This window comes from Gambusia affinis, linkage group LG07 (genome assembly GCF_019740435.1).
Source record: "Gambusia affinis linkage group LG07, SWU_Gaff_1.0, whole genome shotgun sequence".
NCBI lineage: Eukaryota > Metazoa > Chordata > Actinopteri > Cyprinodontiformes > Poeciliidae > Gambusia > Gambusia affinis.
Genome location: NC_057874.1, coordinates 6,620,716 through 6,905,936, shown reverse-complemented (window position 1 = coordinate 6,905,936; position 285,221 = coordinate 6,620,716). Strand labels below are relative to the sequence as shown.

The 285,221-nt window shown below is 41.3% G+C and overlaps 10 protein-coding genes and 2 long non-coding RNA genes across 25 annotated transcripts in view; 8 read left to right on the top strand and 4 right to left on the bottom strand.

Annotated features, from left to right (window-relative positions):
- The window catches only part of LOC122834348 (A disintegrin and metalloproteinase with thrombospondin motifs 9-like), a 50,063-nt gene extending 821 nt beyond the window's left edge, over positions 1–49,242 (top strand). Inside the window, exons 2-40 of one of the 2 annotated variants that reach the window (XM_044122710.1) lie at positions 1–378; positions 3,874–4,036; positions 7,078–7,406; positions 8,730–8,813; positions 8,897–9,021; positions 9,195–9,235; positions 9,317–9,422; positions 11,205–11,351; positions 12,159–12,300; positions 12,512–12,616; positions 13,161–13,306; positions 13,620–13,801; positions 13,900–14,036; positions 14,748–14,865; positions 15,042–15,137; positions 16,216–16,382; positions 17,178–17,307; positions 18,687–18,813; positions 18,931–19,144; positions 19,230–19,391; positions 20,460–20,621; positions 21,838–21,957; positions 24,578–24,685; positions 24,772–24,939; positions 26,399–26,647; positions 27,932–28,093; positions 28,184–28,360; positions 34,532–34,702; positions 37,106–37,282; positions 39,348–39,518; positions 39,633–39,827; positions 41,671–41,800; positions 42,259–42,353; positions 42,628–42,722; positions 42,850–42,983; positions 43,770–43,864; positions 45,288–45,392; positions 45,923–46,031; positions 46,202–49,242. The exon at positions 1–378 is cut by the window's left edge and continues 50 nt beyond it. In XM_044122710.1, the coding sequence (XP_043978645.1) occupies positions 1–378; positions 3,874–4,036; positions 7,078–7,406; positions 8,730–8,813; positions 8,897–9,021; positions 9,195–9,235; positions 9,317–9,422; positions 11,205–11,351; positions 12,159–12,300; positions 12,512–12,616; positions 13,161–13,306; positions 13,620–13,801; positions 13,900–14,036; positions 14,748–14,865; positions 15,042–15,137; positions 16,216–16,382; positions 17,178–17,307; positions 18,687–18,813; positions 18,931–19,144; positions 19,230–19,391; positions 20,460–20,621; positions 21,838–21,957; positions 24,578–24,685; positions 24,772–24,939; positions 26,399–26,647; positions 27,932–28,093; positions 28,184–28,360; positions 34,532–34,702; positions 37,106–37,282; positions 39,348–39,518; positions 39,633–39,827; positions 41,671–41,800; positions 42,259–42,353; positions 42,628–42,722; positions 42,850–42,983; positions 43,770–43,864; positions 45,288–45,392; positions 45,923–46,012 (5,703 nt within the window). In that variant the 3' untranslated portion in view covers positions 46,013–46,031; positions 46,202–49,242. Of the gene's footprint in view, positions 379–3,873; positions 4,037–7,071; positions 7,407–8,729; positions 8,814–8,896; positions 9,022–9,194; positions 9,236–9,316; positions 9,423–11,204; positions 11,352–12,158; positions 12,301–12,511; positions 12,617–13,160; positions 13,307–13,619; positions 13,802–13,899; positions 14,037–14,747; positions 14,866–15,041; positions 15,138–16,215; positions 16,383–17,177; positions 17,308–18,686; positions 18,814–18,930; positions 19,145–19,229; positions 19,392–20,459; positions 20,622–21,837; positions 21,958–24,577; positions 24,686–24,771; positions 24,940–26,398; positions 26,648–27,931; positions 28,094–28,183; positions 28,361–34,531; positions 34,703–37,105; positions 37,283–39,347; positions 39,519–39,632; positions 39,828–41,670; positions 41,801–42,258; positions 42,354–42,627; positions 42,723–42,849; positions 42,984–43,769; positions 43,865–45,287; positions 45,393–45,922; positions 46,032–46,201 lie in introns of both variants that reach the window. The other variant, XM_044122709.1, reaches the window with a different exon arrangement.
- LOC122834349 lies at positions 35,617–37,809 on the bottom strand. Of its 2 annotated transcripts, none has more exons than XR_006371180.1 (3): positions 37,363–37,809; positions 37,091–37,300; positions 35,617–36,541 (listed from the first exon to the last, which is right to left on the bottom strand). It is a non-coding gene; the product is annotated as an uncharacterized LOC122834349 (long non-coding RNA). The 2 variants fall into 2 exon arrangements; XR_006371181.1 differs by having other exon boundaries at positions 37,091–37,257; positions 37,363–37,807.
- A 3,554-nt stretch (positions 49,243–52,796) lies between the features above and the next one.
- Positions 52,797–153,709, top strand: prickle2b (prickle homolog 2b). 5 transcript variants are annotated; one of them, XM_044122708.1, is made up of 9 exons: positions 52,797–52,886; positions 54,660–54,745; positions 136,446–136,629; positions 143,282–143,395; positions 144,830–144,967; positions 147,452–147,655; positions 148,871–149,057; positions 150,084–150,944; positions 152,215–153,709. In XM_044122708.1, the coding sequence occupies exons 3-9, from the start codon at positions 136,498–136,500 to the stop codon at positions 153,144–153,146; spliced, it is 2,568 nt and encodes an 855-aa protein (XP_043978643.1). In that variant the 5' UTR covers positions 52,797–52,886; positions 54,660–54,745; positions 136,446–136,497; the 3' UTR covers positions 153,147–153,709. The 5 variants fall into 5 exon arrangements, with proteins under 5 accessions (XP_043978643.1, XP_043978640.1, XP_043978639.1 ...); XM_044122704.1 differs by lacking the exon at positions 52,797–52,886 and adding an exon at positions 53,909–54,200; XM_044122707.1 differs by lacking the exons at positions 52,797–52,886; positions 54,660–54,745 and adding exons at positions 129,764–129,975; positions 130,079–130,256.
- Positions 153,710–161,784: 8,075 nt separating this feature from the next.
- Positions 161,785–167,508, top strand: LOC122834345 (protein transport protein Sec61 subunit alpha-like 1). The gene is made up of 12 exons (XM_044122703.1): positions 161,785–162,109; positions 162,858–162,925; positions 163,031–163,096; positions 163,186–163,264; positions 163,580–163,711; positions 163,815–163,924; positions 164,048–164,201; positions 164,311–164,471; positions 164,553–164,750; positions 165,630–165,821; positions 165,903–165,979; positions 166,430–167,508. The coding sequence occupies exons 1-12, from the start codon at positions 162,103–162,105 to the stop codon at positions 166,614–166,616; spliced, it is 1,431 nt and encodes a 476-aa protein (XP_043978638.1). The 5' UTR covers positions 161,785–162,102; the 3' UTR covers positions 166,617–167,508.
- Positions 167,509–168,421: 913 nt separating this feature from the next.
- chchd4a (coiled-coil-helix-coiled-coil-helix domain containing 4a) lies at positions 168,422–170,930 on the top strand. Its single transcript, XM_044122702.1, has 3 exons — positions 168,422–168,618; positions 169,050–169,148; positions 170,065–170,930. Exons 1-3 carry the CDS (start codon positions 168,597–168,599, stop codon positions 170,394–170,396), a joined length of 453 nt encoding a protein of 150 aa, XP_043978637.1. The 5' UTR covers positions 168,422–168,596; the 3' UTR covers positions 170,397–170,930.
- Positions 170,931–171,318: 388 nt separating this feature from the next.
- On the bottom strand, positions 171,319–178,100 carry si:dkey-202e22.2 (netrin-4). Its single transcript, XM_044122701.1, has 10 exons — positions 177,506–178,100; positions 175,668–176,143; positions 175,285–175,584; positions 174,221–174,347; positions 173,873–174,061; positions 172,816–173,032; positions 172,236–172,357; positions 172,093–172,161; positions 171,846–172,016; positions 171,319–171,730 (listed from the first exon to the last, which is right to left on the bottom strand). The coding sequence occupies exons 1-10, from the start codon at positions 177,594–177,596 to the stop codon at positions 171,555–171,557; spliced, it is 1,938 nt and encodes a 645-aa protein (XP_043978636.1). The 5' UTR covers positions 177,597–178,100; the 3' UTR covers positions 171,319–171,554.
- A 5,604-nt stretch (positions 178,101–183,704) lies between these two features.
- On the top strand, positions 183,705–222,021 carry dnah1 (dynein, axonemal, heavy chain 1). 2 transcript variants are annotated; one of them, XM_044122699.1, is made up of 76 exons: positions 183,705–184,123; positions 185,004–185,148; positions 185,248–185,398; positions 185,540–185,654; positions 185,772–186,023; positions 187,617–187,872; positions 187,993–188,150; positions 188,259–188,470; positions 188,898–189,151; positions 189,300–189,450; positions 189,568–189,758; positions 190,613–190,835; positions 190,994–191,113; positions 191,209–191,291; positions 192,078–192,219; positions 192,866–193,021; positions 193,158–193,356; positions 193,489–193,742; positions 193,937–194,149; positions 194,240–194,401; positions 194,509–194,630; positions 195,422–195,527; positions 195,613–195,792; positions 195,890–196,027; positions 196,173–196,336; positions 196,421–196,534; positions 196,620–196,808; positions 196,928–197,033; positions 197,557–197,670; positions 197,759–197,908; positions 198,005–198,091; positions 198,170–198,356; positions 198,439–198,530; positions 198,816–198,970; positions 199,059–199,236; positions 199,356–199,550; positions 199,647–199,766; positions 201,450–201,614; positions 201,849–201,920; positions 202,009–202,149; positions 202,290–202,450; positions 202,693–202,850; positions 203,010–203,180; positions 203,780–203,958; positions 204,166–204,396; positions 204,527–204,723; positions 205,352–205,487; positions 205,617–205,825; positions 205,932–206,103; positions 207,236–207,427; positions 207,532–207,642; positions 207,812–207,997; positions 208,108–208,302; positions 208,706–208,873; positions 208,993–209,184; positions 209,308–209,439; positions 209,641–209,766; positions 209,964–210,083; positions 210,190–210,339; positions 210,431–210,591; positions 211,353–211,575; positions 212,346–212,541; positions 212,673–212,818; positions 212,899–213,095; positions 213,199–213,343; positions 214,893–215,051; positions 215,493–215,624; positions 215,739–215,909; positions 216,049–216,228; positions 217,234–217,404; positions 217,954–218,133; positions 218,264–218,394; positions 218,786–218,930; positions 219,163–219,369; positions 219,788–220,022; positions 221,739–222,021. In XM_044122699.1, the coding sequence occupies exons 1-76, from the start codon at positions 184,009–184,011 to the stop codon at positions 221,858–221,860; spliced, it is 12,414 nt and encodes a 4,137-aa protein (XP_043978634.1). In that variant the 5' UTR covers positions 183,705–184,008; the 3' UTR covers positions 221,861–222,021. The 2 variants fall into 2 exon arrangements, with proteins under 2 accessions (XP_043978634.1, XP_043978633.1); XM_044122698.1 differs by having other exon boundaries at positions 212,667–212,818; positions 221,739–222,020.
- Positions 222,022–222,192: 171 nt separating this feature from the next.
- On the top strand, positions 222,193–245,865 carry mapkapk3 (MAPK activated protein kinase 3). The gene is made up of 10 exons (XM_044122700.1): positions 222,193–222,996; positions 233,009–233,148; positions 238,431–238,495; positions 238,879–238,958; positions 239,048–239,174; positions 239,345–239,420; positions 240,471–240,595; positions 242,634–242,719; positions 242,830–242,910; positions 245,115–245,865. The coding sequence occupies exons 1-10, from the start codon at positions 222,688–222,690 to the stop codon at positions 245,268–245,270; spliced, it is 1,245 nt and encodes a 414-aa protein (XP_043978635.1). The 5' UTR covers positions 222,193–222,687; the 3' UTR covers positions 245,271–245,865.
- A 6,052-nt stretch (positions 245,866–251,917) lies between these two features.
- LOC122834337 (6-phosphofructo-2-kinase/fructose-2,6-bisphosphatase 4-like) lies at positions 251,918–270,041 on the top strand. 6 transcript variants are annotated; one of them, XM_044122695.1, is made up of 14 exons: positions 251,918–252,220; positions 259,298–259,414; positions 260,796–260,892; positions 260,972–261,038; positions 261,118–261,192; positions 261,599–261,655; positions 261,935–262,056; positions 262,157–262,364; positions 262,441–262,587; positions 263,319–263,423; positions 265,127–265,256; positions 265,840–265,902; positions 265,995–266,059; positions 268,290–270,041. In XM_044122695.1, exons 1-14 carry the CDS (start codon positions 252,169–252,171, stop codon positions 268,347–268,349), a joined length of 1,365 nt encoding a protein of 454 aa, XP_043978630.1. In that variant the 5' UTR covers positions 251,918–252,168; the 3' UTR covers positions 268,350–270,041. The 6 variants fall into 6 exon arrangements, with proteins under 6 accessions (XP_043978630.1, XP_043978629.1, XP_043978628.1 ...); XM_044122694.1 differs by lacking the exon at positions 268,290–270,041 and adding an exon at positions 266,460–267,128; XM_044122693.1 differs by lacking the exon at positions 268,290–270,041 and adding an exon at positions 266,129–266,453 and having other exon boundaries at positions 251,919–252,220.
- On the bottom strand, positions 269,794–272,309 carry arpc4l (actin related protein 2/3 complex, subunit 4, like). The gene is made up of 6 exons (XM_044122697.1): positions 272,151–272,309; positions 271,437–271,555; positions 271,027–271,138; positions 270,838–270,933; positions 270,426–270,596; positions 269,794–270,346 (listed from the first exon to the last, which is right to left on the bottom strand). The coding sequence occupies exons 1-6, from the start codon at positions 272,151–272,153 to the stop codon at positions 270,341–270,343; spliced, it is 507 nt and encodes a 168-aa protein (XP_043978632.1). The 5' UTR covers positions 272,154–272,309; the 3' UTR covers positions 269,794–270,340.
- Positions 272,310–272,379: 70 nt separating this feature from the next.
- tada3l (transcriptional adaptor 3 (NGG1 homolog, yeast)-like) lies at positions 272,380–277,452 on the top strand. Its single transcript, XM_044122696.1, has 9 exons — positions 272,380–272,792; positions 273,070–273,317; positions 274,042–274,289; positions 274,382–274,487; positions 275,467–275,602; positions 275,712–275,815; positions 275,974–276,080; positions 276,592–276,783; positions 276,870–277,452. Exons 1-9 carry the CDS (start codon positions 272,708–272,710, stop codon positions 277,060–277,062), a joined length of 1,419 nt encoding a protein of 472 aa, XP_043978631.1. The 5' UTR covers positions 272,380–272,707; the 3' UTR covers positions 277,063–277,452.
- LOC122834340 lies at positions 273,163–276,938 on the bottom strand. Of its 2 annotated transcripts, none has more exons than XR_006371179.1 (6): positions 276,797–276,938; positions 276,552–276,712; positions 275,692–275,885; positions 275,446–275,596; positions 274,008–274,206; positions 273,163–273,299 (listed from the first exon to the last, which is right to left on the bottom strand). It is a non-coding gene; the product is annotated as an uncharacterized LOC122834340 (long non-coding RNA). The 2 variants fall into 2 exon arrangements; XR_006371178.1 differs by having other exon boundaries at positions 274,011–274,206.
- Positions 277,453–285,221: the final 7,769 nt, after the last annotated feature.

Here is a 285,221-nt window from a genome sequence, read left to right as displayed (position 1 = left end):
GAAGCCGGTGGCAGGCTTCCAGCCGGCGTGCACTTCAAGAGGAAGAGACGGAGTTTGGACGAGGGCACCGGGAGCGCCCCGGATCACTGGGCCGCGGCAAACATCCACTACAGGATATCTGCTTTCGGGAAGAACTATCACCTCAACCTTACGCTGGATTCGGGGTTTATTGCGCCCGTTTACACTGTGACGATCCTCGGAGCGCCCCAAGGAGATAACGGGACCGCTTTTGCAACAGATGCAGAAAGGGAGGAGGAGGAGGAGGAAGAAGAGGAGGAGGAAGAGGAGGAGGACACGGAGTTAAGGCACTGCTTCTATAGAGGACATGTGAATGCACATGCACAACACGCCGCAGTCATCAGTCTGTGCGCCGGCCTGGTGAGTTTATTTTTTACGCTCGGCTGCGAGGCACTGTACACATAACAATAAAAAGTTACTTCAAGTATTCTATGCGTAAAAAAAAGAAACACGCATAAATTTAACAGAATTTCCAAACTACGATAAGTTTCGGAGCTCTGTTTTCAGGGCGCGTTCAGCTTTCCCCGAACTATTACTCGAGGTTCTGACCGCACGTTCCCATTTCCACGCTTCTTCTCCCGGCAGTCGGTGACGTCTTCACGCACGTTTGAGCAGCGCCAGGGCATGATTGTAGCTGACGTCATCACGACACCGCCCCCCCCCCCCCCGCCCCTCTCACCCAAAAAAAAAAAAACAAAAAAAAACAGGGCTGCTGAAGCAGGAGTTTTGTTAGGGATCAAAAGTGCACTCAGAGTTTATTCATAGAAGCCGCTCGTGAAGTGATTTATTTATTTACTTATTTTTTAAAAGAGAGACCGCTTTATCAAAACTATTCATACACACTGGTGGCGTTATTTTTTTTCCAGGTTGCAACGACAAAGGTAGTTTGTATATGAAAATCTGAAAAAAATGTGCGTTTGGCTTTAGCTTCTTTGAGTCATATCTTTGAAGAACCTCCATTCGGTGGAATCACTGAAGTGTTTTGAGGATCATCTTTACCAGCCAGCCAGACTCTGGCAGGTTTTGTGTCAGGATTGTTCTGTGTTTGACTCCATCCAGCTTCCTGGTTGCCTGTGAGCAGAAAAGCATACCCACTGCATGAGGCTACCACCACCATGTTTCACAGCGGCTCAGTGCTCGTTTTAGATTCAGTGTTGGTCTCATCTGACCACAACGTTGTCGCTGTGGACGACTCAGACTGTAAGCTGGATTTCTTCAGGTGTTTCCCACCTCAACAGTGGTTTCCTTAAAAGTAAATCTTGAGAGATTCAGCCATTAGCCGGATGGTTTCATAGGCTTTCAATTTTGCCAAATGTCCCCCACCCCACATTTTTGTGGCTGATTTAAATGTCCCCACAGCTTTTATCCCTAACCTTTCTGGTGCGCTCCTTGGTCTTTGTGACGTTGTTTGATCACTGTTGTTCTCCAGTAAACCTCTGGCGACTTTGCAGAACAGCTGGATTTATACTGAGTTTCCATTGCTACTATTTACTCTGTTTACTCGTTATAGTGACTTCTGAAGGCGGTTGGTTTGATTTGTGTATTTTTTATTTATTTTTTTTTGCAGCAGGCGGTAACGATGCGCATCATCTATTTATGCTACCATGCACTACTTTGTGTCGGTCTAATTTATGAAATTCCATTTCAATGCTGACGTTTGTGGTTGCGACATGGCAAAATGTCAGAGAGTTTACTGAATACTTTTGCAGCACTCTGTAGTTTTGCCCAAACTATACATTTGTTTGTACATATTGTGCAGATGTAGGATCACTGAGTGGTTTAATGTTTTTCTACTTGTGTCAGATACATCCACACCATACCAGTGTTCCGCCTGCCTTATTTCCCATGACTTCCTATGAAGGCTGTCCGTAACGAATGAGCAGCAAGTCAAATGTGCTAGTGGTTTAGCTTGTAGAGATCTAAGTTGCCCAGTCACGCTGAAGGTTTCCTGTGATCTACAGTCAGAGGGCTTCTTAAGGGCATTTGCAACCATTCAGAGTGCTTTCCCTGATACACATAGCAGATCTGCTTTGATTCCTTTTGCCGTGTTTGATAACAATTCGTACATGCATGCAAATTGTCTCCTTTCATCTAGTTACCAAAAGGCATTTCCTCATTTCATCCGATATTTTACAAATAAGCAAAAGCCTATTCTACATTTGGAATGAAATGGAAAACTCTAAGCGTTCCCTAGAAATATCTTCAGAGGAAGATTTCAAAGAACCGAGCTCAGCACGTGTGAAATATTCTGCAAAGATTCAGGGAATCTAGGGAAATCCCCGTGCACACAGACTGGAACTGCCGAGCTTTGCTGGAAGTGTGTCAGCTGCAAGAATTCAGGTGGCAGCGCATGAGAAACGGCAGAGTCACTGGGATCAGGACCTCTGCATGTGTTTGGACGAATCGAAACATCTCACGATGTGCGGGCAATATCGGCGGATGTCGTATGGTTGGCTTCTGCGCACCACTGACACGGATGTGCATATTTGAATTTTGGCACTTTCAGCAGGGCATTATCCATAGCTTATACTGTACATCTGGCACGTCTGAGAGGCACAGAGTGTGCGCTTGATGGGTCTCCTGCAGCTGAGATCCAACCCCTTTTTTAAAATGTGTGGAGCAGCGATGAAAGGAAGATGGAGGCAAGTTCACCTGCTGTATCATTACTTCCTACACCATAAGTTAGTTAAGGAGTACCACAGAGCACAGTGCTGGAGCCATTTTTTTTTTATGTGTTCATGTATGTGTGTGAAGTATGTATGCTAGATGACACACCCTTTATTACTTTTTTATGTCTCTGGATAAAACAGGACTTGTCTATCAAAAAGCATTGCAATTTATGATTACAGTGTCCATGGTTGAAGTCCAGTTCTCTGCTCCGGCTTGCCACTTTTCAGCATTACGCATATATGTGATAATGTAGCAACTGACAGGCGTAGGATGCCAACATGCATCTCTGTTGTCCTGATGTGTGTTCCTCATTAGACACGACAGTAGAAATTATTGTGCTGATGATACTCAAATATATTTATCCAAAATCCCGTCAAAAGAGATAACAAGTGTGCCATTATGCAGTGTTATTATTTCAAAACTTTGCATTGTCTATAATGTCAAGTTCGTTTCAATCCAGCATTAAACAGGGTTTTAGAACAATCTTTTTTTTTTCAATACTGTCAAAATTAAAAATAATGTAACAAGTAAAATTACTATGTATTTTGACATTCAGATTTGAATCTCTAAATGCATGAATTAGTTTTGGGACTAATTTGACAAACTTTGGTTCGTCTTGTTTTAAATTCCTTGGACTTTTTTTTAGGATTCTGTAGAATCAGAGTCCATTCCTGATTTGTGCCAATGTCATTTTCCCAGGCTGATAGTAGCATAGACTAGATTTTTTTTCTTTTTTTTTTCTCCAAAGAGTTTTTGCAGCGCTAGTGGCTCGAATGTTTGCGACAGTAGGCAGACAGGAAAGAGGGTGAAGAGAGGGGGGAAGACATGTGGCAAAGGTCGTCGGGACCGGGAGTCGAACCAGCGGCATCCGCGAAGGCCTCCAAACGTGGGGCGTGCTAACCCCCCTGCGCCACCAAGGCACGCCCCGCATAAACTGGTTTTAAACAGTCTATGCGGGGTAGGGTTAGAGATTCAATTAATTAGAGATTCAAATTTGAAATCTATTTTGATCAAAATGGATTCAATGCAAACTACAATATTACCTATATAATCTGTTTTAATTGAACTGAGCTGATGTGGCATGATGATGAACAAATTCCTTCTGCTTATTTAGGTGTTATTTGTGTTTACAGTTTTTTTTTTTTTTTGACAGATTCTTACAGGTTCTCTTCCTCTCCTTTACAGTTTGGCACTTTCAGGTCTCCTGAGGGGGAGTATTTTGTGGAGCCCCTGCACAGCTATCAAGGGGAGCACTATGAAGAGGAACACACAAAACCTCATATCGTGTACAGGAAACTGTCATCCGGGAATCACACATCCGAAGAGACCTCAGCTTGTGACACTTCAGGTGAGCCGTGTTCCATGATGAGCGCGCATGCATCGCACTTTTTGACAGACGAGCCTTATTACTAAGTTACAGATGCAGCTGTAACTTAGGTTTTAACCCTAACTAAACCCTAACTCTCTTCCCCCCCCCCCCTTGATAGTCCAGTGGACTCTCTCTGTTTGGGGACATTTGGGGTCAGTTGTTGCAGTTTGCTTTCACACTGGACTGTGTTAAACAAACCAAACACTTTAACCAATTTGTTTCCATCCCTCCGACGGACCGATGAAAGAAACGACACAAAAAATCTGAGAGCAACTTCCTTCTTCAGGAAGTGTAACCAAAAATATAGTGGTGTCAGATTTTAGCGGCTGTAGGATTTCTCTTTTCTCATTGGTTAAACACCACAACCATTTCTCCTGCTAGTGTTAGATCTGCGTGTTTGCTTTGGTTGTTTTTACCCAGAATGCCTTGCCAACTCTGGTCTGCTTGACATTCATATTTACATTCGAGTCGCACCAGAGTTCACTTCAGCTGAACGCCTCCAAAAGCTGGAAGCAGATTCCGGCGCAGGGCATTCTGGGTAAATACAACCAAAACAAATGTACAAGTCTTGAGGAAGAAATGAGTCTTTTGCCAGAGACAAGAGAAATCCTACAACCTGTAAAATCTCATGCTACTCCATTTTTGTTTACATTTTGTGTTGAAAGAAGTTGAGGTTCTTCTTCAGTGGTTTGGTGTTGTTTTCTTCAGTGTTTCTTGGTGCAGCGCCACCACAGGTGGGTGTGGGGCAGGACAAGTTTTTCTAGGGTTTGGTTCATTTAAGCCGGTGCAGTGCAAAAGTGAGCAACACCAGTTGAAAGTTTTGCAAAAATTCTAATTTTGGTCCTCAATCGAATTGAGTCTACCAGACTACGAGATGGGAAAACACTTTAAATTCCAGCAGCTTGGAGCTTAGCACTGAAGTTATATCGAATTTCATCCACGAAGCGCTCGCATCACCCGTCAGCTGACCTAAATATCAGCTCCCGTTGCCCCTCCCCCACTTAGTGGCGAAGCCCAGCAGAGCTGGTTGCCTCTGGGCTGGGACCTCCCAGTGGCTGTGTTTAAAAACAGCGTGTATGCGGTCGTTTTTTTATGTGCATGGAAGTGTTTTCATGGGATGTGTGTGGTTTGCAAGTGGAGGATTTTTCTCATGTGCGTGCAACCTTTTAAACTGGTTCCCACAGACATAATCAGGTGTAATCGTTGAGCCACACATGCAGCCTCTCTCCTATCAGCCGCAGCAGAAGCCGATTATGCAACTGTAGCTGGTCTTATCGAGTTATTAAAATAATTGTTCTGTGCCTATTAAGCTAAACTAGGTTTATCTTAAAAAGGGGGGGAAGATTATGATTATGTAGCACCAATAAAAGGATGAGTTTCTTATCGATATTGACTCAGCATGAACAGGAGGTCTGGCTGTTTCACAGGACGCATGGTGCAGTTCCTGCAGCTGCTGCACAGCAGTGAGGAAGCTTTCCAACTCTCACACTACAGGCACACACACACACGGAAAAAAAGGGAAAAAAAGAAAGAAAAGAAATCACTTGGAAGTTCACCCTTGTATCTCCCCATCTCAGTTTACTGGCTGAACTTCCTGTTGACTCTTGTACTTCCTCTGTTTCTTTGATAAGCAGCTCGGGCAGACCCACTGCGATGACCACGGTGTGTAAACTGTGTAATGGCAAAATAACGCCAACTTAAGATGGTCAAATAATCAAAACCAAGAAAATAAATGGCGGAATATTTTCGCCGTTGATTGTTGTGCAGCCGTTTGGTGTCACTGCATATGTATATGTTTATGTGTGTGCGTGTGTGTGTGTGTGTTTATCTTTTGATTCCTTTGCACAGCGTGAGTGAGGCTGTATGAAAACATAGCCAGAGGGAGCGCCGGCCTGACTTAAAAAGCCACATGGAGCTAGAAGTGATTTAGGGCTCATATGAAGTTTATGTTGTACCTTGCGAAAAGTATTCCTTTGCCCTTTGGACTTTTGTACATTTTGTCCAGTTGCAACCACAAACTACAGTGCGTTTTGTTTTATGTGACAGACGAGGCTCACACCCTCTCTAGCTGAGATTATAAACAAAAGGTCTCGTCACCTTGCCGACTTAAACAAGTTATCACTAAGGAAGGTTCACATTTTTGTGAGAATTAACTGGCAATGCAAAATCTTACAAGTAATTTTTTAGCACAAAATAGGAGCTTGTCCAAGGCAATAATTTCTGAATACTGATGAAAAAGTACTAAATATATGTAGATAAAATAATCTGCCAGTGGAACAAGACATTATGACTTATAACATAGAAAAAATGTCTTGTTCCACTGGCAGATTATTTCACTTTATTTCAAAATTATTTACTTAAAAGGAGCTCTTAAAGTGTGAAAAGTTACTTGCAAGTTTGCTTTGTTTGATTTCAAGCTTACTAAGATATTGGCACTAGAAACTACATCAGAAATGCTTTGTAAATGCTTCTGTTTTTGCAGTGACATAAAACAACGTAATCCACAGCTATCTTGTTGGATTTCAAAGGATGTATTTATTTTATCATTCAAAGTACAACAAAAAACAGACAGTCAGAGAAAGGTATCGCACTGGGTGGTTTTGTTGTCTTATCTTTGTTTCCTGGGCTGCCTGTTCAGCGCTCCTATATGGTTTGACTTCAACTTTTACCTAGTCTGAACTCACTGCCCTTCTCTCTCTTTCTTTCTTTTCAAAGTGGGGGGAAAAGAAGAAAAACGGGCCTTCACTCTGTGTTTGCAACTCAACACAATATTTGAGCAGAAACATAGTACACCCAGAGCACAGACATGTGAAACCAAGGCCTCCTCTCTACAGTCCACACTTTGCATGCAGTTTCAACTTTAAAGCCTTAGCCACAAATCTATCCACATCCTCCTCACACACAATCATTTATATCTTGTCTTTTAATTTATTTGCATTTCTTTTGAACGATTGAATCAATGTGCATGACTTCAGATTGTGCGTCTGTGTTTATTCACGCTCTGGATTCTTAAGTCTTAGGACACAAACACAGCCACAAGAGGCAGAGGGCGAGGAGAAGGCCGGCCCCCGTTGCCGGCAGCGCTTCCCCTCTGGTCGGCGCTGGCATGCTCGACGACCTGGGGTCGCTGAGCGCCAGCCTGACCGGTAGCGCTTGGCTCACATCAGAGCGCGGCGTTGCTGGCAGCAGACCGTCAAATGATAGCGGTGGTGACTCAGGACCTCACAGGAGATCAAAGCGCTTCCTCTCCTACCCGCGTTTTGTTGAAGTCATGCTGGTCGCCGACAGCAAAATGGTGGAGCATCACGGCAGCAACCTGCAGCACTACATACTCACACTGATGTCTATAGTAAGTGTGACCGTGGAGGTCTGGTTGGGGAACATTGCTGTACCTTGCAAAAAAAAACAACTGTTTATTGTCTTGTCCCATCACAAATACGAACCTCAATGCGATTTATCAGGATTTCAGGTAATGCCACCACTAAACAGTGCTTCATACTGAAACAAAAAGAAAATAACAGACAGTTTTGAAAATTTGTATCTATTAAAAGTCTAAAAAGTGCATTTGTAATCAACTCCCCTAAGTCAATACATTGTCTAACCGCCTTGTGCCGTGATTACAGCTGAGCGTTCAAAAGAGTACATCTCTGCTTTAAAGATTTAGAGACTGACATTTTTTGCCTGTTTTTATTTCTAGAACTTAAATGAATCGGATTAAATTCTGGCCTTTGACTAGGCCACTTTAACACACGCATATGCTTTGATCTATCATGGTATTGTAGCCCTGGCCCTATATTCAGATTTATTATGCTGCTGTATTTCACCTTGGATATCATTCTTAATGGCACGTGGAGAGTTAGTTTATTAAATCTGGACCTTTGCATGTATTCCACCTCCTCTCACCTGTTTACTGTGTCTCCTACAAGTGTGTGGCAAAAAATTCAAAAAGCATTGACCCCTCTGGTTCTAAAAAATAAAAACTCTCCTTACCTGGTCCATCGGTTTAAGTGAACTCCCATTACTTCTTTGCTTAGCGGTTAACTGTGGCACAATTGCAGTTGTTTGCTCTTGATTTCTTTTTGAGGTATTCGACTCTATGAGTGGCTGAATACAAATGCAAACAACACTTTTCAGATTTATATTTGTAAATTAATAGAGAACTATGAATCGGATTTAAGTCCAACTCATGCAATAACAAACCCCAGTCTTAGGAAGTTTGGGGTTGCAATGTGACAAAGCATTGAAAAGTTCAAGGTCTTTCATAGAGGCGCTGTGCACGGATGTGTTGTAAGATGGTACACACACACACACATGTTAGTGTTCCGATGTGCAGCATCTCAGTCTGCAGTCTTTTGGGGAAAGGGTTGTGGTCGGGACATGGTCAGCCCAGGGCGGGAGCAAACAACTTTTCCAAGAGGCCAGGGGTAAAAGAGGACATAATGAGTTAGATTTGATGAAGGTTAAAAAATAATCTCAGGTATGTCACAAAGAGCGTTTACTTTCAGCCCACTTCAAATAGCAGCTTCTGCAGCCTGAAGGGACCAGTGGTCGTCAAGGGGGAGGCTGAGGTGACCTATATTTTGAAGAAAAGGCTTGTTTATTCTCAGGACCAGTGAGCTTAGAACGGAGTTGCCAGTATATGTGCTTCTAATCCAGATTTCTCCCCATTCAGGTCTCCTCCATCTATAAGGACCCAAGCATCGGCAACCTGATCAATATTGTGATCGTCAAGTTAGTGATAATCAACAACGAGTTGGTAAGTTTGTGCTCTGTTCCCTCATGTCTTCCTGAAACCGCGACCATTTCCTCATCTCTTTCTCTCCCTTGCACGTTTATCAGGACGGCCCGGCTATTTCGTTTAACGCACAGACCACTTTAAAGAACTTCTGCATCTGGCAGCAGAACCAGAACGTCCCGGACGATAACCACCCCTCCCATCACGACACCGCCATCCTTATCACCAGGTGCAGGGAAATTATTTGCCTTCTCGCTTTTAAGTCTCTGAAATATCCAAATACCCAGTGAACTCGGGGTTGAGTATGTTTAAAGAGGGGCCTGATCAAAGACCGGGTGAAGTGTTCTTCGTTTTAATGCAGCGCCGCTGACCATGACCTGTTGTCTTCATTTTTCACCACAGGCAGGACATCTGCAGAGCGAGGGATAAGTGTGACACATTAGGTAAGCAGAGCGTTTCCACCAGCAGTCTGCGTAGCGACGGCGTCATGTGGGAAAACTGACCCTGGTTCTCGTGCTACGCAGGGCTCGCCGAGCTGGGGACGGTGTGTGATCCGTACCGGAGCTGCAGCATCAGTGAGGACAACGGGCTCAGCACTGCCTTCACCATCGCCCATGAACTGGGCCATGTGTAAGCATAGCAGACCTTTTGGAATGAGTTTTGTTTTTTGTTTTTCTAAAGGAGAGATGGATTTGGTTAAAGTTGGGCAATATTAGAGCTTCAAAAGTTTTAGTTTGTTCTGCAAAAGTATTCAGACCTCTTGAGCTTTTCCGTATTTTTGCTGTTTGGAAGCAAAACTTCAATGTAAACTTCAATAGCACTTAAATGTGAATTAGAGGAAAAAGCATATGTACCTTGAGCATCTTTTAGAAATTAACATCTGAAAAGTGAATTAAAAAAATTTTTTTTTTTCCCTTTTAGTTTGATCAATGAAGCGAACTGAAAAATATAAAATGGCACATTGCGCCATTTTACAGCGCAATCAAGTAACCATGTTGCATTCAGTTGTTATAAAAATGCTGTATGTGTCAAACAGGACTTAAAAGAAAATCGACACCTTGAAATCGGGCCTGTTGTCTCTTTGGCGGGGTTCTCGTGTGACTTGGACAAAACAAAAAGGGTTGGCCGAAGCACAACAAATATAACTTCAGTGATATTTGTTGTGCTTCTTCAGGCTTCAGGTGAACAAAGATGGAGATGTGCAGCATATTTACATAGATAGGATGTCCAAGGCAGGTTAGAATCAGAGAAAACAGCAGTGCCTTCATTGGAAGAGATCATCACTTCCAGTGTGAGCTGGTTGGAGCCTAAACTCAGACTGACTCCCTGTGGTGCAGAGCCGTGTTTTAAAGCCACAGGCTCCGCCCACAGGAAGACCAAACAAGCAAAAAACCTCCCCCAAAAAACAATTACTTCTAACTCAGATAAACTCTTATCAAAGTATACATAATAATAATAATAATAATAATAATAATAATAATAATAATGAAGAAGAAAAGGGGAATAATATATACTTGTGACCAGAAATACAATTCCTCAGACCTTCAGTTCCCGAAACTACACACACATAAAAAAAATAAAAAAATGTAAAAGCACACGCAAGTGTGTGATAATTACTGCTGCCACTAGTCTGGAGGGGAGTGACTGGGGGTCTCGTGAGGCGGAACCTCGGACACTCCAAGATTGTTTTTTGATGAGGGAAAAACCTTAACATGACATGAAGCTCAAAAAAGTCAATTTTACATAAGACCGCCCCTTTAAGCCTTCTGCAGTAAGCCTTTGTCGTCTCTCACAAAATGCTCATTCTTGCCACTAAACAAAGTGCTGGATTATTGAATTCCATCTTTGTCTGCACCAACCAGTGCAAACATGGTCGACGGTTGCTTGGTGGCAAAGCTCGCTTGTGATTTTGCCCTGTATAAGGTGGGCAGGTTAGCGGCGAGCAGTGCGATGTCGTACCGGTTTACACCAATCACATTTCTATACCCTGCAGTGGTTTGAATGTGGGGCCTCAGATTTTCCCGTCTAAAATGTTTCCCTGGTTTTTTAACAAAGTTTAATATCAGACTGGTTTCTCTCCAAAGTCCCCACAGGCAGAGAATACAAATGCTCTGTTATTTTCAGTGGCAACCGCAAATTAGCTTCCCAAAACCAACACCGCAGTGATAGTGGGAACGTAGCTACAGATAGAAAACATGGAGAGAAATTAATAGTCTGTGGTTCTGTGCAGTGACATCGTCATCATTTACTGCATGTCCGTCAGTCAGAATGCTTTTGCTTTGTCCACGAAACGTTCAAAATTACTTCAACCCTCCTCACTTAGATGTGATCTATTTTTTTTTTTTTTTTTTTTTTTTTTGGCACTATTTTCTCTGCCTGTTTTTAGTTAGTTCACTTTTCTCTCCTTTCTAGGTTTAACATGCCTCATGATGACAGCAACAAGTGCAGGGAGGATGGAGTGAAGTCACAGCAGCATGTCATGGCTCCCACGCTCAACTACAACACAAACCCTTGGATGTGGTCCAAGTGTAGCAGGAAATACATCACAGAGTTCCTTGAGTATGTCGTGCTGTTTTTTATCGTCACGGTAACGCGTCTCTGACTATTAGGACGTAGCCAGATAGAATAAAAATCGCTTGCTCAGACGTGGACAGTACAAACCTAGTGGAAGTTTTCATTCATGTGCATCCAGAAACATGCAAGTCGTGTACTGTGTAAGGATATATAAGACGTATTATCTTTTTTTTATTTTTTTAAAGAGGGTTTTCTTGCCCCCCCCCACTGAAAAATCTGAAAGTGCAGCATAAAAATGTATTCAGTCTGCTACTCTGAAATGAAATCCAAAAGTTACATAAGTAGTAAATAGGTGTGTGTAAACCTACTTCAGTGCTACTAAATGTTGGCCACAGCAAACATGAACAATAAGGTGAAATGAGATAAAAACTAATCTTTGCAGCCTACTTGGAAAACAAGATACATTAAAGTTTTTGTGGCAAAATGTAACAAAATTGCGGTACTATAACTGCCTTGTTTGTACACTTGCTTCTTAAAACTGGAACTGCTAAATTCAGAAGTAATATAAGGAAGATCTGCTTTTATAAGTCCTTCAGCCTCATAGTCTCCCTTTTCCAAATAAACTCGTTGAACTCCTGGGAAAAAAGAAACAATTACTCCCGACTGTAGGAAATAGTAAATGGGATGATATTATGCGCGGTTGAGCATAAGAAGACGTCTTTGTGGATGTATCTGTGCAGATAACTGACCACTCCTGCTGTACTGAGTGCGTTTTCTGTCTGTTTGTGTCTCTTGTTTTTTTATTTCCTCTTTTTTTTTTCTTCAAGTCATTTTATTTTTATTTCCTAATAGCACAGGATATGGTGAGTGCTTGCTCGACGAGCCCGTTTCTGGGCCGTACAGTCTGTCGCAGCAGCTGCCCGGGCGGATATACAGTGTCAATAGACAGTGCGAATTGATATTCGGGGCGGGAACGCAGGTGTGCCCTTACATGGTGAGTGGAATCGCGTTGTCGGCTTCTTTAAAGTCACCCCTATAACATGACAACCTGTCAATGATTCCCTCTTAAATACGAGGAAAATCAAATTGAACATTTTATTAAAATGCATGCTTCTTTTTTTTTTCTTAAGGTGTTGTGCATTAATTGTTGAGTTTTGAAATGTCAAAATTAACATGTAGCTCACATGCCTGCGTGTAATTAACAGACTCAGTGTCGGAGGTTGTGGTGCACGAGTCCAGAGGGCGCCCAGCGCGGCTGCAGGACCCAGCACATGCCCTGGGCTGACGGCACCGACTGTGCACCTGGAAGGGTAAGGGTCACGCAGAATCTGCAAATGAGAAATGTGCATGCAAGGATGTGGGTTCCAGTAGGAGAATGTTCTGAGGAAACTAATGGGACTGGATTAAAGCTGAATTCCAGTTAGTTTAAAAGTTAAGAGTGGCCTCAGCTTGACTGTAAATTCCACCAGGATTAGGCATTGAATGTATCTCGACATGTAGATTTTTAAAAGTATTTAAAATTAAAATTTTTTGAGCTGTATATCATGTTATAATGTTATTCGCTCATCAAAAGCATACCTGAGGTGTTGCTTTTATTTTTTTTTATGCATGTTTAAGAAATTCTTGAATCTCCTTTGGCAACCATTCGGATTTCCTAAGACTCTTGCTAACGTAGTTGTTTCATTGTGCTATGAAACAGAGGAGGTCTGTTTGTTTTCAGACCCGCTCATTGAGTTTTCGATGTTTTCGATTAAACTTAGCCTTCCTTTCTGGTTCCACTTTTTTTTTTTGTTTCATCTCTGTACGCTCCTGTCATTAAATTTGTTTCCGTCCTTCCTCTCATTTATCTCGCAGCATTGCAAACACGGCCTGTGCATTCCCAACGAGGACGACGCCTCGCCTGTGGACGGAGCGTGGGGGGTTTGGAGTCCGTTCGGTACGTGCAGCCGGACATGCGGCGGCGGCATAAAGATTGCAATGCGCGAATGCAACCGACCAGTGTGAGTAGCCGCGTGTCTTTGTAGTCGCGCATGTTTTCATCTGCTGAAGTCAGTGTTCCATAGATCAAACCTCCTTAAGGGGGATTCTTTCCATAACAAGAGTTCAGTGAATCATTGATTGCAGACCTTACAGGGATGTTTTTTTCTGCTAAATGCACACATCAGCCAGTCTCAGTGAGTGTAGCCTTTCATCCCGGATTAATAGAGTATAAGAGACGAATAAAAACGAATGAGAACTCGTGTTGTTGTTGTGTAACATGCTAAAGAGAAGAACTGACATATTTTAAGTTGCCATACTTTCTTGCGCTCTCAGGCCCCGGAGCGGAGGAATGTATTGCGTTGGTCGGCGGATGAAGTTCCGTTCTTGCAACTCTGAGCCTTGCTCCAAGCAAAAGAAGGACTTCAGGGAGGAACAGTGTGCTGTTTTCGATGGAAAGCACTTCAACATCAACGGTCTACCTCCTAACGTCCGCTGGGTTCCCAAATACAGCGGAAGTGAGTCCCTATTTTCATTTTCTGCTGCTTGCTGCCTGATTTTTTTGCTGGTGAAAAGCATTAATCAGCGCAAGCCTTTGTTTTGTCTCCTCTGTCAGTTCTGATGAAGGACAGATGTAAGCTGTTCTGCAGGGTGGCGGGCAGCACTGCCTACTATCAGCTCAGGGACAGGGTCATCGATGGCACGCCATGCGGACCCGATACCAACGACATCTGCGTCCAGGGCCTGTGCAGGGTGAGCCTGTTCATACCGAGTGCTTAAAGACAATCTGCTGCATCCCCTGGCGGGGTCCGTTCGTGCGGTGCAGCCGTGCCTTTTCATGATTTCCACATCCCTCCCAACGTCTCAAATCCTTTGCCTAACCAAACCGTTTCCTCAAATCTGACGTTTAGATTTTCAGTTTGAAAGCTTGATTGCAAACATGCCCTGCACATCAAACGAGTCAGTGGGTTTCCCTGTGTACATTCGGAACCACACACGGAGTTTTGGGTTTGACTGTAGCTCAGGAAGTCCGTCTGCCCCAGACAAGTGCATTTCACATCCAGAGATTGTCGCAACATCAGAAATCTGTTTGGCTTAAGGCGGCGCGCTTTGTTCCATGCTCCTGTTCTGAGAAATACTTGCAATATTTTGTCTGAGTATTACACACAGAATGCCCAAAAAGAAATCACACCCTTTTACGATTTTCAACGCAACAGAGTCAAAGTTCAAACCTTCTTATTTATCGCACAGACGCTTTCCAGTCAACTCACAAATGTGCAGTGCTTTGCATTGGCCTGCCATACCAAGTCTTTTATAAGCAGTGTCTTTAAGAGTCATTTGTTCTTTCATGATCTGTACAGTTTTACGTTAAAATAGCCAAATACTTTGCATGATAACGCCAAAGTTGCGCTGCGTCATTCACATTAACAAAACACTTGTCTCGCCTCTTCCCTGACGGAGCAGCAAGCGGGTTGTGATCACGTCCTGAACTCCAAAGCCAGGAGAGATAAGTGTGGCGTCTGCGGAGGTGACAACTCCTCCTGCAAAACTGTAGCAGGATCGTTCAACACTGTACGCTACGGTGAGCTGCGACCTTCTTGTCCCATCGCTCTCCATTTTGGATCTTGCCGCTCTTGTTCTGTGTTTCAGCTGCCATTAAGTGTGATCATCCTTTAGAAAAGACAGACGTAATTTGTTTAAAATGATTTATGTATGAGATCCAAAGCAGGTCTTGTAACAATCTAATCACATTTACAGGCTATAATGAAGTGGTGCGAATACCCAGTGGTGCTACAAACATAGATGTGCGACAACACAGCTACTCAGGGAAGCCGGAGGACGACAACTACCTCGGTGAGAATACGCCACTGTTTCAGTCATAGTGTGCTTGTAGTTGATCAGATATTCTATCTTGTCTCAAATATCTGCATGCCTGTTAGCATACAATGCTTTGCTTAGTTTTATTGTGAAGTTGTGTACTGTAAACCTAAGCATTGAATTTGTACTTCTCTTTTAATGAGTGAGAATTAGGCCTGTTGGTGCCAATCAGGCGTGGGCAGCCAGGCTACAGGCTTGTTTACCTAGATGCTGAGGTTTGAGTTTTTGATTTAGAGCCAATCGAAATCTCGGGACACGTCGGATGCGCTCCACGCATCAAACGTTCACTGTGACGACCCTCGACGCTCCTCCCCGTAGACTTTGAAAGTAAACCAAACGTGCCTGATGCTCAAAGCACATTTCGTGTGAACGCACCACAAGTGTCAAAGTACCTTGTATGTACACAAGGCCTGTGTTCAACATGTGGGGTGAGATGAAGGGAAGCTTACATAAGAGACGTTTGTTTATCGCTGGATTATACTGCTTCTGCAGTAAAGCAAAAGCCAAACTTATTTTTAGGTTTTCTACACTTCCCCGCCAATAAATGTATTTTCACTCCACAGCTGTGTGTATTTTACAATGTCAACTTCAGAGCATAGTTTAACATTAATCACCCTTTTCTACACTAAAGGCTTGTAAAGTCGTCTTTTTTTTAAATATATGTAAGAACAGGCCGTAGATTCTTAGAAGGATTTGTACTCTCGACAGTCATAATAATGTAATGTGTGAAATGGTGAGGAAAGAAAAGGCAGGAAATTAGCTCCATAATCGCATTAGAGTGAATGAGTGCAGACGACCCTGAATGGGACTTCTTCTGGGAAAAAAGGATCATTTTATGCCTCAGTCTACCTTTAAGTGCTAACATAAACCTTTGTGTTTCTAATGCATCCTCCTGCATGCAGTGCCATGTGATCGCTTAAAGAAAGCGGTGCTACCCCCAAACATAGCCTTTAAACCCACAGCGCTCTGGAGATGATTCCACCTGGAGTTGAGCGGACACGGCTTGATCCGAAATACAATTGCGACAGTCAAAACGGTTCGTGTCTCCCTGCAGCAATATCAAACAGCCGCGGAGAGTTCGTGCTCAACGGAGACTTTGTGGTGAGCATGTTCAAAAGGGAAATCAAAGTGGGAGACGCCGTCATCGAGTACAGTGGCTCCGACCACGTCATCGAGAGGATCAACTGCACTGACCGCATCGACGAGGAGATCATTGTCCAGGTAAAAACTGTTGGCAACTTTGGACAAAATCTCCTCATACTAAACCCCTCATTTTAGCACGCTGTGGCCACAAACTGTAAATTGTTTTATTGGGATTTTGTGCATCAGTCCAGCATAGAGCAGGTGGGCGACGCCCTAAAGGAGCTCCTGCACTCTGAGGTGCCTCCATAGTGACGGACTTCAGTTTAAAGTTTATTTTTTATTAAGTAATACTGGATTAATTAAATCCTGTAATTAATGCAGGATTAAATTTGTTCAAAGAATAGCACTCCTGAAAGAATGGCTCTCATTTGCGTTCACCTCTCTCTGCTCTGATGCCCAAAAATGCAATCTTAACAAAATCCAGTCCAGAAGGCAATGCTTAGTCATGCACTAAATCAGCTGTCTTTGGAAGAAAGCCATGGTTGAAAGATAGCTGACATTGGAAGAAGGTGCTTTGGTTTGTTGAAATCCGAACAAAATCTTTATGGCCCTCTATGACGCATGCTGTGAGTACAGCTGCGCGCGCCGTCCTGTCCACATGGTGAAACACAGAGTCGGTGTCATCATAATGTGAGTGTTTAGTTTTGGTTTTTTTTAAACAACGTGACAACAATGAATTTATTATCACAATAAATGGTAAACAATATGATGAAATGCCCATCCCCGTGTCTAAATGTCTAAAGCTGTTACGTTTATGGCTACAACATGACAGAATGTGGACAAAGGTTCTACTGGCGTTCCTGCAGTGAATAATCAGTCGCTTCATTTTCTCTTCTCACCGTGTTGAACTGTACTTCTCTGTGCTCCCTCCAGGTTCTCTCTGTTGGAAACCTTTACAACCCAGATGTCAGTTACTCCTTTAATATCCCCATAGAGGATAAGCCTCAGCAGTTCTTCTGGGACGCTTACGGGCCCTTGCAGGAGTGCAGCCGCCTGTGCCAAGGTGAGGCGGCGGGAGGGCTCGGGGGGTGGAGGCACATGTGGCTGGCAGGCCTTCGTGTTAGAAAAGTTTGAAGATAAATGCGACGCTCCTAGCAGAGATAACGCGGAAGACAGCAGACCTGGGAGCCTCACAGTCGCAGACGTACGAGAAGAGAAAATATCGCTTGCGACAGAGTTAATTTTTACAGCAACTGGGCTGTGATATATTGCCCTCCTTGACGTGACCGTGGGTTTTTCAGAGTGGTTAGGGTCTGTGGGGGCGGATCGCGGGTAAACTCGAAAAAACTTGCTCTCTGCCGCGACGCACTTTGTTCTGCGTAAGAATCTCTTTCTCTGCTTCTTGACACTAGTCTGTCGGGAGGACCGCTCTGCCAAAGCGGGAGGGAAAACCGAGAGCTTCGCTGTTGACAGCAGGTCGCACAGCCAACATGTAATGTCCTCAGCAGGAACACACTAAGCTCTCATTGCACTGAAACGCAAAACCTGGTGGTTTCCATCTACTGTTTGCAAGCACTTTAGCTTTAAATAGATGGTCCGTGGCATCGACGTATTAAAAATGCTAAATTTAACAGATGCATACATTACAAGGAGTCATAGTGGAAGTAAATGCTGACAAGTTGTTTTTATATTTACGAAGAATAAATCCTAGTTTACCCAGAAGCCTTTTGTGGCCTTAAAATTAAATGTGATTTCACCAAAAATATGTAGTTGCATTTTCAAATAGGTCAATTAAACAGAGTGAGCATATTTTGATGTTGTCCAAAGAGACAAAATGTAAAAAATGTCTTCGTTTAGATACAATAAATAGTTTTTTTAGTGCTTTTGTGGATATTTTGTTGACTCCACTCATATACAGAAGATGTCAATTACAGATATTTCTATATTGAATACCTGCCTGCCGTTTATTAAATAACACTTAAATGTATTGTAAAATCATGTACTGCATACTTCGGCATTCAACATTGTGCGTGTGTCAGAATTAGGCCTGTTGGCGCCAATCAACTGGTCTGAGGTCAGTTGAGGAGTAATTGCATGTTTTATAAAACTCTAAACATGCTGTGACCTTAAAGGTGCAGTACGTAGCATTTACGAAAACATGTTTGCCTACTTCACAGAGGAGGTCAGTGCCACCTTTCCTAGACCTCTTCTATGTAAAATGTTCTAGATCTGCCGTTGGAGGGACCACTTGTTCACCACAGGGTTAGGTCAAAGATGGCCACCAAAAAGAGATCCATGATACATTTTTTTGGACTGGATCCAACCCAGAAAGCTCCAGTTGAACTTTACTGCATAGAGAAAGGTTTCATTAATCAAAGCACTGCACACAAAACCTCTTCAATGAGATTTACTGTACAGTTCTGCTGTGTTGTATCTCAACAGGAGAGCGCAAGCGTAAGATTCTCTGCAGCCGAGAGTCGGACAGGGTGGTGGTGTCGGACCAGCGGTGCCACAGTTCAGCTCGGCCCGCTGCCGTCACTGAGCCCTGCAACACTGAATGTGAAGTGAGGTCCGTTTGACCGATTAAACCGACATTTCAGTGCCTAAACAGGGCCCGGTCAGCTCGTCTGCTGCACTTTGTAAGACACCTGTGAGGGACCCGTCCTCTCTCTGTCTCTCGTACCAGATGGCACGTGGCTCGTAAGAGCGAGTGCACAGCCCAGTGCGGCGTTGGATATCGCACTCTGGAACTATACTGCGCCAAAATCAGCCAGTCGGATGGCAAGACCCAGAAAGTCGACGACAGGTACTGCAGCGGGCAACGCAAACCTGACGACAGGGAAGGCTGCCATGGAGATTGTAACCCTGGTGGTGGCTGGGATTACTCACCCTGGTCAGAGGTACGATTCTAGCAGGACGGGAAGGATTTTGTTGGAGTTTGCTTGGCTGTTCCCTCCTGTTGATGGCTGGCTATTTCGATCGCAGTGCTCAAAGAGCTGCGGCGGGGGCACGAGGCGTCGGGGCGCAGTGTGTCGAAAGTCATCCAGCGACGACGACGAGAGCAATTGCAGTCAGAGGGACAAACTGACCGTCCAACCCTGCAATGAGTTCCTCTGTCCACAGTGGAAGACTGGTGACTGGTCTGAGGTCAGTTGAAGAATTATCGCATGTTTTTTTTCTTTTTTTAAAATAATTCTAAACACATTGTGACATTAAAACTTGCGTTAGGTAACTTTTTCAAAAATATGGATTTCTCCATATTTGTTAAAACTGTCACCATGTTGTGTCAGTTTAATACGAGACAGTTTAAGACTGAACTCCTATTGCGGCACGCAAAAAATGGGCCGCTCCCGACCCAAAACAACTGATCAGAGCCAGGAGGAAAGTCTTAGTGCTGTCAAACATCCTGGTGTACGCGCTGCTGGACACCAGAGAAACTTAGCATTACAGAAAAATGTTTTATCCAGTGTCATTGTTACCATGCTAACTAGCCCTAGCATTCGTGGCAGGCTCTATTGCGGCACACCAGCTGTTGCGTAACAGAGAGCAAGGCGTGGGATGTGAGCGGTGCGTACACCAGAGTGACTGACAGCGCTAGGACCATCCTCCTTTCTTTGACTGGTTGTTTCTGACTGAGTCGTGTATTTCTGCATTTAGTACTGACAGCGCTGGGTGAAGGCAGAGGAGCTCAATGTTTTCACAGATTATCTTTCTTATATGACTTTGTCATGACATGATGGCAATTTCTACAAATATGTTAAAAACATATTTTTCATAAACGTTACGTACTTAACTGAAATCTATGCAGACCCATTTGCTTTTCTGTAATTTAAACTAATTCGGACCAAAATCTTAGGACTAATTTGGTTTGTCTCAGTTGCTTTAAATGATCCACTTCCTCCACTCTAAGTGAGTGTTAGGAAAGTGGTGATTGCAGGGTTGAAGCCTGCTTAACCTCCGCTCAGTTTACACATAGTGACGCTTGCAAAACTGTGGGCTGCATTCCAGGATTCATTTTTTTTATTTTTTACACGTTGCTGCCAAAGCACTTACACTCTTCCATATACACATGCATAAACACACTTCCTCTGGCTTCTCGCTCCCATGCAAGGGCAATTTTCTCTGAAAACATTTTCATTCAGATCACTGTGAACACAGCAGTTGCAACAACCACAATTATTGCTTCTATGTCGCTTTCAACATGTTCCCTTTCAGTGCCTTGTCACATGTGGGAAAGGCTACAGGCACCGACAGACATGGTGCCAGTTTGGTGAGGACCGCCTGGATGACCGCTTCTGTGGCACAGCCAAACCCGAGTCGGTGCAGGCGTGCCAGCAGCAGGAGTGCGCCTCTTGGCAAGTTGGACCGTGGGGACAGGTGAGTTGTCCCTGCATACTTACTGTGTTTGGTACACTAAACATGTTATGTCTCTCTCGAAAGATTTGAACAAACGTAAAGTCAGGGTTCCCGTGACTAGAGAGATATTAGCAGCTCGAAGTCCCGACCGCGACCCAACAGAGAAACGGTGACAAAACTTGAAAACTGATCTCTGCAGGCTCTCTGCACCCAATCCAACATACATGCAGCTGTAATTTGCAGTGATTTCTACTATTTATTAACTGAAGATACAAGCCGCACTTCTCAGAGTTTAGTACTTAATAAAAATAATTTCCTTTCACAATTACCCACTACCTTGTTGTTAGTTTGTAACATAAAATGTCAATAAAATTGATTGAAAGGGATATAAAAACATTTGAAAGAGGCTGTGGTTAGGTTCCTGACATCTACAGCAGACATTAAAGGAAATATTTTACTTTCCACACATAAATGGAACTTGATTGTCTAATTAGGCTCAAAGCAGCGGCTTGTCGACTCACACCAGTGATTTGACGCTACAGATTAGCTCTTAAACCTCCAAATCAAACAGTGCTGGAATTTTCCAGCTGTTGATTTATCAAAGAATGGGAAAACGGCGACGTGTAAGAGGTGCAACGTAAAAATTCCCCGTAGAATGTGCACTGAAACAGGAAATGTGCTTGTTTTGATATATAGACAATGTAAGCGGGACAGATCCCCATGAATAGCTGTGTGATAAAAGCCTCTTCCTGAAACGATGCATGCGGCGCGGTGTCTGTGTGCATTCTCAGTTTGTAAACTGTGCACACAAAACTTAACACCCAAAAAATGCGAAATATTCCTGCGCCTCCCATCAGAGGATGTGCGCATGTTAACGTGCATTTGAAGCGGTTTAATGAAGCGCGGCCAAATGGTAGCTAAAGCCGCCGCCACACAAGTTTGACCCTGTTTCACCGAAGGCAATGAGCCAGAAGCGAGCGCGGGATTGTACCCTTTGACTTGGCAACAGTGGAAAGAACAGTCAGAGCAACGTATATGAACTTCTTCTGCTGCTCGTCGGCGGGAAAGCCCTCCGTTTGTTGATGTGCAGAGTTATTTATTTTCAGGGCAGATTTCATTGCCTCCTCGGGTAAACCAACTGTTTTGTGTTTGCCTCTCTCTCTCCTTTTCACAGTTGTTAACATTTCCCCTCCACTCCTTTTTTCCCCCCTCTCTCTCTCTCTCTTTCTGAACTCAGTGCACTACCTCTTGCGGGCCAGGCTACCAGATGCGAGCGGTGAAGTGTGTGGTGGGCTCCTACGGGGCTGTCATGAACGACGCTGAATGTAATGCTGCCGCGCGACCCACTAATACGCAGGTGAGAGGGAACGGCATCTCCGCGGCGTCCCTTCGTTTCCTCGCTGGGAGAGCCACGCTTTATCTGCAGATGAAAGAGGCGACGGAAGGAAGTGCGCACGTCCGTTCACACTGACGCAGATGAAAGCGAGCGGTTCTCGTCCTCGACTCTCAGTGAAGCATGACAACATGCCAGATAGCGTCTGGCAGGAAACAGTGCCTTGCAAATATGCCCACTAATATATTCACATTATGCTATCTTAGGTGTGTAAAATCTTAAAAGTGTGGCGTGCACTTGTATTCGGCATTCGGAAGGTGAACCTGAACCCCGGTCTCAAATTTTGTCCAGCATTTTACGGAAATAAAATCATTTCCGTAAGATGCCCACCTTCTGTGGAGAGGTGGTGATAAAATGTAGTCGTATCGCGATATTTTGTGGTAGTATTGTGATAACGATACAAGTGATGATAAGAACTATTATGACCTTACTAGGTAACTACATGTCATGCCACAAATAGTGCTCTCGAAAAAAACTAACATTTGTAACGAGCTTCTTGAGGACAAACTACGACTTGTATCACTAAAGTGCACACAGTATGTCCATTTAATCATATTTTCAAATTTATTGATATTTATTCACAGATCTTTATTGAAAATAGTACAAATAATAATCCTGGCAATATGGACACTTTTTTTTCTACACATCCTTCATTGAAATTTATCATGACAACGATAAATCAAAATCTTATGCTAAGAAATTTAGAACTTTTTCCATGTTTTACACTGAGGATAGTGTATTCAGGGAGATGATTAGTGTTATTTTTTTTGTCACTTATAAACCAATAGTCAACTTTTTGGATGCTGGCCAAAAACCCCTTTCTTCCTTATATTTACTCTGTCCACTACATGGCTTGCAGCATTCTGCAGGAAATGGTCTTCCTGCCACTACTTAATGAAGGTTATCATTGAGATGACTGCAGTTGAGTTAATCAACAAATTGGGTGAAGCGAGGAAACGTCTAAAACAAAGGAACAAAAAGATCCGCTTTTGTTTTATTTTGTTGAGCCTTCTTGCTGATTCGTTTATAAAGCTTCTAGCATCTCACATACAATAAAAATATTCAACTTTGAGTCTTCTTATGTCAGTAAATGTCTACATTGAAAAAGAGCTGTTGTCAGATGCAGGTAGTTTAGGTACGGTGCATCCGAAGACCAAGTTTCACTTTTAGCTTTCGGGGATTGTTAAGCTCCTAATCGGCCAGAAACCAGGCAGGACCTTTCAAGCTTAAACTTGGCCGGCATTGATAGTTGGTCCAATTTGTTAGAAACATTAAAGCGACTCATTTCATTTATTTAAAAAACACATTTTAGATTAAACTTTTTTTCCCAGAAACCGTATATGAAAGTACTGACGTTAAAATTCTTACTGATCTGAAAAGCAAGTTGTTTACAGTATGAATTGTGTTGGAAATGTTCAATTTTGATGGACATGTGAACAATAACTGCCCAGTGCCTGTGAAGGTTTTCCCTACAAGTCACATAGTGAAAAAGATTATTTTTTTTTTGGTTTGATGTTTTAGATACCTTTGATCCCTATTCCAATGTGCCCATTTTGAAGGGGAGAACACTACCTTGTATTTATCACTACAAAGAAACATACAGTATTTTAAGCTGAATGAGAGGTTTGTTTGGTCAGCATGGGGCGTAAACCCGTTTCAGAGGGCTGATCCTGCAGAGTCAGGATGAGGCCCCCTCTAGTCGCAGCAGTTCTTAATTCCGGTGCCTGGGTCGGCAGAGACCGGTGACCAGTGACCCTGAAGCAGTCGCCTTACCTCGTTGTAATTCTGACTAGCCAGCCATGAAGTGGGCCACCAGGCCGCCATTCCCACAACCGCTCTCTCCGCCCGGCGGGGCTCAAAAAAAAGAAAAAAGGAAACGAAAGAAGCATTTATAGAAAGAGGGGACTTTTAATACAAGGAACGAGAGGTGGTGCAAAAGAGTGCGACACCACGTAAGGTTTTGATCTCCTGCGGGGATTTGTCAAAGTGAGACTCGGATAAGTGTGGCAGGAAGTGTGTGTGGAGCAACCTTTCGCGCTGCTGTTGGGCCTATTTGTTTCTTTTAGGAAGCAGAGTGTGGAATGTGTAGTCTACTCAGAGTCTGTGAGACCTGATTAAGGTCGTCATTCCTAGAGACAGGGGGTCAGAGGGCACCAGAGGGCAGGGGCGGCGGGGGAGAAGGCGGAAGGTGAGGGACAAGGGGGTGGATTAGGGGTGGAGCTTCGGACCACGCCAGCATGGGCATTGGAGCCCTAAATACCACTCCACTATGACCTGTTATGACAGGGATCAGGGCTTTATGCTGAGTGGCTTACGGCCACAATCCATAGTTTGAACTGACAGGGCAGACCCTGATAATGTTGTTGTAATAAGGTGGAGGTGGGGGGAAAGGTTGATGGGAACCATACCCACTTTCAAACATGGCGCTGAAGGAACAGAGCCGAACTCGTTAACAGTGGTCCCTTGTCATAAAAGCCTCTGTCTGATATTCCTGCCGTTTTGTTTTCAGGGACGAATTTTGTTACAATGCGGCGGTTTTATTAACCGCCCGCATGAATGGGCTTATGTGTCTCGTATTTCACAGGACTGTGAAGTGGCCCAGTGTTCCAGCAGCCACCCTGTCTCCCCGGTAACCAAAGTCCCGTCTCACCAAGGACACAGGACCCAGTGGAGGTTTGGTTCCTGGACTCAGGTTGGTTCCCTTCTCCAACTTCCCATCGCTTCTGTCGGTTCGACGTTTCTGCGTCGTCTTGACATTCGTCCTCTTCTTCCTGACAGTGTAGCGCCAGCTGTGGCAAAGGCACGCGCATGCGCTACGTGAGTTGCCGCGACAACCAGGGTGGCGTGGCAGAAGAGTCGGCGTGCGCGCACCTGACAAAACCGCCTGCCAGGGAAGTGTGCTCGGTTGTAGCCTGTGGACAGTGGAAAGTGCTGGAATGGACAGCGGTGAGGAAGCCGCCATTATCTGCAAAAACACAAAGTCTTACCAAGAACTTTTGTTTGACCTCAAGTGCAAATATGTCATTACTCGTAAAATTGAGACGAAACTAACATTTCAAGCAAGATATACAACCTTTTTTTTTTTAGTCTATGATGCTTGAATATTGATATAAAAAAGTACTAGTACCACTGGCAGTTTTCTTCCCTCATAACATAGAAAAAATGTCTCGCTATGAGTGAAAACATCTGCCAGTCGAACTAGTACTTTTTGTCAACATTACTTTAATAAGTCACTGCATATGCAGCACAATGAGTGTGTGACATGGACTGGAGAAGAGGCGCCAGCCGGGACAGAGAAGGTGTGAGTGTGCGTTTACGTAGGAGGCCGAAGGAGTGAGACTCAAGTTTCTGGAGCCGATGCGAGAGGCTGCAGCGAGGGGGCTTCGTTCTTGTTTACAGATGTTTCTCATCAGAGGCGTGGCGATACCATACAGTCAGACTCCAAGTCCGGTCACTGTGCACCGCGCACACAAATGCACCCCCTCGTCCACCCACTCTATCACCGAGCCAAAAATACCCGGGGACCATTTGAAAGGAAACAGTTCATCCTGAGGCCAAAGCAGATCTGCCGTTCTATAGATAGTCACGCTCTCACATACACACACATTGTGCACAGAGGCACATTATACTATAAAATCCTCCTTTCGTCTCGCCAGAGTACTTCGCACTATATTCTGCAATAGTTTATATGCGACAAACACCAGGTGCGTTCATGGAAAGCTATCCCACAGTATGCTATGTCAGGGGGAATATTGTGACATAAATGTATAAACTTTAGTAGATGGCTTTATGTAAGGACTACAAGGTTTCCCCCAGGAAACTTGCCCTGTGGTTGGGCGCTAGGGCAGTCATTCATCCAGTGGTTTGTCATGTTTTAGAGTTAAAATTTCTTTTTAAAAGTTGACAGGAAATTTGGAAATATTGCTTGATAATTATGTTGTTCAAAGATTGGAAGATTAATACCTGAACACCAACTATAAAGCTATTAAAAAAATGCAAACATTTTAAAAATAAGCAATGCTTAGCCTGGTGGGGTCACAAGAAAAGCCTGGTGGTCCGCCAGGCTTATAATACACTGAGGGAAACCCTGGACTATCTTAGAGTGAAGCAGTATTCCTGGTGAAAGATCGGACCTCTCATTTTTGTTTAACCTGAAACATTCCTTCGTCAGGTTTTTCTTTCGAAAACAGACATTAATCGAGTTTTTATGCAAATGTTTTGGCTTTTTCATTTTACAAGCTGGGTAAAGAATTCACTCTATTCAAGTAAATTCCAAATAATTGAATTCAGATGTTCCATTCACATCCAGAGTCAAAGGCACATATATATATATATATATATATATATATATATATATGTGTATATAAATACGTCGACTAACACCGCACGTTTGTGTTTCACTCAGTGCTCTGTGACGTGCGGCCAAGGGAAGACGACACGAGAGGTGTTGTGCGTCAGCTTCAGTGACCAAGAGGTGAATGCGAACGAGTGCGATCCAGACGATCGTCCAGCCACAGAGCAGGACTGCGCCATGTCTCAGTGCCCGTCCCGTCCCAGCGAGTCCCTACCTTTGCCGTCCTCACCGAACACCATTACCAGGAGCAACGTGGCCCGCAGCCACTCCCACCAGTGGCGGACTGGACCGTGGGGAGCGGTGAGGCATTCTACATACTGATTTAAAAATGATTAAGTGACTCTGCAAATGTAGCGCCGTCCACAATATTTGTTTTAAGACTTGAAAATGCTTAAAAATGTGGATTTCTTTCATTCTTTCACAAAGTTAAGAAAAATCTCATCTTTACCATAGTACCATTATGACTGAAAAACTGTTTTTACTGCACCAACGTTGTCAATTTTTTTATGTTTGTGTTTAAAATTTCATATCCTTTAAAAATATTTTACAGGTAATCAAAGACTTTCAACGGAAATGATTCTTCACATGAAATCATTTCTATGCCCTTTTGATTCCCAAAACCTCATCTCTGTATAAAAACTCTGGCGACCAAGAAAGTACCATACATCCATTTTTTATTTATTTACAATTTTAAAACGTTATTAATAGACAGTGCTGTCCTCCTGGCAAACGTGGATCATACAAACTCCTACCAGCATGGCTACCAACATGTGTGGCACCAGAATTTTAAAATAATTCATTATTAAAGTGGGATTTTTAGCCCATTTTGCGTATTATTTTGTATACCGTAGATGCATTATTTGCAGTATTTTTCATAAAAAAATTTCTGGATATATATATATATATACATACATACGGACACAAATACTTACTATAAAATCTAAATGGCCACTAAAAAACAATCAACATTCAGAAAACTTTTCTGAAAGTTTGCGGATCTCCTGCCTTTATATAACATTTTTTTAAGTGTAGTTTTGGCAGAATCTCTCTTCAAAGATAACTTTTAGCCTTGAAATAATTGGGGATAAGTGAAGCTATTTTGGGTGAGTGTCCCTTCCTCTGTTTTGCCGAAAAATAATTTCGACTTAGCACCAGAACTGCTGTGACGGCAGATCTGAGTTGGTTTTCTCTCTGGTTGTTTTGTGTGCTCATGTTATTTGTGTACACATAGATTTACTATAACAGGTGATTCTTGTGATTTCCATGTATATAATGTTGGGGATTCAACTATATTGCACAATTGCCTTTATTTTCTTTAAATGAAAAGTATCATTGGGAAATAAAGAAAATGATATCATTTCTGTTTAAACTTCAAACTTTACCTTTCAAACTCTGAAGCAGTTAGACTCATTGTAGGAGCTCCAAGAAGTTGAAACTCTGAATTTCAGGGTGAGAGGTTCTCCTGAACTCAAATTCCAATATGGCCGCCTAGCATTATGAGCAGATGATGTAAATCATTTCATTGAACATTATTCCTGGGAATACCTTTGACTGAGCACGGTACCTATTCTCTGTTGACCACAGTGCTCCAGCACTTGTGCCGGAGGCTTCCAACGGCGAGTCGTTGTGTGCCAGGATGAGAACGGTTACCCTGCCAACAGCTGCGAGGACCGCAACCGACCCACCGAGCAACGATCCTGTGAGTCAGGCCCGTGTCCCCAATGGGTCTACGGGAACTGGGGCGAGGTGAGGCGACATTTCATATTACTAAAGCTTAGATAAGCTAGAAACTTTGTCGCCCTTGGATTATAAAACCCGCGTTTGTGTTGTCTTCAGTGCACTAAACCTTGTGGCGGTGGGATAAAAACGAGGCTGGTGGTGTGCCAGCGTCCCAACGGAGAACGCTTCAATGATCTGAGCTGTGAGATCCATGACAAGCCACCAGATCGGGAGCAGTGCAATACTCAGCCGTGTCCTTCTAGTCCTCACTGGAGCACAGACCCATGGAGCTCGGTACGCTCATAAAAAAAAAATAAAAAATACTCACATTTTTTAAAATATCCTTGTTTTTTTTTTTTTCTGAAACAATAGACCTAAAGAGGCAGAATGACTATGGTGCTGGTGCACAGAGATATTGTTTTTTGTTGTTTTTATGACTACATTTCTGGATTCCTCTCTGTCGATTGCTTACCATTTCTTCAAAAACATTTAGAATGTTACTTCAATGGCACTTAAACGACGAGACATCCTCACATGCAACGTGCCAAAAAAACTGAAACGACACGCTTTGGAGACCGCTGCAACCATATGAACAAGAAAGCATTTCCTACATTACTAAAATCTCAGAGCTTTTAGTTAAAAACATCAGGATCAGTTTGTTTCACAAATATGGTGCGGTAAAATATTGGTCTAAAGATAATTTATTTTTGTTTCTTTTTAATTTATGGAAATACTATTAGCTTCAATAATTGAAGGACTCTTTGTATTGATACATTCAGCCAATCACTGTTCCTATGCAAATACTGATGAACAATTTTGTATATCAGGAAAACACCATAGATGCCTATTCTTTATTATCCAAAGAATGGTTCATAATCCTCAAACATGGGGCGTTACACTACACAGCTGTAAGAGTTATGTAGTGTTATCAGCAGAAGCAAACATAGGATATCAAGTGGGTTAAACTATTATTTTAACTATTTGTACTATTTGTTTTATAAAACTTTTTGTTAAAATGGCTGTTGTTTTTAAAAAAATCAGTATGTCTTAAGGCACATGAGGGTTTTTAGCAAAGTTACTAATCATAACAAGGCACTTTATTTTACAGTTTATGTACGTATCTTCTGCTGAGTTGGTTATTATAAATGGATCTGTATGTAATGATTCTCAACACCTGCATCTGCAGCAGAGGACAGTCAGAGCCAGCATAGTTTAGAAGAACATGGAGAAGTTCTCATGGGACAATAAGCTTAAATACTGAAGAAAACCAAATATCCAAGAGCAAAATTTCATCATCTAAGGCAAGTTAAACATAAAGTGCTCTTATTTTCTATTCGTCGGCTAATAACAAATATAGAAAATTGAATCTAGCTTTATTCCGTAATACGCATCTTTCAAAACGACTTTATCTGGACGTTGATTTGATATTTTAGATCAGATTAGTGGCTAGCCATTAATGTAAACAAGTGATTGATGGCTTAGATAAAACATAAAAAAAACTTAAGTTGTTTTTTTTTTTCAGCAAAAGTAATAAAGTATAAAAACATCTAATTTAGTATTTGCTTTATCTGCAGATGAGGTTTTTAGCAGTAGCTCATTTATATGGTGGCCGTATAGCAATGAAATGCCCCCTATGGAATCAATGGAATTAAGCTAGCAGCTAGCTTAATTTGAATTTCTTAAAATCTGAGAGATGGGCTACACATACCTTCAGCTCTGCAGAAAGACCAATTCACTTTTTGTAATCTCTAATTTGTACTGTGTGCATTGTTATCTTTGGATTAGGTACAGGAAGCTGCTTGTCACAAAAGATTTGGAACTATATATTGTTTATTTCAACATGCAGTTAGCAGAATAACATTACGGTTGTTAGTTTGGGGAAAAAAACACACAATGTACACAGAATTTTGTTGCAAGACTAAGTGTAAATACAGGTAATCTAGTGTTTATTTTAAGTACAAGTAAAGCTTTCAGTAATTTAAGGGGAATACTCATTGAGAGCATCACAGCTAACAATTGAACGTGTGTTAACTTTCACCTTTAATAAGCCTTAGATCCGTCGTGTTGACATATGCCGAGACTTAACAGATGACTAGACTCCAGCTGTCATTTTTTTGTAGCATCGATACGCCTGAATAGGATGGGCTAGAAAGGAAATAGTGGGTTCCACGCCTTGAAGCACGCCCTGCTAGCTAGTTTTAGCTAATGTGGGTTGTTTCCATCAAACTGACGCTACCGATGTGTTCTCAAAACTGGGTGTAGCTTAGCTTGATTCTCCCATGAGAATTTCACTTTTATCTTCTATACTGGGATCCTTGAGACTACTGTCTACTTCAGTAACACACTGACTGTTCATAAATGCTTCACACAACTAAGCTTGAAAAAATATGTCCCTTTAAGTTCTCGTCAACTCTGAAGTGCCTAAATATTCCATATCAGTGCTTTACAACAAACAACTGCTGTGCAAGGACTGTAAAATAATGTGTCTCACTGAGTTTCTGGAAATTAATAGAACCTTTGTATTCCAGGTTTTCTTAGTGTGGCCAATTTTTTTACTTTTTGAAAGATATTTCCCCTAATATCGCCTGATGCCAAGTGTTTTATATATTTTAGTTGATGTTTGCGTTGTACAGTAAGTACCAGGAAATTCAAAATGTGTTATCCTGTGTTACACCTCATAATACCTCACTTAAAACGCGACACGACTCAATTAGTCATCAGACAATGATAGCGTATTCTTCCTTGGTGCTTTTTGCCAAATAAGGGATAAGTTATGGAAACCATCACTTTTTTTCTTTTTTGCTTTGTTTGGTTCTTCTTGTGGTGCAATGATGTTTGATGCTGCCTGTTCTGTATTTTTGTTTCTTTCCAGGTGCAGTCTATGCACCGACAGCTAAATGCAAAGAGTAGTCAGTATGAATTGTTTCACAGTTTCGATTGAACATTGCCGTGTTGCCATTGATTGTCAGTCAAATACGGTATGCGGCTAAACCGTTTGGAACGGATTGCTAAATGTTGTGCTTCAAAACATGTGATTCCTGTGACCACAGGGGTGGCTATTGGTGTTTTGTATCCAGAGCTCCTACTGTGAGCCGATCTAATGTGTCTACCTCAGTATTGAGGTAGACAGAGATTGCTCTCTGTGCACCATCTTTGTCATCCCTCGCACCGGAGCGAACGTGGCTCGCTAAGATTAAGGATTCATTGTTGGGGCTATCCAATGCAGGTGATGGCCCTAAACACAGGTCTAAAAGGTTTTCTTCATATTTCACTTCGATTTTTGCTAACTTTCTGTTTTGGAGGGGAATGGCAACGGTCCAGAATCTGTGGTTGGGGACAAACTTTGCTTACAGCCCACCTGGTTGGCTCCTGGCCATAAATGTCTGTACTGACATCCCACTTTATTTTAAGGGCCTGTTAACACAGCTGTGAGTAGTTTTTTTAACAATCATTTGCTAATGAGAACTATTTGTTACAATGACTCCCATGTGTGATTGCTAAGAGGCAAAAAGTCAACATCTAGACAGAATTACTAACAAATTGCAGTGGATTTTTAATGTTCCCCATTAAATTTTTCCATCTGTGCAGTTTGGTTTGTAGTCCGGTACTTGGTGCAAATAGCACTACTAAAACCCAAAATTAACAGGCTCTTAAAATAAGTATATTTAATGTCTCTTATTCGCAAATGGCAGTATTAGTCTGTTGCAAATTTATTTTCTGTATATTTATGTAATTACTTGTATTTATTGTTCCTTTATTATCATGCTGTCAGTATTTAATTTTTTATGGTTTTTGTTGGATTTCTGTGCATTTCCAGAAAAGGTCATGATTAAAGTGAAGTAGAGGTACTACTATTCAAGGCGTTTTATTTCATTCTTATTTGAATAAACAATAAATCTCTTGTCATGTACAGAGCAACGGTAAATGAAAGACAATTGAATTGGAAACGTGGACTAAAGGGATGATACGGGATCGTTAGTGAGGTTTTGGTTAAAGGTAATAAGCAGTTAATGTCCTACCTGTGGTAAATAACATTCTTGGTGTCGTCATGTCGTGAAAATCGAGAGTAGATGGTCCAGAAAATTGAAGCTAGTGGATTCTCTGAGAGGAGCTAAGAACAAAGTGCACTTCTTTCTTAAAATAAATCCAATCTCCAAAGCGTCAACAGTTTATGCCGTAACAGTTTGACAATATTTGGTATTTAACTTGTCACGTTTGCATTGGGCAAATAATTAAACAAAAGCAAATTATTATTAAACAGCTTATCACCAATGGTCTTCCTGTCTGAAGCAACAGAGTTACCAGTCACGGTAATTCAATAGAAAACTGGTAGTATTGGAATCAATAAACCAACATTAATTTGAACTGCTACAGTGCTTTTTCTTTTAGCACCTGTAAAGACCATAAATGAACAATTCCCAGTATCTCTCAACCCGCTTTCATCTACTTTTCCTGTAAAAATAATAACTGACTATTGTGTAACTAAAGTGCCCAATGCAAACTTTTTGAAGACTTAAGAGTCAAATAGTATTTAAATAAACCATTTTTATGTTTAAAGTTCTCTTAGACCCCTTTTGGATTAGCCATTTGCTTCACCCTCCAGGTTCAGTTAATCTGGTTCTACTGCTCAGTTGACTAGAGCGAATAATTTAACTGCCTACAACTTTTTACCAGAACCTCGCCTCAAAAGTCCTGAATTAATTCTTTTAAGCTGCAAGTCTAGAATTAAATTGCTGTCGTACCTCAAACGTTCCTTTGTTGCCGTGAAACAAAACGTCCCCAGATCCAAACTAAACTAAAAAATAGGAGAAGCCAAAGTTCTGCAAAGCACTGAAAGTGAAAATTCACGAATGGCTGAACTCAACTTGACGCTCTCATTTTTTTTTTTTTTCTTCTTCACATTAACATCTACATCAGGTGTTGAAAACCACTTCCGTCCAGATGAATCTCTGTCCTGCTTTGTCACATTTCATAACTCATTTACTGCGCTCAGTCACTCAAAAGCGCCCCGACGCTTTTTCTATGATGCATTGTGGCGCAAGTGCGGCTTTGAACTCGCTAGGCCTCATTATTCTGGTCTGCTGTGTACTGGTAACTCGGACCTCACTGTGAGCCTGTGAAAGTAACTGGAATAAGGGCAGTGTCAAAGGTCACCGTTAACTGACTTCGGTCCCCTTCTTAGATCATTGTTCTTCCATCATATGCAGAAGTCTGCTAATTTAACAAGAAATGTAGGATTCTTTTTACCGGATCATATTTGATCAAGTTTTCTGAATAGAAATATGAAAGACAAGAAATGTAGCAGGTTGTTACCCAGCTGGACAACAGAAGCCTAATGAACTGGTTCAATTTGCACAATTGCAAAAAAAAGAAAAGTGAAAGGCGTGTCACATCTGAACAGAGTCCCAGCCTCGGTGGTATGAAGTGGGCTGTAAATAACTTGATGAGCTAAATCCTCTCTAAACCCCTACTCCCTATTTTTTCTATTAAGTTCTGACTGAAAGGATAAATTTCAAGTCTTGACATTGATTGCAAAGAAACGTCTGCTGCTAAGTCTAAAACTGGAACCTTTGGGTTTTATTAATGTGGACCATTTCATATTTTAACTTTAGGAAACAGCAAAAACAAAACAGTCCTGCTTTTACTCTGCACTGACATTTACTAAAAGTTGTCACACACGCACACACACAAAAAGACGTAAGCCACACAGTCAAAAACATTTTTATTAAAGTTGAAGTGCACCTTTAAAACAATGTACTTATTGCACATGTTGTAAGTCTTTATTCAATAAAAAATAACTGATCATTTTATCAGTCGAATGATTCAACAGTCTACTAATAAAGTTGCACTAAATTTAAACAAAAGTAGCACAATACAATTATTTTTTTTATCTTCAGAGGACAAAAAAGCTGAGTTTCAATGTTTGTTTGTTTTTTTATTTTACCCCTCAAAATCGTCCTACCTTTCCTCCTCCTTCTTGAACGAGGTGAGAGGTTGTGGCGAGTTCCCGTCCAGTACGGTCCAGTTTGGACAGAGCTGCACTCTTGAGCTGTGCACCCGTTCAACCCTGAGCCTGTCGCTTTTTATCCATCTGCAATGTGAAACGCCCCCTTTCAGGTTTTCCGAGCACAGTCGATTCCAGCTCCAATCCCTCCTGTAACCCTACTGTGTGTGTGTGTGTGTGTGTGTGTGCGTGTGTGTGTGCCTCTGCCTGTCACACCGAGTTAGACCTTTGATAACTCGGTGAACCCGGACGTGAACAAACTGCTACCGGGTGAACCGGGCGCGTGTCGGCACTGGACTTTTCTTTTTATTTGTTTTTTCCCCTTAATTAATAATAGTAATAAAAAAAGTCTACCCTATTTATTCTGTTGATCCTGAGATCTCCATTAGTTTTGTGTTTATTATTGGGTTAAACACAAAGAATAACTTCTGATTTCCATTGCTCTCCTCCACCTGCTGCAGTGCTCGGCCTCCTGTGGAAGAGGTGTGAAAACCCGGGAGGTGAGCTGCGTGACCGGGTCCGGCCGCTCCATCCCGGATGAAAACTGCCGTCACTCGTCCCCCAAACCCAGCAAACGGAGGCGATGCCGAGGCGGGAAGTGCCCCAAGTGGAAGACTGGCGGCTGGGGAGAGGTACGAAGCCCGACTCTCTTTGGTTCTCACGCTGCCAGACATGTCAGCCCCTCCTCGTTCCCCTTTGCTCTTTTACACTTTTAATGCCTACCAGCTTCTTTGCAACTCTGTCTGCGAGTGTGTGAAACATGTGCGCCGCAACCTGACAGCGTTTAGACACAACCACTAACTAGGACAGGGTGCCTTCGCAGATCACAGCGCGGTGGTCCGAGGGCAGAGGCAAACAGAGGGCTTGAAGACCAAGGCTGTGACACTTTAGCGCAGACAGTTGAACAGCTGGAGGGAAGTGCAGGCTCTTTGATCTCAAGTCCAGCCAAAGTAAATCTACCCTTCTCTGTATTTTCTCTTCCTCTGCCCCTCACCTTCCTTTCCTCTCTGTCCCTTTTATCCTCTGCCTCACTGTAGCCTGTGCCTCTGCAATGGAAACCACATGTTGTGTTTTTACTTCAGCGTTTCTACAAGAGGCCATTCTTTCACGTCACGTTCCCAGACAAACTAACAGATTGCACCTGGGTAACAGATTGCATTGTGCTTGCTCCATCTCTCTCTTTTTTTTCTTCTTCTTCCTTTTTTCCCGCCCATTTTCCTCCTTCCCCCCTCTCCCTCTGAATTCACTCCATCGCTCAAGGCGGTGACACAAGTGCTGTGCACACGTCAAGAGAGGATGTGCTTCTCCTCAAAACAGCTGTGGAGCAGCACGCATGCCCGGAGTAAATGGGAGCAATCAAAGCGCTGGAAGGCGAATGCGGTGTCTTGCAAAAAGTATTCGTGCTAACCTTTCCATCTTTTGACATGTCATAAACACAAAGTTCAAGAGATCACTGGGATTGCATGTGACAGACCAACACAAAGTATAGCATGTAATTTTGAAAAGGAAGGAAAATTGTACTCCTTTTTTTTTTTTGTTTGTTTGTGAAACATTCAACCCCCTCGCTGTTTAACCCTAAATTTAAAATAAAGTAAAACATTGTAACAAGTAAATCATTCAACTTATGTTGAAATTTTGCCCATCCGTGTGTAATTTAATCCAATTCTCTGAGACGAGGACCCGGAGGTTTGTTAGGGAAGACTAGAGAAGAGCCTCATGGAGACTGGGGGGAACACAGCATGCAGGTCAGAGGGAGGGAGATTGGGGAGCTGTAAGGAGGTTTAAAGCAATTTAACCTTACAAAACAATATCCAAATTTTGAACATTTCACAGAGCTTCGTCTAGAATCAGTAGGAATTTGTGAAACTAGTTAGGATTGATGTGAGGATAGATGGAGCTACTTATGTTAAAATATTGAGTGAAAACCTGTCGGAAGCTTCAAAAGACTTTAAAGTAGTTAGTTTAAAGGTTTGTCCCCCAGTAGAGCGTCAACCCTGAGCACACAACCAGAACTACCATGGAATAGTTTAGTTCAAAGCATTTTCCAGTACCAGAATCCCAACTAAGAATATGTGGAAATACCTGAATATTGATGTTTACAGACACACCTAATTCCAGCAAAAACTGGTTCTACACACTGAATGAAGGGGAGTGAAAACAAAGGAACAGCAAACTTTTCAGGTATTTTGTAAAAAGAAAACAAAAACATATAAAATTTAAATAAAATACATTGACGTTTGAAATTTTACAGTGGGGTATTATGTAAAATTGACTTTTTGTGCTATACATCATGCCATAAAAGAGTGTTGCTTTTGATTCTTTCATACATGTTTTAGAAAACCTTGAATATCTTATGGCAGCCATTCAGGGGTGCCTAAACGCTTGCTCTCACCAATCCCCGCCTATTTCCACAAGCTCCTCCTTGGTGCTGCAGTCTCCAGCCGAGCTGGCGACTCCACAGATATAAGTATCTGTGGAAAATGGTGTAAAGAGAAATGAGTATTATGCTCCAAAAACAAGCTTTATAGCTGGAAAAAAGAACATGTTTAAATACAGATGACACCATTGTTGATCTCTGTTAGAATTTATATAAATTATATCTATTAAAAGCTCGCAACACTAGACAGAGTAAAAATTCTCTTTTCATAAAAATAGCACAATATGAATAAGTTAATGAATATTTAAAAAAAATTCAAAGAACCCATACAACACTGAATTACAAGATACACAATTCTATGGTTAAAAAGTAAAATCTATCAAAAGTGTAGTAAAGTTGCATTTAAATGCTGATGTAGAGGGTTCATCTTACAGATTACCATTTTCTTTTTCAAAATGCAAAAACAAAGATATACGGAAAAGATTTACGCATTCAACATGAACATTTAAAATAAACGAGAGCTAACCCTAACTAGCTCAAAAGAAAGACTCGAGAGGTTTTGTTTGTCACCATACATACCGAGTTAAACTGAACCCCATTGTTCCTACAGTTAATGAAATAATTCTAGTGGCTTAGGTTTTACCTCTCCTGCTTTCAGTGTTCAGCCTCATGCGGTGACGGAGTTCAGCGGAGGGAGGTTTTCTGTCAGGTTGGAGACCGCCGTAGCCCCGCGGAGACCGGCTGTGCCCAGCGCTCTCGTCCGCCGTCCAGCCAGAGCTGCCGCGTCGCAGACTGTCCCGCTCGCTACCGCTGGAGAGAAGGGGACTGGCAGGCGGTAAGTCGGAGCGAATGCCTGCAGGTTTTAAACAATCCAGTCTGTAAGTCAAAACATGCAGCGTGGCCGCGCTGCCTTACCTGGCACTGGATGAACGTACTGAAGTTGAGTCGCTGCTCCCGTCGGAGGCTCCACTGTGTTGTCAGAAGGCCAGAGAGAGAAAGACAAGAGGGGAGGGTAGAGGCAGCGAAGCCCCTAGTGGGTTTTGTTTTTTTTCTTCTACCTCAAAAAAAAAAAAAAGAAAAAAAAAGAGACGGAACACCGAGTCCCAAAATACATTGGGGAAAACAGAAAACATTTAAAAGTTAAAGTACAACAGAAAAGTAAAAAGACCTGAGTTTTCTCTGACTATTTGAAGCATAAGTTAGTTTAGGACTGGCCCTCCCCCACATGTTGCTGCACATTGCCAGTCGACCGCAGAAAGAAATATCAGTTTTATATTTGTAATACTGTAAAGCCATTTGAATTCTGCTATTTTAAGCCCACTGAATTTACTTAAAAAGCAGGCTCTTGATATACAAAACAAAGTTAGAAAATTGTGAGAATTCAAAGGTTCTTGGGGGACCCCTGCTGGTTTTGGGTCTCCAAGCAGAGCCTTGTTTTGGTTATGCCTCAGACTGCTTCAGTTTTCCCACAGCTCTTCTTCTTCAGTACTTTCATGCAAGTTGTTCCCTTTAAAACTTCTGATATTAAAAGTGCAATTAGTTTGAAGAGTTGAACACTTTTTTTCCTCAGCTAAACTCACTTTCTGTACGCTGAAGGCTTTGGTTGCTTTGAAAGGAAAGTTCGGACGGAGTTTCTTCTTCATCAAGTTCACTTGATGTCGGATTTGGATCACGAAGCAGCATGAACTGCGTTTCCGAAAACAGAGCTTAATTAGCAATGAAAGGAGTGTGCAAGTCCCAGCCTTTTGGTCCAAATTAATTCCTGAATTCCTGAAATTCGGGAGCCAAACCTTCAAGGACCAGTATAAGTTTTATTCCTTCCTCTTTAAATCTGATTTTATCCCCGTAGATGGAAGCTCTGTGATAAATTATCGTAATGTGTGCATGTCTTAGTGGCAGTTTTACTTAGACGCTCTGACACTGTAGTGCCTGTCAACACAACTAAACACAGCTCTTCCAGTTGTCAGGGTTCAACATTACAGGAGTGACGAGGAGCGGCTGCAGCAAGATGTAGCCATGGCGATACTTCTGACGCAGCTGGAATGTTTCAAGTAGAAGGCTGTAATAGACTGAAATGTCACAAGGTTTGACGTTTCTCTTCAGTCTGGATACATTTTTACTGCAGGCTTTCAACCAGTTTCCGTATTTTGATAAATCGTCATATTTTTGTATTTTGATGGTTATATGTTTTTATCCTGCCTTCCTTGAAGCAATGTACAGTTTTTCCTCCAGTTTGCTTTTTGTGCTTCAGCAATTGAGACACAAGTTTGAATATAGTAAATAACATGTACTGATGCTTGCCAACTGTAGTTTTAAAGATGCATTACCTTAATTATAGTCATGGGTGGCATGCCTCTAGTTTCTGTCATGTTTTTTTTTTTTTTTCACCCCCTGGGCTATTTCCAAACAGTCCCGACTTGTGTTGGTTGTAAATGTGCAGGAAGGATTTTTCTTTTGGCCAGTTGCCTGGAAGTGTGAAGCAACTATTGGGGGAGTCGCAGTGGTGTTCTATGTACCATGCCATTAAAAAAATTATTCTTAATGGACACTTCCTCTTTGGTCTCTTGAAAAAGGACGTTAAAGCACTCTAGCAAGTATAAGGGAACCTTTAAGCTGTTTTGGAAGTGTAACTTTCCTAAAAGATTTGCATGCTTCAATACTGGTGACGGTCTTTTTTCTGGTACATATACTTTAGTAATATTTTCATTGTTCGCACATTGGTTTTCCCTTTTCTGACAGTTTGCTTTGACATTTTCCTCTATTTGTTCTGTGTGATGAAAGCACAAACTAATTCATCTTGCTCCTTTCTTCTTAACCTCCACTATACTTTTTCTTGTCCAACCAATAGTGGAACAATCCCAATGTTACGCTGTATCTTTTCTGTCCCATTTCCTCAACAGTGCAGTAAGTCCTGCGGATCAGGTCATCGAAGGAGAGCATTGCAGTGTGTTGATTACAACCATAATGAGGTCCATGAAATGTATTGCGTGAACCAGATCAGACCGCCGGACATAGAGAGCTGCAACACACAGGCTTGTGAGCTAATCTGGATCACTGGGGAGTGGACAGAGGTGAGCCGATGTTGCGTCTCTGTCCTAATTCGCTCTCGTTTTTCAACTCCGACTTTTAAGTTTGTTGAGAAATGCAGCCCTTCCTTCATGACGGTGGTTTTCTCTCTCTGCCAGTGCTCGATGAGCTGTGGTCAGGGCTACCGTCAGCGTCTTGTCTCCTGCAGCGAGGTGAACGTGGAAAACGACAACTACGAGTACGGCCATCAGTCTTTGTCCAATTGCCCTGGAACCCCCCCAGAGGGCTACATGCCCTGTAATCTGGGCACATGTCCACCTCCACAGGAGTGGAGGGCTGGAGTCTGGGGACCGGTGAGCTAGACTGTCCAGCCAAATATTGTGTTGTCATTAAAAAGAACAAGTGAGATGTGATTAATGTCATTTATGCAAGCCCTGGGCCTCATTGAAAGTCTGCTTTTAAAAAATGTGTCGATACCAACCTGGAATCACTTAAAGCTTTACAACATAATACGACAAAAGGCCACTATTAATTCTCAAGACAGGAGTGACGCGTTCACAGTCTATACAAGAACTATTATGAGTGAATAATTTGTAGTAAAATTAAAAAGGATTTTAAAAAAATACTTATACAATGTTTGAAATTTCCCCAGAATCTAATAAACAAACAGGAAAAGGCCTGTTTGAGTCTATCTGAGCTATCATTAAGTCACCCTAACCCCTAAAGGGGTTTGAAGATTACAACATTTTTTACAGATCATAAATAACATATAGAGCTTATGTGAATATAGGTTCCAAATTATTATGCAAATTGGATTTAAGTGTCATAAAGGTTAAATTTTTTGTTGTGCTATGAAACTTTTACATGGTATTGTGTGTCAGGGCTCTTTGAGTCACTATAATTAATTTCAGAGAGCTGGTTGATTCGTTTGTCTGATGAGCTTAATTAAAGAAAATCTACTTAAGAAGGATGTTCCACATCATTAAGCAGGCCACAGGTTTCCAGCAATATGGGAAAGAGGAAGAATTTCTCTGCTGACGAAAATCATCAGATAGTGTAGTGCCGTATGACAAGATATGAAAACATTAGATATTTAAAGAAAACTGAAGTGTTATCGTACTGTGAAGAGATTAGTGGCTGATTCAGAGCAAAGATGAGTTTGTACAGATAAAGGCATAATGAGGAAAGTTTCTGTTAGACAAATTCATCGGATTAAGAGAGCAGCTGTTAAAATGCCTTTACAAAGCAGCAAAGAGATATTTGAAGCTGCTGGAGCCTCTGGAACCTCAAGGTGGAGGATCCTGCAGAGCAGGGGTCACCACCCTTTTTGAGACTGGGAGCTACTTCAGGGGTACAGAGTAACACGATTGGCTACTTGTTTGATACAGACATAAATATTCTTGGCTCAGTCTTTATAACAATAATACATAGATGCAAATATGATTACATGCTGCCTGATCATATTAATGCTAGGGACTACTCACAATAGTTATCAGTAAGGACAGCTATGGTTAATTGCTATATGATAAGCAGAAGATCTGAGGGTGGAATACAGTTCATATCAAAACAGCTCTGGGAAGATATTCTGACATCCTGCAAAGAAATTCAAGCAGAAACTTTCCACAAACTCACAAGTTCAATGGATGCAAGAATTGTGCATCCATTGTGCATCTTAACAGACCAAGAACATGAACTTGGTCTGTTAAGATGTTTTTGATTGAAATGGCTTTTGATTTTAGTACATATGACCACTTACTGCTGCACATTCAAAGAATGACCGTTTGCAGGTCTTTATAATCCATAAAATGTTTAGAAAATCTGCTGTGCATAATTTGGAACAGTGCATTTTGAGTTTTTTATTTTTGAAAAAGCTACTGTTCCCATGGGGAGCTTGTTCAGTAAAATTTAATCTATACTGTAATAGTTCATGACTTAAATTATACTGACCATCATTTGCATTGACCATTTAAGAAAATCTGAGAAAATATCACTTGCATAATAATTTGGAACACGATGTACTTACACTTAATATCTGAAGGGTTTCTTTTCAAGAAGGCCTAAAATTGAATGTTCAAGTTTCCAACACCCTATTGTAGACGCTACACTGCTAGCTTGAAAACCAAACGCTGAACAGAATAAATTATGCCAGATTGACTTGACGTTTACGTTGTTGTGGTTGTCTTCCCTCTTATTCAGTGCTCGGTAAGCTGTGGGGACGGTGTGGCAGAGCGGACAGTGCAGTGTGTGTCGGCAGACGGACGAGAAAGCAACAGGTGTTCTCCAAACGAAGAGCCTGACAGCAGAAAAGTCTGCAGTAATCCAAGCTGTGAGTGCTGCTAAGTGAATGCTGTTGCTGTGCTTATAGGTGAAAAGGTAGAGATGCACCAATCAGTGTCTGAGTTAAAGATGTAAAGATGATGCAGTATGGAATCCGTTTTTTTGAGTTAGACAACAGCTGAATCGAGCTAAAAAACAAACAACCCAAAAAAAACAAAAAAAACACCAGTTATGGTCAAACGTAGATTTCTTAGTGCGTCAAATCCAAATCCTTGCAAAATCCAGCGTGTTTGTAGCTCAGTATGAATCATTCATTTCAGAAAACTTTGGGTGAAGCAGTCCGAGTTTAAACTTTAGAGATGTATTTTTCCGTGTATTGACTCTTTACCCTTAGTTTAGCTTAGTTAGATTGGGTCCATTGGTAGACATGACTTAGCAAAATGTCTGTTCTTGAATAAACAGCATTCAGTTGAGTACTTACTTAGCTTTCTTTCTCTTGTCTCCAAGGCAATTTGCCTTTGAGCTGTCTTGACATCCAGAGCACAAGCGGCCCCATTCCAGACAGCGAACACTTTCTCAGTGTTCAAGGAAAAGCTCTCAAGGTAAGACAATTTAATCTCCTGAGTACAGAAAGAATCTGTTGTTTGTCTTCTGTGAAACAGACACATTGAGAAGCATTTTTCATATTTTGAAATGAGTGAAGCTCGACAGACATCTATTCGATTGTATGTCTGGAGTTGACCTTAATTTGCCCATTGTACTTTTCCATCACCACCTTTTCCTTCTAAAACCTCGTTGCCCTTTTCCTCCTGTTAACCTTCTCTTCCCCGACCTTTATCTCGACTCTCACTCCTCCTCTGTCTGTCTTGCCCTCAGGTCTATTGCGCAGGAATGCAGACGGAGACTCCACAGGAGTACATCACCTTGACAACTGGAGAGGAGGAGAATTTTTCTGAGATCTTTGGCTTCAGGTGAACCTCCAGCAGGATAACACGGAGAGCCGTCGGGGTTTATTACAAAAATCCACATGTCCGTGGAATTTCCTCATTCCACGGACATGTCAGCCGAAGCTAAGGTTTTTCCTCTGTACTTCTCCAGGCTCAACGACCCTACTCAGTGTCCTGCCAACGGCTCCAGAAGAGAAGACTGCGACTGCCGAAGGGATTACACCGCCGCAGGCATGACCACCTTCTCTAAAGTGCGCCTGGACCTGAGACAGATGGACGTCATCAGTGAGTGGCCCACGCACCCAGAGCTAATGTTTACTCTACGTTACACTCAATCAGGACTGTCCTTTTAATTATGTCCAGCTTCATGAGGGTTAATGGGATCAAGATGTCTGCAGCTTAAACAACAGACATTAGCAAGGCTTACATGAAACTGCTGTGGCACGGCTGAACCACACTGATTGAAAAATACAACGCCTTTCAAAAGTGTTCATAGTGCTTGATATTTTGTCACATTAATTACAGCAAACCTATCTATTCTAGAGCAACTTCCTTTGAGAAAAGGAGCAAAGGTAGTGCACGATCATGAAGTAAAAATAAACTAATAAGGTAGAGTTTTATTTTTACAAAACAAAAATGTATAAGTAAAAGGAAAATTAGTTCTCAGTCATCTTTAGTAAGTAATTTGTTCTTTTTCGTATGTCTCTCCCAGTTTTGTCAAGTTGTGTCTGTCTTTTCACATTAATTTTCAAATCTTGTCGCATTTTCTCAATTGCATTTGGTCTCCTGGTCTCCATTGTGGTTGATGGCAATTTGTTGCATAAAAAATGCCTTCCACACTTTTCATATTTTTATTTGTGAAAGATAAAAAAGCGTATTGACATTGATAGACGTTGGCAAGACAAAAAAGAATGCTTTTGTCAAGACACTGCCAAATGTCGCCCAGTGTTTCTTCATTTGTTAGCATAGATGCACGGCTGCACATCTATGTGAAATGCATCCTTTAGAAAAACTTTTGTTATTCTCTTTGGTCCCATTGAGTTTAATTTTCTGCTTTTACTCGATGTTTAGCTTCAGATTGGCGGTTTGCTTTCACTCGTGACGGCAAGAGTCCTGTCCCGTTTGCCACAGCCGGAGACTGCTACAGTCTGGCCAACTGTCCACAGGTGAGCGTCATCTGCAAAGACTGAACTCTACCCCGAGGCGTTTTGTTGTTGTATTTATGCAGAACCTGCTTTCAACTGCAAAAAAGACAAATCAAAACCGAGGACAAATAGCGGGAAGCACTAAATGGACCCGTTGTATTAAAGATGCATGCTTCTTCTTCTGTAGCTGGAGTTTGTAAGTTATTTCTACACTCCTGTTTCAGTCGAAGGAGTCAAGGGAGCCGAGGATTTAAGCTTCCTTTTTTCTTTTTGACATGACTTTTATATTCAAGAGGAACTTTTATTCAAAGCAACATAAAGACGGTGAGGGAGACTTTATCCCCACACCTCCTGAACCAAAGAGACTTCATCCTATTGTGAGATGAGGCAGGGGACTGATGCTTTAGTGCTTAGATGAAACCTCCAATATTTCAACAGGAAAACAAACAAATCACAAAGCAACAGACGACCCTCTCGCGTTTTCTCCCCGTTGCTCCTGCCCTGCGTCTGCAACATCTCCTTCAATTCATCTTTGTTGCCTTACTCTCGGCATTTTTCCTGGGCTGTTGAAAGCTCGCTCAACTGCGCCCGCATGTAAACATCTCTCCCGCCGGGCATGATGGGCAACGGCAAGAGATGGAGGAAGTGTCTGTTAGACCAGATGATATCACACAAGCAGCACAGCAACACAAACAGTGTGGAAAAACATGTCAAACATCAGGTTTTGCCAGTAGTGGTTCTTGTGTGTATGGCGCCCTGGACATGCCCCGTCCCACTGCCACCCCTCAGGCTTGCCGCTACTTTCTCCCCTTCATGAAATGTCTTGGTTGAACATAGCTGGAGGTACCACTCAACCACTCATGGTGAGAGGGAAGAAGATGCCACAGAAAGCTTTGTTCATTCAGTTTGGTACTCTGTGGTTGGCAGCAAACACAACCTGATCATCAACTCCCTAATCCGCAGGAGAGTCAGCTCCTTATCGGCTGCACTCGCATAGGATTATTGGAAATTTGTTAGACTACGATTAAATAAATTGTTTTTATTGATATAATTCTTGTGCCACTATACCCTATAGCCTGATGCCGCCCTGGGCAACTTCCCATTTGGCCAATGTCAAAAACCGCCACAACTTGTCATTCGTCCTCTTCATGCATCAACATGTCTGTGAAAAAAAATAAGCGGGTATGACTTTCAAGCCTTTAATTTAATGCATGGTTATATTTACTTTGACAGAACTGTTTTGTTTTTTTGACTACGTGCTAAAAGTTTGTTTGGAAAAAACAGTTGGCCCTTCACCAGCTGTTTTCTGTGTCTCTGTTGTTTATGTTTGACGAGTCTCATTATTTTATGTCTCAAAATGGATATTTTTCTCATAACTGTTTCAAATGGCTGCATTATTCTTTCATTTTGACCTGTATCCACTCTTTATGTTGTCTTGCTTTAGGGACGGTTTAGAATCAACTTGTCAGGAACAGGTTTCAAGGTGGCTGAGGAAATCACCTGGATCTCCCAGGGAAACTATGCGGTGACTCGTATCCAGAAATCGCAGGTACCTCATCACGCACACACACACACACACACACACACACACACACACACGCACACACACACACACACACACACACGCATCCATCACTTGCCAAACATGTAACCGTATTCAATTTCCTCAGATTCACCTTCATATCGGCTCATAAACCTCGGGTTGATTATTTTTTTCTTTTTAAGTTGATTTACTTGTTTTATTCTTATATCTGCGTCACTTGCTAAATACTGAATACAAATAATATTTAGTATGTCCATATTTATGTTTTACAACCCCTTTTTCTATTGGTCTCATTTAATGTTGGAATCTTCTAAGAAAGTGAATCTTGGGTGTTCATTAGCTGCGAGCCATAATAATTAAAACTGACGGAAATTAATAAGAAATACATCACTACATGTTGTTGTTTTTTTTTTATCTATGTAATATATTTTTGTCTCTTTTTAATAGAGTGATTAAAATAAATTAATCAGTTTCAAAACAAATCAGTGGATTTGTTTTGAAAAATTGCTGAAGTGTCATTATTTCTGTGTCCACAGGATGGCAGCAGAGTGACAGGGGTCTGCGGAGGGTACTGTGGAAAATGTTCGCCGTCCTCTGGTGACGCTCTGCCTGTCACAGTTGAATAGATCTGCAGCAACAAAACAGGTGCATTATCAGTAATTACAGAAGATAAAGCAAATATATCAATGCAATATTTCTGCTTACAAATAGATGCTGGCAGCATTTTTTATTTATTTTTTTGCTCATCTAACACGTTTTCTTGGGCAGCTCTTTAAACGGCTGGATGTTAATCCCGATTGTGTATTTACTTGCAGTGCTGTGTATTCTTCTTCTTGTGCTCAATTTCCCTCCTCATCAATGGTGCTACGCCCAATTTGGAGCTCAAACTCATCCATCACCTCTCTGACTCATTGTGTGTGTATATAGTGTAAATTATTCCACTGTAAGTACTGTAAATAGACCGATCAAATCTATTATTTATTCTACTTGCCATTTATTTTTGTATTGTAAAATAATTTAAAGGTTTTGTTACCAAAAGCGTGGGCTAAATATGCTAGTATTAATGCAGTTTATGTCAGATTTGCCTTCCACATTTTATCATTAATGTTTAACTTCAAAGTTCCTATGCAGTGCAGCCATATATGTGTATGCGTGTGTGAGTGTGTGTTTGTTTCTCTCCAATAAGTCCAGTAATCGCGTTGTGAAATGTTCTCATGCAGTCTTCTTTTGAAAAACCTCAAGCAGCAGCAGCGGCATTTATACGTTCAAGCATTATGTAACGGCTGTTAGCTGCTGGACCTTTAAGAGGTCGTCCTGCGGTAAGTCGATCCGACTCTGTGCGCTTCTGCTTCCACTTACTGAGCCACTGAACTCCTTCGCGACCTCCACGCTTAAATTCCTCTCCCATACATACACGATCCAGCTAAATTTTCCTTGGATCTGCTGCATTTGAGGCTGATCCGATTTGAAGCCGGTTGTCTGAACTCAACTGGACTGCGTGGGAATCCTCTGGCTTTCATTCGCTCGGATGGGAAAGAGGAGGAGCTTGGAGGTTGTTTAAGTAAGTGGAGATCGTCGGGTTCAGGTGCTGTGAAAATGTTTCTACTATGCAGCTGCGGAGCTCTGGCAGTTTGGCTTCTACAGATTCTCTACGTCTTAGGAACAAAGTTGCCCGGGTGGTAAAAAATTTGAGATGTACCGTTGCTTTGCGGAAAAATTAAATTCACACTCCTAGGAACTTTTCATATTTGGCCAGGTTACAACCAGAACCTCTTATTAGGATTTTAATGCAATGCTAACAAAAAGAGTAAAGTGGATTTTTTTTTTTTTCAATAAAAATAAAAGGATAGAGAAAAGCCTTTGGTGGTGCGTTCAAGGTGTTAGCTTTATATCTTCTCCTTCAAAATTGGCCACAACCTGAACTCCAGATGACCTGTATTATTTTATTTAGTGGCATCAAAATAAATAGGAGCTGCTACTTTTAAGGTTGTGGTTGTAATTTGGTACAGCTCAAGGGTCTGGATGTTTTTGCAGGGCTTTGTAATTCTGCTTAGTTGTGTAAAAAGGCACATGACAGGATTCTGATTGAAGAGTTTAAGACGCCACGCATCAAAGGAAGCTAAAGTCCTCTGGTCCAGCATGCAGTAACCAGAAAAGAGCTGTTAGTCTTGTTAGTTGGGCGTCTTCTCTCTATTTTCTTGGTAGGATAAGAGGAAAAAGACTTCACCTCCAGCCAAATAAGATTCCAAAAATACTGGAGATGTAATGAAGATGTGGGGGTTGTTTGACCCTAGAAACAAGTCAGTCTGTCCAAAGTGCTGCTCATGCGTCCTGTAACTCACGTTCTTTTCTATATCTGAGTCTGTCCAAACTACACATCGTCTCCTGGCCTTCTGCTTTGTCGTTTTATATGAAGATATCAGGGTACTTTATACTTTGCGCAGTTTTATTTTATTAAAATTTTTTATTTTTTTTGCTCCTCTCTAGCCACTGTTACACGCTACTGTGACCCGATCTGCTAAAAAATATTAGAAAGTCCAGAAGGAAATGTGTGGATTATACATAACTGACTTTAAGAAAAAGAAAAGAAAAGAAGCCATTTTTTGTTACTGTTGTGAGCCGTTGTGCATGCGTGGGTGTGTGTGGTGCTATCTCGGTGTCCTATGTGCGCAGCCTTCAGCCAAACGAAATTCATTAGTCTTAATCTAATCTACGACTTAGCTAGTATTTAAAGACACGGGGATGAAAACAGCCTGTGTCTTACTGAAGGCCATGACTGACAAATGCACTTCTGGTTGTCAGAACGTTGTCCAATCAGGTTCTCAGGTGTCATGATGAAGGGATTATTTTTATTTAAATGTGTCCTTTTTTTATTTTATTTTATTTTATTTTTTTTAGATTTCTTACATTTAACTCTTGTTTACCAGGTAACGCAACACGTATCATTTCTTTTACTATTGTAAAATGCCCTTATATGTATAATTTTTGTTTTATATGCAAGTATTTATTGTACCTATGTATGTGATTGTACATAAGATCGTGGCTATGAATGATTACAGACGAGTGTTGCCATAGAATGAACAATCTTGCAGTATTATTGTTATTATTATTATTATTATTATTATTGTATATTTTTTTTCTTTGGTTGTCATTTATATTTCAGACCTTTTGGCATAAAAATGTATGAGCAGTATTTGCTTGTGTTATGTTAAAATAGTGATTTATGTATGAAACACAGACGGAGCGATGATTGGATTGTAATAAAAATGCTCGACATGCGTCACGGTTCTCTGTCTGATCCGCTCACTAACGCATCATTTCCACAGCAGTTGGTCCCGGTGCGGTAAAAAAAGAAAAGAAATATATCACGAGAAGATGACGGTCTGCATAATGGTTGCACAGTAAAAATTCTCCCTGCATAATGCATCCAGGTAATTATGATTACGCAGTTTAAATCTTCTGAATAGTCACTCATGGCTTGATAAACGGGTTATGCAGAACTAATTTGGTTCTGTTATGGCAGTAAATTACAAGGTTAATGATTGTAAGGAAATATTTTTTTTCCCCTGAAGAGACACTAGATTGGTGGGACATAATGTCAACTAGGAGGCTGCGTGGTGGAGCAGTTGTTAGTCGTGTTGCCCGGCTGCAAAAAGGTCGGCGGTTTGAATCCCTCCCAGAGATTTGAGTTTGCGTGTTCTTGCTGTGTGCTTGGGCGTCCTCCCAAAGTCCAAAAACATGCATGTTGGGTTTACTAGTCTCTAATTTGGTTTAGAGAAATCTTATCTTCTGACTAAACTGATTACATTTTGAGACACCCTCCCTTCATTTCCGTTAATATTTCTCATCCAAAAAGAGGTTTCGGAAGAAATTAAATATTGTTTTCCAACAGAGTGTACAGTATTGAGTAAATGTCACAAACTTGGATTTCTGCAAACTGAATAATAAACACTGATAAGGAGAAGTACATGTAAATTGAACATTATTGTTGTTTGTTACATTATTCTCCGTCTCTTTTCTGTCCTGATGGAGTCTCTCCTCCTCCTGCTCTTCACTCATTGATCCAGATTCTCAGCAAACCGATCCAGATGTGAAAACAAGTAGTGCATTTTGATGCTCATGTTGCATCCATATTTCAGAAAATCGACCCGATTGAGCAAAACCAATGAGATTTTTGGATTCAGCTCATCAAAATGACTCTAAAACAGTTAGAAAAACATCTTTTTGACTGTTGATCAGTGAATGCAGGCAGGGAACACACAAACCTGCTTGCTGTGTTCCCTGGTCTGCTGTTGATGCTGTTTGTTTTCTAATATTCTCTCACAAACCTCTGAGGCCTTACACAGAGCAGACTGGACGAAAGCCCACTGCTCACTATATATTTTATTTAGGTGAATCAAAGTAAAGGGTGTCCCATATTTTAAAATATTTTTTTCACCATCTGAAATGTTGTCAGATTATGTTGTACGGATTCAGTATTTTAAGAAAAAAATACTGAAAATTTACCTTTGTGATGCTGTGTGAAAACACACACAGCCTCACAAAGGTAAATTTTGCGTTCAGTTCAACTCACAGTCTGAGTCTTAACACTTTTAGAATTTTAGTTTATTTATTTCTGCTTGTAGTGTAAAAATACCGTGTGTCATAACAATCGCCAGTTGTTGTTTTTCTATCAATGAAGCGACACACACACACAGACACAGAAAAAAAACATCAGTGGTGGTGTTTCTGTATCAAAGCAAAATAAAAATTATTTTAAAAATGGCTGCCCACTTTCTAAACCAATTGGAGGTCTGACTGAAAGCCATTCAGATTCATCACAAGCCGGTCTAAAACTTAAAATCCTCCTTCTTGCACGGCAGATTTCAGGAGTGAAACAACTAGATTTTGTGTGTGTGGCACTAGTTTGGCCTCAGTTCAAAGTCAGCCCAGCTTACCTTGAGGAATGATGATGATAACGATTGAGACTCTGGGCTATAAAGCTCCCCTCTTTACTGTAAATCTAAATTAAGACTTTAAACAGAGCTCGACAAATCAGAAACAGCCTTCGCGCTAGCTTTTATTTCTGGGAGTGAAGAAAAAAAAAAGAAAAAGAAAACTAGGTACAAGCTGGGAAAAAAAGCTCCATTTTTGGCTGTCGGCATGCATGCAGTGGGTGTTATCGCAGTCAAATGGGCCAGGACTCCATAACCCTAAAATTCTGTTCCGCTTTATCTTAAGCATCTCGCCCGTGAACTTTAGACCTGGAGAAGTGGTCTGAGTTAGCTTCCAGAAAAAAATAAAATAAAATAAAAACAAAAATGGTTAAGTAATATTTAAACATGGGAAAATATGTTTTTCTAAAAGAAATCTGAAAAGTGTGGCAAGCATTTGTATTGAGTCTATTTTACTCTGATACACCTAAATAAAATCCAGTGCAGCCAAATGTGTAAACACACTAGGCTTATAAGTCTAGTATGATACTGTAATAAGCAGCAAAGTGATCTCACTTTAGGAACTCAGTAATCTCTCGTGAAGGAAAGAGGAAATGGATTTTGATCGTGAATTTCTCTGGGGAGAGAAAGAATATAAGTGACGCTGAAAATGGTCAGTCTGGGACGATCTATGGGACTCGCAAACTTCAAAGTATCGAAAATTTATTTCTGGTTCATAAAAAAAAGGCTAACAGCCTAAAGGACCTTACCAAGCTCCGCCCACAACCGACCCACGTGACCGCAAGTCTCACAAGCAAAGCCTCGTAGCGCATTGTTTCTATGTAAACATGACTCCATTAGTGCATAATTTCGACCTGATTTTCACAATATATCAGCTACTACAATGGACAGAGGAACTAATAAGTTCATGTCATCATCTGGGAGGAGGTTACTGGTTTCTCAGTCACAAGCTGGTTGCAAACCTGAGGCCAGCAAGTGTCAGTCAGTCAGTTATGGTAGATCTGAAATTTGGTTTGATGACCTCAATATGAGAAGCTACAGACTGATAAGAGGAACCATAGAGCTCTGTTAAGGTAAAGAAGCCATTTGTTTGTTAAAAGTTTATGAAATCTATTTGTTCTTTTTGATGTTTGTTATGAATGACGTATAATCACAGACAAACAGGGTAATTGGTCCAACGTTTAGAAACTACAGCGGCTGTAATGAGCCACAGCAAATGTAAACAAAAGTAAAATAACCCGAACAGGTGATCAACTCAAAACCATTCGTACCTTTTTAGTCTGTCTCTCTTTGTAGTTTAAGCACACTTGTTACCGTATCAACCGCCAGCGCCCCGCAAGACGAGCAAAGATTACGTTAAAAACATAACATCCAGTCCGTTACGATATCAAGTTTCCAGGCTTGATATTTATTTATGGATTATTAATCAGCGCTTCCCTGAACACAGCGATGGTTGATTGACCAGCTGTACTTGGTGCTAGAGAGGCTAACACGAGTAACAATTTAGTCCAAAGCCTTTTCTGCTAAAATTAAATCTTTAGTGTGTGTCAGATACAGTACACGTTGCATATTGATCTGTTTAGCTAACGTTAGACTGTGTAGCAGACAGGCTTCAAGGTGTAGAAGTTGTATCAGAACTACTATTATGCTGTACTTAGCTAACGAAAAGCTCGTGTTTGTGAGACTGCCACCCACGTGACCACGTAGAATGAGCATCAGCCAATGAAAAGCGGCCCCTCTGGTAAGGTCCATGCTCTAAGTCTGTTTAAAACAAACTGAGCCTGGATGACCTTTAACCCAGAGCAACAGGACGGCACAGAACCATACACAAACACACTTAGGCTATTGTAAATTAGAATATAAGCCTGACCTGATTGAGAGAAATAGATGTCTTTTTTGGATTCAGTGGTGCAAAACAGTCCCTTATTCAGCTGAAAAAAACAACAACTTACAAAAAAGATTTGTTTTGTACACCAGTGTTATGAAACGCTGTGAAACTGGGTGATGAAGGTATCTGGCTGTGGGAATCCTTTTCTTCAGCAGGGAGAGTGAAGCTGGTTTATTTACCTGAATAACTTTTTTATTTTTTGTAAAACCACATCTAAATAAACTTGATGGCCGTGATTATTTTTTTTCACAATTACGCACTTCCTTATGGTCCCAGTAAAATGCAAGGTTTGCCAGCGATACCGCTAAGAAGTAACTGCTATGAAAGCATAGGCGTAAATCACGTGGAACTCGGGGGTCCGGAACTCCCCTCACAACCTCATCTTGGAAAAGTCTAGAATAGTCCCCCGTGCCCCCACAAAAAGAAATCATTGAAGAAACGCTTGCACTCAAATAATATCAGTATGAAAAGGCAAAAGAAACAAAGAACGGAATAAATCTGCTATTTATCTCAGAAAAATAAAAGAATACATTTTTAGGTACCCCCTACCATTGTTAGAACAATGGTTCAGTCCAAAGTGTAGGAGGAGCAACAGCAGACCTGAACGGTAGATGCTCCGCTGAAGTGAGGAGCTAGCTGTTAGATGTACCTCTGCAGCACAAACAAAAAACCCCTCCAGTAAGTAAATACTTAAATCAAAAGACATGTAACACCTTTTATTTACTTTCACTGCTCAATAAGAAGAAACACATTAACAATAAAGATTAGACTGCAGTTTATTTCATTACTTTGACCGAATCATGATAAGCTGCCTTATTATTAGCAAAAGTGCTACACTGCTTTCATAGACTGAAGCTTTTTTTTGCTCAAAGGTAGCAAACAGGTCATTCATATTTAACTCTTTAACTTTTACGTTAATTAGAATTGTTTGAAACAGGAGGGAGAGTCTGAGCAAGTGGACCCAACTCAGTGTGGGAGCTGAGAACAGAAGAGAGAAAAGATAGAAAAGAAAGGAAGCTGTGCTTTTATTTCTCACTTTCTTCAACGTAGACCCTTTAAAACCACAAAATAAAATCTGAATATTTTTCTACATAAACCCTCGTGCTTTAAATGTTATGTTTAAGTTATAATATTTTATTATATTTATTTAAATATTTTATTAAGAGGAGTTACTAATTAAAGTTTTCTTTTTATTTAGAACCTTACATTTTTGTAAAGGTGTAGCAGAGATTAGATCAGTCAGACTGAACAAAACTCGTATAGAAGCAACATTTGAATTTTAGTTTTACTTTTCAATAATTTGTTTTGCCGAGAATAAAACATGGTTGATGTGCGTTACTAGTCGTTTTTGGTCCTGCAGCTTGTATGTGGTTTAAAAGCTTTTAAAACCACATTTTACGTTACATTTCAATGTAGCTTTGCCGATCTACCCTCAACCCCTCCAAAAAAAATTATAATAATAATTGGTCTTAAGAAATTTTACTGTTTATGGTCCCCCCCAATAATGACATGGGATTTACGCCCTTGCGTAAAAGTGATCCAGATTTTCAAGGTGGTGCAAGTCGTACGTGGCAACATATTCTTTAAAGGGCAAGAGGTTTTCATTCCTTCAATAACAGGTCTGGGTCGGAGAAGGAACTAATGCACTCTGTAATTCACTAGAAGCGTCTCCTAATTATTGTTTGTCCTGGTGAAAAGCAGGCCTTCCATTGGCTGAAGAGCTGCAGGGTGGAGCTGCTTACCGGAACTCCATTCATTACAGACGGGGCTTGTTTGGACTGAACCCGCAGCCCGGTTTTGGAAGCGTTTTTTCCTTCTTCTTTTAAAAGAGGTATTAAACTTTGGGGAGCTTTCCCAGCGAACGGGCCTCCTCTTTCAAGTTTCACTTTTTACGCGCTTTTACGTGGGAAGACAGGAAACTGACCAGTGCTGTTCTGGGATCAGTGCGTCATGTTGAGCCGCAGCTCCAAAAGGAGAGATTCCAGGAGATCGGTAGGTTCACCCACATGTGTTTGATTTTGTTTGCTTTGCTGTTATTTTGCGTGATTTACATTTCCGGTTCTGGTGATGCACGCAGCTTTTTGTTGTTTAATGTAGAAGAGCGTGCGTTTTTTTCCCCCTGTTTTCTGTCTGTTGCTGCTCAGTCCCGTTTCTATGGAGATGGACCGTTGTACTCTCTGACACTTGAGTCATCAGTAGCTCATCCAGGATTTTCTTCTTTTTTTCTCCTTCTATTTCAGTCTGTCACTTTAAGAAACGTCTTGTTGCGTCTTGGGTTTTAGTGTGGCTATAGAAGCATCTCATTTGAGTGACGTGAATTAAATTAGGTCTATTTATTCTAAAGAAACATGCTAACCCAAGCCCTGGTGGTCAGAGTAGGAGTTATGTGCTTGAAGTTGGATGAGGTGTTATGTCTCTCATCCTCTGCCTCATCCTTCTCCCCCCATTCAGCTGAAGCCTGTGGAGGAACAACAAAGAGGACAGCCTTGTATCACCTGTGGAGATCAGTGCCCAGGCTTTCTTCTGCACAAATGGAGGTAGACCAAAAAATGTTTAGAGTGCTTTGAAAAAAAGCATTCATAGCCCTTTATTTGTTTTTCCACATTTATTTTATTTATGTTTTGCCAAGGTAAAACCACAAAATGTCATTGGAGTTTTAGGTCACACACGAGCTCAAGTGCTTTTTTTTTTTACCAAGTTGTTTTCGCACTCTGTAAGGTGTTATGTGCATCTGAATACAGTTTATTTTACTCTGATGCTGTAAAATAAAGTCTAGCTGCCTTCAGTTTGCTCTAACAAAGCAGAGTTTACCTGTGTGGGATTTCTGTCCAGTTTAAATGTAGCTGCTCTGTGTGCTGTTTTGTTGACAAATATGCCATATGTCAGAAACGGCCCCTGTTCACCAAGTTTGTGCTGAGAAATTCTACTTGAGTTCCACTTTGCAATGAATGAAGAGACTTACGGTTTGTGTCCAGGATGTGTGGGGTCTGTAGAGACTTTAGCTGCTCTTTTCCTGACCCTGGCCTACACCTATGCAAGTCATGTACGGAGAGAAAGTCAGGCCTGACGATGCTCTCTGCAGAACGATATGCTTATTTCAGCTTGGCTGCAGGAAGTTACAGATTCTGCTGAACCTTCTTCTGGACAGCGATTGTATGTGATGACCATTTCAGGGTGGTTCCTGTGACTTGGAATTTATTCATGGTAGACACAGTCTTGTTGTTGCCCCTCAGCTTTATCTACTCCCATGATAAAACACGGTGGTGGCAGCATTTGTTGATCTGGACAACGTTTTGTCACGCACTCCTAAAATCTGTCGTTTTTGGATTGAAGAGTTCCATGAATTTTTTAATGAGAAGTCAGAACGCTGAGCCCAGCCTCGAGGGCTAACCTCGAACAAAAGCGGTTGGAGAAAAACTCAAGATTGGTTTACTGCATCACCTTCCAGCAGGGCAAATACCTCGAACATCCAGCCACAGATGCAATGTAACGGGAGTAGATTGGTATATTGACGCAATGGTCCAGTTAAAGTCTTGGACCTACATCCAGCCTAGAATCGGAACATTTCTTTTCACAGAGAGCTGCTATTGTTGTAGCAAAAGCTGAGTCTACAAAGTATTTTCTCATGGTAGATGAATAGGCCACATTTGCCAGATTTTTATTTGTAAAATAAAAAGGAAAACCATGTATGATTATCACCCCCCCCACACTTCACAGTTATCCCTTTTTCTGTTGATCTATTATGTGGCATACCGATAAAATACATTATATTTTGTGGTTACGAGTTTCACGGATACGTTTACGTGCCACTGAATGTATATATCATGCACATAGAAATCAATCGGATCCTGTTAGGTGGCAAGTCCGGTGTTTGTTTTTATGTCCAGAAATGATTTCCTTTGCCGCCATTGTGACATGTAAGCTGCTCATTAGGCTGCTGCTAATTTGGCAACACAAAGTCTTCAGATTTCCTCTTCAAGTGAAGCAGCATTTAGAAGGAGCCTCTCCTTTAAGACGGCCGTCTCTTTGAGCAGAATCAGCTGCTGCGAGGGCGCCGTGGTTTATGTCTCTGATTTAAAAAATAAAAAAATCCCCCCATTAGAGACCACACATCCAGCACTCAGGGCTGCCTCTTCCTGCTTTAGTCACAAGTAAAATCATCACTGCGCTTACACTGTGAAACAGGCTTTACATTGTATGGGGATGTGGTGTTGCTGTGAGCTACAGGTGATTTCATTTAGGGGCATTAAAGTGTGACCAACATGGGTCACAGTGCTTGTGGGGAAGCGGCAGGAAACGCAGCGTTCACGTCACTGTAACAGTGTTTTAAACGATGTCGACCGATGAGTATTTCTACAATGGAGCTAAAGCTGCTTGTCAGTGGGTTGGTGAGAATTATTTGTGTTCGAATACACTGGTGTAAATTCCCAGTCAGAAAACTTAAGTAGAAGGCAACAGGATGTTGTTTCTTATTTTACCTCTGGCAAAATAAGAGACGCCTTCACAGCTGCCTTCTACTTAAGCACTTTCTGCTTGTTTGTGGAAGAATACTTTTAAAGTTCTAAACTTTGGAATCATTATTTTCCTTTTAAGATGTAGCCCTACATGGCAGCACAGCACACCCTAAATAGTGTTTCTCCTTTCAGAAGGAGAACATATTTAGACTGCAGCTAGCTTGGGTTTGTGTGCCATTTTGGTGCCCTCAACAGCAGCTAGACTACCAGAATATCCACGCAGTCCCCTCTTTGCTTAAAGCAAACTATCAGGGGCAACAGTGAGCTCAGGAATGCAGACTTTTAATTGCTTGTCTTTGTAGTCTCACAATAAAAAACTAAAGTTTTCTTCCCCAGAAGGCTTACATAAACACCAGTGGGCACTGGAGCAACAACTTTGGAATGTGACAGTCTAAAAGTGACACTGAGGTCAAAACGGGAGTTTCTAGAAAGCGTACTATGAAAGATGGGACAAAGGTTAATACATGTTTTACTTCATAGTGGTGCATATTTTGTATAATAAAATGTGTCAGAGGCGATAACTGAGGTGTCTCGAAGATATGCGAGCCAGACATTCACAGAGTGCTTCATGGAAACTTTTTATGCATATATCATTGGAATTTTATGTGATAGATGCTAAAGCCTTTAGACATAGAAATAGATGTCAATATGTTAGAAATATGCAATGTTAGAAATGGATCAAGTGGTCCAGTCAAAGTTCTGACCTGAGTTTGAGGAGAAGCTGTTGGCACAAATTTATAGTTTATATAAACCAAAGTTCTACATCCAGTCCGACTGATCTGGAGGTATTTTGCAAGAAAAATGGCCAAATAATGTCTTGATGCTACTCCTGATCTAAAGCTGGTTTACAAATGATCAACTCAGGGTTAAGAGTAGGGATGAATGTACAGTTAGGCCCACAATTATTCATACCCCTCGCAGATTTGGTACAATGACAGCATGTGAAGAAGTCTAGTAATCTGCTACGCGTCCATTAACGTAAACAAGTACTGGCACTGCTTTCACCTTGCCTCCACCTCGTATTGGACCTTCAGAGGGTTCTGCCACTTTGAGCACAACTGTGATTTTCAGTTTGGCCCTTTCTTGTGAGCTGACTGAGGGTGTTGAGCCATGTCCTATTCACAATGAAGGAAGGGGAGACAGTGTGGCGTTGTGTGTACTTAAGATCCCCTCCGTCCTCCGCTCCACCCCAACTGGCCTACCAAAACACTGCCCTCAAGAATGTCCTCCTGTTGTTAGGCTATGGTGTGTGGCAAACCAAACACTTCATGTGTAACAACTTTAAAGGTCTCAGGAAGGATCCATCACAGAACCTGGTGGGAGTTTAGAAGTATAGATCATGTCAGAACTTTACATGGTCTCATCATGGAAATGGCTGTCATATTAACTGGGGTCTTTTATTAGAACTATTATATGTGAGTGGCAATGTGAGAAGGTCCATTTTGGATAAATTTTAAAGGAATTATTCTTCTGATCCACATAGTCCATACAATTTGGATAAATAACTCTTGGCACTCTGCAATTGATCACTCGTTTTGGCAAAATTAGCTGTGTTCATTTAAACCGGTTGCATTCCCGGCAACAGTTCCAAGTTCCACACATTTAAAAAATTTTTTATTTTTTTACTGAGTTTAGGTTGGGTCTTCCTCTATGTGAATCTTCCTGGACCCGTTGCGATGTGATTCTGGACTCATTGTCCTGATAGAACAACCAAGCTGTGTCAAATTGTCAACTCTTTCATCCAAGTGGTCACCTTCTGTGGAAGTGAAATTGGTTAGAATAACCTGCACCAACCTGACAACCACTACCATCCACAGTGAAAGGAGTTTCTCCTCTACATAGACTTGGGAGAATATTTACCAAAAGAGAAACTCTGCTCCCAATAACCAGGATCCTTTGCCTCGGCTGTTTCATGGCTAGTGAAGGTGGCACAAGAGAGAAAACTGATCCGACAATAAAGAAGATAAATTACCTTGAAATTTGTCAAACCAACTGGATGGTTGAAACATGAGTGTTCCATTAGGACAATGATCTCAAACACTCTCACTGGTTTGGGATTGAACAAAGCAGGCTAACCTTAAGCCTTTGCTTAAAGGCATCGATTGGTTCATTTATGACGGCTAGGAGTCTATGTCGGAAAGCCGAAAAACGTCAGTAAGTTTGTCATTTTCAAATAAGAGAAGCGACTGAAAAGACCGAAACTACCTGATAAGGTTATTTGCACCTTTGGCTCTAACCTTAGGTGAAACGGCTGCTCTCTTTCTATCGTAAAACTTACACACGACAGAAAAGCGTCCTTCACCCGCCTGTTCTGTTTCCTGCTGGTGTAACTATGGAAGCTGAGTCGGCTGTTCAGGCCAGGTTAGTATTCAGAGCGGTCCGTGCACTACATGTTCCTCCTGAATTATTAATGGCTGCCTTTAGGTTGATTGATTTTCTCCGTGCTAATGAGACTCATTACCAGCTTATTAACACGAGCCCCGAGTGTCGCTGTGATATTTGATCAGTGAGATCACGTGGCTCTCTTTCTGCACGCTGCCGGAGCGTTTCGCCGCTTGAACGTTACACTTGACCTGCTTTGCAAGACGTGGCTCGTGACGGATACGGTTGCCGGGGTTCCTGAGCGCTGTCTGGAAAAGCCTGGAGAAGTGTTGAATCCGATTTCAATGTTTTCCAGGACTGGCTAACTGTGGGGGGAAAAAAGCATGCAAAGAAAAAAAAAATTTTTTTAAATACTTTATCCTCCATGTCATGGTGTAAATATTTTCCTCCATTCCTTTCCTCTTTCCTTCCACCCTTCCTTTCTTCCTTATGTGTTTTCTTTCTGTCCTCCTTTATTTCTTTTGTTCTTTTTTTTCCATTTGTCCTTTCGTTCTCAAATCAAAATAAAGAACTCTAAAAAAAGTTTATACTCGAACAGTTTGGAACATTTTCTAGAAAAATGTGCAGGAGCCCTGGATTTCAGCTTTCATGTATTCATCCCATTTCAGTTCACCGGTTGTTTATTTTTTACATTTTTAATTTTTTTTCCCCCTTCATTTCAGCCATCAAGTTTGACAATACGAGCATTTAAGCTTTGGCCAGAGCTGACTGCAAGTGAACAAAGCCTGTGCTTGTTTGCGGCGAGGTTTAAGGTGAAACATTAGCTTTCTAAAAGCAACGCAGAAGGGGAAGAAGACAGAGAGAGAAAGGAAAGGAGCGGAGATAGCGCTTGAAGCAGAATGAGAGCGACTTGGGTTGAGTTTTAACCCGGCCGTGAATGGCTCGCTGACGTCTGTCCCCTCGGTAACCCAGTTTGATCAGCATAACACTGGACGGCCCAGCTATTCACCGTGTTAACAAGACGACCCGGCAAATAAATCTGTCAGAGTTTCTCCGCCGTATGAATGCGCTACGGCTGCTGCAGAGGAGAGTAAGGAGACGAGGTGGGACAAATAACCCTTTGGTGGTTCGTCCAAAACAACTGTGATTTATTTGTGCTTTGGCACAGAGTTGTTAAGGTTTTTTTTTTATTTTTTTATTTTTTTTTATTTAAAGTTTCTGACTTGTTGGATTCTCTCCTTGGTTTGGAAACAGAAGATAGGAGTAGTGGACAGGGGTTTCCCGAAGTATTCCCATTTGTTAAACTTTTAAAACATTTTGTTACATGAAAACCAGAAAATTTCAAGGTATTTGCTACTCATTTGCAACTTTGGAACTAGCATTCTTCAAACACTAGTTACATAAAACATGGAATTTTTATCCTTAAACTGCACACTTAATTGTATTTTCCAATTGATTCGTATATTGACGCATTCCCGAAATCAGCAGTGTAGAAAATGGTAAATGTTACAAAGCCTACCATGCTGTTTATATGATTTTTCAGATTTTATTAAATAGAATTTATTATGATAAATTAAAGTTCTTATAATGGTAAGAAGATTTCACGGGAACGGTAAACAATCATTATAATGAACTTCACACATGTTTATCATAAGCACACAAACATGCTCATCAAAGCATGTTTTAATGAGCTTGAACTGTCATGCTTGGAGGAATTTGCTGCATTTTAGTGTCTAAATGTACAAAAATTATTTTCAGTTAAAGGTGATTACGCAAAAACGAAGGGAGGTAAAATTACACAAATCTGTGACACACTTTTCAGATTTTGTGCTCCTTTGTGTCGTTGCACAATGGACAGTGTTTCAAGGAGCTGCCATAAATTTATATGTGATTATGTAGTGTAATATATATCATATGAGACTTGCTAAATTTGGCAGTCTGCCTGTAAATGGTGCGCTTTGTCTTCGTCATCTGGAGGAAATTCTTTTTCTAGGGGGTTTTATTTTGACAGGAGTTCAGGATCCTGTGATGTATGACTGGGAACCTTAAAATAAATGATATTTCTGACCTTTAGCTCCTCAGATGTCTCAGACTGAACCTCTCTCCTTCCATCTCCCTGCTCTTATTCTCTGCTTGCTTTGTCTCGTCTTTTCTACCATTACTCCTGGTTTCCTCCATACATCCCTCTGTTGGAGGCCTGTGCTCAGGACCTGACAGATCCTTTGGGATCGTTTGCCGGTCAGCTGTTGGATTCGGATGACGTCCCAGCATTTTGAAATTCAGTAGCCAGGCTCATGCAAGGGGAAAAGACACTGAGGTTACAGACGGAGGGCTGAATTCCTGCAGGATTTCTCATTTCCTCTCCACTCCCCTTCTATTTCAAAAAGAAAACAAGCAGCTTGTGCAGCTTTACGGTCAGACCGTTTGCTCTTGCTCTCTTCCTTCAGGAAGCTTTTTATGATGTCATCGTTTCTTTTCCAATCGCCGTCATCTTCGTTCGTGCCGTATGCGCTGCATCTGTGTGTGTGTGTGTGTGTTTTTATTTTTTTTTTTAAGTAGATAAAATCACTTGATCTGGTTCAGATTCAGCTTTGCCTCCAGCCGGCGTGCGCTGCGTTCCTCCTGCGGTATGCTTCATGTCCCAGTGGGTGGTGTCATTTCATCCACCAGGTGGGTTCTGGACGTGTAACAGGAGACGCTGTGAGGTGTCAGGTGTCTGTACCGCTCAGTGCTTGTAATGGTGTCTGGAACTTTCTGTCATTAGCGCCATATGACCGTCTGTACAGTAACTAATACTTTCAACTTGGTGGCTTGAAAGATGTGAAACAACCAAACCGGTGATGGAGGACTGTGTTCTTGCAGCTCCTTCGTCTTGAAAATCTTCCTTCATGTGGAGGAAAAAGTTCTCCCTGTTGACTCAAAGATGAGGTCGGTGGTCACTGAAGGCTGCGTTTCCTTTAACCAGACCGGCTGTGTTTCTTCCCTGCTTTCAAAGTCTCTAAAAAAATCTCCAAATTCATATTGAGAACCACTATCAAACTGCCTCTTCCTTACAAGTTGAAGTCTGTTAAATTATTTAGTTTTACCGGATTTAAAAGCAAACCTGATATCTATGTGAGTAAAAGAAATTGCTTTCTTCTTCCTATCTTTCATAAACCAGCAGGGGTCAAACATGTTTCATTCTTAAACACTTGTCACTTTTCTTTTTATTCCTCCTGTTGCACAAGAAAATGTGGCACAACTGGTACATTTATTGATGGATGGGAAATATGCATGGATGGTTAGTTTGAAGAAGCAAACTCAATTTGGTTTTCAACAGCGACCAAAATGAGTTTGTTTCTGCATCAGTATAGATTTAACATCCGGGCATCCTCAGGGTCTTGTGCTTTAGGGAACAACGAAGCTAACTCGTTGATGATAAACGTTAGCAGTTTATTGACAGACGCTATTTGGAGATTTCATTTCATTTCATGCCGCTGTTTTGTGATTTACCTTCACTTCGTGCAACCTTTGCTTGCTTTTGCTGAATAAATTATTAATGGTTTCTATGGGAACAGGAGTACATTCAACTCTTTCAAGTTGTAGAAATGGAAAACATGCAAAAAATACTCTTGAGGAGGTATGAAAGTAAAAGTAAAACATGCAAAATTTCTGTTGATCTTTTATGTAAAATCCCAATAATATTACATTGAAGTCTGTGCTTGTTATGTGAAATTGTGTAATCAAATAGCTCAGGATATAAGGTATATAAAATGTACACAAATCTTCCCATCAACCGACTAAACGGTGCATGAAGGCACAGGAGTAAAATTACCCGACTAATTCATCTAATCTAATCATAATATATCAATATGTAGCGCAATTTTCTGATCAAATTCAACTTTTTGTTTTCCTAAATTACTAAACATAACAGCAGTGTGTGTCAGAGTCGACCCTGCAGCTTCACCCCGATCCGTATCTTCTAGAGTTTCTCCATCACTGTTATCAGGAGCAGGTGCTTCAGCACTGGATTAGAACTGATAGGCATCAGAAGAGTCTTCGTCTCACAGACACTAAAGGGCCACACCATTGTGACTCATTCTCAGTGAATTTAAGGAGGAATATGAACATTTCAGACAATCCAATCCCATTTTACTTTGATCCAGATCTTTTATTTTTTTTTCTTTACACATCCGATCCTCCCATAAGACAGTTTTCACCTCGTTCCCCACTAGCAAAGATAGAAGAAACCAATTCACCTAGATCGTTTGCCTCATCCGGGCCTTTAATGAAGGCTCGTTGTGCTGAGCCGCTTTTGAACTGTCACTGTGAATAAAGGGAGGCGGGCTCATGGCTGTCAGGGAGTTAACATTTACTGCAAAGAGGACTGCAATTTCCAACCCGTTTGCCCCAGTTCGACGGTTAATTCATGTCATCCCGACCCGATCCCCCTGCTGGGATGTGGCAAACCAGTTTGGTCTTTTGCTTCTAGTTTAAATAAAGGCATATACTCCATTACTGGCTCAGTTTAAGCATTAAAGCACTGGCGAAATTAGCATTCTTGACGTGTTGTCCTTGTATCTGTCAGCGACAGGTGCTGGTCTGGAGATGTATTCCCTCTATCAGGACTTTTACCTTCACCTAAAATTATGTCTACGACTTGTCTGTTATTTATTCAAACCATTCTACTGGAAAATTTCAGTGCTTCAAATGCTGATTTTTGTGCCCAAACCCTCAAACCTTCAGAGAAGTTGCATAACAAGACAGAGAGCTGGTCACCAAAAACAATTGGCCAGAAGAAACCAGAACTTCCTTTCTTGAGCCTCTTTGATCGTCAGGTCAGATGCTGAAGAGTCAGATTGTTGTTTTTTAGTTAAAAATTAAATAAAGGTTGTGGAGATACTTTGTGTTTTGATGCCTGACTGTTAATTCCTTCATTTTCTCTGAGCTTACTGGCTCTTTTGAAGGATCGGCATCAGAGGTTTATTATTATTTTTATTATTTATTTTACAGGCAATGTTGTTTAGAAAGAAAATCCCAATCGTTCAGAGTCAGTATCAGCCAGATGTTTCCTACTCTAGTTGATAGAAGCTGAAAACGTCTGCTTTCATTCCTGCTCTATAGTTATTAACGTAACTTGCTGCTCTGTCATCCACCTGTGCTTATCCATTTTCATGCCTTGCTCCACCTCAGCCATCCGACCTCCGTCTGTGCCATCCCCCCACCTTTAAAGTGCGCTTTGTGATTCATACAGTGGCGCCACTTCAAAGCCCTCTTTGAATTTCTCCTGCTCGTGTTTTATCCCCTCCTTCCCTGTCTTCTCCCTGCTCTGCTTCTTGTTCCCTTTCGGAGACGAATGAGGAGAAAATGGGAATAAAACAAGCATTCATCATGATGTGTTGTAAGTAACAAACGGTATGATAAGACAGATTTGCTGTATGATTTTGGCAGATCTCAGTAGGAATCGTGTCGGAGTTGGACGAGGTGCACAGCCACTAGAGGTCAGTGTGGTCTAACGATCTCCATCATCTTTGAATCGTGGGCTGGATGAGAAGCGAAGCGTCTGATTCGCCCTTCATTCCATTTGTATTGAACATTAAGCTCTTAAGTTCTCTTCGACACGCTTATCATTTTAGTGAGTTCAGTACTGATTTTTATTATAGACCCGCCATCCCAGCAGGAGCCAAAGCCTCATTTGTCTGCTCTGCACACAGTGTTAAATTATTTGATTGGTTTATTGATCCAGCCACCCCTCTGATAATTGGTTGGCTTAAACAGCATATTGACCTGAGAGAGTTTGGGGTCTCCGCCTTATACGGTGAAAAGAGGCCCTGAGAGCTACTCCATCAAACAGCACTTAGAGGGGGGGGGCATAAAGATCATTTGTTGTACTGATGGATGAAATGAAGTCTCCTAAAGCAGAGCTCTGACTCTCATCATCTGCCTGTGCTTTTCCTCTCCACCAACTTTAATTTACCTGTTCGCTCCCTATGTGCATCTCTGTCTGCTTGCGATTTGCCGCCATCCGAGAGGTTGGCAATGTGTCGTTTACGCTCGCGCTCCCACGTGACTCAGGGCTGAAGTCAGAAAGCTCGATCAGGCAGGAGGGCGCTCTGCTTCTGCTTAACTGGTTCCCCCAAACTCTGTCTGTGGGTTTTCTCTATAAATCTGGGCGTATGGGAGTTGTGTTTGGGTGTGTCTGTCACAGAGAGAAAGGGGAGAAAATGATACTAAGAGGGACTTAAACCATCATTTCATGGATGAGAGACTTCAATCTGCCTCCCATGGCTTTTGTGCACATTGTGGGTCTCATCTGTAAAGGTTCAGACAAAAATCTGATCTACATGAACATGTTAGTTACTCTTAACCATTGTGTGTGAGACTGTTTGTAGTTAGTCCTTGCTTTTGCAGAACCGTGATGCGAACAGGTAAAATCTGGTGACTGCAGAGGTTGTTGTTGCACAGCGAACTCATTGTTATGTTCCAGAAACCTGCAGTTTGAGATGATTTGAGCTTCATGACATGCTGTGTTGTCCTGCTGGAAGAAGCAACCTGGGTAATATGTGGTCACAAAGGAATGGAAATGATAATGAAAAGTAGACTGACGCGAGTATGGTAATGATGCTCGGTTGATACTAAAGGACCGAAAGTCTGCCACGAAAATATCTGCCACTGCATTATACTGCCACCACCACCAAGAGATGGGAATTGTTGACACAAGCTGGGTTTATGTTTACTCTGTATTTTTTATCCCATCATTCGAATGTTGCAGCACAAATTGATGTCTGGACACAAACTGCCGTGTCCAGGTTGCTTCACTCTGTGTAAGTGGTAGCTGCAGTTTCCTGTACTCAGCTGATTTGGCGTGTGGCCTCTGATATCAACATGACCTTTCCTTCTACACAGTTGATACACGTTGAATGTATTTTTAAACCATTCACCGTTAACTAGCAGGACGGTTTCTGAGACACCCGAATCTCCTTTCAATCCCACTCTAATCGTCGGTCGGGACTTCAGCGCTTCCGGATGACTGACTGGATTGAGTCGCTGCTGTGTGATTGCAGGATTTCAAAGAAAATTCAGATCTATTGATGAACCTCAGCTGGTCCTCTGGGGAGCTACAGCTAATGGACTGCGACCTTGTTGGTTGATCATCTCCTCTGAGGCGCTCCCATAGGAGACTAATTCTCTGACACCACAAAACTGGGCAGAGCGTTATTAGTCGAAGGTCAGTTGTGTAATCAGTCTTTTAGGACTTAAGCTGTGTGTTTTGTATCGCACGTTAACCTTCTGCAATTGAACATGTAAGCATGTAATTCTATTTCTTCAACATGTTTAACTAGTTAGCTCATTTTTTTAATGGCCATTCTTATTTGTTAAATAAGTGTGAATCCAGTCCGAAACTCTAAAAACAAAATGTTGAAATTTATAGTTTCATGTGATGTTAAGTTTAAGCCGTTGGATACATAAGAATGGATTTTTTTTAAAAAGCAGCTCAATTGTAATTAGTCAATATTTTACACATAGCTATAATTATTACTATTCAGTAAACTTGTTTTGTGTTTTTTTTGTGTATCTTTCCTGTTTTTCTGTACACGTGAAGCATACATGAAACAATAAATACATTGTTTCATGTATTTAATGTGTTCATTTGCAGTTTTGAACCAACTTCAAATTTTTTGACTTTATATACCATACTCAATGTCCAGTGGACATTCAATAGTCAGCATTCACTACGGATCAGAGCCGCACACAAATAGTTAAATTCCTTGAATATTTGAGACCCCCTGCAAAAATTATTATAACTAATTATGTGAATAGGCACAAAATATATCTTATTATGCATTAATACGCACAGTGGAAACAGCTGAAGCTAATATCCAGTCTTCCATATCTTTACTCTTGGAGGTACAGCCAATCAGCAGCAAGGAGAATAAATAACACTCCTGGATTGGCTGTTTTGTAAATGCTAGCCAATCGCAGATCAGGCAGTATTGGCATTTCAGCTTCTCAAGCTGTATTTTCTTTAGAATATCTTACATGGAATTGGCAGGTTTTACACAGAAAAATAACAGGAATCACAGAAAAACCAGTGAATACTGAACCACCAATAGGTGGGGCTGCACCTGTATGGCAATTTGTTGTTGGACAGAAGAAGAGAGTCAATATTTCTTGATTGTAATTGGGTAAAAATAAGCTTATAGCCTGACTACATGGAATATATTTACTTAAAAAACAGTAACCTTGCAGTGGACCATTTAATAAAAAGTCTATATATTATTGTGAGATTTTACTAAAACACTGTTTGCGCAGCAACTCTGATCTTCAGCATGGCAACCAGCTCTGCTGTCCTCTGTAGAAACGATAGCTAATGTGACATCAGCTCAGTGACCCGACGACGACAAAATCCACAAGCGAAAGACAGAATGAGCTGATTTGCTGAATCAAAAGTCCATTGTATCCATGTCAAAGGGCAGCTTTTAACTAGCAAATCCCCATTTCTTCCATCTAATCCTTTTTCTGGGGGGTTCCCACACCACTGGGCTCATCTTGGACCCACCAGACCGCAAAGAGACAGGCTGGCTCTGGGATGGCTCCTGTCACCTTCAAGTCAACATCTACTAATGTTTCTGCCAAAGTTCAGTCGAGAAGTGAGGTTCAAATATTTTTTGCATGTCAATCCTTCACAATGCAACCCCTATGTAGAGAAATATTGAAATAGTATAACTGCATTTTAATACATGCAGTGTTGAAAAGTCTGCAGAAGTTTGATATTTGCTATTATCGTCTTCCAGGTCTATTCCAGGATATGTAGCATGCTGTATAAATGATTAAATAGATTTTTTTTTTATTGACTTAATATTGAAATAAAGCCCTTTGTCTTTACTTGATCAAATTATATCATCATTTATTTATTTTTTTTCCCCACCAGGGGGTCTTTTTGTGGGCTCTAGTGTCCCTTATATGACAGTAGGCTGACAGGAAAGGGGGAGAGACAGGGGGGAAGACATGCGGCAAATGTCGCCGGGTCCAGGAATCGAACCCACGACGGCCACGTCGAGGACTGAAGGCCTCCAAATGTCGGTCGCGCTATCCCCTACGCCACCACAGCACGCCCCATTATATCATAATTTTGAAATTATACCCATCAACATTTTGTTTTTAAGAGTTCTGGATTGGATTTACACTCATTTAAAAATTTAAAATTCGCCTTTTAATGACCCTAAAAGTGTCTTAAGCAGGGAAGTTATTGGAAAGACCACCAGAAAGGATAGAAATTCTCCGTAAAATGAGTAGAGCTGTGACAACAGGGGACACAGCTCCTCTGTTCTGTTTGGTTTTCATGTCCTTTACTTCCCTATTTCATGTTGGACGTTTCACCATTTCAAAGACGTTTATAAAAGCAGGCAATCATAGTAAATTTCTCACAGCTCAGTGTCCACATCAATATCAAGTGGATGTAGGAAAATGACCACAGATCAAAAATAATGAGGATGTAAATAAGACGCATTCAAGCATGTTGATGCTATGTGGAAATTGACTTAGTTTTCAATAGCTTCATCTAGACTAGATTGTATATTGTAAAGTAATTTCTATCAGTTATGTTATGGGGCCGTTATGTTTTTGTTTGTTTTTTCTTATTGTGTTATATGTGTCAAACAATCAGTCCCCAGACAGTGTCACACCTAGCAACAGGGTCAGCCACACCTAGCAACGGTCAGCCACACCTAGCAACGGTCAGCCACACCTCCTCATATAAATAGGAATTTCTGTGGACGCCTCACTCTCAGCAACGGACTGAATCACTCTTTTGCTAGCTAGCTCCTTTTAGGCTAAGCTAGGAGCTCTCTGAAAGCACTCTGAACTCCCAGTGGAGTTTTTCATAATACACACGCTTATGTTTGTGATGCTTGGACATTTCTGCTTGCTTGCCGCCTTCGGTTTGTGTAGAGTTGGCTGCTCATATTAATAAAGCTGACTCGTCGCGGAGAATGCCAGTTATCTGCATTGTGCGTCTCCGCCTCGTTTAGCCGAATTTGTCTTCACTTCGACCCCTCGTCATTAAAAGAAAAGAAGAAGAAAACGCCGCCTGTGGTGCCCTCTGACACGCACACGCACCCACCCACACACACACACACACACACACACACACACACACACCATTTCCCTCGTCCGATGAATCGCTAATTCGTTGCAGAGATCAAAGACTCGCATATTTATAAGTGGTTTTGGGGTGGTGATTTCTCCCTCGTTTGATTCTCATAAGACCATTCCCTGTGTGTATCTTATTTTTCTAATTTGCTTATTTATTTATCTGTTCAGACCAAACTTCTTCTTCCTCATTAGGGTCTCTTTAATGTCCTCAGCAGGCGGGAAGTAATAGGGATATAATGAACGGCGTGCGAGCAGATTGGGGAGTAAAATGTAAATTGTTTGCCTGGAGCTTCGGTGATGAAACGGGAGGCAGAAAGGTCGGATAAGCCGCAGCGCACGGAAACTCTTGCCTCCTATCATGTGGGAGCACAGAGCTCAGGCTGTTTCAGGCCTCTATATTTTTTTTATGGCACAATTTTATTTCCAGCTGGCTGGCTTATGAGTCTCTTGGTTTTGTTTGTTTGTTTATATTCTAATGGTTTTCTGCATAACTCTTTAAGAGCCGGCATTCGAGCCACATCTGTGTCTGGGGTGCTGCGCGTGACGCTCCAGTTGTGTCTCTTGATCTGGTTTCCAGCCAACCAGGTTGAGGCTTTCAGCTCCGCATCACATGTAGGAGTAAATATCTTGTAATGACTGTGCAAGCAGACCGTGGTTATTGACTGCATGTGTGGACTCCGGGGACACGAACGGGTAACCCGACTCTCCTCGTGTCTACGCTGATATTTGATTCTTAACGCAGGTGGAATGCGGAGCGTCCGAGCAGGACGCGTTGGAGGTGAGAGGTTTGGGCCGGCGCATGTTTGTGACAACAGGTGCGAAGGGCTGGACGCGCTTTGTTTAAACCCCCCGATGCCCCGAGCTGCTTTGTGTGGTATGCTGTGAGTGTTTTTCTCCGCTAAGGAAGACAACAACAACAAAAGGTTTTGTAAAGGAGGGAAACCTGTAATATTAACTAGCTTGACATATGAGCCAGAAAGCGTGCCTCCGTTTATGTCAGATGGCAGGCAGCCCCCAAAACTCACTTCCCACTCAAGTACGCTAAATGCCACATTGGCCTTGTTTCCCCTCTGCATTTTGACCTTTTATTAAATCTGGAAAATAAAACTATCCCTGTGTGTCTGTGACATCCCTCCCTCTGTTTGCTGAGTTGCAGCTCCTCTCGGCCTTGTTTGTGAAACCCAGATGTTTTAATTGAACCAAGCTGTGTCTGAACAATAACTCTCCAGCACCAGGAGAATGGCTAATGCTAGCTAGAGTGTTTCTTTGTCTCTCTCTTTTGCTCTCTCTTGCCTCTGTAAGTGTGCAAGACCAACACAAAGTGTTTAAGTCGGAAGTGAAAGGAAAATAATCCACGTTTTTAAAAAAGTCATTTTTCACCAAAAACAAGTGTGTAAAATCATATTCAGCCCTCCTTTTAATCCTGCTCCTCTAAACATAATCACCTCCAACTAATATGCCTCTGACAGTCAGCTAATTTGTAAATAATACAGTCCACCTGTCTGGATTTTATTCTCAGGCTACATTTACACGAGACTGCTGCCTGAAAACCGCCGATATGTTCGGACGCTGCTCTTAAGTCGCAAAAATAAGACTTTTGACTCAAGTACAGATTTGGAATCCTAACCTGCAGTGAATCAGGGTTAAAAGTTGACCTAGATGTTGTGGAGTTGATAAGAAAATGTGGTGGTAGCACTGTATTTGAAGGGGTGTGCATAAACTGACTCTGTCAGATTCTCAGAATGCAGCTTGAATTATATTTCCAGATGTTAGTGTCCTTATAAGAGTATAAAGCTGCCAGGTTAGAAGCTTGAAAACGCAGGGTGAGGCTGATCGGTTGGACGGATGAAAAACAGCCCGACATCGTGCCGTACATTATTCCGGTTATCTTTGCTGGAGTTTTCGGTAAAACTTTGGTCAATTACTTGGCATGTTTATGCAATTCCAACAACCTGACAAACTCACCCATTTCCTCGTCTTTCATCTTCCTGGAAAAGTCTCTTGTTACGCAATTGCAACTAGTCAATATGATGCATAAGAGATCAAAAGAGTTGACTAATCTTAAAGTTGACTAGTTGGTGCACCTCCTAGTTTGGACAAGACAAAATGGGCAACCAAAGGGAAATGCAGTACCTGAGGTCAAATTAATTATCTCTGTTTTCGCTGGCTTAACAAAAAATTAGCGGCCATGCAAAACATACCTAAATCTGGGAGCTTTGAATAAATAAATGATCATTTTCCATTGTGAAACATGTATATAAACCTCTCTTTGAACCAAGGAAATAGATCGACAAAAATGCCAAAGCACTCATTTTATCTAAATTAAAGTAAATCTTAAGTTGTAAAGAGTCTCTTGCTTTTTATGGTGTGTTCACACCAAACACGTTTCGCCCATCAGGCGCGTCTGGTTTACATTCACAGTCTATGTGGAGGTGCAGTTGAAGCGTTTGACGCCTCAGACGTGTCCAACGCATCCGACAAAAAGGCTGGCAATGAAAAACAACGGCCAGAGCGATTTTCATGCGTCTGTCGCGCCCTCGACACGCCTCTACTTAGACTTTGAATGTAAACCAGACACGCGAAATGCGTTTGGTGTGAACGCACCATCATCTGCATTCAAAGTTCACACGCGTCAAACTTGTGGCATCGGACGCTTTTTTTGAGGTGCGCACTATTATAATCTTATAAAAGGTAGAGGTCTGGTTCTTGCTACGAATCAAGCTAGGTGGCAATATTAGGAAATTCCACCCGGGACACTTTCAAATTAACGAGTCCGTCTTTAATCGGGAAAAGGTGAATGGTTCCCTCCTGCTTAGATGAAAACACTTTTCTCAAGCAGAGAAGTTGAAATAACCTGATGCCGTGTTCTCCCATGTGTCGTTGAGAATGATGGATGGAAGGATGGATGGATGCCAGTAAGAACCGTGTAAGAAAAAAAAACCCTGACCCATCATCATAACGACAAGTTTGACAGTATTTTCTTTGGCCGGTTATGTGTAATAAGATTTATTTAGGCTAGCCTGAGAACTAATGATGCGTATTATTAGCAAAGATGCTATCCCAGGCTTAGTGTGTGATAAACGATGCAGGAGAACAGGAGGGAGAGTAGATGAGCCAAACAAGATCGGCCGATGCGGATCAGTTGCTGGGACACACTTAAGCCGTTTGTTTTGAACTATTTGTGCCTGATGCAATTGAATTGTGATTTGTCAACATCTGGGAAACCCAGCAGCTGATGCAGGAACGGAGTCAAATGTGTTTGCCAGTTCAAGAGGAAATAAAAAAAAACCCTTCTGACAGTGATGTAGTGTCAAGGAGAAGGTTTTTTCACTCACGCACATGGCTGTACATACAAATGAATTCAGGGATGTCTTTTTGCACTGAACTGGAAATTCACCTCCAGAATCGCAATGTTTGCCGAGCTCAAGTTTCAGCAGTGGAAGCGACTGTGACGAAACCAGCTCTGACAGATGTAAAGCACCCGCAGAGCACTCGCTAGATCTGGCCGGGGGCGGCGGAGCGTGAGCGTGCCTGCGAGTCCGTGTTGCACAACACAGAAGAAACATCGCTGCCTACACACGCTCGTGTCAAGCATGGCTTGCGCTGTAAGGAACTCTGCTCTGTGTGTGTTGCTTGGATGTGTCATTTTCATAATCAGTAAAATTATGTTTTTATTGCCCCACAATGGCTTGTTTAATTAGTGGTTGGATATTTCTTTTTTGGGTTGCAGAACTGCTGAAACGGAAGGATTTACTGCAACATGTCAGCTTAGTTGTTATTTCCCAGAGCATTTTGTGGGTCTAGTAAATTTCACAACAGCTCCGGCTCAAAAGAAATCACTGTTCTACTGTACTTGTTTCATTTGGTTTTATTTGTATGATCGCCGTTAGCAAGGTCACACTGACAGAAAGTAGAATCACAAAGTAATAACTTCAGAAATTTTACTTCCTCCTGTTAGTCTGTCATCCAACTTCTTTTGACTCCCACAATCTTCAAGGAATTTTATTTCCTTTAGTGTCAGTAACAATTCTACCGTCTGATGTGTTCTTATTCTATTTATTATTTGCTCTATAACAAATAGAGGTGCAGTGCGATTTCATTATGTATACTATCACGACAATAAAATGCCATGACATTGCTTGTCAAAGTAAAATATATCCAACACCATGCTGTTTTTAAGATGTTTGGAAAGAGCAACTGGCCTCTGATGTACAGATTCCTATCATAATTACAGAACTATTTCTTAAAATATTTAGAATAAAAACGCCTAAATCAGTTTATTTAAAACATAGTTTGATATCTTGCAACTGTTATATGTTAAACCCCTAGAAATGATTCATTTGTAATTATTTTAGCTTTATAACCACTATACAATAAAACAAAAAATACATGGACTATTCAAACCTAGACTGAATCAGTCTGCGCCAATTAAATATCCTGTTAAAGCATAGTTTACAATTTTTGAAATCTGTGTGGTACGGAAAAAAACTACTGAAAAGTAATTTTTAGTTTCGTAAAATTTTTTTAAATTATATTCTGTTCTCATAAACCCAATGTTATCATGTTAGCTTAATGCATAACCTTACCACTACTATAGGGTTTTCATTATAATTATTTTGCCATTGCTATCACTTCAACACTGCTCATACATGTGCTGCTTTCAAATTTTACTCAGTTTTTAAACATGGCATGCTGTCAGTTACTTTTGCATCCACATATTATTAGAAAGACGAAACATTTTTTGCAAATAAATCAGAGTGACAGCGATTTGCTAACGTGCGACTTTAGGGTGTGCGCGTGTGTCTCTTCGGTGTTTAACTAGAGATTGACTGTGAGAGTTGCAGTAATCCTCTGGCTGCCATCTGCTGTTTGACCTCCTCCTCATCAACACAGATCCAGCCTCCATGCAACCGGTGTGTGTTTGTGCCTCCGCTTCCAGTAATGAGCGCCGTTTGTTTGTGTGTGTACAGAGCACGACTGTCAGTCAGCCGTCATGAGCCAGACAAGGTTGAAGGGTAGTGAGCGTCTGCATGTGTCTGTTTGTTTGGGTGTGCGTGTGTGTGTGAAGAAGGGGTAGGGAGGGGGTCATTAGCAAGAGCTGACAAAAGGCCTTATTTGGGGGTTAACAGGGTAACGAACCAGCCGAGGGTGAACATGCGGGACTTATTTCAGTCCATGGAGCATGGAGGTTTTGGAGCTACTTGCTTAGTGACGGGATCAAATTACGGAGTTCATTCATTGACGCAGAGCTGCTTGCGTTAAATTTCAGGAAGTGATTTGAAATTCATCCCATGACTCTACAAAACTCGCATTTAGATGAGGTTGGCATGGCATATTGTTGAAAGTTCATTTCTATGATGTGGATTGCCCCTGAGAATGTATTCATTTATTTCTAATTTACTTGTAAGACAGAACCAGGCCTGCTGCCACATTAGCAAGCACTGGGGGTTCCCAGCTGAGTGAAGTTTCTTCAGCACAGACAGAACGTCTGCATATCAGGGGAAGTATGTTAATGTTACAGTGTTTAATATAAGATTGATCAGCCCTGACTTGAGAGTTTTACAGGACATTAGGTAACACCAAGGAAAGCAGAAAGCAGAACATGTAAAAAAAAAATGAGAATAAGTAAACAGGAGAATCATTGTCAAGTCATCCCTATGGAATGATGATAAATCGTCACTTTTGTAACTCTCCAAATCAACACTTTTCAGGAACAAGGTTTTAAGGTTCTGTTCTTCAGTTTTGTTCAGATTTTGTTGCCCCACATGGTGAAACTTAGTGCACAGCAGCAGTCAAGCTATTAAAAACATAATTCACACGTCAACACAAATGCTACATTCAACAACAAATGGTAATAATAAAAAAAATACATCAGATGTTCTAAGAACCGTCAAGCAAACAGTTTCACAGTACTGAAACGCATCTTTCTGCTAGAATGGATTGAATGACTGAATGTAGTGTGAAGTGTTTTGGATCCTCTGGACTTGAGAAAGTGATGCAGAAGTACAGGCCAGTTACCATTTTAGCAAGCTATTAAAATGCTGAACCGTTGGCAAGATGATGAGATAGACCTCACTGGGCTTACTTTCTATCCTATGGGTTGCGTTTTCAGTTGTGTGTATATGTAGTTTAGATTAAAACCAAAAGTATTCCAAGAGTCGCCCGGTCCAGAAAGCAGCATGAAACATACAACAAATCATTGCCGGACTATAAACCGCTACTTTTGTTTTTTTCCACATGCTTTGAACAGCGCAGTGTGGCCAATGCACGAGGTTTTAGCGGCGGGTTTTGAAAGGCTGGTATGCTGCTTGTTGAAGAGTACAACAACAGCGTTATTGAGCGAAAACAAAAGAGACGCTGAGGAAGTGCTTGTGAGGCCAAGGACCCCTGGAGGACATTCTCGCACAGAAACCATCACCGCACCAAACCCACATGAACACGACCACGTCCCCATTACGCATCATCACGTGTGCTGTGCACAAAACCTCCAAAATGCACCCGACCCACAGAAATACAACAATGAATTCATTTATATTAAAACAAATGAGATAATTTGTTCTGCTTTTATGATCACGAGGGGAAGTATAAGTATATTGGCGAAAGTTTGCAGAGTTTAGCACAAGGCTATATTCCAATGATGCCTACACACTGATCGCTGTAAATTCTGCACACAAACAATAGACTAAACCCTGTTTGACTTTTATCTGGAGGTTGCTTGGCTGCGTTTCCTGGCAGGATGAGGTAGCTTTCCGAAGTCTTCAGTCACTTACAACTTTGTCAGAGAACCAGCAGTGACACTTGGAGATTACAGCACATGAGGAATCTGGTTCCCCCTCTGCACAGCCAGGCTATAGCTGTTTTCCTGCTGTCTATTGTTTTTTGTGCTGAGTGAGAAATTTTTCAAATGGCGAGGCACTCCTCCTCCCATAGGGAGTGCAGTAGAGTTCAAGGCTGTGTATGTAGAGGGAGTTGTTAAAAAAGTTCAAGTTAAACATCCCACGGCACTAATTTGTGGGAGGGGGGAGCTGATAATATTCTGCTTTTGTTAAAAAAATTTAAAAAAAGAGAGAAAACTTCTTGTTCATCTCAAAATGCGTTTTTAATCTTTCCGGCATGTATTTTATTCGTTTTAGGTCAGCAAGGTTGTCGCTACTTCTGTCGTCGCACTGATTTAGACGCCGTCTTTCATTCGACTCGGCTGCTTCACTCCCACGCCGCCGCTGTCACTTCTTCTAATTCTGGTTTTTGCGTCATTGCTGCTCGTTCTCTAACTATCCTTGGTGATCTTTCTGCCAGACGTTTGTGGCATGAGTCATCCCACTTTTCTTCTGCTTTGGTCTTGAAATAGGTGTGATTGCATCAGCAGTCTGCTTCCCTTTGGTGACTGTTAATATCTGTGCAGTGGAAGAACGATCAGAGCAGACTTGAGATATTTTTGGTTGAAGGTACACTATGAGGTCATATCCTGAGCCACTCTGTGGGGGGGGCGGAGGTGTTTGAATGCAGTTTGCACCTTGACTTTTACACATTTGTGACACTATATCAAAGTTAACACATAAAAAAATGCTTACATTTTGTTACTTTACAGCCATTTACTTTAATGTATTTCTTTTAGCTGGTAGAAAATGGCCTGAGATGCAGAAAAATCCTGAAGGAAACTATTGGAGACTACAGGAGGCTTGAACTTGGCGTAGAGGAAAATGACTTCAGCCAAGCCAGGGGTAGAGTGGATTGTTCTACATCAAAACATATTATTGTGTTAGAATGGCCCAGTTAAAGTCTGGAGATAAATCCAATTTAAAGTCTTTGGCAGGACTTGAACGTCGATGTTCATCCATCCAGCTATTTTTGTAGTGAGTAATGGACAAAAATGTCTGTACCTACATGTAAAGAAACTAACTCTCTTTTTGATTACATTGATTGCAGTGCTAAGCTGATGCTAGCATCAGGGAGCACCAGTTCTTTTTCTTTACAACACCATTAGCTTTCCGTCTAGCATGGATAAGCCGACTCTTTCTTAGCACCAACTCTGAAATGGCCCAGAGGAAAGGACTGCTTTTTGTCAGGACTGGATTCACAGAGGCAAACAATTAAAATGACATTTTTGAGCACTTTGTTTAAAACTCTGGGGTTCTATTTGTTTTTGAAATTTGAGACAAAAGCAAACAAACAAAAAAAAAAAAAAGCTCAAGTTCTTGGAACTTGGAAACAAAACGTGAGGGAGGAAAAAATGAGGTTTCCTTTTATTTTGAGAAACGGGAGAAACTCTTTTTCTTACTTTTGCACAACTTCCCTCCGCTGCTGGCAGGTGAGAGCAACTTTCCCTCAGCATTTCCTTAACTCTCACTACTGAGGTAACATCCAAGGCCAGAGCTGTTCAACACACCAGACTGTCAATGATTTGTGTTGCGTCTAATTCATTCTCCACATGGTGGATGCAAGCGCGTGCACAGACAGACTGATGGATACTGGCTAAAAGACGGATGCACGCGGTTTGGCATGCACACAGACGCACGAGGACGAACCTTTGTTCCAACCCTCTGTTTCGACACTGCTAGCATTTAATGAGCCACACGCTTTTTACGTCTGTACGTTAGAGACCGATTTTCTTTTTTTAAAGGTAAGGAGGAGGAGAGGCATGTTGGCTGTCATGATACATTTGGATCCTTCTGGATTTAATAAGACACACAGGATTCATTTGCTATTTCTGGTCTGCGGTCTGAAGACGAGCGAATCGAAATGTTTTGTGGGAAAGACGACATGGTTTCTGTGGATGCCAGTTTTCTGCCAAACTCGTAAAGCGTGGTGTTTTCTTTACTTTAAAAGCGTATTTCCTGATCAAATGGCTCTTTTAGAAGTATGCCGACTTTTTTATTGCAATGAGTTGTTTCTGTAAAAGGCAACTCTGACGAGGGAGTCAAGTCCCTGGTGAATGAGCAAACATTAAAGGTAGAGCATGGAACTGATTAAAAAATAAACCTCACGTTGTCGTAACAATATAGTATGCTCCTCCTGGCTCTGATTGGTTGATTTTGACCGGGAGCTGTACATTTCGCAGATCGCTGTAGTAGCTCAGGGAGGAGGCGGAAGAGCTTGATTTTTTTTTTTCTTTTTTTGATTTTTTTCTTTTTTTTCACAGATTATCTGTCTCATAGCATTCTGTCACAACAGAATGAGAGTTTCAGCAAATATGTCGATGTCTATTTACAGTTGTGGTCAAAAGTGTACATACACTTGTAAAAAATCATAATGTTATGGCTGTCTTGAGTCTTCAATAAGTTCTACAACTCTTATTTTTCTGTGATAGAGTGATCGGAACACATACATGTTTGTCACAAAAAACAGTCATAAAGTTTGGTTCTTTCATAAATTTATTATGGGTCTGCTGAAAATGTCACCAAATCTGCTGGGTCAAAAATATACATACAGCAACATTAGTATTTGGTTACATGTCCCTTGGCCATTTTCACGGCAACTAGGCGCTTTTGGTAGCCATCCACAAGGTCCTGGCAAGCTTCAGGTCGAATGTTTGACCACTCTTCTTGACAGAATTGGTGCAGTTCAGCTAAATGTGATGGTTTTCTTGCATGAACCTGTTTCTTTAGCACTGTCCACATGTTCTCAATGGGGTTTAAGTCAGGACTTTGGGAAGGCCATTCTAAAACCTTAATTCTAGCCTGGTTTAGCCATTCCTTTACCACTTTTGATGTGTGTTTTGGGTCATTGTCTTGTTGGAACACCCAACTGCGCCCAAGACCCAACCTTCGGGCTGATGGTTTTAAGTTTTCCTGCAGAATTTGGAGGTAATCCTCCTTCTTCATTATCCCATTTACTTTCTGCAAAGAACCAGTTCCACTGGCAGCAAAACATCCCCAGAGCATAATACTACCACCACCATGCTTGACAGTAGGCATGGTGTTCCTGGGATTAAAGGCCTCACCTTTTCTCCTCCAAACATATTGCTGGGTGTTGTGGCCAAACAGCTCAATTTTTGTTTCGTCTGACCAGAGAACTTTCCTCCAGAAGGTTTTATCTTTATCCATGTGATCAGCAGCAAACTTCAGCCGAGTCTTAAGGTGCCTTTTCTGGAGCAAGGGCTTCTTTCTTGCACGGCAGCCTCTCAGTCCATGGCGATGTAAAACACGCTTGACTGTGGAGACTGACACCTGTGTTCCATCAGCTTCCAAATCCTTGCAGACCTGCTTCTTGGTGATTCTTGGTTGACTCTTGACCATCCTGACCAATCTCCTCTCGGCAGCATGTGATAGCTTGCGTTTTCTTCCTGATCGTGGCAGTGACACAACTGTTCCATGCACTTTATACTTGCGTATAATTGTCTGCACAGTTGCTCTTGGGACCTGTAGCTGCTTTGAAATGGCTCCAAGTGACTTCCCTGACTTGTTCAAGTCAATAATTCGCTTTTTCAGATCCACACTGAGTTCCTTTGACTTTCCCATTGTAGCTTTTGTAGCTGAGTCTAATCACTGGGTCAAATTTAAATATTTGACCCTATTTAAATGGGCTCATGAGAAATCAACAGCTGTAGTCAATCAGAATCACTTAGAAGAAGTGAAGAGGCCATGACATGAAGCTAATTTGATTGACACAACTCGCTACATCACCAAAATTGACATATTTTGTTGCTGTATGTATATTTTTGACCCAGCAGATTTGGTGACATTTTCAGCAGACCCATAATAAATTTATGAAAGAACCAAACTTTATGACTGTTTTTTGTGACAAACATGTATGTGTTCCGATCACTCTATCACAGAAAAATAAGAGTTGTAGAACTTATTGGAAACTCAAGACAGCCATAACATTATGATTTTTTACAAGTGTATGTACACTTTTGACCACAACTGTATATAAAAGTTTTATAGGTGTGAGACACAGCGGTGGCAGTATCATGGTGTGGGGATGCTTTTCTTCACAAGGTTTCCCCCAGAAAACTTGCTGAGCCTGGTGGTTGGATGTCAGGGCAGTCATTCATCCAGCAGCCCGTCGTGTTTTTGAGTTAAAAATGTTTAAAGTTGACAGAAAATTTTTAAATGTCACTTGATAATTATGTGTTATTGAAAGCCTGGAAGAATAATACATCAACACCAACTATAAAGTCTTAAAAATGCTAACATTTTCAAAAGACTTAAATAAATAAACAATGCTTAGCCTGGTGGGTGCACAAGTTAAGCCTGGTGGCCCGCCAGGCTTGTAGTGCACTGGGGGAAACCCTGCTGTAGCTGTAATCCTGCAACAAGACCTTGCTTTACGCCGCTGAAGCCTTAATGCTGGTAGTGGATAGAAAACGAAACAGCTACGTTGGAATAGATTACATTACAAGATATATAAAGAAGTCCTCCAAATTTTTATGCTCTATTTTGTGTTGGTTTGTCACTTACAATCCCACTGAAAGGTATGAAAATCTGACATCGCAAAATGTGAAGAAAATTCAATAATGATTGCTTTTCCTACACACTAAATATTAGATGCTCTAAGTGGAGCAAAGTTTGCAGTGCACTTTTTCCCTCATTAACTTTTTTTTCTAACGCCTGAAGTTCAATTGCTGCTCACAGGCCCACGTCTTTCTTTGGACTGGAGACATTTTAAATCGAGGCAACAAGAAAGTTTGAGCGAAAGACATCGAGAGATTTCATTTCTTCCGGGGTTTTTTTAGCCACACACCATTGTTTGTTTTAAACACAGCGTGCTTCACCCATGTGGAGGACACGACCCATTACTGCAATGCATTGGTAAGAGGAGGTCAAATCTGCACAGTGACATTGATAACAAATTGAGGCAAAGTGTTTCAGCAGAACACAGTGATAGTTTCTGCATGAGGAAGAAACAGATAAGAAGCAGATGTGTGTTTGTGACTCCCAACCAGGTGGTGTAAATTGACTGCTGACCTGCTGCTCCACCACCAGAAGCAATTATTTCCCCCATCGTGCTAATTAAGGGACAGGCAACAGAGAATTCAAAAGATTAGGCAAAGTTTTTTTGTTGTTGCTTTTTTTTTTTTTTTTTTGCTTGAGACAATTTTATCTTGATTGTGGTCATTTTGGAACCTTGGAATTTGTTTCGGAAATAAAAAAGGTAAATTCATGCTAAATTAGTGCATAACCTCACAGTGAAAGACACAGTTTTAAGTTTCTTAACATATTCTCCAATCAGATTGCTGTACATGGAAACTGCCAAGCGTAGTTGAAACTGGTTGTGTACAATGCACTGAAGACAGAATATATGGCAGAGCAGATTTATATCTTAGAAGGGCCTAGTCAAAAATTCATAGCTAAATCAAATGGAGAATATGTGACAAAAATACTACAGTACATTGGTGTTGATAGAAGGTTTCCATCCAATCTCAGTCGGCTTAATCTACTTTGCAAAGAAGAATGAGCAGAAAAGGCCAGTTCTGTCGTAGTTTAAAGGATCTTCATTTGTAATTGCTACAAAAGGTGGCTACACCAAGAGGCTGAATGGATATGCATTCTATGTACGTTTTGGATTTTATAAAATTTTTTTGAATAAAGTGTTTGTTTTTAAACGAACTGTCATTGATCTTCGACTGTACTTGGAGGACATGAATGCGTTTTGTTCGGTCTCAACACACTCTTGTGCTGCATCAGAGGAATGTTTTCTGTTCTCTGAGTAAAGGTGGAGACCTCATTTGAACAAACGTAAATTCCACATTCTCACTGATGTTTTCCACAAACCAGGGTCTCTCTCTCTCTCTTTTTTTTTTTTTTTTTCCTTCTTTCCCCCCACGGTGTCGATTGAACTCAAAGCGGTACCGGAGCATGGCCGAGCTCCAAATTACTCGTGGGCCCTTAATGGCCATTTGTATTTCGTCTGTGTCCAAACTATGCTGGGGTCGGGCTGATAGTTGACAGCAGATGATCCCTTTTTTAATGAGATTTTTTTTTTTTCTTTTTTTTGCTTTCCCCGCCCTTTGTGTCTCGCCTCAAGGAGTCACAAGGGAATCAACTTAGTCAGATAGAAGCCCTGAACCATGAAGAGAGGAGTCATGGACGCAGCAAGGACACCAGCACAGAGAGAGAAAGAGAGGGAGAGAAACACACAAGGAGGAAAGAGGAGGACGGCGACAGACGCAGCAGGGGTCCTGAATGTGAGGGAGGAAAAATGAGTCGTCGACATGCATCCATGTTGATGTTCATTTCAGACACACATGAGCACTGAGGTGTTTGATGACAAGAGGCTTTATCCTGTTCTTCACGAATGTAGGTCTGTTTTGTGTCGTATTTAGTTTCCTAATTTGTCATTTTGTTAGTCCCAACAGTCATCTCAATATCCAATCCTCTGTATTTCAGTTTTCTGGGGTTACAGAGCCGTATCCAACGTTCAGCTAAATTCATTTATAGCCCAATCTTGCATTCCATTCACCATCTCTGGCATGTACACGCTCAGTTTAGAGTTAAAGTGTTTGTGTCCTGGCTCACATGGTTCAGGTTATGGGGGAAAAAAACACACAGCTCACTGCAGCACAGGCAACTTAGATGCAAAAGCAGATGTACTGATTTTCCTATTTGTCCATTCTGCGCTTACTGGAGAGAGAAACTAGAGCAAGCGGAGGAAGCCCATTTCAATACTGGGTCACACAGCTGGTAAACACATTGGAATCTGGTGCCAAGATGAATGATTGATGGGACAGCAATGTAGGTTGGTTTAGATGATCTTTCACTCCTTAACAGATGGAAATATTTCAGCAATAATGAGATATTTCCATCTGCTGCACAAGTTTAACAAAAGAAGACATCTGGGATGTCTAGACCTTGTACAATACTTCCACTATCCTGTGTTTGTTTGCTTTACAAGTTGTAAAAGTCATTGTTAAAAAATTAATGTACAGCCTTTCCTTTTCAAGTGATTTTGGTCTTTTAGTTCACAATAGAAACAATAACTGACCATATCTGAAGCCGTGGAATGTGTAATAAAAGATAAAAAACGAGACTGTAGCCAAACGTTGCTGCAAAGCAGTGGTGGTACAGGCAGCACACCGTATTGGTACATACACACTGGCATTGATGGCCTCCACTCTCAGTTTCAGGTTATAAAGTGACCATTAAGATGGTGTGAAGGAAATCAGGAGAAACCTTGTTTGACTGCTTGTGATTTCTGATCCAGTTCTGACCAGCATTGTTGCCTCATGCCAGCACATTAACCCCAACTACAGAGTCACCATAACAGCCTTCGTACAACCGAGCTGCACTGTGATTTTGTAAAAAAAATAAAAAGTAATGCCAGTGAATGGAAGCAGCTGAATTTCTTACTTTTCTGCTAATGATCAGACCTTGTTTTATCCACCTGTGCTACAGTAGTGAACCGCTGCTGCTGTGGTACTCAAAGTCTGTCAGATCATCCGCACTTATTTTTTTTTGCAAATGTTTGCAATTCTTTTTTCACACGTGCAAAAATTTTTTTTATTTTTTGCACATGTGGTGGTTTGGAAATAAATTGATAAAGTATGTAATTGATTTGGCTCAGACATTAGGAAAAGCATTCAAACAACTGAGGAGACAAATTTTGCATAATGGAGGGACAAAATTTTTTCCGACAGGGAAGAACTAGGGGATCCGTACTTTTTTACAAAGCTCGCTTTTTTTGCAAAGTAGAATCTTTCTGTGTTGCCAATAAGCAGTCACACACTTATTCAGCATGTTCCAGCTTCAAAGACTTTTTATTCAAATATTGAGAAATATTAGATTTCAACACTGTGATGTGGAGAGTTTCCAGATTGTTGTGTTACATCATAATTTATACAGTAGTACATATCTGTTCGATAGGGCGGGGCTTCAAAGTGTGTTTCAAATGTACTTTTTTGATTAGGACATAGTGGTATTATGGACTATTTAGTGCATAATACCGTATATTTGTCTTTGAAGCAGCTAGTTAGCTTTATGTTTATGCGGTGCTTTTGTCTGTGATTCAGCCGAGGTCTTTTGTTTACCAAAATCTGTAGATCTGAACTTGTTGGGCATTTTGTTTGGATCATCATCATCATCATCATCAGTTATTTTTTGTTTCATACATTAACGACTTAGATAAACAATCACTTTGTTAAATGTATCCAGAGGTAATTTCCCAGCTTTTTTTTTTAATGTTCAACTATTTCCTAATGGATTCACAAAATTATTTCATGTTTTTTTTTTTTTTTTTTTTTTTGCCATCTGTCCAACTAAAATCAGGGTAACAAGAGGTACATGGCAACACTAAATGTATGGTAGTCATTTACCCAGTACAATGCATTTATTCACCATTTATCCATACTGTCAGCCAACCTCTCCCCAAACTCCCACCCATTTTTTTTTTATGACTAATGACTTCTTCTCAGCTCCAACAAATCTTAATGAGCCCATCTGACAACCTTTATCCTCCACTTAGCCAAAGACGAGGCCCACAGTGGGGGGAAAAGCCACTTTGTCCTGGAAACTATTCCCTTCTTTGTTTGTCATATACAGTGGGAGAGGTGGAGAAGACGTAGTTGGGAGGAAAAGAATCATGACGACGGTGGAGAGCTAGTGTAACAGTATGGAAGCTACATCCTTGTTGCTGATACTGTGTCCCCCTGTGTGTGTTTGGGTGCATCTCAGTCTCACATCAAGGCGCCTGCTGCTTTTCAAAAGCCTTCTCGATCATTCCTTTGTTCCTCGTTTTTCCTCCTTCTCCTCCCACTTTTCCGTCCTGTCTCTTGGCGTGGCGTCAGATAGAGGATGATGTATGACATCTGTTTGATTGGGACTTACTCGTGAGCGTCCCCCCGTTGCCCAGTGAAATGCATCTTCGGTGTTTCTTGATGTAGTGCACATCTTGCTTGGCTACAAAGTGAGAGGAAAATGAGGGAAACAAAAAAAAACCAGCTTGTTAGGTGAGGACCAAACTGATCAACACGTCTGGTGAGAGACAGAATGAAGAGCGATGGAAAGACACCGGGGACACGAGGGCAGAAAACTCGAGCGAGTCAATTTAGTGTGTGGCTTTGAAATCAGAGGAACGCCAACACAGAGTGTCATTAAACTGACAGCCTGCTGCCAGAAAGCTCATCGCCTCATTTCCATCTGGTTGATGAACCATCCTAGACTCCTGTCTTCCTTCACTTTGACTCCTTTCCTGTTTTAAACGTACATCCAAGGACAAAGAACAGGAATCGGGCAGTTTAGCAGCTCTTTGTTAGATCCACTAAAGCAAAGGGGTTTCCTTTGTTAAGGTGACTTTAACTGGCCGCCTTTTCACTCACAGTCCTCTGTTAAGTGTTGCCTCACAACACAGAGGATGTTCAGGCAATGTGTCCTGATAGTTTAGCTAATGGGAATCATTCACACAAAGAGAGACCAACACAAAAATACTTGGATGATTCGGAGCGGAGGAAATAATCATTTGTAAAATAGCCATTTCTACCGTTTTCTTCTTCTTTCGACAGTGTCTACATGACACGACGTTAATATGATGATGATGAGCAAATGTCACAGGCAAGCTAGCTGCAGAATTCCCAATAACTCAAAGACAAATTATGTAAAATTAGAAAAGGTAATTACAGAACATCCATCAGCACATTTTCTAAATCCGCTTATTCTCATGCAGGATCGCTGAGAGTTGGTGCTGCTCTCCAGTGCATGTCATTTTTAATACATGTATTGTTACAATCCATAACAAGCAAAGGCTCAGAAGCACAAGTAATGTTTAGAGAAAGGGAAATAATAATGACTTTAAACAGGACATTTTTTTTAAAGTGAGGGTAAACATTGCCTGTAGTCTTATTCATTACTTAAAGCCGGAATAAAATATGTTGGGATGTTTGAGCACCTTGTCTGTCAGCATTATGCCAGTGACATTTATTTCATGTCCCATCGCTGCCCTAATAAAAAGTGTTCACAGAGATTTTCATTCAGAATTTTGTCGGTTTCTTGTTACCATTAAATAACGTACAAGGTAACATGTGGGTCATAAAATAGATGAGAAATATCAATAAAAAGTTCTCATTTTAGTAACTTTAGTAGACTGAGGAGAAAAAATATTTTGATAATTTAATTTGTAAATGCCACACTTCCAACATATCTGCAAATTGATTTTGCCTCTGGAATAGTAAGTGATGTATTTCAACTTCTTTTTAACCAAACGATGATATTTTCTTCTGTGGATGCAAGAAAAAATCACTTTGAATCCCTAAACATTTTACGGTATTCAGTGCTCATGTGCAGCACTCAAATTAAGGATGAGTGATCGGCTGCTAGCCGCCACTGTAGCATCTCATTTTCCATTTCATTTCCCCGTCTTACGCACTCATCCCTCCCCTAAACCGTTTCTACATTATGCATGGAGCAGAAAGTGTATCGTAGTAGATATGAAATATGCATGAGGCTTTTTGTAATGACTCCCCCTCAAAGGAAGAAATAATCCCGTGTTGTCTCTCTGAGGAAAAAAGGCGAGGATCAATGGATTGGTCTTCTAAAGGTTCACGTGTCATCTCTCGTATTTTCTTTAAATGGCACTGGAAATGGGGGAAAAGTTAGAAGATCGTTTTTGCAGAGTGGACGGTGTTGTCGCGCAGGAAGGAAATAGATATGGTCGGAAAGGTCAGTGTATGACAGAAAACCGATGGAGGAGAAAAAAGAGAGAGACACAAACAGAGGTGACAGATTATCAAGCAGAAGGAGGCTCCTCTAGAGACTGTCAATAGGAGCAATATCAACTGATTGATCGTGCCACCATGTCACACGGAGCGGATCTCTGGAGACCTTGTGTGTGTGTGTGTGTGTGTGTTTGAGTCACAACAGAGGGGAGGATCGGGGCCTCAGCTGTTGTCAGTACAGGGGGCCACGCGCCTCTTTTGGAAACGCTCCAGAAATCCGGCATTGTGAAACATCAGCCACCACAAAGGAGGGTTGGGGGAGTTGCTTTAGCTCCCCATCCTCTTCCCTAAGCAATAATTGCATTTGTTTGTGGAGAAACAGGAACTATTGGAAATCGGCGCACGTGTTCTACGAGATCTGGAAGCCAAAGTTGTGGTTGTGAGGATAAATACAAGCTTTTCATACGCCGCACCCCCTACTGCCAGCATCACAGCACAGACCCAGTGATCTGCAGGAGAGCACCCTGTGTACAGCTGACACAACAAGCACCAGCCTCCCACGGAGACATTTGGAAAGCTCTGTTTGGAAAGTTGCGGTCGGATTATGAATCGGGGCTTGACGGATGGATACATCACAATGTCATTTTTTCACTCAGAAAATTATTACGTCGGCGTGTGTGACAAAAGCACACGCATGCACGACTTCAAACTCAGTTAATTCAAAGTGCGGAGAGTTTGTTGTCTGTGTAAAGATTCATAACGCTTTTGTAGGATGCTGTTTTTAATGTTCTGCTTTAAAAAATCTGCTGCAGATGGTCTGTCTGTATTTACAGCCTGTGGTTGATTACTCATTAGGGGTGCTGTGTGTGTAGGTGTGTGTGTGTGTGTGTTTGTGTGTGTGTTTGTGCGGGGTAAACAGGCTTCATGACTCTCAGTGAGGATGCCTCCTGCTGTGAACCATAGATGATGGGGATGACTCTGTCTGCTAACTGACTCACTTGTCCTCTTAGACGCTCAGCAGACGACACATCAGGCTGCTTACATTTCTAGCAGATGTGAAATCACCTGCATGTGCCTAAACACGCTCTAAACGAAAAGGGGGGTGGCTGCCATTTCCGAGAGATTTACCAAATTTACTTTGGCAACAAAACGTGAACAACGAGACAAAAGAGAAGAAGATAAATCAACAGAAATATGCTGAAATATATGCGGCATGCTTCATCATACTTTGCTCCCTTGATCTTCATGTGTGTGTCTGCGTGAGGACGGTAGTAGGAATTTTCATTGCCAATACTTGTGCAAGTAAAATCCCGTGTTGTGAAATCCAAGCCTCCCCCCCAGAAGGAGTCCGATTGCATCTGTGGGGCTCGGTGAGGACACGGTCTAAATCCTGGAAGACACTGCCTGATGATTGGCCCTTGAGTTAGAAAGTGTCTCTGCCGGCCTTCCTTCCTTTTCCATTCCTCCTCTTCTTCTTTTTGGCCCACGTGAGGCCAAAACAGATCGGAAACAGCTGTGGGAATTATTGTGTCTAATAGGAGCCAAGTTTGGGCTTCTCGGTTAGCCTCAGACTCCGAAAAGGCACGCTGCCTTGAAAATCCCCTCAGAGTTTGCCGTTCTGCTTTGACTTGGCCGCTAGTTTGCGTGTGTGTTTTTTTGTGCGTGTCTGCGGGGTTACCCGTATGCAGTGGATAGCGTACGTTTTGCCAAAAGGCGGACCGCCAGGCTAGAGAGACAGAGAAGAAAGGATGCTAACTCCTTCTTCTCTTTACTTCTCTCGCCACAACAATCCATTTACTCTCCTCTTGCCTTTTCAACATAGTTTTGATCCTTCTTCAAACAATAGCACAAAAATTTCAGTTCTCTTTTTTCTTGACCTCCGACTTTCAGTCATTCTTTTATCCAGCCGGCTCTTGGCCGAGGCTCAGCTTATGGTCTTCAGCCTCACCTCTCCTCTCGTCACCGATGGCTCTGCTCACGGGTGGAGAAAGAAAATTGAAGTTAACCTAATAAGCAGCCGGAGCTGACAGACAGAGACCATGAGAAGACGAGTTCACTGCCGAATTGTTTGGACACACTGAATCACGAGGCGAATTCCAGGCCTCTCTGCAGCTACACGCAATAAGTGTTGCCTTAAAAACGGACCAGACGATGCATAACTGGCTCAGTGAGTGCTTTGCTGATTTCATGGAAGCTGTAGTCAGACTGAAAATCTACAAAACTAAATCACCTTTATCTTCTGCTGCATGAGCTGGCAAGTTTTGACAAGATCACAATCACACAACTACACACATTTTCAAGGTACTTATGCGAAATTGAAAACAAAATGTGCAATAGGATCTAATTGTTTTAATGTATAACTGAATTTTGCCATTAAACTGCCATCATTTAGTTAATTATGTGGGCTGTCAGATAATGTAGCTAGCCTGCAGGCCACCTCTTAGCAGATGTACTTATTGTGGCTAATCAGCTGCAGTTTTAGACCATTGTTGGCATAAGGAGTCATTCTGAGGCAAATAAAAATGGAACGTTTTACCATTTGTCCCAATTTGGATGCATTATGCAAAATGGGGGCATCAGAAGCAACTTGCATACTTCTAAGTAATGACAGTACCTCATGTCCCACAAAAGCAGTTTTATTTTCTCCTTTTGACACCAGCACATGTTTCTTGATACTCTAACACACATGCCAAGAAAGGAAACAGACTGACAGCAGCTTCAGTTCACTTACCCATGAGCAGAGCCATAGTTTCTCTGTTTTACCTACACCTCTACATTCTCATCATATACAGACGATGGTAATCAAAGCTGCTATATTGATGATCATCCTTCTTTTCTGTACTGTACAGCTCGGCTTGTCAGCAATCACCTTTGATCCTTGTGATGTTTTTGGCCGCCTCAGCTTCTCCCTCTGAGTGCCTCTGGCTCTTACTTCCCTCTCTCGGTGGGACTGTGGAAGTGATTGATAACTTCATGTGTTTGTCAAAGACGGAGGGGGACGAGTGTATGACCTATCCTCTCTGTTACAGAGATTAGGGTGCGGTTTATTCGTGGACGCGCCTCTTCATTCATGTTTTTAAGCATCGAAATATTCAAGTTGACTTGTTGGTACCGATATGTAAAAAGCTTGCAGGATAATCTGTCATAAAAAAAAAAAAACCACCACCTTTATTTTGAGAGCTTTTTTTTGTTTGTTTGTTTGGGGAAGAAAATCCTTTTGTTAGGATTTGTCAAGACGTCTTCTAACTCCACTTCTTAAGGGCTGATGTCCTGCCACTTTTCAACTCCTTTGTGCTTCAATTAGTCTGAATCGAATAACTAGGTAATCAGCAGGGCCCTGTGGAAGTTGACTGAGTGCTGAGTAAGTAATCCTGCCGTTTGATTCAGGGATGGATCCAAACGTAGCAGAACACCACCAGAGCATGAGGTCTGAATCCTTAACCGTTACTTATGCGGTGAAGTTTAGCAAACTCCACACGTTTTGTTTACAACGCAGAGCAGTGTATCCCAAAGTACCAGTTTGGCTTGTAGAGAGTGTAACGGTCGTTATGGCGACTTTGTGACACCAAGAAGCCACTCTTTACCGCAGTTCTCTACTAGTGATCAGTAGAGGTCTTTCTTAGCTCCACCTGCTCTCCATCCTGCTCAAAGTGTGTTGTGGGGAGATAAACATCAAGCCAAGTTTCATAGTTCCCATCTGCTTTACTTGTTATTTTGTGTTCCGGCTCGCAAAAGGGAACCAGTGTGTCATGTTGATACCTCAGGAAAACAACTCGTTAAACGTTACTAAAAGCTCCAAAAATATTAAATCAACTTCAGAGTAAAGTATAAGTAAAAAAGAAAAAAGAAAAAAAAAAAGAAAATGAGATTTGATTAGCATGGTTAGTGGTGTCAGTGGGTATTGCACAAGGGATTTTCTTTTTGTTTTACAGGTTCTCAAAATAATTCATATTTTTATAAAAAAAAAAATCTCTAACAACAAGCTAATACCTAACATATCTTAGATATAACATATCTTTGTTCTAGTTTATGTGGATTACAGCAGGTTAACTTCCATAGTAGCAGAAATGAAAACGTGAAATCCCATGGTTTGAAGCTCGTAAATGGTTTGACCTTGAGAAATATTGTCGTTTTCTGAGCCATTTTAGGTCTCTAAGTTTGATAATTTTGGTTTTGCATACTGGCCCCTGCTTGATCCCATTATTTCTTTTTTTTTGCTTTCTCCACCCTTATTTTTCAAGCGCGTTGTGCAAAAGTAAATGCTATGTTGAAAGCCTGCGCATTTCCTAAGCAGAAACTACACAACAGGTCTTTGTTGCCAGGTGTGGACAGGCTCCAGCCCTGCTTGTTCTCCAGAAATACCTCGAGATTTACCGCTGTTCATGAGAACAGTAGGTGCACAGTGTCAGCCGCACAGACACGGCGACGATGTCCTAACCACATCACACTGACTAATGGTTCCTGAAACGTCAAGCTGGAAAAGTATTGCAGAAAGATTACACTTTCTGCATGCTCCAATTTGTCTTCTTGTATTTTTTTTTCTCTGACAAGTGAGTGGCAGAGTGGGAGGATGGAAACCCTCCATCCATAGACAACGCTCTCCAGCCAAGGTTAGTTTGGGGTTTAACATCCTAAGACTCATTACAAAGACACAGTGAGTTTATGGTTTAAGTTATCGGCTGCACACTGAATGAACATCAGTGCAGGCTTTTCCATAAAGTGCTCCTGCAGATGTTTCCATGGAGTGCTGCCGCTGCAGGATTTACAGGGAAAGTAGACTGACGAACTGCTGAGCAGGGAATACTACTCGAGTGTTGTGCTAAGAATGTAAAGAATTATTTCTTTACAGCTGGAAACACGCAATGTGCAATAAAACGTGTGTTGCTATAGCTCAGTCGTTTCCCATTCACGCAGCATTTCTTTTCATAATAGCTCAGCTGTCATCATTATAGTCCTGATCTACTGCGTGCAAAAGAAAAGACACGTTGCTCCTGCTGAAGTCTCGCAGTGTATGCAGAGTGCTGTGAAAATGCATATATCCATTACAGTTCCCTTATGTTTTGTCATGCAGAAAATTGTAATATTAGACTTAAGATATTTTGGAATATCTTGGAATATTTTGGAAAGTGTGATTTTCCAAAAGTTATTTTACTTGTTGGAGGGAAACAAAAACAAGTTTTTGGTTGTTTTTTTTTTTTTTTTTTTGGCTGGGCCATAAACTGGCCCTATATGTGGAAATGTAAACCTCTAAACCGAAAAACTGACTGCTCCTTTCATGACAACAATACCTGCCATGAAGCATTGGCAATAATTGGCAATTAAGAGTCTTTAACTTCATTGTGAAGGAATTTCAATGCTTTTGTCTTTGCAGAATTATTTTAATTCAGTCACAGAGGGGGGATTCCAGCCTTTTGAAGACCGCTCAAACTTACATCAGAAGGAAATTTAGGTTTAGATTTGGCTGCAAACTTTTCTTTTTCTTTTTTTTTTTTAGCCAACCAGAGGCGGACTTTCCACATAATCATAGTGCTTGAGCTTAAGGTCACAGTCTGACATTTTATGCCTGAAACAGAAATAATTCAGTAATTTCAGGAGTTGTCCAGAACCTCCAGTAGGCGGAGGGGCATTATTTTAAAACATTTTTTTTTTAGTTTTTTGAGCTGGAGTGTTTCTTTGATTGCTACGAAAGCACCCATTTACGCAAAGCAAGGACCTACAGTCTCTGCTTCACAGAGCGCCCCGCCCCTCTCTGCTCCTTCAGACTAGTGGCAGCAGCAATTCACAAAAACAAAACCTTCTGCTGAGCTTATTATACAAGCTACTTTCTGGCCCAACAGTCCCAAGGATGGCCATAAATGGAAGCATTATTGTGATGTTTTGCTGAAGGCGGAGTGTCTGAGTAGCAGCTACTTAAAGAGACAGAGGCCAATTTCAAGGCTTAAAATAGCAATTTTATGTTCGATACAGACAACATTTTTATAACAACTCAAGGTAGCATAGTTACTTAATTATGCAAACATATCGGCAGAGTTAAAAAGTGTTGTGCAGGGGTGTTAAAGCACTCCGCTTTGTGAAGTTGTTTCATCTTATGGGGTTTTATGCACACCTTTCAGATTCTCTGCAGGCTCCTCCTCAGGTTGAGGTCTGAACTTTCACAAAAGCCTTATTATTTTTCTCAAACATTAGTTTGTAGATCTGGAGCTCTGCTCATTGTTTCATACTACATGACCCTGTTTGAGCCAAACTTCAGCTGTCAGGCAGATGACCTCACATCAGACTCAAATTTAAACCCTTCTTGGATTACAGAGGAGTTGGTAGTCGACCCAACCTTTTTTTTTTCTGTAAAATTTTTCCGATCCCGTTCCACAGCTCCTAAACAACCTCCAAAAGTTTGTCTTCCCACCAATGAACTTCATGACTGATGTTAGATGTTTGTGTTTGCCGTGGATTATGGCAGCCAAACATCTTCACTGAGGTCCTGCCTGTCTGTCTCAGGGCAACAACATTATTCTAGGGGTTTTGCGCTTTATTCAGATGCAGATTTTGTAAAACTAAACCGTATTATGTTCTCTTTTTTTTCTTCTTTTAATCCAATAAAGTTATTATTGCTGACTATTGTTTAGCTGAGGGCTGCAGAGTCTGAGACTCGGCTTGGAATAAACTTTTTCTGTGACAGTCAGCAACCGTTTGAACATTTCCCTCCATCCATCTTCTTCCGCTTATCCGGGGTCGGGTCGCAGACTGTAAAAGTTTTCTTTGAGAGACTTTGTTGTCTTTAATCCCTGGTGTTTTTGTAAAAACCCTCCCAAATGCTTTAGAAAGCCTAATGAGTCGCTCTGCTTCTATATATTTGCTCACTCTTACTTATGCCCAAACAGATACAAAGACGCAAACATATGTGAATGTTTAATGCTGGAGTATTTTTTTTTATATATATATTTTTTTAATGTGGACTAAACTTTCTTTAAGTCCTCTGTGATCTTGTAAATCTTCACATGAAGGTAATTTGGCTTCCTGCTCTCACATGATGTCAGCACAGAAGAGTGAGAGAACATTTATGGGATTAGTCTGAGCTGGGAATGAGCTTCGAAAGAAACTCTTGACTGCTGCTGGCAGGCAAAGGGTGGGGTCAATGTTGTGGACTGTTTGGCTTCTCGGCAACCAGTTCGGTGGTCAGCTGTGGTCACTTCATCTGTTGAATAGCTTGTCCCTTCAGGGACTTCCTTTGCACACTCACGCTTTCACCTGTGAGCAAGACCACTTGTCTCCTCATCACCACCTCAACTTAAAGTATGACTCTCTCCCCTTTCTGGGGTTTCTTGTTTGCTGCTCTAAGACATAAACATAGTTTTTTGTTTGTTTTTGTTTTTTCAATAAGTGAACTGTGTTGAAAAGTGGTTTCATTTTTGTGTCGGAAAAGGAAACTTGCAGCTAATCAGCTAACAAACTCAAAACACTTTCATACGATTCTTCAGCCTCTCTAAATGGTCTCTCAGTCTGAGTCAGTAAGCTACACAATCACAGGGAAGACCCAAAGATTAATCAAGAGCTTAAAAAAAGACAGCTGCGTAAACTTTTCTAGCCTTCGCCGATCCTGAAAGTGGCTAATTTTGAGACTTCTTCCTTCAATCGCAGCATTACACAATGAAAAGTGTTGATTTCTGCTGGATCTGGTACACATATTTGAAAAAGAGTAGATTTCCCTTTTCTCACCAGCCTGTCATCTGTTTTAATACTGGTAACAGGTTGACTTTTGGTCCCCTTTTTAAATACGTAAACAAATCACTTAATACTTGTTTTTGAGTCTAAGTGACATCCACCTGCCATAAAAGATTCACTGGAGTCATAAAACTGCACTTCTCAACAGTAGCCTGCAATCCGATGATAGAAAATTACTCTAAAAGATCCGTTTTCAAAAAGTACAAAATGTCCTCCTGGTGTGTGAATAATGTACGGTCAATACAAGACAGTCCTCAGTACACTGTTACTCATAAAGGTCTGATATGAACCAACGAGAACTACAGACACACAAAATGATGGTGTGAATGGATCAGCATCCCGTCAACATATCTTCCTGTAGGTATAACTTTTTTGATGAAGTTTGTCTAGTGGGTTAGAAAAAATTGATGGAGGAACAGCAACTAAGACAGCAGCAGAAAAGAGACGAGGAAACGTTGTTTCGGAGGCGTCGTCTTGTCATTTCAGCTGTTGTGATTTAAGTCAACTGCCAACATCTCACAGCTGTGCCACATGCCTTCCTTATTTTAAACCAGGCCATTATATCTAAACTTCCAGGTCCAGTCTGCATGTCAACTATTGTTTCTTACAACACACACGTGTGTGTGTGTGTGTGTGTGTGTGTGTATATATATATCTGTGATTTCCATGTGTTTTAACCTGCACGTGCCAGAATGGCTTGTCTAATTCGGCATACCAACGCCATTGAGTGTGTCAGCAGATAGCTATATATATATATATATATATAAGTACAACGAGGTTCTAACGGACGGTACTGAAGGCTCCTTGAGTCTCGTGATTGGATCACATAAAATGTGACAGGTTTTAGAGCAGTTTGCATTTGTGAGGCCTAGTGCTGGCCCAACTGTTCGTAACAGTTACGTGAACGTGTTTTTCACACCGACAGAGTGCATTCCACACTGACATGCTGCTGGCTCTGCTGATGGCAACACCGCGTGAGATACTGGTCAGCCGAGAGAAGGCTTCAAAAAGGACCTTGGATTTATTGCAGTTAAAGCAGTTCACGGTAAATACAACTGGCTTTTGAGCAGCCGCCTCGTCTAAAAGCAGCTCTATAAAAAGCTGTTTACAGTATGCTAAGGCTTAGTAAGGCCAGCACTCACCCTTCAGGAAAACACCACAACATTGCTCTTCTGCTAAGCCTTTAACAAAATTTTTTACCTGAGAAGTAGCCTGTATAATGATCTCAGCAGATCCGCAGTTCCACCGGGTGTTTGCTAATTGCTGCTGGCTAGTCTGAAGGAGTTGAGTGGAGGAACCGAGAGAGAGAGGTGCTCTGTGAGATGGAAGCTCAGATTTTTGGAAACTGCATCTCTAAGGAGGAGCTACGCCTCTAAGGCGGAGCTAAGTCCACCCAGGTGTTTTGAACCGCTGAATGGTTGTCACTTGAGATTAAAGGGTTTCTGAAACATTCATGAAAGAATCAGAGCAACACTCCAGGTATGTTTTAGATGAAAGAATAACATTACAACATGATGTAAAGTCAAAAGGAAAACAGTTTCACATAATACAGTCCCTTTAAAATGTTACAGTAAGATAACCAGTAGATGTTTTAGGCTTTGCTCTTCATTACGTAGACAAAAAACTGTGCTATTAGTCCGTTACTAAGCATTCTGTATTAAGATAGAGCTTGATTAGTGAAGTAATGCCCAATTTTGATTTGCAAAAATGAGAAACCATGATCAAAAGGGCTTCAGCTAGTGAACTTTTGGGTCCTGCTTGTCATTAACTGAGCATGTCTGACAAATAACCAGTACCAATTATTTAGTGCACTGGTGACTAACATTTTTAGATGCTGAAGTTCAAATATGACAGAAAAAATTTCAGCGAGTTAAGAAGTGTCCTATTAGCATTTAACTTATATAGGCCAACAGTTCGCATCGTTAGTAGTCACCCCTTGTAGTAAGCATTTCTTAACCCAACTAGTTATCAGCAAACTGTGAGAAGTAATTAGCTTAAACATGTTTTTTTATGGAGGATTTGTTCAGAATGCAACACAAGACCTTTTCTGATCTTACAAAAAGTACACAAGAAGATGTGGGGAGGGTCAGTGGTGGAAAGAAAAGAGAAGGACGAATAAAACTTTGAAAGTGAGGCATTCTGTGAGTGTGGCGATTGATCTGGTAGGTGAGTGATGTCCTGCCTCATCCACAGCCCCCATCCTTCCTCTTGTCCTACTGCCTCTGTTTGCGTGCTGCGAACCAATCAATATGGAGGAGTTAGCTCTCAGCAGTGTATCAGCTTAGAGCCGTTATCGATCAGTCTCATTGATTTCAATCCTTATTATCTTTCATCATCTGAATTCCTAAAAGGGCAGTAAATGCGCCGCTCATCTGCTTTCCGTTTTCATCTTCACAATCAAAGCTTCGGCTTCTCATTAAATCCGTGGCTTTAATAGAGGTTTGACTGCATTGTCGTGAAGATTACACGCCTCATGTTTGCTGTTAACGTTGAATTTCAGAGGACCCCTCCCCCCCTCTGCAAAGTAGATTTTGTTTTTGTTCCAAACCCAAAATGCATGCTTGGCTACAAAGAGGGCAAGCTTTACTCAGGAACAAGATCCCATCATTAGTGAGGAATGTGAGGAGGACTGGCATCAGCTGTAGCAGCCCAACTGAAACAAAATCTACACTTAATGATCCCGATACAAGCTAGCATTTGCACTGCGGCACAGCTAGCTGCCTTTAGAAGCTAAGTAAAGTTTAAAGTTTAAAAATGTAAGATATGGAATGACTTGCGCTTTTTTTTTTTTAATGCCATGTGGAAACTATTTTAGCAAATAATCATGCAATTAATTTGGCAAATGTTCAGATAATCAATTCTAATGGGTTTGTTTCTAACTTCTCAAATTTAGTGTTGCTGGTGAAGTTCCATCGCTTTCCTCTTTCACAAAACGGCTCCACTACAAAGCGCCAAGACAATGGCAATAATCACAAAAACGTCACGGCGATGTGCTTGATGCGTCGTCTTAGTGTATTTTGCGTTATAGCTGCTGGCCATCTGGTTGAATAGACACTTTGTCATTCCCACATCACATCTTGGAGCTGCAAAGCCAATCTAACCGTTCCATGAGTCACGGAGCCTTTAAACTCTCAGTTCCAGTTAATCTGTTGACTGGCGGGGGGAGTTAAAAGGCAACAGCAGAGAAAGTGTGTAATCAGACATTTTGATGGGGAACAGTTGGGTTCAGTGATCGTTTTTGCTTTTAAATCCGTCTTTTCACCGTAATTTAATGGCAGCTGTATCGCTGTGCTGTGTATTTATCTTGCGTTTTTGAGGTGTAGAACCATATGCAGCTTTTACCATATTTATCAGCTTGACCTTTATGGGTGTTTGCCGCCGTAGCACATGTTTCTGAAGCACGAACATCACAAGTGTAGCAGCAAAGACACAATTACAACATTACGTGAAATCGTGCTACACCATGCATACGCTCTGTCTGCGCTGATGAGGATTTACTTACCTCACCATGCTGAACTGTTTAGCTATTGGCCTAATAGTTCAGCTGAATTATTTTTCCTGCTTTGGACACTTGCACTGTGGTTATATTTCCAAGAATAAAGAAGTAAAACAAAATGATGATGCCACAACAACAGTAACGTTCCCTGTTATGATTTGAGAAGAGACAATGAATTTGACCTCTTTTACCCAAATGCACAATGAAGAACAGTGGCAGGTCAAAACCAACACACATGCTTCAAAGATGGAATAAGACCTCATGTTAGCCCAAATGAAGTTAATTTATTCACATTTACACACTTTGACATGTTTTTTTTCCCCAACCTCTAGAAATCACTTTGACAGCAGCTTATATAAAGATTGAATTTTTTTAATTCTGCGTCTGTGTGCTTTTCGTGTTTGCTCAAATTGGCCTGGTCTTTAATCTGCATAAACATACACCTACATTAAGCAGTCTGAGGGTGAAGAGTGCAGCCAGATAAAGCCAGCTGCCACTCATCTCTGCAGAGCACATCCACTGATAAGGTCGACCACGAGGAGATGTCGGCACGCAGGAGCTGTCCGTCAAACACGGGATTCTGTTTCCGCCTGCTTCACAAAACAGAGATGAGAACGATTGTGGACGGGGGGAGGAACGAGTGAGAAAGATGGAGCCCAGGAGAACAATGATTGAGACAGATGACTGAAGAAAGGGAGGGAGTCGACATAAATGAAATACACGGAGAGAATCCAAGCAGCCATCCTACAACTGAAAATGCAAAAACTAAAATAAAGGCGTTTGACCTTCCACCTATTACTTCCATTCTTCCCTCTACCCGTCTTGTTTTCTTTGTTTGCCCCCCAACACCTTGATTAGGTTACACAGGTTAAATTAATTACCATGAACGTCTCTCAGAATTGAATTTTAGTCACGCTGAGACACACGCAGAACAATAGCATGTTGTTGGGAAAACAATAAGTAAATTACCCAACATACTTTTGGTAAACACAACCCAAATTCAAAAAATGTAGCAAAACAAAAGACCTAATAAGAGCAGTTGTTCCTAGAAAACATGACGGCTGTGAGGTCACATGTTGACATCGGTGAAGAATGAAGCCACTCAGTTAAACCTCTGACTGACCATTTATATCACTCTTTAGTCATTTAAAAAATAAATATATGAATTTACTCGCACTATCTCTGTTCTCCAATGTCAAGTTATGAGTGATGAAGGAGTCCCCAGATCTCCACCCATCTCCTTGCCCAAACTCTTGACATGGTTGTGGAAGCGACCCGAGTGCCGTCAAGAATTCATTACCCACATGGAGACGTATCCGTGTTTCATGGGATGTGCAGCGATCCTCCGTTTCCTGTGTGAGCTAATGCGTAAATGCAGCACATAGCGGAGTTCTGCGTTAGCAACAAGCTCATTTGATTTCGGTCCAAGCCACCCAGTTATTTTCCCATTTTACATGAGCAACTCTAACCTCAAAAAAAAAGATCAACTTAATACCTCACACACAATTTTATCCCAGAGCTTTAAGCTGTTGAAATAGAATTTGCATTCATCGCACAAAATGCTCTCCCACTTGGTGGCGAACAGTGACGAACTAGTGTGGTACGCTCAGCTGGGTGAATGGCTTTTGATTTGTGAGCATTGTGTGGGATTCTACTCGGTGACTCAGTCGGCAGCTATAGCCTCTGGCTCCAGCTATGATCCATGTGTTAACACTTCCGCGTCATAAGTCTTCTCCTGAGGCCGTTCTTTTCCAGTCCCAGGAACAGCTGTGAGATGAGGAGTGAAAGCGTGAAAGACACTGTAGAGTTAAAAACTGTCACCTTGACATGTCTGGAGGTGTTTCGGTTGAGAGAGTTGGTTGTTTTTTTGTTTGTTTTTTTTGACTTGGCATGAGCTGGTATGAGATTCTGTGAGATAAACATCATTATGTCATGGTTATTTTCTCAAAAAGTTTAAAAAAGGTCCCAATGTTCACTCCTGTCCTTTTTTAATCTTGTCCATATTCCAATATAAATCCTACCGCTGCTAAAATTGTGATATTGATTACTACAATTATAATATTGTCATTAATCATTTTTATTAAATGCACATTTCATTTTGGTACATGCTGGCTGAATGTTGTTGTGGTTTTCAAGTAGGGGTCTAACAAAGCTTAAAAAAAAAAAAAAAAAAAAAAGCACAATACACAAATTGAGATAAAAAATGAAAAAGAAAATATTTCAACAATACACACATGACCTTTGTTTTAAAACATCTAACCGGTGTGGAACTTACCAGTCACATTTTGATTTGATCATGTTGTGATTTTAATCTTAGCGGTGTTCTAAGGTGCTCCCTCTTCATGTCTTCCAATGCATTATAAAGGCTTTAAAATATCAGATTTGGTTCAGCGTATCTAATTTAAATGTATTCAGTCGTGAAAAAAAAAAAAAAAAAATTCCACACTGCTCTAGAGTTGATCAAATGCAAATCCAGCACTGTTTCTGTGAATGGTTAGCCAGTGGCAGCATCCTCAGTGTTTCTGCCAGCAAAACGAATTACTGTCACACAAACAATTTGACTTCTTTGGTGCTTAATTTTTCCAAAACAACAAAACGTGTTTCCCTAACAGTTTCCCCTGGTTTCCATCAAGGGGAAACTGTGGTAGTGTTCTTTCAGCTAGCTCAGAGGCAGTGCATAAAAGTCGCTAAGTGGAGAGGAAGCACTAAATTCTTTAATGCCCTATACAAGCGGATAAAACTCCAGTAAAAGTTAGTAATATTCTGTCCCATTCCAGCTCACTTTATATGGGCAAAACTCATCAAAAACCATTAAGAGGCTTAATGCTTAGCTTTAAACATTCTAAAATTTAATGATTGGTGTTTCAAGCCAGTTTTTATCTACACCACAAGCTTTCTGAGGACGACACCCCGAGTTGGGAAACTGCAGGAGTCAGTACAGCCTCTCTTTTACTGATCAGTAAAGAGAATATTACGCCTACATTGTAAGGGAACATACTATGTTCATGTTCCTTAAAGGCATAGAAAACTCCAGTCTCTTTGACATCTCATTAAAAAAAAAAAAATTAACCACAGGAACAATGTGACGTAAAAGTTTTTGAGTGCGTAACTTTTTAAAACTATATCATAGCTAACAACACATTGCTAGTTGTGCCTATCGTTGAATATCGAAAAGGACTTTATATCAGGCATGCAGAGTGTCTGTTAGTTGCCCTGTTGCCTGGGAACTTTTTGCTCCGTCTTTGTGGCAACCTGCAGAGAAATCAGACGTGTGTTCTCTCTTTATATCCTCTTTATAATGCTGAGTTGCCATAAATGCAGGACTTCGAGGAGGCCTTATGGTAATTCACCCAGCTTGTGGGGCAACAAAAGCTTTAATTAGGCAGAATGCCAACCATATGGGACAGCAGGTAGGCTTCCTGCATGTGTGGTCCAAACACACACACACACACACACACACACACACACACACACACACACACACACACACACACACACAGATAGGCTCTCCAACATGAACTTCTTGTACATGTTGATGCAAGTCGTTCAGTAAAAGTGCTCTAAACAACCAGACACAAAACTCCGTGTAGAGATTTGTTGGTAAAAATGGAGTCCTCCGCAGTAGTCTTTGTAAAATACTGAAGATAATTTAGTTCATTCAAGCCTTTTAGCCCTTTGAGATCTCAAGATAAAAAGGGCATTATAAATAAAGTCTATTATTATTATTATTATTATTATTATTATTATTATTATTATTAAACCTCTAGGTTTACATTGTGGTTTCAAAGTGCATTGTGTGACTTAATAATATGCCTGGTGTCTGCACAGAACGGTGGAGTTGGCATTAATCCTAAATCAGAAGCCGAAAGAAGAAAAAAAAAAGAGAGAGAGACTCATAAGTCAGGTTTAGTTTTTATTTATTTATTTTTGCTTAATCTGTTCGGCAGCAGTGTGAGACTTCCAGACTGCGTTTCTTCAAACTATTGTGTATTTTTGACAAACTATAGTTAATCCGTCCGCTGAAATCTCAGCGATCGTGACGGCACAGTCGGATTTGCGAAATTGTGAAATGTTTCCATTAATTGGTTTAGCAGGCGTAATGTAGGCCTACAGATGGTGGAATCTCAAAAGTCCAGTGCAAGAACTAAAAATCCACTTAAACATAATTGCTAAAAAAGATTTGTGAGGACATGACTGTTAAATCAGTTTTACTCGTTAGTTTATCGCCGAAAACGACATGGAAAAGGTGGTTTTGAAAAGGAAATACCACATACATCAAACCACAACAATGTTTTTAACATTAGCTATTGTGCTTAAATAAACGACTGGATAATATGAATTACTTGTAATGATGTTCATAGTAATTATCATAGAAAGCCATATTTACTGTAAATTGTCTTATATTCTTCCTTGAGGTTTATGTGGTTGCCATTTTCTCACATGGGAGGCGAATTGGCCAGCAGAACAGAAAGTGTCTGGAAATGCGTTTGTGTGTTCTGGCAGAAAACCTCTGAGTTTTGGACAGAGCCCTGCTAACTGGCTTCCTGTGCCTTCACCAGCTATTGTTTTAGCAAATTGTCTCGCAGATTTAACTCTCTTATAACAACAACAACAAAACAAAAAAAAGAAAAGCAAACTTGAATCCCTCTACAAACTCCTTATTTTCTAAAAATGTCAAACGGGTTTTAACGGGTATTGAACAGTTATTGTCCCGATCGATTATTGCCCGAGATCTTCGGTGAAGTCACAGAAGATGGTTGGAAGCCAACGTGAGAAAGGTACAGTCGACATCTACGCATTATGGAATATCTTGAAGCTCTACTTCATGCAAGTCTCCCCTTAAAAGAGATCCTGCTCCAATGCGCCCGCTGGGTTTGTGTGAACGGTTTTCCATCACTCCCTTCTTGTGTGTGTTTCTAAAAACGGCAGATTTAAGATTCTTGTAACTGAATATCTGTTGTGAGACCAGCAGTCTGCCGACGTTGCGTTTTTCAGCCGGATTCGGTAAAACGAATAAAAAACGAATAATTATTAATATAGATATAGTTTTAGTATAATATAATTAGTAAAACTTTCTAGAAGCTGTGATTGGGACCCCAAAATTGGCAAGAGGCACTAAGGCAAAAGTCAAGTCCCAAGTATTCAACTCACAAGTCTCGAGTCGACTCTGAAGTTTTTGTTATTGTGACTTAATGACAAATTGAATCGACCTCTCAAACTCTGACACCTGTTGTTTTGAACTGCTGGTCAGCTGCCTGAAACAAGGGAACCCCGCTGTGTGATTGAGTAAACAAATGCAAGTTTGTATGCTTGGAAACATTTCTGGTTGCAAACAACTCAGACAGCCATGGTGTGGGAATTATAGGCTCGCCTCCCATCCCTCTTAAAAAGGTAAATCTGAAATATAAAGACAGTTGGTGAGGCAACGGGAAACATGTTTGTTAAGCAGCTGAGTGCAAGCTGATAGTATCAGTTTTTTTTGTTTTTTTTTTCCAAGTATTAGACAATACAGAGCAGGAAAGCGAAAACAGAGAGCATTAAAAAACTTTTAAAAACTACTGCAAAGCTGGTGTTTATTCTACATTTCTGTAACTTTAATAACAGGTTATTCTTTGCACCAGTACGAATATAAGCAACTGATTATGTTATGTATTAATAGAGTATTTTTCACTTATTATGAATCTCCTACCTTGCCAAGCCCACAGTGATATCTGAGATCTGAATTGGACACACGCCAGTTTTTTGTTTCTGTCATCCATTGACCCTCCAAATACACCTTCATCCTGATCAGGTGAGGATTCATCGGGGTACAACGACTTGGCCAATTTGGTAGACGAAGGTCAAACTCAATTATAGAGGCAAGAGAGGGAGGGGTAATGGGAATGACAAATGGGCTGAGTTGGGGTTGGGGGGGATAAGATGAGCTGGAGGGAGCTAATGAAAGCGTGGGAGGACGGGTCAAGATGGAGGGACGCAGTGGATTAGTGAGAGTTAATTAAAAAATAGTCAGAGGGGAACAGAGTGAAGGTTAGACAAAGGTAAGCAACAAGGAAGAGGCGATTAGACAAGCGTGTGGAAAGGGAAGAGTCCGCTTAGGGGGAAAGAGGAGGCAGGTGAACCAAGGGAGGAAGACGGGGCGAGGCCTCCGGAACGATGAACTCGCGAAGCCGTAAGCGTGGATCGGAGACTGCAGGGAGGAGATGAGTGGGGTCCAGAGAGCGGTGCCAGAGCCGTCCCCGGGGTGATGAATGAGGCCAGAACGAAGTATCTTTGGTCTTCTGCCTCCGCCGCTGGCCGGAGAATAACCGCAGCTTTGGCACGGCCGCGAGACCTACTTAATCACAGCCAGGGAGCACACACCCATACACACACACACGCACACACCCCTACACACACACACACAGACAGAAGTTTCACCACACTTTTCTACACACTAAAACTTATGACAGATTATACCTTCCTTCCTTCCTACCTCCCACACGCACACACACACACCCACTCACGCCTTTACCTTCATTTTGTTTCCGTCTCGCCACCATCACCAGGGGTGGCAGGAGTGTGGGTTTTAGTGAAGCAGCCCATTGTTCAGTGTGACAGGCTGGTAATGCTCCAGGACATTTTGTTTTCTTTTCTTTTTTTTCTCTCTTTTCTTGCCCAGACTCTACATGTGTGAGTGATGGAAATCAAGACAAATACTGCATTCTTCCTCTGCAGTAAACAAGACATGTTGTCTTGCGGTTCTCGCCGCCATCACCGGCACACACACACACACACACACACACACACACCCACACGCACACCTCTATGTCAACCTGCCAGTTTGTCGCTGTGCGAAGAACAATACATCTTCAGTGCAAAGAGAGGAGAAGCCTGTGTTGTTTACATGTGTCTGCGCTCGAGTCTGTACGCTCGTTGTGTTCGTGATCCAGAGGATCAACAAAGACATCTGCCACTTGCGTGGAAGGTCTGGGAGAGGACGTCGAATTAGGGCGCATGTAGATTACAATGTTTGCTTTATGTAAACGAGGTAACTGTGCAAGACCCGAAGTGGATCTGGATGTTTCTCTGAAGCGAAGACGTCTGGAAGCCCGTGACGTCAGCCGTAAATCGTGGAAGGAAGCGACGCTGGAAAGATCTAAATGCCGCTGTAGGTCTGTGAAGATCCCAAAGATTGGAACGAGGAATTTACCTCAGAGTTTAAAACATTAGCCCCGATGTTTGTATGTGCAGACGGAAACGGCGTCTTGTGTTCAAGTGAAAGAACAAAAGTTTTTAAAATTGCTTATTAGAATCTGAAAAGTTTTGTACGAGTTCGTATTAAGCCTCCCAGAGTCTAAACTTCATAAAACACATTGGTTCCAATTAAACCAAAGGTGTGGGTTTTTTGGGTTATTTACCAAATTTGCACATCCAAAGACTGAATGTTATACCCATCATCCTTTGTGGAACAACTCAAGCTCAGTCAGATTTGATAGCGTCTGCTACCCACAATTTTCCACCTGAGTTTTGGACTGATGGTCATTCTGACACACGATTAGCTTTAATAGCGGCTACATGTTTACTGTTCCTGCAAGCACTGCTGCAACCCCACAGCATGATGCTGGCACCGCCATATTTAAATGTGGTGGATTGTGTTCAGGTGGATGTGGTCTACTCGTCTGGAAAGCTGCAAGCAAGGTTTTCCACAAGCAAGGGCCGAAGTGGATCTCGATGTTTCTCTCTGAAGCCACATGCTGCCTACAAATTCCCACATGTGAGCCATGGGTCTTAGGAACAGGTTATGCTGGATTTTATTTCGGGGTATCAAATGCATACCTCTCTGTTTAGAGTATTATTTGTAAAAAAAAAAAAAAAAAAGTCTGGACACCTCAGGCATCCTCTCCCACCCCACTTTTTTATGCATTATGTTTTGTTGGCCTATCACATGAAACCCATCTAAGTCTGTGATTTTATGAACACGTGAAACCGAGTTATGAAGCTTCAGCGAGTCTCAGTACGTCTCCCATCCAAGCTCAAGATTGTCTCGTAGATCCGATGTGTTTCTCCTGCTGTCTTTTCTTGATGCGACTAACGAAAAGCCTACCAGAGACCGAACAGATGTTGTTTTTAAATTTCAAATGCCGTTCAGTGCGCTTGGGCTTGCGGTCCGCTGAACTTTTTTTTTTTTTTTTTTTTTTTTTTTTTTGTTCCGGAGGTCTCGGGAACTTAAGTTCATGTCAACAAAGTGCTGGGACATTCGGGGAGAATCTGGAAATGTACCCCTCCAGACGGGGGCCCGCGTGCGGTGGCCTGCCTCCCTGATTGCGCAACAGGCACGCAATCGAGATGAACGCCGCCGAAACCTCCCGTTCACCCCCAGATGTTGTAATAAAATAGAACGACGCGCATTTTCGTTGAGAAGCGACTTCTGCTCGAGCTGCACTCCTCCGTTGTTTTTAGTCAGCAACATGAAGGAAATCCTCCTCTGGAAATAACTGAAAGCATTTTCTGCATTTGTCTGCATGTATGTTTATGAAATCAGATTTTGGACTTGTACTAAGCTAATCTTCACTGAGCCCTGCAATGGTATCCACACCTCTTAAACTTTTTTACAGTTTTTTTTTATGCTACAACCACAAACTTCAAAGTGCTGCTGGTACATTATTGGGACTTGATGTGTTTTAACAACACAAAGAGACATTTAATTGTACGGAGGAAGGAAATGTGGTTTTCAAATGATTTTTTTTATTTTTTTTTTATTTTATTTTATTTTATTTTTTACAAAAACCAAAATGAAAAGTGTGATGTACCCAGTGTTGGTCTCACCTAACTTAAAGTCTTGGACTAAGTGATCTTGACCACAACACTATGGGGTTTAAATACAAATGCATGCCACACTTTTCAGAAAGTTCTTTAAAAAAGAAGGAAACTCTTGTTTCCTTTTTCTTCCTCCTTCCAGTTGTGTGCTACTTTGTGTGACAGTGTGCCAATGCACTTTATTTGTATTTCTACTCTCCAATATTCCACTCTCTGATATTGACAATGTTTCAGAGGCGATATCTGAATGAAAAGGATGCAGAACTGACCTTAGCTTTAATGCCTGAACTTTGCTGACGGGTGATTTATCACTGATCAATCCCAGCAGACCAGAGCAGCCAGAGAGGAAGGAGAAATGTGGCGCAAAGGAGGACAGGAACGGTGCATGTCTTTCTTCACTGTCCCCTCTTTTGTAATGAAGGAGGAAGCCAGATATCCCAGTTATGTTGTTTTTAGACCAAAACACAGAGGGGCTCTCTAAGACATTCAGAAAATGCTTGAAATTTTCAGCACAGACAAAAACTGAAAAAAAGAAAAGAAATAAAATGACCATTAACTGGAGTAGATTTATATATGTTAAGAAATAATTTTCTTGGTTTATCTAACTCGGGGTGTTATGTGTGTGTGTGTGTGTGTGTGCGTGTGTGTGTGTGTGGGTGGGCATGTGTGTGTGTTCTTTGACTTGGCTTCATACAGTCACAGCTTGTAGTCTGATCTTCTTCCAAACACACCATCTTCCAGCCTTCTGACTCTTCTGACATCTTTCTCCACTCTTGTTGTTAGCTTGTTCTGCTGCCTGCCACAAATCCTCTTTTTCAGGCTCTGTTTCGTTCTGTCAATCTGGTCCACAAACTGACTTTCAATAATTTAGTCACTAATGGATTAGAGACTGGAACCATTGTGGCCCCCTACTGACCTGTATTGGTCCAGCTGGGGTTGAGAAAACAGAACTGTCGCTGCGCTGAAATCAGGAAAATCTCAGAAGAGAGCGTAAAGAACTGTAATGTCATGAGGTTCTTGTGCACGTTGGTGCTCATTTTTGTGCTGAGACCATGCTGGAGACAGGGTGTTATGTGACTCATTGTGATCAGACTTAGACAGCATAATCAGGCATCTCAGGAATCATCCTTTTCCTTCCTTCAAAATACGTGTCTACAGTATAACAGGCTTAAGCAAATACCTTCAAATCCCATAATAACAACATAGGCTAATCTTACCAGACAAAGTCTATACCAACAGCAACAGAATAGCACTTTGCGTCACAGACTTGACTTATAAGAAATATCGTGGCGGTTTAACATGGTAATATTTTATACCGCAATTTCGTCACACGCTGCTGACAACCTAGCAACACAAACTGATACGCATCGGTTAATAACCAGGTTATTTTCAGGCACAAAACAGAAGCAGCAAGAGGCTTGGCGACAACCCGTGGGAACAAAATGGCTGCGCAAAAAATTGCCAGCAGGACGAGTTGACCCAGAGCGGCCCAGGTTACGTAAGCAAACCCTCATACGGACACACATGCCATCGGCTGTCTCGATGTGTGCAGGCCGATTTGTTGTGTCTCTGCAGCAGTGCAAGTTTGCATGGAGGTTTGTCTGATTTGTGAAACCAAAGGAAGGAGTGAGAGATAAACATTGGGCATAATTGAAAACAGAGGAATGCGGATCAAGAAGAATGGCCTGAAACTGAGAGAGCGCACATGTTAGCTCTTGAAAGATTTTCCCTTCACTACTCAGCATGGACTGAAAGTTGCTTTTTTGAAAAAATAAATAAATCTAACCAAACGTACATCTTCATTTACCATTTCCTAAGCTGCTTACCAGAATGTAAAGAAAAATAGAGAGAAGCATGCCTAATGTAATCCCTGTCTCCAAATTAAGTGTTTAGATTCTCATCCGACACTTTGACTTTCTCTCATTCCATAACAAAGTTTCTCTGGATGTGAGTCACCAAAAAACGTAAAATAAATGAATTAAATAGCAGCTTGCTAATGATGGTGCTGCTCTGGTCTTAGAGCAGACATTCCCTCTAAGTGTGTGTGTTTGTGTGTGTATGTTTCGTTGCATGTACCCTCAGCAGAGTGTGAAACGTTAATAAGACAGCAAGAGAGGGGCCTTTAAGTCTGGGTCAAAACTGAATGCTTTGGTGCAGACCTGGCTGCCGTAGAGCTGTTAAAAGACGCCGGCCTCAAAGACGGTACTTGATAGGCGCAGGACTGTGTGCAGCTCCAATGCATGCGTCAGGAGAGTTGAGGTAATTGTTTCTTCCAGTTTCTAACAAGCCTCCTGCAGCAGATAAAATAGTCCCAGCTCTCACTTGAGACAGCTTCCGTCGTGTTGTAAAGCTCCTTTAACGTTCTCGTTCCCTTCCTGCCTGTAGTTCGCCGTAGTGACATCAGGGTGTAAAAGCGCTCACCGCCTTCATCCCAGAGCGTCCAGGCATGAGTCTATAAGTGTCCCAGTGTTTGGTTCATGTCAAAGCTAGTCAGTGGAGAAAGTTTGGCTTCCCTCCCTAATGCACCCATCCCCCGGCCTCCTACCAATTCATCCAGCAATGGAGGCTTCTCTTATTGTTAGCTATAAAGCACATGGATACACACACATAGTGCCGGTAGCTTGGTGGTGTGTGTCAGACTCTGCATCATAAAGCAGCACTTTAGAGACAGCATTTTTATTTTTATTTATTTGTTTATTTTTTTTCGGAGCAGTGGTTTGGGGGTTTGCTTTGAAGTCAGACAATGACCTCCAACTTGTTCCTTCCTTCCAACCCCCTTTCCTCGATTTCTGTACTCACACACTCTTCCACTCCATCATTTTCTTCCCAGAGGACACACTCCCTGAAGACACTCTCTGTTTGTGCCCGATACATTTGTGCAGCAGAAATTACCACCTTCTTATTAATATAATGTTTTTTCTTTCATTTATTCATGCAGACTCTCGCAGTGTCATAAGTTATTATTACTGGTTACAGCAGCATCCTGAGGATAGGAAAAAAAAAGCTCCCACATGGGTCTCACTGATCTAATCAGGCCACAGGCCCCCACACAGCGGTGCATGTGGCTGTGGACCCCCATCAACAAGCATTCAAAGATAATAGGAAACAGATTCAGGCTCTTAATTAATCTGTATAATACAGTTAGATGCTGCTCTGGTTTCTCGCACACCAGGTGTCTCCCATCGCTCTCCCCTCCAGCAGCAGCACACAAATTTCGCAAAGGGTGCCCTTCCAAAAGTATTTATGCAGCCATAACTTTTCCAGGCTTTGTCACGTTACAACAACCACAAGCTGCGATTTATGCGATTGGGATTTTTCTGCAATAGATCAGCACAACGTGAAGCGCATAAACGCGAAGTGGAATTTGAACGATACCGCTTGTTCTCCAACAGGGAGTTTTGTCAGAGAATGTTAGTCAGCGAAGAGCATACGAAAGATCAAGAAATGCACCAGGCAGGTCATGGATGAAGCTGAAGTTGGAATAGATGAATCCCTCATCCACAAATAATTAAAACAAAAAACAACAACACACAGCTGCAAATCTACCAAGACATGGCAAAATGACCGACTGGGGAGACATAAATTCTGGACTTGTGAATTTATGTCTAAATTTATTTTCAAACTCCATCGAGTTTGAAAATAGACGTTCAAATATTCCAGTCCTCATTCTTCAGCCAACGGAGGAAATCTGATTGCTCTCAGGTTCTGCAATTTCCCAGTAGGGCAGATTTTCTATTTGACTTCTGGCCCCAGAATCAATACTGTAGACCGAAGATGTCAGAGATCTTAATGAAAGCACCAGTCCATTTGTCTGCAATAAAGCTCAACCATTCTCCGTCCTCCAGTGTATGCACTTAGAAATGTTTTTGGTTTTTTTTCTGTACTGCAGCTTCATCACGCTTTGCTCTGTATCGTCATCAAACTGTCCACTTTAGCGTGGCGTCAGGATCATTTCTCTGACAGACCTGCCATAGACGTTCTTCTAATAAAGCTTAAACCCATCACACTTCACTCTAAACAAAGATGAGAAAACCTCACTACCACCATGTTGGGGGAGAAAAAAAGAAACGGACATGACATTGTTGCAATCCAATACCTTGCTGGGGAGAGTCATCCTTCACTTACAGCTGGAGTCCCTACATCTTTCTCCATTATTTTATCACTCCAGATAAAGTGAAGGGGCTTTTGTGTAGTGGTTCATTTTTTTTTCCCCCTTTCAGACTGCTAAGGTTGAGTTTCCGTTCCATACTGAGCATCAATCCGAACTCTGTTCTTATTTTCCTCCACAGTAAGAAAAAGACAATCCAAAGGTACAAGTAAAACAATGCAGGTGTATTCCTCATCTTCACCGGGATTCATACTGCAGTTTAAACGTGATTGTTCCTTCACTCTGAAACTCCTAAGTTGACTTTTATGGTGATAAATTTTGATCCAATCCAATCTGCAGGCATTAATCTCGTCTATCGACCCAAAGTTTTATTCCTAACTAAATTTCTGCTTCACAACAATTTATTATTGATTTATTATTATTTCAGTAAAAAAATAACTTCCTTCACTTGATAATGAATTCAGAACAGGGGGGAAGAGATTTTCCAAATTGGGGCATTTTCTGACCCTTTCTCCAGAGTGACGACAACCCCATTAATCACTTTCAGAATAAGTGCTTTACCACTGGCCCAGTAAGCGGCTAGTTCTCCTCAACTCAGCATTGTGTTCTGCTGATAATGATTTCCCAGACCAGACACATAAAGATCCAGGCCCTCTGGTTGCATCCTTTTCCAGGCTTTGATCCAGTTAAACGAAGCCTGGAAGGTAACGTCTTCTGTTGTCCATGTAGGCTACACATCACTCCCAGCAGTCACTAATGATCACACTAGCAAACTGTGATAATGTATTGCATGGCAACAGCAACTTGCAGTCCAAGGCTGGCCTCCAAAGGCTGTATTTGGACGAGTTGGATGGAACAAGAAAACTTACGGCACTTTGTGTGTGGCAAGACATAACAGGCCGAGTCGGCTCCGCCATATTCCCCAGCACACATTGTACTCATAAACAGAGAGCACTGTGCAATGAGTTCATTGACTTTACAGCACAGAAAAAATCCTTTGGATCAGTTTTATAATCCATTCTTTTGAATTGGCGAGAGAGAGATGTGCTAGGTACATCCAAAGTAAGCTTACTGAGCTGCAGTGTAATGGCAAACTCAAGACGTGGGACGTTTTCACACCTCATAGCCCAGTAGACTCTGCGCAATTGGGGTCAAAAATGGCAACAGTTGTTGCATTTTCAGCTGGTATAGTTCACTTTCACACTGCATTGTGTCAATCCATCCAAACTAATTGAAAAAGCTGAGTTTTGTCGTTGTAGGTTTTCTTTTTTGCCACGAGCCATTTCTCCCTGTAGACTAGACACATGCATTGATTTCGGTTCTGTTGACCCAGAATGCCCTTTGCTATAGTTCACTTCCTGCTTTTGGAGCGGTCGCTGGTTTGTTCATATGCATACGAACAGCGCCAGAGTTCACTTCAACCAAACCAACACCTAGGTTGTTTTTTATTTTCAGGTGGATTGGAGTTCGCTTTTTTTTTGGGTCTACATTAGAGTTTGACTGGGTATTCACACTTCCACAAACAAACCGGACTTTCTAGCCCAGGGGTGGGCACTCCTGGTCCTGGAGGGCCGGTGACCTGCAACTCTTAGAGTCTCCCTGGTCCAACACACCTGAATCCAACAGCTGAATCACCTCCTAAATGCAGTCAGGTTCTCCAGAGTCCTGCTAATGACCTCATTATTTGACTCAGGTGTGTTGAAGTAGAGACACATCAAAAAGTTGCAGGAGAACCGGCCCTCCAGGACCAGGAGTTGCTCACCCCTGGTCTAGACAAACAGACTACAGTTCGATGAAAGTGGACTAAACGCAGTTGGTGTGAATGCACCTTTAGTGACTTAGAGAGAGTTTTTTTTGCTTTCAGAGGCAATGACCCAATTCCATCTCTAAGCTAAGCTGACAACCATTGATGATCTACGCGCTGTAATTTTATTACTTCATAAATATCTACCAATAGGGCAGTTTGGACAGAATCCTAATCTTCAAAGAAGAAGCAGTTCTTCTTTGAAGAGTTAACGGATTCTTCACCTTAGTTCATTTCCTCTGCAGCATGATATTTTTGGCCTTGGGCTAAAATTCCAAACTAAGCCAAGATAAACTGTAGCCCTCACAAAAGGTGTTATCATGGGTCTTGCGTTTTACAAAGAACCTTTTTCAGCTACGTTATTTAGGGCAGGGTGCAGCTGCTTTAAATTTATATGCAGTTTTTATTCAAGTGAGATGGATGGGGAGGTATAGAATATACACATCCTAATTTATATACACCCAGTCCAAGGAAGAATCCCTAACCTCTGAGGTTTGGCTGAACAGTAGACCATAATGCATCACTGAGTAGATCCAGGCTGACCAGATGTGGCTGAGCAACACCACAGATATAACTAGTGGCTGTGTGGCCAGTAGCCTCGACACCACTCAGCTGCTCAGCTGCTCAGCTGCACAGCGTTCGCCGTGGAAAGCCAGTCTTGTCACGGCGCTGCCTCTCCAGCAGGCCTGTGGGTGCCGACAGCCTGTACAGGCTTTTGGGTCGGAGTTGTCAGAACGCTTGTTGAAGCCACATTCTTTTTTTTATTTTGGTTGTTTGAGTGCTGTTTGTTGAGATTTAAGATTTATGTCGCAAAAGCCGACGACTTATTCACTCGTTGGTTTATTTGGTTGTTCTTTTGTTCGTTTACTTAGTGAGTCACAGACAGTCCCGTCTTATGCCTGACTGGAGCAGATGGAGCGACTGCTTGGGTTCAAATCCCGGCCAAGTCGAGGCCTTTTTTTCTCTTAATAAATAAATAAATAGATTTTCTCTGGTTTCCTCCCACAGTCTGAATAAAATATGTCTATTAGATCAATTTGGGATTGCAAATTACGCCTCGGTGTGACTCTATTTGAATAATATGAATAATGTCTCTTTCTGTTGGTCCTGTGATGAACTAACAACATGTCGAGGCTTTACCTTGATATAACAGCCTTGAATGAAAGTCTGGATCGGTTGTTGATTTGTTAACAAAATTAATGTCGGGCTAATTTAAAGAAGTGTGGCTTGTTCTGTGACGATAAAATTGGGACGCAGACTTAAAGTCTTAACTGAAAAGTTAATCCAGAATCGCTTTCATCCAAATTTGAGGAGAAGCAGAGTTCAGCTTCCATGCATCAAAAAACTGGAACAAGCTTCCAGAAAACTGCAAAATTGTACAGAAGCCCTTTAAATTTCTATCATTTACATCTAGTTAACATGCATTTTTTAATACATTATCATACGTCTTAATGTAGGAGTGACACCATCTTTGCGTTATTCAGTCAGGAATTAACAAATGAAAATAAATTTTCCACATATTTTGGCATTTAATTATAAAGCAGAAAATAAATTCTGGAGAGGTAATGCAAAAGTGAAGTGATACACTTACAGTAATTGAAGGATGGTATAGCTTTACTGGTTTATATTTACCTGGACATGCTGACATAATTTTATTTTACATGAACGAAATACAGCACAGCTTCACTTAGCTAAAAAAAAATGATGTTTTTATTCCAGTGAGTATTGAAAAGGAAGCAAAAGGTATTTTATTTAAAAATCATTAGGCTACGTTTGATGGTAGTCTACTTAACTGAAAGCACTTACAATTAGTTTTTATTTTGTTTTACCAACTTGCTGCATAATTTAGCTAACAAGTCCCAAGAGACCTTTTCAATAAAAAAAAAAAAAAAACCGAAACAGTCATGTCTCCTTTTTTTAATGGGCAGATTTATAAGAGGTTCCAGTAAGTCAGTAAAACAAAATTCAAATGATAGTGGGAGTGGAAAGAGCTTTAGCGGTAGCCTTCACATTTCGACAGACAGACTTAATAGAGACGTCTTTCTCTTTGGGCGCTCTGTGAGAAGTTCCCCGCAGTGTCTGAACTTCAGAAGCTCTGTCCTCATCTCGTCCTTTAAGTTGCATCCACTTGATGTGAAGTTAGCCAGAGTTACTCAACTTGATGGACACGGTTTGTACGCCGACACAGGAACTCGAGCGTTTGCCGAGCCTGCCAATCATTAGGGTGACAAATTTCACCCTTCTGCTCTAAAATAGTTATTTGCAGATGAGGGGATCTCGCAGTGTGAAAAATCCCTCTTGGTAAAGCAAAAAGAAAACAAAAGCTACGTTGAGTCTGTAGGATGTTATTCGGCGGATTTTTAATATTCTTTATTTTTGTCTCCCTTAACAATATCTTTGTCAGCTTCTCTCGTAAAACAAAAACCAGCGCTGAAGTCGCAACAGGCAAAACCATGAACAACAGGAATAAAATCCCACCAACAGATTACAGAGTCCAACGTGGCTGACTTTCCAAAAATATGTAATTCATTGCACATGGGTACTAAATGTGTCCCAGATGTGAGAGGTTTTTGCCGTTGCTCAGGCACGGTTTTCTTCACCCCGAGATACGGGCTGTGTCATCAAAAATACTCCTCTCTCTCACATCCGTTTCCCAACGTGGGACACATTTTTATGACCTATTGTCTAATTGTCTGTGTATCTCTTCTTGGGTTTTGAGCCAACGTGGCTTGTCATTGCATTCTGCCAAGCCTACTTATTCACATCATGAATCGATTCAGTGCACTTTCCTGCTGGGGAAAATGAAAGTGTGCAGAGTGTGGCTTCAGAATGTCTCACTGTTGGTTTTTGGACAATCAATACGGTCCACAATAGGCCAGCAGCACACCAATCTCTTGGTGGGATCAGTGGTATTTGGAGGATCAGATGGAGACCGTGGGTCAGTTGCAACAGCTAAATGCAAAGTAGTCTGTGATCAATAGAGCAGCGATAGGTTTCTCCAACAGTTTCAGCTTTCTGAGCAAAGGCTTTAAGCCGGCAGCAGATTCAGGGTTTACGTCTTTTTCTCCTCCTTTGTACCAGATTACAAATTAACTGGTTTATTCTCCCTGACACTGATTTGAGTCATTCGCAATCAAGAACGGGATTCTGATGCAGAATCCTGGTCCGTTTCCGACATCGTGGACTTGTCGGTGCAATAACTTGTGTGAAAGTCATTATCATGCGATAATTGACTACCGAGTGGTTTTGAAGTGCCTAGAATGACAAATTTGGCCGGCGATTGACTGAGAGGTGAGCACCAAGCAACCCGTGCTGAAATCATCCCTTGCTTTTTATTTTTTTGCATGTTTCTTGCATTATCTTGCAGTATGACAAGAATTGTCTTTGTCAATTTCCAATCTCTTTAGCATCTGTTGCTCGTGTGCTCTGCACTAGAGTATCCACCAAACAGCTGGACATGCTCCACAGCCCCATTTTGATCAATGAGGATTTGTATTTAATGTGCCTTGAAGCTAAGCAAAGACATCGAGAAAACCTCCCCACTCCAGATGTCTGTAGCAAAGTCAATATCTTTAAGATCAGATAACACAGTCTCTACACAAGATAATGTATTTTTTTGTTTGTTTTTCTCTTTTTTTTTTTTTTTTTTTACTGACGCGGATAGGTTTGTGTTGTGTGATTGGTTGAGAGGGGAAAACCTCCCCTGGCTCCAGCAGCAGCGAAAGGCAAAAGAAAGCTAAATAAAATAACCACAGTAATAAATTCAATACCCGGTTTGTAATTGGTTTAGCCTGTTTACTGTCCCTTGAAAATTTATCTTCCCTTTTTAGTTTTCCTCCAAACTGTGTTGCTTTATGCATACCAGTGGGCTTTTTATTACTTCTGTTCACGTTGCCACTGTAATTAATAGGTTTTGCTTATTGTGTTATGTTTGTGCTATGGAGCGTCACACATTGACGTGATCTTCTTGTTGAAATCAGTCTAAGCTGAAGAAGTGGTGTTCGTTGTTTACCTGTTTGGTGAAAGTTAGAGTAATAATCTGCTCTGGCCTTTTTTTTTTTTCTTTATGCATTGCTGTGGTATTTCACTGTTTGTTTCTTGCCATACCAGAATAATCAAAAGCAAAAGTACAAAGATGTAGAAACACAGCAAATCTTTTGGTGGATTTTCTTCTCTCTTTTTTTTTTTTTTTTTTTTTTTTTGGTTTGAAACCATTATTTAGACAGTTCTTTGCTGGTAAAGTTCTGCGGCCTGCCTTGCTCACACGGCCCCCTACGTGTGGCCGGATCAGGCTGGTGAGACTGCAGGAAATCTTACCCGTTTGTTGACTGATCGAATCCAAGCAGCTTTGTAAGTATGGATTAGTCCGTCGGGGGGTGTTCCTAAACAGCCTTCTCCTCTTGTGCCATTGTTAGGTTGCATCACAACGAGGGCCGAACCAGCGTCAAGACAAATCCACGGCCTGATTCAGTGGAATGCGTGAACGTTTTTGGCATATGGCCTGTCTGCAGATGGATGGGCTTGGTGATACCATGTGCTTCCTCCCTCTGTTGTGTTGCCAGTGCATTGTCTCAAAACGGCACCCTTCTTTTCACACCATCTTTTATGTATTCCTCCCTCGGCCAGTCCATCACTCATTGATGTGCTTTTATGATCTGCTTTTATGATCTTTTTCTTACTGGGTCTCTCTTATTCCCTCTTTAAGGGACATTCTTGGTGTTTCCACTGTGGAACAGCTCGGTCAATGTCAATAACTCCGATTCCAGCATTGAATTCTGTGGCTGGGACAGTCTTTGGCATAGCAGATACTTAGTCGCATGGAGCTGCCTTTCCAGTCCACGGTGTATTCTGCTGGCTGGTATGTCGGCCCACATACCAGACAGAAGCCAGAGTTCTCTTACTCTGTAGTGCCTCTTAAGCGACTTGACACGTTATGCCTTTTTATAGATTAGTAAGCCACGGTTTTTACACAGTTGACGTTTAAATGTCACTTTTGCTTCGGTTTACATTTTGTATCTTTAAAGCCCTTTAAAGAATCAAAGTTGATGATTTAAAGAATCATCAACTTTGATGATCCCTCCCCCCACTTTTCTATTCTTTATTTCCTTATCCTTGTGCATAACATGTGTTGCAGTCTGTTTTTTAAGACCCAGCGATGAACCTGCTGCTCGTGTCAAACTATTCAGACTTCATCTGAACTAAAAAGGCCACACCTTTGACTTGTATTGCTTTGTTATTCTCACCAGCCAATTAGACTCACCCTGCTCTTTGTGTTTGTTTTTCCAACGTTAAGTGTTTCTATTTCCTGCTTGTAGATGTCTCTGGTATCTGTTTGAGATTTTGTTTCGTTCGAATGCTTGGCAGCCGTTCATCTTCTCACACTTTCTTCCAGTCAATCCCATGCCTCTGAAACCGTGACGTCTTATTGTGCATTCACACCAGCGCTGTTTAGTCCGCTTTAATCAAACTCTTAGTTCATTTGTCCAGAATGTCTGGTTCGATTGGGGGAGGCGTGAATGTGCAATTAATACGATGCAGACCAAGCAGGCTAACTAAAAGTCTAGGTAACTCGGTTCTTTTAAAGTGGATTTTGGTGTAGTCTGAATGCATTTGTGGATACAAGCGAACCAGACACGGCTCCAAAAGCAGGATGCTAACCATAGCCCTGGGCATTCTGGGTAAGTACAACAGAAACAAACGTCAGAGTCTAGAACTTGAGGGAGCAATGACTTGTGGGGGCTCTTTTCCCAAAGACAGAAGAGAAATCCTACAACCGCTAAAATCTGACGCTAGTTCATTTGTTTGTTGTTTACATTTTGTGAAGAAGGAAGTTGTGCACATGTCTTCTTCTGGGGTTTTCATGTCGTTTCCTTCAGTAGTTCCTGGTACAGCGCCCCCACAAGCGAAGAGATGAACATGTTTTTCAATTAGTTTGGATCGTTCGACACGATGCAGTGTGAAAGCGAACTGTACCACCTGAAAATGTAACAAATATTTCTGTTTTTATCCCCAATTGAACCAAGTCTACAGGGCTACCAGGTGTGAAAACACCCATTGATTCTTAGGCCTTGTCATCTTGTCATCCTTCTGTCTAAGGCTTTTCCAAAATGTTTAAACACTTCACCAGTCGGTGCTGATCAGGACTGAGAAACCATCTGATTCCAGTTACCAAGCAATGTCTCGGTGCATGTCTAGTTTTAACCTGACTCTCGCTAACCTCACAGTTCCCCAACAGGCCTCCATGTGTCCACCGTTGTCTAAAGTCTTCTTGGAAACCACTTTCAGTGTTGATCTGTACTTATGATTGTGTGCATTCTGGGTTGTGTGGCTCACAACAGGAGTGATTGTACACTTCCTGTGATGTCATGTGTGGGTCGGCAGGAGGACGGTGTTGTTTCTGAGTCTGGAGCTCCACAGGGGTCTGTTTTCAGCTCGGTTTCGCCCTTACCGGGCTACACAGAGGCCCGTCTGTGGCCTTCAGAACCCGAGGAGCGCCAGGAGCCCGCGGGGGAAATAAATGCGCGTAAAAAGCGCGTAAAGAGAGGTGTGAAAGGAATCAGAGGGTGAGACAGTGGGTTTTGTGTGAAGCCATTCCCTTGGCTACACACGCTCCATTCTGTCTCTCTCTCTCTCTTTCTCTCCTGCACACACACACACACACTTGCACTTTTACTTTCACACACACATTTCAAATGCAAGTTCACAGTTCAAATAAACAGAAGCTGGTATGTCGAGCCAGGTCCGGTGGAGCCGGCCTCAGGATGATTTTTCTCTCAGGGTAGCGCTCTCTTTCACGTCTTCTTAATGGGCCGTGCTCTAAATAGGGAGCCTGGGGGCGAACGTGGGGGGAGGAAGCAGCTGCGTAAGGGGAATGAAGAGGGTGATGAAAAAGCTGCAGATGGATTGAGACTTACATGCGACTTGATTTGCGAGAAAGAAATATGCGCAGAGCTCGAATCCAAAACAAGCTCACAGTATGCTTTAAAAAGCAGTAGAGGTGATGGATTAAAAGTCTGTCTTTGCTCTGAGACGCTTTCGCCCGGAAATTTTGACATCAGTTTGATAAAAGGTCTTTAATGGGATTTGTGTGTGTGTGTGTGTGTGTGTGCGTGTGCGTGCGTCTCTCACTGTGACTCATCTCTCCTCCTGTGTCTTCTCTGCACCCTTGGCTGTCCTTGTGTGTGTTTTGCTGCCGACGGTTCGAACGCTCAGCAGCAATCTGTCAGCAAAGCTTCAATTTCTGCGGTTTCATCTGTCCCGTGATGAAACCCGCGGCCAGCCAGTCACGTCCTGGAAACACTTACTTCTTTTGCAATCCGTACTGTCCACAGGCCTCCGGGACACTGCAGAGAGAGAGAGAGACGCTGCAGTGGCCCTATTGATGGGGACGTGGCGTGTTTTTCGGTGCGGACGTTCTTGTTTTCGTCCAGCCAGTCGGTGTGTTGGAGAAACAAGCTGAAATGGAGATGATTAATTAGCTCAAATCTGATCCCAATCAATATTTGGGAACATTTAGAGCGTATTGTGACACTCTACCGATCAGTTTCTTGCTTGGAAAATACAAAAGTAAGAAACTCTGTACTGTATATTACAGTGTAAATGAGGAGTTAGTGTGTTTCAATAATTCACTTTAAATGTAAAACTTGTGATTTGTATGAAACATAATGATATGTTATATTTCTGTTCATTTTCATGAATATGGTCAGTCAGAAAAAAAGACAATATTACACAAGTCCAATATAAAGGATTTTTAATAAATTAACTAATGTTATGTTATGGCAAATGGGGAAGACTTGAATTGGCAGTTCAGCAGACGACAGAATGTTCACAGAGCGCTGGACGAAAGTATATCAATGGAAAGTCTAGTGGAAGGAAAAAAACAGGAGGAAAAGGTGCCCCATGTTAATCTGTTCATTGACTAGAGACCTTATCAAATGTCTGCCTTCTGCTAAAGTAAAAAAACAACAAACAACAAACTACTGGACTGCTGTTCACTGGCCCTCACTGCTAAAAGTACCAATACCTGCTTTAATAACTTAGTTATCAATATATTTGAGAATCTAAGAAGAGAATTTTAGGTTTCTTTAGATGGGAGTTATAATAATCAAACTAAACTAAATATTTGAAATAAACCCAATAACCATTCTTTCTTTCTTCTTTTTTTTTTTACTACAGTTTGCTTCCTTAAATTTTAAATAATAACATAAATAAAAAGTAAGAGCTTCCTTTCTATTTATTCATATTAATTCATGTTTGTGTCGAAGTTTAAAGAAAAAAAAAAAAAGATTCATTTCAAATCAAAGTTTTCAAACAACTAAAGACAACCCTTCATAGTTTCCACATTTACCAAAGCCCTTGTGGTCTTCCCCATTGCGTGCATTGATTTCTAAAATTCGCCATCAATAAGTCGTTTCCACGCCTTTGTTTGCGGTCGTAATCAGTCTGAAGGTACATGAGGCAAAGTGGACCTGTAGTTAATGCTAATTAATGCTCTGCACAAAAAGATTAAAGTGCCTTGAGTAATGCCAGCCTTGCCACTCCCACCACAAATAGGTTGCAGCTTGCAGTTGGTTCGCTTCTATCGCGTCAGAGCAAAAAGTTAGACCTCAAGGTAAATCCCCATTTGGCCATCATGACTCCTGTCGCAGCCTTTTTGTCATCATTAATTTTCTCCAAAACCGCTGGCGTAAACACAGGCTGCCTTCCCGACGAGGAACCCTCACACATACGTCTAGTAAACTCCTAGGAGTGTTGAAAAGGCCTCCGCTTCTTCGTCTAAGTTGAGTTGTGGGGGTGGCAAATCGCAGACCAAACTCTTCCATTAGCACGGCGTTTACTCTGTGTACGTTCTTCAAGTAGACTTCAGCGGATCCACAGCCGTCCAGCTGAACTCTGTTTGACAGACTGATCCTGTCTGTCACTAAATATTTGAATTCATCGTGATAAAGTACCGGCTTTTACTTAAAAATGCGTCTTAAACCATTACAGTTGAACCACCGCCTCAGCGTAGAGTTCTTTTGCAGCCGTGAAGCCATTTTAAAGTGTTTTGTTCTCCAAATGTAGTTTTGCTTTTTATTTGTTTTTAACTGTTGATAACTTAGTGTTACAACTTTTGCTGATAATAGATAATAATTTGTTTGAGGGGAAAGTGTTGCTGGATGCAATATCTGAAACTTTCCAGCTTAATTAATTCAGAAACCCTTGTTGTTGTTGTTGTTGTTGTTGTTGTTGTGTTTTCTTATCCTAACCGGTGAAATTATTCTTATTGCGTTAACAGCATGTGCAAATCTTCTTCAGTTGTTCAGTGTCGGTTTGATATTGTCTTAACAAAAATAATAAGTAAAATGTATAATTTGAAATGGCTATGTGCACCGCAAAATGTTCCTCCTGAAAAGTATTTTTATTTTTGGATCCATGCCGTATAAAGCAGTTTTTTCTCCTATTTTTTTTTTTTTTTTTTTTAATGACGTGAGAAAAATCTTATAAGATAGAGATAGATAGGTAAGAATAAGATAGAGAACAGAAGTTAATAAATCAATATTTACCAGGTGAAGCTGAATGAGCAGCTGCTGAGGAGGCGGCCGGCTGATAAAGCTGGTCATGTGTGACAATGCAAGCAGTGTGGTGTGCTTAGCTTTAGCATCGTTAGCTCACAGGGCTAACGGATAAACCACTAAACCATTCAACAAGATGGGTTATTTACATCTGCAGCTCTATGTGCAGGATGAGCCCCTGAAAGTAACAAAACAGTTGTTCTTCTTTGTTTTGTTTTATTGTTTGTTTTTTGGTTTTTAAATCTCAATAGCAGCAGCTCTGAATCCTATTGGAGAGATCGCAGACTAAGAGTTAACATCCTTCCATCCAAACCACTAAGTGCTGGGTCTGCTGCGATACCTACATCCTGACAACGTCGTTTAATATCTAATCTTAGCCCAAAGCAGTGATAGACTGCCATTATTACAGTGAGAGGGACTCTTAAAAACTCAAGATTTGATTCGTGGTCTGGAACTCAAGTCTCCTAAATAGCCTTTTGGTCTCAGGTAATTGTTGGTGAAAGAAAGCCCATAAGTGTAGTTAATTTAAGTGAGTAAATGATTAATGCTGTTCACTTTAAAGTACCGTAGTGTGTCCAAATTAGTGCCTGGAACAGTCTGCATACTCCAGTCAGAGAAGTGACTGCAGGTTCACAGTGTATTTGTTCTTATTCAATGCGATCATCAACAAAAGCACTTGCTTTTACGAAGATACGTTGACAGGGGTTGCTCCACTTTGGGCAACTAAGGATTTGTTTACTTTATTAACCGGTGACGTCTGAGGAACGTGGGCTTGGTTTGTAACAATCTGTTGCTGTCGTAGCATCGTCACTATGACCAGCTGGACTTACGATTAAATGACTTTGGATAATGTCAGAACGATAAACCTGAATTGTCTCTAATATCTTATTTTCTCACTGTCCAGAAACGCCCTTCTTGTTTATTTCAGAAATGAACCGTTTTTAATCTACTTCTACCATTTATCTGCGAGTATAAACAGCTTACAAGGTTTTCTTTAATAATCTACATCAACTAAACTGCAGACAAAAAAATTATTATTTATTTAGTTAGGGTTTAATGAGGCTTAGGGATAATTATTTGCATTCTGTAACATTCTGTAGATTGAGTCGATGGCCTGCAGTCAGTGAGAGAGTGTCAACCTCAGTCATTAGAGGTTTAAGACTTGACATGCACTTAGAAAAAAATGTGAACGTCTCTGGCAAACCACTGGAGCAGCACTTGGTTACTGTGGAGACTGGATGCAGGACGGTGGACAGGTATTGCTCGATGGGGAGTTGTGCTGATTTCCTGGCTGGATCTCCCTGAAAATTGGTGCATGACGATACGTTGACAGGAGTTGCTCCTCTTTTGGGCAACGTCTGATCCCCTACATCTGAGGGAAGACGATTTCACCGAGATCCTCTGGAGGTGTGTGGTATATCATCTTTGGCAGACGCAGATTGCAGTCCGGTGAGTCCGCATGAAAGTGTGGAGGCAGAAACTGAGGTCAGTGAGGGTTTGTCAAAAAGGGTAAAGTTGTGAATAAGACCGAAAACCTCCACAAATCAGCGCCCACACCACACATTTTAGTCTTGATGAGGAGATAAAGAGCAGGAACATCAGTGAAGGCTGAATGAGTCAGAGAAATGTCTGCAGGGTCCCAAATGTGGGAGATTGGGAGGTGGGTGGTTCATTCATAAGGAAAGATATTTATTCCGAATTGGAACAGTGGCTTTGTGCCTTCCTGGGAGAGAAAAGGGAGATTTTAACACGATGCTTTACAGCACCTTTTAAATTAGACGGTTATTCATCGCAGATGTGGTTGCTGAGTGAAAAGAAAGCTGTTTTTTTTTTGTGGTTTTTTTGTTCTCTTCCAAGCGGTCTCCAGACTTCTCAAGCTCCGAAACAGGACTACGAGTCGTAGCCTGTGTCGTTTTCGCTTTCGTCTCACACACCTCTGATGAGATTCTACTGCGTCGACGCCAAGGTTTCCACTGGTTCTTCCCACTGACGGTTCATATTCTTAAACTGAGCAAAAAGGTTCAATTGGATTTCTAAACAAAATCCACTCGCAGAGAAGAAAAGCTCATTGAAAAGGAAGAAAGAAAAAACAAAAAAACAGTTCTTGGTTGCAGTGAGCTGAAAACTGAGCTGCCCCAGTCCTGAAGAGTTTTGTCTGGGGTGGAGATGGATGATCTGATGGTTGGGCAATGATTTGAGGGTGTTCTTTCTCTCTCTCTCTCTCTCTTTCTCTCTCTCTCTCTCTCTCTCTCTCTCTCTCTCTCTCTCTGCTGAAGAGCAGTTGTGAAAGTAGGCCAGGAGGGGTAAAAAATAGCATCCAGTCTCCATGAGGAGTCATTGCACAAGGTCACCTCATTGCCCTGGGCCTTAATGCGTGAAACTAAGTGTTCACAGTCTTTCTGTTTGCTTCCACTTCCTCTACCCCCCCCCCCCCCTCTTTTTTTTGTCTTTTTTCCGCCTGTCCCCCTATTACTTTCCCTCTCTGGCTCAATGACTTACACAGGCCTCAGTATCAGTAAGGCTGCAAGACTAAAGCTTATGTGCTAACGAACCCTCCAGCTAATTAGAAATACAGCCAAGCTGGCCGGTCCCCTCATTTCCTTTCCATTTCCGTCCCTTTGGACAAATACAATTTTACCCCGTGACCCGTGCAGAATTAATCCTGTTACTGTTGAGCACAGGATGAATAATGGCCACTTATCTCCTGGGAACAGGAGGGTTACAGAGGGTCTCTTTGGTGGACTGTACCCGTATTAAGCCCCTAGATTACTACCTTGCTAAATCTTGCAGTGTAGTTGGGTCGTTGTGGGGGTTTTTTCCCAGTCCTAAAAAAGATTTGGGTTTTTTTTTGTTTTTTGGGGGGGTTTTTTTAGCTAAGAGTGAGATCTGTCCTCATTCTTCATAAAGTAGAGCAAACTAACACCAAAATGTCAAGACGGACGATTGACATTTAACAGAAAAGTTAACCAAAGGTTATTCTCTACACCCTCCACAAAACGTTTCTGGGTTGTTGTTTTTTTAAAAATGTCTGTGAGCATTAAACATGAAATCAATGCTGCATTGCCAAACAGTCCAATTAGTAAGCTCTCTGGTCTTTAGAAAAGAAATCAACCTTTGTTTAAGGAAAACAAATAAAAATCTTCAAAGTAGTCCCAACTAAAAACACAGCATTTTTTTGTGTCTATTTTGCACAATTTCTGTTATCACACCTTTGTCTGATTAATGCTGGACTACCTAGCTATTTTAAGGCTTTCATATTCCATCGCGGAACCATTATCCACAATGGAGAACACATGAAACAGTGGTGAATTTGCAGAAGGGGTTCGTGTCCCAAAAGCACTGCAAGAGTTCATCGATGACTCATCCAGGAGGTCACAAAGAACCCAGAACACCATCATGACCACCAGGAGCCTCAACAGGCTTAGTTGAAGTCAGTCTGGATGATTCAGCATTAAGAAAGATGGAGGGCAAACTTGGGGATGGTTGGACGGTTCCAAGAGGGAAACCAGTGCTGACCAGTAGGAGCATTCAGGTTGGTTCCAAAAAACATCTTAATGATTCTCAAGACTTTACGACTGGTGTTAAGCTAAAGATCATTCTGACTCAAACTCCTCTCAAACATGGTGGTGATTATATGGTGTATAACCCAATTGAATTTGGGTTATACAGCAGAACAGCGGTCCAAAGCACACCAGCAAGTCCACCTATCAGTTTCATAAAAACAAAGCGAATGTTGTGGACTGGCTTAGTCAACGTCTGGGCTTAAATCAATGTAGAATGCTTTGCTGTTGCGTTAAACGAGGCAGTTTGTGTTCAAAAACCTTCCAGTTTGAGTAAAATTTATTTAAAGGGGTTCATAGTTCCACCACAGCAATCATGACAGTTGTTGCTGTGGCACAAACCAGGCAGCTTTCCATTTAACTTGGTGAAGGGTGGAATTTGGATTTGGACAGTTTCAGATTTTGGACCGCACTCAGACCATTAGGCCTGGTTTTTAGTAGTTAGGACACGACTTTAAAAACATTCTTCAGCGCTGAGAAGAAAAGCTGTGTGGTGAGTTTTCTCCTTCACTCCCGGCATGCCACAGCTATCAGCTGTTGGGGTGAGACCCAGCTGCCTTGTGTGTTGACTTTACAGTGATACACATCAACATTTGCCACATGAAAGGAGGAAAGAGTGGCGCTCTTAAAATAAGGGAATAAATAAAGGCAATGTCAGGACACTGGCGATGTTTCAAATAAGATAAGAGCTCCGCTTTTATCAGGTGTGTGTTTTTGGCTGCATCAGATAATATATAAATCACTTCCTTCCCTGGTAGGATATAAGAAATGCTGCTGTAGGATAAGATATTCTGAGCCCCAAAGATTACCTTGAGGACTTTAAAGTACAGGCCCCAAGTACAAGGTACAATGTTGTTCATCCTCTGCTTTGATTTAAAATTGGAATATGTTTCTGCTTGTGCCTACCAAGTCTAAAATTACCAAGCATGTACTCTTTGCATGCCAGGAGTCCATGCAGCCAACGCTATCTGAGGTATGCTCCTTAAACTGGCCTTGGCGCTTTTATTCCAGCCCCCTCAGGGCATTTGAAACAGTTCACTGCAGACCTGGAAGCAGTTTAATCATGGAAAGCAATGACTTATCCGGAAAAATGGCCGCCCTTAATCTGAACGACCCCTTCTGCGGTTGCTCCGAATGCAGGACGGTGTCACTTAAGGGCTCCTTGTAAAAATCCTTTGGAGAGGCCCTAAGTGCAGCCTGAGCTGTAACTGATACCGCTATGTTTGTAAAGAGTTGGTGATAATACGTCCTTACGTTTGAGCTTCCTCCTGCCACGTGTGAGAGGAATGCCAGGGTCTGAAATATGGCTTTCATTAAGGCACCAGGCCTTTAGTCTTCAAACAAGGGAACCAGAGGATCGGTATCCGAAAGGTGAAGAGTGCAGCTCTCTCAGAACCACTGAAAGGTTGTCTGGGGGAAGAATTTAGAGTTAGAAAAAAAATATGAGCAATGATGCAGGCTCATTAAAGAAATTGGCCTTGGAGGCAGAAGTTGGTTAAAGTCAGAGAAGTAACGGCTTGGTTGTTGCTATTGCTGTTCATAATTTGTCTCTGGTGGCGGATCCGTGGCCTAGCGTTCTCCGCCCCTTCTAATGGACATTGTAGAGGGTCGCACAATTCAAAGCACTTAAGCTACCGTAGTAAATTAAAAAGCCATGCAAAGTTTATATGTTGCAACGTTTATTGCACATGGCGCATTATTTCCTGTTTTTGTTAAATGTAAACAAAGCCACAATGTATTGCTTCTGTGTGCATAAAGCAATGTTATTCAGTGTGCTGCTGCTGCTAATTGTCATTCCAAAACCACAAAAGGTAAAGGCTGCACGACGTAGTCCGCTCACGACGTTGCGACTGGTGTTAAAATAAAGATAATTCTTCAGTGGTCCAGCGAACTAGACCACTGGTGTGACATGGCATCCGTCCAAGTCCTGAAACAGGAAACCAGTCCAACCACCACCGCTATGTTTTATTTTTTATTTTTTAAATCTTATTTATTTTTCTGAATTGTTAATTTTTTTGCCAAATATACCTGAGCGAACACTTTCCATACTGTCCCACATTTGTGTCATCAGTCCACCAAATATTTCCCGAGAGGTCCTGAGGATCATCAAGGTGTTTTCTCAGAAAACATGAGTTGACCCTTTTGTAATTTTTTGGATCTGCAGCGGTTTTATCCCACTGAACTCCCCCGCATGGATAGAAAATTTCTCCAGTCTCTTTCTTATTATTGAACTCTTCACACAAGAAGAAGTTCAAACCAAGAGAAGCTATTTCAATTTGTGATAAAACGTCATAGTGACAGTTTTATTCTGTGATTTTCACAGTGGAGGTCAGCTAAGCCCCACATTGGGTGAGAAAACTTCATGTCGTGGGCGGAATAGTAATAAAATCACCTTTTACAATTCTATCTAAAAGCACATCTTACTGTAGGTTTTTTGCTTTTGCATTTTTGGCTTGCTAGCAATGAAAGTAAACTTTGAATGATGTCATCTTTCTGCCAGAGGTGATTTGATTGGTAAGAAGCTGAAATGTTTGACAACCTCTAGTCTCATTTGTATGCCTGGATCACCAGTGGTTCCTACTGAGGCACTGAAAAAGATTTATAGCAAGGGATTTTAAAGGTCCTGCTAAATGGGCTTTGCAACAATTCTATGATTTTATTTGTCTGTGAGCCTCTTGTCTCCTCTCCAGCTAAATGGTCATTTCTTATGTTAAGCAGCCCTGTTGTGTTTACAAAGGCTAGCCTGGCTGTGCTTCCACGCAGCTCAGCTTCCTGGGGGCTTCTCGGTCCCTGCTGTCTCTCCTCCTGGCTTGAGTTGGTGTATTCAGAGGAACTGTGCTAATTCACATGGAAATTCTGCCAGAGCACCAGCAAGTCAGGCTGCTAATTACACCGATGTTGGACGGATGACTTGCTGACATCACAACACAGAGAGAGAGAGAGAGAGAAAGAGAGGAGGAATGAGAAGGGAGAGGTTGTGCGTGCGTGTGTGTGCGTGTGTGTGAAGCCAACCAGAGTCCGGAATCAGAAAGGAAGTTAACCAAGCAGCCTTCAAAATAAAACTCTGTTTGATCAATTTAAAACAAGAGATATGTTTTTTTTTTCTCTTGATGGAGGAATAATTAAAGATTTAACCTGAATCTAAATTTGACTCAAGTGATATATGATACCTGTAAAAGGGGCCTCATGGTAGAGCAGGGAGAGCGGGGCCAGTCTGTGATTCGACCCCCTGAGCCACTTACTGCATGTGTTTCCCTCCTCTCTCATCTTTTCTTTCTCGTCCAGCTACTGATGAATAAAGGCTGCCAGTGCCACACAAATGTTTCTTTAAAAGAAGAATGAATTGATAATAAACCATGCTATAAAAATGTTTCATTTACAGCCCGCAGTAACTCCAATGTTTTTAATCGATATAATTCCTCCTGTTTGTTTAAGTGAAAAATTAGCGCTTTAAAATCCTCAGATTCTGTCTGTATCATTATTTTAGCTTTAACTTTGCTGTTGTTGTGCTACTCATTTAATGCCGAGTCGTTTGAATGACCCAAATAGGACACACTTCCCGGAGCTTGTTTTGATTGTTGAATGTTTTTCACACCTCGACTGTTGTTTGCCACCAGAAACACTTCCCAACTAAACTAAACCTGTAGGTATTTGCAAGAGAGGAAATATGGCTGTCATGTTTTCATCCAGCTTAACAGACGGGGAGAGAAAGGGGAAACACAGCCTTACTTTCTCTGGCATCTCAATAAATAATTACTTTCAACTGTTGGGGTGGCATGATAGGAAATGTTAAGGTTTTGAAAGAAAAGCTTTGTGAACTTTGGAGTACTTGGGCGATTGTCTAAACGTTCTTTTATTTTTATTTTATTTTTTTAAACGGTAGCCGGAAGTGGTTTAGTTACTACTGCTGACTTGACCTCCTCATTATAAGCGTACTTGGTTTAAAGCGCTGCTGCTGCTCGGTGGCTTGTTCTGCAACAAGAAGACAGGCTCTAATGGACTCTTCCTGAGCGCACCGAGTGTCCGCCCGGATTTTTGCTTTGCAGAAACTTTTCTTTTTCTCTTTTTTTTCTATCAGAGGAGTTTGCTTTTCTTTTAGTGGGACTGAATTCACTTTCAGTGGAATCTGCGCTCTTCCTCGGACCCTTGGTCTCCGCTTTGAGGAATCTGTTTACGGTAGTTTTCTGAACTCCTGCGTGTATTTGCAGCGAGCAGAAGAGGCGAGAGGAGGGAGGGGGTTCGCTAAAGGCTATTTTCGTCCCCCTTTCTCTTCGGATAGATGTAGCAGAGGTGCGGAACACACGGCGGGCGAGGCTGCTGCGCCTTCGTGGCACCGCGGTGGCGCTGGAGCTGTGCGACAGATTCTGCAATGAGGAGCGTCTTATTTTAAAACCCGCAGCAAGTGAAGCAGTCAGCTCGGGGGCCATGGCTTTAGTCCGTCTCGGTTTGTGAGAAGGGTAAGCTGCACATTTCCTTTTCACTAGATTTTTATTTTTATTTTTTTCTCCTTTTTCAGATTATTTAAACGCGCCATTTCCTCAGTGATCCAAATGGGTAAAAGCACGCATGTTGTGTTAAAAACGTGTCCTCTGTCTTCTTACTAACTCATTATTTAAAACGTTAGATGGTGTTTTCATGTTTGGGTTTGCTTATTGAAAACCATATTTCTCTCTCTCTCTTTTTTTAATGATTACTTTTTCTTCTTGTCTAAATCAACACCTGTTTGCAGAATTTCCTTTGAGGGGGGCGAAGTTTAAAAGTTGTGGCTTTCACTCTGTGGACGTGTCCCTCCCCCCCTCCACACACACACACACACACACATACACACACAACCCTCCTGTGGCGCAGTGGTCAGCTTCATGTGTGCTGCGGACCGTGTATTTGCCACGGTGCCATATGGATTACACTATAAAATTCATTTAAAGCTCAATAACTACCCTCTCTTTATTTGTCCTCTGTATTTTGCAGTTGGAAACAACTGGCAACGGCATCAGAGGATGTTATTACAGAACCCCACAGCAGCTTATTGAACCGTGAAGACGGTTTACTTATTACATACTGGTTAGCAGTAAAGAGGAACACTTTATTAGCACATGAATGATCTGAAGGGGTAAATGATGAATAACGTGGCTGAGCGTTGGCAGCTGGAGCTGCAGTCACTGATCTGAGAAAGTAGCCAAATTGACGGGAGCCTAATTAGCAGCTTTACGCATTAGCTTCCAATAGTTTTGAAGACGTCAAAGTTATTATTTATGTTAAATATTCTCATTTTACATATAGCGAATCTAAAAAGTATGATTTTATTTAATTTTTTTAACTATATTTTGTGGTCATCACTTAATTTCCCACAGGCTGGAGGATAAAAAGTAAAGCTCTAAGCTGTAGTGTCATGTGCCAGTAAAGCAACAAGCATCTCGGAGGGGCTGCCGGTTGTGCCAACGCGAGATGAGGTTGATAAAATACTCCGATCGGAGACTGATAGCTGTGTTTTTGTTCACTGGTATGGGTCACGAGCCGAAAAATGCTAATGCAATTGAAAAAAAGAGAAGCACAAAGCAGAATTTTCCCAACTCTAGTTTTGCAGAGCTTTGGCCAGTTGTAGCTGATTCTAACTTTTCCTAAAGAGCAATGGCAGCTGTAATAGAAGTCGGTGTAAAATAGGGATGCGCTTATTATTTTAGGACCAAAACATGCTTGTTGAGGTAACATTTTTAGCTGCCTTTAGTCCAATTAATGATTGTCACACTTAGCAATGCGAACACAACTATAGCAGCAGTTTCAATGTAGAGTCCCTGAGGAGGGCAGACCCTGACTTCACTTTTGAGATTTTCAAAACGCCACATACAAATCCCAAAAATCCCTGACCGATAAAGGTTGAAAGCTCGAGAGGATAAAATGTAGCAACTTCCCTGTAATACATTTAGCCTTCTTGTTATCTGCCGAGAGTCTCACCCTCTATTGCAGTCTCTCAGCCTCGGTGCACAACAGTCATGTCGAAAACAGTTTCAAATCCCTTACGCTCAGTTACAGCTGGACGCACTTAATCACAAAAAGGGATAGTATGAAACTGAAAAAGCTGGAAAATCATTTAGTTTCCAGCTGATTTCTCAGTGCATCACAGTTTGTTTGTTTTTTAACAATTCTGTACACATCCTATTTTACAGCAGTGTTTCAGACCAAGCATAAAAGAAGATTATGGTCCTTAGCTTATTTGTACAAGTAATCAATGCTTCCAAAGTAACATTTCTATTTAATTTGTTCTTAAGTCGGGTTCATAGCTCGTGACCCAGACACCGTCTGACCAGAAGGCAGAACCTTGTCTATCTGTAATCTAAAACTGGTTTTGACAGGTGGAAGCAGGTCTAATCTCTAGCTTCAGCAACACATTGCATCAGGCTGTCGCTAATTGGATACCAAAAGGGGGGGTAAGAAAACAACAACAAAAAAACGTCGTCCAGGCAGATTCTTGTCGGGAAGCTTTGATTAACTCCTGATAATCCTATCGTTAACAATTATCGTTTTGAAGCATCATGCATTTGTACTCTCAGTTCTGATCAGAAAGGTTGAGAGTTGCCTAACAAAAGGCGAGTTGTCTCCATTCGCTTCTTCCAAAGATAACAAGCGAAGTAAAATAGATTAAATGACGATAAAAAGGTCAACACGGGACTCGGCTGCCTCCTGCATCCAGCTGTTCTGTTCCTCTGTTTCCTGAGGAGAGGCCTCGTTGGGATCGGATTTTAAGTCCGGTGCTCAACAGTGATGCCACGGGAACGTTTCGGCGGTTTGAGGAGACGCTCACGACCGAACGAGTGTTTTGCTTCAAAGCAATACGTCCAAAGCAATACTTAGTGATACATTTAAATGAGGGCAACGCAATATGTCAAATGGGACTTTTTGGGGGGGTGTTTGCAGCGTTAATGTGTGCCATGAATCACATGGGAGGCCGTGTTTGGAAGGATTTCGCATTTTAAGTGTCTTTTGAACAACCTCTGCACGCAGACGACACTCCTAACCCTGTTGGATTGAATCTCACTGGCCCTGATTCCCAAATTCGATTCATATTTTTTTGTGGCTGAGATGCTGAAGCTCCCATAGGATGGTGGGAACGTTGCGATGAAACAAAAGAAAGGAGGGGGAAGTCAGTCCGTTAGGGTTGCTTTGAATAGGGAATTGAGTTTATTTTTGCTATCAACCGAGAAGAAATGACTTTGGTGCATTTGACTGATGCAGAGAGTCGTCTATCAGGCCGTGGCTGCAAATTAAAATAACCCAGAATCTGGGTAAAAGCGCCAAGGTTGTAGAGCTGGGTGAGGATAATTAACTGGAAACTGTGAATCATTGTCCACTGACATCATGGTCACAGCGACTGCCATCTGAAAAGCATACCCCCCAAGTACTTAAGTAAACCTCGCACTCGGCCAGACCAATGGTATACCAGCATTTACAACTCCCTCCCGGGTTGAGAATGGGCAGGCAGGGTTGAGAAGTGGAAGCGGGGCCCCCCCACCCCCCTTTACTTCCTTCTCTGTACCTCGGACTCATTTACAAGGCATCTGCAATGTACTTGACTTGTGTTTCCAGAGTCACTAAATCTGATCTAATTGAAATCATGCAGCTTGCTCGGTGGAGCTCGGGGATTGTGTTTCAGCGGAGGGGAAATCCCCAGCAGGTCCGTAAAGGCGTGATGTCAATCGTGGGGACTGAAGGAGAAACGGGCCTTGTAGGTGTGAAGCATCTACTTCTGAAGATGTTTGCTAGGTGAATCTCTGGGGGGGCGGCGGGATCATCACAACATCTGGAAAGAGAACAGGTCAGAGAGGAGTTTCCCTTTCAACAATCACCAGAGCCTCCGCTTTGAATTCCAGATACACTGTAAGAGGCGAAGTGTAGGACAGGGTCGTGAAATGCTTCCTCTCGCGTCAGCGCGGGTCATCCTTCTCAAGAAAACTTGGTCTCGGCCCAAGGGAGGCGTAACGTTTGAGTTGCTGAAAGCATGTCTAAAGGATGGGCTTTACTTGTGTGTTTTCCATCTCATCATGTGATTAGTGATGCATGTAGCTCGGATTTACGAAAATGAAGCAAACCGGGGATTACGCCAAAACAGTGAGGGAGAGAAAAGAGAAAGACTAAGAAAGATTCCAGTTTTATTTTCACAAATGTCAAATAAAAGTTTCACAAACTGTTTAGTGAAACTACAGTAGATTTTCCAAGCTCAACTCCTCTACATATTGTTGACTTTGTGCATGTCTAACTCCGGGGGAAAAAAAAAAAAAAAAGAGAAAACAATTGAAATCACGTGTCCATTTATTTACACGCGTAAAATAATGGCTTCGTAAGTCTCGAACTATGTTTATAGAATCTATTGTTCAGTGTACAAATATCCAACCATTTTAAATCAGTCTAAATGATGATCAAATGCTGTCAATGCACGCGTTGTCTATACATCCTGAACAGAATCTAGTGATCATGCTGGCCGTACATAGGATAATGCTGCATTGTCCTTCTCTTATTCATTCCTGCACACTGCCAGACAGCTGACTGCAAGAAGACTAGTATTATTTTTCTCGTGTTTCCAATACATTTAGGTGCAGTATTTTTTCCAAAACAGTTGTGCTGTGTCTTTTGTTTGTGACAAGTCAGCTTTCTTTCAGCGCACACCACCACTAGTGGTTAGCCAGTCGAGCTGCTGTATAAAGGACTTAAAGGCGGTTGAGGCCTTATTCAGTGGTTTTGTCATTGAGTGTTTTCTTGTAGCCTGATGTTTAATCATTTTTGGTCCGCTTTGGAGGCCATATCACTCGTTGATATCAGGGTGTCAAGTTGAAAGCAAACCCGTTTAGATCCAGTGTACCAGTGCCTTCACTAGACGAAGTCACACGCTGATGCAACAACTGGAAAACACTTTGCAAGACAGCCTCCACTTTGAAACACGCATGGCTCAGCTATCATTCGTACAGCGTAAAGTGTCCCGACTAACCAATCAGTTTTAAACGGCTCATAATGTTTACGGTTCTGTTCTGTAATTGGACCATAGCCCCGGTTATGAGGCCTTGCTGTATGGGTTCAAATTCGCCCTCCTCCCCTGTAGGTCTGATTGACTTTATCTTTTCTATCACTGCTTCTTCATCAATATTCATTGCAGCAGCAGCAACGTCTGGGTACTTGGGATTGTTTGTTAATATGCATGCATTCCGTTTGCGAAGTCTTTGGCTTGCCCTTCCACAGTGAAAGCAGAAGATGCAGAGGTCTGGATTTCTGCACACGCACACACACACACACACACACACACACACACGCACACACACACACACAGAGAAAGAGAGAGAGAGCTAACGAAGCTACTTGGGCTTCGGGCAAATGAAGAAGAATCTCAAGAGTTGATGAAGGTCCCGTCCCACTTAGCATTTGTTTTAAGTTTTTCTCTGTGTGGTTGAATCAGTAATGATCAGTTGAGGCACGTTGGTCTGGTATTTATTACCCTTGCCAAATGCAAGCAATATCCGGCCATAACTAGCGTCCTGCTGTACAGATCTGTCATTATTTCAAACCAAACCGAAGCGCTTTAATTAATGTTGGACAAGAGGGGAGTTTTAATCTATAAGGAAAATCTGAGAATCTACAAACGTGACAATAGCAATTTAAATATATGCCTTCCTTCTTATGTTCTGGGTTTGCAGCGATTAAGGACTAAGAACTAAACAAAGCTATAGAAATAAGAAGCCAAAGTAGTAAAAAATTGTCTATATTAGGACCGAAAGGTGTCGTTTCAACCTCATAATACAAATCAACAGCATCCATGTTCACTATAGGAGTTAGCTTGGGGAATTAGCCATTTTGCTGTTTGCCTTGCATGCATATGTGTGCGCATCCTGCAACAGATCCACACTCACTTGAGGCATCAATGTGTCAAACTGTGTCCTGGGTGTCCTTAAGCTCCTCCGTGGCTCTGGCTGTCAGACACGGCATCCATCTGGGAAGGTAATGAGATTCTGTCTCCTTGGTTTAGCCGCCTGAGGGGGTTACGGGTAAATGTGGTGCGACCTTTTGGCCACCCGGTTTTTCCATTTTCCGGGTCTGTCAAGGACACACAAATCCGTATGCATACACCGTCTCCTCGGTGTGCTTCAGAATACATATTGGGTGGATTAAAAGGGGGAAAATAAAGGTTGACTCCACCCAAATCAGGTACTTAACCCACATTTATTGTTTTTGTTTTTTTTATGGCATCTTCACATCCCTACTTTATTCCAACAAGAAGTTCTCAGTAAGTTTGAAACAAATTTGCAGAAAATAAGGTCTTTTATTCCGCATGGGTCCAGTAAGACATTTAGAAGTGTTTCATGCCAACGTTGTTCAGGCTGCTGTGTAAATTTTGTTACTCGCAAAGCTCTGTTTTCTATCACTGGTTGTATTGTGTCCAACTACTTTATACTTCGCTCGAGTCTTAATTCATGTTTGGTTACACCCACTGTTTGTGGTGCCACAGTTAAAATCTTTGTTTAAAGCTATTCGAGCAACTCAAACCAAGTTGTGGGATCATCTCTTCTTTTCTCTTGAGATACCATTCTTATTACTTAAACGTTTTCCCCAGATATACACGGGAGTCGCCTGACCGTTGCTTCCCTCCTTTGTCTGTCCAATGGCAGGAAGATCTGTGTGCACTGCAAGTGTCGGCGTGAAGAGCATGCAGTGACAGCCATGCCGGTGGAAATGGAGAAGACCGTCACCAAGCTGATGTACGACTTCCAGAGGAACTCGACCTCGGACGACGACTCGGGCTGTGCCCTCGAGGAGTACGCCTGGGTGCCGCCGGGACTCAAACCGGAGCAGGTACCGGCACGTCGGCACACGTTTCCATTCGGACCGCGCAGCGTAAACACTCGAAGGCGCTGCAGCTCCACGGTGTTGACTTTGGAGTTTTTGTTTGTTGGTTTAAGCGTGAAAGTCCTGAGGAGATTTTCTTGTCGACGCCTGACGTGTACTGATGTCTGTAGGCATATCAAAATAAGCCATCACTGAAAAGAGAGGTTGCCATTTTGAATGTTTACTTCTCTTAATAAAACAAGACTTTTGTCAAAAAAATATTTTTTTTTCTCTCTAAATTATATGTTATGACTATGTGAGGATTTACACAAGGATTACTCGGATACAATTCTTCAAGGGCCACAAAGAATTTTTTTATTAGTTTATTAGTAATACAATTTTCAAAATGACTTAGCCATCTAAAAAAAAAAAATCCTAAGTGTGCCAAAACAAAACAAAAGTTTCTTTCAGTTTCTTCTCCTCTGTGGAGTTCACTGCTAAACAAACATATCAAGATCTCAAGAATCAAAATGCCAATAAAAAATTAGCTAACATGCTACTCTGAGTGAAAACTTTTTTGCCTTTATGTTGTTGGGTCACAGATGTAACAAGATTCCTGCTTACAGCTTGATAAGATCATTTCAGTGCACTTGAATTTTATTTCTTAAACCAGAACATTTTCGGCATCATGTCCCTGCACAAGGAGGATGAGCCACAAAACATTTCAATGGAAAGTTGAGCAAAAGGAAAGCATTGGTGGGAAGATATTGCACAAGCGGCGAAGGTAGCAGCATCGTTGGGAGGATTGTGAACCGAAGCCCCTTTATGAAAATGAGAGAGATTCACAAGGTGTAGACTCCAGCTGCAGGTGGCACTTTAAGAAACGAGTTCAGGAAATGGGCTGCAGCTGTCAGTTTTAAAACCATTATTCTCAACTGTGAAACAGAAATAATATCAGAGGCATCTTATCAGGGCTAAAAACAAAAATATTTAGACTGTGTCTCTCTGGTGTGATGTAATTTTTTCGGATTAAAGTCAATTTTGCATTTTTTTTTTCTTTTAGAAATCAAGTTCTGAGTCATAAAGAAAGACTCGAGAGTGTGTTTTTACTTAACTGATTTGTAAGTGTGTTCGGTAAAAGGGCTTTTGCTTACAGAAGTGCAGTAAAACTCTCGTTAGCTAAACGACCGACCAGACACGGACTAGCAGGTTTCACTCATACTCCCCCAGCAGATTGAGAGGTATAACTCCAGTTTTGGAAGTCGCTGCATGTTTGCGCTGACAGCGGCTTCACCAGGCTAACGGCTAACAAAGGATTACGTGGCTCCGGCCCTCAAATTAGTCTCCCGATTGTTTCTGCCTCTGGACATGTTTGCAGGAGGTTTCCTGAGCCTGCACAGCACATTAAGCAGCTTCACGCACGTTGGAGGAAAACCCTCCTCTACAAAGCTCTGCTGAGCTGGAGGTGTTCACACGTGGGAGGGTCTCCGCTTTAATTGGACAATAGGGGCGTTTATGGACGCTGGTTTCATTTTGTTGAAGGGCTGAGTCAATACGCTGCTGGCAGAGGCTCCAGTTTTCTCCTCTAGAGGACCGAGGGGAGCTCTTTCTTTTTTTTTCCTCCAGGGTTACACTTGTAAATCAAAGCTCAGCATGGTAGATCTTTGTAAAAAAAAAAAAAAATGTGAAGACCCTGAAGAACAAATTAATCAACATATATTTTTTGTTTCACGGAGGAGACTTTGCATATTATCACTCAAAATTTATAAAAGCTTCCATTTCTAATATGCCGTAGTGCACAAATGTGATGCTGTCTCTGAAACGCTAGCACCTTTAAGCTGTGGAAACTTGTTGTGTGACCTTTTGCATAGGAGCGGATCTAAACAAAAAGCTAAGGCTTTGGACCTAAATGGTGGGTTTTACATTTCCGCTCTGGGAGCCAGAGCTCTTTATTAGTCTGCTATTCAGCTGGCAGTGGTGTAACGTCCACGTCTGTGTAACGAGAGATTCCCGTGCAGCAGTCAGGTACGTGGATCCGAAGGATTACTAAGAATAGCTCTGCACTCTTTTGGGACCTAATTTACCCTAAAAAAAAAGAGTTTACGGGTATCTCTCTTAAACCCAATAACTGCCACTTTGCAGAAACGCAATCTTCCCCGAGCGGAGAGGTTGTTGGGTTTTTGCTGTCGGGTTGTAGGAGCAGTGTGAGGACGGCCTGTGTTTTGAAACAAAACTTCTCCACGTTGCCAGCTTACGGTTCAGCAAGGCCAAGAATGTAACTCTGCTGAGTCCTCTTAGGGGCATTTTCCATTCTTCATCATCATGCAGAGTCCATCCCAGCGGTCACAGGGATCTGATTTTAATTTTCTGTCCAGCATGACGCATGCGTTTTCAGCTCTCTGACCCTGGATGTTTGTACACCATTTTGGGCCTTCAGGTACTGAAATATGAGCTAGCTGCAGGGTCTGGACCCATAGCTTTCAAAGAAAGGATTTGAAAAAGAGAAAGAAAAGAAGTGAAGGTAGTTTGACCTTTTTCCTAAATAGACCTGAGAACAATTAAAACAATTCCAGGCCAGCATGGGGGCCAATAAAACTGTCAGCAGCTGACCTGATCACTGATCTTTGAGTGATTGTGGCTGTTCCCATTTGCATCACTGACATTTTATATATATATATATATATATATATATATATATATATATATATATATATATATATATATATATATATATATATATATATATATATATATATATATATATATATATATATATATATATATATATATCTTACCTGCCATTGGATGGATAAGGGATGGAAGGTTTTATGAACAAATATCTTCAAAGTTCATGACATTCCCATCAGTCTAAGAGCATCTATTGTCCTGTGACTTGTGACCCTTTTTACTGCATCACTTTTTTAGCCTCATTCCTTCCCCTTAAGAAAAGGCAAAGAGAGTAAAGGATTGTGGGAATTATAGACGACTTGCAAATTAGCCACGTTAACTGTTAGGTTGTCCTGCCTGTTTGTCCCACGCAATGACAATGTTCAACGTTAAAAGTAAAAAAATTAAAGCACAGGACTTCAATCCTTAACAAACACTTTCTCTGGTATGACCTAAATGAATGGAATAGAAATATCATTTACTGTCCCAGAATGGGGAGATTTCTGTGCAACAAAGTGAGAGATAACAGCAAATAAACCCATAAAAGTTTATTCATCTCTGGGAAATAAAGCTAAGAGCCCACTGCACTGACCCATTGAAAACCTCCTGGTTATTCCACCAAATATAGATCTCTGAACTCTTCCTGACATCAGTGTTGTTGCTTTTAAATCTAAATGAACTTGTTTTCTATGCATTATTTGAGGTGTGAAAGAGCTGCATCTTTTTCGTTATTTTGTACATTTCTCATTTCCAAAGCTAAATTTTTGTTTGAAATTTCAGAGACATGTTGTCAGCAGTTCATAGGATAAAAGAACAATGTTCATTTTACACAAACGTATACCTATAAAGAGTAAAATCAGATAAACTGGTCATTTTAAGTGAGTGGTGTCTGAATTTTTTCCAGAGCTGCATAAAAAGCAGAATAAAGAATAAAAATACTGTACAGTAAAGGCATACATTTCAACATAAATAATGTGTAATTATAAAAAATCGTGTACTCCAGTCCATAGGAATGTACAACTGAGTTGGTTTATTAAAAATGTACAATAATTCTGTCTCTGAGCATTAACAGACAAAATATTTACAATTGGTGGCCATGAAAAACCGGTGAAAGTGTTAAATGACGTGAAACGAAACAGGTTGCCTAAATTCTGAGAAGTGAAGGACTGCTAGCCAAAAGGTAGTAACTTGATCATTCTCCTGCTCAGTTTTTGGTTTCCTTGTAGTTTTTGGCCTTGATGAAACCCATCGTCATTCAGCCATCTGTAAGGTTTGCACTTCTGCTACAAATACCAAATGTGTCTCGCCGCGTGTCGCTTTGGCCAGTTGTGATTTTCTGACCGGAGCCGCGTCGCACCCGAGCCCGTTGAGGAATGCCAGAGCTGCTCCCTGAACGTGTCGGGCCGTTGGCAGCAATAGAAAGCAGCTGTGACCAGCGATCTCCCCTGTCACCCTTTCTTTACCCAAAGTCCTAATATTAAGCCGGGGAAAACACTCCTTTCAGTTCAGCAGAAACGTTTTGAGCTTCGTCTGCTGCTGATTACAGTTATTATCGCAAGCCTGGTTCTCGCTGTCTTTCTGCATGGCTGTGTGTGTGTGTGTGTGTGTGTGGGCGCGTGTGCGCGTGTGTGTGTGTGAGAGCGTGTACAGTACATTCTAGACTTCAGTCAGCCTTTTATGGACTGTATTCCAACAAACACAAGGGGACGCCAGTCAAATCCGAGCAGGAGGAATTGGGTTGCACCCTGAAGGAGAGCTGTGAAATCATCCCAACCCAAACGTGCTTTGATAAGGCTGCTTTACTGAAACACCGGTTGCCGCCGCCGATCGAGTTTTCTTAATGGCCCCGGCTTTACAGTTCAGCTTGAAAAAGTGTTTCTTGTTTTTTGTTGTTGTGGGGGGTTTTTTAAGCATTACGGTTCCATTCTTGGTCTTTGACTCACTGGCTCCCGTTTGGAGGATTCAGGTTAATCTGTTTTTGGCGGCGCTTAGCAAAGACGAGTCTGAGATCTTCCATGTCAACAAATCCATTCAGTCATCGAGCCGGAAGGCAAGTATCAATCAAAGATACCGTTTCTACTGAGGACATCAGCTCTGATTCAGTTTTGCCTTTATGTTTAACGCCACACTTTTATCACTTTTTTGTATCTCTTTTTTTTTTTTTTTTTTTTTTCCGTAACAGATTCTTCCAAAATCTCTCTTGTTCTCTCTTTTTGGCCTCTGTCTTTAAACCTTCCTTCCAGTTTTGCTCCTCCCCCCTTGCGCTGACCTTTGTGGCACCCCGGTCCTGCAAATGCAGTGTAATAAAAAAGGGGCTGTGATAAATAACAAGGAGATGACACCCATTGTGTGCCGCGGAAATGTGAGGAATGCAATTTGGATCTATCCAGATTAGCATTAATCTGCGGCAGCACACACAGCGTTCATTTAGGTTAATCACTGCTTTGGCCGCACGAGTGTTTGTCTGTTTTTGCGTGTGTGTGTGTGTGTGTGTGTGTGTGAGAGTGTTTTGACAGGTCAATGATACATTCCCATGTCAGTGTGCAGAGACGGAGGAGTGGGGCTCCATTAAGTCTCCACTGGTGGACCATAAATCAAAGTGATTTCTTAACTGTGTGTGTGTGTGTGTGTGTGTGTGCGCGCTTCTGTGTGTTGATGGCTTGGTCTGGTAAAACTTAAACCCGTCGTTGTACTCTTTAAGTTTTTTTGTTTTTTTTCTTTTTATTTGTTTAATAATCTACTCAGTCTGTGCAATAGTTAAGAAGCTTTATAAATTAGACAATTCATCTTGAGCATTCAGAGTTTGAGAGATGTACCGCTTAACCGGTCAGACAAAGTGGGTCAATTTTCCCTTGATTAGCTCTGAGCAAATTACCACGAGTCAAATATCCAAAGACAAAATATATCTGTTCATATTTAAAAATCGTTTTTGTTTGTTTTTAAGGCGAAACAACTGAGAAATAGAGATGCACCAAGTAACGGACCTGAATTCAGAATCGACCAGTTTTTCCTTGAGTGCTGATCGACGTTTCACATACTGAAAATTATTATTATTATTTTTTCATCCTTTGTTCATTATGCAAATGCGTCAAAACCAGGAATTCTCATCACTTCCCGTCTATAAACACATCCACTGTCCCCTTGTAAACTCTCCATTTTCTGTTTAACTTAAGTCTACAGCCTGTATCAAAAAACCTGCAGCACATTTTTCTCTTTTTGGCGTAGGTGAAAACTTTAACCGGTCAAAATCCTAATCTGTTTCCATAATCAATTCTGTATATCCAGCCGGGAAAAGCTTCATCTGCTTAATGACTTGAACAGTTTACAGACAAATATGGAAAAGCACCAACTAATTGACTAGAGATCAAATCATGATTGGCTTTTTTTCTTGACTCACCGATTTCACCTCAAACAGAACAGGTATCGACTAGGAAAAGCCTAATTAGCAGATCTCTGTCTGCAATAGTAAAAGGAACATTTTTGACCGGAATAAATAGAATAAAGAAGAGGCAAGAGATTTGAATTTTCCATTTTCCCCTGAACGTCTCTGATTGGTAATCGGCAGATCAGGAAAAAAAAAAAGAGAACAGTATATTTTCTGTTCATTAAAACCACCAGGACTAGGAACTTCCACTGTTTTAAAACCATAAACGCTTAAACCAACAACATTTACTTTCATCAAAATCAGCCAAAGGTTTTGGAGATTTGCATAAACGTATGAAATGGGATAATCTTCTGATTCCTATATTTTCTGCTGCATTAAACACTACAGCCTTTGTTAAACTCAAGACAGCAATTTTTTTCCTCATGAGTTTATTTTTTTTGCTAACAGTAAAAAATATATTTTTATGCCATTTAATAAAGAATACAAATCAATTTTACATAGCAGAAGGTTACAGATTGAATGCTAATCCAACGTCGTGCTGATTCTTTTAAATTTAGCCTTGCATGTCATCACTTCAAGGGGTTCACATGCTGCAGGAGTTTCACTCCCGTGTTTGTCGTCTGGCAGGTTCATCACTATTACAGCTCCCTGCCCGAGGACAAGGTGCCCTACGTCAACAGCCCAGGAGAGAAGTACCGCATCAAACAGCTGCTCCACCAGCTCCCGCCTCACGACAATGAGGTGAGAGTCCGGACCGACCCGCTCGTCCTCCTCCCCGCCTCCGTCCATCCATCTATGTCTCCCTCCTCCGCCTCTCCCCACTTCGGGCCATTACTGAGATAAGAGGGGAGCAGAGGGGAGACAGGCAGGAGAAACTGGGCGGCGGGGGGGGATGCCTGTCTCGTTAATGGACATAAAGGAGACTGAGCGATGTCTGTAGCCACTTATTGAGATTTGTTACATTAATAAATCATAACCACGAGCCGTCCTGAGAGGCAGCTCCGTAGGAGATCGGCACGCTCCGCCTTAATTGTTTTGCTTTTTTTTTTTTTTTTTTCCTCCACACGTTTTAGCGCCGCCGGCTTGCTTCGAAGTGGCTGATAATCTGACTGGCAAAATAAACAAACGCGCTCAAAAGGCTCACAAGTCTCCAATGGCCACTCTGATTTCAGCGGTACCAAAATGGCTCAACTCTGACTATTTGTGTTGAAACAAGCATTGAACAAGACGCACAAAAAAACATGATGGTTAAGCTTTTTGATGCCCTGGTTTTTGCTCTACGGACAGAAAAAACGCCACAAAAAAACCCAGAAAACCAGATGATATCGGTGTTTGGTTGGACTAACACTAACCCCCTTCATTACTGAACTCAACTTTACCTCCAATATTGGTTTGTGGTTGTGAAGAAAGTGCATACATTAGTATGTAGTAGTAATGCTTTGTAAAAGTTGTCGGTAAAATATTTATTCCAAATGCACAGCAAAAAAACACTGGTCGAAAATGAGAACTTAATGACATACAAAACCGGATGGAACAATGGTTCAATGGGTAAGCGGGAAGATCAGGTTGCAAATGATAAAAATAAAATCCAGCTGACAAACCCAGGAGGAAAACCGAGACTAAAGGAAACTACAGCTAGAGGAGGAACAGCTCTGACAATAACCTTAAGAGAAGCAAATACAGTGTGCAAGGAACAAGACGCAAGAATTAGCTAAAAAAATAAAAGAACGAAATACAAAGGAATGAATTAATATGTCAAGATATTTGGGACCATAATAATGCAGGAAACAGAATAGAAAATGTCAAGACCTAAGTGGATATAAATAAACAACATGAAATACCAAATATAGAACAAATCCAAAACACAAACACAACAGAATCATGGTACTTCAGGTGATGCTATGATGGCTGGAGACCAGGAATGGAAGTGGACACAGCAATATGGTTCAATAGGGAGGAAGTAATAATCCTGCAATCAGGACACCGAGGTCTGCAACGTTTACTTAATGCATTCAGATTGTTTTCGAAGATGGACAGAATCCTTTACCAACAATTTTACTGTTATAACTACGACTTTAGCACATTATGTTATTCTTCTCTGGTCAACCTTGACCTCCACAGAACAGCAACCCACGTCAGTAGGCTGATGATACGCTGCGTCATGTTTGTGTCCAGGTTCGCTACTGCAACAGCCTGGATGACGAGGAGAAGCGAGAGCTCAAGCTCTTCAGCAACCAACGGAAACGGGAGAACCTGGGCCGCGGCACCGTGCGTCCGTTCCCCGTCACGATGATGGGGGCCATCTGCGAGCAGGTGCCCGATTTTATTTTATTTTTTTGACTTTTTTTATTTTATTTTTTTTTTTAAACCCTCAAAGGCATAACTCTTGACCGTTGAGGCCTGTTTTCGCTTCTGAGTGGCGGGACGGGATGGGTTTGAGCGCGACGCGGCCCAAAATGTGTCATGTGGCGCATGGAACGAAAGCTGTGCATCGTGCCGCCGACACATGGAGCAGCCTGCTGGCGTGATGTATAGGACAGCTGCGTTGTGTTGACACATGAAGGCCAGAGGCACAACATTTGTCTGGCTTTTCCAACGACGCTCTGACCTTTCCCGTCTCGCCTCAGAGTCTTCCTTCATAGAACCTGCTGCAGAAGTGTGTCCAAGTTTTCCTCTCTGCCACCCCGGCCTTCCAACCCTGTTCTAGTGATTTAAAATCTGAGAGTGACGTATTGTCTTTGAGAGCGAGGTCAGCGTTAAAACATCCGTGTTATTTCTCAGTAGTACCCAGTGTGCTGTGAAATGGTCAATATATTGCTCATACGTTCTCCTTTAGCGTCCTTATGGGACTAGTGAGTGTAATGGAGCGTTCCTTTAACAACAAAGCTGCGCAGTTTAGCATCGACTGTGTGGAGAGCAGGTTGAACTGAAGTGCATGTGTGGGTCTTGTCCGTTTACCTCGCACAAATCAAACCACATATCCAGTAAAAGAACTGGTAGAACGTCCGTCACAATTTCTTGGTTTTAATCTTTATCCCTCTTTATCCCCTCGCAGCAGCAGACTTTGTGTTCGCTCGAACTTACAGTGCTGTGGAAAAATGATTTCCCCCTTTGCAGATTTTCATGGGTGGACTTGTTGGTTCAAGAGTGCTTGAGCGGGGCGTGCTGTGGTGGCGTAGGGGATAGCGCGACCCACATGTGGAGGCCTTCAGTCCTCGACGCGGCCGTCGCGGGTTCGATTCCTGGACCCGGTGACATTTGCCGCATGTCTTCTCCCCCTCTCCATCCCCCTTTCCTGTCAGCCTACTGTCATATAAGGGACACTAGAGCCCACAAAAAGACCCCCTGGTGGGAAAAAAAAAAAAAAGAGTGCTTGAGCCACCGAGGATCCAGAACAGCAAAGTAACTTTGGACTTTAACTGGTCCGTTGCGACACTTTTCCTTTTCAGCCATTCTGCGTTTTCCTGCTGAGACTGAAGTCGTCTTATTTGAATCTAGTAACTTTGTTCATAGTTGACACAGACTGACAGGTTGCCCAGGTCCTGTGCACAATTTTAGATTTAAATTACACTTAATTGTGTGGCGCATTTCAGGCATTTCAAAGTGTTTCAGGTGATTAAAAACACAACACAATTAACAAAGAAAACCAAAACAGAATATGACACTACAGCGGCAGGATGCAGAGGAGCAAAAATGGTCATCCAGACCAAAATGTATTTGTTTTTCAGTTGTTTCTAATCAAAGGCAACTCTAAACAGGTGGGGGTTTTCACCTTGATTTAAAGGAACTTAGTGTTTTGGTTGGTTTTTCAGTTTCCTGGAAGTTTTCCCCAAATGAGAGGAGCTTAAAAACTGAATGCTGCTTCTCCTCGTTTGGTTCCGATCTCCACTACGTCCTTCAGTAGTGCTGCAACGTTCTGTTCAGAAAGAAGACGTCTTGCTCTGGAATCCTTACCAAACAAGCCGTGTGTGTGCTCCCAAGTTTTAACTTCCCTGGCATGAACTTTACCATGCGCAGTGAAGGCATGTAGTCCTAAATTTTACAGGACCGTTGAAAATTGCACATCTCTAAATAAATAAGTAAATTTGCTGGGACGCTCCGGTTGTGGATTTAAATGATTTTCACGTGAGAATAATCTTTCTCTCTGGAGAATAATTAACTGGTGAGGTGATGGCTGACGACTCTCCACAGTGACATGGAGAGTCATTCAGACCATCATTCAAAACTTGTGCTTTTGCTGAACTGATGGTCACACTTGTTGAAGACGGCCACTTTCCTTCTTTAATCCTACAGAAGCCAGTTCCTCCGGGATGTTGGGATGGGTTTTTTTGTGCGTCTGTGTGTGGGTGTGTGTGTGTGTGTGTGTGTGTGTGTGTGTGTGATTCGTGTGTCCTAAAATTACAGATTTTTGCAGCATCTTTTTTCAAGTCAGCATGAACTGCATAAACTGGATAAACAAACCCTACAGAACATCTCTAGATGGTTTTTGTCACACACACAAAAAAATCGGCTTTTGAGACATGTTGCGAAACAGGAAGTGAAATTAAATTAGAAGAGCGGATTGGTGAAAGTTACAGGGATTTGTCAGGATACGTTAAAGTGATGACAGGTGTCAAGAACATTTTTGAACAATGGGTAAATTTTCATTAATAGTTGCGACCGCAAACAGCTCAACTTCCTTGTAGGACTTAGAAGCACCCAAGTTGGACTAACTTGGTCCTAATATTGAAATAGTAGTTATTTGGGGTTTTACTTGATGGAATAAAGTTTCAACAATATATATATATTTTTTTACAGTGTGGAGGCCAGATAAACGGCGGCGACATCGCCGTGTTCGCATCTCGAGCCGGCCACGGTGTGTGTTGGCACCCCGCCTGCTTCGTGTGCAGCACGTGCAAGGAGCTCCAGGTGGACCTCATCTACTTCTACCAGGACGGGAAGATCTACTGCGGCCGTCACCACGCCGAGAGACTGAAGCCGCGCTGCACGGCCTGCGACGAGGTAGATGCACGTAGACGCAACCTGGCTGCAGACAGACCACCGTTTATGAGTGGCGGACGACGTGCTCAACTCTAGTGTTTGAGTAAAAGTATTAATGCTAATGGTCAAATCTTACTCAACTAGAAGTAAAAGTTAATAGGTTGAAAGTTGACTCAAATTAAAGTACTCTTTTGAAAAATACTTCGGTATTTAAAAGTAAACATTTCCCCCCCAACATCAGTACATTGCTGTGTTGTTTTTCCTGAGTGTTTCCACAGAAGCTTGTAACTTGCTGGAACCGCCTGATGATGTTCGTGACAAATGTAAAACCGCTCTGCTACAAAACGTCAACACCACCTGTAAAAACGTCACCACAAAAAGGCAATAAAAAAAAAAAAATGACAGCTATTATCATTATTTCTTATTATCTGAAACGTCCTTAATGCAATTCTTTTCCTTTCCACAAAAGGAAACGAAAAGCAGGAGAGTAACATTGGCAGCTTTAGGCGACGCTATTCTTAACAGAAAGGTTTCGAAACACGGGGCTGAGATGTGGCCATGGGTTGCGCTGGTTCTGTCTCCATTGCTGAGTTTTGTTGAAGACAACAAACTACTAAGCTGTTCTGAACCAAAAGGAACGCATAACGACAAACTTCCTAGAAAAAGTAGTGGAGTCGAAAGCCCTACTGTCTTTGAGATGTAGTGGAGTGAAAGTCATAAGTTCCCAAAAGAAAAGGACTCAAATAAAGTCAACGTACTCAAAAACTTGTACTTAATAAATACAGTTCTGGAGTAAATGTACTCCGTGAATGTCCGCCTGTGCCGTCTATAAATAGCCACAGACAGTAACCGTGTCTGAAAGCCTATTTATAAAGCATCTGCGTACGGCTGTCTGTTGCTAACAGGCTTTCCTGTTTCCCGAGGTCGTCTTACAGAAGCCTGATCTCCTGAACATTAACGGTAAATTACTTACTGTACAAATGGGAACAGGGGCACTGCAGCACTTAAGAGGCACCCCGACGGTTTCAACAACAGTTCAATTAAAAGCAAATGCACCACCTATCTTGCACCAAGTCCCCAGTGAAATTAGTCTCCTACTCAAGCCAGACACAAAGAGGGATGATCTCAGATTTTCAAGCGGCGGCGGTAAAGCGAGGCAAGCGAAGTCTGTGTGTTGTCGTTCAGCACTGAGTAATAACCCGGGCTGCAATCAACCATTATCTCTCCTTTCCTCAGATCATCTTTGCGGATGAGTGCACCGAGGCGGAAGGCCGCCACTGGCACATGAAGCACTTCTGCTGCTTCGAGTGCGAGACGGTGCTGGGCGGCCAGCGGTACATCATGAAGGAGGGACGGCCCTACTGCTGCTCCTGCTTCGAGTCTCTCTACGCCGAGTACTGCGACTCGTGTGGGGAGCACATCGGTATGCTGCTTCTGCACAGGTTTTCAACACTTCTTAATGGAACAGCGGCGGCCGCAGGAAGGCACTTTGGGGCCGATTTTGCCGTTGCGGTTAAGTTCAAGGGGCTGGGTGGAAGAGGAGTGAGAAAGTAGTCAAAAAGAAACTTTTAGAAGCCGTTCAAACAGCCTGAACGTTGGTGAAGAAATAATATTTTGAAGGCCAAGGAGCACAGTCAGACAGGTCAGGGAGGAAGTTGTAGAGAAGCTTAAAGGAGACTCCTAAGTGTAACTTTTAGGCTTTCGTTGCTCAAGATCGAGCTCTACATGTACCACGATTTAGTGGTAAAAGAAAAAGTGTGGATTTGCGAGATCTGGTAGCGACTCGACTTCAAAGCCTTGCAACTGTCACGGCAGCAAAAGGTAGTTCAACAAAAGTGGGCTGTATCTCAAACATCACAGTGATGTAGTATGTTGTCTTGGTCTATAAAATACTTTTTTTGGATTTGTAGGTTCTGATTTAGAGTATGAGTTGCTCAGCAGGGCAGTGGATCAAGGCCTGTCTTGTGTGACTGCGGTGCAGTTATCATTGATGTGATTACCATCAGGTATCGCAGGAGTGAGTAAAGCCCACCTTTTTCAGGTGGTTTATTTTAATTATTTAGCAGGCAGGATGCTGTAAAAGTATTTAACTAAAGAAGTACTGAACCACCAGAGGCTGCTTTACAGCCAGATGGCAGTCATTAGCAAATAGCTGTTTTTCTTTCCCCCCATCGACTGAAAATACTCTGAAAAAGCTGCGTGTTTATGGTGCCTTGGGCAAGCTGTGTAACGAGTTTGCCACGCAGCACTTAGCTTTCCACCTCCAGCTCCATTTTCCCAGTCAGGAAACTACTTAAAAATGGGCTGCTTTTCACACAAGTACGCACATTTAAATATTCCATTGAACAGTCGTTAAAGGCATTTAAATTTGCGGTAGGGGTTAGCATATTTGAATGCGTGTGATCTCACATGCTCTTATCTTTTTTTTTCTTTTCCATTTACCGTGCAGGAATTGATCAAGGTCAGATGACGTATGACGGGCAGCACTGGCACGCCACCGAGGGCTGTTTCTGCTGCGCCCGCTGCAAACGCTCCCTGCTCGGTCGGCCCTTCCTGCCCAAGCAGGGGCAGATCTTCTGCTCGCGCTCCTGCAGTTTGGGGGAAGAACCCAACGGCTCGGATTCCTCTGATTCAGCCTTCCAAAGCGCTCGCTCCACCAGGGAGTCCAGGCGCAGCACCAAGACGTCAAAGAGCGGCGGGGGCGCCCCACCAGAGAGGCACTCTGGCGAGGTGGACCCTCTGTCTTTACAAATGGACCTGCTCAGTCTCTCCAGCCAGACGCCCAGTTTGAGTCGCGAGCCGCCTTCCTGGCAGAAGCAGGAGCAAGTCTGCGACGGCTACGGCTACGAGCCGCAACCCGACTTGACGGCCGACCCCACCCCTCTCCAGATCCTCAGCCAGTGCAACGTGAGGAGTTCCTATAGCACCACCTCCCCCGGACAGAGTAACCAGCAGCACGATCACAGGATCAATGAGAACGGGGGTCTGAAGCGGCCCCCCATCGCCGCCATGAAGGGCCAGTCTTTCAACGAGAGCTGGCTCCAGCCGGCAGCTCCGGAGGAGTACTACCCACCCAAACTGAGGACCCAGAAGAGCTTCGCCGAAGTGCAACACAGCGGATTTTCCTCGGACAAGCGTTCGATCAGTTTGCACGGGTTTCAGAGGGACAGAGACGGGGGGGCTCAGACAACTGGTCAGGTGGCGAGGAGCAGGAATCCCATTAATGCACTTAGCTTCACAGACCAGCTGACCCCACTGGAGCAGACCCCGAGAGGCTCCATGGAGTCCCTGGCTTTGTCCAATGCTACAGGTGGGTGTGGTTTATTCCCTGTTCCATTACTTTTAAATGTTTCAGATTAAACTTTGGGCCGTATTATGTAAATTCGACCTTTTTTTGGCCTTAAATTAATGTTATAATGTTATCCCCTCATCAAACACATTCCTGGAGTGTTGCTTTGATTCTTTCATGCATGTATAAGAAACCCTTTAATCTCCCATGGCAACCATTCAGCTGTGCAAAATGCCTGGGTGGGACGTAGCTCCGCCTTCGAGGCGCTGCTCCTTCTCGGAGCTGCAGGTCCCAAACCTCCGAGCTTCCGCCTCACAGAACTCCCCTCCTGATCGCAAAGAAATTCAAGAACAAATAGGAAACAAAGACATTGACAGTATCATTCTTCAATAGAATCATTAATCAGAAATGGAGAAAACAATGAACCGGGGCAACCCTGTCCTGAAGTGGCCATTTAACCAAAATTACTCTTGGCAACTCATTCAGGAAGTGACAACGAAACCCAGAACAACATTTAAAGCATTACAGGACAATCAGTGTTCCTGAGTCAACAATAGGAAATTGCGTGAGCAAAAATTACTTCAGGGATCGAATGCTAAGATGCTGGATAAAAAGGGAAAAATCTTAGGGAATATATTCTGTGCTCTACCATTTGGACCTGAACCGTCACATCATTTCACTTCATTGACATCATACAATCAAACATGGTGGTGGTGGTGTGATGGTCTGGGGCTGGTTTGCTGCTTTAGGACCTGACCAGTCTGCCATAATTGATGGAACCATGAAAGCTGATTTCACTATCATATCTTAAAGGAGAATGTCTGGCACAAATATCCAGACAGTTTTCCAAACGCCGCCAGGAAGTCCATAACTCACTGGCTCAAAAAAAAAAAGGAAAATAGGTGTTTAGAGGTGGTCTTGGTTCAAATCCACCTGAGAGGCTGTGGCAAAACCCAGACAGTTTGCTGATGGGCTGTAACCCTAAAGTTATAGCCCTAAATAATACAATTCTTCAAAAAAGGGTGGGTCAAAATTCGTGCACTGCAATGCAAATAAATAAACTCACCGTCACTTATCACAAATGCTTTATGGCAGCTGTTGCTACAATGGGTGGTGGTTGTAAGGTTGGCCAATTATTTTTTACATTATCATTTAATATTTATGCGATATTAAAATTTGTTTGACAAAAAAACTAAATCTGTAAGGAGGACAGATACTTTTCACTTCTCAATATTTTGAGACTTGATTTGCATAATCTGATCACTCTTTATTCTTCTCTGCTCGCTCCCAGGTAACTCGGCTGATGGCGGGGGGAAGAATCAGGATCGCCTCTCCCGTTTCTCCATGCCCGACCTGAGCAAAGACTCGGGCATGAATGGGTCAGAGAAAAGCAACATGGACACCCTGAACTCGTCCACGCACTTCCGTAGCTCCGAGTCTATTCACAGCCTCAACGCCAGCCAGCCCTACCTGGAAATGAACCCACCCAGGGCTTCCCAGTACCAGATGCAGTATTGCGACCCCTCAGGAATGAGAATTAGTGCTGCCATGACTCATTTACCACCTGCCTTCGCCTACCAGGAGGAGGACAGGATGGTCAGCAGCGCCAATGCCGCACGCCTGCCGCCCATCAGCGAATGCAGAGTGAGCGGCGTCAGCGTCCGGGGGGCAAGCGTCCGGTCAGACGCCGCAGAAGACACCCCTCAGAAGCGTCGGCATCACCATCACCGCCAGAGAAGATCCCGCCGCTCTCGGTCTGAAAACGCTCTAAACTTGGTGGAGGATCGCAGGGGAAGACCCCAAGACAGACCCCAGCTGAGCGTGCGAGAAGATTACGATCGCTTCTCACCGCCCAGGAGCACCGCGAGCCAGTTTGGCGCCGTAGGACGGGGACGATACCAACCCCAACTCTTCAGGCAGTGTCCCCGGACCACTTCAGACCTTTGTCTGCAGAATCCCGCAGCCAACAGGCGCACCGGATTGAGCCAGTACTCCTGGGACGAGTATTACGACGACTGGTGCTCCACTTGCTCTTCGTCCTCTGAATCCGAGGATGAGGGCTACTTCCTGGGCGAGCCCATCCCCAGGCCCATTCAGCTGCGCTACATCAACAACCAGGAGATGGTTCACAAGTACAACAACGCAGGAATCGGAGGACCCAACCGCAGCGGGCAGCTGCACACGCGCAAACGCAGGAAAAGCAAAAACTGCATTATTTCTTAACATCCGGACATTTTCTACGGGACACCTGTTTTTGTTTAGCTTGAGTACACTAACATCCTCCATTAGGAACAAAGAAAAGTTGTGTTTTTTAAGTGCAAGTTATCAAATAGTTGAAAGTCGGCAATGAATCAAAGCTGGCAAATCATGAAACGGCAGTAATGCTTGCATGGTTAATCATTTTAGTATTTCATATTTCCATGTGCAGTTTTATATGTGTTTATGAAAAGCTGATGTGCAATTTCTCTCAAACATTGTTTTCTTTCTTTGCTACAAAGAGGAACATAATATAGTCCGTTTGGTACAGTTTTATGTTTTCAGTCAGTGTGACCTAGATATAGGATGGATCTTATGTTCTGCTAAAGTTCATAACCTGTACATAGATAAATGGAGTATTAATTTCACCTAAATTAAAAAAAAAGTCCCTGTAAATATGATTGTAAATGTTTGCCCATATTTTTATATTTTGTAAAGATGGAATGAGGTAAATATCTATAATGTATCGCTAGAACGTAACAAAAACAACTCATGCATGTGTCTGTCTGGCTGACTTGGTGCTGCATTTTTTTAATCTGTGTTTTTGGGGCAGTCAGACATTTCTTTCCCCTGTATTGGTTTATTGGTTTGTTTTGTTCCGTGACATGCTAATGTAACATTCATTTCTGTCTGCGCTCTATTTCTAGACCCGGGATTTGGAAGGCCGGTCTTCCAACATTTAGATGTGTGTCTGTCTGGAGACACTTCAAACAAATGATACTGTTAGCCCACTCTTTAGAACTTGACTTCATGCTAACACTCGACACTCCGGTGTGACAGATCAGGGAGACATCTGGAAGTTGAATTGTTTTGTGCCCCGTACCAGATTGGGATTTTAGCTAACACAAAGTCATAATCTCAAAATTAACTAAAATCAGGGACATGCATATGTAGTAAAGTAACACAGTGCATTTTACCAGTATTAAGTCCCTCATGAATGATGTTCCGATTGCTGCATTATATGTTTTTTGTTTTTTTGGGTGCAGGGGTTTGGGCATATTTTGTTCCAACAGAAGTTTTCCCAGGGCAGGCCTACTGTACGGTTTTTAATTGTATATTTGACTCTACATGTACAGTCTTCAATAAACTCTTGTTTGGTTTCTGCTGAAGACCTTTTCATGCAATGCCTGTGCTTATGACAGTGTTTCCCCGTTTTCATATGACTTGTTGATGATGAATTTGTGTGGGACATTTTCACTGCGGATGACATGACTTCTCTCAAACAATGTTTGAGAGAAGTCATGTTTTCTAAAGCAAAACATTTATAAAGTTTTGCTTTAGAAATGTCATAAAATTTTACGACTAACGTCCAGCTACCCTAGATGCACACAGTCTTTGTGAAGATTGAAAACCCAGATTTATTGGATTGACAAGCTAATGTTCATGGTCTGTAGTTCCATTCTGCAACTTTTAAACACACAAGCATGTTTTAAAAATGGCTGAACTGATTGAAAGTGTAAAGCTCACTGGATACAACTGGCAGAAAGTCTGATTGTAGACAAACAACAGGTATTGAGAATTGACTTTAGTACAATAGGGACATCCCTCTCTTCCATAACCTTTCAAGTGTGTCTTCATATAGTCCAATCTACTTTTCTTACTGGCTTTAACCTTTTCCTGTTCGAGATTCCATCTCAGTCACAGTTTAATTTTAATGAATCATTCTTTCAATACGTCAAGCAAATTACCTTAAAGACCGAAAGCAATGCTATGAAAGAGGTAGCAGTTAATAAAATTGTTGAATAGCATTTTCTGTGATTGGTTTATTGTTCATGAATTGGAACTTTTGAAAACAGAAATCGAAATTAGAAACGTATACAAACAGAACACGGGTCCCAAAAATGTCAAATCATTTTATGTGAGGGCTCCTTTATCAGCCTTTTCAACGTTTCCCATTATTGACCTGGGTGGTTATTCACACAGCAGCTGACAACTATTTACACAGGAAAAAAGAGGTTGGAGGTGGTGCGCCACTGATGACCTTCCTGTGTGAAACGCACACTGTGAACAGAACATGCAAATCATTTCCAGACAGTAATTACCTACTAGAAAAGCAGAGCAGTGTAAATACTCCCAAAAGTATTATTCACTCCAACCGCGGATATTTTTTCAATTTTACACCAATTTACTTTTATGTCAGACGATTGCTACGACTTGGAACGCTTTGCACGTTATGTTCCCGGTGCATGTTTCACACGGGAATATAATGACCACCCACTGCAAAAGGTGACAAAGGTTTAAAGGTTCATAAAGGTGTTCACACGAACTCATGTGATGTTTTGGAGACGGGAATTCTTTTAAGATGAACGGAACCGGTTTTGGTGTTGGCCCCCCGTCGTTAATTTCATCCTCCTGGTTGGAGTTAAAGCTTTTGTACAGTTCAGAACCTGAACTGATTCAGCAGAAGTCACATATATGTTTCCTTTGTGCTGGGCTGCAAAATTATATTTTACATGGGGTTCTTAAACTGAAACTCCAAGGTGTTGGAAGGAGGGTTGGGTGTGGGAATCAACATTTTCATTCATTTATTTTCCAAGGCCGCCGTGTCCCGTTCAGGTTTCCAGTGGGGTTGGAACTGATCCCAGCCACCCTGATGGCTGAATTGCCAGTCCTCCTGTGTCTGAGGGTTAACCGTTGGCATAAATTAGCTGACAGGTTGTATTGCAAAGTGTTAAGCAGTGTCATACTGTAAATCGGATTGCTTCTGATGCCCATGTGGTGAAGGGATTACTCTTGCTGGCTCCCATAATCCACACGGACCCACCTACTGTACTTACAGGTGTCTGAATGCCGGCCTGCTGATTTAAAGTTACAGACCCATTCACGCCATTGGGGAATAATTGGGCACATAAGAGTGTTTACCTTACCTCAAGTGCATTTCAGTTTTCAAGTCTACTCAGAAACACTTGGGTAACTCCTAGATGTGTGGGGAAAACACAAAAGACACAAAATATTTAGAAGTTTCAAACATGTGAACCCCATTATTATGTTGGGCTGCTGATAGCCTGGCCTATAAATCCAGACGATTCCCAGTTTATAATCAGTACTTAAAACTGAGAGTGCAGAGAGGACAAAGTTGTCTTTTAAACACTTACTTCCTTTTACATCATCATCACTAACCCTCATTAGTTTCTTTATTAGTGCCTCACCAAAGTGTGTGTTTGTGTGTAGTGTCTCCATGTGTTTAATTAAAAGCAAATGGAGGCGGCACAGCGAGGGCGGTGGGGGCACAGATTGCTGCCATATGTTTCTCAGACCGTGCCACATCCAAGGCGGGCGGATAATCCGAGAGGTGCATCAAGGATGCTTTTCAGTTTTCATGGTCAGGGCAGACGATGACGTGCGGCCATAATGGCGTCGGTTCTGTCTCTGCAGGATGTCAGGTCACGCTTTCAGAATTACTGGCAGGAAGAGGAAGGTTTGTTGATCTCTGAGACTGAACCAGTCAGACAGTGTGAAGGCTAAACATTTGTGTTTGCTTGTAATATTACGTTTAAGTCTACACATGCTCCAGGCCAGGAGAAAAAATGTATTTTCTGATCTTATCAATGTTTCCGGTTACATCATAAACATGTTAACAACTGGTGGAAAATCTTGATGTGTTCCTTATGTTACAGAGGAAAGTAATGAATCCCATCCTTACTTCCTTTCTCAACACTTTCAGAATAAGAGCTTCTTGTTTTATGTCACTTTGGGTTACTGCAAATATTTTCAGTTGTTTAAACTTTGTCCAAATTTAGAAGTTTATTTTTTGGAGAATTGCATTTACCACTGTATGAGTCAGCCATCCCGGATTTCCTTCCAAAAGCATCCCATCTTCCATCAAACGAGGGTTTGCTGGAATTTCAGCCCATTCCTCCCGACAGAACGGCTGTAACTGAGTCTGGATTGTGGGCCAGCTGACTCTCACACCCGTCTTCTGCTCTGCCAACCAAGTCTATTGGTACTGAAATTAGAGCTTTGTGACGGGCAACTCAGGACCTTGACTCGGTTGTTCTCAAGCCACTTTGAAACCGATTTGGCTGCATTAGTAGGATCACTGTCTATTCGAAGGATCCACCTCTGCACAAGCTTTGCCATTTTGGCTGTTGTATTAGGATGTTGCTTCAGCATGGCTACATTGAGTAAAATAACTTCACAACATTTCCATTTTACTTTAATTGGACTACTGGGTGTTTCTCCAAAAATGAAAGTCTTTTTCTCTAAGTGTGTTTGCAAGTTGCAAGCTTGTTTGTTTTTTACCCCGCTTTTGAAACAATGAGTTCATCCTCTCTGAGTGGCCCTTCAGCCCATGTTGGAGCTGGTCAAATTTTCTGCATAAAACTCATCAACTTAAAATCCAGAAATTTTCTAAAGTGAACATATGAAAGAGAAGGTCTTCACCTTGAATTGGTTCTCAAGAAACGGCTGCAATTTAACAAATAAATAAAAATAGCTGGATTTAGGTTTATTTTTAAGAACAGATGAATGCCAAATTGTCACAAATGCGCACATAAGCAACTTGTCTTTGGACAGCAGCAGCGACTCGCTGACTGTCCTCGTTGAACGAAAGAGGCATGTGACCAGACGGAATGAGGCCTCGCTGCACTGTCTCCACCCACAGGACCATCATGTGTGTTCAATTACTGTGGCAAGAATGCACAAACATCAAGCAAGAAATCACTTTTTACAAGGGCACATGTTGCAGTTTTTTTTTTATGTTTGCAACTTCAGAGAGATATTTACCCGATCCGGCCTCCCTTCTTCAATGGTGGCAGTAATCCCCCATATTCCAGCACCGTATCTTACCATGTCAGGTATAATCGCTCTGTAAGTCTGTGTAAAAAAAAAAAAAGGGTCAGGAGGGCAGAGTCGGATCATCCTGTGCTCACAGACACTGCTCTGTTTCAACTCGGCTGTCCTCTGTGGGACGGGCTCACTGCTCTCCTGAGGTAGACGCATTAATGTCCTGTGACAGCAACCCTGCTGTCCATCTGTCTCTCTTCTCGTACTTTTTTTTCCCTTCTTACCAAGTCGCTCTAAACTTCCCCCAAGCAAACACTGAAAAGGACATGGATTTTCAAATCGCACAAATATCAGTTATGACATGTAGAGGCCTTGGTTGGCTGCCTTCCTCCCACAAGGGACTCCGATTCGACATGTATGTTAGAAACAGTTTGCCACGTTCACTCAGTCTGACAGGTGGCTTGGAGGAAACGTTGCCAGGTTTGGGTTGAGCCACAGATCGAACAGAACCAAAAGGGGCGCTTCGCCACGAAGGAGCACTGCATGCTGGGGCAGCTTAGAGCCGTGCTGCCAGAAGGATCCATCTGGTTCAAGATGTCAGCCCCCACCGCTTCTCCTAACTCCTTTGAGTTTATGGGAGTTAGCTCTGGTCTAAGGGGGGATGGGGGGGGGGGGCTCCATCTGTGTGGCACCTGTAGGCAATCACAACAGCTAATGAAGCTTAATGCAATTCAGCATTTGGTGGAGAGATTCCATGAAGCACGTTAATTAGGCTTAAGTTGTGCCTTTCTTTTTTTTTTTTTTGGCTGCTTTTCTTCTACTTTGCGCTCTCTTTAGCAGATGATGATGGATGAACTGTTTAGTCCTCCAGCTAATCATCATTATGTCAGAGACACTCTGGGGCAACATGTCTGAGAGTTTGACTTGGGTAGATGCCATCAAGAGACTCACTGTCTAGCACAGTGAGAGGTATTTACAGCATATTTGCAAAACTGTGAATATTTCTTGAACTTTTTCAAATTTTATCACAGCATAATCTGAAATCTTTTGTTAGTTTTCAGCAATCTTTGCATGTAAAACTCGTGAGTGCTGCTTGCATTTGTACTCGGCTACTTCAGTTAATACTGTTAGGCTTTTGTTTTGGTGTGTGCCCCTACCAGCTTTGCACATCTAGAGCCTGTTCTTCTGGGAACAGCAACTTTCAGGTATTGACACAAATTATCAAGTGGATTTGCATTTAGATTTTGACCGAGTCTTTCAAGTGAATAAGCTTTAAGTTACACTATTCTATTTTAGAGTTGGCTGCATGTTTTGTGTCGTTTTGTTGTCCTGCTAGAAGAAAGGAGCCGTTTAAAGTGTTTAGCAGATTTTGTTCCAGGATTGACCTTTATTTAGCTGAAAGCTGTGAACTTCTTGCTCGTTTTGGATGCTGCCATCCCTGTGCTTAACTGATGCAATCCCATATTGAGGAAGTTAGTTTGCAACCCCCACAGTATTTTTGCGTTAAGCCCAAAGCATTCAAATTTGGTCTCATTTGACCAAATTTGACCAAAACTTGACCAAAGGTTTGACTTATGGGTAGATTCTGGTGGTTTTCTATAACCAATGGTTTTCTTCTTGCCAGTCTTCCATGAAGTCCAGATGTGCAGAGTCGGGGTCTACAGATTCTCCCGGCTGAGCAGTGTGTGGATCTCTGCAGCTTCTCTAGAGTCTCTATGAGAAGGTTATGTGGTGTTTTGTGTTAATTATGACCACAGTTCATGTGCACATGTTCAGAGCGACCTGCTAACTTTCCCTGATGTCTGCTCCACATCCTCTTCCACTTAGATCATCTTCAGCAATCCAATCAGAAGTCCTTTTTGATCGCCAGGTGTTATAAGTGATTTGTGTCATTTCATTATTACATTTACATGCTTACACAGAACAGCAGGCGTGTGTGTGTGTGTGTGTGTGTGTGTGTGTGTGTGTGCGTGCGTGTGGGTGTGTGTGTGTGCGTGTGTGTGTGTGTGTTCTGCTGCATTATTATAGTCTGGGCTGTAGGGAAAGCGTTACCACCACCTGTACTAAGTTAATTACCTGCACAGCAATCATGAATTAAACATGTATTAGAGAGGGTCAATCCCTCCTTATAAGTCATGTCTCCACTTGCACTAAGTTATTAATTCAGATTTAAATTATCCTCTTTACAAGGCTATAATAAATAAATAAATAAATAAATTATAACATTTCTGAAGAAATTTAAAAGGGGAATGCCAAAGTGTGCATATTGCTCAGACTCAAACCACCTCTGCTGATTTTGAACATTACTAACAGCGATGCCAAATTTAGCTAAAATGTAGTCAATAACATGTGGGGTATCACTCGGGGTATCAGTTTTAACAAATGTAAAAGCATTTTTTTTATAAAAGTTACATACACCAGCGTTGATGGTGACAGAATAAAAATAAATAAATGCATAATAAAGGATTTCTTTAACAGGTGGAGAACAATAAGTTCCAATATGCATTGCTATGGCCCAAATTAATAAATGGAAATAAATGAATGAGTAAATAAATAAAAATAATTTCATACACCATTTGGGCAACAGCTATCTCTAGTGGCTAGAAGTAATATTACTACTGAAATCATTCTTTAATTTCTGTACTTCTGAAATTTTACCTGAACCATTTATTCTTCAGTCTAAAAATTTTAAACGCAACTGGTACTATTGTTTCCTTTTTTTTTTTATTTGAGCACATTCTTAATTATTTAACTCCATGAGAATAAAAGTGACTACATCTGTGGTTGATCTTAAATGGAAAGAAAAAAGTTAGACGTATCTATGTTACAGTATCCGTAAAACTGAATTAAAGGAGATATTAATATTTGCATTTAGGGTCAGTCTGGAATCCAAGGAAATCTGAATTCACACAGGGCATGTTAACAAACGCTCAATCTTTCATAGTTTGAAAGTTATGTCAACAAAGCCATAACCTAAAATATAATTTCCTAATTTCTTGTGAACGCATCGTGAAACTTTGTCGTTGGTGTAAAATCAAACAAGCAAAAAAGAAAATAGAGAAAAATACACATTTGGACAAGAGTGTTGGGGATGACTTCTGCTCCATCTGCTGGATGATTTGGAAATGGCTACTCTTCCAAGATTAAGGGGGCAGAATTGGAGAAACGATTTATTGTTGTAATATAATGTTTCTGCTGTATGCTGTGTTTGTTTCTGAATAAATAATGACATAACATAAACTGTTAGTATATTCAAGTTAAGGTTTTAAAAGCCTAGTGCAGATATATCTGTTTTTATTTATCTTTTTTTCCCTTTTTTTTTTTACAACTTTCACTTTTTTTTTATCTGAGTGTGCTATTTGTCAATACGTGTACAGTATTACTTGTGTTGTAATTTACTGTGCAGGCGCTTATACTTATTTTTACATGTTTTCCTTTGGGTGAATTTGAATACTTCCACTTATCTTTAACTTGCTGCTGCTACACATGTGGAGTTGGAATGGATATATTGTGGAGAGAAAATAGTCTCAAAATATTTTCTGTCCTTAATATTTCTATTCTATTATATTCTATTCTATTATATTCTATTCTGGTGTGTCCCTATTGTGAAAGTAGTGAATATCTGTAAAACTTTTGAATGTGAACTTCGTGATTTTTAATAAAGAAATGAACAAAAGTGAGGGATTGCGGGCCTTAAATGTCTTATAAATCTCAATTTTAGGTTTTAAAAAATCTCCTGAATGCAGTTACCTTGCCCCTACTTGAACAAAGACAGAAAAAAAAGAGAAACGGTTTGCAGCTTTAATCAGATAGGTGGGGTAGGTTGGTTGAAGTCTCCAAATCACTGCCACTAGTTACTCTAGGAATGGGGCGCCCTCTAGGGGACAGGAGGTCTTTGTGGATAAGAGAAGCTTGTTTAAAACATAAGCGTAAAAAAAATCACTAATTTTTCACATGGAAATAGTTATTCTGGAAGCCTTGCTAAATTGTGCCTGTGGACTGCTGTGCACGCCGCCTGTGGCGGATAATATTATGCGATATTTGTTCGTCGGAGAAGTGACGTGTGCCTGCGGCTTGTCTGGTGACGTGTCTCTCCGACTCTCTCTTTCCTCTCGCAGCGGCTGATGGAGCCACACTGACTCCTCTGTGCACTCAAAACTGTTAACAGCTACACAGCAGGAGTCGGCCCAAGGACACCATGGGGAGTAAGTGCTATCCCCTTTTGCTCTTCTGCTTGTCTTCTTGAAGATATCTGAATTAGCGGCTGCGTTTTTAAACTTGGAAGCGGAGGGAACAGTGAGCTCTCTCAGGGAAGCTAATTAGCTAACCTACGTCAGGTTATGTGGAAAGTTCAACCTCCTTATAAAGACCACAGGTTTAAAGCTGTGGCTTACTGAACACTGGCGGAGTTAGTTTACAGATTACACAAGATTTATAAAGTCAGTTGAACGTCGGCTGTGGCTTTTGAACGCTTTTGTCGGCTGGTTTGCGGTGAAACACAGCAGTTAGCATTTAGCTAATGTTAATTCAAGTGAATCTGCACCTAATGTGTCTTCCGTTTGTTATTAAACGCTGCTGTCTGACACCTATCCTTTGTAATTAACTGTATCATCTGGGTTGTGGTCATTAAATCTCTAGCTACTGTTATAGTCAGCATCAGTGATGGACAGAGCTGACAGAGACTGAAAACATCTGAAAGGGACTGCGCAGTGAACACCAGTAGCTCCGAGGCTTTCTCAGGTTCACATATTTAGCATTGACCATGTTAACCAGTTCCCCTCTGGTGTTGTTTTGCTTCGCTGGCAGCTGGTTAGTGATGACGTTGCATCAGCGCTCACCTGGTCAGAGAGGTGTAGGTCAAGTTAAAATGTGGCTGACGTTGCAAAAGAAAGTTGTCGGGTGCCACAGTTATCCTCTCTCTTTGTCCCCACCTCCCCTTTTTTCTTCATGCAGTAAAATTTTTGGAAGTTATCAAGCCTTTCTGCGCAGTCCTGCCAGAGATTCAGAAACCAGAAAGGAAGGTAAGCTCTTGCCCCCTCTTTTTTTTAAATATACTTTTGTAGGGTCAGAATCTAAACTATTTACTTATTTATGTTTTTTTATTATCATTATTATTATTATTGCAGATTCAGTTCAGGGAAAAGGTACTATGGACCGCCATCACGTTATTCATCTTTCTGGTGTGCTGTCAGGTTTGTATCCATGTCCGATGCTTTGTTCTGACAGCTTTTCTTTTTTCTGCACAGTGGCTAGCATCAATGTTTGTATGTATTTCTTTCAGATCCCTCTGTTTGGCATCATGTCGTCAGATTCAGCAGATCCTTTCTACTGGATGAGAGTAATCCTGGCCTCCAACAGAGGTGTGTATGTCGCACGTCTGCCACTCTCAGTAAAAACTAGAAGGTCCGTGAGAAGCCCTCATTACTAAAACCCCACAGAGACATATTCTGGTCACCGATTACATGATCTTCTGCTCGGTTCACGCTGGGCAGAAAGTAAACATCTGCCAAGTGACTGCTAACATACCCTTGCTAGCTAGCTATTTTCTTTGCGTCTGTTGTGGGTAAGTGCAAATTTATCTCCAGTTGGATGGAAGACGTTTGTACATTTCAGTAGTCAGATGTGTGCAGTCTCTTTGGCGCTGTAGCTGAGCTCTTCTCCTCTCTGGCCTGCAGGTACACTCATGGAGCTCGGCATCTCACCGATCGTCACCTCAGGCCTCATCATGCAGCTGCTGGCTGGCGCCAAGATCATTGAAGTTGGCGACACCCCCAAAGACAGAGCTCTCTTCAATGGAGCTCAGAAATGTACGTCTGCGTTTGAGGATGTCTCCATTTGATACTTTTTGTTAAAAACAAATAATTTGTTTGTTCTCTATTAATGTTGTTTTTCTTCCTTTTTTTTGTGCAGTGTTTGGAATGATCATCACCATTGGACAGGCCATTGTTTATGTCATGACGGGCATGTACGGAGATCCTTCAGAGATGGGTGCTGGCATCTGCCTGCTGATCATCATTCAGGTTATTACTAATGAGAATAGGAAGTTGTTAAAGTTTTAGATGGAAAAGTGGAAATGGATCCTTGTTAATCTTCATGTTTTTGCTCAGAAGTTGTGATTTTTATTTATTTATTTTCCTCTCCAGCTCTTTGTTGCTGGTCTGATAGTGTTGCTCCTGGATGAGCTTCTCCAGAAGGGCTACGGTCTGGGATCTGGTATTTCTCTCTTCATTGCGACCAATATCTGTGAAACCATCGTCTGGAAGGCCTTCAGCCCCACCACTGTCAACACTGGCAGAGGTATTAGCATCGAAAACATCCTCTTTTTTATTTTATTTTTTTTAATCTCAGAGAGAGAAATAACGTGCATCTCAGTTGTTACTGTGACTAAACAATGCGTTTTATCTAGGTACTGAGTTTGAGGGAGCCATTATCGCTCTCTTCCACCTGCTGGCCACACGCACAGACAAAGTGCGCGCCCTCAGAGAAGCTTTCTACAGACAAAACCTGCCTAACCTCATGAACCTCATCGCCACCGTCTTCGTGTTCGCCGTGGTTATATACTTCCAGGTGAGGCTTTTAGCGGCGCATTACCTTCCGTTGTACAAAACGAGCTTGGATCACACGTTCCCGTTTCTGTGACGTCGTCAGGGCTTCAGAGTGGACCTGCCCATCAAGTCGGCTCGTTACCGTGGGCAATACAACACCTACCCCATCAAGCTTTTCTACACCTCTAACATCCCCATCATCCTGCAGTCTGCCTTAGTGTCCAATCTGTACGTGATCTCCCAGATGCTGTCGACGCGTTTCAGCGGCAACTTCCTGGTCAATCTCTTAGGAACCTGGTCTGTAAGTATAACAGGGTTGCTGTACTCCTGAAACATTTCCACATTTTGCCACGTTACAACAAACATTTTATGTTTTTAATCATTTTCATGTGGGCCTACACAAAGTATCACATCAGTGTGAATGGGAAGGAAAAGGTTATTAGGGGTCGTTGGCCTGGTCTTTTATTTAAAGTTTGCATTTTATACCTCCTTAACCCCTTTAATGAAATCTCTGTGCAACCAGTTGCATTAAATGGACGCCACACGTCTAATCTGTCTTATTCCAGCTGTCTTGTGCAAGATTCATTGATTTGTCAAACATTTGTTGACAAGGACCAATTCAATTTATAAAGTGCCAATTCACGAGTGTTGTCTCGATGCGCTTCACCAAGCAGAAGAAAAAAATCTCAATTAAGTCGTATATTTCAATTGATCCTAGTTATCAAATGGTACAGTAAGCTCAGTTAACTACTCAAAGTAGTTTAAAAAGTTTTTATCTAAGGAAAGCAGCCAGATTGCATTGATTGACCTGTAGAAAATTGCTTGCTTTCCGTGATTGACTTCACAGCGATCCTTCATACTGAGCTTGCATGTTGTAACAGTGGAAAGTAAAAACTCCCCTTTAACACAGGGTGTCCGCACATCCTTAAAAAGTCTCGAGCTTATGTATCCAAAATTGACTACAATTTATTTTAAAACATGAATTAAATTTTGTCATGGCAGGACTCTTTAATCTGTGTATCGTACCGTCTGTTTGGCAGAAGTCATGAGTCGCCCTCGGCCGTCTTCATTGAATTCTGTGAAACACACAGCTCCAGATTTCACCCGTCGAAAAGACAAACGATTACATCGAGTTTAAAACCGATTCCTGACCAAACCAAAAAAAAAAAAATGTTTCCAGGACACTTCAAGCGGAGGACCAGCCCGGGCCTACCCAGTGGGCGGCCTCTGCTACTACCTTTCGCCTCCCGAGTCATTTGGTTCTGTCCTGGATGACCCGGTTCACGCCGTCATCTACATTGTCTTCATGCTGGGTTCCTGTGCCTTCTTCTCAAAGACCTGGATCGAGGTGTCGGGATCCTCAGCCAAAGACGTAAGCGCCGTGTCGCGCGGCTGGATTTGCGGCCGGGTCTGACGCTGGAAACGTTTACGGATGTGATGTTGTTCTCATCAGGTGGCCAAGCAGCTGAAGGAGCAGCAGATGGTGATGAGGGGACACAGAGAGACCTCCATGGTGCATGAGCTAAACAGGTACCGAATGCATTAGATACCGGAGTACCACTTCACAAGAAGGTTCCCCTGGCTGGTTTATATGTTAATTCATCTCTAAACACTTTATAAGTCGTTAATAACTGTTTATTACGCATTAAATAAGGGTGAGAAGAAGACAAAGTCTAAAGGTTTCTTGCCAAAGAGTGAGCTAAGTCTGTTCACCTATATATTTTATCTCGAGTTGTTATTCTAAACATAATTATTATTTGTAAACAATAATAATTTACGTTTACAAATATTATTATTGTAAACATAATTTTTTAGCATATAGTCTCTTCGTCCTTAATTAATGATTTACAAAGTGTTTATAGATGAGTGGATAGCATATCTTAAAACTATTTATTAGCCAGCTGTTAGAGGAGCCTTATTGGAAACAGGGAGGAGATGTTGTTCTTTATTTTTGTGCCTAATTCTGCTGCTTCTCTGCAGGTATATCCCCACAGCCGCTGCATTCGGAGGGCTCTGTATAGGAGGGCTGTCGGTCATGGCAGACTTCCTGGGAGCCATCGGCTCGGGGACAGGAATCCTCCTGGCCGTCACCATCATCTACCAGTACTTTGAGATCTTTGTGAAAGAGCAGAGTGAAGTTGGCAGTATGGGAGCGCTGCTTTTCTAATATCAAATTTGCCAATTTCCTGACACATACAAAGAATCCACCTGTTTTTTTTTTTTGTTTTTTTTGCAACTTGTTCTGTTGGTGTATTTCACAGCAGGGATAAGTAATTTTTTTTTTTTTTTTTTAACTCCACCATTTTTGTTTTCCACCATACTGCTCTTGCTTGAGAAAAGTGTTTTGGTTACATTGAGAGCTGAGCATACTATTGGTTGTCATTCATCTTTTAAAATTTTTTATTTTTTTTATTTCTGTAGAGGTTTCTGCAGGCTGCCTGAATCGCCTTCTGGTTGCTCCAGCAGCCCGTTGACGCTTAAAAAAGCACACGGTTTGTGAGTGGCTGTCTTCGACTTACCTCAGGCATTTTTGTTTATTATTGTAGGCGTTTAAGGAACACTAAGACGGCAACGTCGTTTTGATCCTGATCTCATCCAGAAAATATTATGTTTGGACATTTTGGGGGGAGTTGATAGAAAGCCATGCTGTACATCCTCTGTCAACCATGTCTGAGGTTTCCAGGAGCCCAGAGTAGGATGCGGAAAGCATAGAGAATATGCCGGCACTCCTCGTAATTGTCTCTGGTTGTCTCAGACAAACTGTTTGTCATGTTCATTTTCTTTCTTTTTTTTTTTTTTTTTTTCTTTTAAATCACAGACTGTTTATATCCACAGCCGTCTTGCGCTGGGAACAGCGTTTGTCCAATGTCCCTGGGCCCTCAGCGAACGTGTTCGCCTGCGTCGCCATGCTCTTTTATCCCCAGACTGAATCGCTGCTGAAAACTGCCGGGATGGTCGGGATGAGGGTGGGTTTGATAGGGCTGAGAAAGGGGTTCATTTTTGTTTTTACTTTATGTAAGACATAATTGTGTTATTAAAAAAAAGACAATGTTTTCCAACACAGTTTGTGGTTTCATTTTTTTATGATGTTGATCTTTGAATGGAAAATGAAGTGTTAATACCTGTTGAACTTCTTATGTATTTTATTATGACGAATAAAAAAAAAAAAAATCTTATGTTTTATTTTCCAGGCACATAGTGATATTTTATATAATCTAGTAACTGTTACCTTCAATTGTTATACAAATGGTATATATATCAAACATGACAATTGAAATTTGACTTTGCCTTTTAAAACTTTGAAATTGGGTTTCTGTCTCTTTAAGAAGCTCCTGTTTATGACATGCCACCTTCAGGAAGTCATGGAAACTGTGCTTCCCATTATGCTGTTTAATCTAAGCTGTAGTTTGAAGGCCATTGAGGTTTATGAACAAACCGTATCATGAAGACAAAGTAATATGACCTCCAAATAGTAAACCAGGCATAGAAGATTAAAAATAGCTTTGAAACTTGTGTAAAACTTGCATGTTTGTCATTCAGGAAAGTAACAAGGTGGATAGGGCTCCCAGAAATTTTACTCAACTGAGGGTAGTGTAACTTTAAAATATTACTCAAAAGTAAAATTAGTCAAAGTATTTATTTTAAAACAGTTGCTACTACCTCCGTGTTTCACCATGGGAATGATGTCAGTGTTTTGCGCAATGTTAGATTTTCTCCTCAAGGATAATTTTGCAGGAAGCCCAAAACGTTCAGTTTGAATATAAATTACACACACTTGTTGAGCCGTAAGATCTCAGTCACAAACTGACATCTTACGGTTGCAACGTGGCAAGACGCTAAACTGTTTTATAATAATAATAATTAACAATAGTAATAATAAAACAATATTAAACTGAAAATTCAGAAATTTTATTCCGAAACGTTAAATGACAAAATCTACTTATGTGACGTCATTTTTGTGCGCGAACACGGACAGGTCACAGTACAGGCAGGCGACTCGGGGGCGGAGTCAATCCCGCCGGTCACAGAACTCGGTGTGACACCTGCTATTCTGTCAAATGAAATCTCCGTTGTTTCTCGGTTCCTCTCGCCTCGGTCGTCTTTTATCGAGAGGGACGAAGGTCCACGGACAAGCGTACCAGCAGACATGTCGTACTGCAAGCAGGAAGGTAATTTAAATGTTCTTTAGTGTCATGTTTCGGTCCATTTCGGGGTAATGTAAGGGGCAAGCATGCTGCATGCTAAGCTAACGTCTAGAAACAGCTAGAACTTCTCGCAGCCTCGAGCTGGAGATAGCCGGCTTAGGGAGGAAACGTTCTCTAGTTGTAAAATTGGACTGGACATTAACTGTAGAGATAAAGTAAATTACACCTTTTGAGTAACCGCCATAACAGACAAAGAGGATGAATTGTCTGTAGTGTTGTTTAACAAGTCGCGGTAATCCTTTGAATCAGTGTGGACATCAGAGGGCGCTGTCTATCCATTTTCCAGTGAAACAGCAGCAATAGTTATACTTCAGCTTTTGTCCCTGCGATACGGAAAACCTGGCAAGCAAACCACATTCACTGTCATTGTTGCTGACTTTTCATTCTTACTTAAGGTAAGGACCGGATCATCTTCGTGACCAAAGAAGACCACGAGACTCCTAGCAACGCCGAGCTGATAGCAGATGACCCTGATGACCCTTATGAGGACCAGGGTGAGTATTCTGCAGCCTCGCATTGAGACGTTTATCTTTAATAAGTCAAGTGTTGTGATGTAACTAAGACACACAGTTCGAGTGCAAAGGTTTATTATTTTATTTTTATTTTTTTTCCGCACCCTCAACCTTGGCATAAAAGACAATATTTTTGTGTTTTTAGTGATGTACGTGATGCATGATCAAGCAACAAACAGCTTTATAAATGTTGAAAACAAGAACTGGGTGCCCTGTAGCCCACATGAGCTCAAATATATAAGTACAACCTGACATAACTGGATAAACATCCCTCTGCAAGTTGCACCTATGCAATTATGCCAAGTTTTCACAGTTGATGTGAAGCTGAAGAATTAAGTGGAAGTCCTTCCGATCGTGGTTTTCTTTCACATTAATCACACCTATTAATCTATTTCAGTGTACTCTATTTAAAAAAAAATTGCCTGGAGATGAACTCTCTTTTACTTTCTGAAATACATATTATCATACTTGCATTCTTCTGGCATTTAAGCATGTCTCTCTGATTAAAACAGATGGTTAATGACGTCCAAATTGCATTTAGAGTTTTAATTTCTAAGAGGTAATCATGTTTGTAACCAGCCACATTAAAATTTAGCAATATTTTTTCGAATAATTTGAAAAAACTTGCATAATAAATACACATTTCGAAAGCTTATGAGGATGACTGTGAACAAGTAAATAATAATAGTTTAAAAATTACTTATTTCACAAGTAAAACTTTCCATGGATAAGTCAAGTATGTAGGCACAAATATTCGTCAACTGTTTTAATAATTTTTGGAAGCAAATGTTTTTTGTTTTTTTTTGTTTAAATCAGTTAAAGGGTGTTGCTAAGGAATGATGCTTGTATTATTTTAAGTCGAGCCAAACTGACCCGTGTCAACGTCTTGTTTGTGAAGGCCTGATTCTGCCCAATGGAGAAATAAACTGGAACTGCCCCTGCCTGGGCGGCATGGCCAGCGGGCCCTGCGGCTCTCAGTTCAAGGAGGCCTTTTCGTGCTTCCACTACAGCCAGGAGGAGGTGAAAGGCTCCGAGTGCATCGAGCAGTTCCGCACCATGCAGGAGTGCATGCAGAGGTACCCCGACCTCTATCCGCAGGAGGAAGACAAAGAAAACCCTCGTCAAGCTGAATCGGGCGGCGCTCCTGCTGCCGACGGCTCTGCCTTATTGTCTGAGAATGACTCTTCTTCAGTAGCTTCACCAGACAGCGCGTCGGCTGCGGTCGGCTAGCTAGAGCCAGTCAGACCATCGCAGAGTGACTCTTCTTAAGCAAAACGTCTTTAGCCAGCTAAACGTTTTTCGTGGAACAGCAGAGGACTTGCGAAAGTGATTTGTCTTCTAACCTCTAAATGATGAAAGGTTACCCTCATGTTGTTAGCAGGGACTTGAGTTGTTGGACTTGTATTACATTATATGCAACAGCAGTTTATATCACTGCTTCTTGTGAATAACAGAAGAGCCTTTTTCTTTGTATATCAGTGTCAGTCTGTTGATGTAAGATACAGAAAATTAGTTAAAATCCAAACTGACATTAGTTTAAGCTATAATAGCTTTATTTTTTTCCCTCAAGATATTATTGATGTGTAATATCAATTCCCTTTTTCATCACCTGAGACCAAAACAGAGGGAAAAATTAAAGGAACGTGTTCTGTTTCTCACTGTGCTCTTTGTCCAGTAGAAATCTTCGCACAACAAATTAATGTTGTCATTGATGTTCTTGCTGTCAAAACAAAAAGAAAAGTCATAAAGTGGTTGCTGAAGTCACCATCAAGTTTTCAGGCTGTCTCTGTGTTTGTAGCAAAAAAAAATTTCTGTCTTAAACTGGTCACCTAATTATCTTTTTTCTCTGATCTGCTGTTCTGTTGAAGACGAACAACATCCTTACGTTATGGAATAAATATGTTTTTATTGACAAGAGAAAACTGGCAAATAAATGAAAGGTGTGGATTGAATGAGACCTGAAGACCTGTCGTCTACGCCAGGAGCCCATAAACAAATTCATGAACAAAGAAAAATAAACTTTTCAAGTTTACATAAATTCTGTCTACATGATTCTTTCCCTTTCCAATCTAGATGTGCGAAGCAGGACTGCAAAGTGTTGACGCTGCAGTGCTGAGTGCATGATGCTCTTCTGATGTTCTGAGAAAGAAAGATGAACACCATTTTCCTTCAATTAAACAATAATACATTAGTTTGGTCAAATATATACACATCCAATAAAATCCATTAAGGTTTGTGGTTGTAACATGACACAATACGAATCATTCATAGGAAAGCTCTTCCAAGGCAATTTGTGAACTCATCAGGCTTTGAGTTTGAGTCTTGGGGTTTTTTTCAGTCACTTTCAGACTTTTAAAAGTTTCTTTTGCTGAGTAGTCCGCTTTCACGTCAAGTTATGTCCTCCAAATTTTGCTCTGCCTGTTTGTATCGTAGACATCCGTTCCTCAGCGCCTCTGATAAAAGCGAAGATAGTCGAGGCGTCCACGGAACCGCTACGCTCTGCATGGTGACCAACAAACGACCCGTGCCCGGCTCCTCCGGGCCAGCAAGCAAGTATTTCACACCTAAAGGGGGAAACGGTGTAAAAGTAAAATCTCTTAGGGCTGCGTTTTAAAAAACACAGATTACTTATTGACTTTACTGAAGCTTGTTCCATCACAGTTTTTGCGACGTGCTTACCTGGGTTGAGGACGGGGCAGGTGCAGCCCCGATGAGTCCAGGGCAGAGGGAACACGCTGGCAGTCCCCAAGTGCAGCGCCACCCGACCCGATCGAAGCACTTTACGGACTTTGACCCGTACCTCTGCATGGCTGCCCTTGTCGTGCGCCGACAGCACGCTCGCCTTCATCACTGTCATGAACGGCGAAGGAAGAAGGTCAAAAGGGTTCTTTAGAGCCATTTCAGTCATAAGCAGTTCTTTTCTCACCGTAGTCATGTTTGGTCTTGCAGAGGTCAGAGACGCTTCTCAGACTTTTCTCCTTACACCTGCATTTCCCTGTGTAAGGACAGTACATTATGCTCTGCTTTTATTGTTTCAAAACTATTCCCGACAGTGCAAGTAAACATCACCTGTATTGTGTAGAGCAGACACTGCAAGCTCCTTCGACCATTCTTCCTCAGCTATGAACACGTCGTCCACATCTGGGATTTTTCCACCAATAGGCACGTTTAGTACGTGATTATTTGGGTAGCTGTAAAAGTGGAAATACATTTTTTGCCCACTGAACCAATCAGCATAAAAACCTGCCCTCAAAAGACTTATTGAGAGGGGGAACTTGAAAGATTTAAATGGAAGGGTAAACTTTTAGCAGGACAGCCAGTTACAGTCGAATGGTTTAAACTTTGAACCACAAGCATTGCCCATGTCTTAGAGTCCCAGTCAAAGCCCAGATTGGAATCCAATTGAGAATTTCTCCCAAGACTTGCTTTGTTTCTTTTTGCTGATACGTTCTATTCAAACATTGGTCAAGATTTGCCCTTTAAGACTTGCAGACATAGACGCAGGAAAAGGTGGTTCTACTAAGTGTCAAGTCAAAGTGCTGAAAGCAAATGTGACAGTATTTATGTTTTTATTCATTGTTGGATCAATCTACAGTCAGATTTCTTTCTAATTGCAATTTAATTTTTTTAAATGACTTTAGAAGTCTACCTGTTCAAACAGAGTCCAGTAGTTGGATCACAGCTGTTTGGACAGACACATGGCGTGCAGCCATCCTCTCCGAAGCCCCAGTAGCCGGGCCGGCAGTGGCTGCAGCTCATGCCCCCTACGCCAGGCTTACACCGGCACTGCCCATTCCTAGGGTCGCACCAGGGTGCCGCTTGTCCAGGTGAGGGAGGCAACGACCCCCGGGGATCACACCAGCAGCCTTTAACATGGACAGAGACAGGAAGGATTAGCACACTTACTATTTACTGTTTTATACTAGTTCAATTGATTGATTTTCAATAAGTTAGTAAGGAGAATCCTTCAATCTCATACACATTCATTTTGACCCAATGCCTACAGAAACAGAGTGATCATGAAAGCTGTGATTGACTTTAATTTAAGATTGAGAGCATCCAACAATTCATCCAGCTGTGACCCTAACAAGCCATGTATTCATCCATCCAACTAATCATCCGAACCATCCATCCATCCCACTGTCTATCTAACAAGCAATATATCCATCCATCCATCTGAAAATAGATCCATCAATCCAACAAACCGTCCTTCTCTAAATACATCCTTCCATTCAGCCATCCACTCATCCAACAAACCATCCATGATAAAATGGTAAATGGTTTGTACTTGTGCAGAGCTTTATCGAGTCCAAAGAACCCCAAAGCACTCTACAGTCAGTCATTCACGCACACACTCACACTGTGATGGTGGCAAGCTACTGGATAGTAGCCACAGCTGCCCTCGAGCAGACTGACGGAAGTGAGGCTGCCATGCACCGGCAACACCAGGCCCTCTCACCCCCACCAGTAGGCAAGGCGGGTGAAGTGTCTTGGGTAAGGACACAATGACAGAGGAAAATGGATCCATCCAACAAATAATCCATCTGTAAATTAATGTGTTGATCCAACAAACCAACCATCTATCCAGCCAGTCGTCCATCCATCTATGAATGAGGGGACGGTCATTAAATCAGTAAAACCATGATTACAAGGTCATAATGTTATAACCCTAAATTCTTATTAACTCGTGATCAATAGACTCTTACGTGTGCAGGCGTAGGGAGACTTAAGGGGCATGGGCAAGTGGCGATAGTAACCGTGACGGCAGCGCTGACACCTGCGGCCCTCAGTGTTATGCTGACAGTCGTTACAGACGCCGCCGCTGACTCCATCCGTGGAGATCCACGCCCGGAGAGAGAAGTGACAGCTCTCTGCATGGCCATGGCACTCACACTCTTCAAAAACAGAGGGGGAGAAGGGTGGTCATCATAGGAGGTAGAAAGACAAGGAGGGAAATATTGACTGGTCATCAACAAAAACTCAGAGAAGTGACAGAAACACAGGACTTTGAGACTAAAATGTTCTGATAACACAGTCCAATATTGATCACTTACTCTGACATGGGTTCGGCTCACCACTGCTGCCATTGGCAGGCCTCCAGGGATGATCGTTATACAGCGGGGCACACCTCTCACAGTGATCCCCATCAGTGTGATGGACGCAGAGACACTTTCCAAATACCTAGATGAGATGCTGCTCAGTCTCTTTATCCAACATTAGTGAATTTTTACACACACCTGTTCTTAAAAAAGTTTAAGGTTCAAGAGTTGAAAGTTAATGATGGGCCATTTATCAACAGGTACTTTTGGAAACACCCAACTGTACACTAAAAGCAAGCACAAGAAAAAGAACAAAAATATCAAAATAATCTGTCTTTCCATTTATCAGCTCTTCTGGTAATTTTGTGAAAAGCCTTAAAGGTAAATGTACCGTTATTGCAGAAGCTATACTTCACATTGACTAACCTTGAAAATCTTTTTAAAAAACATTTTTTACTGTCTCCCATGAGTTTAAATGTAACAAAGGCCCACTCTTTAAAATGAGGAAGAAAGAAAACATGCCATATGAGAAAGCCATATCTGAGTTTGTCTTCATAAGTTAGGAGTCATGAAAACAAATTTTGCTGGACAATAAATTGTCACAGAAATCAATGTGAGTAAACAATGATAATGCATAACAACACAAGTTCACCCTCTTAAAAAAAAAAATCCATAAACTTTAATTTTGTAATGAACACCACACTGAAAATGGAAGATATTTAAAATATCCAAAATAAACTGGCAAAAAAAACAAATAAATAAAACCGAAACAAAAACTACACACAACTGAGACCATAAAAAATATTAATCAGAATGGAAATTATTGAGCTCATTTTAATTTTTCATGCAATTAACAAAAATACTGCCTATTGTGACAGGCTTAGTGGCAACACCAAGAAAATAGCTACACTTTTGCTTTCAAGACGTCTCAGAACATTTTCAGAACACGTTTGCTTTCAGAATCACCTTTTCCTGTTAGACTTAACATCCATCTAAAGGAACAGACATTACAATAACCATCAGACACGTTTTTATCTCTTAGCTTCTCGTCTGACACAAATGCAAGACTCACCACTTACCATGTCACTGTCTTGTCTTTTGTCTTCACTGATTTTATGTGGTAAGCAATATTCCGCATGCCCATGGCAGAGGCATGTCCCTCTGGCCAGCAATGTGGAAATGGCAAATGGTGCTGAGGGTGGACTTTCTGAAGTGGCTGTGGGGTTTGTCCATGTTGCAGAGGAGTTCACAGATGCAGGACAAGTCTGAGTTTTCAGTAGTCTGATGCGGAGATTTGTGATAGTAAGGCGGACGAGGGCCTCTGGACTGTAGGGGTCAAAGGTTTTTCCACTTCTTGGATCCAGAGTACGTACGATTACCTAGTAGAGAGGGCAGGAGAGAGGTTAATAGCACTGGTTGGGTGTTATGAAAATGCTTTACATCTTTGTGCAAACTTCTTTACCTCCCCACCGCTACAAGGGAGAGGACTAGAATACCGGGACGTGCACAGCGAGCCCGGCCCTCTGAGGTCATCGTCCAAGTTAAATTCCACCCTGCAGTCGTGAGAAAACACCTTGAGAGCCTCCCAGGTCTTTCCAAAATCAGCAGAGCGCTCAATGACCATGGCAGCAGGCCTGGGAGACCTGAAGACCAAAACTACGTGAGACAGACAGAACTTTGTCTCCAGATCCAACCGGATCTCGTCCTGCCCCATGTCGCCTCCTCTCGATGCCCACCAGGTGTCCGGATGCAAAAACGGGTCGTCGGTCATCAGAGAAGGAGGATGAGTGTCTTCTTGGCATGAGCGGGGGTTCTCTGGAGGATGGGGGCACAAACTTTGGAAATGGTTGGCACAGCAGTTTGTCCGGGTTAGAAGCGCCCGGCCACTAGCCAGATTCCCGATGGGTGGACTGCAGGCTTGGTTTACACATCTAGAAGCTGCAACAAACAGAGTGTGAACGAGTTGGTGAAAAGACAAACTGAGCAATACAATGCCTTGCAAAAGTATTTGAACCAGTTGCGGTTTTCCACTTGCGTCATGTTATAACCACAAGCCTCAAAGTACTTAATAGGGATTTTATGTGGCAGACCAACAAAAAGCAATGGGAAAACGACAGAAACAACATAAACTGGAAGAAAGTGATGCACGACCGTCCACATGCTTTTGCAAAAAGAATGTGTTTTGAACATTTGTTTTCTGCCCCCTTTACACTAATCCCTGTAAATACAACCCAACGCAACTAAAGAAAAAAAAAAGTAAAGAGGTACAACATGACAGCCATTGCTGAAGGTAAGTCATATTGACCTCTTACTCGCTATCGACACAGCGTACATGTGGAAGAAGGTGCTGATAGAATTCACACAAAATGCTTAGCGTGCCAGTAGACTAACATTCCCTCAGTGAAATGAGGTGCTGGCAGCATCCATCCAGTTATTCATTTTATCCTACAGGGTAGTGGGGGTTCTGATACCCAGCAGTAGAGGTCATTGGGCAAAAGGCAGCGTAACAGAGACAAACAAACATACACACTCACACCTAAGGGCAATTTGGAGAAACCAGTTAACCTAGCTCATGTTTTTGGTACCCAGAGAGAACCCAAGCATACACAGGAAGGGAACATGCAAACCTCATGCAGAAAGACCTGGCCAGGCAAGACTGTTGTTTCAACAGAGGGAAACTTTTCCTCGGCAATGACAAAGGACGCTCCATAGGTTAACGGGTAAACTTCTGGACTGAGCTGAAAGGAGAGCCAAACCTGCAACATGATGCATGTGACTGGCCCAGAGGTTAAACTTCTGGCAGGACGCCAACCCAAAACATGCAGTTAAAACTGCATGTTTAAGATCACAGCATCATGAGGTGCAACGGCTCAATCAAACGTCATGCGGGAAAACCAACCGAGAGTCATTGGCAAGACAAGAAAAAGACTTGCAGTATTGGTTGTAGAATTGCAATGTTGAATCAGGGTGAACATAACTGCCCTTATACTTCACATTTATATATAACTTCTACATAAAATCTCGTGAAAGTTTCCTCTGTTGACATCATGGACAAAAAAAAACAAAAAACAAAGTCAACCTCTTGTGTTCTCCATGAATTATTAATCTGAATGACTATGACATCGCTGCTGCTGCTCACTCTGTGACAGCATCGACGGTTTCTCAAGTTGCATTGAATGGAAAGAAGTCCGATTTATCAGCAAGCTGTATGACTGCAGCGTGATGGCTTTTTGTTTCTCTCCTGGGAAAGAAGGAACCGATGAACGGCATCAGCGCAACAAACAGACGGGCGCTCCTCACCTGCTCCGCTGCGCGTCCCGATAAAGAGAAGCCATCCGAGCGCCACCAGTATCCTCTGCCCTCCTCTGCCCAGCACGTCAACCACCGTCATCCTTGTTCCTTCTGAGGTTACAACACGCACGCCATCCCGCAAAAACGGGTCGCTGCATCGCGCTTAACCCAGTTAAAGAACATTTCCCCGCGGGTTACGCAACCGCGCGTCCAGGTCCAGGCAAATCCGGGAGAATTTATCCGGCGTTCTTCTTCCACCGCCCGGTGGAAGAAAAGGTAAAAGTTAACGCACCATCAAGAGATCCTGGGCAGAGCAGGATGGTTCATCGCGGGGGGGCTTCGAGAAGATGGAAACAAAAGGAATGCTCCAACTCTGTTTTCTTTTATTTTTATTTTACTGGTCTTTCATTTTGCTCATAGAGAGACTAACCTCGTTCTGTCGTAGAAAATGTATACATGAAAAACGATGCAAACGCTTCTGTTATTCATTCTGTAGCAAGCCTAAAATATTAATCGTCCTGTCAATGTGCGCTCTCAGCGTGTAGGCTCAACAGAGGAGCTGACGCTCTATTTATACATAGGCAGTGGGACTGACGCCCAGTGGCGCCCCAAATGGGGGACTAAGAGGGACCATGTCCGAGCCTGGAAAATGCTCACTAACGGACTCCCCATCACCATTCTGAAATAGAATAGAAGGGAATATGCTTTATTGATCCCCAAGGTGAAATTGCTTATTAGTTGACAAGCTACTCTGTCCAAAGTGTTAAATATTAATAATACAAATGTAAACCTAAGAGATAAAGTTTATATTCTTCTATGATCTACTGACATTTCTCCAAAATTCCAAGGAAATATTTGGTATTTATTTGCAGAAAATGAGAAATGGTCAAAAAAACAAAAAAGATGCAGCGCTTTCAAACCTCGAATAACGCAAAGAAAACAAGTTCATATTCATTTAGAAACAACAACAATGATGTTTTAACTTGGGAAGAGTTCAGAAAGCAATATTTGGTGGAATAACCAGGAGTTTCTCAATGGGATTCAGTGAAGTGCTCTCTCAATTGTTTCCAGATATAAATATAATATACATTCTCACTGTTTGTTTGTTTTTTCCTTTGGACCACAGTAAAACTTCCTGTGGTCCAAACATAAGGGACAAGATTCCTCCAGAGGTTGGCAACATTGCTGGGGACAGACCCGCGATTGACATTGGCTCCCCCCATACCACTAATATAAACCAGCATCGCAGCACATACCATCCAAACGCGGTCACTTCAGGACCCGGGGCCTCATAATGAGGCTTAGAAATGTGTTTATCGTCTTCTTCCCACTTGTTTTTCAGCTGCAGTAATTCCAAGTTGAAAGCTTCTTTGAAGCTGAGCACAGAGAAACCTGAGCAATAATAATAATAATAATAAAAATAAAAAAATAGTCCGTCACAAGCCGCTTGATTCGTTGCGTTGTGGCACCAGAGGAATCTGGCAGCTTTCTGTTTCATGCAAATGAGCCAGACAAGAAAGGGATTTTATTTTTTCACTCTTCCATATGCTTCTCTCTTTGTAGTTCCTTATTGTAACAATGGGTCATAAACAATCTTCAAAAAGTCGCATCACAAAGCCTTGACAGTCCGTCTTTGCTAATTAATTTCAGCCACGGGATACATATAGTCCTTTGTCTAGTTTGATGTTTCTATCTTTCTCTCACACAGACCGCGCTGGAAGAACTCTGTCAGATCAGATTCATGGTTTAAACTGGGAGAGAAAGGAGCTCAGAAAATTGGAACGGACACGTGGAATTGGGATGGTTTTTTGATAAACATTCTCAGAGACGTACAAATTGCTTTCAGACTTGACCATCTGCCTTTCTCCTGAAAGAAAAAAAAAAGAACAAAAAAAACATAATTACTAAAGGCTGACAGAACAAACGAGGACAATTAGTTTGTTCTTATTGATCCAATGTTTTAGAAGAAGCTGATTGATTGGCCTTTTGCCATCAATCAAAGTTTTTCTCTACTTGGGTTGACTTTCTTCTTGTAAACAGCATCAAAGTATTGATGCTTCTAATATATATTTATTCACTTTATTATACAACCATAAACATGAATTTATTCTAAGGGATGTTATTTTTTGGAAGTGCTCCAAACAATAAATACCACTTCGTCTTCTCACATCTCACATGTTCTGTTTTTGTCTCACACATGTGCGAGTAAAAATCTACATGTTTGTGAAAGATCAGGTCATTCCTGTTTAAAACATGTGAGCATGCTGCTCATTACTTTTATCACCAGGACAGACACATTTTTGGGCCGGCTCGAAATGATTTAGAGTCCGCTTTTGGCTCGGCCCGAAACACGGAAATGAGCTTTCCATGTTTTTACGTCTGACCTGTGTGGATTCGTGTGTCTAAGAACGATGGAGGTAATGGTTAAAACATAGAATCAAATCACGGATGTGGGTCTGGCGAGCTCTAAAAAGAATCTCGCTCCGCTTTGGTGTGTTTTCTGATTTCTGAAAAGGCTTTCAAATGGCAGGTTTTGTTTGACTTAAAGCCGAAGTTTAAGGTCAGGGTTTAATGTGGGGGGCTGTTAAACATTTTTAAGAGCAGCAAGTGCGATAAACGTCTGTGCAAGTAAATTACGCAGAGCTCATTTAGGCTTTCAAATGCAAAACTTGTTAAATCTTAAGCGGACGAGGCTGTAGTTAGGGATAATTTTGTATCATACGGCAGTACAAAAACAACCACAAGCAATAAAGTGTTTGTTTAAAAAGTCACCGTTAAAAACTAGGGTAAACAACGTCTCCTAGTGTGGAAACAAGTTGAAAAATGTCTTCCCCCCCCCACCACCATTTTTAATAATGTTTAATGGTATCTTTACTGAGACGTTTTAGCTGCTAGAAATCAATTACTCGCCTGCATGGGTTACCATGATGTTCTTTCACTACCATAACAGTGAAAGGTGTTTGACGAAGCAATCGATCAATAAGCTGCTACTCCTGATTCTAGTCCGTTTAACCGTCACAGTCTAACCTAAGAATGATTGAAACAGTGGCAATCATGAGTTTGATTCAGTACCCTTCCTTGTGACAACTGCCATGCAGACACGCCATACAGAAAAGGAACATCACGAGATGAAGACAGAGAGGTTCAACAGCTGTGAGGGGGGGAAAGAAACGGTGAAACTCGATGTAACGATGACGGTGCTGAAAAGCTACAGAATGAATTGGCTCGTGCAATTCTTGGTAATATCAGTTGAAAGTATAAGAATACTTTCCATTTCACTCTACTTTACCAAATGAGGCTTCAGTTGAGATGAAGATGGCTTGTTAATGGTTGGGATCTGTGTTTAATATTTGTCCACATATTAATCTCCCCTCATGCTAACTTGAAATATTGCACCCCTCCATGTCCTTTCGCTGTTGGACCCTTTTATTTATGCTTTGTCACTTTCTAATGAGCTCAAGATTTTATTTTGTCACCAGCAACCTCCCATGAAACACATACATCAGCAGGCAGACATTCAAATAAAGATATGGCCACAAAGATATGGCGGGAGACACTGGTTTGTCTCCCGCTCAGACAAACCAGTGCAGATTGTATTTTCCCGACAACAACACGAACAGACGCGCGTTAAAGATTCTGTTCACCGTTTTCTTTCCCTCCTGCCTCACACTGTGTTCGATGAAACACTCTGACTGCCTCACATATCACAAATCACGTCAGACCTCATGTGTGAAGCAAAGAGCTAACGTTGTCAGCATGGTAAACGAGAAATAATAAATTAACCTCCCGCCAGTGGGGTTCAGCATCGCTTAGATGAGCAGACACAACTCTGATGCCTTAATAATTCAAAACAGTTTTCATTTTCTGATCTCATGTGGGTTTTTTTCCTCACTATTTGGAGCCTTTTTACAGCCCCTGGGTACTGACTTTGGTTTCACTCCAAAAGCCACACAATGAAGTAGAGTTAATGAGAGGAGAAATCAGAGACAGATGCTCGAGGTCGAGGGACGCAGACTGGGGGGTGGGGGGTCCAGACGGCTCCTTCTGCCTGATTCAGTGGGCTGCTGGGCTCTGACGCCCCTCTCAGCCAATCAGAGCTCTTCTTTACTGGCACGCCAACTCCACCTGTGTGCCATCCCGAGTCACAATGACAGTTTAAACGCCTGGTTAACTGCGAAGGACACTGTTCAACAACAGCATGTCATCTCACCTTGTCGGTTTTGCAGTTGTACCTGACTTGTTTTTCTTTTTAAAGATGTCGCTTTAGAACCCAAACATCCTTTAAACTTTTCCATCATTTTATCCTTCATTTGTCAGTGATGCTTCTCAATCTTCCTGTTGTTCTGTGATGTTCTGTAGCTTTGCTGAGCTCGACTTGTGCACACGTGGACTTAATTTTTTGAATGAAGTGAAGTGTTGCAATAGATTTGCTTTGAGGGACGTCAGTAATGGCGCTAATGCAAAAGCATGCCACACATTTCAGATTTTAATTTAATAAAAAACAAAAAAACATGTTGTGAAACCTTGCATTATTTTCCGTTCACTTCACAAACAGGCAGTCCCTCTTACTCTATTAACAGAAATTCCAATAAAATAAATCAATGTTTGTAGTTGTTGAATTGGTCAATGTGAAAAAGTGAAAGGAAAGATAAATATGATTTCAATCATATTTATTTTCCTGCGTCTGGACTCAACCATAGAGTACCAGGTGGCTTCGCCAGTGCACAGCTGTGGTTACTGTAGAATATACGTTTCTGTGGAGGGTCTAAGTAGGAATTCTGTGCAGCTGCTTCTTGCCCACAAGTTGTGACAGTATAGAGGGGGTTGGCTGGCATTTGATCCTGTTGGTGAGCATCTGGTGAACTGAGCAACCCATGCTGATGTCATTAATGTGCAGTTAGTGATTTTCACTTAAAAAAAAAAAAAAAAAAAAAAAAAGAAGAAAATCAGGGATGTGATGATGCCTTGTCCTTCCAGAGATCATGAAAACGATCTACACTGACATTCTTTTGAAAACGATGTTCTGTTGAACCTTAATGCCAGCAGAAAGTCAGCCAAGGCTTGTAGATTGAAAAGAATGTGGATTTACAGGGAGGATCAAGGTTTTGTTTTTCTTTTTTTGAGGTTTAACGACTTTGACTTAACCAGAGCTGCTAGCCACAACTTTACATTTAGGTTCTTATCTCCACGGTGGCCTCCAGGCTCCACGGTTGATGCAGGCATTGTCAGGCAAATCTGGGTAGAAAACCAGGTTTTAAGGGCCGCCACCTCATCAGAGACTCGTGGTTTTCTCTGCGGTTTTCGTTGGAACTCCAGTCTTTTACATGGATTTATTTAATTGCTCTAGCATGTGGCAATCGTTAATAACCTATTGCGGTTAGCATGTTCTGAGCACCGACGCTGCTCTGATTTAATATTCCCATTACTAGATGTGGGTTGTTTAGATCCTCATAGACAGTGTTATTTTTCATATCTTGTTAAAGTGAGGTCATCCCTTTGGAAATTTAGCTCTGCTGGGACACAGGCAAAGGATCAGATGACCTCCATTAAACATTTCACCAAGAATGTCTTTATTATTGATTGGCTGGAAAAAAAAAATAAAAGCCTCTATTTACAAAGTGAAAGCTGTCAAGTCCAGAGAACTCCAAAGCACTTCACACTACATTCAATTTATCCATTTATCATGCCTTAACAAACGGACCTACATGTTAATGTTTATTTTCTGATATAAACATAATCTGATTAAAACTCCACCATCTTCTTCCAAAAGGTTCTTCTTTCTGATGCACTTGTAACAATATGGAGTCTTGTGACTGTAGTGGTTAAATTATTTATTAGTGGAAAATAAATCCCCAGAAACAGCCTGGCTCAATTAAGTTACTGGTCACTAAATAACAGTGCCTAGTAAACTATTCTGTGACCCTCTATTTTCAATTTAGAGTCATGAATTCAGTGTTCAGATGAAACTTTTTATACTTTGGAGGAAGCAGAGCATCACCAGAAACAGTGTAGGTCAACAAATATCTCGATTTGCTCCGGTTTCTTTCTATTTTTTTTATTATTATTATTATTTTTTTTTTACTATCTCCTACAAAACTTACGTTTTTGACGTAGCATGCTCTTCTTTTACACAGGACAAGTTGCGCAGTAAATGCGCAACAGCGTCTCCAAAGCATACAGCTGTACTGAATCTCCATGGCAACAGCGAGTAACTTTTCTGTTAACTTTACTGGATAACTAAGTGGAGATTTGTAGCGTTCAGCGCGACGTTAGCTTTGACCTTTATATAAAATAAGTTGGCTCAGCGTTACAGTTTACGGTAGGGCACTGTATTTATTTCATTTCATTTAACTTTTCTTTTTTCTTTTTTAGACAATTTCGTAGCAACGAATAATAAAAAAAAAAGCCAACCGTTTAATAGCCGTTGAGTTTGCGCTTACTAGCTTTGGAATCCTACCGTTGATGGCGTGGCAGCATTCCTTCAAATAGACAAGAAAGGTCCGAAGCCACCAATGTTACCCACAAAACCTCCGGGAGAAAAGCCTGCTTTTTTAAGGCGCAGAGTTAGACGACTGTTGGCCCCTGACACCTCCGGTCGGGAATTTGGTCCTCGGAAGACATCAGAGGGTGAGGATGTTGTAGCCATAAGTGAATTAGTGCAGAATTAATGTGTATGCCAATAACAGCATTCCAGATATTTTGCTATTACCTGATCGTTTCCTCACATCAAACAACAAACTTCACTTTATTATATTGAGATTCTAATGCTACCACACAAAGTAGTCTATACTTGTGAGTTGGATGGGAAGTGATATACTTGTCCAAAGTTTTCACACAAGAAAATTGGGAAAGTTTTGTATGCTTTTTAAGAGTTGTATATTATGTGTGGGGGAATGTAGCCATTACATCCTGTGTCTTTTTTTTTACTAATTGTTCTCCAACAAACCTCTGATGCAGGTGGAGTCTATTTATTTATTTCTGAAGACAACGGGTTAGGCTGAATTTTATTAGATAAATAGCTATGTGAGGTTTTTTTTTTTTCTTTGCCAAAAATTTGAAAATCACATTTTCTTTTTTTTTCTTCCCACTTCACAATGTTATGCTGCTTTGTGGTCGGCAGTCACATAAAGTACAAATAAAGTACACGTCACTTTTCTCCAGCTCCACTGTTACCCTTAGATTCATCAAATTTAAGTCAGCGATGTTGTCCTACAAAGAGGGACATCCTTGTCTGTCTTCAGGAAACTCAAAAAGACCCAGCTCTTCGGAGCGGATCTCGTACGCTCGCTTTGGACTGAAACATCTACCAATTTATAAAATAAAATAAAAAGTCATTGAAGTTTTTTAGTTTAACATAAAAAGTGAAAGAACAAATTTCAAGAGGTAGGAATATTTTCGCAAACGGCCGTACGGATTGGATTTTTCAAATAAGCACATAGTAGTTCTGCTTAAAATAACGCAGTTGTGTCACGGTAAAAGAAACTCCTCTCCACGCTACGTATCATAGGAGTTTTCACGTCTCCATGGGACCTGTGCATTGACAACAGTCTTCGAGAAGATCCGTATTTCGCCGTCGGTGGTGACACACCCAAAGTTCAGGTTCCCTACATAACCGTCCCTGGACACGCTCCTCGACAGTTAGTGGAAGAGAGGTATGAGCTGTTTTTGTGATAAAGATTATAAAGAATGTTCTTTTTTTAGCAAATAATAAATCAATTTAAAGTCTTTTTTTTTATTACTTCTGTTAACAGACTTCGTAGAGGATACTTGGTTTTAGACTTACTTCAACTCCTGGCAGCAAAAGGCATAAGGTCTAACAACTTGATGCCAGGATTCCCAGTCAACCAGGATGATTCTGTTCCTAAGTCGTACAAGCTGGTTTCACCCTTCCTGCCACTTGAGGTAAATATAGTGTCGCTGCTGTGGTACTTCTATATGGCAACCATCTCGCATATATGTATTGCATTTTTCAAAATGCCCACATCCCCCTAGATCTTTTGATTTGATCTGAGTTTTGTATTTTTTTCTTTTGTATTTTATGAGATATTTGACAATGATGATTACGAATGCCGGACACCAGAAAGCTGGCTCACTCTGGGCACAAACCAAGGATGGCCTAAGCGAAAGCCTATTCCTGCATTGGCCTTGCTGCTTACTGGTGATTGCATTGTCTTGGGTGTAAAATTATTTCTCTACAATATAAATTCATAGATTTTTTTTATATATAGTTTTATTCAAAATTTGTGTCTTTGTCTTTTTTTCTAACGTGATTCAGAAAGTTCATACCCTGAGTACAAATGGCATTTAGTTGGGGTTCTTGACTATAGTTCGGAAAAATGTCAGTACTTAGTGGAGGAGGTTCTTAAGGAAGAAAAGGATGAGGATGAAGACGAGGAGGAGGAAGAGGAGGAGGAGGAGGAGGATAAGAAAGAGGAGAAGGAGAAGGAGGAGGAGGAGGATGAGATGTTTTTCCATCACAGCCCTCGGGAAGATAAGGAAGTAGGACGCAAAAGTAAACACAAGAAAAGTAAGTCATTTGATTTGTTTGTTTTCTTGCGTAGCGTAGTAACAGTACCTGATTTATTTTTGACAGGAGATATTTGCATAAACACAATCTTTTGTTCACACTGTCTGGCTAATCAGAGTCAGAAGAGTCTGACCTAAACAACAGGGACTCTTTGTGTGAGTAGGTAACTTTTCATCAGAGCGAACAGGAAGTCACATGTGGGATACCCCAAGGTTCAGTCCTGCAGCCCTCCTTTTTTAATATATACATTCTGCTGCTAGTTGAGATTATAATAAGATTAGCTAATATAACTACGCAGATGACACACGGTTCTATATTACATCCATGCGTGGAGTTGTTATGTAGATCAAATCAAAGCGTAGATGTGCCATAATGTTTTTCAGAAAGACAGAAACAAAACTGAAGTTATCTTTGGACGTAGAGAAGAACAATCAAGAGTTCTTGTACAGCTTCCTTTATTTCAGCTGGAAACTTCCTAATAAGGCCCAAAATCTGGTTGTAGCGATGAAGACTTTAACATTCAGCGACACATAAAGACAATCATAAATTCAGCCTTCTATCACCTGAAGAACAGTTCAGATCACTGAGGTCCTCTAATTCAAGTCGTCTCTTTATTTTTTGCGTTTTTATCATACAAATGTCAAATAAACTTGATTTAAGCCTTTGATGTCTTGGTGCAAAATATGCGTATATAAATTTGAGCGAAAGCAAAGGAGCTAGTGCTTATGTCGCTGATGCTAATAAGAGAAAGTCATTATCCTGGGTAATGGGTGCTGGATTAACAAGAGCAGAAGAAACACTTAGAGATAATGAAGCCAAAAGCAACATTAAAGGCAAATTGTTTGCAACAGCACTCAGGAACAAAGAACTTAATTTTTGGGGACATTTTCTGTGATTTCATGAAACTAAAATTAAATTGTGTGTCCATAATGACCATTGTTCCTTTGAAAGAAAAAGGAGGAGGCCTGCAGTCCTGAGAACAGCATTCCCACTGCGAGGCACGGGAGTAACAGTATAATGATTGGCAGCAGAAGGGAATGGTTAAATAAATGGCATCATAAGGAAAATAAAAGAAAATGTCTTCATGGACAACTACTGTTAAGGATTCCCCAAAACAAGGTTACTTAAAGGAAACAAAGTCAATGCATTGGAGTGGCCATCAGAAAACCCAAATTTTATGACCAAAAAAAAAAAAAAAAAAAAAGGAAACCGTGAGCATAGGTAAAAGGTTGTGTGTTGTGCTAGGAAGTCGGATAACAAACCTGACTCAGCCAGAACCAGTTCTGACTGGATAAATGGGCAAAATTCCACCAGACTATTGTGAAAGGATAGCCCAGAATGTGCCAAAAAAACTGACAGTTGCACAAATTAGTAATGAAATTAATCTAATCTTTAGAATTTCACGGAAAAAAAAAACAACGTAATTCTGTCAGTGAGCAAATTGCAATAATTTTAGCAATCCCATCTGACCTAAAACAGGAAATATTTAGTTTTATTTAACAACAGAGAGTGAGGAATACATACAGTCTATGAAAACTTCTGACTACAGCTGTTTTTTGTTTTGTTTTTGATAAACTAACCATTTTGCCACAGACGTGACCATCTTGTATGGAGGCACTAAGCACTGGGTACCGAGGATCAGGCTGTTGTTCAAAGCCGAGGATCCTCGAATCTTTGCAGACCGAATCGAGTCTGCTCTTCGTTTGAGAAGGGAGGGAGAAATTCAACTCCTGTACAGCACGTCTGTAGACTGCATGCCCTTCTGGGAGGCAAATCCGTCCCTCTGTCATGCCAGTCTGCAACGGATCAAGGAACTTGTAAAGTCTGCTTGCGGCTTTAAGGGGAAATTGTGAGTAATGTCATTCCCAGTGAGTCCCTTCGTTGTTGCCTGTTTGCAATGCTTTTCTGACAGATCAATCAAAAGCAGAACACAGAAAAGGGTAAAAGAAGTCTATGTTTACATGTGCAGATTTGAGAGCTGTATAAAAAACTTGGAGAACCAGGCCAAGCTGGAATACGACCGGGTTATGAACCGCATGGTGTTTGACAACACTGTGATGACCTACTCAGAGGAGTTTTCAGACATAATATTGCCACAAAAAGATCCTGAGCGTATACCAGAAAAAAGTAAGATTCTTTTTTTTTTTTTTTTAATCAACATGTACTTTTTTTTTTTTTTATGAAGATGAAGGGACACGCTCAGAAACTAAACCCTGGCTTCTTTTACTTGTACAGTACGCATTCCAGTTCCTCCCCTTCACTATCAGGTAAAGCAAAGTGAATTCGCCCAGAACTCTCTGCTAAACCTACCTGAGGTGATCGCTGTGATACATGACATTTTGGAGACGTGCCACAAAGTGACAGACATGAGGCTGTTTGACGTGATGATCATCAAACTACAGCGAGTGGATGAATTTGAACGCATCCAGTCTCAAGTTCAAAATGGGGTAAGTAAGCTCGCAGTACACACATGCTTTTCCATCTCAGTCTTCTGCTATTAAAAGTGCTGTCAACCGATTAAAAATCTAACGCTGTGACTGATCACTTTGTTTAACTTTGTAAGGTTGAAATATAAACATGCACGTTTTCAAAAAACATTTCATTGTCTAAAACCAAACGTCTCAGTTTTTTAGATTTTCATATTCAGGAACGTTCAAAAGAAGTTTTTTGGTTTGTATGTTTGTTTTTAAGTAGTTTAGAAACGTTAACTACAAACTGGTTTTACTTCAGTGGAAGGGTAATTCATCCATTGCAGTAAGTGGGCTACATTCAACCGTAGTTGCATCCAAACGTCCTTGAAACTGTTTTTAGCCACAAATATTCTTCATCAAATGGATTTTTAAAAAAAAGGACCAATGCTTTCCCTTTTTCCAGATAACCTTGTATCTCCAGGAGAAGTGGGTCATCTCACTCAGCAACAGCATCCACGCCGCTAGCAATTCCCTCTCTGACGAAATCATATACAGACTGATGAAACAGGTGGTCTTCAGAATGAGGAACTCCTTGCGCACCCTTGTGTTAGATTCACTGAAAAACCTGAGCGAGTTCCTTCTGGACTCTTGTCAATGTGGCAAGTCGTTTACTCAGGACCTGGTCTGGGGAAAAGACCTGATCAGTAGTCCCTACAGGTAAGATAAACCACAGGTACTCAGGTGATCATTTCCCAGATTACATAATTGTGTTAATGAAAATCTAACAAAGCATCTGCAAGGTGCTCATGTTTTGATTGATATTCAGTACTTTGTGAGTAATTTTTCTACATCTATCTTTATTGAGGTCAAGGAAGAATCCTCTGTTCCTCGTAGATCTGATTCTGGACCAGAACGGGGTTCACTACAGTACTCCACTTGAAGATTTCGAGTCTTTCGTCACAAAACTGTTCAGATCTGCCATTTTGGTCACACACAAAATTCCGCAGCTTTATAGGGTAAGCAGAAAGCAACCATTTCGTGCGCATTTACATTGAAAATCAAGAGCTCCGATATTGACATAAACATAGGTCACCGTGATGTCAAAGATTTAGCGTGGTTCTTCCTCTCAACAGTTTGTGATGAAGAAACTGGTCGTCATGGGCAGTTTGTTAATCGAGCCGATGTGTTTCTACGAAAATGAAGTAGTAGCGCTGGAGGAAAAAGTCCGGAATGTGCTAAAGAAAGCAACAATACCTCTCCGAGCCTATGCTGCCAGATATGAAAAACACTTGGACCTACACAATTTGGACATAGACGCTTTCAAGTAAGTTGATTTCCATTGATGCCTGACAAAGTAGCAGACTTTGAGATCCCTTTTTCGTCACTCAGCTATAGCTCCATTAGCACCATGGATTCAACATTTGCAAGCTTGGTTGAAAAAGCAGAAAACTGGGAATTACCATGACAAACAGCAACTCTGCATGCACTAGGCATGTACCTTTAAAAGTGGACATTAAAAGTAAATGTCATTGCTACCCACCAAAATGAGAATAACTTTTTCCCCAAAGAATATGTTGACCTTCAGATTAAAAGCATACATGCATACATATAATTGTAAACATGGGCTTTGGAATGCTGCTATATTTAAACCAATCGCAAGAAGTGGTTCAGTTTTTCAAAAGAAAGATTTTATAATAGTTTTCAAGTTAAAAGTTTCAATCTAGATTACTGAAAAAGGATACTCCACAACACTAAGGAGACTCAGCCAGTCAGGAAAAAGGGATTGTGTTGGCCATTAGAGCAGTTTAAATTATCTTTCAGAATAGAATATTTCATAGCGTAGATCATTGCAAAAGGGTATTTTGAATAAGTAAGGCAACTAAATGAGCAATAGAGAGAGGGTATATGCACATAAGCCAGGAATGAAAATGAAAAATGTTTCAGAGATGATGTTCTAAATAAGTTATTTTATTTTGAATTCCTTGTTATTTTTCTTGTTTTTCTTTAGTTGCTGCCTTTTTTATGGATTAGGTCAGAGAGTTGTTTCAAACTTTGATAGCATTTTTGCCTCTGACTGTAGGATTTGACAAAATTCAGTTCCGTCTTCTTTCTGCTTTAGTTCAAAATGAAGTCATTTTGTCCTCTGAACGATAAATTCTTATTCCGTTAATGCCTCAGGAGCCTTAATGCAGAGATGGCCCCTCAAGAGGTGAAGAAACAGGTCGAATATCATCTTAAGAAAATGGAGAAGCTTGAGTACTCGCTGCCATCCTACATTGTTATTGGTCCATTTTTTGTCCGTGTGCAAGCTGTGCGACAAGCACTCATTAAGAAGCGGAAGTTTTTGGCCAACGCACTCCTGGAAAATCTTGCTCTGATGCTTTCAAAAGAAATTGAAAATGTAAGTCATTTGTTCAGAGAGCAAAAATCCCATTCTTTTTACTTTTCACATGCTGCTGTAATGTGCCAGAGTTCACTAGTAGCACTTTACTGAAAAGCAGATATTATTTCCTGTGTGTGTGTGTGTGTGTGTGTGTGCGTGTGTGTGTGCGTGTTTAGGCCTGTGAAAAGTGCATTTTTTTAAGCAGAACGCTACAGGAGAGACCCAACAGCATTGAGGAGCTGACTGAAAAGAGGGAATGGATGAAAGAAATCCCTGACCATGTTAAGAGTTACAAGGTACAAAACTGAACACCTTAGTGAGTTTAAGCATGTTTATGTTGATTAACAATTTAAGATTTACACAAATTATCTTCACAACCTATTAACAACAGGAACAACTTTCCAAAATCTTGATGGACTATGAGGTGCTGGAAGACCTCAACTTCCACATTTCAAACGAGGATTTTGGCAAAAAGTAAGCGTGCATTCATTATGCTGAAATTGTATGCATTAACTTTGCAGGATTTATTCACAGTTCTGAAAAGTATGGAAAGGTTAGGAATTTTAGTATTTTGCAGAGCTGACTTAGTTTTAGAAATGGAAGTTGATAAAGGCTAAACAGCTGCTTCATAACACTTTATTTTCTGGGATGTGGTCCTCAAAGTAGAATGATTTAACCCAACAACGATCCATCCATCAACCCATCCGTCCGTCTGTCCTTCAAAGTACTTTGCATTTTGAAAATACGTGAAAACTGAATGCAAAATATGGAATTGTCAGCCTAGAAAAGCCTGACATTTAGTAAAAATATTTCAAATACCTACATTTTGGCTTCCTTTGAAATTTGGTGGCTGATTCCAGGACTTTTCTTTTTGTTGCAATTCAAAATTTGCTCTATTGGGAGAGGTTTGTTCTGTGGGTGAGTTTTGAAAAACTGCTCTAATCTATGAGTAATCTTACATGGTTAATTTAAGATTACGGGGAGACTCTTTACTTCAATCACATTTAGAGAGTTTTTTCTTTATGGTTTAGGATATGAGTGCACAGTAAAAGTGAGTGCTAGAAACATTTACAAAAATAGATTTTCTTACAAAGGCTCTGTGCCCCTGCTGTTGTTGCAACACCTATGGAGATGCAAAGCCGTTATAAGACTATGCTTTGACTTGATTTGCTGTTTTCAGTTTGGGATCTAAGATGGAGCTTAGATCCCAAACTGGATCTAAGGAGTTATTGGTCCTGTTGCGGTGGCTCTTTTGTGCAGGTGGACAGCTGTTGGGTGGCCACTAAAGATAAACAGTCAAGCGGAGAGAGTATATGCCCAGCATGAGGAAGATGAGAAGCGCTTCAACAAGATCCAACTATCAGACCAAAACAAACTCGAGGAGCAAATTGACGCACTGCAGGTCTTCTATCTCTTTTTTATCAATCACGATATGGTTTGAGTCCATACGGAAAAGGTATTATCTGGATAACTGTCTGGTTGCTCCCTAAAGATGTTCCGCACTCTTCGTCCCAATTTACAATGACCTGGAAAAGTACTAGTACTCCGTCGCCTTGCAAAAACACAAATGTCAATGTTTTTGTTAAACCACTTTTCACTGTAGATACAGTTGCAAGTATGTTGAGGTTTTACTCCACCAGCTCTACATATCTACAGTTGAACACTTTTGCCTTCTTCTTTGCACAATAAACAAAGCATTTATTGTGATAAATTTCCTATCGTGATAAGAATTTTAATTTATCGTTGGTTTATTGGTTATGTTTAAAACACCCCAAAACTCTCCTTATTTTTGGACTCAGTATTTACTCTAAGGACTCTAATTGCTGTGACATACAGTCATACAGTTAACTTAACAAAGATGCAATAAATAGTTGTCATTGTCCCTCTTATTGTTATCATAATAGTACCACAATATGTCATGATAGGACCTTTAGGTCCATATCGTCCACCCCTACCCACCCGCCCCCCGTGCTACACATTGAATATTTTGCAACACGCTGTACATGTCTTAAAGCAGGTCTTAACTTTATATATACCTTTGTGAACAGAGTGTCGTTGCTGAGTTTGTGGGATATGACGACCTCGACCTCGCCCACGAGATCGCCAACAAAGCGAAGCGTGCAAAAGCACAATTCAAGCAGTGCCTGAGTTTGTCAGACACCTACAACACCAGAGAGCGTCTGCTTGGTCTACCAATCTCAAATGTGGGTTTATTAGAGAGCTTCAGTGAGAGTGCAATTGATAGGAATCACTCAAAATACGGCAGGGAGTACTTGCTATTGTTCTTTGGTTTTAGATTATTTTTTTTTTCAAACTACAAATTATGAATTTTTATTACAGTTTGATCATCTGACTAAGCTAATAAATGACTTCAAGCCTTTTGAGAAGCTCTGGACCACCACGTCTGACTGGCTACGTTGGACAGATGGCTGGTTCAATGATCCGCTTACATCAATCGACTCTGAGCCGCTTGACCGTCTTGTCACAGGAGCCCTACAAACCATGAGTGGTTTAATTAAACAGTTCGAAGGAAATATTGGTTGGCAACTGATTTGTTACCTTAGAAAATCTTCTAATAGCAAAAAAAGTGATTAACTTGTCTGATTTATTTATTTATTCTTTGTTTGTTTGTTGGTGTCCTGGGATGCTGTGTTGTCCTACACAATATTAGAGATCCAAACAATGGCAAGTGTGATGCTTACCAGGATAGAGGAGTTCCAGCCGTACTCCCTTCTGATTCAGTGCCTAAGGAGCCCGGGAATGAAGAGCTACCACTGGGAGATGATTTCAGAAAACATCAACATAACAGTTCGACCAAAAGCAAACATGAGTCTTGCTCGCTACATGGAGCTTGGCATTCAGGACCACTTGGATGAAATAGTTAGTGTGGCCCAGACTGCCGGACAAGAATACAGCATTGAACAGGTGATGCATATAGTGATCCATAAGGTCTTTGTTGGGTAATGTCTGTAAATTGTTGTCAGATGGCTCATTTTTATTGGAACCATTGCTTCTTTTTCATTGTTGGGCACATTATCAAAGAAGCTACATGTTAACTCCTGGTCTGTCTAGGGATCTCTTTACTGAAGTTGCCCCTCTTTCTCCACCGTTTCCTCTAGGCTCTGGAAACGATGGAAGAGGAGTGGGCGACAGTTGAATTTGATTCGCTTTTCGACAAGGAGGCTGAAAAATCCATCCTAAAGGTCCCAGATGAAATATTCCAGAGGCTGGATGACCATATTGTCAAAACACAGAACCTGTCCTTGTCCCCGGTCAAAAAAGTCTTTGAGACCCGCCTCAACAGCTGGGAGAAAAAGCTCAGGCTAACTCAAGTACAAACAAAACCAAATATTAGGTTCATAATATTGGTTTCTTTTTCATCTTTTTCATTGCTGCCTTTTCCTTTTCATATTTGAATCCAGGATGTGCTGGAAGAGTGGCTGGAATGCCAGCGTGCTTGGCTGACCTTGGAACCCATCTTTAGCTGCGATGAGGTCAAGCACAAGCTCAAGCAAGGAAATACGTACAAGCACATAGAGCAGCGCTGGAGAAACGTCATGAGGAATGTCGACAGAGAGCAAAATGTTTGAACTTTTATGTTTTGCCTTTTTTGAATGCACAGCTAAAACGTGTAATACACCAACTTAGCACCAGTGTTAATAATGGACAACATCTATGTGTTTACTTTTAGGTGATTGAAATGTGCCAAAATGTTCAGCTCCTAAGTAAACTGAAGCGCTACAACATGTTCTTGGGAAATGCTCAGAAAGGACTCAAAAAGTACTTGGAGGAAAAACGAAGTTCTTTTCCAAGGTAAGAAATCATTAAAATGGAGAAACCCCCAACTCTTTCTGGTCATAATAAATCAGTCTTTCCAGGCTGTTGTAATGTTATCTTTTGTGGTATTCGCAGCCTAAAATGACTGATTTTGCAGCATCTTTTTCATAAAGTTATGGTCAGAGTTGCAAATAGTTTTTATGCTGTATTTTTGCCATAAGATGATCTTACAAGAAAGTTCGAATTGCTGCATATAACCTTTTGCAAAAAGGACAAGATTTTAACATAGTTGATATTTAAAGTGCAAAGAAGATTTTTAAAGTACATTCTTGAATAGTACTCTTAATACAAATAAAATGATGTCCTGAAGTGGGGTCAAACTGCAAAAAAAATAATTTCATATTGGTCATTGAAGTTAACTTGAACTGTATGTACAATACAGGCAAATCTTACAGAACATCTCAAAATATTTTTTCCATTTAAAGGCTAAACCACATGTTTTCATATATCTAATTGATGTGTGTGTTTTTCTGCACACTTTTGCAAGCATTTTGTCACAATACAATAAGAAACAATATTTTGTGAGGATTATCAGTTATAGGCCAAGACAAAGCTTTGGCTAAGGGAAAAAAACTACATCTCAATTTTTATTGACGTATAAATGTAAATAGTGTGATATGCGTTTGTATTCATCCATGCCTTGAGTTTGAGAATAGCTTCATAGAATTGGTTTCCGTCATAACAAAGCACTCACATAATGCTGCACTATATTATCAATACTGACTGCTAAACATTCTGTTTGCATTGTGCATACCTTTTGTATGTAGGTATTTCTTCCTGTCAGATGTTGAGCTTCTCCAGATTTTATCCCGGTCCAAAGATCCCACTGCTGTACAGCAACAACTGCACAAATGCTTTGAGAACATCTCACAGGTTTGCTTTGGCTTGTTGATTCTCTACGTACTCCACAACAACAGAAGAAAAAGACTAGCAACTAAGTTTTCTGTTTTGCCTTTAGCTGCAGTTTGAGTCAGACCTAGAGATAACGCATATGTACTCTAAAGAAGGAGAAAAAGTTCAACTCTCACTGCCAGTATCAGCAGATGGGAATGTGGACAACTGGCTGAGGAACTTAGAGAAGTCCATGCAGACCACTTTGAGGGATAACATCGAGTGGGCTCTCCAAGATTATTCTGAGGTAAGTTGATTGATTTTTTTGTTGTTGTGTCTCACAGGATTTTTTATTTTTGCTGAAGCACTTTTAAAAGCTTCATGTTCATCCTTTCCCTACATAGAAACCACATGTTGAGTGGGTGTTTTCATACCCTGGTCAAGTGGCGATTGCTAGCTTTCTGGTTTTCTGGACTGCTGAGGTGTCCACGGCTTTGGAGAAGAGACTCTTGCATAAAGTTCTTCCTCCACTACAGAATCAGGTTCACCAGCACTAAACCCACATACCAGTTTTTTAGCTGCAGTTTATTGATTTAAGTTTACATTATTTTTAATAAACTGCTCTTCTGAACATCGTGCAGACTTGATTTGACTATTTCTAACCTTTTTATTATTTTGCTTATGTAGCTTAGTGTCTTAGTGCAGCTAATGAGGGGAGGTGTCTCTAAGACGCAGCAGGCCGTTCTGTCCTCCCTCATTGTGATAGAAGTCCACGCAAAAGATGTTGTTTCCAAACTGGTGGAGCAGAAAGTTTTAAACATCAACGACTTTGAGTGGATCAGCCAGCTTAGGTTTGCTTTACTTTACAAACAGGCACACTTCTACCACTTGACATTGTTGCGTAGAATTTATTTGACCACTTTATTTATTTGCAGATATTACTGGACAAATGAGGAGCTGCACATCCATGCAATGAACGCAGAGTTCTTATACGGATATGAATATCTTGGCAACTCTAGTCGAATGGTGATCACCCCACTCACTAACAGGTAGTGCTCCAATTGGATGGTTTTAGCGATGCACTCTGCTTGTTAATCAGTGCAACCACTGAGACCCAGCTTCTGGCTCTTCTAGATGCTACCTCGGCCTTACAGGAGCGCTGCATCGCAAGCTGGGAGGCGGAGTCACAGGCGCAACAGGCTCTGGGAAAACAGAAACCATTAAAGATCTCGGAAATGCTCTGGCCATGCACACTGTGGTTTTCAACTGCTCCGATAAGCTCAAATCCTTCGCAGTAGAAAGGTTTCTTAAAGGGGTAGCCAGGTAAAAAAAAAAAAAAAAAAAAAACAGAAACAAAGTGAGCTAGTGTGAAAGAGTATGATGAAAAAAGAACGACACATGCTGTCAGTCACGTAAGATTTGTTATCTGTTTCGTTTTACAGCTCGGGTGCTTGGGCTATTTTGGATGACATCGCTCGCGTTCATGTGGAGGTTCTCTCTGTCGTGGCACAGCAGATCTCTACAATACAAAAGGCCCAACAGCAACAGGCAAAAACCAAACACCCCGATTGTTTACATTCTACTTCCTGTTAGAATCATATCTCGTTCAGAGCTGCAGCTAACAATTGTTTCAGTAGTAGAAAATTCTATCGATTTGTTCCAACGACAAATCGATTGATGAGATGAAACAAATTGGCATATTCTGCAGATTTTTATTGCAAGTACTAGAGCTTATTTAATACCAAATTAGAAATTTGTTAAAAATGCAAATAATCCGGTGATTCAGTTTGTTTTTTAAAATAAGATAATAAACATCTTATTTCCTAAAATTCAATAACAGCATTCCCTTAGTGTATGTTTAATTCAATCATTTGTAGCAAAGGACGAATCCGCATCTAAAAAAAAATTGCTTCTTGCATCATCATGTGAAAAGTTAAGATGTTTCTGCTTGACAAACATCAGTAAAGTTTAGAGTTAATCTGTTGGCTAGTTTTTCGGTCAATAATAGGATAGAGTTAGGGGTAGGGTTAGGGTTCTGTAACCCTAAAGTGACTTTTTTTTTTTTTTTTAGGCTGAGAATTTTGTATTTGACGGAGTGGAGGTTCCTTTAGTCCCTTCGTGTGCCATATTCTTTACCATGAACTTTGGTCACACTTCTTGCAATAAAATACCTGCCAATCTGAAGGTATGTAATCATGACTGAAATCCAAATAACTCTGTATCACTGAGAAAAAGTACGTTGGATCCAACAAATGTCTTGACGTTCCCTGCAGAATCTGTTCCGCCCCGTATCCATGGTGATCCCTGAATTCGATATGATTGTGGAGATCTCCTTGTACTCATTAGGCTTTTCGGATGCCAGTGCCCTCTCCAAGAAGATTGATAAATTTTTCAAGCTCTTATTTGATCAGCTAGCATCTCAGGTTTGAGTTTTGTAAAGATATGAATTTATATAATTTTCATTATTTTGTTTCAACGTTGAAATAAATAAAAGATTCACTTTTGGATTTATTTCGAAGGAACACTATTATTTTGACATAAGAGCTGTGAAGGCTGTGATCGCTGTAGCTGGAAATCTGAGGAGAGACAACCCCGCCATGAATGAGGTTTGTTTTTTTTCTTTTGTGTAGCTCCAGTTCGCCATGAACTAAGATTCTTACTGTCCTTAATATTTCTGTTATCAGGGGTCAATCTGCCTTCAGGCCATCCACGAAATAAGCATACCACAGTTTTCACAGAGCGACCTGGAACTCGTTAACGCCATTCTCAAGGATCTCTTCCATGAAACACAACGAATGCCCATGAGTTATGACGTTCTAGAGGAGTCCCTGCGTGATATCTGCAAAGCAAAGAACCTCAAAGATGAGCTTGGTTTGTGTCTCGATCGGCAAAAATTCCAAGGATCGTCCTGTCTTTTTGGAGCGAGTCTATAACAGCACTGTGGTCATTTCAGGGTTTATCAACAAATGCATTCAGTTGTATCAGACCACTGTGATGAGACACGGTCTAATGCTGGTGGGGCCTCCTGCAGCTGGTAAAACCAAGGTACAGTACCTTCTAAATCACTTTTAGGCTGCTCTACTGAGAACTGATGATGCTTGACATGAAGAGGTGGAAAAACTATGAAACCTCAGTAGCAATTATAGGTGATTAAGTTATTTGGAGAAACCACTTATATTATTTGTTGTGTTGAGTCATTTGTTGGATTAGCTTATTGCAAACAGCTATTAGTTTGCATATTTTCCCCACAAACCTATTTGGGTTTGTGACTGCAAATGGACACACGCATTAAAAGCTGAACCTAATTCTTCTCATGAACTCTTTATTTAGTGCTACGAGGTTCTGGCTGCTGCATTAACGGCTCTGGAGGGCAAGCCCTCTTCTCGGGGCGGCGTTTACCAGGCTGTCCAGATTCATGTCCTCAACCCCAAATCCATCACGATGCCACTTCTCTATGGAAACTACAAGACTCACAACCAGCACTGGTAGCAACATTGTCCTTTAAACACAACATGCGCTCCAAATAATAAAAAAAAAATGGACTCAAACTCTGACTTATTTCAAATCATGTAGGAAGGATGGTATCCTCCCGGCTATTCTCCGTGAAGGAGCAGCAGCGGCCGACAAAAAGAAACGGTGGTACGTGTTAGACGGACCTCTGGAAGCTGGGTGGATGGATGGCTTGAACACCGTTCTGGATGACAACAAGAAACTGTGCCTTAGTTGTGGGGAAGTGATAAATCTCACCGATGTACGAAGTTTTTTTTGTTGTTGTTTTTTCAAACTTTCTTTAAGTGTGGAGTTTCTCCCCCATTGTTTTTCTCCTTCTATTTTCATTAACACATCCCCCTGGTTTTCTCCACCCAACAGGAAATGACCATAATGTTTGAGGTGCAGGACCTGGCAGGAGCATCTCCGACTACTGCATCTCGCTGTGGTATGGTCTACTTGGAGCCCAATCTGTTAGCGCTCTCCTACTTCACAGAGTGCTGGCTGAAGCATATTCCTGAGGCTTTGACACAATACGCAGAGCACATGAACTCACTGTTTTCCAGGTTCCTGCCGGTGAGAGCGGAGTTGTTTTAACACTCTTTCATTGCAGCACCTAATGATAGTTAAAGCCACCTTATGCCCTTTTCCCCTCTCACCCTTTGTGTACAGGACTCAATTTCATTTGTGCGGTCATCAGTGAAAGAGATCATCCCTTCTCTGGATAGCAACCTTATTTGTAGTCTTCTTAAACTGATGGACTGCTTTTTTAGCTCCCACCACTTTAAAGAGGTTTGTTTAAATTTTTTAAAATTGCTTGTTTTAAAAAAGTTTATTTTAAAAAGGCACTGCCTGCTAATATTTGTACTACTGTTAATGCACTGCCTTCTGATTTTCACTTTTGCTAACTTAAAAATCAGACGTTTACTCCGTGGCACTTGGTTACCAGAAAACGTGCTCATCTCTTAGCAACAGATTAACAACAAATATTGTTATTGTTCAAAAAACTTAAGATTTCCTATGCTCTTTTGAAACACTCCTTATCTTATATTAAGAATTCTGCAAATGGTGAATCCTGCAGGAAAGAGAAAATGTTTGTTTTGTTTTTGGTCATTGATGGTAAATACATTATAAAACAGACATTCATCACAAAAGTAAAAATATGATTTATACTTTGTGGCAGTTCGTTACCTGGAAAAAAAAAAAACACTCATCTCTTAACACCAAATTAATAATATTGTTGTTTATAAAACATAAGCTCTTTTAAAATACAGCTTACCTGTTTAGACACAACAAATTTAGAGTTGGTAAATTTTGCAAAAGTAAAAATCAGATGTTTACTTCGTGGCACTTGGTTACCAGAAAACACGTTCATCTCTTAGCAACAGACTAACAACAAATATTGTTATTGTTCAAAAATCATTAGATTTCTCCTGCTCTTTTGAAACACTACTTATCTTATAGTAAGAATTCTGCAATTGGTGAATCCTGCAGAAAGGGGAAAATGTTTGTTTTGTTTTTTGCCGTTGATGATAAATATATTATAAAACAGACATTCATCACAAAAGTAAAAATCTGATTTATACTTCGTGGCAGTTCGTTACCAAATAAATAAAAAAAAAATCACTTGTCTCTTAGCAACAGATTAACAACAAATATTGTTATTTTTCCAAAAACATAAGATGTGATGCTCTTATTATGACAGCCCAAAGTTTGTTTGTGAGCATCAAGTTTAATGAGTCATATGGAACTTATTTTCTTTGCTTTTCTGCCATGTTATCTGTATTAACTGTTCCGTCAATGTGGCGTCACTGTAGTTCTAAAATTCTGCTCCGCTATCTCTGTAGTTCTCTACATCTCTTGCCCTCCTCAGTGTTCTGTTGCTATGGTAATTAATCCTCTCTGAAAACTGTCACATGTGAGTGAGTGAGACACAGAGGGGCAAACAAAATTCTATCTCTGTTTTGAGCCTAACTGACACAAAATGGTGTCAGTTAGAATTTATTTTTTTATTTGGCTCGTTTTTTTTTTCTCAACTTACTTCGCCATGGTTACTTGAAATGCCAAGAAAAGTAATAGCATCCCTCACGGGATCAAGCCTCACGTTTTGAAATATATACTGTGAGGGGGCATGCAGCAGTACGAGCCGCATTAATGGTGAAAGGATTATTTTGAGGTATAGAATAATAGGTGCCTTCCAGGCATTGCACGGATGCATTGAAATGCCTTGCAAAGCAGTGCTCTCCTATGCGTTCCTATGGCAGGCCCCAATAACAGTTTGTTCAAAGTCAGTGGCATCATTATGGATTGGAACTGCCTGATAAAATCCCAATAAAATCAACATAGAGGTGCAAGGTGGGAAAAAAAATGTAAAGTGGTGTGAATACTTCTCCAAATCCAGTTTCGCTAATTTCTATTTGATTGTCCCGAGTATTTTTGATTATGGCTCACTGTGTTGTCTTTGCTTTATTTTAGGGCGAGAAGCCAGTTCTGAGTTCTCTAAAGGAACTGGCTCACATTGAGGAGCTGATAGAACCCTGGTTCTTTTTCTCACTGGTCTGGAGCGTTGGAGCCACTGGAGACGGACCCAGCCGACAAGGCTTTAGTGACTGGCTCCGAAACAAAATGGCAGCAGAACAGGTCATATTAGTTTGCCTTGTTTTGTCTGGAGAGTGAAAACATCATGAAAAAACCAACACTAAACCTAAAAGTAAACAAGAAGAACGTGCTACTGGTATTACAAAGCTGAGTGTTCCCAGGATTTTGTTTTGAGTTGTCACTATAACTGTGGCAGGTTTTAGTACGGTAATTGAATCATATGTAAATATAGATGCTTTATACTTGTTTTGTTTGGGGTTTTTTTTGCTTTTTTAGATCAAACTATCTTTTCCCGAGGAAGGTCTGGTTTACGACTACAGGCTTGATGTTGAAGACGAGGACAGAAAAGTACATATATGTCTAAATCCTAAATTTCTAATAACTAGAGAAAAAAAGAAAAAATTTTCTCCAATTATCTGACTTCCCTGTGCCTTAGGTGCAGTGGGCCAACTGGATGAAGCATTCAAAAGGTGCTGTCATCACTACACACATGAGCTACGAGGAGATATTTATTCCAACCCCTGACACAGAGAGAATGTCTTACCTGATGGATTTGTTGCTGACCAACATGAAACCTGTTAGTGTGCTTCTGAAACTACAGCAGAATTTGAAGCACTTTTGGTAGAAAACATAAAAATTCTAAAGCAAACAGAACAATCTTCATCTGTATTGTATTGTTATTCTTTTGTTGTTGTTGTTGTTGTCTGTGTGATCCAGTTGCTGTGTGTCGGGCCGTCTGGTGCAGGAAAGACCCTGACCATGACAAACAAGCTGATGAGGAGCATGCCTGATGAATTCATCACACATGCTTTCAGGTTCTCTGCCAGCACCTCGGCAAGTCAGACTCAAGATTTCTTTGAAAGCAAACTAAGCAAAAGGTACGCTTCGGTAATAAACCTTTAGTACATTTAAAATCTTTGTGGTATAAACAGGACGTTTTCTTCCTATAAAACAAAACAGATTTTCAGGCACCAAGGTAACTGTCCGCTTTCTTTTTGACACCCTAAGTTAAACTAATGCCGATTATACAAAACAAAACACATGTAAGAACTTGCAGCGTACACAACCACTTCTTTATCAGACGCGTGACCTGTGGCTTTGACTTGTCAATCTATTTCAGGCGAAAAGGAGCGTTTGGACCTAAAATGGGGGATCACTTCATCTTCTTCATTGATGACCTCCACATGCCCATGTCCGAACTGTGTAGAAATCAGACTCCTTTTGAACTTCTGAGGCAGTGGCTATGCCATGGTGGCTGGTATGACAGAGATCAGATTGGTACGTTTTCTTCACTCTACAAGGGTACTCTCTTGAGAACATTTAGATGACTATGGATTTAGCTCTTCAGATATTTGTCCAATGAAAGAAATTAGACTGAGAGAGAGAGAGATATGTAGCACTTACTCTCTCCTGCGTGTTCTTGCTACTTCTGCTCAGGAACGTTCAATCACTTGGTGGATATTAATTTAGTTTGTGCCATGGGTACCTCCAGAGGAGACAGGGATTCATTTAATCAAGGCTTCACGCGGCATTTCAACATTCTGTCCCTTAATGGCTTGGAGGACTCGATAAAAACAATATACTCAACCATTCTTGGGAGCTGGATGGGTGAGTCAAACCTCAGATTTTTTTAAGTTTATGTTAAAATGAATACAATTTCAAACACACACCCAACAGATTACTACTTGTAATGTAATAATCTGCATAACGTTATGCATATGCATGCCGGGGTGGGCATTTATTGTGTTATCATTTGTCGTGATAAATTCTCCATCATAAGATTTTTTTATTTATTGTTGTTGTTATAAATTTCCAATATTGATGCTTTTTAAAAAAAACTTTTCATATTGTTGGGAATGTTATTTTTACTATTTTTTTCAATGTCTGCTCAATCAGAGCATCAGTAAATATCAATACATTTTAGACCATGATTAAAAGTAGTTACTCTGGTCTGTGGGCATTTTAATAATACAAATCACACAGTTTTATGTGACATTTTGTGTTGATATGTGTTGCCTTTGACTAGTATTTAAACAGGTTTGATGTTCTGTACATAATTAATTACCAAAATAAGTTAGCTGCAGATCTAGCCGCATATGTAGGATAATTGTAACAACTGATATGACCCCCTCCTAAACTCATTTCAGTGCCTTTTATAAGTACTCTGTGCAGATTTTAAAGGTTTTTCCTTTATTCTATTCTATCAGGACATACTCTAACTGCCCAGGGACTGCAGGAGTCTCTTGTTGATGCCACTATTAAAGTTTACACCGCCGTAACTAATCACCTCCTTCCAACTCCAGCAAAGTGCCATTACACCTTCAGCTTCCGAGACATGTCCAAGGTCTTTCAGGGCATACTGTTGGCTGAGGCGTACACTATAAAGGTGTGTAAATCTTTTTAGAGATTACCATGTCACATATTAATTACTGAATTGATTCCACAATGATTCTACATCTGCGGGATGAATTTCAGATTTGTTGCCATGCATTAAGCAGGGTTGTAGCTAATATATAAAAACAGTCTAATATATAAAAGTGGAATCCTTCCTTTTTTTCTTTTCTTTTTTTTTGGGGGGGGGCTGTATGTAAAGGATGAATTTGAGCTGCTACGCCTGTGGTACCACGAAAGCTGCCGGGTTTTCCGGGACCGTCTGGTTTGTGTTAGCGACAGGGAGTGGTTCAACAACCTCCTGGAGGAATATATTGACGAGTTTCACTGCCCCATTGAAGACGTCTTACCTGACCCTCCTGTTTTGTTTGGAGATTTCATGTCTCCTGAATCTGACCAGGAAGTATACACAGTTATAGAAGACAAGGAAGAAGTGAGTAGTACCAGTTGGTTTGGGGTATATTTTAGGTATGCCTCCGTGTGCTGTGTATATAACGGATTTTTCCACTGTGAATGAAATATTAAGTTATATTTTGCAAATTATGTTGCGTTTCCTTGCCTAGCTCAAAAAAGTGATGGAGCAGTATGTTCACGGCTTCAATCAAAGCAGCCCAGTCAAGGAGCCACTGGGACTTTTCATGGACGGCATTGAACACGTGTGTCGGATCAACCGCATCTTGCGCCAGCCCCTCGGCCATGCCCTGTTGCTCGGAGGGCACCTCAGTGGCCGCAAGACACTCGCCAGACTTGCCTCATATGTGTGAGAGTCAAACAACTTGTCCTATTTTTATTTTTTTAATTCATATTTTTATTATTTAAAGTACATTCAGGGTTGCAGATTGCATTCAATTTTAGTCTGCTTTACCACAATCCCTCAACCCCCCCCCAAAAAACATAAATAGTGTAATATAGGAGTTTTTTTTAACTTTCCAACTACATTTTTTCTTCCACTTAACTTCCAGTTAATACGCTTGGACATAGAGCTCTATGATAAGCCAGTTTCTTTAGCAATGACCTTTTTTTCCCCTGTGAATTATGACACTGTATATTCAACACCTGTCAGTTCAGCAGTTTTTCCCATATTTAAATAGGATAAACTATACCCATAAGATAGTATTATTATACTAAAAACATGATCAATCTGGTCATATGCTATATAATGTATTCTAGAAACCAAAAAGCAACAAAGACAAATTCTTGAAGTGTCTCCCACACATCTTTGTGTACCAAATCAATATATTAGTTTAACTTGAGCTGAACTTCTCAAAAAATAAACAAAATGTTTACAATGAGATCCTGTATGGGGTTTAGTGCTAGGTGTATTCCAAAGACCAGTGTGATGTATGATGCACTGGCCCAGTCCTAACATTGTATTTATCCATATTTAGATCTGGACATAAATGTTTAAAGGCTCAAGTGTCTAAGAATTACGGTAGGACAGAGTGGAGAAACGATATTAAAAACAACATGCTCTCTGCTGGTCTTCAGAACCAAAAGATCACACACCTCTTTGTTGAATCTCAGGTAAACAGCACAATTTTATTACTCTCTGTCGCTGTGGTTTTGATTCACAATGGTGTGATTACTGAACCCACATCCTCTACAAACAAGAATAGATTTTAGCAAGTCAATTATTTGTTATCCAATCTCCAGATTAAGAAGGAGTTTTTCCTGGAGGATATCTGCAACTTTTTAATCACTGGAGAGCTTCCCAACCTGTATTCGTCAGAGGAACATGAGCGTATCTTAAAAACAATGAAGCCGGTGGTGGAAGACCTGGACCAGCAACTAACAGAAGCAAATCTGTTGGCTGCCTACCATAGGAGAGTTCACAGCAACTTTCACCTGATTCTCTGCATGAGGTTAGTCAGAAAAGGTTTAAAAATCCTTTCTTTTCAATGATAATGTTTTTTTTTTTTTGTTTGTTTGTTTTTGCAAATAGATTTTCTTTTTTCTTTACCTCTCCAGCCCTGCAGGTAAGGGGTTTCGTGCGCTGTTGAGGCAGTATCCTTCTCTGGTGAAATGTTGCACCTTGGACTGGTTTGACACCTGGCCAGATGAGGCGCTGCAGGCTGTTGCCAGAGCATCTTTAGATGAGCGTCTTGTGCTGGATATCAGTCCTGAGACTAAGGAAGCCCTGGTAAGAATGTGGTTTGTAAACTTCTTAACCTGCGTATTTTTTTTTTCTTGTTGTTACAAAAATGTATATTTAATTCAGCTTTTATTGCATTCAGTTATTGTTTGTATAGGATATGGATTCAGTAATCATATAATTACTTACAAAGAAATGTAGAAAACTCTAATCTTCAGTTAGAGTTTGAGAACGTATTCTTTTTCACAAAGTCACCTCATAGCAACCCCCATGCGTCCATTGCTTATATTCACTTAACTGTGCATTTTTTGATAGAGATCAAACAACCATGCACTCATACAAGAAAGAAGAGAGAGTTAACACTTTCTTCCAAGTCCATCTTAGGGCTTAAACCTAAATCCTACCAAAGACATTTAGGGTCAGCTGAACAAAAGAGAGCACAGAGAGGAGAGAGAGAGATCAGTGGACATAACGCTGTGCAGAGGACAATGGTCAAAGATTCTTCTCTCTGCGTTCTCCAACCTTGTGAAGTGTGAAGACTATGTACTGTCATTTTGGTAAAAAAAGGATCTGTTCATTATTCACAGCTGTGGGGCCAATCATTGTGCCTCTGAAGATTTTATTAATGCCACTAAATGACAAAGTCATGTAGTACCTTTTGAAGAAACGCCTTTCTGGTCTTCTCAGAAAGGTGTTAACAGATCTTTGCTGACTCTTTCTCAGGCAGTCAGTCTTAAAAAGGATAAGTTGTCACCTTCAACAGAAAGCTACCATAGGAACCTGTTCTGTCCATCGTTTGTTTCGTCACTATGATCAGCTGCGACAAAGCTGATCATAGTGAATACAGAAAGTAATTTATGGGAGGATGCTCAATTTTTCTGGCATTCAGCACATTTAGATAATTTTGTGTTGGGGGGCAAAGTTCATCTGCTAAAACAGAAATTGCCACAGTTTGTCCAATAGGTGACAGCAAAGCACACACACAAACCTTCTGATTGAAGTGCGTGGTGTGAAGCAATGCACACTCAGTGATGATGGTCAAGTTATTTACGTCCCTTTACTATTGCTGTCCAACTGAGTTGTGACTACGTCAGATGCATGTTAACGTCTCGAAAGGCAAAGAAAGGGAGTGTGGCTTTACTGTCCGCAGTAGACATGACCCGAAAATTTCTCTCCACAGACCCTGATGTGTGTGAACATTCATCAGCAGATAGTCAAGAAGAGTGCGCAGTACCAGACAGAGCTGTCTCGATGCTACTACATCACAGCTAAGAGCTTCACAGAATTCCTCAAACTCTTCACAGATCTGACCGAACACAAGAAACAGAAGTTGGACAGTTCTCGTCAGCGCATAGACGGTTGTCTTGACAAGGCGAGGCGCCAAATAGCAACTAATTAGCGGAATGAATTATGTGCTTTTAATTAGCATTGAGGGAGCATTAGTAACATGATGAATATTTTATGGTGGGTCTGTAGCTGTGTAGAACAGTTGAGGATGTGAAGAGGCTGCAAGAGGAGGAAGAACAGATGCGACCACTTTTGGAGGAAGCTGCTAAAGAGGTTGAAGTCGCTTTGCAGACAATTCACGTAAGCAAACGTCAGCAGAAGTGTATGGACCATACATATAACAAGAAATACAATAACAGTACCGTACTCTGATTGGTTGTCAATACTTTATACACTGGAGCAAAAACCTGTCACTCACAGTTGAACATTGACTTTTATTTTTAATCTTTTCTTGCTTTTCTTTTACTAGGACACTTCGGCGGTCGCAGTGGAGATTCGTAAGTTTGTGCAAGAAGAGCAGACAAAAGTTTTAGACAAAGAGCGTTTTGCTAAGGCAATCAGTGTGAATGCTCAGCGAGACATAGACAAGGCTCTGAAGACGTTGGATATAGCTCTCGACAGCCTGAAGGCCCTCAATGCAAGCAGCTTCATTGAAGTACGTGGAGTTTTCTTTACCTTTCATGCAGCTGAGTTCAACCGTTAAAACATGCAGAAGCCCGGACTATACGTTTTACTGCTATAATCTGAATGATTTATATTTCACAGCTCCAAGACTCTGAGCAGTATACCCGGGAGATAAAGCTTGTCCTTGCAGCGGTTTGCATCGTGAAAGGTATCGAACCAGCTGGGGGTGCTACAGAAACGCCAGACGCGCCTAACTTTGAAGAGTATGTGGAACCTGCTGAAAATCTCCTACAAGAGCCTATGGTGTTTCTGGAGAGCCTCTTCAATTATGACAAGGTAGACCTCACTGATATTATACAGGTAGATGTAATAGTTGCCATACCACTTATAACGCTTTAAATAAAAGGAGATAGAGACGATGTTGCCCTCAACAGGTCTTTAATCAAGCAAAGAGATCCCTCAGATATCGTTAAGCCCATAAATATTTCCATGTACCACTGTTTATTTTAACCCTACCACTCTGAAATGCTTGGCGAGATATTCAAAGCCTTTTAACAATTTGGAGGGGGTGTTTTTGTCACATTACAACCAGATTTGATTGGAACTTTAATGAGCAACTAAGTAGTTAAGTTTTATTTGTATTTCTGGCTGGCACTTAAATGCTTTAATTTCGATTTGCCCTTTGCCTTTTTGCTGCATTTAAAACTGATTCTGTTCCCCCTGGATGCCTGCTGTGCAGGACACCATTTCAGACGATGCAATCAGTCTGCTACGGCCCTACATGGACGATGAAGAATTTCAGCCTCCTGCTCTTGTCAAGATTTCCGTCACCTGCAGCTCTATTTGCCAGTGGGTGCGAGCCATCTATGACTATCACTTTGTGCTCAAAGCTGTGGAACCAAAATGGGTGAGATCTGAAATATCTGCTTGAAACATTCTCTTGACAACGACGTCTGTACAAAATGTAAGATTCACAGACATGCAGGGAGAGCCGCTAAACTGTCGGACTTGTCAACACTGTTGCAGCAAGTTCTCAAGGAGGCTGAAGAGGACTTGAGAGCCGCCCAGCAGGTTGTTTCTGATGGCCAGAAAAAGCTGGAGGAAGTGGAAGAAAGCATTCCCCCTTTAGAGGCCAAGTACCAGGAATGTTTGGCTAAGCAGAAAAAGCTGGACGACGAATATGAAATGACCGAAGCTCACCTCGTCAGAGCAAACAAGGTCGGAAGAAAGACTGAGGCTTACATATAAAACAAAACAAAAAAAACCTTCATAGCTCAGGACAAAATGATAGCATGCTGAAAATATTAAGCTTTTGACAGATGTTTATTGTTTTCTCTCCAGTTAGTAGAAGGGCTAGCAAAGGACGAAGAGCACTGGAAGGAGACCGTGATAAAGCTTGATAATTTGGTTTCTAATTTAGCCGGAGACATGCTTCTGTGTGCAGGATACGTCACATACCTTGGCCCCTTCTGTGTAAGTTTGTACCGTATGAGAACATATGGTGCCTGCTTTAGAGGATAGATTTGTGGCTCTAAATCAATTGTTTACATCAAAACCTGGATTAAGTGCATTGAACTGTGTGTGACAAAGTGGAGACCAGTGGAGGGAGTAACTTTAGCACAGCTCTGAGTATTTTCACTTTTTCATTTTTTTATTTGCTGGTTTTATCTTCAGGACGTGTATCGGGCAGCCATAGTAGAAGAATGGCTCAGTTGCTTCAAAGAGTTGGATCTTCCACACACTGAGGAAACTAACCTGATCAGCAGTCTAGGAGATCCTATCACAATAAACTTTTGGAAGGTCAGAAGCTGGCCGTGACTAGATTCTCTACGATCAAATAGATTTAGATTCCTTTTGCTGTTTTTTTTTTTTTAACCAATTTTTCAGTTCCTTTTACATCTTATGTCGAACCTGTTCTCGCAAGCTTACATCTCCAAATGATCTGAATTTTGAATATTTTGAATGTATTGTCATAAGTTTTTACTCCATGTGCATAGATTGCAGGACTGCCCAGTGATACGTCATCAGTGGAAAACAGCATAATTGCCCAGTATTCTGTCCGCTGGACACTGTTCATAGATCCACGGGGTCAAGCCAACAGATGGATCAAAAACAGGGTAAGGTCTTTCAGATTGTACCTTAATTACTTGGCGTTGTAGGTGTGTTGTATAAAAAGTTAACAACGTTCATATATTAACTTACATTGATGTTGTTTACACTCAGGAGCGGGACAATGGTCTGAGGGTTTTGAGGCTCAGTCACAGTAAATTCGTCCAAGGTATCAAGAATGCTATACTTGATGGTAAACCCTGCTTGGTGGAGAACGTAGGAGAGGAGCTGGATCCAGCTATAGAACCTGTCTTGTTCCGACAGGTGGTTACACGTTCATCCTTTTACAGCTGTTGTCAGAAACTCAAACATTTTTAGGAAACGGAACCGTCTAATCGGTATTTGTCGCTCATAGACCTTTGAGGAGGAAGGCAAGACGGTGCTGAGGCTGGGTGACTCAGTCGTTCCCTTATCTGAGGACTTCAAGTTGTACATCACCACAAAGCTGCCAAACCCACATTACTCTCCGGAGGTTTTTGCCAGCGTCACCGTCATTAATTTCACTGGGTCACCCAGGTAACACGCACATGTTCAACCGGTAGAAGAAAAAGACAGAGAAGCTTCATTTCTGTTGTTCATTACCATTTGCCTCATTATTGAGACTCAGGGGGAAAAGATTGGATTCAAAGAGAATTGTCTGTCAGTCAGTCTGGTTCCTACATGGCAGCTATGAAAGAGTTGAGCTTTCCAAACATTTGACAAAACTGGGTTAGAAGACACATTTTGTACCCGGCTTTTCATCGAAATTACACCGATTCAGGGCACTTACCTGCTTAATGTGTGAATGCACTCAAAATTATGAATATCTTTTCCAAACTCTATTGTGTCACATAAAAGCAGTAATTCTGAGTCATCATCTTTTATCTACATCTAAATATAACATTTTCGTCTCACAAGTTCACACTGGAAATGTTTGTTCTATATTATTTTAAAGAGCTAGAAGGAGATTAGAGTGGAGGAGAGAAAGAAACTTTGACTGAATACAAATCAACACCCAGAAGTCTGTTTCTACACCTGCAGAAAGAGAGAAAACAAGCAACAAAACATAGCGACTTACGGAGATATAATAATAACAATTACAGCATCACTGGGAAGTACAGTACAAAATATATTTAGTGGCACCCGCAGCGCAAAGTAGTTCATATCGGATCTCCAAACATTTGTCTGAAATGTTCATTCTAAAGATGTCATTATATACTACCCTGGTGTTTCAGCACTAGTATGTATGCCTCTGTTTGGAGTCCCTGTGTTTGACTGGACAATTTGTGCTCAATCAGCGCCATGGAAGACCAGCTGCTCAGCCGGGTGGTAGCCGAGGAGCTTCCAGACATGGAGGACGCAAAGAACAAGCTGATAGTCAGCTGTGTCCAAATGACACAGGAACTGAAGGAAATCGAGGATAAGATCGTGTTACTTCTCATCTCGGCAGCAGGGGGATGTGTGGATGAGGATTTAAATCCACAGTTGGAGGCTTATAAGAACAGAGCCGAGGAGATCAAGGTCTGACCATTGGAAAGATAGATCTTGAAGTCATCACTGAAATGTTTTATATATACTGCCTTTAAAAAGTGTCCATAAACTTTGAAGTTTCACATATCATGTCACGACCACAAACCTCAAGGGGTTTTAGTGCGATTTTATGTGCTAGACCAACACAAAATAGAGCATGTCTTTAATTGGATGGTGAATCACTCATAGTTTTCATGAATTAAATGTGGCATGTTGTGCATTTGTAGTCAGTCCCTCTCAGTCGATAATGAACAACCTTTCTCTCAATCAAATGCGCACCTCAACAGATGAAAATCTTTGCCAATTCTTCTTTGAAAAATACCTCAAGCACAGGATTGTATTGTTTTATAACCTAACCCCGTATTAAACATCTTCACAGCTCTGTCTGACTTTTCTGCCATGTCTGTTGACCTTCAAGATGCTGGTTGTTCACTAATGTTCTCTAACAAATCTCTGAGGCCTTTGCAAATCAGCTGGATTTTTACTGGATTAAATTACGTGCAGGTGGACTTCTTTCAATAACTTCTGAAAGCAGTGGGTCCTTGTGGATTATATTTAGAGTAATAAGGATAAGAGGCTGAATACAAATGTACTTGACAAACACGCACTACTTTATAGGTCTGTCACAATGGAAATCCCAAATTATAGAGGAGTAAAATGTTCAAAGGTTATGATTATGTTTGCAAGTTGTCATAGTATACTTTAAGCTGCTATTGGCGTTGGTTTTGATTTGCTTTTATCTGGGTTTAATTTAATGACAGACTAAAATACTGGAAGCAAAGAATACGGAGCAGGATATTGACGCTGTTCGTCTGAAGTACTCACCAGTGGCAGTTCGTGCTCGGATTCTGTTCTTTTGTGTGTCAGAGTTATCCAATATTGACCCAATGTACCAGTACTCCTTCGAATGGTTCCTTGGCATCTTCATGAAGGCTATTGCCAGCTGTGACACAGCAGGTACAAAGCAAAACTGACTGATTTTGTGGAGAATTGTTTGTGTGTGTGTGTGTAACATAATCAGTTTAAATGTAAAACGTTTTTTTTATGATTTTGGTTGGAAATCTTCATCGTCTATCGCACAGACACAGAGGAGGAGAGAATCGACCAAATCAATGGATACTTTACCTTCAGCCTGTACGTGAATGTGTGCCAAGGCCTGTTTGAGAAACACAAACTCATGTTTGCGTTTTACCTCTGTGCTCGCATCATGATGAACGAGGATAGAATCAAAACCGTAAGTAAAAGAGTCGGCAAAAGACTGAAATCGGCCTAGCCCATGTTCACATGATCTCCCTGAATCTTTTATTTTGGCAGAGTGAGTGGAAGCACCTGCTATCTGGAGGGGAGCCAGTCCCCAAATTGACCAGCTCAGAAGTAGACTGGATGTCGGATCGGGCCTGGCAGGACATTTTAGACCTCAGCACTCTGGATAACTTTGATGAACTGGCAGAAAGCTTCAAAAACCATCTGGAGGAATTCAAGATCATTTTTGACAGCGAGCAACCCCACAGGCATGAAAAGATTAACCCTGTACAAATAGATGCACTCTTCATTTGTTTGTGATGAAAACGTCAAAGTCTTATGAGGTGGCTTTCTGTGTCTGTGTGTCTAAAGAGAGCCGCTCCCAGGGAAATGGGGCAACGATTTAAACTCATTCCAGACATTGCTGGTCCTTCGATGCCTGCGCCCTGACTGTGTGATTTACGCCGTGCAGGACTTTGTGTCTGCTCATCTGGGAGAGGCCTTCATAGAGACTCAGGTGAAATCCCCTTCTCCTCCCTGAAGCCTTGACTTTCCTCTTAATTCAAGCATTTCTGAAGTTATTCTGATCTCTACCAGCATCTTGGAGGTCTCTAATTCTTCAGTTGTGAAAGTTTTGTCTCCCTCTGCTGACCATGGAAGTGAATTACATTGATTACGGACCGATCCATATTTTTCCTTGGTGAACAATTTTTTTATGCCTCTATATCTCAATTGGAATTAAGTCCATGTTTTAATTAAATGGACACAGAGACCTAAAACAAAGAGGAAATGACGGAGAACAAAAGAGAAGGAAAAGAGGTGGGGAAATGTGTTAAAACAGAAAGAGGGAGATAAAAATAGAGGAGGAAAAAGGCTAGAGAACAAAAGGAAACATGCTAGACATCTGCTTCTATACCTGCAGAAAGAGAGGAAAACAGAAACCACTGCAACAAATAACATCCATCCACATGTAATGACAATGTAACTGAAAAGCACATGGTACTATTTAAAACAAGGTGACACATTATCTTATTAGGAGTGATGAATGGGGCTGCTTATGTTATCCTTTTCTCAGGAGTCAAAATATTCCAGCCGCAGTACCAGCAACAGGTGGGGGAGGGACGGTGCTCTGCTACATAAAGGCAGAGAACACTTTGGTCACTCCAGCATTGGCATCTCATTTAAATAAATTGAAGGTTGGGAACAATATGATGGTAAATTGTTGGTGTAAAAAAATGTATCCCTTTCCAACCTTGCCGTGGGATTGATCCCAGTAACTGGGCCGTGCTTAACTGAGACACAATTACACAAAAATAAGTTAATGCAAGTCCGTCCAGTAAGGCACAGGGACAAAGGGATATATAAAAAAAAATTGTTTCTATTTATTTTTCCAAATATTCTTCAAAAAAAACATCCAACATCAAATCTCAAAAATATAACAAAATGGCCCCAAAAGAAATCAACTAAAGCATACCTAACTCAGAATAACAAACCAAAAACTGACCTCACACAATGAACACACAGGGGAATTTAAACACAAAGGCTAGCCTACACAAAGGAGGACGGGTGGGAGATGAGACAAAGACAAACAATCTATAAACATAAACAACTAATTTAAACCAACATATTTTGACTACAACACAACTGTAAAAACAAAACAACCTAACACCAAAATGTTTAAGGACTTATGCTATTAATAGAAAGAGGCAGGTTCTTTAACATCAGGAACCTGAAGTGGAACAAACCAGCCTGATGGTTTGTTCCACTTCCTGGTTCGTCTTTCAAACAGTCCTCTCCCTCAGCCAGTCCTTCAAACTCAGCAAAACAAAGTAGTTAATGATTAAAATGAACAAAAGGTGTTTACTAAATGTGTGCTCCCATCTCAGTAAACAACCTAATGCAATAAACACAAAAGAATGAAATTATAAATGTATTGTATGAAAACATTTAAATAAATACTAACACTGGGGAAAAGATGGAGGAACCTCCACAGCAAGAATGAACTTTTATCTGTAATGGTTTTGATGACTTTGCTGCCATATAAATGTTGTTCTGTGTCTCTGCAGATGTCAGATCTGTCTGTAGCCTTCAAAGAGTCGTCCCCTACCTACCCCATCGTTGTTATCCTGTCTCCTGGCACTGATCCCGTTGCTGACATCTACAAGTTTGCGGGTGTTATGGGTTTCTCGGAGAAAGTTAGCGGCATCTGTCTGACTCAACGGCAGGTAAGTCCTACTGTATATTATTTCTTTTTCTTTTTTTTTTATGAATTACCTCATCCTTATGGTTCGGAGGTGATGTTCTCCATTGTTTCTGGTTGAATACAAGCATTGCTTCAAACTACTTTACCACATGTAGCGTTCCAGCAAAGATTAAATAAACCTATCTGCCGTTTTAAGGTGAGTTATTGCCTTAATCTAAAGGAAACTTAACTGAAAATATTTACCTAACTACACTTTGCAATTGCTATACCCCTCATAATGGACTTTGCAGAACACTGCCTGTTTATGTGATTTAAACCTCCTCTAGGTATTACACTAAAGTGTGGACAGTTAAACTTTCGTAAATCAGAGTATTTTCCAGACTACCCGCTCCTAAAGTCCAATTTTTCACTTTGCTCCTGCCGTTTTTCAAACTACCTTACCATCTGCTGTTATTCCCATCAGGGTTCCGTGCCTGAGTCTATGATGCGGGCTGCTATGAAAAATGGTCACTGGGTCATTTTCCAAAATTGTCACCTGGTGCCCGACTGGCTGCCAACGCTGGAACGGCTTATTGCGTGCATCAGTCCCAAAAAAGTAAGGACAAACACGACTTTAAGAAACAACTGAGCTCATCTTTTTGAAAATAACTTTGGACTATATAGAAACAGAGGCTTTTTACTCTTTTACTGGCACGCCCTTTGTGCACAGGTCCACGAGGATTTCCGTCTGTGGCTAACCATTATTCCCTTTAAGAAGATTCCATTATCCCTTTTTCGAAATGGCTCCAAGATTATCGCCGAGCCTCCGAGAGGCATTAGGGAAAACCTGGAGAGAGCCTACCTGAGATTCACCGACGAGTTTCTGTCTTCTTCAACAAAGGTCTACGTCGCCCTCCTTACATTCTTCTCCATATTATTTACTTAAAACATTTCATTTGGATTTGGTTCGTCTTGTTTTCAAAGTTTCATTCGAAGGGGGTGTAGTTCAAATTATTAACAATGACTTTCTGTCTTCTTAGGAATCCAAGTTCAAGCCACTGCTTTTCTCCCTCTGCCTGTTCCACGCGGTTGCCGTGGAGCGCAGACGGTTTGGCCCACTGGGATTTAACACTCCCTACGAGTTCACCGACCAAGATCTGGACGTCTGTGTAGATCAGCTGCAAATGTTTTTGGAGCAGTACCAGGACATCCCCTACAAGGTGGTTAGACCAAACAAGTCCATTATTTCTCTAAACCACACACAAAAAAATTTTGCATCACATATTTGTACAGGGCCCCGTATAGTGCTTTGTAAAACAACTCATATGATCTTGTATGAAGTGAAAGAAACTTTTCAAAAACAGTGAGTAAATGAACAGTGTTGTGCATATTTATTTTGATTTCTACTAAGTCGATAATTAGCTGCTATTACAGCTGCAAGTATTTTAGGGCATGTCTCTAACAGCTTTGCAAGTGTAGAGACTGAAATGTTTGTTCATTCTACTTTCTAATATTGCTTAAGCCCAGTGAAAATAGATTGGGACTTTGACTGGGCCATTCTTTAGATTGATCTAGCCCATTCCACTTGGAGCTTTGGGTCTTGTTGCCTTTTGTTAAGTTTTATCCATCTGCCCACCATCTCTGCATCATTATTCCCTCTTTTGTTTTTCCCTTTCTAAGGTAGCTGGCTTGCTTGTATCCATCCAGTGCAAATTTATCACCAGTTGGCTGGAAGAAGTTTTTCCATTTCTGTGGAGATAAATTTCCTTCTTAACGGCCCTAGAATATGTTTAAAAATCTTAAATTTGAGTTGGTGAAACCTCTGGTCTAAGTAGGTTTACAGTTGTGTCGTACTCTTTGTTTTTAAATAACTGGTTTGCTCAGGGCTCCTTGAGTTATAGAACGTTTGGGGATCTTGTTTTGAGTTTCAATGAGTTTTATTTTGTGAATTTAGAATAATAGAAGCTGAACGAAATTGCATGTCAACCTTTCGGACTTTTTTTGTGTAAAATACATTTAAAAAACCTAAAAAAACAAAAAATTTTCTTCACTCTCTTCTTCCCAGTCACACACTACCTTGTTGTGCTCTATCACTTTAAATCCCTACAAAATATGTTGTAATGGCTAATTCAAATAGAACTACTTTTACTCTGAGACTAAAAGTGTGTGTCTGTAGACATGATTATTTATCTGTCTGTCTTCTTTTATGCCCTCCACATTATCAGCTTCTAGAACACACTGCTGGAGAGGTTAATTACGGTGGCCACGTGACGGACATCTGGGACAGACGGTGTCTGCTCACTCTGCTGAAAGACTTCTACTCTCCCGCGGTTCTTAGTGACAATCACGTCTACTCTGGTGTCTACCGGCAGGTCGACTCTAGTCTGGACATCGAGGTTAGATAAACACAGAGCCATTTGATTGATGGTGTGCGTTCAGAATCAAATTTGAGTGCATCAGTTGGCCTGCAGAACTGAGAAGGTTGTCTGGAGCCGCAAACAGACGAGTCTGGAATACGTGACTTTGAGGACGGCACATCTGAACACGAACACGAACACAGCATGTCAGTCATTTAAAACCACAATTCCGATCATGTGTTGTTTTAAATTAGGAGTATAAAAGCAATCCTTCAAGACTAAACTGCCCTGAAAGGTGCACTCTTCTTTAAATATCAGTCATCTGACCATAAGTTTAAAATGCTATTAGATACTAATACATTCACATCAATAAATAGCTTCTTTTTTATTTTTTACTCTATCCCCAAATCATAAACGAGGAAACGTAAGAGGTGAGACTGTCGGTATCTTTCTGTTTGGAGTAAACAATGTCGTGATGTTCTGTCCTGAGGAAGGATGTGTGAAGGTCATCAGGGCCTAAAAATATGTTATTTGAATGTAACCTATATGAAGACTGTGTAAAATGTCATTGTACCTCTGACCCTACAGGGCTATTTAGCATACATCCGAGATCTGCCCATCAATGATACGGCTGAGCTCTTCGGTCTCCATGACAACGCTAGTATACGGTTTGCCCAGAATGAGACCTTTGCCCTGTTGGACGCTCTGATTGGTCTCCAGCCTCAAGCTGATGCTGCTACGTCGGCTAGAGACAAAACATTTTATGAGGTTCTGGCATCAACTGATTCATACGTTTCTGCCTTTATTTGTACTAATAACATCTGTGTGTTTTTATTTATTCAGATCTGCAGTCAACATGAGAGATGTGTGACATTTTATGTGTCCTCTTTGAGTTCAGACAGTGGAGGAGGTTGTGATCGCCACTACTAGAAAACTCCCTCAGACGTTCTCTCTTCATACGGTGACAGAGAAGTACCCAGATCTGTATGACCACGCCATAAACACAGTGCTAATCCATGAGGTCATCAGGTGAGAATAGTCTGACAAAAACATTCATAAGCTTTAATCTGTGAACTTCTTTTCCTTTTTATTGTGTTAAAACTGCAATGTTGATTTTGGGTGCTAGACCAAAAATAAAGTAGTGCGTTAGGTATGAAGTGAAAGTATGAAGTGTCTTTCAAATAAAGCTCTCAAAAGTGTGATGGTTGTTGTTGCTGTACAAGCCAAGTGAAACCAGTAGAAACTCAATTTTAGACTACTGAAAGATATTTAGCATTTAAAAATTTGTATATGTTTATTTCAGCTCCATTTCAGATTTTTTGGGTTTTTTTTTTTTTTTTTTTCCTTGAGGCGTTCAGAAAAGTTGGCATAGCGCGATCAATACATAAGATGCTTTTCATTCTTATTTGTCGTCTTTTAGATACAACAACCTGTTGGAGGTCATTTGTCAGAGTCTCAGTGATATGCTGAAGGCTCTGGAAGGTACGGCTGTATTGTCTCCAGACATGGAGCTTATGGCCCTCAGCTTGTTCAACAACAGAGTGCCTGAAATATGGACAGCCAAGGCAAGCCACAGAGAACTGGAAATAACTGAAATTCTCACATAACGTTGTCTAATCTCTGTAAAGCCTGAATGCGTGACTTTATTGATAGATGATGTGTATTGATAACTTGAAAGTTTCAAAGACATACTGTTGCCAACACTTTGTTTACTGTTTAGAATGCCCAAATCTGTACATATTTTCTGCTTTTCGTCTCGGCTTTCTGGCTTTTGACTGCCATGCTTTCTCTCGACAGGCCTACCCCTCTATGAAGCCTCTGGCTTCTTGGGTGTCGGACCTCCTCCAGAGGATTAATTTCTTCCAGGAATGGATCTCCGACGGCAACCCACTTGTGTTCTGGATTAGCGGGTTCTTTTTCCCACAAGCCTTTCTCACCGGAATCCTGCAGAATTACGCACGTCACTTCAACACTCCTATCGAAGTACTGGGATTTGGCGTCAAGGTCCATCAGGCTATATTTGTGATACTAGTTCAAAGCATTTTTTTTTTTTCATATTTCCATGATTCATTTTTTTGGAAAATCTGGAGTCTGATTTTAGTTCTTTCCACGTCTGGATATCTTACAGTCCGGTAGACTTGTCTCAATTGGGGACCAAATTGAGACCAAATTTGTTGCAGAGTTGGTGTGAAAGCAACCTAAAGAATGTTTTTGTATCTTCACACTAAATTCCCTTCATTGTCTGAAAAATTTCCTCTGTCTTCCTTCTTCAAGTCCTTTCTTTTCTTGTGTCACTCCTTTTCATTCCCTCCTGGTGTCCTGTTTTCCTGGCCTCTCTGTGTCCTTCCCACATATGAAGGAACATGTACTTTTCCAAATGCGGGTCCTTTTCTCATATGTCTTGCAATGCCTCCTCCTCCAGGTGATGGTGAAGCCCCTGTCAGAGATAAGAGAAATGCCCAACACAGGCTGCTACATCCACGGTCTATTCCTGGAGGGGGCCGGCTGGAATTATAACACAGGTCGGCTCTCTGATTCCAACCTCATGGAGTTCTACACACAAATGCCTGTCATCTGGCTGATCCCCAAAACCTTCAGCACTCGAGCAACTTCCTGGGTCTACCTCTGTCCCGTCTACAAGACCCCCAGCCGAGCTGGTCAGTACTTATACAGTGACAAAAGAATCCACCGAAACACAGCAGATACGCATGCAAGTGGCTGTGGCAATTTGCTAATATCTGAGATTTATGAAAGAAAATCCAAAATCAATGCTAAACCCATATTATAAACTCTATCTTAATGTGGTGCCTGGAAGCTGAGGGTCTTACTCAAGTGTTTGTGTGCACCTCCTTATGGTGGTTTTATTACTCATCCAAAATAGACTCCAGTTAAGTGTCGAGTTTCACGAAGCCTCTGAAAGTGCAGCTCTGCGTTTTTCCACCTACAGCACGAAGCCCACGTCTCATGCTGGCTGTCTCGTCAGTTTGTTCAGAGGTTAAATATTTATACATTTACTACATTTTGTATAGGCTGAGCTCAAAAAGTATTTCATAGCGTTTTATGAATCAAGTGCTTGGTGCGTGTGACAAATAACGCTGAACTTTGGGTCTTGTAAAACGAATACACAAAGTGCAAAAATGTAAACAGGACTGTGAAGTTAAAAGTAAACAATATATCAGGGTTATATAAATAATATAAATAAGAGCAAACTACTTGAAGAATTCTTAACAGTCGATAACCAAACCCTCACCACAGATGTTGAACTTTGTTCTACTAAAAGTTTACAAAACAGCCAAGAAAATTAATGATTTAGAATTTATCCCCCCAAAAAAATTATTTAGGGGAAATGAGCATTCTTAACTATTTCAAAGTTAGTGCCAAATAAAAAAATTGTTATCAGTGAAAGTGTGCCCACCACTGCTCCTTAATGATTAGGTCATTTTTAAAGGTAATTAAATGCTCTAGACTTTATTGAGGGATGTGAAACTAAGGAGGTTCAATACAAATGTTAGATTAAGGTTATGACAAAAATAAATGAATAAAATTACAAGAATGAAATTGGATGAGAAAACCATTGAAATAATAGGAGAATATAGTTAAACTATTACCAGAATAAAGTCAGAATATTATAAAAAAAATTCAACATGAAAGAGCAGTCCTATAACTGCAGTAAAATGAAGAATGTTGAGCATCTTGTGAAGTGAGGAAATAATCTGTTAACACATTACCATTAGTTTATTATCAGTAGCAGAACACACCACAGTGTGTTTATTCTGGTAATTACTACAACTTTATTCTCGTATCATTGTGACTTTATTCCTGTATTATTTTTTTTTTCAACTTTATTCACATGGAACTTTATTCTCGTAATACCGACTTTATTCTCATGATTTGTTGTTTTTGTTTTTTTTTTCTTAGCCTGGCTCTACTACTTACTTACAAATGCATGCCACACTTTTCAGATTCTTTTTCTTTGAAAAACAAATTGGTAAACATATATGTCACATATTACCACTATCTTATGGTGCTCTATGCTATAAAATACAAGTAAAATATACTAAGGTTTGTGTCTGTGAAATAATTATCTAATTTAGGGTGACCAGATTTGGGTTTCTGAAAAGTAGGACACTTCTTTTTTTGTTGGGGGGTGGGGGGGAGGGGGTGGAAGGAGTGGCAATGTGATCACAATGCACTGTAAGCTATGTAATGTCTTGAGGCAGTTTACCAAAATCCCGGACGATTTTGAAATTCCCCCCGGACATTATTTTAGGTCTGAAAAGTAGGACATGTCCGGGAATAAGAGGACGTCTGGTCACCCTAATCTAACTAAGACACTGTATTATGCAGATAATCTGCTGTTTGTTCTCCCATAGAGAACTCGTCCACCACTGGCCTTTCCAGTAATTACGTGACTGCCTTGGAGCTGCCCACAGAGCTAAGCCAGAGGTACTGGATCAAACGAGGGGTTGCCCTGCTCTGTGCACTGGATCACTGAACACATAGCATGAATTTGTCTTGCATTCATCACCATAAAGCTGACCAGTCCACAGCGACGGTACCTGCAGATTTCTCTTACTACACCTCGTGTTAGCAAGAATGTTCTGTCAAAGACATGTAATGTATTGTTTCTGTAACTCGAAATTTTTACTACTGTTTTTTTTTTTTTTTTTTAAATAACACGTTTACGGTTGTAAGCCATGTCTTCTGTGTGTGTGGGGGTTTTTTTCTGTCCGGTCTTTTTCACTTCCACCTCTCTTTATCGCGTTACTACTGAGTAAGTAACGCGATAAGACAGTCTTAAATTTCCGTCCTGCTCCTTTAAGACTGTCTCATAGGTCAGCGGAGAAACATGACTTGACGGAAGGAGGGGTGGCGCTTAAACAAACAGTGACAGTAGCTGGCCATGTGAATGTAACTACAATCCAAGATCAACGGGAAACGGAGATCACCCGGGTCAACAGATTAAAGTCCTTTATAGAGATCTAATACGATTTTAATGTTCGGTTTTAGTTTCGACTGTGTTGAATTAATCAGCGGGGATTAAGTGCTGATGGGTGAAACCCGGGGAACAGTTTAAAAACAGGCGCGCAGTTAAAGGAAACCTCTGAAACTAAATTACTAATGAGCTCATAAAAGAAGACGGGGTGGTTTTTTTTGTGGCGTTTTTATCTCCCCCCCTCGAGGATCTGTTGTCCAGGATGAGCGAATGTGTGATCAGTGTTGAGATTAGTGGTTAGGGTTCCGAACCTGTCGGCTTTACGCGGTGACCTGGGAGAGTCATCAAGCAACTCCTCTTAGATTCGCTCCAAGCCGGGTGCGATCATGCTTCAAAATGGTAACGGGAAGGAAAAACCGCCGCAGTCAGCAAAGACCGATGGAGCCGAGTCGGAACCTTCAGCTGCCAACCCGAAACAGCAGCAGCAGCCGCCAGCTGCGCTCCCAGCCGAGGACACGAAGGGCACCGACGCCGGGTCCACTCACTTCCCCATGCCCACTTATCCCAAACTGGAGATAAAGCGCAACGCAGTGACTGACGACTACAAGATTTCCACTCAGGTTCTGGGCTTGGGGATCAACGGCAAGGTTCTGGAGTGCCACAACAAGAAGACCGGAGAGAAGTGCGCTCTGAAGGTAAAGAAGTAACCTGACACTTATGTGTTGGTTTGTTGTAGAGAGGAGATAGGCAAAAGAATGGAGAGGTTTATTTGACCTCATGAAGTGTGTCATTACAGTAAGGACATTTTTTGAAGCTTTGTTTAGAAATGAAAAGCATCTAACAAATTCAACTTTTGCAAGTTTTTGAAAACATTCTTTTTAGCTATATTTTGTGTTTAAATGACAGCTCTGTTCTGCTCAATTGCACTTTAAAGCATAACATGGTGATTTTATGAAGTATTACACAATTATTCACATACTAACATCTTATCTGAGGATATTTCTACATAAGTCATATTGGTACTTTCATGCAAACTGTTACGGATAAGTTTCCCCTTTAACTCTATCCTAAATGCCTGTAAAAATGAGAAACCAGTTGGAGTACCGAAACCTTTTCTGGAGTTAGAAATACTCACATTCTTAGGAAAATAAGGAACCCAGAACAATTATTAGCTTTTAAAAGTAGTTATACCCCTAAAATTATTTCACAAAGATCTGAAAAGTGTGGCACGCTTTTGTAGTTGTGGCCACCTAAATAAAATATGGTGCAACAACCTGCCTTCAAAAGTCACCCAGTGAGTAAACAAAATACTAATCTGGGAAATTTCCTCAATTTGGATATATAAAACCTTCCTTATTCAGACCCTGGATGTTTGTTAGACAAGTTTAGACAACAAGTGTCATCATGATGACCACACCAGACATGACGGGGATAAGATATCTGTGAGCTCATAAAATAATATCCCAAAGCTTGAAAGGTGTCACAGATTCCTGCTCAGTCCGTCAACTGAACACAGAAGGAGTGTGGCACAAGAATAAACCTACCAAGGAGAGCCGACTCGAACTATTTTGGTGCCCTGGGCACGATTATTGTTTGACTCACATAGAGGTTCATAAGATAAAAGGTGTGCTATTCTTCAGTGAAGTACTTTTAAAAAGCTGTAAAAAAACAAAAATAACTCTGGAAGCAATGATCCACATTGTTTACCGTCAGTGTGGCAGTTTTTAAAAGGTTTAGCTGTTTTACTTTAGATTAGATCTATCTGTTGCTGAATCAGTAGTGCAACAGGCGCATGCAGCTACAGCAAACAGACTGCATGATGTATTAACGTCATTATTTATTGTAATAAATAATGAGTTTCTTGTGAATACTTAAATGTGGCCAGAAAATGTGTTCTTCACTATATTTCATTCAAAGTTAGATTGCGATAAATAAAGAAGATTATAGGTAAACTGGAAGATGAAAAACACAGAAAAAAACCTGCACCAAAACTAACATTTGATTTAAAAGTCGCTATTAATTTAATGGCTAAATAAGCTAAACTGCTTTTTCAGATTTCTAGAAATCATATACACTGAAAAAAATAGCTCTTTGGATGAACATAAAAAAAAATCATGGAAAGGATTTCCACCTGATTACTTTGCTTTATTTCAGCACCATGTAATTCTGTTACTCCTATTTAAAGCAAATGTGTTAGGTCAACTTAATATATTAAGGTTATTCCAATGTAAAGCAATTGTGTTAGCTCAACTTACGTTATTATTGTTATTCTATGGTTGATTCTAAATAAAATGTGTTGGCTCAACTTAATATATTATGGTTATTCCAATTTAAAGCAGATGTGTTGGCTCAATATAATTTATTAAGGTTGATTCAACTCATTTACTATAGTTGGACCCAATGTAATTTAAAAGAGCTAGCCAACCTAATTTGTAATTCTTTGGACCAAATAATTTACTCGACCAGGATTAACGGCAATTTAGTTGAAACTAAATTGCCGTTGAAACTAAATTTTTTTTTTCCCTCCGAAGAGTTTTTGTGGTGCTAGTGGCTCGGTGAGGACAGGGACAGACAGGGTGAGGACATGGCAAAGGTTGCCAGGACCGGGAGTCGAACCAGCAACGTCCACATCGAGGACTAAGACCTCCAAACGTGCAGTGTGCTAAACCCCTGCGCCACCACAGCACACTGGAGAAACCAACATATGTTACAGTGATACCTTCACACTGCTTATTAAGTTGATCCAACTCATGAAAATTAAGTTGGCTCAACAAACATGCTTCATGCTGAAAGAAAGTTATTTAATCGTGTGAAAATCCTTTCCATGATTTAATTACGTTAATTCAAAGACAAAGACTTTTACAGTGCAGTTCTTAAATGCCAGTAGTGCCCTGCAGAGAAAAACAAATATCTATAGTTTAATGTGTAACTAAAACCGCTTTAAAGTCTTCCCAGGTGCAAAACAGTTGTGTCTCATAATCTTCCATAATCTCTCGTGATCCCCTGATCTCGCTAGACCTTGTTCAGAGGGAAATAAATCTGACTAAATTAAATCATGTTGTCTCAACTTGAATACGATGTTCAGATTGAGACAAAATGATTGTCTCGCGTGATATCCCGTGATCTCACTTGGCTTCAGCACAAGATCAGTCTGACTATAATGAATCATGTTATCTCAAAACGATTAAATTTCATAAACGTGAAGTTGTTGAATTTCTTGTTTATCCAACATGATTGTATCACATTTTTGTTTGAAACATGAAATTATTTAGTTAAAAGTACATGATATTCTTTTGTTAATGGGATAACCCCCTAAGTTCAGTTTTTTCAGTGTACCAACTTTCGTTTGTAATGACATCAGAACCAACTAACACTTTTTACCTAAACTGTACCTTAAGGAAACACTTGAAAGGGCAGCATTCTCTGTCAGAAACACCAAAAAAGAATTAAGACGACCTAATACTGAATTAATTTAAACATTTCCTTTCACTTTGTCAGCTGTTTGTGGCTAGGACGGTTTAGTTTTCAGCACTGTCATGTTTTGCGTATTGAGAGCTGGAACAAAATGCAGACAGAAGCTTTGGATGAGCATAGCAGAGTTTTAATAAGAGAAAATTTTCAGATCGTGAGCAAAGAGAACAGGACAGAGTAACGGCAGGAACAAGTAGAGAACAATGAAAGTCAGTGAACTTTCATTGTTCACTTTCATTGTAAATTGTCAGACTTATAAACTGAGGAAGGAGTGACGAATGACACTGAGTCCACATGAGCTAATCAGAGGAAAGTGGAGCAGCTGAGAGAGGGGAATGCTGAGCTGGTGAACTGCGGGAAGGAGACTAATACTGACCAAAGATCGTTTTTACTTATTTATGTTTTAGTCCTTGCAGAAATAGTCACCTTAGACAATCACTCCTACTATTTGAATATTTAATAACTACAATCCTTTTGTTTTTAATCGTTTTCTTTTGAAATGAATAATATGGAAGACTTCTGACTCAGATTTTTCACATGCTGCTGACAACGCTTTTTCCTTTTTTCTCTAACCCACAGCTATGTGAGATAACACTGCCTCCACTTAGGGAGTCATCTTATCTTTGCGGGTTTATGGCAGAAAGAAACATCCCAGAGACCCACAGTAACTATTAGACATGCACTCCAAAACTCCGGCCTTTATGTAAGAGTGGGAGGAAGTAAATATCTGTTAAGAGAAAGCTTCAGGGTCCCATAAATGCTAATATTTTAACGCAGACCACAGATGGATAAATTAACATTTCTTTATTGAGATTATCTATGCTGCTAAATGTGATTTAGTGGTTTCAGCATACATACATGAAAAGATTTTAAATTATTTAATATTTAAATTTAAGATGTTAAGTAGCTGGGAGGTTTACTTTGTAAAAGTTCAAAGAACAATATTCATAGTTAGATTGTTTTGTTACCATAGCTACAATCTGTTGCTGTGAGTTTAATTTTTGAGTTTGAGCTCTGTTTGTTCACAAATACAAATGAGTAAACTGCATTTATAACTTATTGCTTTTTAGGTCGGCCAATTAAACTGCTCCCCCTCCTCCTCACACAGAAGCTGTTAGAGGTGCTGATGTTTTTAGCAGGCAGAGGGGCCCTGAGGTCAAATTCTGCTCCAGGCCTCATACAACATAGGACTGGCCCTGCATAATTTAAACTCTTACCTTGATGTTCTCCATAACATAATCATTTCTCACTGGGGGTTGATGTAAATATCCATACAGGTCAGCCTGTGTCCGGTTTAAGTGAAAGGAGGCGAGCGGGATCAGCGCTGAGGTAGTTTCAGAGATAAAGCAGCAGCAGTGCGGGAGACAACGCGCAGAGCCGCGAGCTGTGTGATTGGTCCGCTCCCAAATTTAAATGCATAAACTATAAACCCAGAAATCTTTTAAAAATAAATCTGCTCCGCAAGTGAAACTCTCAGAACACCGGAGACTCTTGCAATCCAACTTTAAGATGAAAAAAAAGCTTATTTTTTCCCCCTATTGTTAATTTTTATAAAAATAAAATCAAGCAATGCTTAGCCTGGCGGAGAGTCTAATAAAGCATGGCGGCCGCCAGGCTTATAATATACTGAGGGAAACCCTGCAAGTACATGCCAAATTCTTCGATTTGTATTTGTAAAATGTTGAAATATATGGATCATTTTCCATCCAGTTCCAAATTATTCACAAACTTGTTGACCTACCTCTGAGACTCCTATGGAATACATCAAAGTTTGTTGTAACATCACAAAAAAGTTCAAGACGTGTGAATAACTTTTGTAAGTTGCTTACATGTCTCAGGTGAGAAGATCTGCTTATCCGAGGAACAGATGGAAATGTCCGGGAAATGTCACTCTGTGTTTAATGTACTTGGCTTTAAACACACTAAAAGACATCTCTAATCACTGCCCTGCAGATGATATTCAGTTGTACAATGTCTGAACTTCGCAGTTTGTTAATGTGCGTAGACGGTGTTATGCGGTGGATGGCAGTTTACTTTCATTAAACAAAGAAAAACTTAAATAATTGTTTTTGCACCAGAAATATCCATGTGTTGATGAAGGAGATATTTGGACCTCCTGGATCTTTACCAGACTTTGATTGTGGTTTTACTTTGGATGCACATGTCAAGTCTCTGTTTTGTTATTGTTTTTATCCTCTTAGAAATATCGCCATACTAAGCTCCGTTTGACTCGCCTTCTGAATGGAAGAGCAATTATTCATGCCTTTGTTTCATTACGCTAAGACGTGTTTTAACACACAAAACACGTCTCAACGAAGTCGTTCAAAATGCTGCTGCCGGGCTTCTGAGAAAATCCACCAAGTTTTCAACATGCGACTTCGATCTTGATGCAACGACATTGGTTTCCAGTTGGAACTCTTCCTTGGGGTTATGTCAGAGAGTTTTTGCACCCATAATATCTCTGGCAGCTTTCTGACGTCCTGTGATGAGGTGGTTCCCTATTCTACGATGCAGACAAATGTTCAGCGGCCCTCAGACTTGAGACATGAGATCGGCGGTCTCTTTTAAAAGCTAGCTCTCGCAAAGCACTTTGTGATACCACTTATTGATAGAGACCCGTGCATTTCGATGGCGACATCATTCTCTGCGAGCAGCGGAAACTATAGTGCACGCTTACTTACCCCACACCTGTCAGCACAGTGTCAGACGCTCAGAGATTTGCAGGCTTATTGTAATCTGTCTGAGTGACCAAAACCAGCATCAGCTGTGTTGTTGTGTAATCGAAAGGCTTCGAAAAGATGAAAGAAAGAGATAAAATACGGCAGAAATTAGGCCACAACCGAAACATGACACGCTAAAGAAATATTGTGGCAGAAACAAACGTCCGTGAGGAGAAAGATAAAATGAGTGTTGCCTAAACATTTGAGGCTACAAGGCAAACTTCTTACTGATAAAGCGAGCTGTTCGCCTGAAATGTTATCAAGGCTTAAAAGCAACGTTGTGTAATTCCTTGAATTCTTGTCTGGCCGCGTAACAGTTTCGCGATTGGCAGATTTTAGCTTTCATCAGCGTGAGCCCGCACAGAGTAATTGTGACACTAAGGTTGAGAAAACATCACAAACTGTGCTGTTATCTTAAGAAATGCAAAGATTTTACAGGAAAACGATGGAGACGCACACTCCTAATGTAGCCCTCTCTCTGTGGTGTGTGGTTTGGCTTAGTCTGGGAGCCAGACAGCCCCGGGAGCTCATCTTTCATTTGCTCTGACGGATCGCATCAGGCGCCCCTTCTGTTCAGACAGATATTCGCTCAGACCAGGCCTCTCACACTCATTTATATTGGCTTTAACATCGAGGCAAGTGACTCAGAGCGATGTCACATGTTTCATTGTTCTCATTTGTCAAATGTCTATTCAAGGACGTTCATATGCACATTAGTCTGCACCTACTGACGCCTCTTCGAGGTGTAAAAGACAAAAAAAACAAAAAAACTGTATAGATGTGAGGTGTTTTATCATTTCACATCTATTTACGGGGTTGATGTGGAGGTTTTTAGTTGGTTTTTTTTTTGCTACATGCTACTAAACAAATAGAATCGGAGTAGAAATGATCAAAGGCGTAAGGTGGAGGGGATTCGAAAGAGTCGTCCATTTTGTGTTTTAAATTAAGAGTTGCTTTGAGCCTTAAATGTAATAGATGGATACAGGTCTAATCTACTTTACAGCAGAGCCGGCCGGGAGCCATTCCTTTTAATGTAATTCGGTTATTGTCGTCTTTTAACTCAGATTTGTCTCACTTAGCGACAGGACAAAGGGCTCCTTGTGTTGTTTGGATGGCCTTTTGAGCACCGCCATTAAGCACAAATCTAGCCTGTAATTATTTCATTTTACGAATAGGATAGACCAGGGGTGAGCAACTCCTGGTCCTGGAGGGCCGGTCTCCTGCAACTTTTAGTTGTGTCTCTACTTCAACACACCTGAGTCAAATAATGAGGTCATTAGCAGGACTCTGGAGAACCTGACTGCACTTGGGAGGTGATTCAGATGTTGGATTCAGGTGTGTTGGACCAGGGAGACATCTAAGAGTTGCAGGACACCGGCCACCCAGGACCAGGATTGCCCACTCCTGGAATAGACCTTCTTATAATGGAGGTAGGTGTGTTTATAGCTGTGCTGTAAATCAAATATATCTATACTTCCAAAGCTGGTTTTGCATATCTTGCATGCTCTCCGTTAGTAGCTGGTCTTGTTAAACAAGTTAATCAGTCTCCCACGTTTTAAGGACGAGGCTCAACTTGGTTGAACGCATCAGGAGATTGTAAGTGGAGCATGACAGCTGACATTGTTTTTAGTCTTCTGTTAACAAAATTAAGACTCTTAGTGTGACTTATTAATATATTTGCCTTTAGCTGATGGAAAACTCAGAGCCAGACTTTATTCACTCATGGTTCGGTTTAAACCGATTTTTTTTTTTTAGATTTTTTTTTTTTTTTTAAATTTTCAGTTCAGCGTCTTGCAGATGTATTTATTCCCCTGAAACTTTTCCCCACAATATGCTTTCACATTACAAGAACAAACTTCAGTGTAATTCATTGGGATTAACCAACACTAGAAGACCAAAGTATGATGCAGCATAATAATCACGTATGTTTCTTACAAGCTCTGCACATCTAGAGACTGAACTTTGTAGTTCGAGGGCAAGAAACAAGTTTTTTAATTAGCTTGGATTGTTTGACATAGTGCAGTGTGAAAGCGAACAGCAGCTACTGAAATTGTAACAAAGGTTGCAAATTTGGTTCCCAATTGAACCGAGTCTACTTGACCATAAGGTGTGAAAACACCCTTACTGTCCAGAAAATACAGTACTTTGAATAAACACTATTTTATGTTTAGAGTTGTCTGTCATAAGGTGAACCTCGTACCCTTTCCTTTACAGCCTCAAACAGATTTTCTTCCTGGATTACTGCTTCTTTACCTGGCTTACTGTAAACTGGACCACAACTTCTTCTCCACATCTGATTTTGTTCTCGCCACTCGACCATTAAAGCCAGATTAGTGGAGAGTAGAACTAATAGTTGTACTGTCAAGATTTTTCCACCAGAACCATGGACCTCTGCATCTCCTCCTGAGTTACTAAGGGCCTCTTGGCTGCTTTTCTGATTCCTGGTCATGCTCTCCTTGCCAGACAAGACTGTCCACCCAGGACAGTCCTGGGGTTTCCAGGACTAAACGTGGTTTAAACATCTTCAAAAGTCTTTGTATAGACTATACAAGACTTGTGAATGGCCCGTCTTTTGTTTTTTTCTTTGCTTAATCAACCCTCACAGATCGGATGTTCAACTCACGCTTTGTTGTTCACTTTATGAGTCCTGCTTTATTGGTAAAAGGTTGTAAAGATAAACCACAGTTTTATGAAGCTGTACACATGGCCTCATCGAACCGTGCCGATACTTAATAACGCGTAAACATCTCCGAGTGGTAGTGTGTGCATGCGTGTAATTAAGGTTCTGTGAGACGTACCGGGCAATTAAAACGAGTGAAGTGATCAGGCAAATTGTGTGTCTCGGTGCGAGTTAAGCCTCTCCTGACACAAATCAGACGGCTGTGAGTGCTGGGGGACGTTTTTGATTGGTTTATGTGTTCAAAGTCCATCATGAGATTAGCTTGTCGTATTCTCTCAATGCTCCGCTTTCCCCTCCCCCTGTTTTTTGTGGTACTTTTAATTCAGTTTTATTATCCCCAACCCCCCCCCAATCTCTTCCTAACCAGGAAATTAAGGAAAAACCTGCTGCTCAGACTGAAGCCATAAAGCCATAAAGAACACAATTAGAAACAAAACCTGCCCACGGCTCTTAGTCAAAGTCAGCCTCAAGTGGGTGAAGCTAAAAAAGAAATGAGACACAGAGAGTGTTGGATCGGACAAGTTTAGTCAGCGGAAATCCTCAACTTCTTCTTTCAGCACCCTGCTCCACTTGATATCTTGACTTCCTCCTCGGCTTCAGCCAGCTGAAACACGGCCTTGCGCCAGCGAGGTGTTGTTTTGTGACATTTTGGGGTTTCCAGGAAGTTTCCTTTCTTTCCGTTAGCAGCTGAATGTGAAAGTCCTAAAATAGTCCACTTTTTGTTTCCTTTATGGTTGTTGCTTCTAGAGAGATAGAGAAGTGAAGACAGACGGGAATACGGAACAAAGGACCAGGCAGTAAAGACGTTACCGAAGCAGGCGCTCGCTGCTGGCAGAGTGTGCTCGCTCTTGGGTCACCTCAACAGTTCAACGGGTCTTAACACAGCACAGATTTATGTCGTGGGTTTGCCACGTGCTACTCAGTCAAACTGCGTGTGTGTTATGAACTCCAGTTCATTTGGCCTTGTGAACGGCATATGACTCCATCACTGCTGCGTCCAAAAATACTCTCTGACTGCATGCGGTGTCCAAGTCAAACACCTGCTGTGTACGTGTGAGCTTAAATGAGGGCGACCATGTCCTGCATCTGCATATGTCGAACACACCCCACCATCTGAACAAATACCCTTAAAGGCGACACACATGCTTAGCTCAAGTACTGATGTGTGGAGAGCTCCAATTAGCGCTCGCTAATTAGCCTATGTAGCCTGTGGGCTACATAGGCTGTTAAGCAAACTTTTTAGGAAGCATATTGTGACACTTGACTTCATTAACTTTAATGAAGAATGTGTTTTTTGGAAATACACACATATTACCAAAAACAGAAAGGCAACAATATTTTAAAACAACAAAAAAGATGAAACAAAGGTGAACTGAAACACCCAGCAAATCAACCTCCTCACACAGGCAGCAAGCACTGACCAAAGTATTGTAAAGTTACATTCACAAAACATATTTTTTAGAGGCATGTAGATAATTACAGTTACATCTGCTCTGTTTCTGAACAACATTGTAACTCCGATCTGTGTACAGCAACTCCCTTTCTCAGAACGACTGTAACAACAAGTAGTTATTAGGCTTCCATTAAGCATTTAAGGGGCTGGGAGAAGCTAAAGCTTGCTAATAATAATAGTATAAGATGCTATACCCAGAGAAATAAGCAATCAGACAAAAACAGACTTCTGTTTCAGTTTTTTTTATTCACATTTGTTTTCAGACTATCTTAGGAACACCTGGGTTTCTTTCTACATTTATAACATCTGCACCCATCTTCATAGGCGTTAATAATAACTTAAAGAAGTGCTACTCGCTTACTCCACGTCTGTTAACCCAACAGATTCTCTACGACAGTCCCAAAGCCAGACGGGAGGTGGAGCTACACTGGCGAGTGTCTGGTGGGCCGTACATCGTTCGCATCCTGAGCCTGTACGAGAACATGCACCACGGGAAGAAATGCCTGCTCATCATCATGGAGTGGTAGGATGACAGTTTACGAGTGTTGACCTAACTCAGCTTTTTCCGCACCAACACATCCAATATTTATAATAAAATAGAATCCAAAGTTAGAAGCTTTTTAAAATGACAAACACATGGTGATAGCAATTTTTCCATAACAGATTTCTTCTAACTTTAGCGTTTTTTATTTTTTTTGGTCACACTTTAAACAATAAAACACATTTTTATGTCAAAGATGCCTTGAATCAATACAAAATGCTGTTTTAAAATGATTGAATTTATTAAGAGAAGGAGCAACCAAAACCATTGTGGCTCACTGTAGAAAGAAAAATTGAAAGTAAAGCAAAATCACAGACTTGTCATTAACCACAAAACTGCTAGAAAGCCAAACATATGAAGCAACCATGAAACATTGGGGAGCTTTCCCAGGAGTGGCCAGCCCACCGAAAAATAGTCAAAACGCAGACCGATGAGTCATGGAAGAGCTCGCAAAAGAATCCAGAACAACGTCTGAGTTGATGTCAGTGTTCATGATTCAGCATTAGGAAAGAGTCTCTGCAAAAATGGCTTCCATCTCTGATTAAAAGGAACAGCTTGATGATTTCCAAAACCGATGAGAAAGTAAACAGGACAAAAGTTGGTGTTTTTGGACGTGAATTTAAAAGACCGTTTGCCACTAATCATGAACACTTGACGGCAATTGTAGTTAACAGGGGTGAAACAAGCAGGTCGTTACATTTTCCATACATAGATTAGTTAGATTGGATAGCTATTTTTTCTTTAATGAACAAAATCATTGTTTGAAGATTGTTTTTATATTTGTTAATGGTATCATTACATTTGTTGGACTATTTGAATCATTTAAATGAAATAAACAAACAAAACAAAAACAGTAGAACTTCTTTTTTTTCTTGTTACAGCAACGTGTATTGTATTAATGTAGTTCCGTATCTCCTCAGCTGAAAGTCACTGAAAGGGTTTTTTTTTTTTTTGAGGCAGGATTTCTGTTTGCCAAAGTTTGAAGATTTTATCATGTTAATCTCACTCTCACTGATTAAGGTGTTAAAATAGGGAAACAGAGTTAAATACGTTCCTGTATCTAACAATCCCAGACCAAAAATGTAAAGCTAGGCCTGCGGGTCTCATGTTTTTACCCTGAGTTTATGTAGATTCCCTTATGTACTAGAAGAGCAAGTGATTATCTTTCCAGAATCGATTACCTTCGATTCGCTCACAGTGGTTTGCAACGTTTGGTGTTTCAAGAATGCTCTCATATCATCACAAACTTAACTGTGTGTGGAAGCTGTGAGAAAAGATAGTTGTTGTTGGGGGTTTTTTGTCAATAAGAGTAGAGATCTCCTCCCAACTAAAACCCATCCCATCTTGGTTTTGCTTGCAATCAAGCCATCAAACCGCCTTGATTGCAAGCATAATTTTAGAGATCAAAAGAATGCAGGGGAGTGACTAAAGGGAAATGACCGTTTCTGTTCTAGGGAATTTGACACAGCAGCTGATTATTGTAACCACTCTTATTTACACCGCAGCTCTTGGATTCTTTTTGTGCTCTCACTGTCTGTATGCGTAGGGAGGTGTGAAGTTGAAAGGTCTGAGTAATGCTGCGTCGTTATTGATTGAGAAGTGTCTGAGCGAAGGCCTATCAAAGCCTGTATCATTTCCACTGTCGCTTCATGACCTTTAACCGCTGACTAACACCGCCGGGCTGTGACAGGTTCAATTCTGTTTAGATAAAGGCTTCAAGTCAACAAGACACCTTTACCTCTGAATTCAAAAGAGGAAGCAGACTAAGAAAAGTTTCAGTAGCTTGTTTTCCTTCAGCCGCAGAAACAGGGCGGGAGAGAAAGTGTCCAAACAATACAAACCTTTGGTACAAGCCTGTAAAACTTCTCTTTTTTTTCTTCTTTTTTTTATAGAACTCCATTTAATGAATCCATGTGCAGACAACCTGTTTTGTGTTAGTTATTTCATCTCTGCTGTATGTTTAGCAAATCAGTTTGTTTTTCTGTACAGCTAAGCCCTGCAAAATTTGGATTCTGATTTCTGCTTGAGAATGATAAAACCATAATTACATTGTGAGAACAACGATGAAGGCGTGTTCCTGCTGTGAAGAGTCAATAATTATTTAGATCAGAAGTAGAGGCCGTATCACTCCTTGTTTGGTTTTACTGAGGTTTTAGAGAATAACTCAATGAGAATGTGGTTGGCATTTAATATTTTATATCATCGATGAGGGCAAACTAACATCACTACTAAAACAGCAGCGTTCATGTGTACATCTTGAAAATGTAGCTCCCTTCCCCAACTCAGAGTTTTCTCAAAGGATTCAAGTTATTTAAAATCCAGCCTGATTTATGACACGTAGTTGTTGAAAGTATTTTTGCTTCATTTGAAAGCAAATGAAGCATTTTGCTCTAAACGGAGCCTTCCTTTTCTGTAATTTGAGTTTCTCTGTCTAGCCCTAAATGAACAGCAGATATGTCTTCACATGTGGTATAAAATACTGTTCTACAGTTTCTATTGTCTTATAAGTGTGTGATCTCCCTGACTTCAAATCTAACACATTTAGGTAACAACTTTTACATCGCAGAGAGTTGTTCATGTTGTGTTGTGATAAGCTGCAAGAAAAAAAAAAAGAACAAAAAGAAAGAAGTAGTGGAAATATCCTAGTACACTTGAAATAAGAGGAAAAACTCAGAAAGATATATGAGCTTGTTTGAAGCCAATGATTCTTCAATGCTGGCAATTTTTTTTTTCACTTCTAACGTGGGAAAAATGTCTTGTTTTCTATATTTTTTTCTAACTTGTTTTCATATTTGTGCTTTTGGCAGTGTAGTGCTCAAATTTGGTGCATTCACTGACTGGAAAAGGAATGGGTATTTTTGGGCTTTCGTCCACCTGTCATCAGTCAACCTGAAAGTTAGCTAATTCCTGTCACTTCCTATTTCTCTGTGCATCTCTACAGTAGGACTGTCCTCAGAGTCACCACCCAACTTGCCAGCATTTAAACAGCAACAGCTTTCACATCTGCTCATTGTGTGTGCGTGTGTGTGTGTGTATGTGTGTGTGGGTGTTATATGTCAGTTATTTTTAACAAAGTAGAGAGCGGCTACAACAGCTCTAATTTGTCCGCTAAGTTTCATAGCTGCAACCAAAAGAAGATTCCCTGCTGTTAGGACATTGCAGATAGTGGACCAAAACGCACTCACAGTCACATTTGTCCTTCACCTATCTGCTCATCTATAAACCACAAAAAGTTCACACTTATTAAAGCTCACAGATCCACTCAGCAATGAGAACGGACACACTTTGCTCAGCAGCAGACGGGGAGTTTCAGGTATCAGTCACTGGGTGGGGGAGTGCAGACTTTTAACTGGTCTTGGAACATTTTGGTGACGTTGTACTCAAAACTTTCAAACAACGCGGCTGTACATGCTGGGAATGATCTGAATAATGAAAAACAAGCTCTAAAGGAGTTCAGTAATCCTTGAGTAAAACGTTATCTGAAAACAACAATAAATATCTTGGCTCATAAACGAGGTCGATCATTGTCTAAGCGTTTCACGTTAAACCGTTTTAGTTTCCAGAACGTGTTAGAATGAGAGATGCTTCCGTCTCTCTGCCAGTAATTAAAATCTGCTGGTTTTTTATGAATCGGCTCCGTCTGGTGACCGCCAGACCCGTATAAGTTTTGTAAAAAAAAATTAAAAAAACTCAGATAAATGTTGGAGACATATGCTTGGGTCCATAAACTATGAGGTTCTTCCAATGTCATCATTTTCTGGTAAATTAAAAACACTACCACTGTAGAGAAACCCACAGAACATTTTATGCTTTTAGAGTCGGCGCTTGTTACATTACACAGCATTTTCTGGCGCTCCACAAAAAGAGAAGAAAACGAAAAAAACAATCTTATTTTTCTGTGTGAAGACAGAGGTGCCTTCCTCCAAACACTAGCTGGAGAGTTTTAGGTTCATACTACAGATAAGCTGAGGGGCTTTGATAAAATCTTTCTATATTTAGTCTCTCTTCTTGGCAGAGATGCCATGTGAAACCCGAAGAGGAATGAATTCCTCAAGGGGAAAGAAGGACTCAAGAGAAGGATAAGCTGAGAGGAGGGCGGTGCGGACAAATTCTTATGTGCGTAAAAAATGTTTTGTTTGTTGTTTAGTTATTTCAAGCTGGAAGGTGAACTTGTGCAGCGCTGTGCGTTTGAATCTACGTGCCTGTTTGTGCTTCCAGCTTGGTAAAGTTAGCGGAAATGAGCCACACCACCAGCCAATCACAGACGGGTCTTTTTTTTTAAATCCAGTCAGAATATTTCTTTTAAACTTGGATTAATGTTATTCAAGCAAATCAAAATACGACACCAAGCGGCAGACATTGAGCAAGAAAACTCAATACAACTTTTTAATTTAGCGTCTTAAGAATATTTATTAAAACGCCCAAAATATGCTTGCTCATCATTCTCTATTTTAGGTGATATTTCTGGAATTGATTTTAGTTTTAAGTGTGACCAGCATTTCATAGCTTGTTTGGTTGATCACTTTAAAATGATTTAACTGAATTTTAAGACTTTTTTTTAAGTGTGTTGTCAACTAAGTCTTCTAATAAACTGCCTAGGCAAATTTCCCCTCATTTCTTTTTTCTTTTTTTTTGTTTTTTACATTTTTAACACAAAAACACTAGACTTGGCAAGCTGTATGGGGAAAGCCCTGCATCATATGGTCAAAAGCTTTTTTGTTTTAATCACATGAAATACAGCCTAACTGATGTGACACTTCCTGTTTTATCCTCAGTTTCCACTCTAAGCCATTGTTGTTTTTTTGTTTGTTTTTTTGTAAGCAGGTATGTGCAAGTTACTCAACAGGTTGTTGCTAGGTAACCAAAAAACAAGTGAGTTAGTTGAACATGTTTTCAGCCGTATTTTCTGTTGATGTTATGTGTATGTATATTGTTACTGATTTATTGCCCAGCCCTACTTACACCACTGAGATCCACCTGGGGTGTTACTTGAATGCATCTGCTTCACCATGGAAACCAGATTTAAAGGTTTCCCTCGTGCATCTTAATCCAGTATCTTTCAGAGCTACTAAAGAAACAATTTCAAGGGATTTAGAATCAATGAAATCAATTAAACTACTTTGTTTTAAAGTAAACTGGTTATAAAAAAATTACATCATCTATTAAGGAATAACTTGGACTTTGTCATTTTGTTCGTGGATGTTTGCTTTCATTCTGTCGTGAAAATCTAACAAACAGTCATGTATTGATCTCTGTTTCTCCAGTATGGAAGGAGGAGAGCTGTTCAGCAGAATCCAGGCCAGAGGAGACCAGGCCTTCACTGAAAAAGGTGAGAATAAACGACCACATCAGACTCTCTCTCCTTAGACGGCGTTACCCAGGAAAAGACAGATTTGTGGAGTCAGATGCACTTCAGTTGAAAGCATCAAATGCACCTCTTTAAAGCTAAATCAGGAGAATGCACCTGCCACTCTGAGTCATCTTTAAAAAAAAAAAAAAAAAAAAACTCGTGTGAAGTTTAAATTATTTTAAATCTTTTGGTGTGACACAATGTAGGCCACATGGGTTCATCTGCATCGGTAAAAGTAGGAAGTTAAACTTCCACCGAACATCCAGGTTAAACCCAAAGCGGGCCGGCTCTCGATCTCCTCATGTACCCGTACCCAGACCTGCGACTGGTTTGAGAGAGTCTGCTTATCTTTTTCCTCCCAGAGGCGTCTGAGATCATGAGGGACATTGGCACTGCCATCTCGTTTCTCCACAACATCGACATTGCCCACAGAGACATCAAGGTACGTAGGGATATCCAGATGAGAACCTCCAAAATGGCAAGAGCGCGTCGTAATTTCTGCTCCGTCCACTTCTCTGCTCGCGTCTTCAGCCGGAGAACCTGCTGTATACCACTAAAGCCAAAAGCGCGGTGCTGAAGCTGACAGACTTTGGCTTTGCGAAAGAGACGACGTTACATAACCCCCTGCAGACGCCCTGCTACACACCGTACTATGTGGGTAAGAAGTTTCATTACTTTTTTTTTGAGGTGTGTAAAATGATATCAGAAGTTGGAGTTGTTGCTTCAAAGCAAATAAAACAAACAAACAAACAAAACATCTTTTTCTGTGTGATAATGTGAGCTGTTTTATGTATTCTGTTTATGTTTTGGTGTGTCATCGTTGATAAGCTCCTGAGGTTTTGGGTCCGGAGAAGTATGACAAGTCATGTGACATGTGGTCTCTGGGCGTCATCATGTACATCCTGTAAGTACCGAGACGGTAGAGTCAGGGGTTTCTATGGGTTGAGGGTTGTGATGATTTAAGCTGTGCTTTCCAGTAACAGTTACACCTGTTGAACGTTTCGCTCGATGAAACTGTTTTCAAATAGTCCATCCATCCATCCATCCATTTTCTATTCACCCTTTGTCCCTAATGGGGTCGGGAGGGTTGCTGGTGCCTATCCCCAGCTAACGTTCCGGGCGAGAGGCGGGTTACACCCTGGACAGGTCGCCAGTCTGTCGCAGCTGTTTTCAAATAGTTCAACCCGTAAAGATCGGAAAAATGTGCTGTGCATTTGCGTCCAATGGATATTTTGTTGAACCCCATTTCACTTCCTGTCTTTTCGGTTTTGTCTCTACCACACCTAGCAACAATCCATTTTGACCTTTCCCCTCCCACCCGGCTCCCTCTGAATATCTCAGTCAGATTTGATAAAGATTGTAATTTCGATTTGGATCTGAACTTTGACTTGGCCACCCTAACATAAATACCCTTCGATCTGAATCCTTCCATCCGCAGCCTCTGAGATGTTTTCTCCCGGGATTTCCCTGTATTTATTTATGGTTTTTTTTTCCCTTTATCTTCTGGTGAACTCGGTCCTCTGCTGCCACTGCCGTGCTTTGTTGTGGAGGTGATGCATTCAGGGTGATGTTTAGTCTTCTGCCACAAGTAGCACTCTGCATGTAGGCCAGAAATTTCCATCTTGGTTTCATGCGACCGTGTCTGCCGTGCCCCGTATTTTTGAGACAAATATCACAAAGGGCTTCCTGTGCTGTGAGATTCAATTACAGTATTGCACACAGCAACACTCTGCTTACGAATTAAGTGAAGGCTGTCAGAGTATAAAAACGCACCACGCAATGTGATGTTTGCCTGTTATCCCGACTTAAATGAATACAATTTGTGTATGTAATATGACAAAAGGTTAAAAAATAAATCAAGGTAATGGATACTTTTGGAAGGTACCGTGGATACGTGCTAAGGAAGTGCATCAGAGGCAGATTAAAAAATGCTTGTATCTGTTTGTCTCCCCAGGTTGTGCGGCTACCCTCCTTTCTACTCCAACACTGGCCAAGCTATTTCTCCCGGGATGAAGAGGAGGATCAGGATGGGCCAGTACGAGTTCCCCAATCCGGAGTGGTCCGACGTGTCGCAGGAAGGTAGGAGACCAAACTCCAAAGTGGATCTGTGGCAAACAAAGTCAAAAGCCACCTGGAATCGCCTGAACTGATGGACATGAGAGGACAGACAGATCAAACAATCCTCAACACTTAGACAGGGAATTAGAGTTTGTGAAAAAAAAAACTTGAAGGATTCATTATCTGTGGTTTTTTTCTAGGTAAAACAGCACATTCTATGTCTTTAGTCATGTTCATTTTTTTATTAAAGCGGAGCAAACAAAGTTTTAAGAAAGGATGTGAAACATATTGCTCTCACCTTTGAGTGGAGTTGACCTTATTCTGAAGCAAGCCGCACCAGAAACAGGAAACCGTGGGGCTGCACAGAGTGACTCTGCAGCTTGACTAGGTGACCTACTAATTCACACAGAGGAAAACTTTAGTCAGGTGACCGCCGATTTATCTTTAACAAATCGGACCTCTTTGCATCTTGGTCGCGGGTTTCGAAATAAAAACAGGCCTGTTTCTGCGTGAGATCGGCGTTCTTCTTCAGCTTAAACCATTGGGGCTCTGTAACCGATCAGACAATCTGTCTCATCTCTAGTCTTTCTTTTTTCCGACCTCAACCAGCTGATCTCCTTTTACCCAACAATGACAGCGGATGAGTCAGTCCCCTTGTTCTTTTTTCTTCTTTTCATTTAAATCCCTCTTGAGTTGATGTTTTTATTTTGTGATGTTGGAAGTGTTTTTCAGCTGCAGATGCATCTTTTGCTACAAGGAATGCTAAGTTGTTGCACTACATGCAGCAATCTGTTTTTCTTCTCAACAAAAGGAGCTACATTTTTTTTATTTGCTTGCACCTTTCAATGTATTTCTACCATTTCGTAAAAAAGGCTTATGTGGTTCGACAAAAAATCTGCAGGATGTGACAATTTGTTTGTGTGATTAATAGACAGATCATCAGAATACAGTAATTCATTACCAAAATAAGCATTAGTTGTAGACTTGGAGAAAAACTCTCCAAATGTTATTTAGTGAATTCAGTTGAAGAGGGCTGCAGGTTCAAAAGATGGCTTTTACGAAAGAGTGAAAGGGAGAAAGCCATGGTAGAAGGAAAGGCGCAAGAAGTCCTATTTTCAGTTCACATCGAGCCGTGAAAAGGACACGGCAAACATTTGGAAGAAGGCCCTCTTTTAAGATGACACCAAAGTGAAGCGTCTGGGCCCAGATCCCAGGAAAGCTGGTTAGTGTTGATGTTAAGATGGAGGAGGACAACAAGACAACAGGACAGCAGGACAACAACTTTAAAACGCATATAGTGTGATAGTTTGGACCAAAGCATATTGATGAGTTAGAATGGCCTAGTCAAACTCCTAAATCCAAATGAGAATCTGTTGCAAAAATCCTGAAAACTGACCTTCACAGAGGCCTTATAGAAAACGGGCTAACAGGTCTGGTGGTGTAAAGCCGACAGAGACGCCGGAAGGCGACTTAGTAAAGTGTCGACTGAAGAGGGGCTGAATACAATTGCAAGCCACACTTTTTAGATCTAAATTAGATTTAAAAAGATAATGGAAACGTATGCATCATGTTCCTTCTGATTCCAAATCCCGTGCTGCTTGGTGCTGTTTGTGTAACGCCTGGTGGCTGTAATGTGAAGGAGTGTGATCTCCAACCACAACCCCAGCCTCTTTCTGCGGTCCGATTACTTTGACCCGCCGGTTCTGGCGATGCAGAGCGCCTCCACAGGCGGCTTTAAACTCAACTGCCCTGGATGCAGCAGGCTGAGCTGCAAGACGTTTACAGCGTCTCGCCACAAAACCCTCAGTTTTTTCTCATCTGTGTGCCTCCTTGTAACCAGCCCAGTGGGTGCAGCTCCAGCTTAGTCTGCGGTGCAAGTTTTCTTGTTCCAAACGTTGGTATATGGTTTTGTTCAAACTCAAGTTGTAAGGTGATTCTGCCCTATTTACTGGAAATTGTAGAAGTAGGCCACGCTGCCCCTCCCAGAGAGACAATAATTCACTTGTTTGCAGCTACTAACCTTATAATAATGACAATGGGTTTTTTTTTTCCTCCCCAGCTAAAGATCTGATCCAACAGCTACTGAAGACAGACCCGAACGAGAGAATGACCATCACTCAGTTCACCAACCACCCCTGGATCAACGTAAGCTACTGACCCCATAAATCCCTTCTCGTTTACCACGTGTTTGTCTCAGTCTTCATCTGGATGTGTGTGTGTGTGTGTGTGTTTGTGTGTGTTTCCCCGCTCTGCAGCAGTCCATGATGGTTCCCTCCACTCCGCTCCACACCACTCGGGTCCTGAACGAAGAGAAGGAGCTGTGGGAGGACGTGAAGGTAAGCCGAAGAACTGTCAACACTGACACCTTCTGGTCACACTCTGCCATTACAACCTATTAAAACCTAAAACCATTAGACTTAGACTTAGACAGACTTTATTGTCATTTTGCATGCACAGGGGTGTATACAGAACGAAATTTTGTTGCATACGGCTCAGGACAATGTTTTGAGGTTTCAATGTTATTTGGTTACTCCAGAATAAATAAAATACAATATAAAATATAAATATTAAATATAAACTGCAGGAATGACAGTAAAATAGAAGTTATTTAGCTATGTACACGTGCAAGGTATGAAGTGGAGACCAGTTTTTGAGTGCAGTCCAGTTAAGAGTTCAGCAGTCTGATGGCAAGTGGGAAAAAGCTGTTTCTGAACCCGGTGGACCTGCACCGGATGCTGCGGAACCTCTTTCCAGAGGGCAGCAGGGAGAACAGTCCATGGTGGGGGTGTGAGGAGTCAGTGGGGATGTTTCGGCCTCGGGACACGCAGCGCTGGGATGAAATGTCCTGAATGGAGGGAAGGGGGGTCCCAATGATCCTCTCTGCTGTTGGCACCACTCTCCTCACGTTCTTCCAGTCGGAGGCGCTGCAGCCTCCACACCACACAGAGAGGCAGCTGGTCTGAATGCTCTCTATGGTGCTCCTGTAGAACGTCATTACATTACAACCTAAAAACTAAAGCTGCTAATATGTATACCCTTGCTAGCTAGCTAGTTTTTTGTTTTGTCTTGTTTTGTTTTTTTGCATCTGTCCTGGGTAAGTAACTTGAAATTTGTCGCCATTTTCATGGACAACGTTCGTCTTCGTTATTCTGTTGTCAACCTACACACAAAAAAATTTAAAAAAAGCTTGCCTGTAGGGGTGAAGTGAAGACTGTAAAGAGCACAGACAAATATATTTTCTTGAGTAAATTTCTGTCATGATACACTTCTCAAATTTTATTCATAATGATCTTTAAATCTGAGCTGGTGAAACCTGAAAAGACACTGATTTAATAAATTATGTTTACGTACAATTTAATTGGCAGAAAAACAGTGAACCCCCTGACAGAGCTTGGCTCCCGTTAAATTCTTTGTCACACTCCTCCGCTGCCACTAGGTGGAGGAAGAGGCCCGAGCCTCTTAAAACGTCTAACACTAGTCATGCACCTCCTTCCAACTATCTCTGTTTGTTATACACAGATATAAGACACTCCATGACCGTTGCACAGGCCTGATTCAACACGTATTGAGCAAAATGTCCAATGTAGATTTGCACATTCCGTCACAAGCAGCCAAATGTGCGTGACTGAAGTGATAAAAAGTGAATAGACCTTTCTTCAAAATGAGACGCTCACAATGGGATCTGGTGTTGCAACTAGCCACTGCTGTGTTGCGTAAAAATTAGGCAACCTGCACATAGAGGCGCAAAACCAGAAGAATATTGTAATTCTTTTTACATAGGCTGAGTGGATCATGGCTGACGAATGGGAAAAGGCTCTAAGACTCCAGTTTCTCTTGACCTCAGCTTAGAGACCTTTGACCTTTCACCCAGTTTATAAAAATACTCCCAACCTGTCCACTTTTTCTTTTTTTTTCTCTGCATAATCTTTATTTTTTATGTTTTCTGCAACTAGAGTGCCTTCCAATGATATTTTTACATTTCATACGTAACAACTGAACACTTGTGCATTTTTACTTGGATTTTATGGGACAGACCAACAAAATATTGCATAATTATGCAGTGAATAGTAAAACAAAAAACACTTGTTTTTTTTTTTTTTAAACATCTTACAAATAAAAATGTCACATGTGGAGCAGCATGGACCGATTGGAAACTTAGCTAATAATATGTATTAATAAAGAATTATTTAAACTGTCACAATCTCTCACATGGTTTGGTGGCTTACAGGATTTCTTGTGGCTTTATTTCTGCAATGATTTTCTGTTTCCCACTCTTCTGTAAACGCTCTGTGCTCCAAATATTGGAGACGTTAAATGTGCATCAAACGTCTCCACAACTTTCTTGATGACCTGTCTGCTGTGTTCCTTGGGCCGCACGATTCTGTTTGAGGGGTTTTCCTAACAAACCTCTGTGATACTGAGATAAAATTGGACATTAAGTTGGACACTTAGTTCCAGTTTGAGAAAGTACCAAAATAATTAACTGCTTCGTTTGCTACCTCGAAAACCACAGTCAAGCCCTCCTCCTTGTCTCTCGCAGGAGGAGATGACCAGCGCCTTGGCCACCATGCGCGTGGACTACGACCAGGTGAAGATCAAGGACCTCGACACATCCAGCAACCCTCTCCTCAACAAGAGGCGCAAGAAGGCGGCGGCGGGGGGGAAGGGCGGCTCCACCGTCTGCCAGAGCCAGTGAGACGACGAGGAAACTCTGTGAAGAGACCTGAGCGAACAGCGTTCAGCCGAGGAAGAGGAGCAGCTTCGGACATGGAGTTAGGAAGCGCCAGAGGGCGTTACTCAGACGGCCGGTCTGAACCTCCGAGACTGGAAGTTGAAATGCACCCTGGGAAGAGGGAGAATTAAAGCTGGACTTTCGTTCCTGTCAGTGGTAGAAACCCACAGCTCTGCTCGCTGTGGGTTTGTCTGTGTGAATTATTTTTATTCGTGGATTTTTTTTTTTTTTTGTAGCGCTAGCTTGTTTATAAGTGTCTGTGTGCAGACACGACGTATCCGTGGTGATATTTTTGTGTATTTGAATGCCTAAAATCTCCTTTGAAGCTATTGTGAAGATCACAAAGAAACAAACTGCACAGAGAGAGAAAGAGAGACTGTGAAGCACTCCTCGTCGCCTGTGTTGTCTTTACGTTGTCTTTTGCTGCTTTCCTTTCAAAATTAAAGCCCAGTCTCCCGCCGACTGTCCCGTTATTAAAATGTAGCCTTCGTTTCGACCTACAGTTCCATCCGAAGAAATATTTTTCACTGAAGCAGCAATAAACACACCATCATGTTCACTACTGAGTGAGATTCCTGTTTTTGTTTTCTATCACTCTGTGGTATTTCTGAGGAACGCTGTCAGTTCCCGTAAATGGAGCAACAAAAGTCGCGCAACGGAGCTTTACACAAGAGCCGGTGGGTTACCTGTGGTGTGACATGGATTTACGACATTTAGCTTAAGAAACATTGACGCTTTGGGGGTGTGACAGCTGAGTGAAGCGCTTCTAAGTAACGGCTGCAGTTTGCTTTCCGATTGCAATGGAAGTTTGACTCGACTTAAATCCATGCGGATTTGACTAAAGACAGCTGAAAGTGCTTTACACCAATCAAAATATTACTGTAACCAATTATCAAATAAGCAATAAACATTACATTTTATCAAATGCCATCATCAAGCAGATATACATTAAATATTTTGATCAATGTTCCACTTAAAGGCAACTCTATGCAGGTGGGGGGTTGTTTTTAGCCTTAATGTAAAGGAACTCAGTGTTTCAGCATTTCTACATTTTCTGGAAGTTTGTTCCTGATTAGTGGAGCATAAAAACCGAATGCTGCGTCTCCATGTTTGGAGACTCCATGTCTGTTGGTCCTTGTCAAACTTTGAGGATAAATGCAACAAGAAATGCACCCTGAAATCTCACTGGAAAGGTCAAAGGTCTGTTTATGTGTCTGTGTCTCAGGAGTGGAGAACTGAGAGTGAAACACCCAAACACAGTGTTCAAAAGCTCTCATAAATAGTTTGTACCCGCAACTATATGAGCAACCGCCATATTTAAACTGAACTCAGTTTAGCCGAGGATGTCCGACTCTCCTGACCGTACAGAGTGTATTGTATTTGATTTTTCCAACACTGAACTCTGAACCATTGACTTCCCACTACCAGGAAAAACCCTGTTATGTGCCAGGCTTTTTTTTTATCATCATCTCTGTAAGTGAGGTCCTCAAAGCTTTGTTAGGTTGCTATAAATAGCCGCGGTGAAGTGCTTTTAGGGGACTCAGCCATCTGACGTGCCACTACACTCCAAAAGGTCAACAATATTATGTTTAGAAGAAAAGGACCTTTCCCCCACTTCGATCATGTGGCTGTGCGGTATTATGGGTGTGGGTCAGGGGCTCATAAACCCCTGGAACAATGAGACGATGACGATGATTGAAAGAAAAAGTTTCCATACCCTGAATAAAAAGACACATTTTTTTTCTAAAGTTAAATCCAACCAAACTTCTTGTCTTTTTGGTCAGTCAGAATGACCGAAAATGTTTCTATTTGCCTCAAGAATGAGAGAATCTGTCAGATCTATTCGTTAATATCTTCAAAATCAGAAGCGACAGAATGGTTACTGTCTCTTTAAGCAATTGAGAAAAGCCCAACTCATGTCATTGGATTTTTTATTTTTTATTTTTTGATAGACAGACTGACATATTTGAGTTAATTGGAGTCACACCTGGGACACACGGTTTTGTTGCTGGACATGATGGGGAAAGTCAAAAGATATCAAGAAGAAAACTGCGGAGCTGCAGACGTCTGGTTCATCCTAGGGAGCAAATTCCAGATGGTTGACCTACTGACCTAATGTAGCAGACGTTCAACGTCACACATTGAGAAACGGGTCTTTTATTTGTAAAAGTTGTAAACAAGTGGTTTCAACTGGGAGTTCCTCTTTGGTTTGGTTCGGTTATGATAAAACATGGCTATAAACACAGTAGGAGGAAATTATATGTAGTGCAAGAGTTTATTGCTTTTTTTTACTGCTGTAATTTCACAGATGGTGAATTTCATCATGAAGAAGCAGCAGCGAGATGTTTTTGCCTGTGGTTATGAGTCACTTCACGAAAAAACAAAGCTGGTCGCGATTATGCCATTCGCTTCGTCGCTGATGCACAGTTAACTCGGTGAAACAGTGACTCCTGGACTTCCTGCTGGCGGTGCTCCACAGAAGTCTCCCGCCCTCACCTACGGCGGCTATGGTTTATAAACAAACAAGACGGGGAAGCACAGATGGGAACAAAACATTCTCTGGCTCGGCCTGTGAAGCGTCTGATGCTGAAACTCCTGACATTCCTTGATGTTGTTGATGATCTGCTCAGTCATTCTACGGAGGCACATTTCGATAGCTTGGTCTCAGATCATTAGGACTGGTATGGAGTCAGGAGGACGTGAGGATTGTCTCGCGGGTGGAGCAGGGACACTGATCAGTTTGGCCTTTTGGGAAGGAATGTGTTTGGTGTTGTGGAGGGAGGAACGGTCAATGACGAGCTCTGTGACCTTAAATGTGACCTGGCCTCCCTGTGATGCATAGTCCAGCGCTTTCTGAACTTTCCCTGATGCCTTCTGGCTATGTTTTTTTTTTTTTTTTTGGCTTGGATTGAAGCATCTGCTTAGTTGTGTTTAGTAGTGTAAGCAGCTCGTTAATTCACAGAGGTGCAGCTACCTGCTCTGCTTGAACAGTTTCGTGCCGATGTTTCACACTTTTCCAGACTCTTCTATTAAAAAGTTCCCCAGAAAACCGGGCGGGATTTAGCAAGGAAGGAAGGAGAAAGGGAAGAAAGAAGAAAGGAGGGGAGGAAGGAAAAATAGGACACAAGAAATGTGATAGGACACTAAGAAAGAAGTAAAGATGCAAAGGGAACAGAGTAAGGACAAAAGTTTGAAAGACATTAAGGAAGCAGGAAAGGAGGGAGAAAAAGAACGAAAAGAAAGTGACTGTGCATGGATCAGTGGGAGAATAGGCGCACCCATGTACTGGATAGAGGAAGTGAGTGATAAACGGAGAGAAGGTCACGAGGAAGAAAGGCCAAAGATAGGAAAGACAAGAGGGATAGGCAAGAGGGAGCAGAGAAAAGACAGACACAAGGAAGAAAGAGAGGATTCAAAGAAGAAAGAAATGCATTAAGCTAGGTTAAAAGACATAAACCCCATAAATGTAAATAATGCTCCATCTTCTATTTTTTTCATTTTATCAAAACCTGGAAAATGCTGAAAATAACTCTCTTCCTTTCCAGACCCCGGCTCTGCAGTCACTGCCATGCGCTATCATAGGCTGCTGATATTCCTACTAAAATAGCCTCCAGTCCTCACAGACAGGTCACATGATGCTTATGTTATCCTTAGAGAGCCATAGTGCCTCTGCCTGTCCTGGCAGATGAGATTTACTTTCTATTATGCCACGCTCCTCAAACAAACACTGTAACAAGCTGGCGCATGCCTCGTCTGGGCTCTGTTATGTAAAGAAAAGGGTCATTACTTCTTGGCACACCAGATAGACCAGTTCGTCTAGCTGAGGTTTCCTTGGAAACCTCCAAACGCCTCTTCCTGAATTTGTATGAAGGGCACAATTAGCAGGGACAGCCATGGAGATTAACAAGCGTTCTCTTTCATATCAACCAGTCCGTAAGGCAAGCTCAATTTAAGGACCAAAAACAATCTTTGTCGAAGCAGATGCTTTGGCCATTTACTCGTCTCAAATGGTTGGGTGAGTTGGCATGATGCACATGAGGAGACGTAACAACATGGAGGTCAGGCCTTGCCAATAAGTTAATGCAATGAGTCAATGCTGGAATAAGGCTGAACTAGTACGGTTGGTTTGGAGCTGCTGCCAGTGGAAGTTTCCTGGCTCTAGAGAAATAAAATGTCAGCATGTTTTCCAAAGTTACATCAGAACAAACTGCCAGGTTTCTGGAAAAATTTCCTCTAGACATACATGACTAAGGTGAAGTTGTGCAACCATAACATGCAATGCCACATTTATTGTCTGGGAGGCAGATACTTAATTTTAAGGAGTTTGAATCCATTGACTAAATCAGGGGTGTCAAACTCCAGTCCTCAAGGGCCGTTGTCCTCCAACTTTTAGATGTGCCTCTGCTGCACCACACCTGAATAGAATAATTAGGTCATTTAAAATACACTGGAGAACTGATCTACACAAGGAGGAGGTGATTAAGCCATTTCATTCCAGTGTTTTGTACCTGTGGCACATCTAAAAACTGCAGGACAGCGGCCCTCGAGGACTGGAGTTTGACACCTGTGGACTAAATGGTTCCTCGATTGGTTAATCAACCCAGAAATCTCTGGTTGATACTTTTGGAATTAGTCACCTAACTTGAAATCACTTGTTTTAGTCCAGTTGTAGCAGCCCTGCTGGTTATTTGAACTGCTAATCCACTTCAGAGAAAGGGTAGGTATTTCTAAACGTTCTCAACCCACAGATAAGGCCGGCTCATGCATTGTTTCAACAATCCTGAGTTCAGAAGTTAATCAATGTCAAAATGGCACAATGGAACTGGGTGGCGCAGTGGCCTAACCAAAACACAAATCCCAACCCGATTAAAATACTAACTTATTTAAATTTCATAAGCAAAACCCTTGCAAATTTAACCATCTGATGGAACCCAAGTTGCCACTTCTCGCTGAGATATTTAGGCATTCAGGCCTAAACTTGCTGCAATGACCTTTGTCGAATAGGACAAGTCTTCTCCTATAACATTCAATCTTTGACCTGTACTCTTTACAACATCTTGTCCAGTGTCCCTAGTCCTCTGCTGTTGTCTCTGTAGCTCATCTCACAAGGTTTTTGTGGTCTGTGGAATATAAATTTTTTTGTTTTGCGGAACACTTCTCTGTTGATATGGGAACATGTTTTGGATCATTAATTTGCCCAGTGATTTGCCCCTTTTCCATTTTCTTGCAGTTGCATCTCAGGTTTTTATTTAACATCTCCTTCATAATACACTCTAAAAATTTGGAAGCGAAACAGGCCCACAGCATCATACATCATCCGCTGCACTCCATGGTATAGAAGGGGGTTTTTTTCCACTCAGTGTGTGGTGGCTAGTCATTGATTATTTCACACCAATTCCACAGGGAGTGGTTGGGGTTTTTTTCACTCAAAAGCTCAAACCCAGTCTGTGTCACCAGAGCACTCCTTAATAAATGAATAAATAAATGAATAAATAAATGAATAAATAAATAAATAAATAATTCAAGTCAAATTTGGTGAACTATTCACATTTATGTTTGCCATGGCAGATCATCATTCCTAATCAACCAGACGACGCTGCCTACAAATATAAAACGGTTGTTATGGAGACTTGTGACCCTGACATGATACTTTATGCTGCTTTTCTATAGATCTGCTCAGTGTGTGGTGGTAATATGGCTCCTTGACCTGCCTACGCGCCGTGGGTTTATGCTGTCCAGTCCAGTTACTTCGGAAGACGGATGTGGGTTTGACGTCAAACCCAAGGTAACAGCTATAGTTATTTAGTCGCAATTTCAACATGGCGACGCCCATAAAGATTGTTTGTATCGTAATATATCTTACAAGCGTCATTTTAAGCCTTATTTTCCGAATAACACTTGTAATTAGTTAAATTTACACGTAGCCTTGGTTTTACATGTGTTTATATTAAAATAAACACGTTTGAAGTACTACAGTTAATGCGGCCATTTTGAAATGCAAAATCACTCATAAATTGAGGGAAGTCGGACATCGGAGGGCATTACTGTTAATTTTATTTTCGACGGGAAAGTGGGAATTTCCTAGTTCCGAGTACAAGTGGAATATAGCATAAGAGGGTTTTCTACAGAAGAAGATTTGATGTTATTGGTGACTGGCAACCAACAAAATTTGTGTTTTGTTGCCACTGACTTGCTTAAGTCTTCTTCTTCGTGGTTTTATTGGCGGTTGGCAAAAAAGAGTTGGGATAAAAGTCTCTGTCACATCATATTTATACCCCTGGGGAACAGAAATGTTTTCTTTGGAAGTTCCTAGAAACGTTATCCAACATAAAAAAAATTAAGTATGAACTTTTTTAAAAGCTTTTGTTACGTGTATTTTAAAGGTATTTTTTTATGCAGGTCACCCTGAATGGAATAAAAAAGTTCAATTTTTCAAAATATTTTCCGCGAAATCCCTGCTAATTCAATGCAAAATGAATTCATTTGAGGGTTTCCAACCACGCAGACCGTGCAGATCCTAAATTTCACTGCCTTGTGTCATTTGAAAAATCCGCCCACCACAAAGTTTCGGGTGCAGCATATGGGCGCAGCCCCCACACAGCTGTCAGATGGTGGGTGGGGTGAAGGAGACTGAGGAGGAGGAGAGCGGACAGGTAGAGGCAACTCCTTCAGCACATCCATTTCTGTACAAGTCTCCTCCCGACCTACAGGTCCCTCGCTATCTCACGTACACACACACACGCACACACACACCGAGAGGGGTTGTGTGCTCCAGCATCACTGTGAAGTGGAGTGCAGGCTGCTGCTGGAGGCACGTACTCACCGCCACGCACTGCGCTCCATCAGACGCTCTTCCACGACCATGAGAGGCTGCTCCAGCCGATGCAAGTCCACGCAAGTCCCGGGCAACGCGGGTAAGAGACGTCGCTGTTTATTATTATTATTGTTATTATTATTATTGAATCCGTGCGTTTAGCTGCGTTGTTGCTGTCATTGTAGCAAGATTACAGGAAGCGACCGTGGGGTCTACACGTCTCTTTAAGACGTAAACAGGAGCGCTGCTGCTGCTGCTGCTGGCGCTGCTTTCACCTTTCCCCTACATTCAGCATCGCACAATAATCTTTGCTGTTTACAGTAAGCAGCCTGTTTGTAAAAGCAGGATGGATTGTAACGGGGGACGCAGAGGCAGGCGGGTCGATCCGGGCTTCAAACCAATTTATTTAGATTTATATGAATAAAAGGAAGATGGAAAGAAAAGAACAATCAGGACGAGACGATCCGTGTCAATGTAATCTTCTGCCTCGGTGGTGGTTTATTATCTCTGCGGTAAACATGATGGCTGTGTGAGGACGTGGTCGGATTGTTTACAGCTGTTTGTTGTTGTGATTGTGCAGCTCTTGTTAGACTGGACCGCCGCGACGCAACACGTCCAGTCCAGTGACGTCATGCTTGAAGCCCCAGATCCAGGCTTGCGGAGCTGGATCCTTACTGAAGGAATACGGTTATCACACACTTCTATATTGGGAAGTGACTTGTCCGGGCTAAAAGGCAGCTAGCTGCAATCAGAGCCTGGCAGCTGCTGGGAGGAGGAAGAGGAGGAGGAGCTGAGCTCTGCTTCCTGTTCATGCTCTGGTGTAAACTATGCAAGACACCTCACTGAAGAATCTGTTTCCAACATAAATAGCTGCCCTAAAGTGCCTTAAAACAGCAGGCGTCGACCTTAACCTTTGACATTTCGTCACCAACTTCAGTGTTTTACCGCTTTACCAAAGAGGAGTGCGCAACTCTGCCTGGGTTCCGGTTTCTGCAACAAGAACTGAGATAACTTGGTGCAGAATTTTAAGGCTAAGTAAAAATCTTAAAAGTGTGGTGTGCTTTTGGAATTCAGCCCTCTGAGTTAATGAATAAGCAAACTGGATATCTTTCAATGAACAAGGAAAACGTACAAAAATCATTTGAAATTGTGGATCTATGATCCATTTCCTACAAAAAAAAAAAATTGTTCATACTTAGTTTATTGCTGAGTAAGTATAAAAAAACAACATTTTTGGTCAATTTAGGTTTTAAAACATGATATTATATTTGGCCCGATATTAGTTTTGGCTCATGTGACAAAAAAAATTGACCTTCCAGATCTAGTCTTTAGCTGACTTAATGTTAACCACAACTTTGTTATCCCATGTTATTGTATCTGTGGCTGTAGATTAACTCAGACATCAATGTAAGATCTTTTGCTAGTCCAACTGCTTTTCTTTTTCAGAAGGCACTATTTTGTTTGGCTCTGCTAAGAAAAAAACCACAACATGTTTCATAATGGAAATTATTTTGTTCCGAAATACTTTAATTTTGCACGTTGATCCAGAATGATTTATCCGTCCATCAACTTACAATCATTTCTCTGTCCCAGCTAAAATAATTATGCACGTATTTAAAAAAAAAAAGCACCCTAACACCATGATGCTGCCACTACCGTGTCTTACGGTGACGGCAATTTTGGTTCAAAATAACTTTATTTTTCAAGTTGATTCAAAATGATATATCCTCCCATCAACTTGCAACATTGTTTTCTGTCCCTGTTAAAAACAGGAAAAAAAGTAGAGCTTTCAAAGAGCATGATGCTGCCACCACCGTGTTTGATGACGGAGGCAATTTTGTTCTGAAATAATTTCATTTTGTATGTAGCTGAACTTTGACCTGAGCACACTTGTTCACATGCAAATAGGACGATTTTCCTCTTTCTATCAAAGATATTTTTTTCTTGCCTCTTTCCCACAAATGATAGATTTAAGTTGTCGTGGCGACAGGTCCTCTAGCGTTACTACGGCCCTCTTGGTTGCTTTATTGATCAGTGCTCTCCCTACCAGGTCTGTCGGCTCACAGACGGCTCACAGCTGGCTCACAGCTGGACGGCCGTGTCTTAGTAGGTTTATCGTAGTTGTATCGTAGTCTTTTTCCCTCTTTGATGTGTTCTTACTTTGTGTTGTCACGTAAAATACATTAAAAGCTTGTAGATGTTATGAGAAAGTTAAAGGGCTAAGCGTCTCAAGCCACCCCCGTTCAGCTACAGTCGAGACCGTCATATAAAAAAAACAAAACATGACCCACCAGATGAGCGCAGGCCGATAAGAGGCGTCTCAGTTTGTACAGGATCATAAAAGCTCTGCAGCATGTTTACTTTAGCCAGCTGAAATTCTAAAAATACGCCGTGAGTCACGGGAGCCACTTTTCTTCCCGAACCCTATGAGCCCGACTTAAATTGTGGTCCGCCAGCAGTAAGGGACCACGGATGTTGCAGTCATTTAATTAGAAACACCTCCATCTCGCCACATTTAGGTCACAGCTCCATCTGCGAGAACGACTCTGAGCTTAATATAATCAGCGCACAAGAAAAAGCACCAAACAGATGGGCCTACTAACCTGGAAACGTTTGTGCAGCCGGGCAATTCGGTCCTGCTCGGGAGAAGTCCCGCTGTTGTGGCGTTTTCAGGTGGCTGCACTCGGCCCACACACACACACACACACACTGAGGGTTTCTGTTTGCCCTGGATGGAGAGACATTCTTGAAACAAAACAGACATCATATGAAGAGAAGACGTAATTGTAGGTATGGAGGTGTTGGAAATATGTCCTTTGTTTCAGCTGTGTTTAGGACATGCTGGTATCAAATGTGTGGCGATGCTTAGCAGACCTGGGTCACCTGATTGACAGTTGATGGGAGTTCAATAGCGCCACCTAGTGTCATTTGTCTGAAAGTGACGGGAGATTTTATGTAATGGGCCAAAAACAAATTTTAACATAACCATGATGTGAAAGGAGAAAGAAGAGAAAAGGACAAACTTTCAGTCTGCTGCAGCTGCCTTTTCAGTGAAAGGTGTTTGTACAAGGTATCTACCTAATTATAAATACTCTTTTCAGTATTTATTAGGAAAAAAGGTTGAAAACTACATGTTATTTTTCTTCTACTCCATTTTTGTGCCACTTTGTGTCGGTCTATCCCATTAAATCCTGATAAACTACATTGAAGTTTGCAGAGTTAACTTGAAAAAGATTAAGCGATATGAATAGTTTGCAAGGTTTTACTGACAAAAAAAAAAATTCAGCAATTAAGAACTTACAACTTGTTATGTGCATCACTATTCAACCAGAATCGCACTCATAGCTGGAGTTTTTCTCCGTTGGCTCTCGAAGTATAAGCATTGGGCTGAATCAGATTAGCTCGGATTTTAAAAGGTCAGCATTTCATTCAGCAAAGATATTGTTGTTGAATCAGGCGAACGTTGTCTGGCGTCTGGTGTAATGTCAACAGAAAACCACTGTGCTTGGATAACACGATCTCAAATACAGTGAGGTGCTGTAGCAATACAGGAAAGCAGGTTTCCTCATAAGCGCCTACCCATACCCCATACACACACACACACACACACACGCACACACACACACACACACATGTTTGCATGGCTATCTTTGCGGGGACTTTCCATTGACTTCCATTCATTTCTACAACCTAAACCTTACTCTTATCCTAACCATTACATACCTAACCCTAACCTCTCTTGAGGTTAGGCCAGAGGTGGGCACTCCTGGTCCTAGAGGGCCGGTGTCCTGCAACTCTTAGAGTCTCCCTGGTCCAACACACCTGAATCCAACAGCTGAATCACCTCCTAAGTGCAGTCAGGTTCTCCAGAGTCCTGCTAATGACCTCGTTATTTGACTCAGGTGTGTTGAAGTAGAGATACATCTAAAAGTTGCAGGAGACCGGCCCTCCAGGACCAGGAGTGCCCATCCCTGGATTAGATAGAGCTCTGTGAGATTTCAAAGGTAGTCATGTTGTGTGATAACTCTTAAGTGCTTTTAATCTCCTCCACTTCTTTCTCCCCAACCTAATGTGTCGTTTGATCTTCCAATGTTCTCTGTTTTCTGTGTCCTTCGCAGATCAGGTACATTTACAGATTCATTCACATACAGGTGGACTCTATCTACTAATTGTGCAACTTCTTATGACAGTTGGTTAAACTGGGTTTCATGGTGGCGACACCACATTTAATTAAAGACATTAAATTAAATTTGTAACTACATATAAAATTACAGATACAGATGTGATTGTATCTGTAATTGTATCAAAATATGTTTCTACAAAGCACTGACACAGGCTGAATCAAAATGCTTATCACATTTTTCAAAATTTCATTCATAAAAGAAATGTACAAACCATGTATTGGGTTTTTTTTGTATTAAACAATTATGTGTTACTTTGTCTAACTCAAGCATGATATAAAATTGAATAAACCTTGTTGTAATCTGACGACATTAGAAAGTATTATCTTATAATGTTTTTGCTGGCAGTGCACATTGTACATTTTATCTAACGTCAACCTATTGCTCAACTTACTGCGTTACTAGTCCTATCTGTGCTTATCCTGCTGTTATAATAGTTTATGACTAAATGGGTGTGTGATGTTATTCAAGGTTCATCAGTTCAAATTAATTACTGCACCCAACCCAACTAAAGTGCTCTTCTCTGTATACGTATTCTAAGGATGAACAGGAAGCAAGTTGCGCCTGTACTTCAGTCGTTACGGTCCTGTATGGCAAGTCAAATTACATTTCATAGCTGGCCGCAGAATTGGGATCAACTTCTCTAGTCAAGTCTGTGCACAAAAACAAGGATTTTTACTTTAGTTCCAATTTGCTCGTGATTATCATTTAAATATAAATATTTAAAATAGGCGGTAAATGAAGACGATTTCATGGAACGGCATTACAAAAAATACAAGGTTAAGTTAGGGCAAATATGTGAAGTAGCTGGGTACAAATGCAATTGTAATTGTGGACTCCATAAGATATATAAGCATTTTACATTATAAGTTGTAATGTAAATTTTGACTTTAAAAATTATGTTTATAATAGAAAAGAAATAGGCTTTACTGTGCCACAGTGGGGGGGGGGGGGGATTTAGGTGTAACAGCAGACTAAGAGTAAATTACATGGCTGTTTTTTCACAGAAAAAAACTTTATTTCCGATCAAATTTGATTTGGACATTTTAGATTTGGACATGTTAGACTAAAATTTCGGACATTTTTAATAAAATTTTTTTTTTAGGTTCTTGGGGAAAAAAAATACGTAAGGTGGAGTCCCTTGTTTATGTGCTGAAACTTGGCCATATATTATAGCTGCTGATTCTGAAAAGGTAAAGGTTGGAGTTTCTGATTAAATGTTCAGATATCTTGCCATACTAAGTCGCCGGTTAGGTCCCATTGATGCGAAACTGAGCACGTGACCGCAACACTAACCGAAGAGAGAAAGAGAGAGAGAAAGACAGAGAGCGCGAGCGGCAGTTGCGGGCCTGTCTCCATCCGAACTGAGCCGCGCGGATGAAGCGCCGGTCACCTTCGGAGGAGCATCACGGGAAGCTTCCCCGGGTCAGTGTCCCCGCTGCGGCCGCCTCAGCCTCACCGCAGAGCGACATGGAGGACAAATCCACGTTCAGTCCACGGGAACTCACCCAAAACCCTTTGAAGAAGATCTGGATGCCAAATAAAAATGGCCTTCCTGAAAAACACATTTCTCATCGAAGGGGTGCGTATAGACGACGTGGCGACAGTTGCTAGGTTAGCGTTACCATTTCTTTAACGAGACGCGTGTGTTGGTGAACTCGCCCTTTAATGATGAATTAGCGTTGCGTCAGCCCGTCTGTTTTGAAGCGTGTGTTGGCGGGGGGAAAACGGTGCGCAGAGTTCAGATGCGGCGCTGCTGCTCCAACCGTCTGGTTCGCACGGTTATGTAAGGATTCACATAATGTTCCCCGCAGATGAGACGGGCTCTGTTCATCTCTTCCTCGCTTCTGCTTTTGTGCCAGGCGGAGCACCGGCGGTTGACAGACATGAACTGTTTGTTTTGCATTCATGCGGAAGACTTGCCGTGTGATAGTCTCTCATTTGTATCTACGCACAGACTGTGGCGGGCCTCTAGAGAGTGGTTTAAAATGTATCTTAACGAGCCTGAAGTTGGCACCCGACTCAGCAGGCTGTTCTGGTGCCCAAAACAAAAGCAAACGAAGCGTCTGTTTAGGGCCCTCGGGGTACGGCGAGGGCCCCTGAAAGTCAGTGTAAACCTAAACACTTTACATTCAAAGGTAGGTTTATAAGAGTGAAAAATTAGTCGAAATTTGCATCAATTTCTGCTTTGGGCTGCACACAATTATATATTTTAAAAGCCAACTATGAGTGAATATTTCTACTCTAAATATATTTTGAGTTGTAAAACCGTTATTGAGTTGGTGAAAACACACAGAGAGTGAGTTCTTTTAACTTTGAAACACTTTAGGAGGAGCCCTCTTAAACCAGTACAAGCTATGAAAAGTATAAACCTGTATGAAGCCTCTGTTTTTAATAAAAATCTTGATCTAATGGACTGACCAAAGTTGCTTTAATCACGCACTGTGAATCAGACGCCAACGTCAGAGTCGCTCTGTAGGAGCTGCTGAGGTGGAGTGACGTTACTGGATATGGGATGGTTGGGCGTGCAACAAAAGCAGAGCCAGATTCAGATTTCTGCGAGCCGATGTGATCAGTACTCTGTGTCTCACAGCGACAAAGAAACGAACAAACTGTGCAAACTATGCGCTCTCTGACCGAGATAAAAGGGCCCCGATGGGGGGAAAGTTGCTCCTCGCCTTCCTGATCCAGCGTTTCACAACCATAGCGACACGTCCTGGAAACAAAGTGACCTCTGCCCCTTGATCAGCCCTCATAAAAGTAATAATAAAAAATAAAAAAAACATTCTAGCATGAGATATTTCCCTTTTAATTACACGCGATGAAAGGCAATCATTAAGCATGCAGTAAAAGTGATACCGTCTACTTTTTATACCTGGGGAAGATAATTGGAGTGATTATCCTGGTGTTTTGGAGCTGAAAGTACTTTTTTTGTGTGTCTTCCATGCTCATAAAACGTGTTGACAGAGGTTTTCTCTTTCCCTCCGTTGTTCCAGTATGTGCGACCAACTGTCCCACCCTGATCGTCACCGTGGGCCTGCCTGCAAGAGGAAAGACCTACATCTCCAAGAAGCTGACCCGCTATCTGAACTGGATCGGCGTGCCGACTAGAGGTACTAACGTCCAACGACGGGCTCAGACATTTTGTGGGGCTGGGAAGGCGGGGTTAGGGTTCTTGATGCCACTCACTAGAAAATAAATACTTTTGTCTTTGACGTCACCTTTCATAAAAAAACAAAAAAAACAAAACACAATTTGTCCAAATAAAACAGAAGAAAATATATATACAAATATATGTGAATATACTGATACATGTACAGCTCTGGGAAAAAAACAACAACCTAAGAGCCCACTGCACTGACCCCATTGATATTCCACCAAATATTGATTTCTGAATTCTTCCCGAGTTAAAACATCAGTGTTGTTGTGTCTAAATGAATATGAACTTGTTTCATTTCAGGTCTGAAAGCACGGCCTCTTTTATTATTTTGTCTATTTCTCATTTTCTGGAAATGAATACTAAATGCTTGCTTGGAATTTCAGAGACATGTTGTCAGTAGTTAATAGAATAAAATAATAATGTTTGTTTTGCTCAGATATTTGCATATAAAAAATAGATTAAAAGAGAATTGATCATTTTGCAGCGGTCTCTTAATTTTTTCCAGAGCTGGATGTTGTCATATGTGTCTCTACTGCTTATACTAATATACAAGTATTAGTGAGCACCTGTGAAGCAGCTTGTCCTGTCGGTTGTCTTGTCATGTGAGGAAGGCCTGTTGCTATTAGCAACAAATCAATTAATCGCATGATTGATTAAAAGAACTTCAATAATCATTGCATGAATTGTTGTTTCAGATTCATTTTATTCATATCCCAATTTAGGCAATTGATATTGCAGCAAGTAGAAAAAGCTAAAAGATAAAATAAAATAAAAAGTTTCTTTTAAGCACAAACTGAATGACTGAAGTCTTCAGTCTGGTGCTCAGGTCTCAACTAGCCCCCATTTTTTTGAAGATAATTTTGTTCACATAAACTTCATAATTCACTGTTTTTGTTGTTTCTGTTGTTTTGTTTGTTCATTTTGGATATTTAAAACTCCAATATTAAGTGTTTGTTAGAACTTGAAGTTTGTTGATATTTTGCAAAAGTGTTCTTGCATTTTTATTCAATTAATCGTTCTTTATCGCAGCAACGTCTTGGACAGTTTATCGTCCAGCAAGTATTTATTATTGTGACAAGCAAAAATATAACATAGGCTTTTAAATCCAGAAGTTCCACATTGGGCCACATACAAAACGCATAATTTTAAAAAAACAAAAAGCACTTTATCTCTCCAAAGTTAAAGGGACAGGCAGTGTAGCACCACATCCGCGACGACGTCTCGGCGTTTTCAGCCACGGTGAACAGAGGCGGACTCGTCAGAAACATGGAGCTCCAGCAGCTGTGCTAACATCCTGAAAGTATTTATTTGTTTTGCTGGGTTTTTTTCTCCAGAGTTCAATGTTGGACAGTACCGGAGGGAGTTCCTGAAGATCTACAAGTCCTTTGAGTTCTTCCGTCCCGACAACGAGGAAGGGTTGAAGATCAGAAGGTATAATCCGTAGCTAACACTTTTGGTTTTTTTTTTTTCTTGAGCAGCAAATACACGAACGTCTGCATTGTGTTTGCAGGCAGTGTGCTTCGGCGGCTCTGAACGACGTGCGGCAGTATTTAACAGAGGAAGGAGGCCAAGTCGCTGTAGGTTAAATGTTTTCTTTCTTTCTATGCAGCGAAAGCATTAAGAGGCTCGCCTGAAACTACAGTTTCTGTTTGACAGGTTTTTGATGCAACAAACACGACCAGAGAGCGAAGGGACACCATCCTGGAGTTTGCAGAACAGAACGGGTTTAAGGTGAAACCTGCAGTAAATCAATTCAAAATTTCAATGAACTCGATTATTTCCTTTCTAGTGAGTCTAATTTCTTGGAGGTCGATTGGTGCTCGCAAAAATGTGTGTGGTTTTAATTTTTCGGTTTTGTTTCTTGTTTTTGCTCGTTTTGTTCATTGATTTTTGGTTCTTAACCATATCTTCCCGTTCCAGTGTGAAGCGTTCTTTACAAATTTGGAGCTTGTTGATCTTTAGGAGAGTTGACTTATTTGAATTGCTAGAACAAGATCATCAAGAAGCAATAGTAGCCTTTATTGTGATAATCCCTGGGACGATTTGTCCGGTAAAATTAGTTATCACGGCTGTCATGTAAAGAGAGTGTTTCTAATGTTGGCTGCACTGACCCTGTGTTTTCTCGCTCTTCTTTCAGGCGTTTTTTGTCGAGTCGGTGTGTGAAGACCCTGAAGTCATTCAGGAGAACATCGTTGTAAGTAGCCGCTTTGCAGAAGCTCGTCTCCTTCACGTTTCTCATATGTTTAGCCACAGTTTCCATGTTCCTACTGAAGAAAATCAATCCTACACCACAATAATACTTTTTATTTTTGGTACATCACATAAAATCCTAATGGGAAACTCTGATGTAAAGTGACAAAACGTTAAAAAGATGAAGAGGTACTGTATCAGATTATTTTCCCTTTAAAGTTAAATTCACTTTTGTGCTCCCCTGTCTTTCTTTCTGTCCTTTTCTTTTTTCTTTTTTTCCCAGCAAGTGAAGTTGGGAAGCCCAGATTACACCAACTGCAACACGGAAGAAGCAGTGGAGGATTTCATGAAGAGGATAAAGTGTTATGAAAACTCTTATGAGACGCTGGATGAGGTCTTGGACAGGTCAGGATGAACATTGACGTCCAACGAGATTTGACCAGTTCGCAGTCGGTCGTTTGACTCCAAGTTATGAAAGCCCAGCCAACTTAGCGTCTCCTTTCAGGGATCTCTCCTTCATCAAGATCATGGATGTCGGCCAGCGCTACTTGGTCAACAGGGTGCTGGACCACGTCCAGAGCCGGATCGTCTACTACCTCATGAACATCCACATCACGCCGCGCTCCATCTACCTGTGTCGCCACGGAGAAAGCGAGCTCAACGTCAAGGGTCGGATCGGAGGCGACTCGGGTCTCACGCCGAGGGGGAAGGAGGTAGAAGAGAAGAAGTCTTCAGAAATGGAGTCTCAAGACTAGCAGAGTAAAACACACGTCCTTCTTCTCCGTGCAGTTTGCTAAGAAGCTGAACCAGTTCATCCAGACTCAGGAAATAAGCGAGCTGAAGGTTTGGACCAGCCAGATGAAGAGAACCATCCAGACGGCAGAGGCCCTCAATGCCCCCTATGAGCAGTGGAAGGTCCTCAACGAGATCGACGCGGTGAGTTCTTACCAGAACGGAGAGCTTCACCTCATCGCTTCCCTTCTCTGAGCTACAGTTGTGTATTAAAGAGTGATTTCAGGCTCGGACCATCGAGCTAACGGCAGAGCTATCGACTCATTTGATGCAGCCATCCAGGGTTCGATTCCCAATCCTTTAGGAGCTTTGCTTCATGTTTTGTTTTTCACCACTTCCTGTGTGTGAATGAAGGCCACACAATCTTTTATGTAGTGAAAAATAATGGCCGCAACACAGTCTATGTGTTGTAACCTTCACGCTGTCGATGGTTGTCCAAAAAGCTTCAGAAATGTATTTTTTCTTCAAATAGTTTCATAAAAAAACTGTGTTGAAAGGGATTTCTGTTCAGCTTAGAATCATCAAATTTAGGTTTGACCAGTGTAGACATGTCAGATTTAACACCAGAGAGGATCAAATGTCTGTCTAGATTTCCCCAAAATCAGTGAAATAGTCCTTTAATTTAAAGTTAAATTACAATCTATCAATCAGACACGAACTTTAGTGAAATTTGCACCACAATATTTTCGCTCTTCACTAAATAGAATAGGCATCAATTAACTGAAAATGTCAATAAGTAATATAATATTTGGTAGAAATTAGCATCAGGGATCATCAAGTGTTGTTTTCATAGTGCTGTTTGAAAGCAACTTGTTTAATCCATTTTTTATTTTTTTGTTATTTTTAATTCAATGTGTGTGTGTTGTAATTTTTAGGGTGTGTGTGAGGAGATGAGGTACGAGGAGATCCAGGAAAATTATCCCCTGGAGTTCGCCCTGAGGGACCAGGATAAATACCGCTATCGCTACCCAAAAGGAGAGGTCAGAGGCAGAGTTTGTTGTTGTTATTTATTTGAGGAAGTTTTGTCTGATTCTGTGTTTTTCTTTTTGTTTTTTGTTGTTTTTTTTTTACCTGCAAGCATTTGATGTTCTTAAAACCAGCGAAGCAATTCATCGTTTGCATTCATCCATATTAATATTTGAGGCTTCCTGAACAAGTCTGCGTCATCCGTTACATCATTTAGTTCTGAACTGAAATAAAAAAGTGATACTTTGTAAGTTTAGAGTTTCACTGCTGACTTGCTAGGTGATTTCCGCTAACTTTGGTTTAAGTTTGTTGTGTGTTTCTGCTCCCCTTATCGGAGCCACAGTGATGCTAAAGGAACATTTGTGGAGGAGATTTTAAGACCTGCCTCAATTAACTCAAATGGCATCAGATCCAACGGATGGTCGCTCATAAGAGCACTGGAGAAATAATCATTTTTTTTATGTTTATGTTCATTCGTAGACCTTCACAGTCGTATCTCGGTTTGTCGCTGATCGCCTCGGCTGCTGGTTCACATGTAAACATACTGATGGAAAGTTGAGTGAAAGAAAAATAGAAAGATGCACAAGCAACAGGATTAACTTTTCAAACATATTTTAATTACTGATAAGCATCTGCACATTGGCAGCCAATAAAAATATCAGGGCTGATGCGATTATTCGGCTTAATTGTGATTAATCTTCAACTAATTTAGCAGTTGATTAATTGTTAACTGGAGCAAACAGACAAAAAAAAAAGGCCAGATGTTTGTTGAAAGAACCACACACTTAAAGCAGTAACTAATCCCAAGCTGTACAAATATATTTATATATATTTAGCTTTTAAGATAAAGAATTAAAAATTTTTTAAATATGTTTTTCCCAGAACTCTTAAAATGGCGTAGCTTTAGTTTCACTTGGTCCAAATCCTGGAAAAACCAAAATCTATTATTAAGCATCTTTTGCTTTCCAATTATTAATCGGTTAATGCAAAAATGAGTCAATTAATCTGCAAATAATCAACCGTTCACTAAAGGAAGGCTCTCTTATTGAGTGAATAAAATGCTTTTTCTATTTAAAAAAGCGAATTGCTTGATTGCATCTTTTAACGTATTTCTAATCTAGTATAAAACAGACTTTAGTGGTTGAATGAAAAATCTGCAGAATGTGAAAATTTCTTTTATCCAATCAATTAATTAATCAGCTGAATAATCACTTACTAAAATATTTGTTAGTTGCAGCCCTAAAAAATATGCACAGATGGTCAATTTTTAGACATGCGTTACATAAAATGATGAATGAACTAGTGTTTTGTTTTGGTTTTTTTTTGTGTGTCCACATTGGAGCGACTCAGACTCAGTTCAGTTCTCCTTTGTTAATATAGTAACCAGATTATAAACACATTATTCAAATAGCTCCGCTAATGAGACTCTGCTTGGACATTCAGCCTCCATGGCGGCTGGAGCTAAACACGAGATCACGGTAACCAAAGATCAGTGGCTCTCTCGCTGAACGCCAGCCCGCCCGGTCGGCTCTCGCCTTCCATTACCCTCCATTAATCTCCCAGATGAAGACGGATTCGGTCATTATTGTCCATTTTCCACCTCCTCCGATGATTAGTCTGTTTACCTTCACGGAGAAAGCATCACTCGGCAGATTCTCCTTCCCGTCTTTTGATTGATGACCTGATTGGCCCCTCTGAACATTTTTGCCACGCTCAGTCCTACGAGGACCTGGTGCAGCGCCTGGAGCCCGTCATCATGGAGCTGGAGAGGCAGGAGAACGTGCTGGTCATCTGCCACCAGGCGGTCATGCGCTGTCTGCTGGCCTACTTCCTGGACAAGACGGCAGGTGGGTGCTTTAAGAAGTCAAACATAAAATAAAGCCAATGAAACGTTGTGGGGGGGATAACCAAAACGGATTTGGGTTTTGTAAGGAAACTGTAACGTTTTCTTTAAAAGTAAATGCTGATGATAATTTGTGTTGTGAAGTAGGGGTGTCCAAAGTGCGGCTCGGGGGCCATTTGTGGCCTTTGGAAAGAATCTCCAAAGCCTTGCTCTCTCTCGCTCACTCAAAGGCTGAATGAACGACAGACATGGCTTAACATGCTACATAAAATACAGTTTTCCTCTGTTTGTTGGTGACCCAGTTAGTGTTGTGATTATTTATGTTTTCTGAAAATCATCCAATGCTGGCAGCCAGACGACGCACGAATCAAGACTGAAAAACGACTCCAGATCCTTCCTAAGGCAACTTTAAAGGCTAGATCAAGAAATATTTAAATGTGTCACGTGAAGTCAAATTTTTTGAACTTTATTTATATATGTATATTTTAAAAGAATGTCGATTAAAAACGTCTGTATTGATGGAGACAGGAAGCGCAGCGAGTTGGTCTTCTGGTGCTTTCATTCATCTGATTCATGTGTGTGTACAGAGGAGCTGCCGTACCTGAAGTGCCCACTGCACACCGTGCTGAAGCTGACCCCCGTGGCCTACGGTAGGGCTGCCATCTTGTGCTCAATGTGCTTAACAAGTGGATGTGTGCTGAAAAAGATCATTTGCTTTACCAACTAATATCTGTCGTCACAGGCTGTAAAGTGGAGTCCATCAGCCTAAACGTGGACGCGGTCAACACGCACCGAGAAAAGCCAGAGGTGGGTGACGTGACGCTGGTATTCGTGGCCTCGGTTGTCGAGGGTAACGGTTGTGTCGTTTGTCTGCAGGGTGCAAACACACTGAATGTGTTCAAAGCTCCATTTAAAGCTGACGGGAAACATTTGGCACCATTTTAAACTTTACCAATAAAGCCTCAAGATGCTTTAGCTCTGGAAATCAAATGGATAATATTTAGCATGAGGTGCTACCTTCCTGCTAGCTCAGTTAATCGTCATATGAAGGAAGAAAAAAAAAAAAACACTTAAAGAACCAAACGTGGAAGAGTTTTCATGGTTTCAGGTTGTGTGTTAATGTGTGTATATGTAGTGTATCTCCTGTTTTCCTTGTGTTTGACTCCTCCACCTTTGTTTTGTTTTGTTTCTTGTTTTTATCAAACAGAACGTAGATGTGACACGGATGTCAGAGGAGGCTTTGATTACTGTGCCAGCTCACCAGTGAGGCAGTTAGCGCTCTCCCGTATCCTCACCCCTTTAGCCTCGATTACGCACAATGAACCCTTAAGGCGCACTCTAAAAACCTTGATTGAACCACTTTTCTTCGGTCTTTGTTGGGGTTTTTTTCTTGTTCTTCCGCTTGCATTTAAAGGCGTGGTGCAGGTGGACTCCGGTTGCTAATCTTTGGGGTTTTCTTTTAATCCTGCCACGAATCTTGCCGTGCACGCTCTCCCATTCTTGGAAAATGAACGAAAAGCTTTTTAAATGGCGCTGCACTCCAAACCCTGAAGCAACGAAGCTCCGGCACCTCATCTGAGGAAGGACCTTTCATGTGTAGCAAAATCTTATCTGTACGTCTTAGCGATGCTTTACTAGTGCCTCAAAGTTTTTTTTAATCAAAACTCTAATCTACCTATAAGACATTGCAGATTTTTTTTCCCCTAACACTTTAATTTATTACAATGTGAAACAGTGTAAAGTCAAAAATGCTGGATTTATGTAGCTGTTTGTGATAAATAATGTGAAAGGTCTTGAAGGATATTCGTATCAATTATCAGAATTAAAAGGAATATTTTTGTTTGCTGTTTGTAAATAAACTTCACCCAAACATCCACTGATTCCTACCAAACTCTCCTTGTGCTTCATTGTTGTTAAGTTTCCATTGACAGCTGGTTTGTTTCAGACAAGTACAGAAAAACATAAATCGAACAATCACCAGACGAAAAAATGACACCTGTTCTTTTTATTATTTTTTTACTTAAACGTGTGTTTACTAGTGTTAGACCTCCTGTTTAACAATTTGGTCTAGAGGTCAGCACTGATGTAGAAATATCTGAAAGCTCAACTTATAATATCCACTGGCGTTCCCCAAGGATCTACGTTAGCTGCCATTTTCTTTTGTATTTTACTTTTTCGATTTAAGACAAAAGCCACTTTGTCTGACATGAAGGTAAATGTTGGGGCAAAATGCAGTTATATGGTAAAGTTGGTGTCTTTTATACAGCAGCCCCTTCCTTATTTCAAGCTGCAGAACTTTTATAAAAAGCTTTTCACTCATGGTGTCGAGTTTATTAGATATGGTTGTAAATATTTAGCATCATCCTGATTTATATTTTGTGTAATTGTTTAGTTTCTCCTTTAAAGGAACAAAAAAACATTTCTGACAATTCTTTAGCTCATGTTTATAATGACATTTTGACCAGGTCTGCCTGGGATTTATTGACAAAATTAAAGGTAGATTATTATAAATTTTTTTTAAACCAGATTTCTAAAAAGGCTATTTTGAGATAAAAATTAAAAATAAAAAAAAATTGCCATATACTTGACAGACTCCCCAGACCAAGTGCTGCTTTCCTCTGAGGACTCATTCATATGCAGAGGTTCCTCTGGGGTTGGATAACAGAGCGGCCGTCTTTGGGCCTGAACAGAATCGTCTCTGTGTCCAGAACAGACTCCTGTCTGCCCAGAGAGGAGCGTCTAATGAATTACGCTCGGCATTTAGTTTCAACTTGTAAATATTTTAACGGGAGCTTTGATTATTTTAATGGCAGCAATGAAATTTTTTTATATATATATATGTATAAGACAAAAGAAGAAAATCCCATTTCCAATTGTGCGATGTATTTAAAAAATAAAGACAACTGAATTTGTCACACCGCTCTGGATTTTGTCCTCCATTACACCAAACTAACTCTACAGACTTGAGTGATTTCATTGGCTGACAAAGTGTTGGATATGAAAGCATCATCTGACCCAGCCTCATTCCTCCTTCCAGAACGTTGACATCCATCGTACCACTCAAGACGCCCTGCAGACCGTTCCTGCTCACCTCTGATGTCTGGGTTGGAACCGGGTGATACTGAAGTAAACTCCCTGACCCCACCCGTACCGGTCTTGTGCGTTTCTCACATTTCCAGTCACTCCAATCGCTTTCCACTGGTGACCCATTGATTGGGGGGCCGACGTGCCACACTGCCACAACCTGTAGCTCCTCCTTGTGTCCTGTGTTTGTCCTGTTCGAGTTTAAGGAGGAACGTCTGACCTTTGTGACCCAGATGTTCATATCGTAAACACTCAGCTCACGGCGGTCATTAAATTCGCCGTTTTCAGCGTTTTGAAGTTGTGCGGCGTCACTGGGATGTTACTGTAGCGTGTTTTCAAGTGGTTTTCACAAAATAACATTGTGGTTCATCTGCTGCATGTTTGACTTTGTGCAATTATAATTTCACATGAAGGTGGCTTCAGTGATCATGTGCAATTCTGAAGGTTCTGAACCTGCTCTGATATGAAAACAAAGCTCTTTACGATAACTGTCTGTGCTAATAGGAGTGATCGGAGCAGTAAACTAATAAACTGTCGTTAGAATTGGGTGGAAATAGGTTTTTCCCCCCCTTCCTAGTTACTGTACGTGATGGGGTAAGCCCACCTGTCAAATATTATTGTGAAGCAACACATTTCAGCAATAGGAATGCAAAAAGGATCGTTAGCCAAAAATATTGGTGAAAATGTATGTTCCAGCTCTACTGCAATAAAGATCTTATTTTTCTAAACCACTCGGTATTTTTGTTTTATTGATTTGTTCCACTTATTGTATTTTCTGAATGCTTTACTTTTTCCAACAGCATTAGCCTCTCCTCTGCTCAAAGACAGCAATACATTATATGACGTGAAATATGCTTGATATGATTCATTACTGACAGGAAGTTAGGCATGCTCTCTCACCAGTGGGTGAAGCTGAAGTATTGTCATAAACCAATTACTTTGTCATTTTCTGGTGTGACACGGTAGTATTTTTCAAAAATCTACATATTTTCTTGTGCCAATTTGACAATGAAGTGTCAAATGTTACTAACTCGTTTTTACTGCCTGCACTAGTTGTAGAATTAAACAAGAGGAAGTGAACGTTTTAGTAGGGGTTTACATCATGGAGTGACAGCTATTGTTTTATGTAGAAAGTGCTGCCAATGTGAAGTTACTGTCTTAACCGAAAGTAATAAGATATAAAGGAAAAGCAGTTACCTCAATTTTCATTATGACGGCTATTTGCTGCAAGTATGACATTGACAACTTTAAAGTAGCCCGCTCAACCCCGCTTTAAAAACAAATGACCTTTTCTCCCTGAAGTGTCATGCTAGCATGCCGTCCGCAGCGCTTCCCCTTCCTCGCTGACATGACCTCACTGCCTTCGACGAACCACTTCCTCAGAAAGTGTTTATAGGTGCAGCGGCGGCAGCAGCACCAAACCATGTATGGCGCTTTTCTGACTCCAAACACACAAGTACAAACAAATGACTTTTATTTCTCTCATTATTTTCGTTCACTGGTTACCGTGGCAACTGTAGAGCGGCTTCCCACTCCGTTGATTTAATGCCGCGCGGATCGCTCCCCTTAGACGTTTTTGTGTTCGAAACTTTGGAGACAATTTTTGAAGCAACAGCGACAGAACATACAGGACTCCGTTAGACAATACAAAAAAAAACAAAAACCAAAAAAAAAAAACGGGCATTTTTCTTCTTTTTTTTTATATCTGCAACAACAAATCCTCAGCGCTCCATCGTATTCATGGCTATCAACTTGATTAATACTTTAAGGACCCGCCTTTGTTTGGGGATTTGTTCAGAGAGGCTGAAAATGAAACTGGCAAATATTTCATTATATACAGGAAATTGATATCCATGAATACGGGGAAATATTACAGGATGGACACAAAAGGGTGTCGGATTGGTCACAACGATCTCATCTCCTCGCTGCTGATTGGCTGTTTGCTCCCTAAGTTCTCTGTGAGTTGATTGGCACCTTAGAGAGACCCCAAAGACAAGGCCAGCATCAGAACTGTGGAAAGGAAGCGGATAATTAGTCTCAGTCATTATGTCAAACAATACTCAAGCCTATAAACAAATAATAAACGTACGTTCTTGAGGAACTCTTCGGCGACGATACGGGCCCTGGCGTTGACGGACAGCTTCATCTCGCTGATCTCCTTGTCGATCTCCTCCATGAAGTGAATGACGAAGTCCACCAGCTTGTGTTTGTACATCTGCTCCGTGTGGAAGTTGGTGATCAAGAAACTAATATCATATCCCTGTGGAGATGTGACAGAAGATGCAAGCAATTTAGAAAAAAACAAAAAAGAAAAAGAAATAATCCATCCGTTCGCCATCTTTCTGCTTATCTCCCTCCAGCTTCTGCATCGGAATATGATTTATGTCAATTCAAATAAGTTGACACGGCACTTTATTGTATTCTGTTTGCATATGGACGATTGTACCCTTTGCTGTCATTAATTATCTATATTTGTTTTTTTTTTAAAACTGATCCCTTACCTCGACTGCTTTCCTCCTCAGAATGAAGAAGTTCTCAGCTCTCATCATCATGAACCGCATGAATTTGTGGCAAAGAATCTTCTCAATTTCATCAGCCTGCAGATGAGTAGAATTGCATTTAGATTCAAAAAGGATTGGGGTGTTAAAAAAAAAACCAAAAAAAAAACCATCAAATTGTGTTAAAATGACCTGCTTGACGGCAATGCTGACTCTGACGGAGTTGATGGACCCCTCGATGAGAACCTTCTCCTTGTCGTTACGGCTGATCACCACGGGCTGGAGAAGCAGCTCCTTACTGCTCCTGTAACCATGTCAACGGAAAGCGCATCTTTCAGCCGCCAGGGTCGTTCTTTCTTTACAAGATAGCTGCTGATGCCAAAACAGGCTGCGGCAAGCCCCCTTCCAGCACAACTTCAAAAGCCCTTGCTCGAGCCTGTGCTATTTCTTTCTTCCCTCCCCACGCTTTCTTATGCAAGTCGGATCAAGTCCGTACTTGTAGCTGCAGGATATCCACAAGAGGCTTGAGGGATGGCATAAAAATGAACAGAAATTCTTGACAGCCTCCGGGTCTCCAAATGAGCCAGTGCCAATAAACATACCTGACCTCCACCTCGGGCTTGTTGTGACGCTCCACCACCTGAGAGGAGAAGTTCTCCAGGCAGAGGGCTGCCTGCAGGGTGGCCCTCACAGCGTTCAGGTAAGGGCGCAGAGTCGCCGTCTGAGCAGAAAAAGGGGGGAATGATTATCGACTGCAATGTTGTTGTGCGATAACGATCAGAGCAGGAACAAAAGTGCTTGACCTCTGAGGTCAGGTTTGACATACATTTCACCCGATTATATTTGGTTGTCACATTAAAGTTTCATTTAACAAGTGATTTATTATACACGCACACACAAAGTTATTAAGCTATAATTCAGCTGTGTGTGGTTTTTGGAAGGAAGTGATTGGTTTCTTTAGGAGTAGTGGACGTGATGCCTTCAGGTGACGGTAGCTCGTCGTTATTCCTTCAAGCAAATCCTCGACAGTATCGAGGAAAAAAATATATATATATTTGCCTACAAATGTAAAGGTATAGAGAAAACAAATCCGTATCAAGAGGCCCGAGAAGAAACGACAGCTCAGCTAAATCTCTCTAATTTCTACACATCGTTTCATCAAGGATGTCTGTGCTCTGATTTCTACTGCAGCCCGGCCGCAAAACGGCCACTTAACCTAGCTCGTTAGCTAATATCGCATTGAACGAACTCGCGGTCAGCCGAATTAAAAAGCTAAATATTTAACTATAAAGGTACATGTAGTGTAGGAGACTTACCATTTTTGATCTGTACAAGAAGGAAGTTCCTCAGCCACGCCTGGGACGACTCTTCCGTAAATCCTACATAGTAGAGTACAGCGAAAGTGCGTTCGTTTTCTATTAACACCTTGTTTGAAGGGGCGGATGTCTGCACGTCACAGAGAAAACCATAAACTGAGTTCAAGCCACCGCCCAGGGCAGAAGTAATTTTAAACAAAACGAGCGTACACCCCGACGAGTCCATTCCATCAGTTTATGGGAGAAGACGTTGCGTTTAACGGTTTGTTTTGGGATCATTTAAACGATTTTAGGCCGGTTTCCGAGCAAAGTGATTATTTTACTACATATTGTATAGTTAGAAAGGTTATAATTAAATTATTAGTAGGAAAGTACTGACGCAGTTACACCATTGTGGGGAAAATGGTTTGCACTGAAGATACCACCTTAGCATTTCAAGCGGATGGGATCGAAACTTAATAATTTTCCCCACATATTTGGCGCTACATTGAATGATTAACTTTGTAACACGTACTTAGGCAAATGTAATTTTACTTTTAAGCAAGTTTTAGCTTTATATGACGTTACGAAGTTGTTTATATACGTTACAGACACCCCTCTCAATACAATGGTTTTTCCCATCATGGACGCCGTTCACTGACGGTAAATATTGCTACTCTTAAAACATTTAATTGGGTGCGTATACGCCCCGAATACAGAAGAACAGGTTACTAAAAGGGTTTTGTATATATTACTTGTGTACGTAATATCAACACTGAGGCCGCTATCGTGAAAACAAAGCAGTAATTTAGCGGCCGTGTGAAGCCGGCAGCCCCGTTTGTACGTGCTTTGGGTTTGAGATGCGAAACGTCGCGCTGAGCTGTGCTAGTGTGTGTCCATAAGACTAATGAAGAAGAAATAACGCTGCCCGTGTGAACAGCCGCGGACAGACTCCCAACGCCACCGCCGGACAGCATCATGAGCGAGCTGAAGGACTGTCCCCCGCTTAAATACTACGACTTCAAGCCCGTGGAGCATGTGAAGCTGTGTCCCCGCTACACTGCGGTGTTGGGCCGCTCAGAGGACGATGGCATCGGCATTGAGGAGCTGGACACCCTGCAGCTGGAGCTGGAGACCCTGCTGTCCTCAGCCAGCCGCCGCCTGCGGGCCCTGGAGGAGCAGAGACAGGTGGGTGGAGATCCAGGACACTTTATCCACACCTCTTAAACATTTTTGTGTAGTTTTTATTTAATCACTTTATTTCTAAACTTTATTTCTAAATCCCAATAAAATTGCAATAGCAATTTTATTGGGATTTTTACTAGGTAGCATATATTTTAAACCTTAAAGGAAGATGCTAAATAGACTTCAATGCAAAAAAAACAAACAAATAAATTAATTAATTAATCTGAAAAGTTGATGCGTATTTTTATTTGTCTCTTGAGTCAATCCATCCTCCACTTTCCCCTGTTATTTCAACTAGGAGTGTTTTGGATTATGCTTGTACCAGCACTCCATATCTGAGCTGAAGTTTTGCTCATTGTTCTTTCTATAATGGCTCAAACTTGGTCAAATCCGCTGAAAATCCTTTTTCAAGTTTGTCATAGATGTTCAACCAGTTTTAGCTCTGGACTTTGATCGAATTAAAATTCAGAAATACGTTATTGATCCGAAAGCTAAATTAAATGTTGTTGTAACTAGTATTAATTAAAATTCATCACTCCAGTTGTCTGATGAATGGTGAGTCTCTATGCCAGTTTTATTTAGATTACTTCTGAATCAGCTTGTTGCTCTGAATTACACTATAAATGGTATGCATTTGTATTTACCGATTTCATATAAAATAAACAAAAGGTATGCACTACTTTATGACCGCACCACCTTGCCCTCATTGTGGCGTGCTCCTCCTCAGATCCTCACAGACTGGCAGGACAAAAAGGGAGACAAGCGTTTTCTGAAGCCGAGCAAGGACCCAGATCCTGCAGCCCCAGTCCGCCACAAACCCAAGAAGCAAAAACTGGACGGCAAGGGAGGGCACGGGCCGGGCCCAGGACCCGGCAGACCCAAATCCAAAAACCTGCAACCGAAAGTTCAAGAATATGAGTTTACAGATGATCCGCAAGATATCCCCCGCACTCCGAAAAACGACGCTCCCAACAGGTAATGAATCCCTGCTTTCCTGTAAACTTACAGCCCATAAAAATAAATAAATAAAAGTTCTTCAGGCGCCTTTGTGCTACTCTGTCTTTCAGGTTCTGGGCGTCAGTTGAGCCGTATTGCGCGGATATAACCAATGAAGAGACCCGACTGCTGGAGGAGCTTCTGAAACCTCCAGAGGACGAGGCCGAGTATTTCAAAGTATGACAGAAAACAAAACTCGGCTCCTTCATCCGAGGCTAAAACGGCTCAGCTGAATCTGGATTGTTACTCTACATGTAGACAAGAAGTGTCCCAACCTCTAGCCATTAGGGCCACAAAAAATAATTTTTAAAAGCATTTTTAAAACTAAAATCTTTGCCTTTATCTACTAAATGATCAAGTAAAAGAATGAAAATGTTTGAAGTCAACAAAATTGTATTTTTTTTGTACAAAATGGATCAGTAAATCATTGTCGATACAAAGCATAAAAAAAGCTTTTGCAAGATTGCGTTAGTTTAAGACAAGTTCTCAGTTTCTACATTTTTTGGGGGCTCATTGTTTGCTTTTGAGTAAAAAAAGGACCATAATTGTGGTTCTAGTCACTGAAAAATTATGATCAATGCAAAAAACTTTGTTAAAGGTGCAGTATTATGTAAAATTAACTTTTTTGATAATGCTATTCTTCAGCAAAGATGCACCCCCGGTGTTGCCTTGATTCTTTCATGCATGTTCAAGAAATCCGTTAATCTCCCGTGGCAACCATTCAGCTGGGTAAAACGCCTGGGTGGATCTAGCTCCACCTTCGAGACGCAGCTCCGCCTCTGAGCTTTGCTTTTCAAGCTTCCGCCTCACAGAGCAGGCTCCTTCAGACTAGCCAGCAGCAATCAGCAAACACCTGGTGTGCCTACTGAGTTCATTAAACGAGATGCTTCTTAGTGCAACGCTTGTAAAAACATTGTTAAAGGGCTAATGGAGGAGGCGGAGTTTCAGAAAAAGCAGGCATTTTTAAAGAGACAGAGGCCCAAATTCAAGACGTTAAATTACAAAGTCAAATTTTAGACTTTGAATATTTGACATAGTATTTATATAACAACTGATTTTGCTGTAAACATAATAAGGGGTAGTATTATGGGAAACATAACAAGACCCCATTAATAAATGGGAATCTGTTTCTTACACTTAATTCTGTTTGCTGTAGATTCCTGCGTTGGGGAAACACTATTCCCAGCGGTGGGCTCAAGAAGACCTGCTGGAGGAGCAGAGGGAAGGGGCACGAGCCAACGACAAGAAGAAGAGCATCATGGGAGGGCCGCTGTCAGAACTGGATGCTAAAGGTGAGAGAACAACACAGCCATATCCACCTTTGGCTTTAAAGTGACAGGATCGTATTTCTGCACAGCCGTGTTTCCATGTCAGCCCTCACCCATGTGTTCGTCCATGTAGATGTCGACTCGCTGCTGAAGAAATCCGAATCTCAGCACGAATCACCAGAAGACGGTTGTCCCTTTGGTCCGCTCACTCAGCGTCTGCTTCAGGCCCTTGTAGAGGTCAGGTCCAGGTTTTCTGCTCTGATGATTCATGCGATTCCTAAAGCTTAGAGGAATTTTCTTAAAACCCCTTTAAAGAAATCACAGGAGATAAAATATAAAGAAATAATCTTTTGAGTTTTGTTTCACCCCTCCATGGCCCCCCCGTCATGTTTTAGGAGAACATTATATCCCCCATGGAGGATTCTCCAATACCGGACATGTCAGGAAAGGACGCGAATGATGGAGCTGGGACTTCCCCTCGAAGTCAGGGAAAAGCTTACAGGTATTTGCGACATCAACCTAATGTACAGACCCATTCAGTAAACGAGTTTCTCTTAGTCATGATGGATTTTCTCCTTACAGTTAATGAGAACATGGCATTTAAGACTAAAATGTAACATCAGACCAGTAAAAACATCTATTTTATAAAACAAAATTGTGGGCTTTGTAAATGCCTGCTTAAAATTGTTATTTTTAAAAAGTTCCTTTTAATCTGATCAGCTAGACTCGTCGGGACGTATATTCTAATTTATTGAATACGACTCTGTAAGAACGCCATTGCCTCAACATTAGAAATCAGCTAGGACTAGCACTGATCTAAGAGCAGCATTTGATGCAGCACAAACTCTGAAGTTGGAGGTTTGGTTGATTTTAAACACAAATGTCAAGGACTAGAATTTGACATTAATGTCCTTAATTTAACATTAATGACCATTAAAAGTCTTAAATTCGAGTTGGTGAAACCTGCACACACCCTGGTAGTGACAGTTTCCTGCCGGTTTCTTTGCTCCCAGTGTTCCTCACACACGTTCCCTGGAGGCGCGGATCAAGGAGGAGCTGATAGCTCAAGGGCTTCTGGACTCGGAGGAGCGACCCGGACAAGGAGGAGACTTGGAGGACGAGGTCCTCGCCGAGCTGCAGAAGAGACAAGCAGAACTCAAAGCCCTAATTGCCCACAACAGAGCCAGGAAGCAGGAGCTGCTCCGGTGAGGATTGTACCTTTTTGGTGTAAACTGGACCAACCAAGTCTAGGTGTCAATTTTGAGCCTGTGACGTGCCGCCGTCTCCACAGGTTGGCAAAAGAAGAGATGCGCAAGCAGGAGCTGAGGCAGAGAGTGAGGGTGGCTGATAACGAGGTGATGGAGGGTTTCCGGCGCATCATGGCCGCCAGGCAAAAGAAGCGCACACCGACCAAGAAGGAGAAGGATCAGGCCTGGAAAGCTCTGAAGGAGAGAGAAAGCATTCTCAAGCTATTGGATGGATAAAAAGAAGCAATGTTTGGTTTTTCTTCTTCCTTTAACCCACATCTTACCCTGTCCTTACAGACTGACAGGAGAAACTGCCCTGAAGTGTAAACAGTTATGTGACGTAATTTCAATAGTGTGTAAAATCAGCCATCTGATTCTCAGGCTTGAGTAACTTTTTTTTTTTTTTTTTTGTACCGTGATTGTTGGTTTTGTCAATCTATGTTGCTCTTTTTTTTATATGATCATTATCCATTGGTTATGAAACAGAACGACTTAATGTTTTAATTTGGTTTTTCTACAACTACAGTGAGGAAAAGTGCATGATCTACAGTCTCATCCTTAGAATGCACAATAATAGGCTGGATAACAAACTAACTCACCTTCTTCAGTAATAAAAATTCAACATGAGGCTTTTTTGTGTGATTTCTATTTATTTTCACATCATCTTTTAATTAATCAAATTAGCGGATATGCCTTTGGGTCCAAAGCAATGTTGAATATAGCGGCAGGGTGTCCGCATATTTAAAAAGTCTTCATTTATCTAAAATTCAAACATGAAAATTTAAGTTAGCCTTAAATGTGTCAATTACAGGCCTTCCAGGATAATTTAATCTCATTCTGTGTAGGTCTTTTTCTTGAAGGACCCTGCAAAAGTTTGAGTTGTGCGCTGACATCTTCACTCACTGCGTTCTGTGACTCAAGGTGGTTAAGACCATAGACATTAATATATTATTCATGTAAGGCTACCAGTAACAAGCTGCTAATAGTTGTTTGCTGGCTAGCCAACTAGCAACCAAGTATTAGCAGCAAGCTAGAGAGGTATACGACATGTGAGAAGCACAAGGTTGTTGCCAAGAGCCACAAAATTTACAGTTTTGGTCCCCTGTGTTATTTTGTGCATCTCTGTAGTGATAGAGATTTTACATTTTATTCATAATTGTCCTAAAAAGTTTTAAGTTTTAGCTGGTGAAACCTCCATCCATGCAAACTGGTCACAATCACTTTCAGATTATTCTAGTTGCACAATAGTTTAAATCACAAAAAGCGCTACAGGCACTATTGTAGACAAACACAAAGAAAATCTCTAAAAGATTTAAAAGAAAGCTGATTTATAACTTGAATTGAATGAAGAAAAAAAAATTTTTTTAGTGTTTTCATCTTGCATAACTAATTTGCCCCAAACTCCCCAGCCCAACTTGATTGAAAGTAAAGGTGTGTAAACAACTATCTCCAAATATCAATTCAAATTCAAAAATGTTTAATTGAATCCAAAGAAAAATTTAAATGAACAGAATTAGGTTAATTTATGGACAGCTGCATTAGGATTGCCTTTAGCTTTTTTATTTTTAGCTTGGATTTGAAGTGATACCTGTCTTCACTTGACAAAGGATAACTTTAGAGATCTTTTTAAAAAAAAATATTATCAATAATAGTAGTAGTGACTTTGTTTACACACAAATACTTCCCCCCTATGGAAAGACATTTTCCGTACTGGAACAAATAGCGCTCCTCCGCCACTAGATGGCATCAACACCTTTGTGACTCATCTGGAGTCTCCGTAGCTCGTCATGGCCTAAAGTTGACATTACCCTGGTGTGCAGAGTGTGTTAATGTGGTGTGTGCGTCCGGTTGTCTTCAGCTGAAGACATCCTAACTGATGTTGGTCCCAGGAGGAAGCAGGAGCCCGCGTGTCTCACACTGAGCAGCTGTGTGTCGGGGGTCAAACGGTTCGTCCTGACGGGTTACAGAGCAGCACAGTTATCCACCAGGAGTTTTACAACAGTCTGTGAAAAATAAACAAACAACAAAAAAAACTCGCTTCTTCCTGTCCAAACTGTCACATGATCACAACAGAAACTACCCTCCACAACACTTGCCTGGCTTACACCCCCCAAAAACACCATGGTAGTAAAGTAGTGCATGCCACCTCTCTAGACTCATGCTTCTCTGATTCTAGTTTGTGCTTGTTAAAAGTTGCTTTTGTTGTGCTAGAATATGAAAACAAATGAAAAGCTTTATGTAATTTGTATGTGACGTTAATGTTTTCATTCACCTCACAACACGTCTTGCCTACAGGTAACATCTCCCTGAAATTCCTCGCTTCATTATTTTGTTGATGTAAAACATTATTGACACCCAAGTCATTCTTCCTTAGGGCCAATACAATGCAGTGTGCTTGTTTGCATTTTAAACAGGATAAGGCTACACAGAAGACAGGTTTGTCCGAGGCATGTAGGTTCAGCTGTGTTTGGAATACTCTGGAAGTTTTATTTCAGGCAGTCATCAGACATGATATCTTGTATGAGATGTCATACCATGGTACGGCAACAGTCTTCAGTCAGAGGCCTCCTCAGATTCACTTCCAGACTGACTGCTACCAGAGGTCCTTTCTGCCCATAGCATCAACTCTTTTGAAGATATTGGATGACATATGGGTTATAATTTCCCTTTGGAATAAAGTTTTTTCCAATACATTTATAATTGTAGTGTAAAAATAATTCCCCCCCAACTCCCACTGTGGCTATGGTGTGATGGAAAAGTTTGACAGATTTTAAGTACACGTTGTTACCGGTAACCTAGCCATGCCTTCTGGTTAGCTTGTTCGTATGCCTATTGTCTGCGTATCCATGTGTTTGGGTGGCATAAGACTTACAAGCTCTATGTTGGAAAGCTACTAAATTAAAGCGCTGCAGTAAAATAACCCAATGTTAAGAGCGGCGGCCAGGCCGGATGCTTCAACAGAAGCCTCAACCATCATGTAAAAACCAACCGTCGCTGGAGCGGGTGTCCCCCACGCAAATCATAATGCTGCCAGACCACGTGTATGAAAGCTTTTAATAACATGAGGCCCCATTGAGCCCTTCTCACAGGTGAATGAGAGGCTGAATAGACTGCTATGGCGGCCCCCTCGAGGCTGGGCGGATCACCCAAGGCTTTTGTTGCATTTGTTGTCATTAGACCTTAGCTGAAGGGCAGGTGGGTTTTGTGCTGATGCACTGCTCATACATGCTTAATGATGCTCAGCAGCTGTTTGCACATCTCATATTGAGCTGTCTCCACATAAAAAAAAATAAAAAGGATGACCATTTTACTCTTTTGATGACCCAGGTGGTTACGTCCCTGATCCAAGTTCGGCCTCCAGCTGTACGTTTACCAGTTTTTCCACAACGAAAGATTAAAATGTTTGCCCAATCCTCTTTGCAAAGTAGCTAAAGCCCAATCAAATAAGTTCTCAGCAACTGTAAACATTCATTTTCAGCTTTTGCCACAGACCCTCAGATTTAGGTCTTGATTTTAGATCATTCTGATGTATGAGTATGTTTTGATCTAAACTTCCCACCGTGGCTCTGGCTGCACGTTTCGACTGTTAACATGCTTGAAGGTTCATCACCTGCCCCAGTCTTTGGTCTTTTGAAACCTCCATGAGTTTTATTTTCAAAATTTCCCTGTTGGGTTGACCAGCCCGTTCTCCACTCAAATGTGACCAGCTTGACCACTGTGTTTCCACCCAAGTGGTTTGCCCTCTCATTTTGGAGGTGACTTTCTATGTCTTGTAAACATTCACGGCTTTCTGGCAGAAGTTCGGCACCAAAACAAGGAGCAAACGCTGCGTTCTGCGAGGAGCATGCCGGGAGTTTGCGGACACACACTCGCCATCGTTAATCTGAGCCAGCATCAGCGGCGATCAGGAGGGGTTGAGGGCTTCTCTCTCCATCGCTTCTTTGTTTTGCTTCTGTTTATGAGCTACGTTTCTCTCCCGGGGCTCTCCCACTCCACCTCCGTCCGCGCGTTCCTCAGAGCCTGGAAAGAACGACTGGCGCTCTCGCAGACACGCTCGCACACCAACACACAATGGTCCAGACATACATACACACACACACACACACACACACACACACACACACACACACACACACACGCACACACACAGAGAAACATGAGTGTAAGGGGGATTTAACATGGATCCTTTCAGCTTTCATGCTGAATTGAAACTGTGTGTGTGTATCAGAGATCCAGAGGCTGAGGCAGCTGCTCGGGCCGGTCCCCTGAGAAGAGCCTCTGTCCAGCAAGACCACGCCTTGGCCCTCTCGTCCTGCACAGTAAACTATTGTCTTCGGAGCTGCTGCCCCACCTCACCCCCACTACCATTCTGACGTCACAGTTTGTCCTTCTCCAGAGGGCAACTGTGGCCGCTGTGGTAAAACTGGACTGGCCTTTTCGGCAAAAGTCAGACACAAGCATTAAACCTTGACGTACACTGTTAGACTTTTTATTGTAATTTTACAGTACCTTACTGGCAACACTGTTGCCAGTAAGTTACTGTAGAATGGTAATTACAGTAACTTACTGGCAACAGTGTTGCCAGTAAGTTGCCAGCAAGGTACTGTAATTACCATTCTACAGTACCTTACTGGCAACAGTGTTGCCAGTAAGTTACTGTAATTACCATTCTACAGTACCTTACTGGCAACAGTGTTGCCAGTAAGTTACTGTAATTACCATTCTACAGTAACTTACTGGCAACACTGTTGCCAGTAAGTTACTGTAGAATGGTAATTACAGTAACTTACTGGCAACAGTGTTGCCAGTAAGTTGCCAGCAAGGTACTGTAATTACCATTCTACAGTACCTTACTGGCAACAGTGTTGCCAGTAAGTTACTGTAATTACCATTCTACAGTACCTTACTGGCAACAGTGTTGCCAGTAAGTTACTGTAATCACCATTCTACGGTAACTTACTGGCAACTTACTGGCAACAGTGTTGCCAGTAAGTTACTGTAATCACCATTCTACTGTAACTTACTGGCAACTTACTGGCAACAGTGTTGCCAGTAAGTTACTGTAATCACCATTCTACAGTACCTTTACTGTTATGATATTTCACAGTTAATTTTTACTGTGAGTGTGATTTACAGTTATGACTGCTTTACTGTAAATGTAGTTTATAGCATAAAACTGTAAATGTATTTTATAGTAAAGCTGGTCTACTGTAAACTTGTTTCACAACATAATGTCAGTTTTACTGTAAATTAAAGTTTACATTTTTTAATACAAGAATATTTGACCATAAACCGAAAAGTTTCACAAAAGAAATTTTAGTCCAAGTACTGTGAATAAAAACAGGTATTTATTTTCAGCAGATTTGTTGAAATAAAATCCATTTATATATTCGCAATGTCATAAAGAACAATGTCACAATACAATATAATGTGCTATAAAACAACAAAACCATAGAACACACTACAGGTCATGTCAATATTTTTATGGCACATGTATGTAGCAACATGAACATGTGTGCATCAAGTACCAGCCATAAACTATTAAAGACTGACTTTTAAAAAATATATAGATAATACTCATTTTAAAAAACAAGCAGAGGCTGCATTGTCAGAAAGCAGTTAACAGTAGCTTAAATGTGCTCTGTTACACAATACATCACAGTAACAGTGCAAGTGCGATAATGTACTATATGGTAGGCATTCATATCAATAAATATTGTTATATCACATGCATTTCCTACATTAGAAGAACTTTTATTCCATTTGTCAAACAAAATCAGTGGGATCCATCTTGTGGAAGCTGAACTGTAAAGAATAAGACAGAAAATGTGGGAGGTCATGAGATGGTCAGGAAGTTATCTACATTTTCAAATCGACAGGAAGGCTGACAAATTAAACTGAAGTGACAATGTCCAAATGCATAAAATCATTGGCATAAAGCAGCATTAAGTTGATAATTTGTTTTAAAAAAAAAATCAATTACACTGAAGTGATAATAGAAGCTGCATAAAGAATGTGCAGGACTGGCTTCACTTCAGGTTTTTGGATTGTTTATGGCAAAAGCAGTCAGTCAGTCTTCACTAATTCAAACGATTGCGTACTGTATTGAGACCCTGCAAATGTCCCCAAGGAGACGATGAAGTACAACATGTCATAACAATCTTTTTAGTCATTTTGTTGGTGCTGATGGACTACTGCAAAGGTGTGCCTAATAAACTGAAAACTGCATAATATAAAAAAAAACACCTCAATTAAACGACTACACACTTAAACATTTCTGTGATTTAGTAAGAGATGCAGCGACATCCACTTTTTACCACGGACACAGAAAAGATGCAGGCTACTCTAAAGGGCTATTGTGTAGGAATCACATGCCATTTATAAATAATCATTAAAATCATATTAAAAAGGCTAAAGTAAAGTCAGAACATGCAAGATAGGAGGAAAAGACAATAAAATAATAAACATTTGGTAAAATGCTTACCTAGTTGGAAGTCCTCTATTCAAATTCAGCGAGTCGTTTGAGGAAGGTGGTGATCCGGGAGTTGACACTGACTACTTTCCTCTTGACAAGACTTCCCGTCTTGCAGCTTGTACTGACTTTGGCTGTGCATTTGGTATCAACATCTGGATTGATCCTCACAAAGAATCTTTTAACAGAAATAAAATATATTAATTGTATTTTTTAAAATGAAGACATACAATACAGCAATCAGCTATGGTTCTTCATCATCAGTCAAACTGTCATTAAATTTTATTCATAAATGGCTTGGTGTAGAGTACTTACAGTTGTATCATCTCCAGCGTGGTGGATGCTGACTCCTGATACTCCAGATTGAAGTCATAATATGACCCAAAAAAGACAGCAAGGACACTGGCAAAGTCATGTAGTTGCTCAGGTTCGAAAAATACCTTCTTCTCCATACTGACCATCCACCAGGTTGCAGACATCAAGCTATTTCCTAAAATAGACAAACCCTTGTCAGGCTAACGCTAGTGAGTAAAAGTACAGACTACCATAACTATTACATACATTGCTACAAAAAAATTATAGTGATAGAAAATATTCCTCTTACCAAGCATGATTACCCTTGGTGTAGTAGGTAAGGTAATTTCCATCTCAACAGACATCTTGGTGGAAGATACCTTTGAAACATAAAAGGAAAACTCTTAATTATGAATTACTGGTAGTAATTTATATTTAAAGGGCCAGTTCACCCAGATTACAACAGGTTTTTGAGAACCTCACCCCGGAGACTAGACTAGACTTTACCCTACATCCTGCTACCACTCTGAAACAACGGATGTGAATGACAGTTTGTGAGGCTAAATGCATTTTTTAAAGCATTACATTCCACAAATACAGTATCTGAATGGCTAAGTACAATATGGGTTAATGAAATGTTTGTGATTTGGGTGAAGTGATACCTTTAACAAATTAATTGAACAATTCTGATCTAAGATGTGTGTTTTAAGTTAAGAGTCGATATAAAATTACATCAACCAAGATGAAGATTGAGTCCTCTTTTCTTGAAATGTTTTATTTTCTCTGGAAGTAGGACATTGCTCTATTCCACAACGAAACCGATAATTAGCTGTGTGTTGATGTTTCTTCACATGACTACAAAATTCTCTAAATTATGAAGTACAAATACTGCAGAATTTACACCTGTACATAGTTGCACCTGTTAGTACTGACTTAACTTTAAATTTGCAAGAGCATGGTTTAAACAGGTGAACAGTCCTTATATGTAACCAGGGTTGGAAATTAACTTTTTTGTCCACCTGCCACTGTGGCTGAACCAACTCAAAAATAACAGAAACCACTTGAATGTTTTCCACCTTTGTCCTCATTTACAGACTCTTATACACTATGTTGGAGATGTAATGATACTTTAGCAGGCTAACTAGCTGTAGCAAGCTCAAAGTTATAGATTAGGTTAGCTGCTCCTCTACATTTCCAGACTATTTTGTGGCTTCAAATATGTTTGAAGAGCTGTCTTTTTACCTGTTGTCTTGTCTTTTCAAGAGTTGAAACTATGTTAGCACTCAGCAGGACAGAACTGCACAGCCACTTGGAGGGAAAAAGCTTGGGAGTTAAAAAAAGTCATCTGACAAAAGAAAAAAGAACAACGTTAGAATTCATCCTTGTTGACCTAGCTAATCTGCACTCTTAACATTTGCAAGGTCATGGTTTAAACAAATGAACAGTTAGATGTATTTTTTAAAAAAGGGGGGGGATCAATTATCAGTTAACGTTATATTGTTCGACAAAGGATGTAACAACAATGCTAACAGACACTCAGCACTGAGCTTATCTCAACCCAAAGCTAGTCGCCGAGGAAGATTTAGCGGCAAAAGCCAAGCTAAAACCTTCGGTAAAATTAGCACCTTAG

Bases quoted from the DNA above. Each gene is read 5' to 3' on its own strand.
- LOC122834337 (XM_044122690.1), top strand. From the start codon at position 257,679: ATGAAGCGCCGGTCACCTTCGGAGGAGCATCACGGGAAGCTTCCCCGG. The intron at 261,656-261,934 runs GTAAGTAGCCGC...TTTTTTTCCCAG, and splicing joins TCATTCAGGAGAACATCGTT to CAAGTGAAGTTGGGAAGCCC. The intron at 263,424-265,126 runs GTCAGAGGCAGA...TGCCACGCTCAG, and splicing joins ATCGCTACCCAAAAGGAGAG to TCCTACGAGGACCTGGTGCA.
- arpc4l (XM_044122697.1), bottom strand. The intron at 271,139-271,436 runs GTATGTTTATTG...ACATGGTTACAG, and splicing joins AAGCCCGAGGTGGAGGTCAG to GAGCAGTAAGGAGCTGCTTC. The intron at 270,934-271,026 runs GTCATTTTAACA...ACTCATCTGCAG, and splicing joins TCAGCATTGCCGTCAAGCAG to GCTGATGAAATTGAGAAGAT.
- mapkapk3 (XM_044122700.1), top strand. From the start codon at position 222,688: ATGCTTCAAAATGGTAACGGGAAGGAAAAACCGCCGCAGTCAGCAAAG. The intron at 222,997-233,008 runs GTAAAGAAGTAA...TTAACCCAACAG, and splicing joins GAGAGAAGTGCGCTCTGAAG to ATTCTCTACGACAGTCCCAA. The intron at 233,149-238,430 runs GTAGGATGACAG...CTGTTTCTCCAG, and splicing joins CTGCTCATCATCATGGAGTG to TATGGAAGGAGGAGAGCTGT.
- si:dkey-202e22.2 (XM_044122701.1), bottom strand. From the start codon at position 177,596: ATGACGGTGGTTGACGTGCTGGGCAGAGGAGGGCAGAGGATACTGGTG. The intron at 174,062-174,220 runs GTAAGTGATCAA...CTGTTTTTGAAG, and splicing joins TGAGCCGAACCCATGTCAGA to AGTGTGAGTGCCATGGCCAT. The intron at 173,033-173,872 runs GTAAGAGTCTAT...TCCATGTTAAAG, and splicing joins GTCTCCCTACGCCTGCACAC to GCTGCTGGTGTGATCCCCGG.
- prickle2b (XM_044122704.1), top strand. From the start codon at position 54,159: ATGTTGAGCCGCAGCTCCAAAAGGAGAGATTCCAGGAGATCG. The intron at 54,201-54,659 runs GTAGGTTCACCC...CCCCCCATTCAG, and splicing joins GGAGAGATTCCAGGAGATCG to CTGAAGCCTGTGGAGGAACA. The intron at 144,968-147,451 runs GTGCCCGATTTT...ATTTTTTTACAG, and splicing joins TGGGGGCCATCTGCGAGCAG to TGTGGAGGCCAGATAAACGG.
- dnah1 (XM_044122698.1), top strand. From the start codon at position 184,009: ATGTTACCCACAAAACCTCCGGGAGAAAAGCCTGCTTTTTTAAGGCGC. The intron at 189,152-189,299 runs GTAAGATAAACC...ATCTTTATTGAG, and splicing joins CTGATCAGTAGTCCCTACAG to GTCAAGGAAGAATCCTCTGT. The intron at 191,292-192,077 runs GTAAGCGTGCAT...TCTTTTGTGCAG, and splicing joins AACGAGGATTTTGGCAAAAA to GTGGACAGCTGTTGGGTGGC.
- LOC122834345 (XM_044122703.1), top strand. The intron at 164,472-164,552 runs GTGAGGCTTTTA...TGACGTCGTCAG, and splicing joins CCGTGGTTATATACTTCCAG to GGCTTCAGAGTGGACCTGCC. The intron at 165,980-166,429 runs GTACCGAATGCA...GCTTCTCTGCAG, and splicing joins ATGGTGCATGAGCTAAACAG to GTATATCCCCACAGCCGCTG.
- chchd4a (XM_044122702.1), top strand. From the start codon at position 168,597: ATGTCGTACTGCAAGCAGGAAG. The intron at 168,619-169,049 runs GTAATTTAAATG...TTCTTACTTAAG, and splicing joins GTCGTACTGCAAGCAGGAAG to GTAAGGACCGGATCATCTTC. The intron at 169,149-170,064 runs GTGAGTATTCTG...TTGTTTGTGAAG, and splicing joins TGACCCTTATGAGGACCAGG to GCCTGATTCTGCCCAATGGA.
- tada3l (XM_044122696.1), top strand. From the start codon at position 272,708: ATGACGTTACGAAGTTGTTTATATACGTTACAGACACCCCTCTCAATA. The intron at 272,793-273,069 runs GTAAATATTGCT...CCGTGTGAACAG, and splicing joins ATGGACGCCGTTCACTGACG to CCGCGGACAGACTCCCAACG. The intron at 273,318-274,041 runs GTGGGTGGAGAT...GCTCCTCCTCAG, and splicing joins CCCTGGAGGAGCAGAGACAG to ATCCTCACAGACTGGCAGGA.